Genomic DNA, 257,081 nt, shown 5'->3' on the forward strand with positions numbered 1-257,081 from the left:
TCTAATTGGAGGCTGAAATTCTTGAGTTCAAATCTTTTGCATCTAAAATGGCTTGCAAGTGGCTTGTAACTCAATTGGTTAAGAGTTTTTGCTCATGCACTTGAAGTCTCGTGTTCGAAACCTCATAGTTTAAATTAATTTAGTGTAATTATCCTATCATTTATCCAAAAATATCTTATGTGACTCTCTGTGACTTAACTCATTTGTTAACACTTTGCTATTTATTTAAATCCTATTTAATAGCGTAAACTTTCCCCACCCCCCCAAAAAAAAAAAAACAAAAAAAAGTAAGATAAATTAAGGAAACGTGTCACTCAAGTAGATAGAACATAGAGAGGCCTTAGAGGATTTTGAGTGCATAAAATTTGAACCCGAAATTCTCTTATTCCGCCCCTATAATTGTTAATCCATGTAGGCATTCTCACCCATTAACTTCCGTCCCTACTAATTCCAAAGTCTTCATGCACTTTCTGATACCTCATAGTTTAATATTAATTTCCATGTCAACAGTACAAAACATAGTGCCAAAAGCATAGGTCACAGAGAATTCATGAAATGTTCTATTTTGAAAGAGTCCAATTAGCATTCCTCTTCCAATACAGTCATAATTATATTTTTATTGATTTGCTAACGTAGCCCTCGTTACACAATGTAAATATTTGCGTTCACTCCCTCCTTCTCTTTTGTTCATCTGAAGATTCATCTAAACTCAAGCTTTGCAGAAATTCAAACATGTCTTTTTCCCTTAACTCGATGGAGCACCGAACCTTTTAAAATCTTGCATTTGTTAATACACAAAACAGAAACACAACTTGTAAGAACAAACCACCACAAAGCCTGATGCAATCAATTACAGTCTTCAACGAACCATAAAGCATGGCCATACTCACCATGCAAGGGTAAAGGCAGTCCATGGTTTTCGCCTGGCATGTGGCCGTGGGGGACCCCTCGTGGCTGTGCGCTGTGGCCTGTGCCTGTGGGTGAGAGACAGACTCGATAAGAGTAGCTTAGCTCCTCTTTTCTTGCTTATTTCTTTCTCTCTGCCTTCTCCCACAAGTAAGATCCGTGAGAGATCCACGACAGCAACATATAATTTTATACTGGTTTGATACTGAAGTGCTTTTATAAAAAATGAGTATAAAAAAAAAACTGAGTTCAAAAAGGTATTTGGTAAATACTTAAAAACAGCTTATTTTCATAATTTTGGATGAAAATAAGCTGAAAACATGAAATATAAAAAATAAGCTTATTCTCACGGTACAGCAAAAACAGTTTTTTTTTTTCAAAACACAGTAATATCAAACCAGCCCTTTGACTGAATAGTGCCATTCATATATTTAGCTGCACACCCCTAGCTACTTCCCCTCTGAAAACCTAAAAACCTTCATCTTCCTAACCCTAGGCAATAGTAACCCAACCCCCAGCCTCAAAGGAGAAACAAAATAGAAATGCCATCGAAAATTGAAAAATTAGGGTAAACATATGAGGCGCGAGAACATGAAGTTCATACTTATGACTTGTTTGCGATTGCTTAAAGTGTTTTATAACAATCTTACAAGGTTTTTTATTATGTTTAACAACAAATTCAAAATTATTTTTAGTCATAGAAGCAGTTTATAGAAAAACGATACTGAAATAAACCTTTAACACAATAAACTTTCCTCAAGGCTACGTTTGGTAGGAGGGAAACAGAGCTTGGTAAAAGGAAAGTGTTGCCTTTCCTATGTTTGGCAAGTCAAATGATTTTTTTTTGTTGGGGGGGGGGGGGGGGGGGGGGGGGGGGGGGGGGGGAAGAGCGGGGTGGGGGAAGTGAATCCCTCCACCCTAACGTACGTTAATTACCATTTTAATGACAAACTTGTCCTTATTAACAATTTTTTTTTTTGATATCCCAAAAATGATAGTTCCTGCCTACTTTTCCATTGTTACCAAACATGCACTAGCGGATCCATAAAGGGCTTTGGAGGGTCTCGGGACCCTTAGGAAGCTTGAAGAAACACTTGTGATCGACTTTCAGGACCCTCTAACAATTTGAGCAGGTGCAGTGGAGAGCCTTATTGCCTCAATGGATATGCAAGCAGCAGTGCTTATTACAAAGAAGAAGAAGAGATTTTTAATTTTTGTTTTAAAAGACCTAGCCAAAACAACAACATTTTTTAGTCAGGTCATTATAAAAAATTTTAAAACTAAAATATCTCTGTTTTTTTTTTCTACAGAGCTCAAGAACCCCGATCTTTTCCAGTATCCCCAAATTATATTTAAGAATTCCCAGCCCCAATCATCACAATCTTCCAACTTTAAACCCAAGTTATCATATTCCCCACCACCATTTGCTGTTCCACCACCCTTAGTTGCCTAATTTTATTTCTTCCAAATTCATATAAGCTTTTTAATCCTAGACTGTAGTCCCAACTCCCAATTAATAATATATATGTATAGTAACAAATTTTATCTTTGTAGAGTCACTAATTGCATTATGTTGCTGAGGAGAATTTGTTGGTTTTATTACCTTTGAGATTAATCTTGATTTATTCAATGAACCAAAATCAATAGAAAATAGTGATATGGAACCAAATTCTTTTTTTTTTTTTTTTTTTAATTTTTATGTTGAGACCTCCCGATCTTGAAATCCTGGATCCACCACTGCAAACATGTTAAGGAAATTTTGCATTCCGTCCCCCTAGAAAAATTCTATGAATTCATTTTCACATACCAAATGCAGCTCACCTGTTGAAAGAGCATACTCCATGAGCCCAATAAGAAAACCACCACTCTAATAACTGTAAACAGCACCTAGGTTTAGCACCCCTAAGCATTAAGCGCACCTTTCCCACTTTCAAAATCTATTGACATTGAGGTGTATCCGATTGAGATTTAATTTTTTAAATTCTTGACTAAGAACGAAAATTAGAATATTACTTGTACACCATTGTGTGCATTGAAAAGCCGAGCAAACTGATTGGGGGGACGCAAAGTAAATAACAACAACAAATCCTTATCTCATAAATGACATCGACAGATGCACACATGAGAAAATAAATAGTTACAATTACATTATTAAAAGAATTAACTTCGCAAAAATTAAATTAAAGGCAGTAAAAATAAAAACAAAATTGTAAAGAATATTAATTCTAGTGTCAGCTAGTCTCCCATTTACCACTATACACACCTAAACCACTGCCTTGCCGGATACAAAACAAACTACGATACAAAAATTTAAAACAACCACCCTCGCCGGTTTCGAAAATTTACGATGAGGGAAAACCACCCTCGTCACGGATTGTTCAGTGTTCGGATCTTTGTTTTAATACGAAACTTCGGAGTGGCGGAAGTAGTACCTTCGGATGGCGCAGGCCTGGTGGTTTCAACCCCTGTGATCACTAACTTGTTGGATCCACTGGGCTCGACCAGTTTGAGTTGCACAGTTGCGGACTTGGTAACTCCGCGGAAGGTACTTTCGCGCGCTCATTCAACAGCTTCGCCATTTCTTTCTCCTTCTGCTTCTTCACCTTCTTTATACGCTTCCGCTCCAAATACTCAGGATCATCTCGGTGGCCCTTATGGCCATCCCTCTTTCATTTCTCGTCTTTCTTTTTCTCCTTCTCTTTCCCGCGAGGAAGAGAATCCAACATTCCAGCTGAACCACCAATAATATCGTTCCTAGGAACCGAAAGAGCTTGGAGACTTGCATACTTCTGTACTTCTGCATCTCGGTTATCTTGGATAAGGCTAGGTGATGGATCTTCGGGCCGAGGCAGCGCAGAAACTTTGCTAGAAACGGCAGTGCATTGTAATTCCTTTCCTCTATCATCCACATCACTAGCAAGTTTTGCGCTACCAATGCTGGCAGTCATCCGGGATCCAAGATCAAGCCAAGTGTTAACTTCCTCGAGATTTTGATTGCTAGGGCTCACAACAGAAGGTTCTGAAACCGCTAAGCCATCAAAACTACCAATCGGAGGTTCTGGAGCACCAAAACCACCAATGGAAGGTTCTGGATCACCAAGACCACCACTGGGAAGTTCTGGAGCACCAAAACCATCAGTTGTAGGTTCTGGAGCACCCAAATCGTTCTTGGAAGCTGCTGGAAGTTTCAGGAACAGTTAAATCACCATGTGAAAGGTTTGGAGCTTCGGAAGGTGGTTCCACATATTTACTTTCTGGGATGAAAGCAGCAAAGATGTTTTTCTGCTCTCGGAAGCTTTCCGCTTCACCTAAATGAAATGGTTTATGATCAGTAATCATAATCAAGTAAAAACTTTTCTGTATGTAAAAACAGCAAAAGAATAAATAGGGGAAAACGGTGTTCCGACCTTCCTGCAAGGATTTGTAGGATGCAGAATAAGTGATGACGAAGAAAGATATTATTAAAAGCCATCTGGCCTTCAAGTAGACGAAGCAAAGCCACAAGAGTTTCGCTCCTGATGTTGTCGGCAAGATCAGATCCACCTCTAATCTGGCATAACCTCATAGCATGCACGGCCAGCTTCACCTGCCCTGCAATCAAGAAATATATACAATAATGAAAATGCACCCTGGTAATGAAGCAATGAGATTTCCAACATTCACGGGGAAAGTAGTGACAAGAACCTCTGAAGGACATCTCTTCATCTAAATATTTGATAAACAGTTGCAAAGCTGCATCAATGCCTTTGCAATGGAATTCAAAATCAAGGAGTGCTCTGCTTGCTTCAGCCCGAACTTGCCATTCAGCTTTGATATCCCAAAAGGGTTTTACAAGTTCAAACACGCGATCCTGTAGCAAGTCAAAGAGCTAGATGAAGTCCCCAACACTACATGTAGTTTAAAAAGCAAAGCATAGGTGAGAAATTACTCACCAGAGGAACAAATCCCAACAGTTTTAGGGCAACCTGAGTCAGGGCCCTAATACAGCCGACTGACAAGATACCATTGTAGCTAGGCATCAACCTGCAACATGCCACTTATAGAGACAATCAATTAAATCTATTACTTGATATAAAACATTGACTTCAGTATGAAATGAGTTAACACACCTGTCAAATTGCAAGAGGTGATCAATGCGCTTTAGAAGAGACGATAACAGGAGAATACTCTGAAATGGAATAAAGGGATCACATGATTATGAACTTCATATTTGACAATTATGGGGTTATCCAATGTGATACCCACGTAAAAAATTGGATGACATATTTTTTTTTCAGAGGTTATACAGTTATACCCTTGAGAGTCCGGGGTAAAAACAGTATTCATGTAAAAGCAACTCCGAAATGGATTACACCAGGACAGAAGTGCATATTACATAGGCCTATTTAATATAGTCTTACGTAGGCTAATCCAAAATCTAGTCTTACGTGCTTCTTAAGGTAAACCAACGCATTGTTCATCATAGGCTCGTAGCCAAAGACAGACATGGAAGCCTCAACAGAACCACCGAGAATTATCTTATAAAACAAACCTGTTGCCCGATTTCAAGTTCTCCAACAGACTTGATTAATGCAGCAAGCCAGAAGACATCAGAGTAAGGGTTCCCATTGTTGTCATTGTACTGTCACAAAGTTAAAGACAACATTTAGAATTGATGTTCAGAGTGTGGCCTCAGGGGAAGTTCAAACTTCAAATCAGATTAATATACAAAATCCAGATTGTTTACTGTTAGACAATGGTCAAGCACAGCACAGAATCAAGACAATAATTTTGCACAACTATTTCTTTAGCTCTCAAGTTTAGAAAGTCCTATCTGTAGGACTAAATCTAGGCCAACTGAAAAATATTGTTATTCTTGTCACCATAACTTTTTCAGTTGATGCTATATGAGAAATGTCCACGACAATACTACCTTCAAAAGTTGTAAAACAAACTCCACAGCCTCCCTTGGACTTTTCTTGTCTGCAGCTCTGACCATAGCAATAGCATGAGGAATGGCCTGCAAGATATTATAAAAACAATATAATATACAGATGGTTCTTGACAGATGAAATACATGACCATCATTAAACATGATGGTGATGTTGATGATATAAGTAGCATGATACAACCATAGATTTAACTATCAAACACATGAATGACACTAGTTGAATGTGTTCAGGACAGCTAATCCAGAACTCAGATGCATATGATATCAGTATCACTATGCCTATGTCAGGAAAAACTGAGATCCAAAACACCAAAATAAGACTGTACTACAGGTGAGAGTGAAGGTAGAACGTTACGTATCATAAAGGCACATAAAATGAAATTACTCGACAATTTTGTGTTAAGTAAAGGAAGGCTACCAACAGAAGCATTTTATTGCAACTTCCTTGAAACAACAGGTGATACTTAAGTACTCAGAAATGTCATGGAAGTCATTTGGCCTGGCAATATTAACAAGAAAAATCTTTGTTAAATGGTGTTGTTAACGGAAGCTCTCAACCACTTGGAGTTCAAACACATATGTACAGAACATACTTGGGGAGTCCGATGTTTGCATCAACTTTTATAAAATTTCACTAAATGGAGTAGGCCAGCCCAATCAGTATCCTGCAAGACAATAACATCATTCTGAACATGCCAACATAAAAGTTGAAGTCTCAAGACACAGATATAAACACTAAACAAAGAATTGCAATGCAAATATAAAAGCTACTGTTGAAGCGAAGATTATCAAAAGCACTGAGTCAACAAATCAATTTCAATAGTTGAAGAAAATTCTCACTTCAGTTGGGTAAGATACTAAAGAACCACCCAAAAACCCTTGCAGATGTTAAATTGTTAAGGGAAGCTGATTATTATAACCAAATTGGCAATAAACTAGAAGTTCAATTAGAAAGTGGCTATTACAAAAAGCATAAAAATTAGTTTAGACTACTAAGTTCTGAAAATTGTTAAAGGTCCACTCAACAGAGCGTTGATCAAGTTAGATGCCTGCAGTGAGCGTGGATCAAACATGTGACTTTAGATCTTCAGTCTGATGCTCTCCCAATTGAGCTATCCCCGCAAATAATGCACCAACCAGGAATCGAATCCTGGTTTATATCATGGCAAGGAATTAATCACACAAAGTGGTAATTACTTACTGAATAACTCTTTCTTTTTGTGACAAATTTCCTTACTTTTCTGTGAGAAGTATTTACTTCAAACATTATTTTTCTATTGTTTGCTAACTACTGTTTTAAGGGATAAAAATCACAGAATATGCCTCTTAAGTTCAGATTTTATTCTGCTATACTTTTGTCATACAATTACATTTTACACACTGGTTATTGTACTCATCACAGGCATATGCACTTCTGTCATGAAAAATACACAATATGTTGGCACTTAAACATGAATAGATTCGTGTTCTATCGTTGATCTCACCTGGTTTAGTGCTAACAGCCACAAGATTTTGTGCAACAGTGAACTCCAGATCATAGCTGAACATGTAATAGTCATTATGAATAAGCGAGTGTTGTCAATAATACGCAAAACTACCAAAAGAATAGCACAATTAGACAATTAGTACCAACAACTTTGTGAATTGACATCTATACAAGGGAACCAGCACCGTGCACGTCGTATCTGGTTATCAGTATGTAGAACAGCATCATGAAAACAAATTCCTGTCTCTGCTTTTTCTACCCAATAATCAATACGAACTAATCTCGCATTCTGAACCAACACCAAACTACATGAGAAGCCATAGACAAGATAAACAGTCACAACACACCACGCCAACCAAACCCTCCAGAAAATGACCAGCTCTGATACTGATCGTTTCCTAATAACTATTGGAATAAAATCAACATTCACCGTCTATTAAGCTATGAACACACACCAGAAAGATTCTACATAGGGCAGGGAAACAAAGATCTGAAACATACGCAAGTAATTGTTTTTATTTCTTTTTCAGTCAATACGTACAAGTATAAATGCTTAAACGCATATGGGCCTGCGTAATGATCCCTGCCAGCTAAATTCAATACAAAAAACGAAATGTAATGCCACCAAAACCATTTACATTGATTAATCGTGAACTCTAAAATCCCACCACGAAAATTCTAGAAAATTGCAGGGCAACAAAAATCTGAACCATACACAAGTAAGTCTTTTTTCTTCTTTTTCAGTCAATATGTACAAGTATAAATGCATAAACGTGTAAGTCCATATGCGCATACATAATAATCCCTACCAGCTAAATTCGATACAAAACACAAAAATTAATGCCATCCTAACCATTAACATTGATCAATCCTGAACTACGAAAACCCGCCACATATTTTCAACTCACAACTCCAAAAATAAACCATAACCTGCTTGACTTCTCCAGAAGAACGCTGCACCTCATTATCCCCAACCAGTTGCTCCTGCAGTCACTTCCGGCCTTGAAAGCCTTACAGCAATTGATCAGTAAATTCGGGACCAGCTCTCTCTCAGGAGCCGATATATATGTTGACCCAGCCGCATTGGCAGCGGAGCTTGGCGACGTGACCCAGCTCCAGCTCCTCTCGCTCTCCTCATCTTTATGATTACTCTGTCTGCCCTCCGTCGACTGAAACACTCTCAATCCCCAAATTCTCTGCGTGTAACTCCACAATTCCAATTTCTGGGACCACAATCTTCAACTCAAGTGTACCTACAATCCCATCAAAATTGAACAAAATTAAGCAACTTTAACAGTAAGCATGCAGAATCACAACAATTTCTGGCTCCCAAAGCTGCTTATCTACAATCAAGTTTTACCAAAACAATGCCCACTTCACAATTTCCCCGAATCTCAAAACCCAATCGAATTTCCCCAAAATTGATAGAGATTCGTCACGAATTCAGTGAACATGCAACAGTGTGTTCTTCCTTGTCTCTGTGTTAATGGAGGGTAGGGACGAACCCGTAAATGCGACGCTTATCGACGTCGATGGAGAGGTAGGCTTCTGGTGGCAGCCGACGGGCCCGCAGTTGTCGGGCTTGGCGTCTTCGTTCTTGGGCTTTCGAGGCTTCGCCATAGAAGTAAGGGAAGCCTAGTGAGAGAAAGTTAGAGAGAGAAGGATCGTTAGGAGCTAGACCACTGCACTTTTCTTCTCGTCAGAACCGTACACGTGTTCTCGATACTGATCTAACGGCTGATGAAAGATCTTTGTTGAATTCAAAGTGTGCTCCAGATTGTAAGTGTGGGACCCTTGGGATGACAAAACTATTTATTTAAATTGCATTGCGTCACATCATACAATCGAAAGAAGCCTAATTTGTTATGTGAGGTCTATAAAGTTTGGAAATTATGAATTGCCCATATGTTTCATCTTATATGCTTAATTTACCACTTGTGGTGGCGGATCATACTTTTTAGGCTTATTTTTTGCAATGGCCATTATACTCTTTGCCGATTGTGTCTCACTTACCGCATATACTCTTGTTTCGCGTTTCAGTTTACCCTATTTTGTCAATTTCTTTAACAAAATTATTAAATAGTTGACATAGCGTGGACATTATGATAAATTTCATCTTATATGCTTGACATGATAGTGGATTGTACTTTTTAAGGCTCCTACTTGTAGTGTACATTTTTTAAAGTACTATGAATCAATACTTAAACCAAACGACATTTGAATTAGCAACTTAAAAGGCATATTCATTTTATAGAAAATGAATATAATTCCCATTTATGTAGATAGTGTCTTAGATTGAAATCTCTCGCTATTATAGCAAGTTAAGTGATTCAAAACAAAAAAACTCTTTAAGTTTCATTGTTTCAATTATTATATCTATAATGATCTCAAACTCTTTTACGAATAGGAGAAATGTAGTATCTACATGACGTATATTATCAATTATCAACAACTCTCAAAGCACAAAATTTGTCTCAAAGCCTTAATGCCAATTAGAACACTTATAGAGCTTCATTGTCACTCACTTTCAAATCTTTCTTATGAATCGAGAAAGATGTTAGTCGTGTCAGAGGCAAAAGCTGGCAAAGTTTATCATTCAATCACATAGGGCTCACTAAATGAAAAGACATCACCCAAACAAGTGGTAGAAATTTACGAACAATAAATAAATAATGTGAACGCTGACGCGCTACAACATACATATTTAACATATATATATATATATATATATATATATATATATAATTTACTAGTCAATCAAACAAATATTTTACTACTATCAACATTACTCGAAAGATGTTCCAATTTCAAATTCTCCTACCATGAATTTACGAAAGTAAATGAACAAAATCCATGGTTTGGATCATTGGATGTGGGTTGTATTACAATAGTTCAAAAACCTGCCGACCGTATTCGTGAATCGCATATTCTCAAAGGCCTTTTAAGAAAATTCAACTGCATAAGGCATTACCGTAGGTCCCTCCATAACCTACCAGAGAGCTTCAGACCTCTCTCGCTCTCTCTCTCTTCCAAGCAGTAGCCCAACTGAACCCGCGCGCACAGCAGAGGCAGAGGGAGAGGGAGAAGGAGAGGGAGAATTATTCAAAATCGAATCAAATTCGCCGAAATTGATTAGTGGACGATGAGCATCGAGCCGTTTAACAAGTACTCTTCAACCCCCCTAGGGTTTCTGTGATTAATTCGATCAATTTGCAATCGCATGAAAACTACAGAAATTTAAATGACGGTTTTTATTATCTTTTTGGTGTTTCCAATCGGAATTCAGGTTGGTGAAGCTTACAGCGAGGGCGTTCTACGATGACATACCGGCGAAAGGGGAGAATCAGCCCAAGACCGGCCGGAGCGATAATCGGGGGATTGCGGTGGTGGTGCTCGATGCTCTGTCGAGGTTTGTGAAGTTGATTGTATTTTTTTTGGATAAAGGAAGCGTTTTTAGATTGAAAGATGAAATTTTTAATTTGATGAAAACCCGAAATCGTAGAAATGTGGAGTGTGAGAGTATTGGTAACTACGATTATTGAATGAGTAAATTGAGAGGGGAAATGTGAATTGGGGATGGTGAAGTGAGCTATGAGCAACTACTTTGGTTGAATTTGTGTGTGAATTTGATTACTTGATCATGCCAAATGCCACGGGCTCGTATTGTAGGAATCATTTTTGCTTATTAATGCTTTTGCTAGTAGTACTTTACTATATACATGCCGAAATCTTTATTAAAAATCCAAGTGCTTCCTTGAAAAGCACTCGCAAATGCTTGGTGTTTCTTGCTTTCCAGAAAGCGCTTCCATGACTCATAAACATTTTTTTCCTGTCAAACATAGGCATGTTTGGGATTTCTTCTAGAAGCACTAACAGTGAATCTTGACAACCAACAGCGCTTCTCACTACGTTTGGTGGAAAAAAACTTAAAAGCTCTTTTGGGTTGTAGAAGTGATTTTCCAAGAAGCACTTGAATTTTTAAACTTTTGAGCAAAAGCACTTGTGAACAGAATTGCTTCCTACAAAAGCAGCCCCAAATGAGTTCGTAGTCAGAAGTACCTTTGGTTATCTAAAAACACGTTAGTTATTCTGGTCCAGAAGCAATCCCAAACGGGCCCTACAAACTTAGCATTAGACTTTGCTATGCGGATTTTTATTGTGTATTACCTGGGTGATTCTGTGTATGTGTATGTGTGTGTGAGGGTGAAGGTGCTCAAGATTTTTTAGTTTGTCATTTGTTTGCTTGTGAGTAATGTTTAGATTTTTTCATGCCAGACGACAATGGGTAAGAGAAGAAGATTTGGCAAAGGACTTGAAACTGCACTCGAAGCAACTTCGTCGTACTTTGCGATTCTTTGAGGAGGAAAAACTGGTCACCAGAGATCATAGGAGAGAGGTCATTTGTTTGATCTTAGTTATTGTGTTTTATTTGGTTTGGTCCATCTGATGAGTTTTATGTATCATTCTGATTCATTTTGTGATTATTAATATATGAAAACAAAGAGAAGTTTCTTGCAAGAAACGTGCTTGAAAGGTTAAACCAAGAATGATATTAACAATGTAGGTATCTGTATTTTTTAGATATCTGTCACTTGTAAGTGATCCTAGTGCTCAATCTAGTTTGTAACATTAGTCATTTCAAATAGAAATAGAATAAACCAAGATTTTGTAAAGCAATGGTGGAGCTTCGAGGCCCCTCGGTCCAAATTATCTAATGGCTTTAAGGGTTTGCTGATTATATGTGAATGGTCTTAGGCTCTTAGCTGTTACTTCGGCCCAACCATATGATAAAAGCATAAGGAGGGATCCAAGTCCAATCCATGTGACTAGAACAGTGACCAGATAAACTCTGAAATGACATCTCTTAAAATATGAGGTACAAGAGAAAGAGATAAACACCAGTGTGCGCACGTGTGTGTCGAAGAGAATTTCCTTTCTTGAATTCCAGAAGCTAAGAAGAAAGGCCCTTGTATAAACGAGTCAAAAAAGAACTGGTTGTATTGTTTTTTTTCTGAAAGAACTAGACTGCATTTGATTCACCTGAGGCAGGTCAACCTGGGTGTACCAGGCTATTGTAGTCTTCAGATAAAGGGTTTAATCAGGTTTATAGGGACCAATTATACCATGCCTTACCAGGTTCAGAAAAAGTAATTAGATATGGTTGTGAAGGCAGGGAATCAATTTTTTCACTGACAACATGCTTAAACCTGCAAGAACACCTTGTTATTAGCACTTCTTCATTATACACTATCTTATAAAAATAAAATTTACTCTGTATTTATGTTAGGTTCTTGTTTTACACTATTTTTTGATATATTGGACAATCAGGGTCTTTTGGCACCTTTAATCTTATGTTTGAAGATGTAATGAGGGATTGCTTTTTGAAGTTTCATTTTAGGTTATACTAGATGATTATCTCGTTCCAATTAAGTTTCATAGTTCGTGCTAGTTCGTGCATTGTGGTTGTTCTAGTAGTCCATCGTGCTTTATTTGATGAATTAATCTTTCCCTTAGATATAAAGGATGAAGTCTAGTAATTTGTATGGAACAAATCTTGCTCCTTTTTGCTGTTGATTGATATGGATTAACAAGCCAGCCAATGTGGATAGTAATCCTTTATGTATTATTTTCATTATATCAAAAATTTTGCAGACAGCTAAGGGTGCGAAGATGCATAATGCTGCTGTCGCTGCCACAGGAGATGGGCCACCTGTAAAAGAAGGGGAAGAGAAAGTTAAGATGCACACTCACTCTTACTGCTGTCTGGACTATGCACAGGTTGCTTTTGTATATTTTGTGTGTATATATATCTATTTGTTTTAGTTATGTAATTGTAAAAAAAAAATTAGGTCAATAACTAGGTGGTGAGTGAACTGATGTTGGTAGTTTTGCTGGTTTGACTTGATTGAATAATTTCTCAGTTGTTGATAAAATATTGGCTTCTATTTTTTGGTTAAGGCCTAAACTAGAATGTGTTTCAGATATACGATGTAGTAAGGTACAGACTGCACCGTTTGCGGAAAAAACTAAAAGATGAGTTGGAGGACAAGAACACAGTTCAGGAATATGTATGCCCTAACTGTGGGAAAAGGTCTCAACTGTTTCTTCTTTTTCCTGTGTGTTTCTTTGTGTGTTCCTCATTTTGATACATGAATTATGCCTGCAAGCACAAATATTTAGATACAACGCTTTAGATGCTCTGCAACTGGTTTCTATGGAGGATGAGTACTTCCATTGTGAAAATTGTAATGGAGAACTTGTGGCTGAGAGTGACAAGCTAGCTTCGCAAGAAGTGGTAGGAGATGGAGATGACAATGCAAGGAGGCGGCGGCGTGAAAAATTAAAAGACTTACTTCAAAAGATGGAGGTTTGTTTGGCTTTTGCTTTGTTGTTTCTTATAGTAAAATGTCTTATAATTTTATGGTTTTCATTTCTTTTTCTTGATTTTTATATGTTTTTGTCTTATGACATACATTGGTGGATATGAAAAATGCAAGGGAACATTTATACGGGTTAATAATCTGATGTTCATGGCTAATTTACCTCATGGTTTTGGTGGTCAAAGTTCAAGAAATTTATTTTCTGAGGGTTGTTGCAAGGTCTTGTCCTAAGTGTTTTGTATGTCTCTACTTCATTCTATTATTGTAATCTCTTGGCATGCGTAGGGTTTTATTCATTCTTTGCATTTGTAAACTCTGAATACGCGGGTCTTCAACTGGGCAACTATTGATTGCTAATTCTATACTATTATGCTAGCATTACCACTCCTTATTGTTTGTGTTTATGCTTCTGCATCATTCAAGTTAACGTTTAACATAAATTGTTGCACTTAATCGTATTTGTGTATTCTACAGTTCTACTGTTGTCATTCTTCTATGAGTTAATTAAATGAAATGAATGCAGGTACAGCTGAAGCCTCTAATGGAACAAATTAATAGAGTTAAAGACTTATCTCCTCCTGAATTTGGAAGTCTCCAAGCTTGGGAAGCACGAGCTAGTGCTGCCAGACGTGCAGAGAATGGTGAGTCTAGTGCCATGGATCCCTCCAAATCTTCGCATGGGATGGGATACGGTGGAACGCCAATGCCCTTTCTTGGAGATACAAAGGTAACTCTTGTCCCCCCTCCCTCCAAACTTCCAATCATGTCTATCAGCCTTGAGGTGTGTTTGGGATAACTATTTTTGATTTGGCAGTAATGATTATATGGTAAAAATATAATCAACTGTAAGTATTTGAAATATCTTCGGTTTGCAGGTTGAAGTTGATTTCTCTGGGGTTGAAGGAAAGGGCAAGGATATAAAATCTGAAGCTGATGGTACAAGCCTGAAAGTTTTGCCACCTTGGATGATCAAGCAAGGCATGACCCTTACGAAAGAACAACGTGGAGAGGTCAAACAGGAGCAAAAGATGGATGGCAGTGGAAGTGTAGCACCTCCAGAGTTCTCAGAAGACAAAAAATTCAGTACTGAAAATAATGAGAAAAATATACAGGTCTGCAATAATTTCTTGCTTTGAGATCCCCCTTCAAAATAAATAAACAAATTAATTAAAATTTTGAGTTAATACGTAATTGTATCCTCATTGTTTTACAGGATGAGTATTTAAAAGCATATTATGCTGCTCTAATAAAAAGACAGCAAGAAGAAGAAGCAAAGAAAGAACAGGAAACACGCATCTCTGATGGTCCCTCTGCAGTGTCTCCTAATCGTCAGGTTGGCATGAAGTCAAAGCGCGAGGATGAAGGAGAAGATAACGTAGACTGGGAAGAGGCTCCAGTTACAGGTAAATGTTATTATTTGGCAATCAGTGTTCAATTTCCGATTGTTCTTCAATTTGTATTCCCGTCCCCTAGTTAATGTTGACGAACAATGAGAATGGCACTCGATGGTCACTTATAGGCAGCCAATACATGTGTCGATTTATTTTGTGGTCATATTCAAGCTTTTGATTCGCAGTTTATTTCTATATAGAAGTTCAAATTTTGCAATGCATTGTCTTCATTGACGTGCTTGAATATTCCCATGCTGCACAGCTTTCTCGTTTTTACATCTTTTCTCCGTGCACGCTACAGGTAATGCAGAAAATTATAAGGTCAATGACTTGAACGTTGAAGCTGATGCTACAGCAGACGATGAGGACGATATAGACTGGGAGGAAGGCTAAGGAACATGACTCGAACGCCAAAGCTGATGCTATTGAGGATGATATAGCCAACGGTATGGATTTCGAGGATCTGAAAGGCTCGAAGTAACCAAAAGCAGCGCTTAGGTCTGCAGCGTTGGTGTAGTTTCCCTTGTCATGTGTATTAGGTGCAGTACTGCTGATTTTTACTTCGTCTTTGCTGGCAGATTTAGTGTGACAAATGCGAGAGTTCACATACTTTTGTTTGACTCATTGCCCTATGAAGGAATTTGTAAGCTGTGAAATTTATGTTCGTTTTGCTAGGATTTAGGACTAACTTTTGTAAATTTATTGAAAATATCGTCAGAGTTAAGTGAAATTTAGGGAAAATAGTAGACATTCTTGTGTTTTTTAAAGAGTTAATTACACTAGCACCTCTTGAGATTTGTTGAGTTTTCAAAAAATTCTCTTACGTTTGAGAGATTACACTCTCCCTCAAGCCTTTTATATAACCCCTTGAGTAAAATTCTGCTTATAGATTTGCTAATTTAACCCTATAATTTAGGAAAAGGTTAATTTTTTGTTAAATAAGAATTTTTTTTTATAAATATATAGAAAAAAGGATATCAAATTGAAACATTATGTATTAAGGAGTATTCTATCCACACATCTCATTTTATTTCTCACACCTTTGGATAATTTATGTATGTTGATCTTCTTCAATTCATTCGATCCGACAATCGAAAATTAAAAAGGTGTGTGAGAAGTAAAATGGGATGTGTGGATATCACACCTCTATATTAAAAGATAGAAAGTAAAAATCAAAATGTTAACCAGAGAGACGACATAGTTGTTTATCTCCCATTAATTTGGTTTCCGTTGGCGTTGACATATCCAACCAGGAGATGGATTTGGTGCCTCTACTGTTTTTGTGTAAGTTTAAGTAAATCGAATTCGAGATTCAATTTGGAGTTTTAGTAAATCGAATTCGAAGTTTAATTTGGATTTAATTTTCACGGATGACGAAGATAATTTATCTGTGATGAGAAATTGATAGGTAATTAAGAAATAAAGACACAGAGATGTTGGATGGATTTTTTTTTAGGAAACTTTAACGAAAAACTCCTGATACTGTTCATTTTAAAGAAAAATAATATTTTTACACTAAAAAATCAATTCTTGTACTATTCACTTTACCTTTTATTTTGTCCTTATCGTTAAAACTCAAAATTTTCAAATCATTTTCATTAAATTTTTTTTCATTTCTTTTAATTTTTAATTTGTGTGGTTTGAAGGAAAAGCATAGTTCACTGTCAGTGGGTAGCTTGCTTTTTAAAATTCAGTTTAAGTTGGTAATACCATTTTCCAAGTGCAGCGATCCTTGTAGGATCATTTTCTTGGAGATCATAGGAATCTCATGATCATGATCATTCATCTTATATTGTGTAGTTATAAATTATTTTAAAATTTAAAATTAAATATAAATAGTACCTAATAAAACTGATCGTACGATGTAGGATGAACGATTACGATTATGAAATCCTTAGGATCCTAGAAAAATGATTTGGCAAGTATCCTTTTTCCAATTTCCAATCTTTGAGATGGCCAACAACTTGTTTGAACTTTGTGATTTGAAAGGAAAATAGTGTTAAAAGTTAAAATAAAAAAAGGTTAGGATAAATTATATAAAACTACTGTAATTATAAGTCGAACCACAATTTTATACTTTATGTTTCAAAAAAATTAAATTATCATACATCATCTTACAAATTTGTTGCAATGTCAAACCTCCGTCTGTTTTTTGTTAATTTTTCTATTAAATGCGGTTGTGGCTTGAGACGGACCCACTCTTAATTGGATTAAAAAAATTAATTAAATATTCAAAAATAAAAATATTTAAATATTTAAATATTTTATTAAAGAAGTGAGACCCACCCCACCCCTGCAAACCCATCCCCTCACTCTTCTTCCCCAGCCCACCTATCTCCACCACCTCCGTTTCTTGGGCGAGCTTCCCAGTTGAATTGACGGCGAACTTTGGCGACAAGCATCGTTGCCAGCACCACCGTTCCACTGCTCTCGGTGCCACGAACAGGACCCACCTAGAGTTCACGCTGTTTGGCCGCCGTTCATGGTGGATCGAACGATGGAATTCCCGAGATTTTGACGCCGGCAACCTCGTCTTTGGAGAGGACGGTGAGGGTGCAGCGGTAGAGATTGGGGATAAATTTCTTTGGGTATTTTATTAGGGTTTCTGAGGGAGTGAGATTGACACTTGTGATTGGAAACAATTTTGTAACTTTGTATTGTAAACTAATCCGAGCGGTGGAAGACATTGAAATGGTTGGTAAAGCTTTAAGCTTTTTGGTGGCATGATAGAAAACCAAAAGCAATTTATCCCCATTTCGTACGGAATCCCAAGTGTCCCTAATCCCCATTGTTCCCATTTCCTACGTCTTCCTGCCTTCTATGCAATATGACCCGCTGGAAAAAAAAAAAAACAAAAAAAAAAAAAAAAAAAGAAAAGAAAGGACGAAGAGAAGGAGAAGGAGGAAGAAGAAGAGGAGCAAGAGTTGGAGGAGGAATTCTGGAGAAGATGGGTGGGGAAGATGGATTGGACGGACTGGGAAGATTTGAGCAGCGACGAAGGAATCGACAGACCGGCGGCCGAGATGGTCGACGGGGGAAGAAGGGTGAGGGGATTCTTTTGTAGGGGTGGGTCCACTTCATTAATAAAATATTTAAATAGTTTTAGTTTTAGTTTGTGGATAATAAATTGTTATTAGCAATTCAAAAATCTCATTTTACGCTTCAAAACTTTCTATATTAGGAAAGAAAAATACACTTGTGAGGAGTGTAAAATGAGATTTTTGGAGTGCCAATAACACTTCCTTTTGAATATTTAATTAATTTTTTTAATCTAACCGGACTAGAGAGTGAACCTACCTTAAGTCATGTCAGCATTTAACAAAAAAATTAAAAATAAAAAACTAACAAGGTCTAATATAGAAAATTTAAAATGTAAAATAAGATTTTTAGAGTATTAATAACAATTCCTTAAAAAAAATTGACCTTATTAATTGGTTCCTTGAACGCAAAGGAAGTTTCATTGGTAGAAGAATGCTCGACAATCCTGCCCCCCTCCCCGCATCTACTAGCCTTGCCTTACAAACCCATCTCTCTCTATCTCTCTCTCAAAATACCAGAAAATGATATAGTCAACCAGATTATCAAGCATTCGTACAATATACATTAGCATTTCTTATGCTGGATAGCTTTTTGGTTTACATTTTATAGCACATTTGAGCTGTCAAGCTTCAAAACCCTCACCATTCCTCTCTCTCTCTCTAAAACACAGAAAACCTAGCCACTTTATTCCTCAATTTTCAGATCAAATTCTCTATCTTCTTTTTTCCCCATGCACTACTCTCTAATTTTCATCCCCTCTCTCCCCTTCCATGGCTTCCAAGCTTCTTATTCCTCACCTTTTTAGTCTCATGCTTTGGCTCTCATTGCTCTTCTTGTCCGTCCACGGTTGGTTTCATCTCGTTTCCAAAAATAACAATAACCACATAAACCCTACGCAAGCAGCAGCATATCCTCTCAGCAGCTCCGATCGTCGTTACACTTTGAGCAACCGGAAAGTACTACTGGCTTCTAAATTCGACTTTTCCCCATTTGTCCACCGGCACCGGCATCATCAGAAGCATAATTCTCACAAACAAGTGCCTGTGCGGCCGGAGCCGGACCGAACGGAGATCGGCCGTGATGGTTCCGAAATGCGCATTGTTCCCACCGGTCCAAACCCGTTGCACCATTGATGACAAGGTTTTCTCATTTTTAGTTTTTTTTTTTTTTTTTTTCCACAAGCTTTTGTGTATTATTCATGAAATTGTAGTCAAATATTACTTCAAAAAGGAAAATAAATCTCATAATATCTAGTGAAATATTTCTGAATTTTTTTTTACTTGTATTATTTGTGAAAACTCCTCCAAATTATTCGAAAATTTTTCACCATTCATATGATCATCATGTGCATGTCTGACTGTAATGTGAACGAATACTTGTTTAACATTTTTTTTTTTTGAGCCAACCTTTGCATTATTTTGGTATTATTGAATGTTTTATTACCTAAATTTCAAAATTTACTACGAAGATTTCACCGTGGAACATGCTAACCATCATGAGTGATATAGTGATTGGTGAGAAATTTTAAATACGTATTCCATACGGCACGTTCTAAATTCAATTTCTAATACTGATGAAACACATGATGATGGCTAAAAAAAAGCTAAAATACTCTTTCCAACTACTAAAAAACTATACTGTCTTAACAAACCAACCAACTAGTCCTTTTTTAACAAGACAAAAAAAAACAATGCGCTGATCGACCGATCATTGAATATTCTGACCAGAAATAGAGGAAAGGTCAATCGATCTCACTCAAATACATGATTTCTTGGCTGTCTTTACTCTAATTAATAATTAATTTTAGGTATGCAAAATGAAAGCAACTAGAGTGGTTGTGAAGGCACGGCATGTCAATTTTCACGGCAATCAAAATATGAGCAACAGAAAGGAATTCATATTTTATTGTTGAGCTGTGCCATGAATCAGCACGATGAGACTTGAGACAGCATTTCGAAATTAAATATATAAATCAGATTTTAAATTTGCACTACCTGATGCATGGCTGATGCAAGGCTTACTAGAAAAGGTTGACTTAAGACACAAATTAATTTAAAGACTATAAATTTTGAAGAGTTGAGTTGACGGACGATCATGCATCCAACATCACTAGCTACAATCCTGAGTGTAGAATAATGATTTACGTGAAACGAAAACTCTAAAGTTTTTTTTTACTGAATAAGTGAAACGAGAACAATAAAGGTTTTTTTTTTACTGAATAATGACATCAAACACATGCCCAATATTGATTGGATCGTCAAACTTTCAGTTTCTGGGTAGGACCCTCTTGTTTTTGTGAGCTTTATGATCTTGATTCAAATTTTTCAACATGGGGTTTGGTATTTGAGAAGGAGGTCAAAATATGTTTAACGCACATGTCTTCTCCCATTAGACTTTGGCTTATTTGCGGCTAATCTGGAGTTCACACGTGATTAACGCTCATTTGGCTTTAGGACATCCAATGACCCATCCTTTGATCATGTGTGATATGAAAGTTTAAGTCAATGGTGATTTATACTGTTGTGTGAAATTAGAAAAAAGTAGCAAGTGTTCTTTTAGGTTGTGAATTAGGGGAGTGGGAATCTTGGAGATTCCCACATTTTAGTCATTCGTCGTGTATCGTGCGATAAAAAATTATTTGATTTTTTTTTATTTAAAATTAAACACAAATAGTATCTGACGAAAACTGATCGCACGATATATGATGAACAACTAGGATGTGGGGATCTCTAGGTTTCCTATAAAGTGGATCCGGAGAGGATCCTCTTCTCTTTTGGGTTGTGAATCCTTAATTTGAGTTCGAACTCCCACGAATACATTTCTTGGGATCATAGACTCTTCTCTCATCTTTAGTGACCATACCACCAAAGATGAGGGATATAATCTGAAATTAAGAAATGATTTATGTATACTTTATTTCTATTATAACTTATCCACTCCAATACCAGTAGCGAATCCCACCGACAAAAGTGCAGATAATAGAGTTTTGTTGCTTGTAATATTACATTTGTTGATTATATTATTGATGTTTTATATATGTATGTGAGCTCGATTTGTATTAGAAGAGTACTAGTGATCGGCAATGTGTAGAGTAAGATACATTCTTTTATGTTTCGTACATGATGAAGGCAGATTGTTTGCCCTTCTGTTTGGGTGCTCTTCTCATCCTCTTCTATTTGTACGGTCACGGTTAAGCCACATCAACATTTTATATTCCTATTGTTTTTTGTCTTATTATCTCTATAAAAAAAATCAATATAAAATGTTGACGTGGCTTAAACATGACTGCACAAAATAAGAAGGGATGTGAATGGCACCCAAACAGAAGGGCAGACAATCTGCCTCTGTATATGATATCATCTTATGAAGTGACATCCCAAACAAACCAAAAAACAAATAAACAACTAATCAAAATAAAAAATGGCCGGCTAGCCAATTTAATGAACGGACAAGACTGTATTTTATGAAGCTTCTACAATGAGGATAACATGTCCATATGAACCAACTGTCAACCTCATTGTCATCTGGTTGGATCTAAATTATTGGAGGTATCCCATCACAAATCAAGGGCAGATTAATCCTACTTTCCATGAAGTTCCGGTACCACATGAGATGACAATGTACATTTAACTTCCAGGTCAAAAGGTAAGATAAAACAGAGTCGGTAACCTCAATAAATACATTTGTGGGAGTTCAAACTCAGATTAGGGATTCCAAACCTTTGCTCACTTTCAACTTAGTACTAAGGTCTAACAATATTCATCTTCATTTGTAAAGTAAAAGATCTTAAATTCAAATCTCGTTAAATAATGAATTCGATATCAATTTTCATGTATTTTAAGCATGAGCTAAGTTTGTCATAATACAAGCCTACTAATAAATGGGTGGGAACTGTTAAATTTAGGCCCAAACTAATAGACCTTGGGCTTGAAAAACCTAAGAAAATGGTTCTTATGGCATGTAGCCCAGGGTAAGCCGCTAAGGAAAGATATGTCATTAGGGGATGGGGCATACATTTCGTTATTTGCAACCTATGAAACTTGTTGGTCATGCATGCATCAAATTATTGGAAGAACTCCCCTGAAATTTTATTATAAACTAATCACGCACGCATTGGCATGTAAATAATGTATAATATATTTGAGATGCCGTGGTAATAGAATTTTCAAATCATAAAACCAATTGGTAATATAGGAAATAACCCAACTTCTTATAAGTTTTTGTAAAGTTTTTCCTTTTACCGATGTGAGACTCTTTTACCTTCACATTCTCACACGCTCCTCACGTATGACGAATTTTCAAGCCAAACAAGTGGAAAACACAAATTGGGTGATGTTGAGCACGTGTGGCCGTTGAGCTTCACACGTGGGCTAACCTGCTTTGATACCATGAAGAAAGTTGAGGTTCCACCATAAGACCAATTGACAATATAGAGAGTAGCTCAATCTCTTATAAGCCCTTACAAAGTTTTTCATTATTTTACCGATGTGAGACATTTTTACCTTCCCATCCTCACATCAGTCTATTCTTCCGGGGGCCGAAAGACTCACAAAAGGCATTTCAGTTTCTCCCTAACTAACATCGCGTAGTTCACATGCGTCAGGAATCGAACTTAGAACGTTTCATATGCAATACGTGCTTAAAATTTGTCCCTAACTACTAAATCACCTCATGGTGGTTTATAAATCAAAATTGATATCCTACTGTATGTTGGTCAGAAGCCTAGCTCAGCCGACATCGATCTAGAATATTTGTGAGTCTGTGACATCAGTCTAAACTATATTAAAGAAATAATTTATGCGATCACTAAAAGATTATGAATTAATGAAAATATTCGCCTAAATCTAAGTGTTTAAAATAATCTGATTTAATCCTTCTCTTTCATGTCAACTTTGCTGCCATCGATCGCAAGTGATTATGCCACTTAATTTACTTAGTGGCCATTATAACGACTTGTGTATGAGAGGTACATTTTCCCTTTGGACTAACATGTCACTCAAAAGTGTGGCTTAATTAGTTCTTTGTATATCTCATATCCTAAGTTGACTAATATTGGCATGAAATATGCTTGAACCTGAATAAAATGAGACTTTTAATTACTATTTCATTTTTTAGGCTTTCAGTTTTCATTTTTTTCGTTTGAGACAAGAGAAAAGTGTATCAGGCCGGGAAAAGGTTGTATGTGGGCGGGAGAAAACAACTTTAAATAGCTTAATTTTGGTTATAGGGAAAAGGGTTGTATATGGTCGGGAGAAAATAACTTTAAATAGTCTTTGGTTTTAAATTTTCATTAATTATTATTTGATCATTCTCTGCACATTTCTTCTTCATTCCTCCGCTTTTTTATATCCCTCATTTTTTCTAATGTATTTGTTCTCTATTTCTCACACAAAAATAAAAATCTAAAAACGAAATAATTATCAAATAGACCATAATATATATTATAGCGTATAAGTCTTACTAACCTAATAAACCACTCTATAAATTGCTAATTATTCATCATACAGATATTAGAGATGGAAGGTATTCATGCATGATTTCAGTCTGCCAAATTTGCCTCATGCTGCTCATATTAGGGTTTCCAATTTTAAATCCTACTGCTGATCATAATTCAAAAGGAAAACTAATGAAACCCTAAAATGAAAAATGTACGTATGCGGAAATCAGGGACCAAAAGACTGTATGGGCTACGGCCTGTGAGTTTTTTGTTCTCTCTATTAATTCCAACCTAGCTTGTGCACATATTTTGGAGAGATTTTTCAGTTTGCTTGGAGCACAGACACATACATCATTTATTTTTATATAAGTGGAGAGACACTTGAAAAGAAAAACTTCCTCCACTTGTATATAATAACATAAGACGTATCGCTCCGTGTTATGAACACATTGAAAAATCTCTCCATATTTTAAACTTTTTCATTGTGGGCTAAGACAAATCAAATTTTGTCTTTGTACCATGAGATGGAGGATGACATGTGGATTAAACCATGGGATGGAAATGGAGGTGGAGAAGGAGCACTTGATAAACACTTTACTATACCCCCCATGTTTACTTAATTAAATCTCCCTTAAATTTTAAATCTCCAATATAATCTTATGGCATTTATAATGTGCTAGAACATAATTAATCATGATCTCAATTTTCAAGTTAAATTTTAGCTAAAATGATTAAAAGCCTATAAAAAAATTTACACCCTAAAACCCTTAGCTTTGTCTCGCAAAATTAGACAACTCCAACAAGTAATAGATTTGTTATATACAATTTTTCCTTTCATAGTGTAGGTTTGTGCAGTTTAATCAACAATGTCTTGCTAATAAATTGTGTACTTGATAGATAGTATAAAGAGACGAATGAGACTTGCTTAGAATTTTGTCCAAACCTTATCGATTATCGATTTGTTAAAAAAAAAAAAAAAAAAAAAAAACCAGTTAGCTTGTAAGGTAATGGAGGCCACTAAATTTTAAATTCCTGATGACCAGTTATTTAGTTTCTGACTTTGAGTAGTTAGATATATGTTAGAAAGTCGAGGGAGCTAATATTTGAGGTACCCAAACGAGAGCAAGATTAATGCTTCATGACTAGTACTACTTAATTAGAGGTTGGGAGATGATGTCGGAAGATTATACGAGAAAAAAGTCAATAGAGGTATGAAAGGGGCCGTGCAAGGCCAGGTCGCAATTTGGTGGGTTCCTAAATGAATAAGATACGCAAACACATTTCCAAGTTGCAATAATTAGTCCAACATAAGACTTTAGCACTAATGTATCTGGAACTTCTGCTTTTAACTATGATGAATGAGTTACCTATGGATATGACGTGGAAATAGACCCTTTTTTTTTCCTTTTTTTTTTTTTTTTATACCAATCTTCAATTCGAATTATGGGAGTTAGCCATGCCCAAAGTCACCTTAACTGCAAGGGTGAGATGCCGAAGGCAGGACTAGTGACTGAAGTAAAGTCATAACAAGGTAGTCGTACTGGAAGGTGCGGATGGATAACCTCCTTTTTAAGGAGAGCTAATGCTTGTTGGCGTCGTCGGCATTCTGAAATCAAAGGCACAGGTTGATTTCTACGGTTATTTTGGCACGCTGGAAGGGCTTACCGACACCCCCCAACCCCAATTTCCTCAAATATTAGGGTAGGCACGTGCTGGCCGATACCCGAGGGTGACGAAGCCATTTTAAACACGCATATACCTAAAACATGTAATTAGAAAGAGATACGCAAATGCAAAATCATGTTCAGAGCATACAACGACTAAATAATAATGTGAAGGAATTAAAATAAAAAGTACAAACCGAGGAATAAGTCTTACCCAAAGAAGACTACTCAAAGATGCCTAAGCGGAAGTGCCATAATGCCGGGATCGTGTGCCTCAATTCTAACTCTTGAAGGGGCCCAAAAATAGAAAAGGTGAGTGGACCAAAGTTTATATTAATACTAATAATAAGAAAACAATTTTATTTCTGAACATACTAACCCTCTATTTTGAAAACATATATAGTACTACATATAGTAAGTTTTCTGAAAACTCTAGCATGCAATGAAAACTCTCTTAAAACAAATACGTGAAAAACACTGCTCAATAATGGTGCTATCACCGCCCGAAGGCAAATCTGTAAATCTCATCATATTGTACTCTCTAGAGGTATCATAGTCGCCCGAAGGCAGTACCTGTCCATCACCTGAAGGTGAAGTTGTATGACATTGGGTTACGCCAGTGAAGAAACATGGTAGGCCCCATCACCCGAATGTGAAGCTGTACGACTCCGGGTTACGCCGGAGAAGAAACATATAACATGACACACTAACACTAGCCGTGGCTAGTGAAGCTGTCTGACACTAGTTTTGCCAATGAAGTTGGGGGTATATCATCAACTCCTCATTTTCCTGAAGGTAGTATTTGTCCATTATCCGAATATGAAGTTGCACAACATTGGGTTACGCCAGTGAAGAAACATGGTAAGCCCCATCACTCGAAGGTGAAGCTGTACGACTCTAGGTTACGCCGGAGAATAAATCTATGCATAACATCCTCAACTGTGTCCTATGGCCATAGACATCTACATACCCGTGTTGTGTGGATGTGCTATATGATAACCCACTAGATAAGTACCGAAAACATACCTTAAAAACCTCATTTCATAAATCCATAGTAAGTCATAACCGTAAATCCATGGAATCTCAAATTTGTAAATCCGTAAAATAAGACATATTGAAATCCACAAAAATTCATATAAGCAAATCCAATAATTCATAATCGTTTGTAAAACGTAATATTCGATAAATCATAAATATTCTGTAAAAGCAATTTAAAGAAATTATAAATTCTCCATAAAACATATTATAAAACATGCTCAATTCATGAAATATGAAATGCATGCTAAACTAATATTTTATAGAAACATATAAGTTAAGAAGGGGTCGACTCACAAATATTTTGTTGCCCGGGAAAAGCTCGAGCTAGCGAGGATGGAGTCAGTGCACCTAACCACAATTTGAGACCATTTAGTAAAACTATACCTAAATGATAGAATTTGGAAAATGGACGGTGAATTCGGATTCGGCATGTTGAAGAACCTAAGGATGGATCTCGGGTTTCCCCCACGAGCCACCACGAGGCAGTAGCCTGACAGCCCTGACTCGCCAAAAAATTTAACAACTCCAAAAATTTCCAAATTTGACAGGAATGAAGATCTCAATGAGAGGAACAACTTTCATACCTGGACTGAAGTCCAATTCAATCGGAAAACACCTCAAATCACCCTTGATCCGTCGGAAACCCTGAAATGGGTGTTCTCGATTCGATGCCAAAATGAACTCTGACATCCTAACCAATGCATGGGCTTTGTTCTTGAGGTTATGATGAGTAGATTGGTGGTGGTATTCAATGGTGAGGGTTGCCAAAACAGCGGATCACCGTCGTGCACGCATTAACACCGACGGGTTCCGTTCATCATGAAACTAGGGCCAAACTTCTTCGATTTTGGGGTGAAACATGAAGAAGGAAGGTCATGGAGTTGGTTATGGGTGGTGGTTCGACAAATTTCGTCGGAGAAACGTCGTGAAAGGCATTGGGGTGTGCGTATGAATCAGGTCGGGGAATTGGGTCAAAGGGAAGGGACTGGGTTCCCCTCATTCTCTCCTCCCTCATTTCCCCTCCTTTCTCTCCTATTCTTTCCATCACAACCACACACATAACACCAGATTGATGCTCCAACAAAATTGGGAGCCTTCCAGATTTATGTTCAAATGACCATTTTGCCCTCAACTTCATTCATTAATACCTCTTTCGTTATAACTTCAAATTACGTTCTGCTCGCGCCCACGAATTCGTAGCAACTAGTACTATAGGAATACACCAAGAAAACGGATATTACGTGACACGACAAGGTGGTTAACAAAAGTCAATGTATTTGCCTCGAAGAGCAATTTCGTAATTTCATATTTTAAAATTATAAATACTGTAATATTTGAGGACGGGTCATTACATTTACTTTCCTAGTGGCTCGGCTTGGTCTTGCTCCCTTCCCAAACTATTCCTCACCAAGGATTCCTCAGACATGGCATGCTGCCGCTAAGGATCCTTTGCTGCCTCACTATAATTTTTCAGTTCCAACCACAATTAGGATACGAACTTGCTCACACTCTTAAAATATTATCATAGTATTTTGAATCAAATAACACGTCATCATGTATTTTAAATTTTCAAATATAGTTGCATAATTGATGAAAAGACCGCCACTTTGAAATTTTGTTTCATGTCGGTCGTTCTCCGCCATAAGTTAAAAGATAAAACTTGGCTATGTCTTTAATTGCAAACTTCTGCAATGCGATTTGACTCAACAACCACTTGGTCCACTTCTCTTTCTCAGCTTAAGCTAGGCGAATGCCAAGAAGTAAAAGGTCTTCCATTCTACTTAGACCAAAACAAAATGGCCCTCAGACTCAACAACCACTTGGTCCACTTCTCTTTCTCAGCTTAAGCTAGTTGAATGCCAAGAAGTAAAAGGTCTTCCAATCTACTTAGACCAAAACAAAATGGCCCTCAATCTACACCGACCAATCACGACCCTAGAAGTGGAACCCCATCTCATCTGCAACTTACAAGTAGTAATTATATATCCAATCCCGGCCGTCCACTTCGATATATTACATAAGCAAGATGCACACTTTAGATAATTTGATTTTAATTACTATGACTCAGCACTCAGTAAGATTACGTAGCATATTTACTGTGGCTCTCAGGTGCCTGGAACATATTCCCTTACGTTCATCGGAAAAGTTTCTTTAAACAACTCACACTTGTGTTAACAAAAAAAGTTTATATACCAAACATATCTTTGTAGATAAATATAAACTTTAAATTTAGCGATACAGGGACAAAATTGTGTAATGAGATAAAAGGAAAGAAAACAAGTGGATTTTGAGAATAAATAATAAAGAAGATTATGGTGGAATTGGATTCTGCACTTATTGTACAATTGATTTTAAATGCTATAGTAGATAATCACCATTTGGAAAGTTTGGCAATGAATTGTTGTGCGATCAAAGTTGGTCTTATGAAATTCGACATATCTACAGTGAAAAGAAGTTTGTTGGTGATGATTTGGCTCATTTGAGTTGGTCATGCAATTTGCGTCCATTCTGTTTTTAGTAAGCTCCTCCCTTGTCATTAGTTGCTAATTGCAAATATAGCTGGAGTTTCGTGATATTTTTATGTAATATTTCTTTTTCTTCCAGGCTTATGCTTCGTTGTCAACAAAAAATAAAAGAAGATTATATGATTGTTAATTATTAAGCGATTATAATTGTGGTTTTTCTAGCATTGCCGATATCTGCTACCTATTAGATAAGAATAAACGACTCATATCATTTAGGAAAGTTTGTAATTTTCTTTAATGCTTTAGAAAAGTAAACAATAATTAAGACATAAGAAACATCTACCGAAGGAAAGTTGGTAATTTTTTCATACTATTGGAAACAAAAATTGAGATTTTATTTCCTTAATTTCCAACCCAAATTAAAAACCAAAAGCCAAAAAGGGAAATGCAACAAATATGAAAAGAATCATAAATCCAAGTACAATGCACTTACACAATTTTATGAGAATATGGAAATTTATTTGCTTTTATGAGAAGTACATCAAAATATCAATGTGTCACACTACACCCTATCATTGCTCTCATAGTTGTTCAATACCAACTTCTTACCCTATTGGAAGTCAACCCGAAAACCCACCGGTTCACCCCTGACTCTTCCACCCAAAAATGCAAAAAAATAATATCCACCGGCAATAACCGGTCACCTAAACTCATTCTTCACCCTATTTGAACCCACCACCACATTTAACACCTCTCTCATTGCACCCACCACCACCACCAGCAAAACACCCCCATACGGTCATACCTCCAAACAACTCCCTCCCCGCCGATTTTCCTTCCTTTAGTATTTCAGACACACTGAAAAATCTCTAACATGGTTCGTCATCTGCATGCAAGCGCCGATTCCGACTCGGACTCGTCGATGCGCCTGAAGTCCAAAGCCCGTATGCTGGTCTCCATCTCGGCACTCCTTGCCATCGGCCGCCGCCTCTCGGGGAAGCTGAAAGCCGCCAACTCCAAGCTGATAAAAAACAACCACCACTCGGATATCGCGCCGAATAAGTCGCCGATGATGAGAAAGCCCAAGCAGCTGATGTCGACCATAAGCAACAAGGCCATCACCTTCCTGCACCGGAAAAAGATCGGCGAGGAATCGGATGGTAGGGCCCACGCCGTGGAGGAGGAGTGGGGGGACGGTGGGGTATGGCAGAGGTCGATCCTGATGGGGGATAAGTGCGAGCCGTTGGATTTCTCAGGCGCAATTTACTACGATAGTAACGGGAAGAAACTTAACGGAGCTCCCCTCCGGTCCCCACGTGCAAGTCCGATGCCGGGGTACCTCGAAAGGGTCAACCGCAACTGAGGCGCTGATAAATTTCAAGTGTTTCGTCGGAGAAAACGAAATGTTTTCCGGCGTTAATTTGTCTGTTTTTGTTTTTTGTTTTGTTTTCGTGGTTCGCAACTGTTGTGTCGTGACGTGTCACGCATGTGAATTCTTATTGGTGGGCGCATGTATGGGTTTTTAGGGCCACAGTCAACGTACGACGTCGTTGGCGTCGGAAATAGGTAGTCGAACTTCCTCCCTCCCGTGTGTTTAGGGGCCGGAGTCTAGTGTACATATTGAGCACATTTGGATTTTGCAACCACTTTAATTTGTGGGTGAATTTAAATTTTAATTAAAAAAGGCTCGTGGGTTTTTAGTTCTTAATTATTTGATCAACACACTTACAGTTGGCTGACTCGATTATTCAATATCAACACATTATTGATTGCATATGTCGTTTATAATATTGACATCGACAATACAACAGTTGCATAATTATTGATACTATCGAGATATTTTTCATTAGAAGTCTATGAGATAAATAACTAATGACGTGAAATTATTTCATCAAACTAAGATTAATTAGCTGGTTAGGTAATCTAACTAAAGTTTTTTTTTCCCGAATGTATGACCTTGTCATCTTTAAGATAGTATCCCGTTGTATTTTATTTTCATTCGTTTCTAATGTAATATTTACAACTCTTTTCCGAGTAGAGAAATTCGAATTCGGACGCACAGATTCCACTACTCTAGACCACTAGCTTACTTGTCTGCTTTATTGGCTTTCTTACCAAATGAATATGTGGTCTAAACTCTAAACCAACAAATTACAAACACAATCTTGCCAAAAACTGCACTTGGAATGAATTGTGATCGACTAATGAGGCACTAACACTAGATGGCTAGGCCTCATTTTGATCCACTAATGGTGCACATGTGGCTTCTCAATCTCTCTCAGAATATATTATCTTTTAAAAAGATGATGGCAAGTAGGAAATACTGATGTTACAAATTCCTTTTTTTTTTTTTTTAAATTAGGTGTGCAATATTCTAATTCTACATTATTTAATTCAACAAATAATCATTCATTAGAAGAGGTCAAAAGATCATCTCTAATCTCTAATGTGATGTCAAGGGGGAACATATATATACCCTCAAGAATCCTTTACCAAAACCTATACACAAACAACATATGCAAATCCGACCTTTGAAGCGAACAAAGAATCCATATAAACCAAGTTACCTACAAATTGAGAGCCTATGTATCTTCTCACCACATAATACACTTAACGTTTTTGTGCATACTCCTATTTATTTTTTCTTGTGCAACGTTACAAGACAAAATTCTCTCCTACATAATCACTATACCTATTTTTCTTCCCAATTTGCACATGGCACGTTAAATGCCTACTTCCTCACATGATATCTCTTCTCACATGAAATATCGGTGTACTTCTATATCTTTTTTCACATGCAACATTACGTGACCAATTCTCTCCTACGTAATTTCTATGCCTATATTTGTTCACAATTTGTACATGCAAGCACGTTACCTGCCTATTTATTCCCCACGTGATATCTCTTTCTCACGTGAAATATCGTGTACTCCTATCTCTTTTTTCATGTGCAACGTAACGTGACAAATTCTCTCCTACGTATACTCTATGCTTGTTTCTCTTCACAATATGCCTGTTTCTCTTCACATATGCCTATTTCTCTTCACAATTTGCACGCGGCACATTACATACCTATTTCTTCCCCATGTGATCTCTCTTCTCATGTGAAATGTCACGCGAAAAGATAGAGAGGCATAAAATACCAAAGTTTTAGCCCTACAAAGTACTCGGAACACAGACACAAAAGACTAGCTCCACCAGTTGCCCAAGGGTTGTATATAAATCACATACATGATTCTTACAAACTTATCATTTGAAGTCAACCTTGATAAATTTGATGAATACTTTCAAAACTTAATGAATTATTCTTTAATTATTTATATAAAAAATGACTTTGGTCTGCCGACATCTCCAAAGAAAAATATGGTTTCTTTGAATATTGAATTACATGCATGTTATTTGTAGAAGAGAATAAAGTCATGTTCTCGCTTGTTCAAAGAAAAATATGGTTTCTATGAATATGGTTTCTTTGAATATTGAATTACATGCATGTTATTTGTAGAAGAGAATAAAGTCATGTTCTCGCTTGTTCAAAGAGAGTTTTAACGAAACACTTCCGGTACTGTTTACTTTTAACGAAAATGATAGTTTTATTTTAAAAAAATCACTCATAATACTATTCACTTACAACATATTTTTGTTTTTTTTTATTTTTTATTAAAACTCAAAGTTTTTAATCATTTTCATTAGTTTTCTTTTGTTCGAACGGAATGCTTAGTACCATGCACACCCGCGACATGCTGATAATTGGTTCTCTCTTTGACTTTGATTTTTTGGCACTTGATGAAAAAAAGATAGGAAGCAAGCATACATCAATGACCAGGTCCTTGGGTTTGACTCGTAAGGTCAATTCAGAGTAAGTTCCAACTTTTATTATACCATAGCTCAACGGAAATATGCAAATCCATAGCTTAGATCTAAAAAACCCCTCAATTTACAAGAACTATGAGAATTTTCTTTTGATGACTTTCCAGGGTATGGCTTCAATTAAGGCTAACAATTTTTTACGACCCGAAACCGATACGAAAACATTAACTAATCTGGCAATTATTGGGTAACTCGTTAACCCGTCGGGTCTTTATTATCACCGGTTAAAAACCCGATAAAGATCATCAGTTAAAAACTTGGTAAAAATATGGTTTGCCAAATCTAACCATTAGGTATAATAATTTCTTACATGACCAATTAGCGTAGTTAATGAATGGGGTCATTATTGAATTATTTGGTAACCTGTTAAGATAACAGGTAACTTTTTTTATTTTTTTTGGATGTATCGTGTAACTAGTTGAGGAAGAGACTGTTTAAGGTCACCAACGAACCTAAGCACACGATCCATATCCTTAATCGGAGTGATGAACGGTTCAAAAGTATTCTTAACATAACAAACACGATCAATTTGCTAAACCTAACTTCAATGCCACGTAGTACTAGTACTACGAATCTTTTAACTGTTATATTTAATTCTCCTAGCTATTAAATATTTTATTTTCAATGTCAGAAGAAAAATTGGACTTCCCCATTTTACCAAGTTAATTTATTGCAGGATCTGTTTCGAAATTTAGTATTAAATTTAAAGTGTTTTCCTATAAGGTTGCTAATTTTGTTATTTTATTGGACACACAAATTATGTACAGGGCTTGTCTAGTATCTACCAACCATAAGTGGATTGTGGTCTTATAGCAAAACTATTCTATTGTTCCACATTTCCAATTCAAGTAGAATGTAAAAATCTAAAAGAGCTAAGACCCCTCTGTAATTCCTTAAAAAGAACTGTGTATACTCTAACTATGTAAGTCCTCAAAAAGAAATGTGTATACTCTAACCCTGTAAGTCCTCAAAGAAAACTGTGGTATGCTCTAGCCCTGGGGTAGCTCCCCTCCCCAAAACTTTTTGTTACCAAAAAAATAAAAAAATTAATAATTCATGAATTCCATTAAATCAAAGTGAGGGAAAAGATAAGAAAAGGTCGAATATTTTTGGGTTCATGCAAAAGTAGATTCCTTTCCACCACCAAAAACCATAACCAAAACAAAGAGCCAAAGGCCAAACCATGTACTAGATTTGACAAAAAAAAAAAAAAAAAAAGAAAAAAAAGGCCCATGTACTAGATGAAGCCTTTAAAATCAGAGCACAAAATGAAAAATAAATTTTTTTAAACTAAAAAAGAAAAAAGAAAAAAGGAAACAAACCAAATATCAGAGACATGAAACGTAAAGGAGAAAAAAAAAAAAACCGGCCCAACATATCTGCAGGCTCAACATTCAACAATAAACCGGACCGGTGAGAAAAACCCAAATCCTCTAGCTTGATCTTTGGTTTAAGCACCGGGAGCTGCATCCTTGACCTTACCGTGCAAATACCCGCCGTACTCTCTAGCATAATCCTTGACATGGCTCGCCGTATCGTAAATCCGGCTCCTGGCGTAGTCAACCCGGTCCGAACCGGGCGGGTGCATCCCCTTGAAATACCTATACACCCAAGACAAACCAGCCACGGCCGCGGCGCCAAACCCGCACATGGACACGAAGAAGCCGGCCGTGAGGACGAGGACAGCGCCGAGGGGAACCCATATGGGACTGGAGATGATGATGATAGGGGTGAAGATGATTAGGCCGAGGACGGTAGCGGTGACGGTAAGACCAGTGAGGAGGAGGAGAATGGCGCCGGAGACGAGGAGGGTGAGAAAGCCGACGAGCTGGGTGGAGTTGGGTGCATGGCCTTGGAGTTTACGTAGGAATATTGAGGAATTTGTGGGGGTGTTAGGGCTGGGTCTCGGAGCTCTCTGCGGCTGCTGCTGCTGTTGGGTTTGGGTAGGGTTTTGGTGACGGTCAGCCATGGATGCTCTGAGAGAGAGAGAGAGAGAGAGAGAGAGAAGTGGGGGAGATGTTAAGGTGGGTGGAGGGGGACAGGTGTGGGGCTGGTTTGAGTATGGGGACATGCATGGGAACACGTGGAGGGCGGAACAAGTTTTCGTGAGACCTAGATGAGTGTGGTGTGTGTGAGATTACTTGACCTTTTCTTTAGTTACAAAGCTCATGGAATTCCGTGGAGGACTCCATTTCTATGTGGTGTAGGTAAACTGTAGAAAGCTAGATCAATTTTAAGGAGGCAGATTGTCTGCCTTTTCTAATCCTCTTCTATTTATGCAATTACAGTTAAGTCACGTTAATATTTTATATTTTTATTATTTTATATTTTATTATTTTTATAAAAAAATCAATATAAAATATTAACATAATTTAACCGTAATATAAAATAAAAAGATATGAGAAGAGTACCTAAACGGAAAAGTAGACAATCTGCCTCCTAATTTTAATCACACTAATTACTAGTTCATCATCATCAAACACACACACACACATATATATATATCATGGATTTGTGACAGTTGGATGGCTGATGAAATCTAGTTGATCCAAATCTTTTTGGTGAATATTAGATGGACAGATGGCATCTGGTGAACGGATGAAGCTTATTTTTCAAAATGCCCCTTATTATGGCATGCTTTTCAGATAGCAGTAATTCTCATTTTCCTACCTTTAAATTTCCCAATTTCCTACTTTACGTACCTAAAGTCTTTTTCTCGTCTCGCTTACGTTAATTTTTAATCATACTACTTTAATATACATTTGTTATTCTATTCGTTAATTTTTTTCGTTAATCTTTAATTAATTATGTTTACAAAAGTGAAACAAAACAAATTTCGATAGCAAAGTGAAAATAGGTCAAAAATATTGTGTATCATCGATTAACAAACTTAACATAGATTAAACAAATATACAAAAAAAATAGATAAATCAATATTTGAGTAAAAGTGGGGTGGGGGTGGGGTGAAGTTTAAGTTTTCTTCACTAATGTTTGCAGTTATTGTATAAACTAATTAAACAAAGAATCATGTACCTGATTCATGCTAGACAAAGTTGTGATTCTGGTTTGTGCACAAACCGATTTGACTGCCAATTCCCTATTTTCTAGCTCAAGCTCTTTGTGCCTCCTCTTCATCTTCAATACTTCCAAGTCAACATTTTTCACACCTTTCAGCTTCTTCTCAACTATTTCATGTCTAATACACATTTCACCTGGGAAACCTATAAACTTCTTCTCCCACCACCAACCACCTCCCCTTCACGTCGCTCTCGCCGGAATATTCCATCTTCCTCTACATTTCAGCTATCATTTTCTTGGCCGCCTCTAGCTGCTGTTCACCAAACCACACTGCTTCACATCTCCCACAAGAACCTACCTATCTGGTTCTCAGCCTACAAACAAGCAATGGCAGCATTGATCGAGCATGTAAATCTCCGCTGCCTTTTCGTTTAAACTACCAGAACACTATACAAGTTCAAACAGTGTGAACAAGTATACAAGTTCAAACAATGTGAACAACAAAAAGTTCAGTTTTCTCTTTACATGGTGCTTGGAGGATTGACAGCAGAGCACACTTGCTTCCTGGTGGAGTTGCAGTTTTTACGAGAAACTGCAAATGGTGCAAGTGTAGCTGCAGCCAGAAAGCTCACTATGATTAGCAAAAGATTCGCACATCCTCAGAAACACTGCAATTTTTGTTTTATTTCACCATCAAAATATGTAAAGACCGCATGTAGTGGTTCATCTTGTCCCGGACAATTAATTCATGGGATTTTTTTTTCTTCTTTTTTCTTGTTGGAGATGGGGACAAATGGAAAGAATGTGATAGATGACTTATTGTTCATACATGATACATCTTAACGAGAGAAACCTATCCACACCGAGATGCTTAAACGCAATTCTAACATTCTTATAAGTTAATCACATACTGTTATTTTCATGCATTTTAATTTAATCACATGACAGTATATAATTGACTTAAAATACTGTCATATGACGTGGAGTTGCACGCAAAGTCTTCCATATGTTAACACCAATTAATTTGTTGGTCCCATGGTGTTTAGCAGGTAGCAGAAGATTAGATCAGATCAAATCAAAGGTAGTAGTAGAAGACAAGGATATTATCTTGCTATGGATTGGTAAGTGATGAGTGACTAAAAAAGGATTCATAAATAAATAATTAAAGGTAACCACATTGTAGATATACCTAAAAATGCATTTAGCCTAATTGGTCAAGAATTTGCAAATAATTGCATGTGAGCTGTTAAGTACTTTTGGGTACCACTATAATTGATTATGTTTGTAACTTTATTTAAATATTTCAGTGTCCTTTTTCTTCATTATTATGTTTGTAGTGCCATTTTTTATGCGAATATAATTAGTGTCATTTAATGAAAATTATTCTTATGTTTATAGTGCCATTTTTCATGCGAATATTGTCACATCCCAACCCGGGGCGGACCACTTTCCGGGCCCATTCTACCACCGTAGTATGATATTACCCGCTTTGGGCTTACCATTCCCTCACGGTTTTGTTTTTAGGAACTCACGAGCAACTCCCAGTGGGTCACCCATCATGGGATTGCTCTAGCCCCCTTCTCGCTTAACTTCGGAGTTCCTACGGAACCCGAAGCCAGTGAGCTCCCAAAAGACTTCGTGCTAGGTAAGGATTGAAATATACATTTAAGGATCACTCCCCTAGACGATGTGGGATGTCACAAATATAATTAGTGTCGCTTAATGAAAATTGTGTTCAAAAGAGAACACAATTATGCAATTTTTTTTTTCTTCAAACGAGCTTGTTTTTATGCGGATTCAAAAAGTTAAAAAAAGATGAAAATTAATGAAAAATGTTCGAAAATTTTGAATTTTAACGATAAAGATAAAATAAAATATAATAGTAACATGATTGACTTTTTAATGTAAAAATGTGGTTTTTGTTAAAGTGAACAATATCGGGACATTTAGTTAAAGCTCCCAATAAAAAAAGATATTTTTTGAGACAAAAAATATATTCGCAAAAATATTCACAATTATGTTTAGTGTCATTTTTTTATACAGATTCAAAACTTCAAAATTATCATCCACATCAAAAAAGCTTGCTTTTCTCAACGAGAACGTCTTAAAATTTGAATCAGAATAGAACAAATAATAATATCACTGGTATGAAAAAAAGTTTGAAGACTAAAAATTTCGGAGGTGGATTGTCTGCCCTTCTATTTCCATACTCTCCTCATGTCCTTCTGTTTTTGTGGTCACGGTTAAGTCACGTCAACATTTTATATTCCTATTACTTTTTGTTTTATTATTTTTATAAAAAAATTAATATAAAATGTTAACGTAACTTAATCGTGATCACTATCACTAGAGGTTACGAGAAGATTATAGAAAGAGGAGGACAGACAATCCACCTGAAAAAATTTCACAAGTTATTAATCAGCAACTGGTCAAAAACAAAAAGCTTTAAAACTTGACCAATACGAAACCGGAGTCCACGTTAGAAAAACTCTGCACGGCATCCAATCCTCCTCCGCCTTCACCGGTAACAGTTTAACAGCCACCTCCTTCTCCCTCCACCGCCAAAATCCGTACCCTAGAGACTCTCTCTCACGCTCCATGGACGCGCGTCGCGTCTCCCGTACCGTGATCGACCCCAAGGTCCGCCAAGTCGGGTTCTTCACCCCCGTCGCCGAAGCCCCACCGTGTCGGACCCAGTCCGGCCCGGCAATCACAGTCCCTTCTCCTCTCTCCGAATCTCCGGCCATCAACTCACTCTCTCCCGTCATGATCCCCCCGTCGCGTCACCTTTCCGACACAGTCGTGATCCGTACGGCCGCCGTGCCGGTACCGGATTCGGCGTTGCGGCGCACGGAATCCGGCGACGTGCAGGTGGGCAGCTATAATCCCTCGGAGTCGTTGTTAGGGACCTCGCCGGTGTCAGCCTCGCCTTCGAGTCGCGTTGGGGATGGACTCGAGTTCTCCGATGAGTCCTCGGCCCGTTGGTATCGGCGGAGCGGCTCCGGAAAGATGGCTTCGAGCTTGCCCAGCGTAGGATTCGAATCCGCAGCATTGAAGACGGCTGCTGAAGTTCCTGGTAATTTAATTGCTTTGAGAAATTGAATTGAAGTTATTGCATTGGGGCCAATTTGAAATTTTGAATATTTGTACGAGTGCATTGTGTAATTATTTGCTGATATTTTCGTTAATTAGTTAAGTATTGCAAATGCAAAGTTTAATACAGTGTTTGTGCTAATTAGTTAAAGCTTGCAATTCTGTGCAGAAAAGAGTGGAGAGGCGGTTGCGGAATCGCAGAAAAAACTTCTGGCAAATTCAAAACCTTTGACAGCCAAGACCACAAAAGCGGAAAGGCGTGCCTTGCAAGAGGCTCAACGTGCTGCAAAAGCCGCTGCTAGAGGTTTGAAAGTGATCCTTTTTAATCCCGCAGTATTTTGGTTGTGTAGCTGCTATTGCCTGATTAATGTGTTCTAGAAGAAAAATCAAGTCACTTACAAAGGAGTTTTGTGAATCTAGACATGCCGTAATTTGTACTGTGGCTCGCACTCAGTTTGACGTGTAATGATTGCTCAATTTCAATTGACGACTTCTCAAGGGAGCGACTGAATTACTTGTTAATTGCATACAGACATGTTGTAAACATCATTTATAAGTTTTACATTTTAACAAAGATTAAGTAAAATCGAGTCTAATTGTGTATTTAGTACGAAATACTGATCTGTTTCTTTACCTCTTTCAATTTGGTTTATTTGTATGTTTGGAGCTCCCCTCAATACCATGTATTAACTGTTCTTATGGTTCCCCAACCTTTTAAAAATACAGGTGAGGGGAAAAAACCTGCTGCTGTAACTGGAGGTGGCGCTACTGGTAAGGCAGCTAAGCCTGCGAAGCAGGCTGTGCAAAAGAAGGATACTTCTCAAGTTGCACCTTCGGTGGCTGCTTCTGATAGAAAGGGGGGTGATCGACCACCAGATAAGGAAAGGAAGAAAGATGTTCCTCCTCCACGTATGCAGTTTGATGATAAGAGCCGAGTGGAGAAGGCAAAAAGGCGTGCAGTGGTCCATCAAACAGAAGCTAAAAACAGAGTTGAATTGTTCCGGCATTTGCCTCAATATGAGCGAGGAACTCAGCTTCCTGATCTTGAATCAAAATTTTTCCAACTTGATCCAATGCATCCTGCCATTTATAAGGTATTTCCTTTTAGGAAACTAGTTATTGTTGGCTCATCGTTTGTGCTTATGCAGTCAGGCTTTTGTTGCAAAAAATCAAATTGGTCATTCAAACTGTGACTTTTCAATTTATGATTAAATGGAACTTTTCCTAATAAGGTCAACAGAAGTAAGCTACCACGTACGTTTTGAATAAATTTTGTTGTCAAACTTTTGTTAAGAAATAAAACGCGTCGCAAAGCTTTCATTGTATGTTTTTTTCATTTACATGTTGCCTCTGTGCACACACTTTTTTCAAGGCATTTTGTACAAGTATGAGCACATCTAGACGGTCCTAGATGCGTTTGAAAGAGTTCCAGTATTTATCTCGTTTCAAGGGTAAAGATCTTTCTACTAGTGAACATTTGATAACATTTATCTGAATGTTTCAAAACTAAAAGGAGTGATGAATGTATCATTATACATTATCATCTGCATGGCTAATAACGTAGATGCAATTATGGACATTTGTCAGGTTGGACTGAAGTATTTGGCTGGAGAAGTATCGGGGGGTAATGCTCGTTGTATTGCAATGCTCCAAGCATTTCAAGAAGCCATTAGAGACTACTCAACACCGCCAAATAAAGTTCTTGTCAGAGATTTAACTGCAAAACTCAGTAGTTATGTCTCATTTTTCACTGAATGCAGGCCACTTTCGATCAGCATGGGAAATGCAGTAAGGTTTCTGAAGAGTCGTATTGCCAAGCTCGCCTTAAATCTTTCCGAGTCTGATGCAAAATCTACACTTTGTTCAGAAATTGACCGTTTTATAAATGAAAAGATAATACTTGCTGATAAGGTGATAGTCGGGCATGCTTCTACAAAGGTTAGGGACGGAGATGTTCTTCTCACATACGGATCATCATGTGTCGTTGAGATGATCTTGCTACATGCCCATGAACTTGGAAAAAAGTTTCGTGTTGTGGTGGTAGACTCGCGTCCAAAGCTTGAAGGCCAAGTCTTACTTCGTAGGCTGGTCGCAAAGGGCCTTAGTTGTACATATACTCATATAAATGCTGTGTCTTATATCATGCACGAAGTAACACGAGTGTTTTTGGGAGCCGCCTCAGTATTATCTAATGGAACTGTATATTCGAGAGTGGGAACTGCATGTGTTGCTATGGTTGCTCATGCATTTTGTGTTCCAGTCTTGATCTGCTGTGAAGCTTATAAGTTTCACGAAAGGGTACAGCTTGATTCAATTTGCTCTAACGAACTAGGTACGTTGGTTACGTGGCCCTGAGCTTTTGTATTGATCTTGTTTCTTTTATTTGCTTAACTTCATTTTCTTTTTTCCCTGAAAGTGATTAAGTAGCATTGTCATAATCCTTGCAGGTGATCCAAATGCTATTGCGAAGATTTCTGGAAGAACGGATGTAAACTATCTAGATAATTGGGCGAACAAGGAAAATCTGCAACTTCTGAATTTAATGTAAGTTTTCATATTGTTCACCATACAAAACAACATTAGTTGGAATGATTCTTAATACGCTTCTGGACGTGCAACAGGTATGATGCTACTCCGTCAGATTATATATCTATGATTGTCACAGATTACGGCATGGTAAGTCATTTTTACGCTCCTACTTGAAACCGTGAAACAAGAAACTCAGTTATTATTCCTTTTGTAATCTCTCCTTTCTTTTCTTGTTAAGGATCCGTAAGAGTTTTCTTGACGATCAGTCTTCATCATATTGTTTTTTGGTGTTACTGTAGATTCCACCCACAAGCGTGCCCGTCATTGTCCGCGAATATGGGAGAGAGCACTTGTGGTGATAGGGAACTCCGAAGTAGACTGACGACGGTGTATGAACAAAGTATTCACATGTCCTATGGCAGGATTGTCTTGCCAGCGCGAGAGAATAAAACTCGATTTTTTGAACATTTGATTGGGAGATTTTGCGAATCGAAACGTTAATGGTAAGCAAATGTTAAAGACATGATGATAACAGCAGGGTATGAAGTTTTGTTGGTAAATACAACCCAGTGAAGAGTGCATTTTGTAGCCTCTCCTGACAGTTTTGGGGGTTTTGCTTTCTCTATCATGTAATTCTTCATTTTTGTCTACAAATTTTATATGTAAATGTTTTTGGGAATATGTTATTTTCTTTTTACCCTTTTTGGGATAATTTAATTAATGAAAATTTCCTTGCGTATTGAGAGTAACTTGTATGGCAAGGTATACTACCACACACGTCTTGTCAATGGTTTCACGGTGGAACTTTAACTCTTACTTTCTTCTTTAGATATTACAAAAAATTGGGGATATCCTTTCCTCTCCCCAGCCGTTTCTGGTTAAGAAGATGTGAAAGCGCATCTATCTATATAAGAGTGTGCAACTGCATCCTGAGTTGTGAAGTGGGAGAGAAGGGATTTCATAATTGAATTGAGATTCTGAATAAGACGGCCTTTCATTATAAATTTTATTTTCATATTGAAAAAGTAATAAGAGTAAGAGGTGTTAAGCTTTTCATCATTCTTGCATTGAGCTATTTTTCCTCAGGATCTCCTTATAATATTACTTAGGTTTGGGGATATGTGTGTGTGAATCCTTTAACAAGAGGGATCCTCATTTTTCTAAAAAAATGGGATCATCTTCTTGGCTGTTAGATTTGACTTTAATGAAATTGTGTGGTTGAGATTATGTGGTTTGTGATTTAATCTCAACCACACAATTTTATTAAAACCAATCTAACGGTCAAGAGATAGTCATCATTTTTTTTTTAAATGGGAATCCCTCTTGTTAAAGGGCGCATATATATATAAGTACCATAATTTCTTCCAAAAGAATTAATTGTCAGTAAATTTGGTAACCTCCCATTTGTGCTGTTTATCTTAAGCAAATATCACATATATCTCATACAAAATTACAACAAAGGACTTAGTGCTCTAAACAAATTAATTTCTTGAGCACCCAAACTTAGAGTATGTCCACCCGTTGATAGAAGACAAAGACAACAATATTACTCTCCAACAGTACAACAAAGCAAGGACAAGAGGTGGGCCAACCAATGGCCGCCCTAAAGCTCGTGCTTCTTAAGCCCTGCCTTATGCCAACGGCATGCTGATGTAAGCATGAACATTGCAAACCGATACGAATGCATGACTTTATACCAGTAATGGAGGAAAAATAGAGGGCAAAATTGTTCATATAAGTAGAAATAAAACAAATTTTTACTCTTTCAAATCATCGGATTACATTTAGTATGTACCATAATTTTAAACTGTACACGAAATTGAGGCCTAACATACAACAAAGCATTTCAAATGCCTAAAGATGCCAATTTTCCCCTTTTTTAAGTGGGATTTGCAGTGGCCATGGCCAAGTTAACGGCATTCCAAGCCAATCACGTGTTGCCATGTGTTCCCGTCAATGTTTCTGTTTCCTCTCAGAGCCATGAGTACTATTATCAGCTGCCGCAGCACTTGTTGCCAATTCCATCAACCGCTCAAAATCTATTTCACTTGATTTGTACTTCAATTTCATCCCACTATGTAGCCATGACCTTAGGCAAAGGAGAGTTTGTGCGCTGTCGTGCGGCATACAGAATCTTTGCTTGTGAATTTCATCGCCTTCGCCACAGAACAGTTCTTCCGGTGCCACTGAAACCGCCTGCACGGCTAAGAAATCCCGAGCCATCAGAGAAAGCCGTGGATAGCGCACACTATTGACTTTCCACCACTCCAGAACATCTGTTGCTAGTGGAGCTGGAGGGTCCGACAGATATTGAGTGAGCTCATCCGTTGCGCTGCTCATGCTTGCCCTTCGTTTCTTTCGTGCAATTTCCTCTGCGAACGAGACATTGCATCCCTCTTCCATTTCTTGAGCACTATATCCGCCAGCCATGGATGGGGAATGGCTGGTCGAATAGTTTCTGATGAAATGAGCTCTCACTTCGTCAAGAAAATTATCTGAGTTGAGGCTTTCGGGAAATAGCTCTCCTTTAATTCGAGGATCAAGAATCGCTGTCATGTATATGATTATGTTGCAGACCTGGTTATTGTAACCTCTAACCTTTTCGGCCATTTCTTTCGCGGCATTTCTTAACGATTCTGGGTAAAGGTGAGAATCTCTGCAAGCAGCAATTGTTTCGGAAATGTGATCCATAAAGAAGAGAACCAGCCCGACAGTGGGCAGCTTGTCTGTGCACATGTTGTTTGTGGTTTTGTAGAATGGTTCGAGATATCGATGCACATGACCGACTGCATTCTTCTCTGCAGAGCTCAGCAGCATCCTACTGTCTAGTGTCTCATACTTCCTGATAACAGCATCCATGGAATTCGAAGCCTGCATAAAAAATACATCGCGGTCACTTAATCCGCAATGGAAGTGTAGAGAGAGAGAGAGAGCAATGTAACATCCTCATATCATACCTTGCACACAATATCTAGCATCTGATAATTGCCACTCCACCGCGTTGATGTATCAAGCGGCATTTTCCAACAAAGTTCCTGGTAAGCTGCTGTGAATTCCGCAAAATCCTCTGCCATCTCTGCAGACGCGTTTAACCCCATTGCAAACTCTCGAATCTTTGCGATCACCGGCTTTGTAGTTCTCAGTCCATCATTTATGATCAAGTTCAAAATATGAGCAGAGCAGGGGATGTAACAGAATGGCCCTACTTTCTGACCATCCAGGTAAGCATGCATTGCACTCTGACTGCTATCATAGGTGCATGATAGGACTCTATTCTCAATATTGTAGGACCTAAGAACCTTCACTAGGGAGTGATAGATCTCGGCACCACCACACGGGTAAGGTATGTGACAGATATCGAGCATCATCTTTTGGAAAGACCAATTCTCGTCGATCCAATGACATGTGACGCTCATATAACAAAGTTCCTCATAGGAGGTCCAGAATTCAAGCGCGATAGAGACCTTCGAAGAAACATGTTCCAGCGACGATCTTACTACTTCCTGCATACTCTGGAAAACTTCATAAAATGTTCTTTTGTACTCCTCGCTTGACCATAGTTGTGCGGATGGATTTAAAAATTTGTACAGTCTGCCAGCCACTTCTCTTCCAATGTTGCCGGAGGCAAAGAAGCTAAGATGAGCCACTTAACAAGCAACCAATTTATATGGTTGTAATCCATTTGGGATGCTTTTGATTGAGATTGAAGTTGAGGTTTCCGGTTTACAGTGGCGGGTTGTGGTGCAGGACTGGTGACAACATCGCCGGACTTATCATAACCAGGATGGCGATTACTTAGGTGCCTTCCCAGATTACCTTCAACGACAAGGAAAAATGAATCACCACAACCGAAACCTTAACCGTAGCATAAGCTATTCACAAACATATAGTACAATACCGCAATTGCACATCAAGAACAAGAACGAAAGCAACTACATTGAGGGGACAAAGAAGTTTACCAGTGGCAGTTGCAATGGAATAGCTTTGTCCACAAAACTTGCACCGGCGGCTTTTTCCGTCAGAAGCCGTCTCGAAAAACTTGAGATAAACCGATGTCATAGTCTTCTTTCTGGGTTTGGTTGAAGGGGTACAATTTCCCCGGTCCGAGGAGACCAAACCGTTATCCACCGGATCAACGATTGGAATCATCGCCATGTCCATCATTGGTTTGGGTTCCACCTCTAATCCACCAAGAAACAAATCAAAACCACTTTTGATCTCGAATCGAAAAAGAAAAAGAAAAACGTAAACTTTCATCTGATCCGGCAAGTGCTTTCAGCAATCAGCTCATGAACTCATGGCATTGCAATCCAACGACAAAATTTAACAATAAATTATGAATTCAATTTGAACTTTTTTGAAAGTCAGCTCAGAAACTCAATCCAACATACAGAAAGAGAGACTTTAGCAGCAAAAACGAAATTTGGCGATTTGGGAGAGTACCTTTGAAGGTTTTGAAACCGCTGTTTGCAGCCCAGTTCAATTGATATGCTGCTTTTGCAGCTGCCCAACAAACCTGAAATTCAACAAATTGATAAAGTTTTGGGCTTTTGGATGTAGGGCAGCTGCCCAAACAGTCCCTCACTCGGTGACTCGGTCAGTCACCTGGCTCTGAGTTAAAAGAGCGAATCGGTCAGCAGGTTGAATCGAAGAGAAGATGAGAGAGACAGAACTGAGGAGAGAGAGGGAAAAAAATGGAGGGAGATGGAAGTTGGAAGCGGAACGGCGCCAAGAGTGAGCCGGATCGCAGCCGAGCGAGGAGAGAGAGACAGGGAAGATTGTGGAGTTGCAGAGCCGCGAGCGACGCCCGAGCCGTAGATCTAAAATCTCAACATCTTCGACGGCTTCCAAAAGTAAACGCTCACTCTCACTCGCTCACATACACAGTAGAGAGAGAGAGATGAGGGCTCGGCTGCTTGGTTGCGGTGGGCTTGCGGCGGCTAACTTTTGAGTGAATTGTATGGAATTGTTGAGCCCCAGGCGGCCAGGCCCAAGCTATATATATCTATGGCTTCAGTTTCTGGCTCCACCAGCCCATTTTCAAATTTAACGTTCACTTTTTCATTATTTTTTTTCTTTGGAAAGGAATTAAACGTGAGAAGTGTTGTTGGCATTCTAAAAATTTCATTCTACACTCTTTATAAGTGTATTTTTCTTTCTAAATATAGAAAATTTAGAGTGTAGAATGAGAAATTTGGAGTGCCAATAGCAATTCCCTTAAATGTTCAATTTTTATTTATTTATTTGAACGATATTTTAGTGTAATCTAATATGAAAGAGGAGAGTTCAAACTTAGGGTTATGTGAGGCGTACTATTATAGTCGTTTGATCAGTCTTTTGTAACTTGTTAATTTTATAATACTTATAAATCAACGTTTTAAATTCAACTGACATTCGTTGGATCATCATGGAGGGGAAAAAATTGCTCACCATGATGACTTGATTGTTCAAAAGTTACCCATCATGTTTGAAAAGTATAATATAAAATATGATAGTACATTTTACCCTCACCTATGCCAATGGTTCTCGACAAAAATACTACGATTATCATTTTTTTATACCACATTTGTACTATTATTTTAACAAAAAACGGAATTCACATGTATTGATAGGCTCTACATAGCATGAAAAATGCGATAAGTATAGCATTGCTCAAAAATGTAGAAATGAATAGGTGCACGATGTTCTATACCAATGATTGAAAATAAAATATCTAAATATTTGTGAAAATCAAATCTAACAGCTAAAACACTCGTACCATTAACTGAAACATAGCATTGAAGCCATACTAGGTATGTATTGATACATATCACTGAAATTGGTGAAGTGGATTTACCAAATACTTGAACTTGATTTAATGAGAGGCTAGCTTTAGGTACTACCGCGGGTTGCCCACTTGCCCATGCAATGTAAATGAAAGGGATGTAGACAATAATTACAATCCTTATAATTACAAGAAAAATGACGTTAATAGATTTTCTAAAACCCAGAAAATTTTGCTTCATAGATCATGTCAGCTGCAATTAAAACTAATTCGTTTGTAAATTTGTATATGTCGGTCGGTTGGTGGGGAGAAACTTACATGCACCTCTCGAGACCGCCCAGTAACATCCCGACGAGTGCATGTAAATTTCCATCATGTTTTCGAATTCAAGAAAAAATTGCAAAATCGGACATTTTCGAGGTTGAAAAATCCATGCCATGCCCAATTGTGTTGTGCCCAAAATCGCTTAATCAGCTGAACCTGCTGCTGTGCATTTGAAATGAAATGTGTACATATATTTGTGCTTCTTTTGAAGAACTATGTATTTCTCTTTCTCCTTGACTTCCTTGATTTCCAAAAGATTGCATAAGGGTTTGGGCAGATTCTGTATGGAACTTTTGGTTGAGGAACATCAGGGACACTGCAATATTATTCATGTAACAAAATATCCATTAATCGCTAAAATCAGTCTTTCTACAATGTGGTTAACTACACTTTAAAATCGGCAACTGTAAAGTGAAGTCAATGCATCAACAATGTCATGCTGACCACATATGCACGACATACAGTATCCGGGTTTTGAAAAGATGCAGTTAACCGCATTGTAATTAACCACATCGTAATATTGTATGTGTGTGTGTGTGTGTGAAGCAGGTAAAACATTTAGGTTTGAAATATTCTTACTGTAATCCAGCAATGTCAATCTGTGAAAAGTCCATGTTGTTGGTTGAACTGTCGAGGAGGGCTGGTGTGGCAGCTCCACTGGTATTACTACTACTTGTCCTCTTACTACTTAATGGTGATGAGGGAGGTGGTGGTTGCTTGATGGCCAGAACTCTGCAATTCAAGTTGTTTGCAACACTAGTACTGCTGTGGGACATTGCCAACCTACATATACACACCAATTACACCAAATTATAAATTAATCACTATCATCTCAATTATGATCCAACCTATCATGTTTATAATATATTGTGCATGAAAATTGACAACTTTAATATGAAAGGAATTTGAATTAGACAATGTTGCTATGATAGTAAAGCATAGCAAGAAAGTCAAACCTAGCATGTATTATATATCAAGAAAAATGTGAAGGGACTCTCTTAAAGTGAGGTTCTCTGTCACCTCACAGTTTAATGTCAATTTCCATGTCAAGTCTAACTTTTGAGAGAGTCTCCTTAGCACTTCTCTATTTATCAATATATATATATATATAAGACGTGACTAGAACAATGTGTTCTTCCCTCTGCATATAAACTTGAATTCTCTTTTCAGTAGTTTAAAAGAATTTAGTATAAAAAAATGAAATGGATATAACGAAAGTATTCCAAAAGTTATATTCTTTCTGAATTATATAATTTCATGGATGAAATATTTTGTGTATCATGAGTTCAAATTAATAGGAAAGAATCATTTGTGAAGAACAAATAAAAGAAACATCCAAAAATTCTGATAGGGAAACTCAGGACCACACCTGCAATTGTAAATAATATAATTGAAAACTCTATCTAACATTATAAGATTATTCAAATTCCTCAAGGACTTGTTGGATTCAATTCAAATTCCTAGCTCAAGAAATATTCTCATTAATTAACATTTGAAAACTTGGCATTGAAAACTGTCTAACATTATAAGATTATTCAAATTCCTCAAGGAGTTGTTGGATTCAATTCAAATTCCTCAAGAATTATTCTCATTAATTAACATTTGAAAACTTGGCATTATGTAAACACCATGTTTGGCTAATATATACCATCTGCCTAAAAGATGGACAAGTGGGTATGGTCTTTCTAGATCATTGTCCAATGATTCTTGATGAACCACATATTATGACCAAAAGCCAAAAAGGCAATCTACGAAGAAAAACTAGATTTTTTTGTGTATCTCTCTCTTCTTTTACTAATCTCGTTTAAGGGGGACATGAGGAGAAATATGCGCAAAGTAATATACAACTCGTTGCATCAGAAATCTTTCCCCAAATCTACCCCTATTGTAGGAGAAATTCTTTAATTAGTCGGGTAGAGATAACACATTACCCGTTTGATCACACACAATAAAAACGACAGCCACCAAAGTATAGGGTCCCACACGAGTGTATGCAGGTTAGCTATTTTATTCCATCAGCATGCCACATGCATAGCAGCATACTGGTCATACTTGACTCAAATATTGAGCCAGATATGGTCCCATTCTCAACCCACTCCGGCCATGCTTGCTCTAACACGCTACATATTAAATAAGGCGTAAAAGAAAAGAGTTGATGAGGTAATGAATAATTGGATACCCATATCTGCCAGTTGACTCTTCTCTTCTGCAGGTCCTTCATCTCCAATGGAGAAAAAATTGTGTACGGCACATGGACATAGGATAATTCTCACAGACGCATGAAACGTCTCGTATTTTGAGTACACCGAATACTACATTAGTTTCAGCCATCATGAGAGCTATTTTATCAAAGTTTCTCTTCTTACTATGAAACTCACGTTACCTATCTCTCAATTCCAAAATTAAATGCTTTAAATTATCATCAAGAACTTAATCCCGTCGTGATCATCACAATGATTAAAATCAAACACATAATTACATAGAGATTAAAATCAATGTTCTAATTAAACAAATAATCTCAGCAAACTTACCTGTAGAGAAAGCTGTGATCATGGAGTCCAAGAACAAGAGCTGAAGCCCCAATCTCTCTGACCAAAGCTGCAATCTTCTTCCCATCTTGATCACCTTCTGTGACAATCATTTCAACCTTGGTCTGTAAATCATCATCATATACACTGGTAATTTGAACATACATATATATAATCAGCAACATTAACTCACACATATATACAAAAAAAAAAGGTTAATTAATACTTGAGAAAAACGATTAATGTAAGGTTAATATATAAAGGAAAATTGGTCGAAATGATCGTTTTACAAATTCGAATTCCTGAAATGATCAGTTTTCTATACGTTGATCACCTATATTATAACACACATAAAACACGTACGTTGGGGAAGGTGTTGCAGATTTCTTTGAAGGAGAGGGTCAACTGGAAGCCTTTCAAGCGGAGAAGCCTGGATTTGTTCTTGTTTCTGGATCTTGAGGTTGGAAAAACATGAACCAGAGTTATCCAGTCTCCAAACCTAACCAGGTTGTGGAGTGCCCATCGAAGAGCTGTTCTTGCTGCTTCCACGTCTTCAACTACTACCACTATTCTCCTCACATCCATTACCGGCCGCCACCCACCTTCTCTTCCCTCCCTCCTCTCTCTCTCTCTCTCTCTCTCTCTCTCTCTCTCTCTAGAAATAGATGCCAAAACTCTCTAAACACAGATCATTCATGACTTGTCTCTTTCTCGGCTTCTTTTAAATGAGTTTGATATACATGTCAATCATCTTTCTTCCTTCACCTCAATATTTAATTTGACAAATAATATTACTATATTAGGGTATTGTACAACATTCCTTGGTTATTTTTTCGTGCACAAATTATAAGATGACATAAATAGATCGTTTAGTCATATCTATTATTGATATTTATTCTATATAGATAAATTTTCACATATTCTCAACAATTTATATTTAACATGACATAAATTATGATGGTTGACGAGTTAAAGGTCACAAATGTGGACCAATGTAATGCTTATTAATTTTCAATGTAATCGTCATGCGTTCATATTGTGTTAACAAAACATTTATATTCAAACACGTATGACTATTAATTAGTACATTCCATGCACAAATCGATAAAACATAACTATGTCAACCACTTAATCATAATATATCCATTTGTACATCGCGCAATAGTTGTGACTTTCAATTCCAGTAATGATTTTCAAAATAAGGGAAGTTTATGCTTTCATTTTATTTTATTTTTTTTGTCAAACGATAGATTTTGTTAGATTAGTCACCATCGGAATTTGAACTCACGCCTAGAGTTTATACTTTCATATGAGTAAAAGAATATTGTTAATCTCTCTAGAAACAGATGCCAAATTAAATATTTATTTTCCAAGTTTAAAAATAAGTATATTATTTCAAGCCGCCTTACATATTCCCTTAACTATTTGACTGATTATTTTTCATGATTTGATGAGATTTTGAGTACTAACCTTGATTTGGTTTAGAAGTTTGAAACTGCATGGATCGTGCCAGTTAGTGCTTTTGGAATCTGAAACCTAGAAAATTGGCTCCACTTTTCCAGCAACATTTCAAAAATTAAATTAATGATTGAAAAACAGAAACTCGGATACGGGCAAAAAATCAGTCCAAGGGATAAAACAGAATTGCCAAATTTTTTCGGATATCTGAAAATTTAAAAAAAAAAATATTTGCCACCTAATTCACCTATTATTTTATATAATTACATGACAAATAAGAACCCTAATCCCACATAATATGAATTATTTTATGGAAAAAGAATAATAAAAAGTGTTTTTGTAACGCACTTCATGGATGCTTAGCTACACAAAGTACAAATCAAAATAGTATCTCCCTCTGGCTGATACACCACTTACATTAAAAATTTATATAAATTGGAAATGAAGTCATGGGGGCATCGTCGCATTGCTTTTCTAATCACAAAACGATGGGAAAAAGGGGTCGTATCATGAGTTGATTCTACTGTTCTGTCGCTGTGTTTTTGCATCTATCTCTTTGTTTTGGTTCTTCTGTTTTTGTGGTTCCAAGTGCACTAAGGTAGGGTGGTGAAAATTGCTTTCCTAAAATATGCATGAAATTCATAACCCTAGTTGCATCTCAGCAGGCAGAAATGTGTATAAAAACAAAGAAAATGAAATCCATATCAGCAAACTGCCAAATCAGTTCATGTTTTGCATCTAATCATATTCAACTCGTTAATTTTCTTCGTTTTCTCTTGGCTTTCTGACTATATTGTTAATTAGGAGTTAATATTAGACTTAACAGTGTTAAGTTAAGAACCAGGCGTCAAAAATGTTAGGTAGTATGAAGAAATTGGGGACGGAAAAGCATTTCATTTTATAAGTTTTATTTTTCACGAATTTCGTTCTTTGAATTTTTTCGCCAACTATAATATTAACATCCGCTGTAGCAATCTTCAATTAAAATACCAGGTTCGACTGCCGGCAGAAAAACTTTTGTACATGGTAAATTTCTGTCATCTTCAATATTAACGAAATTGTACCTATAAGACAAATAAACACATTTGATCAAGGGTGACAAAGCAACACGCCCACGAGGTGGGGGGTTTGACCAATTGATCTCCGATGCCTAAGTCAATTTCTTTGAAAATAGAGAGTTTAGGCTTAAGTGCGTACCAAAAACTTAATTACCAAAAATTAGTGTAGATGAGTTATTTACAGGGAGGTGGTCGGCCATAAGAGGTAGGGTTTTGCCCTACACATGGTGGCTTTCCAATTGCCCAGGTGAGTCATCCGAAGTATGGATGTGGAAAGAATAATCCCAAAAATATTAAGGGAGTGTATTCAATTGGGATTTTGAGAGATTTTAATTCTTTTAATGAATCTAGGGGTATTCAATCAGGATTTTAAGTGATTCTCTGAAATTAAAGGTGTCACATCCTGGCCTGGGCCCCCACCACATCCCGGGTTCGACTCCACCATAGCACGATATTGTCTGTTTTGGGCCCCAATCACACCCTCATGGTTTCATTTCTGGGAACTCACACAAGAACTTCCCCGTGGGTCATCTATCTTGGGATTGCTCTCGCGCGAACTCGCTTAACTTCGAAGTTCCAATAGAACTCAAAGCCAGTGAACTCCCAAAAGGCCTCGTGCTAGGTAGAGATGGAAATATACATATAAGGCTTACAGGATCCACTCACATGGACAATGTGAGATGTTACAATCCATGCCCCTTAAGTGTCCGACGTCCTCATCGGCACACTTCCAGTCAGGGATTGGCTTTGATATCAAATTGTCACATCCCGGCTTGGGCCCCCACCACATCCCGGGCTCGATTCCGCGTGAACTCGCTTAACTTCAGAGTTTCGATGGAACACGAAGCCAGTGAGCTCCCAAAAGGCCTCGTGCTAGGTAGAGATGGGAATATACATATAAGGCTTACAGGATCCACTCCCCTGGGCAATGTGGGATGTTACAAAAGGTGTATTCAATTAGAATGTTAAAATAGTTTATTAAAATCCTTATAAATCCGGGTGTATTCAATAAGGATTTTAAAGAAGTTTATAACATTCCAGGTGTATTCAATTAGAAATTGATTATAAATAATTTGAGAAAGTTGAGGAATTAGAGGGAATTTGAGAGATTTCGTAGTGTATTTTAAGCATCCACAAATCTCACATCTCCCCATGAGATTTTGAGAGAATTGAATCAAAATTTTATATAGAATCTCTACAAATCAATAAATAACATATTGGAATTATCTCGGAAGTATCTTTGATTGGATATGATTGTGATTCCTTCTTTGATAGAGTTGTCATTCCATTCGGAGAGTATTAAAGATAGGATTTAGTAATAAGTCCTATTTTTAATGTCTTTTTTTTTTTTTTTTTTTGTCAAACTATTTTTAATGTCTTTCACTTTTCCTTCGTGTCATGGGGAAAAGAGCTTAATGAAGTTGTAGTCAGCTACTGGAGAAATTTTTCCAAGTGCCGGGAACACCATGACACATGGTGTTCCCTCACCCATTAGCATTTGACATCTTGGATATCCTTCAATTTTATATTTCAATAAATAAATAAAACTAAATGCTAATGGGTGAGGGAACACCATGTGTCATGGTGTTCCCGGCACTTGGAAAAATTTCTCTAGCTACTGAGCTGCACATGGAAATCTTTGTGGGCTTTGTCAAATTAATAAGGACCTTCTTGTCTTTTTCGAGTAAACATTCACGTTAACTTCAAAAAAAAATTAAATTATTTTTTAATCCACAATAGCAAATTAACTTTATTTAAATCCCACTAACTTAGCATTTTATAACTTTTATTTTTAATTAATTCCCTTTTGCTAACTAATAACTAATATGAAGATTCATTTTGATTTAGCCCCACACATATCCTTGTTAGGATCACCACTGTCTTTATTCCCTAGAGTAATTTCAGCCAAATACAAAGAAGAAATTATTTTATAACCACAATATACTCATGAGCTGGTTTGTCTCTGAAGCCGAATTAGCTAACAAAATCGATATGATTTTAGATGCCAAAACTGGCTTATACACAATGCTCATTTAGGTTAAGGTTAGGTATATGAGCAATGATGATTAGCTACCGAAATAGATACAATTTTTTTTTGTGTCAAACGATAGATTTTATTACATTAGATGTTAGATTGGCTAACGGCAAGGTTTGAACCCACATTGTCATGAAAGAACTCAACACTTTTCTACCATTGTGATAAAATGCCACTTGCAAAATAGATACGATTTTAGTTTCACGTATTTTGTTGAACAATTTAAAGGTTTCTTTTGGTGTCTAGAATTGACTTAAATTAAATAAAGGCTTTTTATCCAAAATGGTCTCTGATATTTGCATAACTCTTCATTTTGGTTCCTAAGTTTGTCCACAATCAATTATTTTGGTCATTCCATGAAAAATCTCCATTGAATAAGGATAAAATGACAAAAATATCCTTAATTTTTGTCAAATCATTTTGGCCTATATAATGTTTATTAAATTGAGGATAATTTTGTCATTTTAATATTTATTTAACATAACTATTCACGGAATGACCAAAATGATTGATGGTGGATAACCTCAAGGACCACTCGTATTGATTTCAAATTTTAGAGACCAAATTGAAAAGTTATGCAAATCTTAGAAACTATTTTAGCTATAAAACCTTTAATAAATTATTAGATTTAGTGAATGTTGGACGGCAAACAAATTTACTTATTTTGTCAAAGGGAAGGTGAAATATAAATTAGTCATGAAATTGAAACTCAACTTTTTTAATATCTACAAAAATGGTACAATTGCAAGCTAGCGATAATCCATGAGAAATTCATTGAATAAACTTTTAACTAAGGTGACGAAAAGAATAAACTTTTAAGTTTGACGAGGAGAATATAAAAAAATTGTTATATATGATAATACAAATAATTGGTAAATGTAGCACTACTCGAAGTATATAGGATCCATTTTGCTGTACTGTTGTGCTTATTTGGAAACTTACCAGACGCTTAATTACCTAAAAGAAAATCCATACTACCATATACATATAAATATATCGAAAGGAAATCTTGCAAATTTGCAAAGTAATATGATTATGTATGTACAGAAAGCCTTTGGAGAAAACAAGAAAAATAAAACTCAATTTCCGAATCCGAAACAAAAAAATCTGTATGTACTTATCTGGAAATCATATTTATATATATATATATATATATAATCTATGAAATCATCTCCTTCTCCATTTCATTTTTCTTTAAATTTACATGCTTGCTGCTGGTTCAAATTTATCTTCAACAATGGCCAAAACCCTAATCCCAAATATTTTTCTTGTGCTTGTAGTTTTGATCTCCCTGGGCACGCATGCCCTAAGTGACAAAGGCGTCGCAAGGGTTCTTCTATACCATAGAGAAAAGTTCATGGCATCACATTTCAAGGACCATCACTCCCTCGTCAAGGCTCGATTGGCCCGGGATAGGGCACGCTTCAAACTCCTTTATCGGCGTCACCTCCAGCACTCGAATTCTGCTCCATTTCTACGCCCAAACGTCGATTTCAATGAGACCAACGTGTTCGAGGAAGGCGGGGAGTACGTGACCGTTTTGAAAGTGGGAAATCCACCACAAAAAGTGCAACTTCTTGTAGATATGGGCACACCCTTCACATGGTGGCAGTGCCAACCAGGGTGCATACAATGCTACTCAACACCACACCATATTTTTGATGCGAGCATGTCATCCACGTACACTCAGACTGATTGCTTTAATGGACCATGTGATGTACAGCAGCTCTACATACAAGGTTGTGTTCATCGTGGTGAGCACCAGTGTCGTTTCAGCGTTCATTCTGTAGATCGATCTGTCTCCGAAGGTATCATGGCCACAGATACCATATCTACCGATGAGGGTGTGCATCTCAGTAACAATTTCTCTTTTGGATGTGGAAGTCGTATTACAGGTACATAATATATTAACTTTAACGCTCGGATTACAAATGAATTAATCTACTATCACGTCATTTGGTGAATAAAACTTAACATGATCGTTCATTAGGTATAGACATGTTCAATGAGGCCGCGACTGGAATCCTAGGCTTCGTGCCAGGTGGATATTCATTTCCGACTCAACTCCAAGCTAACAATTTTACCTTCTGTCTGCCTTATTACAATACAACCGACGGTGGAACGTTGGACTTGAATTATTACGATGAATTCCGGTTTCAACATTCGAGTACAGCAATTCTGGACATCAGAATGGACCGTTATTATTTGTTGTTCAGTGGGATAGAAATGAACGAGGAAGCAATTCCAATTCCCCCTGAATTCTGGGAATTTGATTCCGATGGTGTTGGGGGTGTGACTATTGACACAGGGACTACAATCACCAAGTTTCCCGAGAAGGCCTATGACATATTCAAGGACTACTTCATCCGCAACGCTCAGGGTTTGCCTCGAGCGCCCGGCGAAGATCAGTTAGACACTTGTTTTTATGTGAAAGGTGTCTACGAGTGGACTGACCTCCTTCCCAAGGTTAAATAGTTAGAGTCATCTTTTTTTTTTTTTTTTTTTTTTTTTTTTTTTTTTTTTTTTTTTTTTTTTTTTTTTTAGAGTTACGTTGATTGGTTTTCAATTAGATTTCGAAACTGACTTTAACTCATTTACCGTTCTACATGTTAAATTTTTGTTTAAAGTGAGGAATCCGCCGTTGGAGTTGGACGTTCGTCAGGTTGTCATGGCTGTGAGCGACGACAAGTACTGCCTTGCATTTGCCGCCGGTGGAAGAACCTCAATCATTGGAAGCTGGCAGCTTCAGGGGTCACATATTGGATTTAAGCTTCCTAGTCATGTTCTAGGAATTCAACCTAGAAGTTGGTACTAATTTTAATTCATTAAAATGTTGCTACCACATAATTGTCTTCGGTTTTACTTGATTTAAGTTGCATAGTCTACTTAGCCAATAGAAAGTGTACGGTCTAGATTCAATCCATCTTTGTATGACTCACAGGTCTCAGATGATAGCCAAGTGTCATGCCATTAGTGATGACCTAGTATGAATGGCTTGGATTGGAAATTGTGTAATATGTAAGAGAATGTTTTGATGTGAGGTCTGCAAGAGCATTTGGATCGCTTTCTTTTTGCAATACACACAGAAATATCTGAAAATAGGGGGTGGGCACTTGGAACTGAAAATTGAAACCGAAACAGTTTGGTTTTGCAGTTTTGAAACGGTTGTGGTCTTGAAACCGAATCACAGTGTAGGAAATAGTTTGGTTTCAATTTTGGCTTTTGAAAACCGCACCAAAACCAAACCGCACAACAAATATTAATAAACATTTAATTTTAGATGTCATGTTTTAATTTGTTATTTGTTAGAGTCTATACATTCAATATGAACTTAACCACATTAGAATATCATCACTCATCAGTCTCTCTCTCAAAACTCTGTCAGAATATCAAATTAACTAGAAGAGTGAGAAGATTAATTCTCCTCATAGTGAGTGTGTATAAATGTGGTTAAAAATAGAATTCCAAATTCCACACGTAAAGGATCTTAATTTCTGGTCTCTACCCGGCTATATTTGGTCAGAGTAGACATATGTTCTGCAACCCAAAATGTACGTACGTAGGAGCTCTAGTACCAGAAGAGGAATTCTTTAGTCAATTGGACAGAGAGGAAATTTTTTAAACACCAAGGCTCATCACATCTCTAACATTATTTGAAACCGTTTGAAACCGTTTGAAACCATCTTATGCATAGATAGGTGCAAATGTTAAATTGTATATTTTTTCTTAAAAACCGAACCAAAATCGTTTAAAACCACACCGAACTGAACTAAACGGTTTGGTTTCATTTCGGTTTTTTTTTGCTTCAAAACTGCACCGAACCAAACTGCAAAAAGTTTTGATTTCAATTTTGGTTTTACTCAAAACCGCACTGAACCAAACTATGTCCACCCTTATCTGAAATGTTTTTCTTCCTCATTCCTTTATTCCTTCTTCAATTTCTTTGCAAATCCAGAAACTAAAAACATAACCAAACACTAAATTCCAACATGGTATCCAGAGCTTAAGGAATTGACATGTATTATGTAACATCGTGCACTTTCTTTTAGTCAACATGGAGAATGATCTAGTATGAGTAGAGGCCATGACGCTCTATTGCAGTGGCAAAAAACAATTGTATTTATGCACCCTAATGCAGGTTTGATCTTTACTGACTCCCTCCCCCTAACATTTAACAATTGAACCCACTAGCACTATTGTTTGTAAAAAAGAAAAACTAATGCAAGTGGAGGACTAAAGAACAAAAAAAGGCATTGGTTTGAAGGATTAGGCAAGTCAAACTATACATGATGGGCTTAGTCGTTGAACAACTATTGTAACCTACCTTTGCCCACTAGAACGATTAAGAGGAACCGAAGCCCTTGATAGAGAATACAATCCTCAAATCTCGTACGATATAATACTGTGATGTCATTATCAGATAAGAGAATAGAGAAACACTTGAGTATCACGTGATGAGGGATATACTCAGTGACGAGCAATAATTGGGTTTAAAAAAAACCCGTGTTTACGGAAATTATCCCCAGACCGGACCATTCTTGTTTTTTTTATTTGGGTACAAAAGTAGGCCCATTATTAAACTTGGTATTTGGGCTTAAATCTAGAACCCAAAATCTTCCTTCCTCCGAAGTCCCAAAGGGTTTAAGCTGCCCAACCAAAAACCCTCAAAAATCAAAAGGGAAGTAACCACCGTAACCATTTTCCTCTCACCAAAAATGGCTTCCTCTTCCATGGCTAGGCTCTCGAGGACGCTCTCTCGTTCTATGCAAGCAAACTCCAGGACTTTACTCTCCATGCGCTTCTACACCACCACTACCACCACCACCGGCACCTCCTCCTCCAGCAGTGACAGCTCCGACTCGGACGAGTCCAACCCTCTCAAGTCGGAGGCAGAGTCAACCTCGGGCGACGCCTCCCAACCGCCGCCTCCGTCCGATGAACCCATTCGAAGAAGCTTCATCTACGATCGCCCGCTCGAGAACGGCCTCGACGCCGGCATTTATAAGGTGCATTTCGATTCAGTGTCACCGTTCCGATGATTCATAGTCTCAAAATTTAAGGATTTAGGGTTTTAATTGTGTGCATCGGCGGGTGTATATGTGCAGGCGATTTTGGTGGGGCAGGTGGGGCAGAGTCCTTTGCAGAAGAGGCTGAAGAGCGGGGCATCCGTGACCATGTTTTCAATTGGGACCGGCGGGATTCGGAACAACCGGCGGCCGTTGGATAACGAGGACCCGGTGGAGTATGCAAACCGCTGCAACGTCCAGTGGCACCGCGTGTGCGTTTATCCGGACCGGCTTAGCATGATTGCCATGAAGAATGCTGTGCCTGGGTGAGAGGTTTTTTTCTACAGCTTGTTATCATGTTCTAATTTGCGTTACTTTTTCTGATTGTGTATGATATATGACCATCTTTATGTAAAACAGATCGTGTTTTCTGAAAAAAGGATGAATTGTTTTTGTACAAATGTGTGTAAAATGGATTTGGACTAGCTTTTGTGTGATTAGGAAGATTTGGTAGTGCTTTTGTATAATGGAGACTAGGAAAATTGTTGATATCGGCAGAAGTTGGAAGGGTTACGAGCAATTTTTGGTATTTGATTCGAAATGGAACATTAGGAAGTAAGGACGGTTTGCTGGAATCAGTCGAAATTGTAACATAGTGACCAGGTAGAGACGTATAGAGGGAGTGGGGAATAGTGTCTTTTGTGATGCATCAAATTGATGGAAGAAGAGTTGTTTGAGTTGCCGTAATTCTGGACGTGATGAAGGAAAGTAAATAACAGATTCTTTGGCTTGAGGTTTGAAGTTGCCGTTCTACTAACATTCTGGTTTGTCATTGCAAAGAATGTGTCTGTTTTGCGTTTGCAATAATTTGTCATAACTTAACTCCGCTGCTTCTTTCTTATGGTGATCATGGCCTCCTTCCTCAAGTTCAGAACTTTGGTTTTGATATTTGGAGATAATCGTTTCTGCAGTTGGCGATGACATATTGAAATTTGATATGTTGCAGTTCGATTATATATGTGGAAGGTAATCTGGAGACCAAAATCTTTGCTGATCCGGTTAGTGGGCTTGTTCGACGAGTTAGAGAGATTTCTATTCGCAGAAACGGTATGTACTTATCTATTTACATTGTCTAAGATACGCTTTGTATACTCAATCTGAATATCTATATGTTATACTTCTCATCATGTTGATACATTCTTTTGCCCGTAATTCGCAGGTCGCCTTGTGTTTTTGGGCAAAGGTGATGGTGCTGAGCAATCACCAAAATGGGGGCTCAAAGGTGTTGGCTACTACTAAAAAGCTTTGTTTTAACCTTTAAGCGGCACAGATCTGCTCGACGAAAGACCAATTCTTTCGTTTGTAATTAACGTTCTGTTGCATCCCAAGTAGCTGAGATTGAGATTTCTTGTTCCAAACATGGCTGTTAAACTTCTCAATCCGATTCAACAATTCGCTCTCTTTTCAATCTGTTTCGGCATGCTCAAATTTAGATTGCATCCTCTTTACAAGGTGAAATTCTAAGCTACTATAATTTACGGATAAAGAGACTGAACATAGTTGCAAAAAAGGTGGGCACATTTCCCCGACGAACTAGCCTAATCCACATTGGTATTTTGGATTGACCGTTGTCGTATGTTGAGGCCACAAAATTTGGACCTTCCAATGCATTTGGATAAGCTTTGGGTCTTTCTTAACCACGAAAAATCTCCACGTCCAAAAGAAAGAGAATAAAGAAAATTGTAGGAAGAAGAAAGAGAATAAAGAAAATTGTAGGAAGATTTCTTCTTCCAAAACAGAGATGTTACCAAGCCCGAAATTCTTGCAATCGTCCAGGACCTCCACTCAATGCCTTCATCTTCCAACGCCATCACCGCCTCCTCCGCCGCCCATTCCACAACTCCAAGGCGTATCCACTTCCTCATCTTTTCCTTCCATCAAACAGTGCAGCAAAGTATCGCGCAGAGAGCTCGTGATTCGAAGCAATTCTCTGTTACTTCTCCTCCTCGGCTCGCAGAGTGTAGAGGGTTTGTTGCCGTCTAAAGCACGAGCCGAGAACTTGGAAGACACCAATAGCAATGAACAAGCAGCAGAAACTTCAAACACTACTGCGAGTGCCACTTGCATTGATAGAAGCCCGACAAAGCGTGCATTTCTCGATATATCCATTGACGGAGAACCTGTTGGTCGGATTATAATTGGGCTACATGAAGACGATGCTCCAGTTGGCGCTGCTAGATTCGGTAGTCTTGTCAGCGGAGCTGCTGGCACTAGCTACAGAAGGAAAGAGTTCGTTAAGATTATGCCCAACTATGTTCAGCATGGCGGAGTGAGATCTTTCGGTGTAGACGCTGATCTCGCAAAGAAGACAGGAAGCAATTTGGAAGTTGATAGTCTCAATGAAGAGTGGGAGAGATTGAACGAAAAGTGTCCGGGCATCAAGAACAAGGCCGGAACTGTGAGCATTATCGTGAGAGATCCGTTGAAACCACCCCCCAAGATAAAACTGGTTGCGCGGAAAGGGAAGCTGGAGATTGATCAGGAGGAGGTTGGGACAGCCCCGAATGGAACGGAGTTCGTGATCACTACGAAGGATTCGCCTGAGCTCGATGCTTCAGCTTTGGTGGTCGGAACAGTCTTAGAAGGTAAGGAGGTCGTGGAGAGGCTGGGGCAGGTAAAAACCGTGCAGGAGAACACTAGTTCACCGTATTTCAGGTGAGTACTACACCTCTGTATTGTTACATATCGCCTTTCCCGATTTGTGATGACATACACTAACCATCCCCTTCCGGTGGCTGGCAGGGTGGCCAAGCTGATCGGAGATAAGAGAGCTGTTGTGGCAGAAAGAGGATTCAACCGGCCTTACGCGAAGGTGATTGTCACAAACTGCGGCTTGATAAAGTAACAGAATCTCCGTCGCGGCATTTCTTTTTTTCTTTCCATTTTTGTAACAAGAGACTTTCACCATTCTATCCATCAAAATTTCAAATGCTATGTTTATCAAAATTGTAAGAACGTTACAGTTTAATGCACGAGCTGCACTTGAGCGATAAAGGAATGTAACGAACTTACACTCTGAATCTTGTAAATACGACATTTTTAAGCTCTCGAGTGGGACTAATGCCACGAGAGGGACTTTCGAATGGAGACATTACAATCTAACCTCTCTAATATCAACCGATTCTGCACCTGCTTGGGTCCCATTTTACAGGCAACCAAAAATCACCCATCTATTGATCCGAACTTCGAGTTGTTAAAACAGTTGGCTTCATTCTTTTGGGAGATGGAGACATGAAGAGATTTCTAATTGAAGTGATAGGGTCATCAACCTGCATGATTGATCAAATATCAAATGATGACTCTCTTCAGAAAGCAAACCTAAATATACGTGTAAGAACACAGACAGGCTACAATCGTGCACAAATGCATGCGAGTGTGTGCTACACTATGATGGGAACTGGAACTAGAAGTGCCAGTCTGGTAGATGAGTTCCAAAACATAGGCTGAGAAGGGCGCTGCCCATCTCCATCAACGTGTAGCCATGTAGGCACACAAGGTACTATTTAGCATATCAGTACGATAATAGAAGTGGGCTGCAGAATACCTTAATTATGGATGCTGATGAAGGAGAGCCGCCTTCCTGACGTTGTAAAGCAGATAGCGTTTGCTTCCATCCAGGTGCCCCATTACCCGTTGATGCAATCCAAGGGCAGAAATATCTGTGCTGCCTGATAGGATCAAACTCCATCCTGCTATCAGGCACTACATGCTTTAGGTCCTTCCCTGGAAGAATAGACAAAGCAAATTATTAAAACATATTTTGGTACCATAAGGGAATTCTAGCACTGACACGAGTGTAGGAGGGCGTGTTTGCATACGAATTACAGGCTACTAACATCATTTTTTATTATAAAATCTAGACCAATTAGCCAATTGGCATCAGCTTGAGGCTATAGTTGGACCAAATATAACAGATGCAAAAGCTATATAGTTTACGTTAATGTTTTCATTCAATAAGAAAGCAATAAATATTGCTTACCACTACTGCAGGCCACAAGTTCATTGTTTGCAGGAATCTGCACTATGCCTTCACTAGCCTCCTTGTTTGAGGTGGGTTGGGGATCATTTCTGGGGCTGCTAAGATCTGCATTGGCTTCAAAGCTAGATGGAAGACTAGGAGACTCACGTTCTTCGCTGTGCTCTACAATGGTTCCTGAATGTAACAAGTCTCCCTTGCTAGAAACCATCACAAGTGAGTCACTTTCGTCCATTTCACCATTTAAATGTGTGACATTCGCATCAGGGGTTCCAGGGCCATTCACTTCTGAATTCTCCAGTCCACCATTCCCTGCATTTTCTTGGTAGTGATCTTCCTCTTTCTCCATCTGGGAATCAGATTGCATACCTTCCTGGCCAACAGACAAACAATCTCTCAATTCAGTATCATATGAAATCCGAGCCCTTAAATTCCGACCAATAACAGGCAACAAAATTTTTGCTTTGAAATTCTGATTTGTAGGTGGAGGACCCCCTGCAATTGTCAAATTTAAATTTGAGAATCTGTCCCTTGGCAATGTTGCACCATCTATGCCAGCATTTAAAATATCTATCCTACTGTCGCAGTGACTTTCAGTGTTTGAATCATGAGTTCCAGAACGACTTTCAGAGTTTACTTCTGCATATCCAACTAATCTGAAACATTCCACAGGCCGTGGAACGGTAGAGAATGCCCATAATCCAACACTGGCTCCACAAAGCTTGCAGTCTAAAACAACAGAATTGTGTTCAGCCTGTATACTGGTATTGTGTGACTTCATAAGTTCATCATTACTAGCAGAGTGCATATTGATGCCCAGATTCTGTCTGTTGGTAGCTGAATAATTCAGTCTATTCTCAGAGTCAACAACATAAGGTAGTAAACGAGGTTCCCAGCCGCATAAACTTATGAGCTTTTGTGCCTGAAAAAAAAAAATGCTTTAAAACGTCATTGGTCTGCATGAAGAAAGCAAGAATGCTAGAAACTGATAAGACAGACTTCTAAAAAACAAATCCAAAAGTGTTAAGAATTAAAGTCAGAAGATATGAAACAGCGATGCACAAATACATCCAAATGAAGATTTACATGAACAGGCGTGCAACTAAACAGGCACATACCTGATAATATAACTTGGCAGAATCTGCACTGTCTTCATTGTCAGAATGTTCTGTTCTAGAAATGTCTCCAGAACCATTGCCATAAAACATTGAAGACTGTCCAAGAAATTGCTCTAGCTGAGGGCTCTTCATGTACTCAATGGCTGAAGAAGAAATCACAGGGAGAACTGAGAGTTCTAAAAGAGCATAGCAGTGTTCTCTAAATTTATCAACTAAAACTGGAGGTGGCGTAGGTGGAAACTCTGCCAGTGTTTCATCACATGCGTTGTCAATCCACGGACAGAGTATCTTATGCCCATTGTCGAGCCTTAAACTAAACACCAAAGCTGCCTTCTCAACTGGGAAACACAGGAAATCGGTTTACTTGACTATGAATATATTATTACAATATATTGTTACTTAATTTTACAGCATGGGTTTAATTGGAGGGAGATTTCACATAAAGAGAGACATAACATGCCTTGCTGCTGATTCCAAGATGACGGAGTAGAAAATAAGAGGCGTGCTCCGCACGATTCACACACTAATATATCTGCATCCACATTGATCCAGCCTCTTCTGGCACAATTTAAAGCACTCACCACCTGTTCAAAGCTGGCAAATTATTGTTTGTACATCCAAAAAAATTAAAGCTTTGTATTAAACAACGGCTCCACTGCAAACGACTCGATAAAGCCACTGTAGTTGTTTCAACATTACCCTAATTTTCACTAACCAGGGGCTAATTTCCAGACCGCATTTGTATTCGCCTATTCGGAGCTATTTTTGCAAACTAACAAGTAAACACTAACATTACAAAACATGTCATATTGGAAGACAGAATTCTAACCTTAGGCTTGGCAAACCAAGTCATGGACTTGAATGTAGCTACCCTCCTCATAAGATCCCCACGGTCCCACGGCCTACACAGAGGAGCATGAGTAGCCACAGCCGGAGCTGAAAAATGCCGGGAGACCTCCATTCTATCGCCTCTCGATTTCGGTTCCACCAGTGCCAATGCGGATGAGGGATTTGCTCGCTTTTTGCCTCTCGAAGTTTGTACACCAGATGAACTGTTAGCAAAAAAAAAAGGGCAAGAATTCCATGATTTGGCCACTAATTACATCAAAATTTCCATAAAATCTGAAGAAAAAGAAACAGAAAACTCGATTTATCGTAATTTTATTCAATATCTTGGATTAATATGAAATAATCAGGGATTTAACTAGCACTTGATAACACAAGTATAAAAAATAAAAATTCCCTATTTGCAGCGCATTTTCTCGGGAAACAAACGGAAAACGAGCGAGAAAATTAAGAGCAAAATTGAAAAGAAGTATATATAGATAATATGTACATATATACACGAACCTGGAATCGGAGCTCGGCGTAGATTTGGGAGCGAAAAATAGCTTGTCCATGATCGAGTGGAACTTTTTCTCTGAATCTTTCGACATTTTTATTTCTTCTCTCTTTCTTTTTTCCAGAAGAAGCTATGAAATTTGTTTCAGAGAGTTCAGGGTTCAGAGTTCAGAACCTAGCAAGCGCTCCGATACGACGTCGTTTGCTGGTGGGGTGAATATGATGGATATCGTTTCACTTGTTTCTTTTCAGAAATTTTTTATTGTCGCGAGAATAAGAGTGATACATCATGTGTTTTTATGTAAGTGGTAAAAAATTTTATTTTTTAAGTTATTAACTTGTTAACATACATACCCCATCATTTGTATAATAACACGTGATATATCATCTCGTGTGCTGGTCAAATTGAAATCCTCAATCTATTTTTTGGTTGCAATTTTTTAGCGGTAATTGACTCGCAGGGCCTCGAGGAGAGTTTGGGTTGGGCGGGTAGAACATGATCCAATTAAATAAGATTTGGGCCATGATGGCTACGGCAAAGTTGATGAACTGAAGAAGTAAAAAGACGTAATTGGAGAAATAATCCCTGAAGTATTGCATGAATTGACGAATAGGGCAAGTGTGCAATATATTTGTTAACCTTCGGACTCCAAAAGCGAATATTTAAATTTAGAGGCAAAAACACAACTCATGGAACCATTATGCAGTTTATTTTGACCATAATGAATCATTCATTAATTTGACTTGCTTTTCGTTTAACCAATGATTCAAATTATTGAAATACCAGAGAGTCACGTGTGACTTTCTAAAATATTCAATTCCATATATCCAGAAATTTGAATTAAGGTAAGAAAGCTAGTTTCACTCAGCAGCCTCATCATCTCAGCTGCCATTTGAAAAACACTTGTACCAAGTCAAAGATAGAGAGATAAGGGTTTTGTTTTCCTCTCGAACTCAAACCGCTACATCCATGCACCTCCACTTTTTACTCCCAAGAATCCTCACTTTTTACCCACCCTCAGTAAAAAACTAATTATCCATTTACCGAGCCTCACCCCTTCTTAACTCCCTCACAGTATAAATTGCAGTGCTCCCTTCCACATTCCATCAAACTATACGGCTCGTTTTGTTCTTGATAGGCAAAAGAGTGAGCTCCCTGCACAGTCCAAATGGCAACCTCCAAAGCATTTCTCTTCTTTTTTCTTCTTTCTACATCCCAAGTCCTTTTTGTATCTTGTACCAAATTCGAAGTTGGAGGCAAGAGTGGATGGGAGATCCCGAAATCGAAGAACGGCCAACAAATGTATAACGAATGGGCTTCGAAAAACCGGTTCAAGGTCGACGACGCTCTCTGTAAGTCACTCTTCACAAATAAATGACGATAGTTACTGTCATTAGTTGCATGGAATAAGGTGGTATATATAAAGACATATCAGTCTTGATGCACTTTTTACCGACTTGTTTTGCACAACTAATGTCAGTAACTATTGTCAGGTTTTCTTCTATTGAAATCAAAAGCTTCTTGCCTAAGATAAGATTCCTATTTAATCTGTCTTAAGTAACGTTTTGCTTGTCAAGAAAAAATGTCAATCGTCACTGTCATTAATTGCACATAATAAGATGGATAAAGAAGCGAATTGTATATATGAAGACAACAATCATTGATGTGCCTTTTACCCACCTCGTTTTGCGCAACTAATGTTATTAGCTATGGTCGGGTTTTCTTCTATCGAAATCAAAAGCTTCTTGCCCAAGATAAGATTCCTATTTAATTTGTTTTAAGTAACGTTTTGCTATGCTTTCTTCATGGACTTAGCCTTCAATTACACCAAAGACTCGGTGATGGTGGTGACCAAGGACGAGTACGAAAAATGCCACTCTGCCCATCCCATCTTCTTCTCCAACAACGGTGCAACTACGTTCACACTGGACCGGCCTGGTTTGTTCTACTTCGTCAGCGGAGTTGCCGGGCACTGCCAGAGAGGGCAGAAGATGATCATCAAGGTCTTGGAGCCGGCAAGCCCGCCTCAATCCGCTGATCAGAACGCAACGGACCCGTCACAGCCGAAGCATGGTTCGGCTGCAACGGAGGCCATCTCCTCTGCAGCAACTCTTGTGTTCTGCATGGTGTCATTTTTTGTGGTCTTTTTCTTCTAGTTGCAGTGATACGTGATGGTTTTTAATTATCTGTGTTTTTCCGTACCCCTAATCTGATTTTGGTCTTTTGAGATTAGAAGAGTGTAGACTTGAACTAATTTGGCTTTATGAATTTTAGTCTTTTTTTGGAAGTATGATAATTTTTCCATAGATTACGATAAATGTTGATGGATGCCTCAATCGTTCTCACATAATTTCAAAAAAAATTAGAGTGATTCTCACCTTATTAACCTCAAGTATATCCTTATTTTTTTCCAAGGTTCTAAAAAACGCTAGACGCTAGTCAAGTGGTGAGCTAGTGCCTAGCGCCTATGCGGCTCTAGGCGGATTTAGGTAAATTTTTTGTATATCTTGTAAATAAGTTCACAATTTAAAACCACATAAAATGCAAAATAGGAGAAAATGAGGAAATATAGTAATTTGGATACATTTTTTTAATTAAAAAAAAAAAAAAAAAAACCTCCTAGCCGCCAGCCCTCCTAGGGCCGCCTAAAGCCCAACCGATTTGCAAAAAAACGCTTTGGGTCACCAGCGCTCAGCGCCTAGGTCGTTTTTTAGAATATTGTTTTTTTCGTCTCAGTTTCATACTTGAACTTTGATTTTTCTGACACTTTAGTACTTCTGTTATGTTTTCCACCAAGTTCTACATTAAGTGATGAAATGACATAACTTTGGCCTATCATATTTGTCACGTGATGAGAGATTCTCTTGAAAATCCAAGCTTGCCACCACGTCGTCACTTAACGGAAAACTTAACAGAAGTATTAAAATGTCAAGAAACATCAAAGTTTAGCTATGAAACTAAGACGAAAATAACTAAAAGTTTAGCTGTTGTCAAGAAACATCAAAGTTTAACTATGAAACTGAGACAAAAATAACTAAAAGAAGCAAAGTGTGGATTTCAAGATAAGTGGTAAAGTGAGATTACCCAAAAATTTATTACAAACGACATTATTCTTCCAAGCTAGATAAAGGAAAGAGAGTTTAAACCCGAAACTCGACAAGTCGGTGAGAAAAGCCACAATCCAACACTTGCAACCTTGCAACAGAAATCTTGTAATTTAAAGCACATAGAAAAGTCAAACGATTTGGGATTGCAATTCGAATTGATATATCAAAACTCGTCAAAAGACAAATCAATTTTAATTTACAAAGTAATAACTCGGGAAGAAGAAGCGCATTGAAGCCATCGATCAAAATTGCGTTTTACAGTCTCGGTTTCGGCTTCAAAACCTTGGTAGAAAATAACAAAATTGTTGCAAGAGAAAAGAAAGAAGCAGAATTGCTGCACACACAAGGCTCCTCTAATGCCTTATGAATTGTCTATCATCTCCGCCTTTTCGATTGCCGTAAGGATTGCTCTCACTGAATCCATTTCGACTTCCTTCTTTACGCGTCTTCTTCCTGAACTTTGATTTACTGCTGTCTAAGTTCAAATGCACCTTGGGTGGATTAGAAAAACAAAAAGAAGCCGCAACCGCCTGCCCAATTCCAACAACCATTGAGATATCAGGATGGGATAGCATTCGTGTTTTCCTACGAAAATCTCTTTTATCTTTACACAGTAAACGTTTAGATGAAAAGATAAATAACTTCATATCAAGAAAAAGACGGGTACCTGCAGATCAAGCCGGTGTACATTAAAGATGTCCTTCATAGAGTGTGAATTGTATGCTAATAAATAAGATGTATACGCCTCTTTTGCTGAATTATTCAGGTAGTGATTCTTTTGAACCATCTGCTCCTGCATCAGTCGAAGCAATGCATAAGTTTCCATGGACCTAGTTATAGCATGATAATGGAAAACAATCGAACACGAAATTACCAGTTTTGACTGCACATTCTTCAGCTTCTTTTCATTAAAATCGTATGGTTTAACAGGCACATTTGCAGCCTGTAAACAAAAATGAATATGAATTGAAATGGAGAAAAAGCATCACACAGCAGATAGAAAACCTAAACAAAAGCTAGATATTGCTTACAACCTTCTGTAAAACATTTTAGCTATAAATCATACCTTCAAATAGCGAATGAATTGCAACTCTTCGGGAATGAGGAAAAGTAATGCCTTTCCTGTTGCACCTTCCCCTCGAGCTGTTCGACCAACCCTATGGATATATTCCTGCAAGTACATATCCCTTGATACGCTGTTATTCAGCACGGACGAAGAATCGCTAGATACTCAAACTACTAGAAATCTGTTAGAAAGAAGGAATAATGAATACCGTCGGTTCATCTGGAGGATCAAACTGCAAAATCCAGTCCTACAAGCAACGAAAAGAAAAGAAAAGAAAGAAGCAGCATAAGATTACCATGAGCATTCGTAAATGTAAATATTGCTAACAGGATAAAGAGGAGTGGGCAAGGGAGATGTCTGGGAAGGGGCTGATATCTCAATGTGAAATGAATAAACATACTGGTTGTGGTACATAAAATAATTGAATGATTAAAAAAAAAAAAAAAAAAAAACTAATGATAACCATAATTTTCGTAAGTTTAATCCTGTCCTGACTCCTGTTACAGAAAGGAAAAGGAAGTTTACCACAGCAGGAATATCCAGTCCACGAGCAGCAACATCAGTACAGAGTAAGATTCCTTTCTCTGCTTTACAGAAGTCAAAAAAAGTAGTTGTCCTCTTCTGCTGCTTTTGCTTTCCATGGATATCAAAGCATTCCACATTAATGTATCTAAGAAGTTCGGAGTGGAATTTCACTGAGTTACAAGACGAGAAGAAGACCATAACTTTCTTAGACGTATTCTTTGTCAGGAAAGAATATAAGAGAAGAAATCTCTTAGCACTTGGGACAACACAATAGCCTTGTTCCAGCCCTTCATTGGTGACCTACAGTTCACACAATCTCATCATTCCACTGATTAGGGCTAAATCACAAGAAATAAAAAATTTGGAGAGAGTACAAAGTAAATTTTAATTCATAACAGATATGAACATTAAATGCATGTAAAATGAGGAAAACATAATCATACTGGATTCCTACCTTTGACCTCCCCTCATCCACATCAACATAGATAGGTTTCTGATCTTTTCGAAATGACAACTTAACAAGATCTTCAACCTATAGGTTTAACAAGAAAAGATTTATCAGCACAAAGCACTCGTGTAACAAATGGGCGCACAAAGATTTGTTGTCTCAAAGATACAAAAGTTAGAGAACTATTTAACTATGTTTAAGCCAAAACATTTAAAAACAAGGCAGAAAGCAAGATATTGGATAATATCCAATAAGGATACAATACACTAACCTTCTTAGTTTGGGTTGCTGAAAATAAAGCTGTTTGCCTATCCTGCACATCCATTAGCAATTCGATTAGCCAACGCATATTACCAAGTAAAACTCATTTTGAAATGGCACCTAAACCATAAAACTAATGTATCCAGGCCAATTTCTGAATAAAATCAAACTCAACTAACCAAACTTCAAGCTCCTCTTAATTAAAAAAATTAAAAAAAAAAAAAACAGAAGCATATGTTGCTTTACATCTAAGGATTGCAGCCCTCGAGTCTTTGTCACAGAAGAGGTAGAAAACTAAATAAATTTACCTTTGGCAGAATCTTGACAATCTGTTTCATTTCCTCCTCAAAGTTTGCTTCCAATAACCTGTCAGCTTCATCAATCACAAGGCACTGCAAGTCCAGGACAACAATGAAATCAAAGATTGACAAATTTCTGTGATGTCATGATGTGGTACATCTCAATCAAAGATATTTAGCTTAACCACATCAAGAAGCTAATTCTTTTCTCTAACATAACAACACAAACTGCAGTAGGATCAGAAAATACGGTTCAATATTTCAGTAAAAAGATTAACAACAACAGCAGAATATTCCGAAGTCAAGGAAACAGTAGTTAGAATTTGCTTCAAATCAGAAAGTCAACTGTACCCATCAGAACCATTTCAGAAAATAACCACTGAAAAACATTTTGGAACAACTAAAACAATATTTCCGACGAATAGATGTGAAGCACCTTCAAGTTCTTATATATGAATCCCTTGGTATTCTGGAGATGGTCAAGAAGTCGACCAGGGGTTGCAACCAATAAATTTACTCCTTTTACAATACGTTCTGCTTCCCCTCTCCTAGCTGAACCTCCAATAACCAAGCCAAGAGTCTGAGAGTGATACTTTAGAAGGTCCTTTGCCACAGCATGAGTCTAAATTAATTGGAAAAGAAAAATAGTCAGAGACGAATAAAGGGGTTCAATGGTAAATCCCACGATGCGACGTTATAAAAAAGTCTCTTGAACTGGACCAAGCTCCATCATGATATTGGAAGAAAATTTAACATGTCGCTACAAAAAAGAACAAAATGCAGGGGTTTTCACCTGTATTGCAAGTTCCCGTGTTGGGCAAATCACAACAACACCCATTCCGTTACGAGGAGCAAAATGTGTGTTATATAGCAGCTCCACAGCTGGTATTAGAAAAGCAAGAGTTTTACCGGACCCTGTCCTTGCAGCTCCGAGGACATCTTTTCCAATCAAGAGCGGTGGGATTGCTCTAGCTTGAATCTGCATTAGTAATATATTGTATATTCAATTCATCCCAAATCATCAACAACTTTTTTAGAACTGAAAACTGAAAGATATCTCAACGAACACACACATTTCTCATCAAGTACAAACCCTAAAATTCTCTGAATTTAGTAAGTTCTCAATTCGTATAAAAAAAACATACTTTTCGATCAAGTAACTCATAATAAGAAATCCCATAAACAAAAGGGAACTTTAACGAAAAACTACTAGTACCGTTCACTTTAACGGAAAACTATATTTTTATACTAAAAAGTCAATCATGGTTATTTTCGTTCTTAAACAAAATTAGGCTAGAAGTTACCGAAATCAAATTCGAGACGGCAAATTACCTGAGTCATATACTGAAACTTCATTTCTTCAATGGCCTTGTAAGTGTTCTCAGACAAGTTCAACGAAGCAAACGACTCTGTGGTCATAATCCCAGTCCCTCCACCGCCACTATTCACCTTCTTCTTCTTCTTCTTCTTCTCCTCCTCCTCCTCCTCTTCCTCCATTGCTTCTTCCCTCTCCTCATCTTCTTCATCTTTGTCCTCGACGGGGCTTTGATCCTCAACTTCCTCTCCCTTCAATTTCTTCACCTTCTTCCTCTTCTTCTCACTCTCGCCCTTAGCCGGTTCGCCGTTAGGGTTTTGAGGCTCCAGATATTCTTGTTGCTCTACACCCGCCAATTCCGACGGTTTCTTTGCTCTGTTTCTCTTGCGCTTCTTCTTCTTCGTCTCGTCCTCCGAAGGCGCGTGAAGGTTTGGGTCTGTCATTCCGACTGGTTCTCCAAGGAATATGGGTTTGAATTGGGGTTCCACAGTTTCAGGGGGCGCAGAGGAAGAAGACGAGCTTTCTCTCGCAGCACAGAGACGTTGAGAAACTGTGGAGATTTCAGCAGGGTTTGGGCGTTACTTGTTAAACCCTAGCTGCGACTGTACTCGCTCAACTCGAACAGCCACAAACCCAAAAGCCCTAGGCCTCAGCCTCTTAATAGAACTAGTAATTTGGGCCTCACTCGGTGTTTAAACTTTCCAAGTTTTGAAGCAAAACGGCCCAACGAAAGCTCTTAACTAACTGAGATTTATTCATCTCAACAATTTACTCGTGAAAAAGAAAATATGCGGGATAGTGACTTCAATAAAAAAAATTTATGGAAAACTAATGAAAATGGTTTGAAAACTTTGAGTTTTAACGATAAGGACAAAATAAAGGTTAAAGTAAATATTACTAGGATTGACTTTTTAGTGTAAAAATGTGGTTTTTCGTTAACGTGAACATTACCAGAAGCTTTTCGTTAAAGTTTCTTTTTTTTATTTTTTTTAATGTTATGCCTATTTTCTATTAATCTTCACTGTTGATTTTATTAACAATTACAAAACTTACCGAATGTGTACGAGGTGAGAAAAAGTGTGTTAAAAATCATTTTCTTGTTCTTAATTAGCACATTCATAACATACCATACCATTTTATGATTTGGTGGGGAAAAGTTGAATGCATGTACGAAAGATGTGGTGGCACCAAAAACGCACCAAATAATGGTACTTTGTTTGAAAGCAAACCATGCTTTAATCACAAGGGAATCATTTTATTATATTCAAATTACACACAAATTACTAAATATAAATATGATTATGACCTACTACTCCCACTTTAATATACTCACGAATTTTCATAATTCAGTTGCATGATGCTCTGAGTTCAAATCTTCTGTACTCGTTGTGTGTATCGCTTCTCTGTGGTCTTTATTGTTGTTTGACATGTGTGAATAAACTTAAACGTCCTCAACCTTGTTAACACGTGTTAATAAATTTATATGTCATCAACTTTGTTGTCATAAACTTAACACGGATCAATTAATAATAAAGATCACAAAAAACAAAATGAATGCACAAGATTTGATCTGAGATGGCTTTCCTTGGAAGGCAGATTTTATGAAATTAATAGTAACAAAATCATACTCCATGAGTGTAATTATGATCCACTCACTCCACCAAATCCTCGTTAAAACATGTGTACCAAAATTTCATTGACTATAAAGCTAAATTAACGGAAAGTATTCACTATGCAGCAAAAGGTGGTCGATCCGCCGTCTGTCCATCAAATATATACAGGAAGTGACCCTTGTCATCGAGTCTCACCCACTACATCTTGATCGGGAGAAATATTGTTGTACTGGTACATTTTCCTCTCACATAGAATGAACCTCTGCGTATGTATGAGTATCAATTTTTGTGAGAGGACACCATACTTCAAGTACATATGTCCCTTCACATAGAATGAATTATTCATGCATGTGAGTTCCGCCTCTTGTGAGAAAACATCAAACTCGCATCCAAACTTTCTTTTATGTACAAGTGAGAATTAAAATTTTAGCCTAGAAAGGGTTTAAAAGTCTCAATTCAAAACGTTATCTTAATTTTACAAAAATTACTCCGTCGTGCGGTAAGCAACCGACCATCATCGTTTGGGTCTGGTATGGTGTTGTCGTCATCATCCTCTTTCTTAAACCTAAATTCAAAGCCTCTCTAACTTTCTTCTTCTCTCCTCCCACTGATTTCCAGATCATAGTCATCCTCAAAGCTCATAGGCAACGAAATTAGAGTTAAAAAGTTGGATTAAGAGCCTAAGTCTACGATAAAACCTTAAAAGGACAGTACTAAATTTTTTTGTCCAAAATAAATCAAAATGGACTTGGAACCATCCTGGTCCCTTCATGACTTCACCTCTACTACACAAGTAACTCATTGAAGTTGTTATGGCATATCATCCTTCAACTTGATAACTTGTCATTGTGCCGGTGACTAGACTATGGACACGGGAGCATTGTCACAATCTCTGCCCTAATTTGATTATTCAATGGTAGAAGTTTAGTGGTTCAATGCTTTATAAAATGGTAGAAGACAATGCCATGTCAAAAGTTTTTTACTTAAAAGTTAGGAAACCTTAAGTAAGAGTAGTTTATGTGGGTATGAACAAAAATTTATTACTAGTTTATAATGTTGTCTCTCTTTTTAGTAAAAGGCAAAGTACATGGACTGTTTTTTTAGGTTTTGACACAAAAATATAGTTCATCTATCATTATCCAACCAACCTCCATGTGGGGCTTCCGGATTTTGTTTTTTTTTTAAAAAAAACCCCTCTAAGTTTAGAAATCCTTTACGGAATAGTTGGGTGTTGCTCTTTGAAAATGTGAGATGTTTTTGAAAGTTTTTCTCTAACAGCTCGACGAATTGCCTCTATGGGCGCTTGGCAGGTTAACTGCTGGCCTCAAGTCTTTGCTTGCGTTGCTATTGGCATATGTTGACATTTAGCAACATGCTTACTCGAAACCTATTGCATCAGTCGACATGCTCATTCGAAAGTTGTTGGCATCTGTCAACCGACATGCAAAATAACTTGGCAAATGATTATTTCACCATTTCACCATATGCAATATGTGAAGTCGAAGCATCCTCTCGAGTCCTAGACCTCTTTTCATTTTATTAGTCGATGATTACACATTAATCTTATGTTGATTGTCTATTAATTGGGGCATTTGAACCGTTCGATCTATCAAATATTCTACGATGATTGGTACCAAATCACAAAAAGATAATGCTTCTGTTACCCCTTACTTTAAAAAAATTAGATCTTTATGATTTTACCATATAAAAAGGAGAAGGCCTTCTACTTGCTATATGAAATTTTCTAAAAGTGGACCCCACGTCTCTCTTCCTACCGGCTACAAAATCTGACAATATTTTGACCGTTACGATATACATTCAAAATTTTCAAAAGCAATAACCTTAAACATTGATTGCTTCCTTCACCCCCATTTACCCTAAAAATTCAAATCAAATTACTTTATCAGTTTATCTGGACCAGCAAGAAGCAGAATCTGGAGTGGGAGTAACAATTACTTTCAAAAGCTGACACTACCCACCGTTCATCTCCCTCAATCCAACGGCTCAAAAGTCAAAACCCTTCAAGGTTTAAATTAATACCCAAGTCACAGTCTTCGATCGCTATTTCCATTTCTTCAACAGGAGGAACATTCAATTGGTTTCCAAAGAAAAGATTTGTACTTTCTGACAATTTAAGCAGTTTCTTCAATTGGGTCGGCAGGAAAATCTTCTGGGTATGTTTGGATAGCGAGAAAATTGCCGAGAAAATTACAGAATGCCTGTGTCGACTCGGTCCCAGACCAACTCAGTGGAGAGAAGCAAACCCGGTCCAGATCAAGAACCGAGCCACGCGAATCTTCCGCTAAGGAACCCACATCATGGATTGAAGGAAAAGATGAGAGCTTTGACGCTGCTCTACGAGCAGCAGAAGCAGGCCGCGGCGGCGCTGAGGAACCCGAACCCGAATCCGAAATCCGATCCGGAGCAGCTCCGATTCGCGAGCCACCCGAGCGTCGAGCTTCTCGGTTCTTGCAAAAAAGAGGAGAGAGAAGAACCGAAGCAGGGGAGCCACCACGTGATGAGAGAGAACAACAGCAACGCAATGCACAACTCCACCGTTACCAGAACTTACGTTCTGCCACAGCCACCGCCGACCCACGCCAAGGAGAATGTGGCGGCTGCGGGATTAAACGACCGGATTCTCAGCTTTACTTCGTGTCCAAGAAAGGCCAAGGCTTCAACCCCGGTGGCGAGGAGGCTGTCAATGGGAGGTCACGTGCAGCACGTGCCGGGGCCGCCGCGGGAGTCCAGTGGGGTGGTGGAGGGGGCTAGGAATGTGCAAGAATCGGAGACCCCTTCGGTTTCGGAGACACCCACGAGTCGGATTCTTGTGTTTGTTAGGCTGAGGCCGATGGCCAAGAAGGAAAGGGAGGCGGGTTCCAGATGCTGCGTTCGAATTGTGAACCGGCGGGATGTTTACTTGACGGAGTTTGCGAACGAGAACGATTATCTGCGGCTGAAGCGGCTCCGGGGACGGCATTTCATGTTCGATGCTTCTTTCCCTGATTCCACTTCTCAGCAAGAAGTTTATTCCATCACGTGAGTTTGGTTTAATTGGATATTATTAATCAGTGATTGATTGGATATAATTGGTGTTTTCGTTTCTGCTTGAAAAAATCTTGGAACTTTGCATATAAAAATGTTCGAATTCGTCGTTACCGTCGTAATCGTGTTTGGTTTGATTCAATATTCGTGTTTGTTTGCTGAGAAAAAGCATGGTTCTTGTTGCGCTGGATTGGATCCCAAGAAACGGAAAATACTCTACAGCCTATGCTAGTGGTAGTGTTAGTTTCGAATTTTCGTGTCCTGTTTCGAATTTTCGTGTCCTGTAAAATTTCTCAGTAACCAAACAGAAAGAGCAACCAACAATGTTGTGAATTGTGAATGATGTGCTGTTAATGTTGTTTGTCTCAGTAATCCTTTCCATTTTAATGTGTAAGTTTTAACAAAACCGGTATGCCGTCTATTTTTTCAGTACAGCTGAGCTTGTGGAGGCAGTTCTGCAGGGGAGGAATGGATCAGTATTCTGCTATGGTGCCACTGGAGCTGGAAAAACATACACAATGCTCGGCACGCTGGAGAATCCGGGAGTGATGGTTTTGGCAATCAAGGACCTCTTCACCAAGATAAGGCAGAGGAGCTGTGATGGAAACCATGTGGTTCATCTGTCCTATCTTGAGGTCTATAACGAAACCGTGAGGGATCTGCTCTCCCCCGGAAGGCCTCTTGTACTTCGAGAAGACAAACAGGTCTGCCTCGTATCTTGCATCTCACATTACTTTGCTTGCAACTCACAAGGAAATGAATTTGTGTAAGAGTAATAGTAATGTCATATATAGTATGTGTTTGCTGTGTGTATGCGAAAACATGTACAAAGGAAAATCTAAGAGCTATGTAGTTTCTTAAATTGAAACTAGCTGCATTATTTCGACCAATCCAATCTTAGAACATAGTGTTTCTATACGGGTATCTCAAACGCACCTACGTCTTATTTTTATTATGTGGTGAAGTTCTTAATGATGTTAGTGAAAATCAATTTGTGTTCAAATGTATTGCAGGGAATAGTGGCAGCCGGTCTTACACAATACAGAGCTTATTCCACCGATGAAGTAATTTCTTAGTCCCTTTTTGGATGCTTTGAAAAGCTAGATGCTTTGCTTAGAAGTTAATCTGTTGTTCGGTCTGTCTTTTGGTTTGTGGCAGGTTATGGCATTACTTCAGCAAGGAAACCAAAACCGAACTACTGAACCAACTCGCGCTAATGAAACTTCCTCACGGTCCCATGCCATTTTGCAGGTAACAATTGAGATATGGCTTGTTGAGTTCTGAAAACTTGCAATTATTATGACTCAATTTGATTGTTTCTTTCTAACTTGATCTCCTTGTATATCCAGGTTGTGATTGAATACCGAGTAAAAGATGCTTCTATGAATGTGGTCAACCGAGTAGGGAAGCTCTCACTAATTGATCTTGCCGGGTCAGAGAGAGCCCTTGCCACGGACCAGAGAACAGCTAGATCTCTTGAGGGTGCCAACATAAATCGGTCACTCTTAGCACTGAGCAGCTGCATCAATGCTCTTGTGGAAGGAAAGAAGCACATACCTTATAGGAACTCAAAGTTAACCCAACTTCTTAAGGATTCTTTAGGAGGAGCTTGTAACACTGTGATGATCGCGAACATCAGCCCATGCAATCTCACCTTTGGTGAAACCCAAAACACGCTTCATTGGGCAGATCGAGCAAAGGAAATCAGGACTAAGGTCAGTCCTCCTAACTTATCCAATCTTTTAAGTGCCATAAGCTATTGGACAGTTTTGTTTTGCTGCATTACTTGCTAGTCAGCAGACATTGGTTTCTATTGTCCTTGAAATTTCATACTTTCATGGCAACTCTAGATAATGTCTCTTTCCTTGTCATTTTACACAATTGCAGGCGTGCGAGGTGAACGAGGAGACACTGCAATTACCGGAAACTGATACTGATCAAGCCAAGCTATTGCTTGAATTACAGAAAGAGAATCGTGAACTGCGAGTACAACTTGCACACCAGAAACAGAAGCTATTAGTTGTCCAAGCACAATCCTTTGCTGCAAATGCCTCTCCAACGCCTTCTTCGGTTACATCCCTCTTGACTCCTCCAACTTCTGCCCAAGCAAATGACAAGCGGAAACCCAGACCCTCTTTCTTGACCCGGACTTGCTTCACACCAGAGTCCAAGAAAAGAGGGGCTGAGGAAGCAGTTAGAGATCTTCGCCGGACTGTAAAGACATTGGAGGCAGAAATAGAGAGGATGAAGAAAGATCACACTTCACAGCTAAAGCAGAAAGATGATATCATTCGTGAGCTTTTGAGGGAAAGTGAGAAAACACCAGGAGCAGGGAGGGAGGGTGGGGAAAAGAGGGCGGTGACAAGGACTAGCTTGAGACCGCAGGAGCCAAGCACAAAGAGGATTGTTACAAGAGCTAGCATGAGAAAACAGGAGCCAAGCATTGGTGAATTGAAGAGCCCAAGTCACCGTTTCAGGTCACCAGTCCCAACAGCTAAAAAACGAAGCTTTTGGGACATAACAACTGCAAACAGCCCATCAGCTGCTACATTAAATGGAAGAAAAACTAGAAGCCATGTCATTTCTGAACCTGCTGCAGCTCCCTCCATGCTTCTTCAGGTAATCTAATTGTTCTCATCGTCTTCCTTTCCTTCATCTTGTTTCTGATAAAAGAAAATTGTAGCAAAGAATCGCATGCGTGTATGAAACTTCACAACAAAGCCTCCTTCCCCCAAAAGTCTCGTGGCCTCTCCTACCTTTTTAATCTTTTATGTATAAGTTTCATAGTTCTGCAACTGATGCAGCTTGCCTATCCATGTTTCTGGTTTGTGATATTTTTTGGACCGCACATCATCAATTGTGCCCCATTCAGCCAGGTTTTGCACGACAAAAGCCCGAGCGTTTGAAGTAACACGGGAGATGGTAGAAGAAAAGAGAGAAAAAACTACTTAGGTCAATCTGGAAGATGGAAAGACGATGGCATTCTGGCAAAAGCACTTCCTACCAGCAATATTTTCTCTGACGGATCGAACCCGTAGTTCAACATGGAAGAAAAATTGTAACTTTGTAGGTGGCGCTGCTGTTACTTGTATGCCATCTTTCGTCATACGATTTCATTTGTGGAGTTAGCAGAACATATTCCATTAGTTGTTTTCAATCTTCAGAGTTGTCCATTATTTATTCCAAATCAATAAACTTCAGTCTGTAAATTCGCAGTAATCATTTCTTGCTTCATATTCTTTGGGCCCTATATGTCAATTCCTGAATGAACTGGGGAACAAGATTCAACCAAATGCAAAACACCAGCTGCTCTTGGCAAAAAGGAAAATCTACCAGCAGCATCTGCATCACTATATTCACTGAACGCGGCTACTTTCTTTGTAAAAACTTGATTACTATACGCTGCAACGTAGCTCCAGGTTTGTAACAGGATGTGTAACTGGAAAGAAACGCAGGTTTTGCACAACATACTTAACCTTCAAACTATTATATATTTTTTATAACAACGCTCAATCGAAGAGAAGTTCAAAATAACATTTGCATTATACGAAATAAATAGTTTAGAACACGAGATTTGACACAAACCTCTACTCTCTGGATAGATTACGCTGCCACTTTCTATAACAACAACAACAACAACAAAGCCTTTTCTCACTAAGTGGGGTCGGCTATATGAATCCTAGAACGTTATTGCGCTCAGTTCTGTGTCACATCTTCCGTTAGATCCAAGTACTCTAATTCTTTTCTTAGAGTCTCTTCCAAAGTCTTCCTCTACCCCTTCGACCCTGAACTTGTGTCCAGTAATCGCATCTTCTAATCGGAGCGTCAGTAGACCTTTGTTTCATATGTCCAAACCACCGTAACCGATTTTCTCTCATTTTTCCTTCAATTTCGGCTACTCCTACTTTATCTCGGATATCCTCATTCCTAATCTTATCATTTCTTGTGTGCCCATACATCCAACGAAGCATTCTCATCTCCGCTACACCCATTTTATGTACGTATTGATGCTTCACTGCCCAACATTCCGTGCCATAAAGCATTGACAACCTTATTTCCGTCGTATTAAATTTTTCCTTGAACTTCAGTGGCATACAACGGTCACACAACACGCCGGATGAAATTCTATATTCAAAAGCACTCTATTTTTGAGCTGGTTCATAGCGTGATCTTTTGCCTCTCCTTCCTCCAAATGCTTGAGTTTTGGTAAATAGGAAAGAAGATAATTGACGAAGACTCAACCAGTGATCTGCATAAACCACCAACTTCAAATGCTTGAGTTTTGGTAAATAGGAAAGACAGGATCAGCATTAATGTATTCCTGAGAAACAACAAAAGAGTGACGAACAGCATAATCCAACAAAATTAAAAAGTAAAAAAACAAACATATCAATGGTAGATACCAACCCCTCTATAAATATTCATCGTGAGATCTCTAGCTGAGAAACACAGCATGAGAGATGGGTGAAGGCAAGACTAAGGCCGCCAACGTCGTCAATGGTCAAACAATCCATGGATACCTCAACCAGCAAAGGTACATTACTGAGAAGCAAGTCTATCTTATCGTCAATGCTAATAAACGAAACAAGGTTCGTATCACAAATCTCAACACGTTCGAGCCTACTGCAATTCTTTAGCTCTAATTACCAAACCAATCGATGAACTGGCAACTCTTAAGTTAACCAAACGTGCAGTGCAAGACACGGATAATCGTTTCAAGCAATGGACTGTGCGAAACGAAGTGCTCAAGAACTTTTCCGGTCACATCAACATTATTGAGAAAAAGAAGTTTGAGGGACTTAAACCCAATGCTATGGTTCAAACCGGACCCTTTTCCATTGCAATTGAATCCAATTATCTATGGATCTTCTGAAGCGATCATCTCATCTATGGTTCAGAGTGGACCCTTTTCCATTGCAACTGCAAAAAACAAGCCCGGAATTGTTCGATGTTAGGGAGAGTATGCTGTTCAACCACATGATTGACTCAATCGACGTACGCATGCCTTTCTTGCTCCCGCATGTTTGGAAGGAGGTCCCTGAAGCCGCTCAAAGTTTTACCGGCATCAAAATCGAGATTCATAGTAAACCAGGCCCAGGCATGGCGCCATCCCTTGGAGAGGACACTGGTGGCTACTGCTTCCTTTAGCGGCAAGAAAGAAAATATAGTAACAAGAGTTTCATCAGGCAAGAAATACTCCATCGGCCAACTTACCTTGTCTTGGACAAATTGATGAGTAGTTTGGTCTACTGGCTCCTCCATTAATTCTGTCAGTGGTTTTCTCACGTCGGGGATTGTGTTGTAGGAGGACTGCGAACTCTGAACCCTAAACCCTATACCCTAAACTTTGAACGACACCGGCATGAATACTTATTTTAATGGTTTTCTCATGTCAAAAACTGATCATTCCAGTTCCTTCCCCAAAAGAAAATCTACCAGCATCGATCTACAACAGTGCATGAAATATCTTGTGCGTCGCTATTTTCTAGACGCCGCTATTTTTCTTCTATAAACTTAACTTAATTACCATAAACTTAACTTATTTTTCTTGGCGTTCCTGGTTCATGATTCGTAAGAGGGTTTGTAATATAGGTAATTACGGGACGCTGGCGATATCCTAAAACAATGAAGCATGCCATGTAGAAAAGTTAAAACACATAACATGACTTGATTGGTCTGAGATACCGTCACAATATAAGGGTGTCCCTAACTCAGACCTAGATGTGCATATCAAGACCAAAACTATGATAATTATCCAACCCCGACACCACCACCCACACCACCCCCCCCCCCCCCCCCCCAACCTCCTCCCTCCCAAATAAGGCCACTTGACTCAAAAAGCCAATCCACTTCTCATAATCCGGCCCCGAATTCTGCTTAATTATATTAATTAACCTCCATTAATTTCAACTTTCAAGCATAATCTAGATAATCCACTTGTCTAATTAAGGTAAAATATATATGGGTGCGCAAAGAAAAGTTGTTTCTGCGTTTCAGCAGCTATTCAAGCACGGGGCTCAGAGCCTTGATTTGGTCCCACCCCATAACTGCGTTTCAGCTTAAATGTGCTTTAGCACCTTCAAGGCCTTCATTTTTGTCAACTTAATGATTAAGCAAATAATCACTTCATCATTTTAATTAATTAAGATAATAGCTGGGCCAAATTAAAAAAAGCCAGAGTACACCTAATTAAGAGAGATACAGTTGTAAACTCATCACAGTGTAGGCCTTGGACTTGCAATATACAGGTGTTAGTAACAAGGAAGGGATGGGAAGGAACAAAAATAAAAGGGGAGAGAACCCTCTTTCCTCGAAAATAAGTCATCGTGCATTGATCAAATATAAAAAGAGATACGGGTTTAGTTACACTAAGAGCAGCATGCATGATGACTTTCATAGAGTGCTAATAAGAATTCCGGAAAAGAAATATATGGTTTAAAATTCATATATATCATTATGCTTTCTAACATTTTGCATGTGATCAATGTTTCTCATTTGTTTTCTACATACTAAACGGCAAACTTATCTACAACGGCGATGCTAATGGTTTGTGGAGGTATCCCAAACCAATTCACTACCATCGGTTTTAAGTTTTCAACGAGGCAGTGTGCAAGGCTTAAGATACCGTCATCCATCGCATTGAAGACCTTCTCCTACTTCATAGTCATCGTACAATGCTCATTCAACACAGCCTACGTACAAATGCATACAGTAATGCAGCTGTGGGCAACACGCAAAAATTGTACAATGACCCTATGGAAATGAATTCAATTAAATGTTGTACTGTGTCTATATAAAGAAAGAAGATACCCCAAGCCAACAAGGCTTATGCTTGTGCTTTGCGAGGGTCGCAAAAATAATATCTATCGACTATCGTACACAACATTACTCTTGTTCTACAAATATGACGTTTCCTCCGTATGTATGAATATCCAAGGTTTTTTTCTTGGTTTTATTTAATATTATTTCAGGTGCTGAGTGCTGAGTGCTAAAGAGCTTGGGTCGTATTTATTGGAATAATAATTGTATAAAGCAATGGCCTAGCCTAGACAACTTTTGGTCCAGCCACCAACTTTTGTATCCTTTGAAAGAATGATGACTGGATGATCAAAACGACCCTCGGTTTCTGTGACAAGATAATCCTTATCCTCTGAAGGAGGGATAGGTTTTGATCCGGAAAATGATTTCATCACTCTTTTTTATGTTTTACGAAAATCATGCGCTTTGATCTCATTCAATTTGTTCAATTTAATGCCTAAATAAATAGGGAAGTACAAAGAATGCGGAAATTATGTGCAAAAATCATTTTCCGCTTTAGTCGAGATGTAAACACATACCATTTTGAAAGGTTAAAGCCAAAGGGCTCTCTCCCCACTCTTTTTCATTGCAGCTGCAGAGAGAGAAGAAAGAAAAAAGAAGGCATACTTGAAAGCCTTCAAACTAGGGCATGTAGGCATACTTGCCCCATTCATTCCACCATAAATTCTTAAATCCGCCTAGACCGTCCAGGCCAACACACTCATATGAGTTCCTATCGAATCTCATCTTTTTTTAAGTATGCTGCCATATACGGACACCGCAAATATCCACAGTTGATGCGTTGTACCATAAAAGGTCACATTACTGGGGACAATGTAACAAGGATGATTTAAATTCAGCAGGGAATCAAATGCCAAACTGGAAAAGCAGTCAACAAGATTAAATTCAAGGAAAAAAAAAGATATTAAACAAGAAAAACAAAAGCAGTCAATCATAAGAAAAGCCAAAATTCTGCTGTCAGGAATTGGATTTGGAATTTTTTCTCTTTTAAATATTTGTTTTTGCTTTTGATGACTTCTATGATTACTTTGGTAAAATTTTATATTGGGATCATTTGTCACACAAAATTATATAATCAAAAGCAATGATTGGAAATTGGAATTAGCCAATACTTTTGGACCAAATGCCTTAAATCATATGGGAAGATTGTGTGAGAAAAAGAACACTACTGCTCAAGGATCCAACCTAAACAGGGAAAGGAAATTAAATAGTATACCAAAAAAATTAGACACTAAACATATCATTGAAGATCATCCCACACAGCAAATAAAGAGAAAAATTGCATCATTAGTTATTGGATAATTCTTGTGTTCCTTCGAGGAGAGATTTTTCAACGTGCTCTGGAGTAGATTTGACAAAACGACATATGTTATTATATAATCGGATGAATACTTGAAATAAAAACTTCTCTGTAATTGTGTAATAACATGTGGTGTATCGTCATGTGTTCTGGGCATATTGAAAAATTTCTCCTCCTTGAGAGGATGAGCTGGTTCCTCCATTTGATAGGAACCAATCATGTCTTAACACGTGTTCATTCTTTTAAAAAGAAAAATCAAATAACAAAGACGCCCTGCCACACAGTACTACGGTTTGGTGGTATTCCTCTTTGCTTATAAGTGAGAGGTTTTAAGTTCGAATCTCATGGATGGAGAATTCGATACTAAATTAGGCTGCTCATTGTGTGGCTTAGTCGAACTCCCTCTCTCCCTAATGTAAAAATATTGATGTACTAAAAAATAAAATAAAATAAAATAAAACAAAAAAGCCATAATTTATAGAAACTTCTAATCATGCTCAAACTCATAATCTGGATTTATTAAAAAAAGAAAAATAAAAAACATGAACACGTGTCAAGATATAGTTAGTCCATGTCAAAGGTAGGAACTTGCTCATCCTTAATTATTTTATTTTGGTTGCTATGCATCATTTGCAGCCTTCTTATGATTTGAGTACTAAAGTTCAAGCAGCCTGTGATCTCATACGTTTTGTATAATTACCTAAAACATTTTTGGTTATGCAGATTGGAGGAAAAGGAGAAAAATAATATGTATAGTTCCTTTTATAGGGGTTTGGCCTCTTTTTTAAATTAGCGAGAGAAAAATTAGCATTAATTTGAGGTTAATTAGGTAATTGTAGGTTAAGGCAGTGTGCTCGTCCCTCATGCAACTTAAGTTCAAATTTCTCCCTCGTAGATTTAAAGACGTAAACATTAATACAAGGAAATATATACCTTTAGAAGCCAATGCATTCGCTACAAAATTAGTTTAATTTGATTGAACAGTCCATACACCTCTTTTTACTTCTCGCGCACACATTTTTAGTTTTCGACCGTTAGATCAGATGAATTGAAGAAGATCATCGGACATAAATTAACAATGGGTGTGTGAGCAGTAAAAAGGGGTGTGTGAATAACACACCCATTCTCAAAAGAATATGATGTTGGTTGAATGTTTTTAATGATAGTCAGCTTCAAGAGAACTTTAGATCAGGTCCAAATTATCTCCTCTAATCTCTTCCTATTTGAATGTTCACGATTGAACCACGTTAACATCTTGTGTTGACTTCTTTACCGTAAGAGAAAGACAGAGGAAAGTGAGCGAGAATGAGAGAAGAGGAGAAGATATTTAGAGAGGAAATAATCCTCTATTTAGATCGTAGAGTAATCAAATCAATGGATTAAAATAGTTTACAACATTAACAAAAAATGCAAATTAAAGAGGAAAATCATGAATCATGATTAAAGCATTAGCATCCTTGTCTCATCATAACTTCATTAAGGATTGGAAAAAGCTATACATATACCCTCCACACCTACCCCATCATGTTATATTGTATTTCCCCCCACCACCTAAACTAAACAAAATATGAAAAATACAATAAACCCCACTAAACATTTTCTCCAAATATACCAAACACAAAATAAATTTAAAACAAAAAATAAAAACTGCTTGCAGAGAACTAGCTACACTTCCACATTCCAATTTCCAGATTGATCAGAGCTAAAACTGAAGTACATATTGGAAATTCGAGCGGCGGAGATGCGAATTCGTGCAGCTTTTCGGGTTTATTAGACTCGGAGCAAGTAGATACTGAGCTCAGGAGCTCCATTGCTATCAGGGTTCATCATGTAGAAGGCCTCAGAGTCTCTAGACCCAACAATTCTCTCAAACTTGGCCCTCATGTACATGAGTTCGCCTTCGGATTCGGACCCGGCTTCAGCTTCATTCCCTTCCACCGCCGCAGACGGCGGCAGCACACCAGCCCCCATTGAAATGGGCTCCACAGCTTTCAACACCTTCCACTCCTTGGCCCCACATTCTCTTTTGCTAGCAAAACCATATTTCTTACCGTTGCAAAAAGTTCTCCACACTGGCTCTTCCAGCAGCCTCAGAGATTTCTGATCTTTCTTCTTTTGAAGATCTGCTTTGTGATCCTTGTCACACTCCAACGCAATTCTGACGAGGCCGGACGCCATTTCTTTAACCAACCCGCTGATCGGCGTTGCAAGCTCGATCAAGAAGGCCGGATGCGAGCTAGGGTCTCTCTGGAGTGCAAAATGTACGTGGCCACGCCTTGAGCCGAAAAGAGTGCCTACCACTCGGGGTCCCAGCCCAAGTGGTAGGCTAGATCGGTTCTTACCAAAAGTGGTAAGAACAGACCGCAACCTGGAAACTGCAGCCGCTTGCAGTTTCCTCCTGGGAAGTTGATGAGCCTCATGACCATGCTGTTGTTTTTGATGATGATCATGCTCTTGTTTCTTCTCCTCCTCCTCGTCGGATTTTGGTTTAGACGCAGAGGAGGAGGATTTGAGGCTCGGAAGAACTACATGATCAACATCATTTTCTTCTTCTTCTTCGTTGCCAACTTTGTTTGTCCAGAGGAAGTGTCTCTTGGAGGAGGAGTCCTGCAAGCTCCTTGCCATGCTCACTGATTTCATATGAGAAAGCAATCAGTGGGAAGAGGGGAGTCCTTAAAGATGGTTTGGTGGGTAGAGAGAGAAAGAGAGGAGAGAGATAGAGAGTGGGGATTCTGGTCTATTCCTTCCTTCACTTTTATTGATATGTGGGGGGATTTCATTTCATTAATTCTTTGTTTCTAGCCCTTTGTTGTAGCCAAAGAGAATCCTGACAAAAGAAACACAGCCTGACCCACCAACTGAGTGAGGAACTGAGGAGAGAGAGGGGGAGAGAGAGAGAGAGGGAGATTTGAAAAATAGAAAAGAAAGGAATCTGAGGAGACAATGTGCCTTGTTATTTCACTTTCTGGTGGGGTAGAGAGGAGAGGGAGAGGGAGAGGGATGTTGCTTGACTGACTCTTTTGACTTGAAATCCCCAAAACAGCAAAGAGATGGCAACCAAAGCCCAAACAAACCCAAAGCCTTCACTATTCCCACCAGACATGCTCACCACAAGTCACAAGTCTCAACACACCCTTCCATAACTCAGGAAAAGAACTTTCATGAAACGAGTACATTATCATGCTGATATTCCAAACCAATTCGTTATCATGTGAGATACTTAACGTTCACGTGGTGTTGCATTCAATTGATTGATTGGTTTGTGTACCCATACCAATACTATGAGAAACGACATCACTATAACAGTATCTCAAACTAATCATGCATATTATCTTACAAGGAATTCAAAACGTATTGTAGTGTATCGTTGATTTGAGATACTGTCACAAACTATTTTAAATGACAGTGCGTGATTGGTCTGAAACACTGTCGTTGTGTTTGATTGGTAAGTTTCTCACCATGGCCCACACCTATGCCCATGTCCACTTCTAGTTGAGAGGTGCACCAGGTGGTGGTGGTGTTGTTTGTTGGGGGTTCTCATTAGAACACTGTTATCTCATGGGCTATGTTAGGTGCAGAGTCTACACATCACCTACCTGCGAACTGACGCTTCACTGTTTGTGGGGACCCAAAAACCAAACCCTTATTCTTCCAACGAAACATTGAAGCATCGCTTTCCTCATCGACTAGAATCTATTTGTAAGCCTCTCAATGTGGCCTTACCACATCTCTTGGTGCTGTACGAGTTTTATGAGGAATGATTTTTTCGACGAAAAACGCTTCCGTTTGTGACCTATCGGAATGGTCCGCAGGATGATCTGAAAGCGTAAGAAAACTCTAAAGGAACTTTCTTTCGTAAGTTGCTGCATCCCGTTGGATGTTTTGTAAAAGGAAAAAGAAAACACAAATGCAACAGAGTAATCTTGCAAATGCAGTCTCTATCGAGAAACGACGCTAAAAGAACACAACTCTTTTCCAAACTAATAACTAAACAAAGCCAAATAATTACATACAGTTGCGGCACCAGGAGTCAGACAATCTCTTACTAGTTACATGAACTTATAGACAAGGATCCATAAAGAAAATACAACTTCGCGTGCATATGGACATAGGCCAGCACACTCACTACTGAATGGGTTTTTTCTTCTTCTTTCTTTTGTACATATAAGAGAAGCACAAATGGATAAGTCGAGGATACTTGCCTACGGTTCACGAAAAATAAAAGGTCCTAAGGTTAGCTCTCTAAACTTTGTTCAGGGTCTGGTTGCTTGGGCGCAGTGGCTCCACCATTCATTCTGGCACGTGCCTCGGCAAACATCCTCTGTTGCTCAGCCAAGGCTTCTTCCTCTGTCATCTCCACTCCGTTCCCCCATTTGACACTTTTTGATAAGTCATGCTGCAAGGAATACCACTTGCATCAGTATATAGTTTTATGTTGCAAGTTCACGACTGCTTGACAATTTATAGACATGTGAACTAGTTGACTAGTTGCATGCTTTAGCACCCAACACAACGGCCCCTGGTGCAACAACAGGCACCAGTTTGACATTTGCTTGTATAGAGGTACTGCCAGTTAAACCCAGCTGCACAAAAGATCAATCCCTAACTCTCAACGTTCCACTGAATAACTGATGTCTTGTTTTAAGTTATGGCAACTTCAGTCTTGCATAAGTTGAATGAACATAGAAGGCATCATGAACACTTACCATAGTCTCAAGCTTGTGTTGTTCATATGCTGAATAAACTTCCTCAATGTACTCGCTAAACCCAAGAACCTGATACACAGAAGAGAACAAATGTCATGATGCAGCCATTGTAAGCATCTCACATGGTATATGAATATAATTGCTCTTCATAAGCACAAATTAGGGGTTACAATTTAAGCTTAATGCACAAATATGCATCTCATTCGAGAATCCACATAGATCAATATGACAATAACTATCATGATAGAAGTATGAACTACACAGAGATAACGCCTGCACGTATAAATATACATACGTATGCATAGACTGATAGACATACTAACATACCACACTATTAAACTACCAGACGCACAATGGACAACAACAATTTAGGAAAATAAATCAGACCATACGAAGAATCAAATTTATAAAACTGAAAACATGTTCAACTGGGTTGTTCACAAACCTGTAAAGCCTTGAGTACATGCTCGGGAGCTATTGTTCTTTTATCCTCTCTGCTACAAACTTCATTCGATTCTGATGAGATGAGATTTATAAACTCTGCAAACGCAATAACGCAAGTCTGAATGCTTTTCTTCAGTAATAAAGAAAAATAAAACATCCGTCAAAGCACTAAGGCAGTAGACAACACTTCAAACCCCAAAGTTATGGGGCAAAGAAATAAGTTAGGAGCAATTCCAACAGCTATAGCCTATAAAAATCCCAGAAAATCTGAAAACTAACTTTATTTTAATGTTGCTTCAAGCTTATTGACTAAAACATGTCACATTTGTAATCGAAAAAAGCATCTAGTGTATTAACTGAAACTACTAGGTTTGACGTGCAGAACATGCTATTGGCCAAAACGAATAAGGGTTTAATCTATACAGAGATCAAGATACTAAGAGTAAGATAGATGCATTAGCAGTAGCAAAACTAAAGCAATTTTGAATTAATGTACAAATTTAAAACATAAACTAAAGATAAACTACTTATATATTCTCACCTACGCAACACTCAATCAAAAGATCTTGAGCATCTCTTGCGACACGTACATCTGGCGGCAACATCTCTTTAATGATTTTGGTCATGGTTGCTGAACATGAATATTAAATCATAAGCTACACGTACATCTGGCGGCAATATCGTGTATAATAAACAGTATAAGATGCCCCTACTGGGAATTCACAAACACAAAGAAACCATGAGGAGCACAAAGAGAGATGATAAAAGTATAGACACATATGATGCAGTGAGAGAGATAAATGATTACAAGGACATACTACTAGACAAGTAATCGCACAAAAGTTTGTCACGCCTGGTAAAGGCTTAGCCTCAACACGAGGAAACATGAATTAGCACCCAACCTAATGCTTGTTCTAATCACATGCAGGAAGCAGTACTTCGCAAGCAAATTCGGGGCCCCTAACCAGCAAGCAAATCATGCATACCTCCTTCCATCCAAATGAAATTTATTTTTAGGAGTTTTAATTCTGATTTCTTTGTTTATACAGTCCCACTCACTATTCGTATCCGAAAAATCAATTTCTTGAAACCCTTAATTCAATATACAAGATTTAGTCAATCAATATTTTCAACCAATCTTTAATTAATCAATTTACGTAAGCAATTAGTTCAAAATAAAGAACAGCAGCAAACCCCCAAATCCTAGGGCACTAATTTTGTCGAAATCGTTCAATTACAAAATCCAGAGATAATTACACGAAATTAACCAAAAAAATCATGAAATCGATAAACCTAACAACAATAATCTCAAAAATTAAACGAAAAAATATACAAAAATTACGAATCCACCTTTCGGAAGCGAAGCATCTTCCTTTGACTTCCCGACGATGTCCATCGGATCCATCCTGGACCTGCGCACACCGTAAGCCCCAAAAATCAGCACCTACATATTCCAAAATTCACCGAAAAAATACAAAACGGAAAAAAAAAAATCACAGATCTAAAAATTCCAGCAGAACCGAGATGACTCACCTGATAACCGAGTTGAATCGGAGAGCGAGCAAGCGCGAATCTGACCGCGTAGACGACGAATGAATCAACCGATCGACGAAGATCCGAGTTGCAGGAAGATCACGATTCGGAAGGGAGACATGGTGTTGAATATATGGATTTATCAGGGGAAGGGGGTTGAGTTCTTCAGGATAAGAGAGCCAGATCTCGCTCGCAGGCGATTAGGGCAAACGAAACAATTCTCCCCCAAAAGCGCGTTGATTTACGAGTCCACCACGCGCGTCGTTGAGGAGTTTTCGACGGCCGTGCGTTTCGCGGGGTGAGCGGTTGGCGGGTGCTGCGCACGCGGAATGGGGACGCGTGGTCGTTTTTTGGATTGTTGGGTTTTGTTAGTGATAGGGTCTTGTCTCTCATCTTCCATGGAAAGGAGCCAATGGCCTTTTGGCGCGTTTGGAAAGAACCAATGAGAGTGTGTGTATTTTTTATTTGCAAAGTAGTCTTTTTTTTTCTTTTTTTTTTAATTTTTTTAAATTTTTAAATTTTAAATTTAACAATCTTAGAGATTTTTTTTTTAGTACATTAATATATTTTTACATTAAAAGAGAAAAAGTTTGGTTAAACCGCACAATGTGTAATCTAATTTTTTATTGAATTTGTTGTTCACGAAGTTCTAACTTAAAACCTCTCATTTTTAAATGAAAATGAATACTACTAAACGACACCTTTTGAATGTTTGTGGTTTAGTACAATTAAAATGAACTCATCTTTGCAATCTAATTTAGGATAATTAAAGTCACTCAGTACTACGCTCTGATAGTATTCATCTTCACTTGAAAGTGAGAGGTCTTAGGTTTGAATCTCGTGGATAGCAAATTCGATATTAGATTATGCTACCTATTGTTTAGCTTAGCCAAACCTTTTATTCCTTTAATGTAAAAATATCGATGTACTAAAAAAAAAAATCTAAAAAGGTAATTAATACTACATTTTTCCAACCCAAAAAAATGTTGGAAACGTATAAATACTTTTCGTAGTGGGCTTCGCTTTAATTTTATTTTGTTATGTCAGCCCAGACCAAATTAATCTGGGCTGGCAGCCCAAAGTGGTCGGATCCACACTCTAGTGGGTCGACTGCCGAGCCCATTCGACCCAGCAACCCAACCCAAATTACATTTTTTTTCCCGGTCCAGTAATACAAGTTACGACTACGTTCTCTGGCTTTTTTATACCTCTCGCTCTCCTCCCTCCTGTCTCTGCTCGAAGGAGGGCTTTGCCGCGCCGGCTCGCCCTGCAGTCATCACTCTTGACGAAACCCTAATCCTCAATTAATTTTGATTACCCAGCTTCTTCTCAATCTTCAAGATATTAAGAAGTTAATCACGCAATGGCTTCAGACGAAGACGATTTCGTGTTCTACGGAACACCGATTGAGCGGGAGGAAGATTTAACCAGTCGCAAGAAGAAGTCCGTTGCTGAGGCCTCTGGTAACTTGCGTACTCTAGTTCCTTGGAAGCAAGAGGTACGTATGTTCTCTTATCTTTTGTTTGGTTCCTGAGAAAGCTCGAGAAAGTAGAAACAATGGAGAAATTTCAGTGTTAATTAGTGGAGTGTGGTAATTGAGTTTTAATGTCAGTTGTGTTGAGCGTAGAAGTTGTATGTAATTGGAGGATTGGGTTTATAGGGAAATGTGATCAGAGAGAGTTTGCAATTGGTAGTTGTAGTAATGTGTTTGGTTGATGAGAAAGTTTGAAAAGGAATTTGAAAATGCGGACTTGGTTTGGGTGAACTGGGTGCAGATTGAAATGGGTTGATTTCCATTTTGAATTTTAACATGGAAGTTGATAGTTGGCCAAACTTGTATAGCAAAATTATGCTGAGTGATTAATGTGGGATGCCGGTTTTGTTTTCTTTATCAAACAAAGTTTATTATGCATGACATTAAAGCTTTGATTAAATTTCAATTGTGCTGCTCACTGATTGATGTTTAAATGAACGGTCTGGGTTTACTTTTCTGTTGACTTTTGTGTCTCCAGGTTAGAGATGAAGAAGGGAGAAGGAGATTTCATGGTGCATTTAGTGGAGGGTTTTCTGCCGGCTATTACAATACAGTCGGCTCAAAAGAAGGTATCTTCTCACTTTCCTTTGAACTAGAAATGTGTGATTCCTTTTCTTAAGAATATTCGAGGGTAGCTAATGGTTTAAGCCATCTGAAACAAACGTGCAGGGTGGACACCGCAGACTTTTGTGTCATCGCGGAAGAACAGAGCTGAAGTCAAACGGCAGGACATTATGAACTTTTTAGATGAAGATGAAAGAGCTGTAAGTTTGATCTTGGCTTTAACCTATTACACCTATTTCATTTACATTCTTCAACTTTGGGAATATATTGCAAACTGTCAATGTTGGAATCATCGCCTTTTAGAATTGGTAAATTATGTATGTTTATGCTTATTTGATGTTTAGTTATTGTAGTTATCTAATATAAACTTTACAACGAAGGGAGTGAAAACCTATTGGTTGGAAAACCATACAACCTTTTGCAATGGTTAGTTTCAATTATATGAAAATTCTCATCTAGCCAAAACTAGATTAAAAGTAGGAAATAGAGTATTTTTTTTTTCTTTTCTAATGTTGACTGTTCTCTAGCTCTTGAAAAATGATAGTATATTTATGTTGTTGAGTTCTTATAGATATCATATCCGATGACCATGGAGTTCTTCTAGATGATGAGGACTACTGCCAATGATTTTACTTTAGAATTAAATCAGTTTTCTGATTCTTCTTCTTAACATTTAGGAACTTGAAGGCCAATCTTTGGGGACGTCTATGCAGTTTGATACATTTGGATCTACAGCTACTGAACTTGCTCGTAAACAAGCTGAGAAGGAACAACAGAAAAGGTTAGGGTGTTGGTCAATTGCAATTCTAGTTGAATCAATAACCAAGTTGATAATACAAGTTAGTCATTTGGATGAAAATGATAAGGTTCTGAATGCTACCCCTTGTTGTACACTGTACCCTAACCTTTAGGTTCTAGAGAGTTGTAATGCTTTCATACCATTGCTGAACAAAATTAAATTCTTCAGGTATAAGGTTGTTTGAAGTGTTAATCCCACTTTCTCTTGGAAATTTATGGTGAGAGTAGAATAATAGCATTTTTAAAATGATTTTTCTGGTTAAATGAATAAGATTAATTGTCATATTTAACATAGATTTTCTTTTTTATATGTTAATAACCGTGACATATTTTTCTTAAAACCTTGTCCTTGAAAATAGTGTCATGCATTGTTTTCTAACTTGTTGATATCTTGTTTATCATGTATTTTAGGCCATCAGCTATTCCTGGACCAGTTCCTGATGAATTAGTTCTTCCAGCCACAGATTCTATAGGTTTGTTCCAGTAAAATTTGGGTCGGTGATTGTTCAAAAAGTTTTTTTTTTTTTTTTTTTTAATTATTAGTTGCACATCTCTTTATACCTGTTTGCTGTTTTTGATTAGGTGTGAAGTTGCTGCTGAAGATGGGATGGCGCCATGGTCGTTCAATCAAGGATTCACATATTGATTCATCATACGGTATATGTGGCTTGCAAATTCAAAATTGTTCTGAAATCAACTATTCTTGTATGGGTTGATGTGCAAGTATTATTTATTTTATGACTTGGAATTTAGAACATTAGTGTGAGGTTCTTTGCTATAAATTTAGATTTGGCATACCTAGAATACATGTAGCATGTGCGGGACTACCAGAATACATACAGTTTCATCTGATTGCTCTTGATTAAGGTCTTTCTTTCATTACTTACAGTCTTAAACTTTTTCATGTCCTTTGTACAGATGCTCGAAGGGAAGCGCGAAAAGCATTTTTAGCATTTTCTTCCAGTGGTGCAAAAACACAGCTTGCTGACTCTGAGCCTGTTCATGGTGACATGGAGGATCATATTGAGCTGCCTGCTAGTGATGATATTCAATCTTCTCAAAGCACACCTGTAAGTAAATTTTCTTTTCTATGTCAGTCATTCATTTGGTTTTGTTTTATTTCTTGATTCAGTATTTGGACCGTAATGGATAATTCTATTGCGTATTTGTTTAATTCATAAGTTAAGTCAGAGTTTTGGAGCTTGTTAAAATTATTCTTTAGGTATTTCAAATTTCTTTTTTAGGCAGTACACTTTTTCTCGAAGAGTTCTTGAGAACATTTTCTTTGATCATTATGATTTGTAATATTCTCTCTGTGCCTTACATATTTCCTTCAGGTTTATGTAATCTACCCAAAGCAGGACCTTCACGGATTAGGTTTTGATCCTTTTAAGCATGCGCCTGAGTTCAGGGGTAAGTGATTTTCTCTTCTTTTTACAGAAAACTGGGTCATATTTCTGTGATTACGAGCAATCTAATGCTTCCTAACCACTATTTTTTTATTGTTTATATTCAGAGAAGAAGAGATCACGCCTCTCTGAGAATAGGGGTATTGGATATATAAGTGCCCGTTCAAATGACAATAATCTTTTTGGCTTCAAGTGTAAGATTTATGATCCAGATGAAAAGCATTCCTTTTGGTGTTATAATATAGGGTTCTGTCCTAAGAAGCATAATTATGGCAACTTGGTCGTCGCGTATCCCCATCCCATACTTAATCGGATACGATACGCGACCAATACGCCTCCAATACGTATCGGGGTGAACTGATATGTCTTTTGACTAATGGATATGGGTGTCCAACATTTGGGATACGGTTACGTATCAGGCTGAGAAGGACTGAATTATAGCCTTCTTGCGCAATTGCAGATCAGCAGATCTGTTGAATATCGCGAGGAAGAAGACGGTAGCATCTCATAATCCTCTTTATTTTCACACATCTAAACGCTACAGTTTCAGTTTCATGTGTTGTAGTCAGTTAGTGGCCACTGCCACTCAGCCCAACCACAACCACACGTGTAAAGGTTAAAAAAAATTAAATGCAATTCCTTTCCAATTTGTTTGGTCTCCTATATATCTGTAAATATACCATAAATTATCTATAATATGCTTTTCTTGTATCTTATAAATTAGTAATATATACTTTCAATAGTAATGATAACAATTACTAAATGTTAATATATAATTTAAATTGTCGTGTCCATGCCGTATATATCCTAGTTTTTAATAATTTGTCATGTTGCCGTGTAGTATTGTATCGTTGCCATAACGGTATCCGTGCTTTATAGGTATTGTCCTCTTATTGCTTTTATTTGATTGCACGGATTGGTTTCTCAACTTATGATTGATTTATCTTGTTATTCATTAGCAGGAACGTTTGCTCCTGGTTTTGGAATTGGAGCACTTGAAGAACTTGATGCTGAAGATGAGGATGTTTATAATTCTGGTTAGTGTTATTGTAACGAATAATCAATCTTTGCAGTAATTATAGCTATTATAGAGTCATTGCATAGAATCGCTTTGTGTTTTTGGTGCTGGTCTTTTCCTGTTATGTTTTCTGGGAGAAACTACTGAAGATGTGATTAATTTAATCTATGCTTTCCCTTCTCCTTCATTCGGACCACAGATTGCTCCATTGCATTATTTTTCTTCGTTTTGCATGATATATCTTACAGCTTGTGATTTACTGGGTAAAGGGGTATAGTTCAATAGTGATTAGACCTGTTAGTCAGATTCATTTTGTGCTAACCAGATTAACTTTTTGTTTAAATATTATTCGTTATAATGCTCAAGTTTTTGCAATTTTACTTCTCGTTCAGGTTATGGATTTGAGGAAACTTATGTTGAAGATATTGATGATGAGCCTTCAAGATCAATCATGGATAGCAAGCAAAAGTACGTTCGAAAGGAACCAGGTGGTCTCTCTGGATTTAGACTTGCATCTAATTCGGACTACCAACATGAGAGGTAATCCGAGGTTTTAGTTTTATATGCATGTGAGTATGCGGAAAAGAGTGATCCTTCCGCTTGTTCATTTCTGACTACATATATGCTAACTATTACTCTGGGATTTGTTCCAGATTTGATCCTCCTGTAGTACCAAAAGATTTTGTACCCAACCATAAATTTTCTGGGCCTCTTGATAGTGGCTGCAAGCTTGGAGATCCTGGTCCCACAGAAGTCTCTCCTCCAGAGGATAGTAATCTGAAACTCTTAATTGACGGGGTCGCAACTTTAGTAGCTCGATGTGGTAAATTATTTGAGGATCTCTCTAGAGAGAAAAATCAGTCAAATCCCTTGTTTAGTTTTCTAGTTGGAGGGAATGGCCATGATTATTATGCAAGGAAACTGTGGGAGGAGCGGCAAAAGCGAGGCAATCACACCAAGGAGATATTGGATGGTAAATTGTCTCCACGAAAGCAGAAGATGACAGCAGAGAGCCGTGGAAAAATTTTAGGGGAAAGGGCTTTGGAACGAAGCTCCAAAGAGTCAAGTTCATCTGTTGCTTCTGAAGAGGCCATTCAGCTTCAGTACAACCTTTCAGATACATTTACTAAACCTGCATTAGATGTGAGTACAATACATCTTGCTTGCCTGCTTTCTCAAATGTTTTAAGCATCCAAGTTTTTTGCGAATCTAGATTGTAATGTCCTTGGTTTACTTAAGCATTGCCTTAGCTACCAATAGTTTTTCATATTTTTATGAATGAATGAAAGAAATGGGTTGTTTGTGTTGCTCTAGGAAAGTTTTAGATTTTCTCACTTTGTTTTATGTGTTGAATGTAGGGTGAGATGCTGGAAGTTGCAAAACCCTTCAACGATGATCCTGCAAAGCAAGAAAGGTTTGAGCAGTTTCTCAAGGAGAAATACCAAGGAGGACTTCGATCTACCGAGTCTGGTGGAGCTAGTCATATGTCAGAAGCAGTTCGTGCTCGTGAGAGATTAGACTTTGAGGCTGCAGCTGATGCAATACAGAAAGGGAAGTGGAGTAAAGAAAGCAAACTCTCCACATCACAGTTCATGGATTTTTTATCTGCTGGAGCCATGCAGTTTACTCCTGGGGGATCAGCGGTATGTTCTGCTGGTGCTTTTTCAGATTTTGGTTTTGTAAATGTATACTCATATTCTTTATATAATTAATTATTTGGTTTCTTAATTTTTGAAAACAGCAAGCCAAAGATACTCAAACTGAAAATTTGATAAAAGAGGAAGTTCGCATAAAACGCACAGAATATCAGTGGCGTCCTTCACCTATTTTATGCAAACGTTTTGATCTCATCGATCCTTTCATGGGGAAGGTACAGTTGAATACTCTTCTCTATAACTCCTCTCTCTCTCAACATTTTTCTTATCACCATACCTTAAACATATGATACTGTCGCATGCAGCCACCACCAGCTCCACGGATGAAGAGCAAAATGGAAACTCTGATTTTTACATCAGATTCTGGAAAAGACACAAAAGCAGAAGAAACTGTAATTGTAAAGAGGGACTACATCCCTGTTGTTCAATCTAATGCCCAAGGAAAAAGCAAAGATGTAGTTGACGAGGAAAGCGCAGTTGAGGTTGAAGTTGAAAACGTCGAGAGGCCAGTTGACCTTTACAAGGTGCTTTAAACACAAAATTCAGTGATTTGTTTTTACATGCATACGCAAGACGTAACATATGACTTCATTTGTGTGCAGGCTATATTTTCTGATGACGAGGATGATGCTGAGGATACCTCTGTTTCCAACGGGGTTGGTAATCCAGAGAAGAAGGTTGAAGCAGCCACTACAACATTAAACCGTTTGATCGCAGGCGACTTTTTGGAATCCTTAGGAAAAGAACTAGGCCTAGAGGTTCCCCCTGAGCTGCCCTCATCAACGAACAAAGCCAGAACTTCTTCGCCTCCCAAAGGAGCCGGTTCAGGATATTCCAGTATCCTGCCAGTTGATAATAAGCCGCCTTCCACTCATGAGATTCCGCGCAGACCAGAAATTTCTCAAGAGGCTCCGCGTGACATTGCTGAACCTTTCAATGGTAACTTGACGGGTAATTTAGCGAGAAGTAATAGCAAAAGCGCAGAGACGGGTGCTTTGGGGAATCAGTTTGACAAGATTATATTCCGAAAAGCGCATCAAGATGATAGGAAGGACAAAACACCCTCAAGGCAGCACCACATTGTGGGCAGCAGTTCACCATCAGAAGATGAAAGGAGCAGAAAGTGCTCTAGGGGACATCGGCATAGACACAGCGATTCAGATAGCGATTCATGCAGCGATCATCAGGACCGTCACCGTTCTAGGTCTAAGGGGAAGAAGAAAGGATCCTCTCGAGAAAAGAGCAGTGGTAGCAGAAAACACTCGAAGCATCATAAACGTCGAAGCAGAGACTCCTCTGAGAAGGAACGTTCAGAATCCAGGAGGGACAAGCACAGAAGGCGAGATTGAACGCGACGTACTACTTCCTTAAACAGTGGAACTATTTGGTCAAGGAATGGAATGGCGGCCGTATGACAGCCCATGTTCCGTTGGCGCTCGCCTTTGGAAACTTCTAATTGAAATTAGATTGTTCTTGGAGAGTAGGATTCATCTTGTATGCATAATGCATGTAAGAGTTTGAAACATTACTACAGTTTGGATGTAATGTTATCTTTGGGCCGGATCCCCTTCTCATAATCCACCCAATCAGGAATTCGTACAATTGAAATTTGATTCATCTGCTACAAATAGGGGTCAACTTTAAATGTTATAATAACTTTAGCCGTTTGATCAATTTTCAATGGCACAGATTTCCTGATTGGGTGAATTAGGGGGAAGGGATTCGGAGAGCCCATGGGAGGAGGATTCTCTCCCCACCTAATCTCTCACCCCTTCCCTCCCTTCTTATTTAAATGGTCACGGTTAAGCCATGTCAACGTCTTGTATTATTTTTTTTATAGAGATAATAAGACAAAAAAAATAATGTGTAAGATGAGGGGAGGAAAGGGGATGAGAACAAGAGGGAAGAGAATCCTACTCCCTCCCACGAACCAGAGAATGAAAAAGTTGGTATATCTTTAGCAAATCTTTAGCAAAAGAAAACAAGGTGCATAGAAACAAGATTCGTGGACGGTTATATCTCTATCTCTATCTCACTTTAACTCGTTACGTAGTTCTTATTTAAGAAAATTAATGAAAATGGTTTAAAAACTTTGAATTTTAACTATAGAGGCAAAATAAAGGGTAAAGTGAATAATAATATGATTAATTTTTTTTAGTGTAAAAATATAATTTTTCGTTAAAGTAAACAATACCGGAAGTTTTTTTTTGTTAAAATTCTCTTTTTATTTCTTTGTCATACTCATCAAATGCTGACATCACGGGTGAGACAGAGAACTGAAGATATTTTTAGTCGATTACGTTCGAGAATCTTCTTCTCTTACTTTTGGTAAAGTAGAAATCTCTCAATGAAAGAGAAAGGGAAAAAGACTTTGTCATTTACCATACGGTCCATTTAAACAGAGTAATTATAATTGTTAGTCAAACTTAACAGGCAAACCTGTACTGATTAATTAATACAAGGTAATTTGCTATTTCAACTCCTCAAATATTATCTCAGTTCGAATTGACGGCCTGAATTATGTTTTTTGTAAATTAATCATTTAAATTATTTAAAATCAATCAATTAACTTCTTATATAGTTAGATTCGATAAAATTTTATTGGCATAAATGTACTCTCAATAGTGATTCATGTGCTTTTCACGCGTCAGTATTTGACGACAAAGTGAATTAAATTTTATCTAATCAGTTAAGATTTAATTAACTAATTATTAATAGTTTAAAAAGTTAATTTACTAAAAAAATAATTCAAAACGTTAATTTCATTAAAATAATAATTCACGGAGTTAAACGACAGTTTACTCTTGATAAATATAAGAGCATGTTAACGACAGACGTTTTTAATTATTTTTGGTCGCTCTCATTTTTCCTTTTTTTATTTTGCTTGTTTCCACCGATAGCTCCGTTTCAGTCAGCTACCACTAGCTTTTCCTTCCATATCACATTTTTTATTTGCAGGAATATTTTAGCTTCATTTTTATTCAAAAGATTCCAAGTTACAATAATATTTTTTCTTTCAGAAACAAACATTATTATCCATACTAATGAGGAATGGGTGAGTTTAGCTTTACAATAGGCTAATAATAATGTGGTTAAAAATTGCATTTGGTAAGAATCAAATCTAAGACCTATCACTTATAAATGAAAAATCACTAGACTGTAGAGTTAGGTGGCAAATTACAATAATATTAATTAGATATGATTTTCACAAATTTTTTTCATTCATACTATTCATTTTTCAATTGTTGAATTGAATATAGTAAAGAAGAATCAAATGACATAAATGATCATAGATGTGCAAAGGAGAAAATGTTTTGGGCTTTTTAGTTAAAATGATTCATGAGATTGACATAATTCTTCACTTTTGTCTCTGATAATGAAAATTGATATAAGTGGTTTATGAGTTTGACAAAAATATCCTTAAAAATGTGATCACGGGATCGTTCACGTGACAATTTAACAAAAATATTTATAATTTTTTCATGGAATGACTAAAACAAACTCATAGATCATTTATTGTCAGAGACTCAAATGAAAAGTAAGCCAATGCTAAAAAGCCAAAAAGTCCCCTATTATTAATTTCTTTTTAGAGTTGTTCATTTGTCGTACACATCCTTCTTAAAAGAAAAAATTACATGCGTTGTCATGTGAGAGAATTTTACTTTTCTTTTTTGTCATTTTTTGTGAGTTTTATTTTTCTGTTTTGTCAATATTTTAATGAAAAATTAATGAAAATGATCTGAAAACATTGAGTTTTAATAATAAGGACAAAATAAAAGGTAAGATGAATAGCACCATGATTGATTTTTTAATGTAAAAATGTAGTTTTTCATTAAAGTGAATCGTAAGTTTTTCGTTAAAGCTTCCTATTTTTTATTCAATGAGAAAATTAAGCTTAATTAATTATGGACAAATATCTTTACAGACCTTCTAGAAGGCTTGATCCGCACGCCAGGTCTCTCTCTCCAACGAATAGTTTTTGGCAATTGACAAAAAGTCGTTTGTTAAATGCCCAAGATATAGAGCTGTTGAATTTTTATACAGCAGTTTGCTTCACATAGCATTTTAAAGGTTGAAACCATTCTTTGAATCTCTTTCCCTTTCATACAATTATTAATTAACAACTCGCAGCAGTTGAGTTTCCCCTCTCTCTCTCTCTCTCTCTCTCTCCCTCTCTCCTATCTTACGTTCAAAGTTTGGTGCTTCTCTAGCTACAAGTCAAAACTGGCAAGCTAGCCATCGCACAGCTGCTTCACAAAAAACACAGAAGGAATCGAAAAATAAATAAATAAAAAATAATCCGAAAAATAAGGTGAAAAGCACAGTTGAAGCAATGCCTTCTTGTCCTCTTTCATAAAGTTGAAGACTTTGTGAAACTTGATTGCAAAGTTTCAGTCTTTTTCTTCTGGGACTTCAGAATTTTGGCACAGCAAGTTTTTTTCCTGCTGGGTTTGCAGATCATTCTGTTTTCTGAATTGGGTAAGTTTCTGTTTCCGAGATTTGTTCTCAAAAACCGGTTCTTGGGTGGATTGAGAAAATTGTTTGACTGGGTGGGGGATTGTGGTGGCTGTGTGCACCCGTGTATGCGTTGAAGTGGTGGATTGAGCAAAATGGGAGGTGGGGGTAGAAGAAGAAGAAGGCATCATTTTGGCAGAATCCATGCTTTTTCATGTGGGAAAGCTTCCTTCAATGGCGAACATTCACGGATTGGCGGCCCTGGTTTCTCGAGGGTCGTTTACTGTAATGACCCTGAGTGCTTGGAGGCCACGGTTCGGAACTACGAGGGCAATTATGTCAGAACAACAAAGTATACACTCGCTACATTCTTGCCCAAGGCAATGTTCGAGCAGTTCAGAAGGGTTGCCAATGTATACTTCCTCATTTGTGCAATTCTGTCTTTTACGCCGCTTTCGCCTTACTCCGCCGTCAGCAACGTCGTCCCTCTCGTCGTCGTGATCGGAGTTACGATGGGGAAGGAGGCTGTTGAAGATTGGAGGAGGAAAAAACAGGTATACTTTTTATGTTAATAACATGTTTGGTGTATTTTTCATGTCGTATAACATGTTGAGAAAACTTCATTTCGACTTAAATTTTGTAACTTTTATCTCATTTAGTAATAGGGTTGATTGTTCGGGGTATAGAATGTTCGTTTAGATCTTCGATTTTAGTTTCTGAGTATCAAAATTTAGAACTAATCCATGTTTAGAAACCAAAAGACTAAGCTCAGAGTAATGACAGGCTAAAACAATCAACCATGTCAATAACTGCGACCAAAATTGAAGAAAATCGAGTAGAAGAGAAGTTTTCTACGTGTCATGTCTTTAAGAAGGACAGGGCGTCCTGGATTTGACTATATTTAGTGCTATTAGTAATGGTAAAACAGTTTTGTAATCTAGTTTGTAAAACTGTGATCAGGACATTGAAATGAACAACCGAAAAGTTAAGGTGCATCGTGGTGAGGACACTTTTGAGCATACCAAATGGAGGGATTTGAAGGTTGGGGATATAGTGAAGGTCGAAAAGGACGAGTTTTTTCCTGCTGATCTTATCTTACTTTCATCAAGCTATGATGAAGCGCTTTGCTATGTTGAGACCACCAACCTTGATGGGGAGACTAATTTGAAACTAAAACAAGCACTGGAAGGAACTTCTAATCTGCACGAAGACTCGAGCTTTGAGAATTTCAAGGCGGTAATCAGATGTGAAGACCCAAATGCAAATTTGTACTCATTTGTTGGCACTATGGAGATTGAAGATCAACCGTACCCTCTTACGCCACAGCAGCTTCTTCTTCGGGACTCCAAGCTGCGAAACACGGATTTTGTATATGGGGTGGTAATCTTTACAGGTCACGATACAAAAGTTATGCAGAATTCAACAGATCCTCCTTCTAAGAGAAGCAAAGTTGAGAAGCGGATGGATAAGATTATCTACTTCTTGTTTTTCCTCTTAGTTCTGATGTCTTTTGTTGGGGCAATTGTCTTCGGGGTTAATACTAGTAAAGACCTGGATGATGGGAAATTGATCAGATGGTACCTCAGACCAGATGATACCACAGTTTACTATGATCCGACAAGGGCACCGCTTGCAGCAGTTTTGCAATTTTTAACTGCCATTATGCTGTATAGTTATTTGATCCCCATTTCCTTGTATGTGTCAATAGAAATTGTCAAAGTTCTTCAGTGTACTTTCATAAACCAGGATGTGCACATGTACTACGAGGAAACTGACAAGCCAGCCCGAGCGCGCACTTCAAACTTGAATGAAGAACTTGGCCAAGTTGATACTATACTTTCAGACAAAACCGGAACATTAACTTGCAACTCAATGGAATTTATCAAGTGTTCTATTGCTGGCACTGCTTTCGGGCGTGGAGTTACAGAAGTTGAGAGAGCTTTAGCTAGGAGAAAAGGCGAGGAGTTGACAGAAGAAGAGATCCATGCTGAAGAATTGAGTGAAGCCACATTGATAAAAGGCTTTAATTTTATGGATGAAAGGATCATGAATGGCAAATGGGTTAATGAGCCTCGCGCAGATGTAATCCAGAAGTTTCTGCAGTTACTTGCAATCTGTCATACTGCAATACCTGAAGTTGATGAAGAAACGGGAAGAGTATCATATGAAGCTGAATCACCAGATGAGGCCGCTTTTGTGATTGCAGCAAGAGAGTTTGGGTTTGAATTTTATGAAAGGAGTCAAGGAAGCATCTCATTGCATGAGTTAGATCCGATTTACGGAAGAAAAATTGAAAGGTATGCTTCTTGCTTTTCAGTTTAGCTGCTATATGACATATGTTATTCTCAAGCTATTGTCGAATTTTCATAAATAAATATTTAACTCTCTACATTTTCCATTTTTCAGAACTTATAAACTTTTGAACATATTGGAGTTTAGTAGTTCAAGAAAGCGGATGTCTGTAATCGTGAGAAATGAAGAGGGAAAGATACTACTGCTATGCAAAGGCGCTGACAGGTCTGTTAACTTACTCCTTGCTAGTCTAATTGAGTTTCTTGATAATCAAATGAAATTGTGTTTGTTGTTTCACGCATTATATATAATATGCTTATTCCACGAACAGTGTCATGTTTGAAAGACTTGCAAATAACGGAAGGGAGTTTGAAGAGAAGACTAGGGAACACATTAACGAGTATGCTGATGCTGGTTTGAGGACTTTGGTACTTGCTTATCGCGAACTTGACGAAGAAGAATATGATGAGTTCAACAAAGAATTCACTGTGGCCAAAACGTTGGTGAGTTCAGATCAGGAGGAAATTGTCGAGGAAGTTTCGGAGAAGATCGAGAGGGATTTGATTCTTCTCGGTGCTACTGCAGTTGAAGACAAACTTCAAAATGGGGTGCGTTTTAATTTTTACTGGTAGTCTGGTACTGCTCGTAATGACTTTGTTGGAGATTTGTATAGCATTCAAGACTAAATATATTTTTTTTCCTTTTGTTCTTTTCTGTGTTGAACAGGTTCCCGAATGCATTGACAAGCTTGCTCAGGCTGGAATTAAAATATGGGTTTTGACTGGAGATAAAATGGAGACAGCGATTAATATTGGGTACATGATTAGTGAACAGTTTTGTAAGAGAAGATGGATTTCAGTATACAAATATTTATCACTGCATACCTTTTCGCTTGCTTTTTCTCTTTCCAGATATGCGTGCAGTTTGCTTAGACAAGGAATGAAACAAATAGTAATAAGCTCCGAGACTGCAGAAGCTAAAGCATTAGAGAAGGTGGAGGATAAGACGGCAGTAACCAAGGTAAACCAAATTTCTTATGCAATATTCTTCTTTCTTCCACTTCAGCTATCTTATGGCGTAATATGTGATTCAGGCTGTAGTGCTGTAAATGGATTATAGATTCATGTTTTAGTTATTGCATTGACGCTTAAATCGGACTTTTAACATGCTAGGGTTCGAAACTGTTCTCTCTTGGCTGATAAAATGTCATGCTGTGAGAGTTTAATGAAACTGTGCTGATCTACAGGCATTGAAGGAAAGCGTAGTCCATCAAATAAGTCAGGGGAAGGCCTTGCTTGCTGCACCAGAAGAGAACTCTGAGGCATTAGCTTTGATCATTGATGGGAATTCCCTCACTTATGCCTTAGAGATCGATGTCAAGGACCTCTTTCTAGAGCTTGCCATCGGCTGCGCATCTGTTATATGCTGTCGTTCATCTCCCAAACAGAAAGCACTTGTAAGTTTTTCCCCTTTGCCGCCACTAAATAAGTTCCAAAAGTATAAAATCATTTTCTTAGATATAAGGTTTTGAAAAGAATTGAGTCCTAAATAGTTCTATTTGAAATAATGCAGGTTACAAGGCTGGTAAAAGATAAAACTGGCAACACAACTCTGGCCGTTGGTGATGGGGCAAATGATGTTGGAATGCTTCAAGAAGCAGATATCGGAGTTGGTATCAGTGGTGTTGAGGGAATGCAGGTAAATTCTTAACAAATTGCACTCATCATCTGTTACTTGTATTTCAAATTTCTTCCGCATGATGAATTCTGACTTATCCTTTCTGCCAATCAAAAATTTCAGGCAGTCATGTCAAGCGACATTGCAATTGCACAGTTCCGATTTTTGGAGCGCCTGCTACTTGTACATGGCCATTGGTGTTACAGAAGAATCTCATCAATGGTAAATTCTTTTCTTTCTAGAATTCAAATAATAGCTTATCTTTTTATCTCATTTTCTTTGTATTAATCTGTAATACATTCAGAAGCTATTCTGGATTCCATCATTCTTGTTAGGCAACTATTAGACGTCAAAAACTTTAGTTATATGAAAGCTGACATACACCACCTCACGCGCAGTCCCATCCTGCACTTGGAGAGAAGAAAATACGGACTTGTTATATTTAGAATTTATATGTACAATTATAGTATATGTTGTTGACATGCTTCTTTTCTTGTCTGACAGATATGCTATTTCTTCTACAAGAACATTGCTTTTGGCTTCACCATTTTCTTCTATCAGATCTATGCTTCATTCTCCGGCCAAACTGCATACAATGATTGGTATCTGTCACTATACAATGTCTTCTTCACATCACTTCCAGTGATTGCCTTGGGAGTTTTTGACCAAGATGTCTCGGCCAAGTTATGTCTCAAGGTAGGTTCTCCTTACTTGAAAAGATAACTGGAGAGAAATTCATGAGTCTTATTTGCAATCAGAAATATAGCATATGATCCTTTGCTGATCTTTAGTCTCTCTCTCTCTCTCTCTCTCTCTTACAGTTCCCGCTATTGTACCAAGAAGGTACACAAAATGTCTTATTTAGTTGGCTCCGAATACTTGGATGGGCAATGAATGGGGTGGTGACTGCTACCCTAGTCTTCTTCTTCTGTATGGTGGCAATGGGCAGTCAAGCCTTTCGTAAAGGCGGGCAAGTGGTTGGCTTGGAAATCTTTGGTGCCACAATGTACTCATGCGTGGTATGGGTCGTCAACTGTCAGATGGCGCTGTCCATCAACTACTTCACTTACATACAACATCTCTTCATCTGGGGTGGCATTGTGTTCTGGTATATATTCCAGTTGGCATATGGAGCCCTTGACCCCAACATATCGACCACTGCGTATAAGGTGTTCATTGAAGCCTGCGCACCGGCTCCATTTTATTGGTTTCTCACGCTGTTTGTTCTGGTCTCTTCCCTCCTGCCATACTTCATTTACGCAGCCATCCAAATGCGGTTTTTCCCAATGTATCATCAGATGATACAGTGGATAAGAACAGATGGGCAATCAGATGACCCCGAGTTCTGTCAAATGGTGCGGCAGAGATCCCTAAGAAGCACAACAGTAGGTTACACAGCCCGCATCGAAGCAACATCTAGACGCTTTGGAGAGAAGCTCGAGGGTCATTAATCAGCGCCCATGTTTTCACATTCCTATCCAAAGAATGTACATTATACCAGTAAGAAGTTTCTTCTCTTTTACATAATGGTTCAAGAGCGTCTTCCCAGAGATGAAGGGTTGAGTCGAACCTGAAGCACTCGTGTCCTTCCAAGGTTTTCGCTTAGGATAGTTCGGTTTCCAGAAGCTCCAAGGATCTAGCTTTAATGTTCATGTAGAGAATAGTATAGTCAAAATATTGTATCATGTATGATGTATCCGATGTATCATAACACACAATGTTCAATAAAGAAAGGATTAGCGAATGTTTGAGACTGCTTCGGAAAAGCGCTTGCATACGCATACATAAAACGAAGAGCAACAAAACTCACCGATTAATGAAAAAAAAAGTACTTAGATTGTCAGTTTGTTGGTCAGAAATTAAACAAAATCGTAACAAAGATGCAAAATCTACGTCAGTCGATAACCAGGTGAGAAGAACATGTACCATCAGATTTCTATAGATCATACCTCAGGTCATGAGGCAGCAAGGCCTAGAAAACTCGACGCCGATTTCGCCATTATTGTAGTAAATTCATTGAAACTAATGACACCATCTCCATCCGTATCCGCCTCTTTGATCATCTCCTTCAGCTCCTTATACGTCAACGGTTGCCCCATTTTCGCCATGGACCCTGCCAGCTCTGCCGCAGTTATGTAACCGTTGCCGTCATGTTCAAAAGAGCGAAAAACCTCCAAGAGTTGCTTTTGGTTTACCAAAATCTCCTCGTCCATTCCGGGCAATATGGCACTAACCAGCTCGTCGAATTCCACGGAGCCATTGCCGTTTGCATCCATATTGGCTAGGAGGACGTGGACTTGGTCACCGGAGGGCCTGAGGTCGAGCAGAGGAGCGTGGCAAGCTCCAAGACGGTGAGGCTGCCGTCGGAGACAAAGTCGAATCTTGCAAAGATGTTTCTTAGCTGGTTGATTTGATCAACTCGTAGTGCAGGCATTAGGGTTATAAATATCGTTACAACAAAAAATGTGATACAATGCGCCAACAGTTAATTGGAACGTATGGTTTGTAGCACAACGTGGCAATATTTGGTGTTAGGAGGTGGTTGTGGAGGCGGAGGAGATGAAGGTGGTGGTTTGGTTTGGTGTGTTGAGAGAGAGAGAGAGAGAGAGAGAGAGAGAGAGAGAGAGAGAGAGAGAGGTGGTTTTTTGGGTGGTGAACAGAATTTGAAGGCTAAATATGGTGTGGGGGGAAGACAACTAAGGACAGGAACATGAGTCGGTGGTTTCCTTTTTTGCCTTTTTTGTCACACGCATATGGAATCATATGACTAGAAGGCTTCTAGGAAGGAAGCTAAATTTTGGGCCCTTTTTCTTGGGTTTTTTTTTTTTTTTTTTTTTTTGGTTTTTGGTCAAAGGGATCTGAGATAATCACCCTTCCTTTAGAATATCTGTCGTGATGTATAATTCTAAAGTATATTATGATACGAGTGACGATATAGTTTTGATGTCTCGTTTTTAAATTGTGTATTTAAAAAATAAAATAAAATAAAATAAAAAAACTACACATGTTATAGTTTGCATAACACAATGTGACCGTGTTTCAATTGAAATTTTTATGGTATTGTTGAATCAAAGCAGCCGAATTAAGGGAAAATATTAATTAAGGATGTGCAAGGCTGGATCCATGCATGCAAGTCAAACCTAATCTTCATCCTTAGTAACACTTTCAACCATGATTCCCATGTACAGCTCAGTTGAGGTGTCTTGCTCTCTAAGCCTTCAACAGTGCTTCCAATCCAATTAATATACATACCAAATAATAATACAAAGAAATCATACCACATAAATTTAAATTTGTTTTAAATAGAATCGAAATAATTTGATGGATCAATAAAACCACAGAATTAAGATGAGGTTTTAAATTGGAGCTCCATTTAAATTTGTAACAGACTTTATTTTTTGTTATTTCTTGAATAATTTTCTGCAACCGTGTCTATCAAAATTAAAGTAAAGTCAATCAACATTTTATGCTAAATATTATACATGATACATCCTAGGAAAAAAGATTAATATTGTACATAATATCAATCAATTTCTTATTAATTATGTGACCAAATACAAGAACCTTAAGAATGCTATAGATTAGCAGATGACGTTTTACCTCAATGGCAGAAAGCAATAATACTTATGCATTATAATGTTCAATTCTCACTGATATCCTTCCCCCTAACATTTAACAATTTAACCCATCTCCCAATTAGAACATTACATCTTCAAAATATACAATCAAGCCTTCTGGGGAGGAACTTCATGGTCACCTTCTTTAACCCTAGCATCACCTTTCTTTTCTTGACTCAGATCCATGACCATCACCTTTGATCCAACTTCGAGGTCATGATGAGCAACCATGCACTGCAGCTGCCGGCACTTGCGCTTCAACCACCCGAAACAATCGATTCTATCCCTGATGCTCTCCACCGGAGTCGGTACCATCTGATCACGAGTCAGCCTCCGGCCCAAAAAGCACGAGAGAACTGCGAGGATCGTTAGGACGGAGATCACTGCAAAGAATGGCCCAATGGAACCCGAAGACGAAGAAGAAGAAGAAACTAAGGGTACTGCTTGGGGGATATTATTACTGCTACCACCACCACCCAAGATTTGATCGCCTGCTGAACCAGGCAGTGTTTGTGATGTTGCTTCCATGGCTATAGAAATTTTAGAAGCAGACAATTCAAGTTGCATTTAGATGCAAATATATATAGAGAGAGATATGTATATATATGTACATAGTACAAAGATAATGTATGATTTTTGGTGGCCATAGCTTCACTGTATGCTTGTATGAGTGGAAGACATGATGGAAAGTGGCAAAAGCAGTGACTTTTCTTTTCATATCTTTTTGTTTAATCTTCTTTTTTACTTTGAAGATGTGGAGTTTTACTTTAGCTTTGCTTTGCTTAGAGATGGCCACATCCATAAAAGCCGACTTTACATCACCCTTTTATGAATTAGTATTGAGATTGCTTAAATTTCTTGTCCATCAAGTTTAACTTAATGATTAATCTAAATGACAAGTCTCTTTCGTTGTTTGGGAAGAATTTAACGAATTTAGGTCTTGTTTCACTTTGTCCTCTGAATTTTTAATTTGGCTTTGAACCTCTCTAAACTTTCTATTTGTTCAAATGTCTTATGATCGTTAATTTGTCAGTTATTTCATCAAATTAAGGGATTATTTTGTCCACTTTGTACAATAGAAGTCTCTGAGTTTAATGCAAAAGAGTAAATTGTTGCGTCGATTCTTTAACATAGAATGTAGTTGTGGAAGTTGGAAAAATATTTGAGTAGGTCAAATTTGTGAAGTGTAGTTCAATTTTTATAATTAAGATGACAACAAATAGTGAAGAAAAAAACAGTAACTCCAAATAATATGTAGCCCCAATAGAAAGAGTAAAATTCCTTGTCAAAGACTAAAAGTCTCACTAATCACGTGACGAGTAAAAGAGCACAAGACTCTATTCACTACATATAAGTAAGTTATTTTCCAGTATGAACTTTGGTCCTCAATCGGTCTGTATGAGCTTTGGTCCTCAATCCTCATAGACGAAGTTGAGCCGTGGACTGCGTTGGGTCCCTCGATGTAGAACCAGATTCCTTCCAGATCCAAATAAATTGAGTATTCTGAATAAAAGATCTGAACAATTAAAATTTAATTCAACAACTACAAACAAGAGATCATTTAAAAGTTATAATAATTGTAACCGTTGGATCAAATTTCAATAGCTTGAATCCTTTGATCGTTAGGCTTCTTTCACCTATTAATGGACGGCATAGATCTTTCACCTCATTTAATTATTATCTATTTATTTGATGTATTGGTTGTATGATTTTTTTTTTTTTTAAATGATAAATTTTTTTAAATTAGATGTTAGATTAGCCACCGATGAAGTTTGAACTCACGTCGTTATGTAAGGACTCAACATTACTGTCATGCAAAGATTCAACATCTTCCACCACTGTGGTAAATTGTCACTTGCGTATTGCTTTTACGATTGGGGGACGGAGTAGTCCGAACGAGGGCTTCTGTAGCGTACATCTGTAAATACACATGTTATTTATACATTTTATTTAATAACCATTGGATTAATCTGAACGGTTGTAATTAAAAATTGAAGCTGTACGACGAAAAATCGTGACCCATCAGAATGATCTTTCGATCTGCCTTTCTCTCTTCTCCATCGGTCAAACCCAGCGCCCCTCACCGGCGCCGGCGTCACTCTCGTTCTCTCCGTTAAAACCCAGCCCCCGCCACTTCATCTCTCTTTCTCTTTGCCTCCATTTTTTTAATGCTTGTCCGTCTGAAGTTCGTTTTCCTTTGGGTTAAACAGGTCTCAAGCTTTGGTTAACGCCTTAGTTTGCACAGCAGGTGCGTCGTGGTGGTTTGCTGGGGAATTTGGTTTAGGAGGGAAGGTGGTCCGGTTGAGGAGAGGGCATATGAGTTTGCCATTGCCAAGAGAGAGACGATGAGATGCAAACTGTGGGGAGAGAGAGAGAGAGAGGGAACAGGAGTTCTACAGGGTTTGCAGTTCGGTGTTTCTCAGACCAAATTGTAACTTAAATATAATTTTGATCTCTTTATTAATTCGTTCAAAATCTACATTGCCTTAAATACCCCTTGAAAAGACACTGTACTACATCCGGTCCGTGACTAAGTCAGAGAAATGTTAACCAGACTCTTTCAAAGTAAAACGATTCTATGCACTTTTTAATTTAACGTTAATTTTCGATGTCATTCTTTTAAAATAAAACGGCTCTATGCACTTTTTAGTTTAACGTTAATTTTCGTTGTCAGACTCTTTCAAAGTAGATAACTTTATGCACTTTCTAATTGAACGTTAATTTTCGTTGTCAACGTTATAAAATATTGTGTAAAAAATAAAAGGCGATAAAGAGTCAAGAGTCCGATTTTGAGACACTTTTGAGAGAGCGTATTTAGCATTTCTTGTTAAGTTATTAACAAACTCATGAGAGAGAAGAGAGAGAGAGAGAGAGAGAGTATGCGTGATGCGATTCTCCAGATTCCTGGGTTGAATCCGTTTCTCTCACACCCTATAAATACATGCATCAGCGTATGTATGTAAGTATATATTATTATTATTGTATATAATGTTGCTGTGAGATCTCTGATTTTGTTGTGAGATCTCTCATTTCTTAGATCTACGGTTGGTGATTGACATATTTTTGTCTTTGTTTTTTCTTTTTAATTTTTTTAATTTATGAAATAATTATTGGTTGTTGGGGTGGGGTGGGAGTGCACTGGAGGCAGCGGTTCATCGATCTGTTTATGAGATTTGTTGTGAAAAAAACACAGAACATGAATCGGTCGATAAACCTCTGCATCCAGCGCTCACTCTCTCATTCTTCTCTTTATTTATTTTTAATTTCTTGCTGGTATTTTTGAACTGCTCTGTTTGGTTGCCGAGAAAGTGTGGGAAAATATGGGAAAGATTGAATTTTTGGGGGGTTTTTTCCAGCTTCTGAACTGAACAAAGATTGAATTTTTGGGGTTTTTTCCAGCTTCTGAACTGAACCCGGAAGGCAAAAAGCTTGTTTATATTTTTTTAGAAGGTAAATAAAACCAGATTTGTGGGTAATTTGCGTTTGCTATTTTGTTTGTATGTGCTATTGGCGGTTGACTGCAGGGAATTAAATGGGGAATTAATTATTTATCTAGATTATGGTTTTACTTTCCTAAATTCTGAACTTGAACATACATGATCTATGATCTATGACCTGCTTTTGTTTTTACTAAAGTTTGAAGCTTTATATTTTATTTAACTTATTAATTACTGGTTGAAAATTTAATATTTTCCATGTTGGTTAACAGAACGTTTAGTGTTTGATAATATATGTGATGAAAATTGGGATGATTGAATTTTTAGAGTATAGATCTACCTGTCGGGATGAGCTTATGTGTATTCGAAGCGGAGTACACAGTGTGTATGTGGTTCTGTGTTCAGATTTAGTCGTTTCGGGTGCAGAATTTTGAGTTTATTGTGTTCATCATTGTGATTATGATGGCGAAGCCGATAGTATGATTGAATTTCTATATCTAGTAGTTCAATTGAGTATTTGGAGCTAACGAAAGACTTGGCGCAAAGCGTTCTTAGATTTATACAGCTGACCCCACGTAGTGAGATAAGACTTTGTTGTTGTAGTTCAATGGATACCGAACGGATGTTCTTCTCGTTCTTCTGTAAGATGTTTGGGGTGAATTAATTGGTTAGAAGTCTTTGTTCGTGGGTTGAATTTTGTTTTCAAGTAACCAACCTTACGCAGTTGTTCTGATCGAACTTGTTCTTTTCCTAGAACAATAATTTTGGGTGTCTTGTGATGTTCTTGTTCTTTCTCTTTTGCTGGAGTTGATGTCCTTGTTTATCAACTTTATGTTCTTCAAAACATGTTGCTTCCTCTTAAGTTCATTACTTCTGTATTACGGAATTAATTTTCCCTATTCGCGCTTGTAATGTATTACACGATGTTTTTAATCGTTGGATTATTTCCTAATCATCTTTCTAATACGCTAACTTTTACTTTTGCCTGTGCAATTGATACTTGTTTGAGTTCCCTTGACAGTTCTTTTCCCTTTTTCTGTGAACGAGCCGAAGGATTGGCTGTAATAAAGAAGGGGAATATTTCTTTTCCCTCTTTTGTGTTTGCTGGAACTATATATGTACGGAGATTTTGTAGTATGCTCCGAAATATCTTTTGCACTGAGTTTTTAGCCGTTAGTTTCTTGGTCGAGAATCCAATAACCAAGATTTAGCGGCCAAAAATCTTTATGTATGATAGGGCAATTAATTGGCTTCCAAAATATGTCATTTTGTTGAGCAGGTAGTTTAAAAGTTTGAACATGTTACTTTCCCTTTTAATGGTAAAAAAGTGTGTTCTGAAAGAAAGTTTGCAATTGGGAAACACAACGTCATGACTGCATATAAGTGAGGAAACTGCAGTTACATGGAGTACCAAGTTGCCAGAGAATCTTCTGTGTTTGATGTTTACTTGCAGAACCTGGTATCAAATTCCTTGTACCGAAGTGATGTCAGATTGGGAAATTTAATGAAAATTGCTAGGGTTTTGTGTTCCCTTGCCATTTTTGGTCGACTTTTGAGAAACCACTTATTTGACATGAGCAAATGTTAGTAGTTAGTTGCATGTTTCTGGTTTTCTTCGATAGAGAGGTCATTAGAGCTATGGTCCTTCCATTTTAGTTCAATTGGAGCTTTGATCTTTGGACGAAAATTCGTGAGTATTGGTTTCCGAACTTGTAATGATGTGGAGCAATGATTCTTTTGGCCAACTCTGCTAGAACTTTTATTCATTTTTTGCTCCTTTAAACTATTTATTTTGGATCAATGAATAATGAAGTTGGCGAAAAAGTTATTGCTCCACATTATAACAAGTTAAGAAACCAATGCTCAAATTTTTAATTCAGGGACTAAAGTTCTAATTGAGCCAAGTTCATGGATCATTGCTCCAACTTTCTATTCTCCAATACATTAGGGTGTGAGCCAAGTTCATAGAATACCGTTGAATTCTTATGTGTAAGGAGTTATTAAAAACAAAGGAGATTTAACTTTGTGGGCATGCATCGGAGTGATATGGTTGTTGTTAGTTACAAAGATTTCCTTTTCTTTTCAAAAAGGGGACAACTGATGATAAGTCACGATTATCCATCCTTTCTGGGGGTCAGGAAGATTCGTAGAGGCATTTTGGTATTCCCCTGACCACAAGTCTAGCTTCCATTCCAGAATCGGATTTCGAACCCAAGATCTCCAGTTTTTAATTTGACCTAACAAAAAATAAATACCATGAGACGTCTTTCAAACCATAACTTCAAAATTCTGAAAACCCTAGTTTTCTTGAATGTATGTTTGTCAAGCTGATTCATATACAATTTGGTTTGTTATCTATCACTCTCCTCGTGTGACGGTGACATTACACCAGATCAGTAAGTTTATTCTACGAAGGCAAAGCGCATGTATCATGCATAACCCAATATAAAGCAAGTTCGATTTTATTTATTGAATTAGTGAACACAATTAGGTCACCAAGTCCCCACAAACAATGCCTTACTTTGACGAAATGGTCTTGTGGCGAGGATAATGAAAAGGACATTGACGGTGGCTATGAATCTAAATTACGTAGAGGAAGCAAAAGAAGATGATGTTGGCGTACGTTGACAATGTGGGTAACGTGTTGTGTGCCATTGAAAGTGATCACCATGGCATGTTATTAGGCATGTTGATTCTGATAAGGATTTGCCAATTTGCCATGTAAATCGTAGAGGAAAACAAATGAGGACTTTTGCATAGGATAGATACTCTATTGTCGTGTATTGAACGAGTAGTTGACTTTTTCAAAACACAACAAACTTTTATTAAACAAATTACGGCCACGAGTATTATATCTTAGTTGTAAGAGATAATTTCTCGTTGCATACACTAGATCAAAATCAATTTGTCAAATATGCAACTAGTTTCATATATCTTAGGCTATTCCCATGAACACAATTTTTATTTATTGAAAAGAAGATAATGAATTAGGCGAATTAAACTGCACATAAGGCTTATTCGTCAAACTACAATAGTTGTTTTACTCTCTAAATTCACACAAGGCCTTTAGAAAAAACCAAAACCCTAGGGTTAGCCATCAACTACAAAGTCGGATACTTCCATCTCGCCCAAAGTGATGAGAAATGACTAACTCCCCGATAAAACGATCCCTTTATTCTCTATCTCCGTAATTGATTAAATAATGAAAGCGAAAATAAAAGAATACAAGCCGGAAGGTTGTGTGTGGGGGACGAGGCCTAAACCCACATTCGGGCATGAAAATTGAAATGGACATTTCAATTGTGGGAGTGGGACGTCACACCATTACAATTACACACCAATAACTTTAGTCTTTCGCATATGTTTTCTTTTCGATTTCATTTCATGATGACTCAATCTAAGACCCGACCCGAAGGTTCAAAGTATACCTTTATTTGGTTAGATGGTAAATACATTTTGATTCCTAAGCGTTGAAGGGAATCAAACTTTAAATTTATCATAATTCAGATGCATATCCTACCATTGACCGATGGACTTCAAAAGTTTATGTGCTATGGTTATCGATGAATCAATACTATATTATATATTTTACCCTATTTTTAGTATAATTTGGTAATTATTTTGGTAGAATTTTGATACTTTACTTTATATTTTCAATATAGGACATTCGAATTCCTCTGAAGCAAAACATGATCAAACGGACGAATTTTGGAGTGATTCAAATTGAAGGATGTTTGTGTGTCTCTTGGCTTATTCGTGTCAAAAATTGAGATTTTTCTACCAAGCAGTTATTTTCTGGTGATTAAATAAAGGAGGAGTGCGCGTTGTTGGAAAGTGATGTTTCGGGGCTTAAATTGAGTTTTTGGAGCCCAAGATGACCTCAGATGAGTTCGTGGCCTCCTGGAGAAGTGTTCAGAATAATCCAATCTTTAAATCTCATTGCTTTGGGCTAAGTCAATTTAAAATTATATTTCCTATTTTATTTCAATTTATTTAGTTTCCTAGTCTGATTCTAAGACCTTTTACTAGGAGGATTTTAATTAGAATAGTATAAATAAGCCTTTTGGCAGACCTAGGGTTTTGGGGTAGAACGTATGCAGTTTTTGGGAGAAGACTTTGGGAAAAGCTTAAGAGATTTCAAGACTTATACTTTCAGGTGTTTTCATTCTTTTTCTAGTTTAATACAATTATGTTGATTTTAATTATGAATATGTGTAACTAATCCTTTTTGCTAGGGTGAGGTCATGATCCTTAGTAAGAATATGTAGTCTCTTTTTAATTTTCTTATGAATTTATGCATGCAAGTTTTGGATTGTTAATTACTGTGCTTTAAACTATCTATTTGTCTTAGTGATTCGTGACCATTAGGATATTTAGAAAAATAATTTGATGCAATTTTGGCTAATGGCTGTCCCTAAAATTGATTAAGGCTTCTTGTGGTTAATATGTGTAACTACTTAGGATGGATGACACATCTTAGGAGTTATATGGTTTTTCAAAAGATTTTCACAAAACTTAATGATTCTTGCATGTTCACATTCAATCTGGACGCCACGGACGGGTTGCATGTTAGATATACGTTCTGTATTGGGGGTTCCAAGTAGGGCATACTTTAGGAAAACCTAACCTTCAAAATACACATGTGTAATTCATAAGGAATTAGAAGAACTAAATAAGATTGTTAGGGTGATGGCGGAATCCTAGTGTTTTTCCAAATTTGTTTCTCAAAATCTTTTCTCTTTGATTGGCTTCCTTTTTAATTGGGTATTAGTTGCTTTCCCTAAATTACTTTTATTAAAATTCGTTTTTATTACTTTTAAATTCAAAATCAAACTTTTCCAATCTTTATTTTCAAATAATTAACTAGGATTGGGGTTTTTCAAAAATTGTTTTAAAAAATCTTTGCGGAAAACAGTCTTACTTGAGCCGTTTATACTACAACAACCTTGTTCTATTATAAGTATTTTAAGCGTTTTTATCCTACTTTGCAGGTGGTAAAATCTCTATCAGTTATGATAAGTTGGAGTTCTATTGTCATCATTTGAGCTAACTTTAAAGATATTATAGGTAAAAGCTTATGCACATTGGGACCAAGTTGGTCCTAGGACCATCCGAGGCTGAGAAACAAGCATGTGAAGGGTTTTCAGGGATCCTCCAAAAATATGGTACAAGTTCTTTTTATGTCATCAAGTATTTGATATAATATTTGCTAGACATATCTCGGCAGCACTCGACAAGTTGCATCGACAACACTCGGCAAATGCTCTCAATAACACTCATTAGATTGCTTTGCCAAAACATCAGTATCTATTGACATATGTGTAACATGGTTTGGCTAATGACAACAAGCTCACCAAGTGTACGATAAATGCCTTCGTGAACAAACTAAAATTTGTTTCCGCGCTTTTAATATAAAAAACTTGAACCTTGAACACCGTTCTAAAACTGCTTAGGCAAGCTAGGCGACTGGTCACCACCCCGATTAATCTCTAGACGTTTGAAAATTAAGAAAGTCCACCTGGCAGGCCAGGTGCCCGCCTAACCCACCTAAACCCGCATAGGCACCCGCCTATGTCCTTTCACTTGGACAAAAAATCAATAATTTTCTTTTTGCATTATTTTGTCAATAAAATGTAAAGACTTGTTGAATACTTAGATGAACACTTATTATATGTTTGTTCCCCATGTTTTCAACATGTTTTAATACTTTATAATCTATATGTCATTTTATTTTGCAATTTATGTATGCTAATACAATTATGCGTTTTAAAGTATAAATAAACATTTATTTATACAATATAATAAATTTACTTAAATCCGCCTAAGCCCCCGTCTAGGTCCCCCTAGCCGCCTAAACGCTAGACCCTAACCCGCCGCCCAACTAACGTCTAGCATCTTTTAGAACATTAATGACACACCCCGACCGAGATCGGAGCGTGCTGGCCGTCACACTAAGGTGACGTAGCCATGTGCACGTGCGGAAGCTAATAAAGTAGTAATATAAGTACGAATAATTAAAAACTAAACTAGCATACAAAGTACTAAATAAGTGCTAGCGTGTGAATCACAAATTCAGAGCCAGACAACAGCAGTCCAAAAGAAAAAAAAATACGACAATAGTTCACCCGAAGGTGACCCTACAATGATAGGTGTCTGTCAGAAGTGTCGAACAAGCCCTCTGGAAAACCACCGGAACTGCTACTCAACTAGAACCTGGAGGGGCGCAAAACAAAAGTGTGAGTGGGCAAAAACAAAGCTTTCGAAAACCATTTATAAAATACTTTCTAACCCCTCGCCGTAAAACCTGTATACATCCCAGAAAATAAACATATGTACGTAAGTGTAGATATGCCAATCATGCTCAAGAATATGTCATGCCAAAATCTCATAACGATATGCAAGTGCCCAGGTATAAACATATCAATATCATGTAATCTGGCAGCCGGAGTCACCTAACGTGACCTGTACGGCTGCATCTAGAGCTCAAATCTCAATCTCAATATCTAAACCTGCCCACGAGTCGGAACCACCTAAAGTGGTCTGTACGACAGGCCTGGGTGTAAACAAGTGCTACGATCACGTGAAGACTGGGCGAATAATCGCGGGTCACCTACGAGTCGGAACCACCTAAAGTGGTCTGTACGACAGGATTGTGCACCTACCTTGAATCCAAGGTAAGTATAAGGTGCGGGAGGTGAACATCACGTGAAGGACTGTGCCCTGGCCACGGGCGGGAGCACTAACACCGGGGGTGCAGGTTATGAGCTCTCTAACTATCACAAAGCATTACTGAAACATAAACATGCACAACGCTTACCTGGCACTTACCTGTGCGTCCACAGCACCCAATATGCATATGTATAAATATATGCAACTAATAACGTACCCAACGATGCACGAAAAACGATAATATAATGCATGGCATAATGAATAAACATTTATTCAAGTTCTGGGAAAATATAGTATATAGGTATATACGGAAAACCAAAAGCCCACTCACTGGTATGTAGAAGGGTCGTAGCCCCCCTGCCTCGCGTGTGCACGCTCGTCCTCGGGGTACGTGTCACCTATATGCGAAAAAGCTATAAAAACGTTGACTTTAAAGCACATAACCAACTCCTCGTAATAACTCCTCATACATTGCTCAAATTGGACAAATGAATATATCAACGTGCTCTACACAACCTCAGGATCACAACTATATTTTTAAAATAATTTTTGGACCCCTCACGCGCCCCCACGCGCCGAAATAGGCACGGACCTACGCGCCCCCCACGCGCGGCCACGTGCCATGCACACTGACGGCGTCAATTGACGCCGTCAGGAATATTCCGTTAAAATTTGGAATATTCCGTTAGAATTAACCGGATACCGTTAACGGCGTCAGGAATATTCCGTCAGAATTGACGGAATATTCCGTCACCTTCTTCGTTCAATCTCCGGCGACGTCGCCGGCGCCAGAAACTGGGAAAACCTGTAACTTGGGTTTTCTCGCTCATTTTTCCACCATTCTTCACGTTTCTTGCACCAAATTAAAGCTCTAAACTAGTAGAACACAACCAAACATGTTTTAAGGTCTAAAACTCACTAGATCATACCTGTGCAAACTCTCCAAAACCGGCCAACTTAGAACAGGACGATCCCGACGTCCAAATTTGTCCAACGAAGCACTCCGAGGCTCCTTGGGACCTCACGAACACAACTACAAGCTTCAAAAGTCCAAAAACACGCTAGAATAAGTTTGCATGAATAGTAACTAAAACGGACCTCGTCGAATCGACGTGAAAACAGCTACAACCTTACCTGAAAATGGTACCACTGGACTCCTCTCAACCTCACGATCACTACAGTACCCTTGGTTTCCTCGATCTGCTAGGATTTGGTGGGTTTGGTGTGTGTGTCCGTACGTTTTCAAAATGAAGAAGAAGGAATGGGGTTCTCGGGGGAAAGAAAGAGAGAGAAAGAGAGAGACAGTGAGAGACAGTGAGAGTGAGACAGTGTGTGTGTGTGTGGCCCTAAGCTTGCCAACACCACACAAAACAACCAAAAACATAACGAAAACAAACTAGGGGTAAAAATTGAAATTTCACACGTGCGTTCCAAAAATCCCGGGACGGGATGTCACAATTAACATTTAACATCAGAATTTTCAAAAATTTAAATCCTGAATCCGTCGCCAATTATAGGCTTTCAGCACCAATGGTGACTACATGCATGCTTTGTCCTGACATGTTCCTATAGTTTAAAGTCTACTGAAAGCTAGTTAATTATTCAAATTTTCTTCTAATTTTTGAATCATTTTAGACAAAATTCTCTTCACACCTACAACTTCTTCGTTGGAGGCTAACAAAAAATTGACCAAATAGAATATAATTCTTGTTGTTGTCCTGTTCTTTCTTTAATGATTCGAACATGTCCTTGTTGCGTAAGATGTTAAAACTAACTAGGCTTAGCCACGTGAACACAATTGTGAAATCAAGAAATTTATATTTTGCTAAGCATATTTATTTTTTATTTTTATTATTATTAGAGGAAGAGGGAAAGTTCGAAATTATTACAATAATTTAAAAGAGATATGATTTTTGAATCCGGGACCCATGGATAAAAACTCAATACCTTATCCACTAAAATATTAGATCGCTTTACTACTTGCACAAGCATATTGCATCATCTTCTCTCTATAAAATAAAGCTAAGGTTTTTTCGCATAGCAATGAATGCAACACTGTGATACATTATCATAATGAAGACATGCATCTGCATATGTTCAAAGTTCGTAACCCTTTTGATCGGTTTTGAGCGCAGAAAACTAAAATGATGAGTTTTGAAAACCTCCGGTCATTTATGATTCTAATTTCGGAAAACAATTAGGGTTCGTTTTTAGTCTTAAAAGTGAAGGATGGTGTAAGAACACAAAATGAAAATAAAATTTGAAGAGTGAAGACAACTTAAAATAGTTTTGGTTATAGGTTTTTAGTCTTCATTTTGTGCAACATTTCGCTTTCTACATCTCTCTCTCATGCACTATTCGTCATTCATTCATCTATATCTTTCATTTCTTCCATAAATTTTTGTTCTATCTCTGACACAAAAATGAAAACAAAAAACTAAAACTCAAATAGTTATCAAACAGACTCTTAACTACTTGTATATGCAAGTGCCTATCTTACTAATAAACCTCTATTTTAATTTCTTATCAAAATATATTTTCCAGCCTCCATATTTCAATATTGATGGTGAAAGGCTAAAAGCTGGAAGAACACATTAAACAGAAACCACATACAGACACACACACAAATCTAATCATTTTCCAAAGTCGAAAATAAAAACACAGTTTAATTACAAGGATCTCTAGCTAATTATCTTTGATTATTTTCTTGTTTCTCATATTTGTTGCAAAAATAACCACCCAAATTTGCATATAACAAATTAAGAGACTATATTAGGCCTCTTGATAACCTTTTTCTTCTTCATCATGCGCCTGTTGGCACTGAGAAGAAGCACTGAAAGAAGGAGCTACAACCACAGAAGAATAAACTTTACAACTACCAAATGAAAGTGCACAAAGCTTATTATTCCTATCCTCATCGTGATCACCTTGATATTGACCTGAAGTAGAAGCAGCACCACTCGAAGAACAAACTATAGTTTCTTCGACAAGTATATCAAAATCGATTCCTCTAATTTGGTTTCGATCCCACGGATTAATTTTCGCGCTATTTAGAGACGAGGATCTTGCATGGTTCTTCATGATTGCATGCTGAAGGAGCTGATAAAGCCTTGGATTTTTTCTCAATATGCTGCAGTTTTCTTCATGTGTGTTCAACATGTGACATGAGGGAAAGTTGGTTTTTGCATTCCTGCCTCTTAGGAGCCTAGCAGCCTTATCGTACGCCAACGCCGCCTCCTCCGCCTGATCGAAAGTCCCGAGCCACAGCCTCAGCTTCTGCGAGGAGTCCTTGATTTCAGCCACCCATCTTCCTGATGGTCTTTGTCTCACTCCCAGAAACCTTTTTCCATTTTTGTTACCTTTTCTCATGGTTTTCTTTTTGTTTTCTTGGAAAGTTTGTGTTTGGATAGGTTGGGACACTGAGGATGAGTCCATGAGAGTTCGAGATCACAAGGGTTGGGGTTATAACTCTAGGATTTGGCTGAAAGAGAAGACATATGTAATTATGCGTTATTATAGTAATATGTTGAGTACTGTAAGAATGATGACAGGGATCATGGCATGCTGGTTGTCTCATCTAGGGTTGGTTTGTTTATAAAGTATATGTCAACATATGTTAAGGTATTAATTAATCAGGGAATGCAGAGTCCCAAGAATAATTGCAAGTTCCTGTTTATTAAGGGGAGAGAAGGAAAAAATGAATAAGGTTCTTCACAAAGAAGCTCATCAAAACTCTCAATCACATTTGAAAACAATTGAAGTTCAGGATCTCGATTGTTATTGCATGATAGCTAAAGGGCTTTTTCTCAGTGGTTTAATTCTTTTTCACTAACATTAACAGTTGTCAAGAGTTACACTAATTAAGTAATTAATATGAATAATGTTAATCATTTACTTTAGAAAACGTCAAGAGAAGAGTTGATAAACATTAATGTTGTTTTCTTCTAATCATCCTATATTGTACTTGACCAGATTATATAAGTTAGTATAAATAAAGTCTTTTTTTTTTTTCTCTCTTTTCTAATGACTATAGGTGCAAGCAAGCTTAATTCCAAATAATTAGTCAGTTCTTGAGTTTTTGAGGTGAAGAATTAGCATCAGTATTGTCATATTTGGAGTGAAAAAGAAATCTAAAATTTTGGTTATAAATATTTATTTTGTAATTGAAAGTTGATCTTGTATAAGTTAGTCAACTTCAACGTCAATAGGAGAAATTCTTAAGTGTAACTTTTAAGCAACATAAATTAGTAACACCACGTGATGTGTGCTGGAATAGTACCGGCCACCATATGCAGCTAGCATGATTCCCAGGCTTTGGTTGCAGATCAGAAAAGGTTGAAGATGATTTGGACGTCTCCCACATGAATGGTGTAGGTGCACACATTCATTGACATGGATCCAAATCCATACAGCATGCAAATCTTAGGGTTAGATTAGTAGTTTAACATCCTGCCAGGATGACGATCTGGGAGGGAATATTTGTCTCGAGTAGTTGCAGAAATGTCCAAACCAATGAGGTGTCGACAGATGCTATGATAATCGTGATTAGTATATAATTAACCTCACTGTCAACCCCAATTAGGGAATACCTCAAGTTGGTATGCATCCAATTACCAGGAAACAAAAAACACACCTCAAAAGCCAAAAATCAAACAGAGCCACAGTGTTTAATTCTAACTTAATATTCACAGTGCCAATATACTTGAAATTAAAAATACTGGAACTCTGGCACTTTTCGCAGAACAAGTTCTACTTTCTATTCAAAATTTGAATCCCTGTGGGGAATTCTTGTCTTCTGAAAAGTAATCCAAATCTTCAACTTTATTGATGGATTCTTAATGTACTTTCTTACTCTTAGACAGAATTTTTAGGTTTCATCCGGTTTTACGTATATAATATCTGTTTATTCTCTCTCAGATGGAATTTTAGTTGTCACGAGTTGAAGTGGCGGAGTCACTTGAGGATGAAAAGAGGTCTAGGCCTATCCTGAAGTTTTTCACTTTGTAGCTTCTGTTTGTGTGCTTTTGGTGGATACTCTGCATTCATCGGCTTATATGTTTTTTCTCTCAGCTAGCTTTAATATGTTTATTCTGAATGACCAAAACATGTGTTTTACAATAGTATTGTTATGAAACCAAAACCTTATCTATATCAACTATCCTTCCTTATTTAGTTCACCACTTTGCATGACACAATGTTGTCTACAGTGAAAACATGCATATATGGAATAGATGAAGAATTTATCTTTAAGGAAAATTTCACAGCTACAATTTTGAGCCATGATTATTAATTTTTTTGTTCAACTTCAATGTAGGAACTTATAAAGAAGTTTGATGCTTGATGTAACTATCTCAATGTTAATTCTTTTTCGTGACTCCATACACTCTTTTGATTATAATTTTTTCATTCCAATATAAAAAATGAACCTTCAATTTTTCTCCCATTAGTTATATTTTTTTTGTCCAATTTCTTTAATACTGCTTAGAGCCCCTCCTACCCTCGATTCCTGACTCTGTCATTGATGAGTTGTACATAATCATGCGCCTTTCTTTTTCATCACGTGAGACATGACTGGCCTTGTAATGATAAAAATAGATACATAATTGTATACAACTTAGTAGTAAAGTAGATTTTCTCCCCACTCTCCCTCTATCTCAAGCATTGTTTCATTTGAAGACGTGGTTTAGGACAAATAGATTTTGGTGCTAAATTTACGAGGTTCGCCCCTTTTTTCGAAAATGAACCCGCTCTACTCTAACAAAATTAGCCCTCGCAATCCCAACAACTCAAGAAAACATCCCTCAATCCTAGTTCTGCCCCTGATCATAATCCCTTTTTTATCGTCACTTTGTATGATTTCAGATTTCTCATTCATTTCCAATATAGCAAGGAACTCTTGTTTTATGAAATTTGCTCACCTCAAAGCATCTCTAAAGGAAATGTTAAAACTGCCTCATAGACATACAACAGTAAAAATGGCAACAAACTTTCTCCAACCAAGCCTTCAATTTCTTACGTGGCGCTGAGTCAATTGAAAGCAAAGCCTTTTGCTATCAAATTTGACAGCAGATGTTAAATTTATTAAATTGATTAATATAATATATGATCAATGTTGTTATGTTTTTCAAGTATTTGATTGATTGTCTCAATCATTGGACCCAACCCATAGAAAGATTTTTATTTAGGGACATTATTATTTCATATATTGGATGGAGCAAAATATTGTATAAAATGCCAAATTACCACATAAGCTGTCAAATATCATTTTGATACTTAAAATTTGACATATCTTTTAGAAATGCTCTAAAAGGCTAAAACAAATACTTCTTTTGGGACATTCTGAATTAGATTCCTACAGTCTTCTGTATTTCTTCCCACAGTTGGAATATAACTCTCCACCATAAATATATGAATTGCTAGCCCAAGTTCTGCAACGTCAAGTACTCAAACTAAAGCCGATCTTCGGAATTATTATGGTAGATTAGCCCTCATTTTGTATGGTTGGAAGTTTGGAACCTATTGACCCTAAAAATTACAAAGCCTATGTGGCGGGCAGGCTGAGTAACTAATAAGTTAACTGCGTCATTCGGTTGAATGCAGGGCGTGCCAACTCGTTGGCCGAGCTCAACCGAGGAGTAAAATTTGTTGATGTTGCGTTGAGCACGTTGCTAACTTCTTTATCTTGCGACTGCGGCCGAGGAAGGAACAAATGTCAGCCTTTGGATTCTCGAGCCTGAAGACAAGGCTGCTAGTTATGCTAAGTTCATGAGTCGTCGGCGTCGGATTCGGTCACGGTGATTTTATTCGTGAAAGTATAAGCACGTCGAATCGACACCAAACTATATGGACACAAGTATTCAAAGGTAATGTGTGTCTTGATGGTAAATGTCGTTCAGCCCTTAGAATGCCGAACTTTAAAACTCACATGGGAGTATCCAATCATAAAACCACTCAGCGTTTAATGCGCTGAATGTCGTAACTCGTAACACCTTACTTCGTTGAAAAGGCTAATAAGATAACCTCTGCCAATAAGGATTCGGAAACCCTTCTCGACCAAGACTTAGATAAGTAACCAGTCGGCCTCGATGTAGTGCTGTTTATCCAAACTGAAGGTACTCCTCGGTCGGCTGATTTTACGGCAACAGTGCTATTTATCCAAATTGAAGGTGTTTGCCAGTTGCCTCCACAGTGTTGTTTATCCAAACTGAAGATGTGTCGGCGGAAAAAGAAAATAAAAAAAATCTCAAGTTGTTTGAGAGGTTTGCGCAGAGCAATTGTGTGTTGAATTGGATGTCCTTGAATTGCACCCTCATTTCTTTATTTATAGCAACAAAACCCAATCCTAACCATACTCGAACTAGGACTCCTTACCCCAATCCATCTTATCTCGACCAATCCCACTTCTATTAGGATTTTGAATTCAACATCTTACTAGGCCACATTCACTTCCACTTTCCAGTATCCTTATCTGGCCGAGAATCCTTACTACATCAGGACTTAACCACTTCATTCATCTACTTTGCAATAGGGCCCACTTACTTCCTATTCATCTGGAATATTCTTTTCCAAACAGGGCTTGGCCGACTTTTAGTTAAGCGGTCCATGAACCGGCTGGTTTGTAGAAATCCTCGAACAGAGTTTCTGGGCCGAGAACAATTCCATACTCGGCCCAACCCAATAATTTTAGGTCCAAACAGAACCATAAAAAAGTAATGGTTGATGCAATATATACATATCCCCTATGTATATACAGTCGATCCCCACTTTTTGAAATTGTGGGACCTACTTCACATTGAACTTTAACGATCTGAAACGTTTATTTTGTAAGTCTCGATTCATATATCATCATTTCAAAAATTTAATTTAATCTAAAACCATTTGCCCATTTACTTGTTAGAATGAAATTTCAAGATTTATTAGAACATAATGTTCGTGAATTTCTTTTAACGCAATTAGATGACTTAAATATTTTTCGATATGGCCAATTTTTACAAAAATGATTTTATGAGTATGAAGTATAATTTAAAAAATAGACGATTTAGATTGTTGAAATTTGACGTAGTGTGCATTGGCAAACTTATGAGAATGCACGCTGCAGACATCTTTACTTATCCAACCCTAATGACCGAACAAGGCCTAGGGGTTTTGTGGTTCATATATCCGTACTGTGAGCTGTACTACTTAGTTGAGAGTTGAGAGATCAAATCTCCTCGTTCAAAGAAAAAAAAAAGAAAAAGAAAGAGGGATGATCCTCATTCGTGAGTTTGGATCTTTGTCAGATTCACTTTGTGAGAATTCTGCGAATCCATGAATCATATTTATTTATCGTATATCATGCAGTTAAAAATTATTTTGAATATTTTTATTTAAAAATAAATATAAACAGTACTTTACAAAAACTAATCGTATGATGTACGATAAACGAACACGATTCATAAATTTCCAGAATCCTCACCAAAGATCCGAAGAGGATCCTATTGGCTCATTCACCCCCAACTACCACTAATAGGCCACGTAGGATTTGCTTGGTGTGGAGTCCTTTACAATAAATGCCACGTGGGTATCATTAGCCGATGGAAGAAAGCCATTTGATCACTGGCCAAACAGTAAAGTTCCTTATCCTGTCCATTTATTTCTCACCACATAAGAAATACTTGTGATCCATCTAAAATAAACTCAAACTTCTGCCACTCAGACTGAGTGAGAGGTGGCAGAGATGGCGGTGGAGATGGCCATCAGAGCTTCCGCCACCCCAAGACCCTCCCTGTCTCAACCATCTCCGGCCACACCCAAACTTTCTCTCAAGCCTAGACCCACCTCTGTTTCCCTACCAACATCAACCACAATCTCCCTTTTAGCCCTCTTCACCTCCCCCATTGAAGCCAAAGCTTTCAGCCTCTCCAAGGACCAGATTGTCTCTTCACTCACTGAAGTAAGAATTGTATAAAGCTGTTTTATTTGAATTGGGTTTGCCACCATTTGTTCAAAGTTCTGATCTTTCTCGTTTTTTGCCGCCAATTGTTCAAAGTTCTGACCTTTCTTGTTTTGTTTGCTTGAATTGGCAGGTGGAGCAGACGATTGATCAGATACAGCAAGTGGGTTCGACCGTTTTCGACAGCACAGCACATGTTCTGGAAGCTGTTCTGAATGCAGTGAAGCCCGGCATTGATGTGGCTTTGCCTATTGCGAAACAGGCCGGAGAGCAGGCGCTGAAGATTGCTTCTCCGGCAATTTCCGAGGTTACGAAGATTGCTCAAGAAGCAATCCAGGGCGCTGGGGTTGACACACAGCCTGTTCTCAGTGCTGCAAAGGTTTATTCTTTAACAACTTAATTTCCACTTGCAATGATCTGCCGAAAAATTAGTGAAAAGCCCAATGAATTGCTTGATTTTAGAGCATCACTACATATGAAATCACAAGGGGTTTGCTGATTAACTTAATTTGTCAGATAAGTGGTTAGTGTGGTTCGAACTTCGGATTGAGATTTAATTTCTGAGTACCTGACTTTTGGATATCTATGAGCAATGCAGTTTTCGTTTTGAACTCGGACCTCGGGTGCTAGGGAGAATGCTCTCAAGTTCTCCCAACTGAGATACAAACACCGCTAAATGTAGTTGTTTTAGGTTCACTATGTCAGGAAACATTCTCATCGATATAATGTAGTCGGAAGCAGTTCACTATGCAACAATCTTCATCTCTAGTAGAGCATTAAAACACTTCCATATACTTTTATGTGAACAAATTGACACTGCAAAATCCCTTGCTTATTGGGAAATGGATGATTGTAAGGTTTGACTTGTGTACAAAGCACTCCGTTTACTTAAATTAAATACACTGACTGAAAGATCGATTTGGTCTCAGACGGTAGCTGATGTAGCAGGGGAGACCACCAAAGCAATCGAAGAGGCCAAGCCCATTGCTTCGTCAACTATCGAGACCATCTCATCTGCAGATCCTATTGTGATTGCCGGAACTGCTGGAGCTTTATTCCTCGCTTACCTCCTTCTTCCTCCCGTCTGGTCTGCTCTCTCTTTTAGCCTCCGTGGTTACCAAGGTATACAAGCTTATTACGAAATGGAATTGCTTCATGTCTGTATAACAGTAAACATGTTCGAAACAAGAATAAACAATGGCGTCTTCTGCTTGAAATAGCACGTATAACTGCATTTACGCACCATATCGATCAATTTCAAATTCGAGTACTTAAAATTTAGGTTTGCTTACTTAACACCTATTCGAAACAAGTTTTGATTTGGATGGTACTATTACTAAATTCATGTATTGTGAAGCTGGGATGGACTAATTGTTATATGGTTTTCCGTTGTACTAACTCCAGGTTCGCTTACTCCTGCTCAAACCCTTGATCTCGTATCAACAAAGAATTACCTTTTGATCGATATTCGACCAGAGAAGGACAAGGACAAGGCAGGCATTCCCCGCCTACCATCAAGTGCCAAAAACAAAATGATTCCCATTCCGTGAGTAACTTCTCCTCGGCATCCTCAATCCTCTAATTTGTACCCCTTCTGCATCCGATTTATGAACTTTTCGGTGCCTCTAATATTTTTTTTTCTTTCCAGTTTGGAAGAACTACCGAACAAATTGCGAGGCCTTGTCAGAAACGTGAAGAAGGTAGAGGCAGAGATAGCCGCTCTGAAGATTTCTTACCTCAAGAGAGTTAACAAAGGCTCCAACATCGTGATCCTGGACTCGTAAGTTCTTTTGTATTAAGCTCCAACACTTAAAATTACTACCTGACATAGATATTGCTCTCTTGATCATACTAGTAGCTAAATTATGAGTTGTGACATTGCTTTCGTTCTTGTTTCGCGTAAACAGGTACTCGGATTCAGGAAAAATAGTTGCAAGAGCACTAACTAGTCTAGGGTTCAAGAACTGTTGGACAGTAGCAGATGGGTTCTCAGGAAGCAAGGGATGGTTACAGAGCCGTTTAGGCGCAGATTCGTATAATTTATCTTTTGCGGAGGTCCTTTCGCCATCAAGAGTCATCCCGGCAGCGGCTGGACGTTTTGGCACAAGCAGCACGTCAGCGCGGTCCGGTCGAAAGCTTCTTCCTGGATCCGACTGAGTAGCTTTTAAATTGTTTCGTGTTCTTCCTGGTCGAAATCTTGTACATAACGTGTAAAACAGCATTTGTACAACGGCAATAACCGAGTACTTGTACTACCTTGAGGTTATGGTGTGGGCATTTGGCCCCTTTATATACTTTTTGAACATCTCCTCAGACCAGAACTTCAACTGCGCCAAGAAAGAGATTTTTCAGTGTGATCGGAACAGGATGATATATTACGTGTCATTATGCAAATGGTAGAATATGTGTGTTAAAAAGTTAATAACTTAAAAAGTAAAATTTTCCACCACTTATATGAAAACACATGGTGTGCCATCCGTGTTTCGGTCACAATAAAAAATTTCTCCAAGAAAACAATTTATCAACGTGCATGCATGCAACAAGAACCATAAACTGCGCGTGCCTAAGTCTTAACCAATAAAATTATAAGAGAAAATTAGAGTAATGGTATCTGACGTTGGATTAATTGGAGCAATGGTACTGAATTAAAGTCTTGGTTCCTGGACTTGGCACAATGTAGAGCAATGACATTTTGAGTAACACCGATAGAAGTTCCACAAAAAATAAAGAGTTTAAATGGGCAAAAAATGAATGCAAAGTCTTAGGGAACACCGAACACTACAGAAGAGAACAACTTCATGCATAAAACGCACAAGATTCCCCATGAAACGACAGAGCACAAACAAAAGAACAAATAAAATGGAGAATCTTGATATAAGTCTAATTTTTTTAGCCGATAGTTGAAATAGTCCAATTTATTTAAATAAATCCAATTCTTTAAATTTAATTATTTAATTATTAATAATTATCTATTCAATGATAAATAATATATTATAAAAATTAAATTTCTTCCTAATTATCTCATTAATTATTTCTTTTTATTTATTTATTTATTTTTGTTATTTCTTGTTCTTCCTTCTGCTTTAAACCTCATTTATAAATTATATTTTTAATTTTTATAATCAACTTATATCATAGGAATTATTTTTATGTATCTATATAACAGATTCTTTTTTATAATCAACCTATCACAAATTAATGTGTCTTGCTTGTAGGTATATTATGTTTTTTTTTCTTCTACCTTTTAGTTAGGTTTCACATCTTGTTTACAGGTATAAAATACATTCATATATTTGTTACTTGAGTTAAGGTAGAATGTTTTGCAAATAGATTTATGTTAGTATTTTAGTTTTTTTTTTTTTCTTGTAAGATATTAATTAGATTTTTTGGAGTTGGAAAATGCATAATATTAGAAGATTTTAATTGATTTGTAATATTTTTAGAAAATATAAAATGAATATAAAAGAAATAAAAATATGTAATTAAATAATTGAACTCACTCGTAAAAATCATTTATGTTTTTTGACTTGAATCTAAAAGCTCCAAAAGAAAAAAAAATTAATAAAAAATATTTGAAAACTTTAAGTTTTAATTAAAATAACAAAAAATATTGTAAGTAAATAGTAGTTAATGTTTCGTTAAAACTTCTAAAAAATTTTGAAAAAATGAACCAACCAACAACCTAGTAGAAGCTGTTATCTTACACACACACGCATACCCAAAATCAGCCAACTGACAACCAAGTAGAGCACCCACACCCTCGACCACCACGCACCGGGCCCCACCTCCCCATCCCTCCAACTTACCCAGCTCACCAGCTTAGCGCTCATTTCTCTCTCTCTCTCTCTCTCTCTCTCTGTTTCTAATTATTGGCGACGGCGGCGGGAAGATGATGGCGTATAAGAGCCTGGACGGCGTTACAATTTCCGACATCGAAGATCTGGGGATCGAATCGGGTGCTGCGAAGAGACTCCATGGAAGTTTGACTGATATCATCGCTAATTACGGAGCTGCCACTCCGGAGACGTGGCGCAATATCACTGCGCACGTGCTCAGCCCCGAACTTCCCTTCTCGTTCCACCGGATGTTGTACTACGGCTGCTACAAGGACTTCGGACCCGACCCGCCCGCCTGGATGCCTGACCCGTTAGTTTTCCAACCCAGAAAAAAAGTTTGATATTTGGTTTTTAGTTTTGGAGTTATAAATTATTTACTTACAAAGTTTAGAGGGAGTGTTTGCTTCCTGGAAAAATTTGTGTGTTTCCTTGGTGATGAAACGCGCCTGTGAGCATAACGAACAAACGAACCAGTGGGAAATTCTGATAGTTTAGAAGCGGTTTTAGAATGGCCAAAGCACTTTCTGTTTCAGAGCAACAAACGCTTGTGGGATAATTTCACAGAAAAAGCTGAAATGCTTATGGGGTTATACGTGCACTTACTTTCAAGTGCTTTTCTAGGAAGCAGGCTTCAATTTTTAGTAAAAGTTGCGCCATCTTCTAACCAAAGCACTTTCTGCAAAAGCTTTTAGGAACATAACTGCTTCCCAGAAGAGCTTAAAGTTTAAAGGGTGTGTTTGGTTCCTGGAAAAGATTTCTGTAATTCCTACGTGACGAAACGCCTGTGAACTGTATAACAATTAGGAAAGTCAGGGCCATTTTGGAAGTGCTTGGCCAAAAACACTTTCAGAGCAGCAAAAGCACTAAGCCGCTACATTTGTCCAAACAAATGCTTTTGGGTTATAAATGCTCTGACTTTCATGTGCTTTTCCAGGAAGCACTTCAATTTTTAATGAAAGCGGCTCCATTTCTCTTATGGGGAGTGTTTGGTTCCTTGGAAAAGTTGTTCTGGGGAAAAGTTGTGCACAGTTTTTTTCTTGGCGATGAATCACGTGTGACAAATGAAGCCATTAGAGTTTAGAGGGTTGTTAAAGTAGGAAACTTTGAAGTTTTTACACTGAGATTTTGATAATAAATTCTGAAAGTGCATTTCTTTTTGTGTGATAAGGGAGACTGCAGGATTAACAAATGTTGGCCAGCTACTTGAGAGGAGGGGAAATGAGCTCTTGGGTTCTAGTTACAAGGATCCCATATCCAGCTTTTCGGATTTTCAGGAATTTTCGGTGTCAAACCCTGAGGTAGTATTTATTGAATGCTGAGATGTTTATCACTTTGGTACTCATTTCACATATCTGATTCCTGTCTTTGTTCGACAGGTTTATTGGAAAACTGTACTACTAGATGAGATGAATGCATCCTTTTATACACCTCCCCAATGCATTTTACGCGAGAATTTGTCTGGAGATGGGCATTTGTTAGTTCCTGGAGGTCAATGGCTTCCTGGAGCGTTTGGGAATCCGGCCAAAAATTGCTTGATTGTAAATCGTAAGAGGAGCTTGAATGATACCATGGTGATATGGCGCGATGAGGGAAATGATGATCTGCCTTTGAATAAGATGACGCTTAAAGAATTGCGCACAGAGGTTTGGTATGCTACTTTTGATCATCTAAGTTTTGTCATGTTGAAATCTTTTTGAGATTTAATATATGTTTACTTATTTATTTGCACCTATCACACAACAAAGGGGAAATACACACAAAGGGGAGTATGTGTATTTATGCATTTATAAAGAGAAGAGTTTTGTTTAACACATTTTTGGTGCTACAATATGCAGGTTAGTTGCACATGCGCTAAAAGCACTGGGTTTGGAGAAAGGCTCTGCAATCGCAATTGATATGCCGATGCATGTCAATTCCATAGTTATTTACCTGGCTATTGTTCTGGCAGGATGTGTCGTTGTATCAATCGCTGATAGTTTTGCTCCTCCTGAAATATCAACAAGGCTTAAAATATCGGATGCAAAAGCCATATTTACCCAGGTCCATCTTTTCACTGGATAACCTGAAACACTGCATGTTAATTTTTCATTTTTCCATAATCTATTCGATCCTCTTGATGTGTAAACTGGAGGGTGTGGGTCTATACCTTAGTTTCATGTTAGGATACAAAAGTATTCTATTCAATTTCAAGGTACTAGTGGGAGATTGTTCTACTAACATGGATGCTATGAGAAATAGGTAACAAGGCTTTCCTCTGTTATGGAATTATATCATTTGTTTCTGTCATTGATTGTTGAAGTCTCTTTTTGCTAGCCTCAATTGACCATGTATGTCATACACTAGCTCCATTGTTGTTTCTTCCACTTGAAATTACTGAATAATTTTCGGGTTTTACATCTAACTTGATGATTTTTGTTCTGGTTGTTACATAACGAATTTGATATTGCCTCAGCTTCTTTAGGATTATATATGTATAGTTACCATATTTTCGTCCTTATTCCTTTCCTTTTTTTTTCCATGTCTTATGTTTTTGCTTCAACATAAAAAGGACTTGGTAGTTTTGAATGAAACACTGCCACCTTGTTTTCCAATTTTGTTTGTAGTTTGATTTTCTTTGTTTTTGGTATTAGTATAAGTCACTTGGAAACAGTTCTCTTGTTTTACTGGTAGCTCTTTGAGTCTCTCAATTCATGATCTAGTTTCCAACTTGAACAAGGAAAACTTGACTTTTACAAATCTAGTCCTTTGAGTCTCAAATTCTTAATCTTTGTCTTTTCTTTTCTTTTGGTTAGGATCTAATAAAACGCGGCGAGAAAAGTCTGCCCTTGTATAGGTGAAGTACTCTAGCTATGAGTTGAAATAGTATGTTTCATGCTTTCGTTTCCCAGACAGCGTGTCTCACATTTAGCTTCAATTGTGCAGTAAAATTGTGGCAGCAGAGTCTCCTATGGCAATCGTTATTCTTACCAAAGGTTCCAGTTCTAGCACGAAATTGCGTGATGGTGACATTTCCTGGCATGATTTTCTAGAAACAGTAAAAGATTTCAAGTATGCACTATTTTTTCTTCCTTTATGAAATCTGCATGATTCAGCATGATTACAAAATCTTGGCATACCATTGTGTGTGGACTAGCCAATATGACATTTGGACGGGCAACGTTAGGTTGTTTCATTCCATCTCCATTCTTGTTTATGGACCAGTTTTCCTTCGATTTTGTTGTCTCGGATGGGATCCTCTTTGGGTTTGTCAATGCTGTCTGTGTACATTAAAATAACTTGACTTATTACATAATTATCTTCAAAGAATCTAATTATCAACAGGCTCTGATACCGATGTTGGATTGTTCCTTTTCATATCTTCAGAGACAATGAATTTGCTGCTGTAGAACAACCCATAGAAGCATTTACAAATATTCTCTTCTCATCTGGAACTACTGGTAATTTTAACATTGAACTTAACTTAGCCCTGCAATAATTCTATGTTGCTTTTCCACGAATGAAAAATTTGTTAAGTCGTGGATAAATTTAAGTTTTCAAATTAGCCAACAGTTATGCGACTTCCAGCAACAGTCCTAATTTTGGGTTTTAACTGTTCTGTAGGGGATCCAAAGGCAATCCCATGGACCCTTGCAACTCCTTTCAAAGCTGCTGCAGATGCCTGGTGTCACATGGACATCCGTATAGGTGACGTTGTTGCTTGGCCCACAAATCTTGGGTGGATGATGGGCCCTTGGCTGGTATATGCTTCATTGTTAAATGGAGCTTCCATTGCCTTATATAATGGATCTCCACTTGGATCCAGCTTTGCCAAGTTTGTTCAGGTAGTTAGCTCTGTTATATGCTAGGAACAGTAAATTAAAAGTATTTTGGCTTGATAGAAAATGCACATATATGATAAGATATTCTCATTAATTGTCTATATGATATTTTAGTTGTAAATACTTTCTTAGAACTAAAACTCTTGCAATTTGCCAGGATGCCAAAGTAACAATGCTTGGTGTAATCCCGAGTATTGTTCGGTCATGGAAAAGTACAAATTCTGTTTCCGGCTATGATTGGTCTGCCATTCGGTAAGTTTTAGTTGTCTTCCTTGGTATGTACCATATTAGTCTGAACATCTGGATTCTTGCATTGCATTTTGAATGAAATATGTTTTACGACAGTAATGATCTTTGCTATTGGTGTTGATCAAGCCATAATCTCTTTTCTTTCCTTCCTATGAAATGGGATAGTTGCTTTGGATCCACCGGCGAAGCATCAAATGTAGAGGAATACCTATGGCTGATGGGGAGGGCTCACTACAAGCCTATCATTGAGTACTGTGGTGGTACAGAGATTGGTGGTGGTTTTGTTACTGGGTCGTTTTTGCAGGCTCAGTCGTTGGCTGCTTTTAGCACACCAGCTATGGGCTGCAGTTTGTATATTCTTGGCAGTGATGGTGTTCCTATTGTACGCACCATAATACCTCACATTCGAACAAATTTTGTCTCTACTTTTCAAATTGCAGCAACTTTTCAGTAGACGTGTATAGCATGGTCACGTTACTTATTGTAGAAAGTTACATCTTCTTTTGCAGCCCCAAAATGAGCCAGGGGTTGGTGAATTGGCGCTTGATCCTATCATGTTTGGAGCTTCTAGTACATTACTGAATGCTAATCATTATGACATTTATTTCAAGGGAATGCCAATTTGGAATGGAAAGGTGAGCGACTTTCTTCTTCCCGTCGTACCAATATACCATCTAGCTCAATAAAAATTTCTCTGATTTTCCAAAATGAAGGTGTTAAGGAGGCATGGAGATGTGTTTGAACGGACATCTAGAGGTTACTATCATGCGCACGGTCGTGCAGATGATACAATGAATATTGGGGGCATCAAGGTAGGCATTACTTTTGGAGAGAAAACACAATGAAATTCAATATTTGGGATACGCATGCACATGAAATATTCTGACCTAAACCTTCTGACGTAAAGTTCCAAGTATACACAGCTTAGCCTGAAATGCACTCAGCTAGTTATAATCACGATACGTTTGCTCTGATGCACTCCATTTTCTTTTTCCAGGTTAGTTCGGTTGAGATTGAACGAATCTGTAATGCAGTTGATAACAAAGTTCTCGAGACAGCTGCGATTGGAGTGCCGCTTGCTGGAGGCGGGCCTGAGCAGCTAGTAATTGCTGTTGTATTCAAGAACTCGGATAACCCAACTGCAGACTTGAATCAGTTGAGAATGTCCTTCAATTCAGCCGTGCAGAAGAAACTAAATCCGTTGTTCAAGGTACCGATCCCCTGCTCCAAGTTAACAAACAACATGCCCTACATTTGTATATGTATGGATAATTTGCTGACTTTTTCCTTTGGCCGTGCAGGTTTCCAAAGTTGTTCCTCTCCCGTCTCTTCCAAGAACAGCAACAAATAAGGTCATGCGAAGGATTTTGCGGCAGCAGTTTGCTCAACCCGACCAAGGTGCTAAGCTGTGACAATGGGGTGCTCCTCCGTGTAAAGGCGGTGCCAAACGTCACGGTCCAGAATTTGTAGCGCAGCGGAATATGAACCGCGCAGCGCCATAGACTGTTGAATTACATGCGGCCCTCGATATCAAGCATGTACAAAGTTGTACCAACAGAAAGAAGAAATAAATTTGATGTACAAACATCGTCTCAGCTCTACATTGTTGTACAATCGTTTTACTGCACTGTTGCAATTTAAAATCCGAGGATTTTCGTCAATGGAAATAGGGTAATTCTTGCTTAATTTTCATTTTACTACTCTCAAGCATCATGAAATTCGCACTTTGTTACTCCTAGTTTTCTCATCTCACTTTTGTACTTAAAATTACGTTTTGCTTCCAAAATCATACGTCCTTTGGCCCCACCGCTCCCATCTTCACCCGTACAGTCTCCTGCATGTCATCCCCGCCGCCACCGGATACACCACCAACGCCCGGCTCCCCCTCAACTACTCCTAATCTACACCAATGATGCACCCTCTATCTTTATCTCGGCGGATACTCCTCCCACCAAAAGGCTTATTAATATCAATGCCACAATGATTTGACAAAATTTAATGAAGATAACGAGATAGGACAAAGTACTACGAGGCTGGTGTTATTCATCTTCACTTGTAAGTAAGAGGTTTTAGGTTCAAATCTCATGAATGACGAACTCGATACCAAATTAGGTTGTCCATTGTGTAGTTTAGCCGAATTTTCTCTCCTCTTATTATAAAAATATCGATGTATTAAAAAAAATAAAAAAACGACATAGGACAAAGTGACACAATGCTAGCATTTTGGGTGTAACTGACACATTTTTTGTTAAACAAGGTCAAAGTGACTAAAATTGATTCTCGGGGGCACTGACGTAAATAAGCAAAAAGAAAAGGTGCGCAGTGCGTATCGTTGCACAAGGTAGTTGGGGCCGGCTCTGTTGAAATATACAAGGCAGCAGCGGATATCGTTACTCCTCTTCTATCCCCCCACAAAACCCCCTCTTGGCTTGCAGCTTCGGAGCCTATTTCCATGGCGTCCAACCACCATTCGAATTAGGATTTTCTCAGTTCGCAGACTTCCCCAAGAAAAAAAAGCCATGACCTCCCTCTCCATCTCCTCCCCCAATTTCACCACCACTTTCCTCGGCCGCAAACTGTACTCTCTCTCTCCCTTCTTTCCTCTCTGTTTATATGTATATATCTGTGATTATGTCTATTGATTTGGATGTTTTCTTGCAGTAAATTTCTTGAAAATTCGAAGAAGCTGCGAACTTGTTGCTCCGTTGTACGAGCTCCTAGATGTGCTGCTGCTGGTACATCTTATGGAGGTAAAATTCATTTCTGCCCTAGCTCTTTTTATTGTAATTTGGGGAATTTTTATTTATTTGGTTGCCTGATTTCACTGTTCTGACCCAGAATTTAGATTTTAGGACACAAGATTTTGTAGTCAGGATAAAAGACACAAACTTTTGCTCCTGCTAGTTGAAATCCAGTTGATGGTAATGGCAAAGCAAAGTTCTTGTGAGCATCGAGAATCAAGTAGTTGTTGTCTCACTCTGCTCTTTTTCGCCCCTCGGGTGAATGGCAGCTATCCATTGTTGAAAGTTCTAGGATGGGTACTAGTTTAACCTAGAGGGGGGTGAATCGGTTGCATTTTGTTTAGGAATTGCCAATTTTACTCTAACAATTGCGTTATGTGGTGAATGATTAAAACACGAGCATGACAGATAAATCTTTTTTATTATACCCGACACCAAGAACTTACGTTGGATATGTAGTACTGGTACCAGTACTTAGTGGTTTAATATATCTGACTTGAGAGTTCTGCCTGGATAAGTAGACAGCTGACCTTTGCTCATTTCGCATTTTTTTTGCCTCTGTAGGTAATGCTCCAAAATTCCCTAGAATCAGTGTTTGGGATCCGTATAAACGTCTTGGTGTGACCTATGATGCGTCTGAGGAAGAAATTTGGGGATCGCGCAATTTTCTCTTACAACAGTATGCTGGACATGAAAGAAGCGAAGAATCAATTGAAGCTGCTTTTGAGAAAATCTTGATGACCAGCTTCCAGCAGAGGAAGAAAACAAAAATTAATTTGAAGAGCAAGTTGAAAAAGAAAGTTGAAGAGTCTCCACCTTGGGTTAAGAATCTGCTCAATTTTGTGGAAGTTCCACCTGTTGAAGTTATTTTTAGAAGATTGTTCCTCTTTGCGTTCATGGGTGGCTGGAGTATCATGAACTCAGCTGAAGGTGGACCTGCATTTCAGGTTTGTTCTGATTACCAAGGCTCGAATGGCCTTATATCTTTTAATCATACCTGTTGCCATTTTTATCATTTTCTGTTATCCAAATCAAACCTTCAGCCATGGTAATTGAATTTGTAGGCTAATATCGGCTTGTCCTTAGTGCATCCTTTATTGGAAGCATTGATTTGAAACATGTTTTATTTGTGACGGATTTGTGCAAGTTTGAGGAGGAGGTTTACTCTCTCAGTTACTTAGTTAGACATTATTTTTTTGGTGTGCTGTTCATAGATATCCTATAAGCTGTTCATGAGACATCTTCGTTTGTTCGCAATGTGGATGATATCTTTGATTGAGTTGCTCTCGTCATATGATGAGCACAAACGGTTTGGAATAGAATATGGTAGTGGCATTGCCTCAGTCTCTTTGTGAAACATGCCTTGCTGACACAATTAGACTTTTAGACATTTCTCGACGTACAGAGCAAATGCCTACCTTCTTTTGCTGAATCCAACGTTGGGATCTTTTAAGTCGTTTTTCTTCCATAACATAAATGCACCCTTCCTCGTTGTTGATCTTGATTAAAACACTATAATTTGCATTTAAGCACGCAGAAAAGAGATTGCAATGCTGGTGCCCCTTTTTTCTGGAATTTGGAAATAATCAAAATATTTTTTACTACAGGTCGCGGTCTCCTTGGCAGCTTGCATCTATTTTCTCAACGAGAAGACAAAGAGCCTGGCCAGAGCTTCCATTTTCGGGTAAGTTTGGATGGTAGCCATAGTTTCTGCCTTCTTCCCTCTCTCTTCTCGTTACTTACACATTGCCCCTGTTGCAGCCTTGGAGCTCTTGTCACTGGTTGGGTATGCGGTTCGGTTTTGGTCCCGAATATTCCATCAATGCTGTTACACCCGACTTGGACCCTCGAACTTGTAACTTCACTCGTAGTGTACCTGTTCTTGTTTCTTGCCTGTACCTTTCTCAAGTAGTAGAACTCAAATTATTTTGTCGGGCTCCATCGTTTAGTAATCACATTTTTCTGATATTTGTGAACTGAGCCAAAGCTTGTATGTTTCGTTTTGATGAATTACGAGTCCGCCACTTTACGGCTTATGCATTTGAGAGTTTGGGATTTTTTTTTTTCTTTCTCCTTCTGGAATTTAGTACTTTCTATTGGTGTCACTTGAGAGACGTGATTCACTTTTGAGGGTAAAGTGGCAAACCCGTCTATCCAGTGTCCACCTCCATCTCTTTTTCATATGAGAAAGGGAGAGGCTGGTTCAACGAGTTTAAATCTTTTGCGCTCATTTTGTGTGTAATGTTTGTGGGCTATATGTTTACTAACACGTGTTTATAAACTTAATCATTCTTAACGAGAAATTTTTTAGTGTGTTGAGAACATTGTTCGGTTTACCAATATCATAATATGTGTTTGAATATTGGGAAAAAAAAAAATTCAACGACTAATATGAATCTATGAAAATATTTGGTGTAGCGGGCTGTGTTCTTGGCAACTTGAAAAATCTTTCTTTCTTAACTCTGTTATCATAAACATAATACGTATCAATCAATGATATGTCATAAACTTAACATGAAGTTTTTATTATTAGTACTCTTAGGTTAATAAAGTATCAATCATGATTCATGTCATTCACTTAAACTGTTTAATGCGTGAGTTAGTTGCACTACATGGTTCTGTTACAATCACATTATAAATTTTTTTAAGATAGATGGCCTTTTACGTCATCTCATGTAAGTCTCTCTCCAAATAGCGACTGAAGTTTTCTTCTTCTTCATATAATTACCACTTTACCCTCGTTGTTGTGGGCCTTGTGGCCCATATATGAACAGTTTTTTTCTTGTAGGTTTGGGCCCCAAAGTCCAAACTAGTGAAAAAAAAACCCGGCTGGTAGGTTGCATTGCATGCATGCACCGTTGTCGGTTGTCCAAAGCAAATAAGAATTTTTTTCGAATTCTCTTAGTAAGAATTTTAAGAATTCTTTAATTACATTTGTTTATCATATTTTGTGCAGCTAATTTTGTATTATTTATATTTAATTTTAAATAAAAAAATTACAAATTTCTGATTATGTCCACAGTGGGACCAAAAATATTTAAAGTAGTTAGACGGACCCCACATGCCACCTCAGCATATACACGCACGCACGTGACGCTCAGCCATCTTCTCTCCCAAAAAGGCTGCTTCAGTCTCAACGTCTCCGCGAGTCCAAACGACACCACCACCAACCAACAACCCACACATTAGATTCGTCGCCACCTCGACGGATTTTCCCACGCTTTCTCTCCCCCTTCATATCTCTCCTCCCCAAACTTTCTCTCCATCCAAACACTTTTCTCTCTGTAAAACTCCCTCTCTCCCTCTCTACACATGGCTCTAGCTAGCCAGCCCATCACCAACCTCCTCCAAAACCCCTTCCTCTCCTCCAAACCCCAGCCCAGACCCCAGCTCCCCACCGCCATCCCCTGCCCGGCCCGGCGTCGTTCCGGCTTCGTCCAATGCTCAGTCGCCGTGGCGCCCACCGCGGCCGCCAAGGCCTCCAAAGAGTACAAGGTCAAGTCGGTGAAGGCGAGGCAGATCATCGACAGCAGGGGCAATCCGACCGTCGAGGTTGATCTGGTCACTGACGATCTGTACCGATCGGCCGTGCCCAGTGGCGCCTCCACCGGGATTTACGAGGCGTTGGAGCTCAGAGACGGTGACAAGGCTGTCTACGGCGGGAAAGGTGTGCTCACTGCTGTGAAGAACATCAATGAGATTTTGGGACCCAAGCTCGTTGGCGTCGATGTCAGGTTAATTAAGCTTAAGCATTTTTGTTTAATCGCTTTTATAGTTAATCCGTTTCTTAATTCTAATTAGTAATAGTTTAGCAATAGATGTTAGAAAAAGTTCACTAATTTTAGGAATGTTAAGGAAAAATTTGCTAAGGGACCGCTTGGAAGCCCGTCGGGGACTTCTACTCTTGCTCAAAGTGCTTTTGTTAGAAGCATGTCAAAATCTTTACTAAAAATTCAAGTGCTTTTCAAGAAAGCACAGGGATTTGCTTCTTGAAGAAGCACTAAAGCACGTTTGGCCATTCCAGAAGCACTAACTTGTTAGCCTTGATGTTGATTATGTTTATATGAGTTGTTTAGGCATATTTGTTGAGTGCTGGTTATGAAGTTCCGAAGTTTTTGCTTTTTTCATTTTTTCAGAAATCAAAATGAGGTTGATGCACTTATGTTGGAAATCGATGGAACCCCAAACAAATCGAAACTGGGGGCCAATGCCATATTGGGAGTATCTCTGAGCGTGTGTAGAGCGGGAGCTGGAGCAAAGGGAGTGCCATTGTACAAGCACATCCAGGAAGTTTCAGGAACGAAGGAGCTTGTTATGCCCGTCCCGGCTTTCAATGTGATAAATGGAGGCAGCCACGCAGGAAATAATCTGGCAATGCAGGAGTTTATGATCTTGCCTGTGGGTGCATCCTCGTTCGCTGAGGCACTCCGCATGGGTAGTGAAGGTTAGTCAGATTTGTTATTCATTTTCCGCATATATGGTTTCTGGAGCAGAAAGTGCTTGAATCGCTAATGATTAGTATGCTCTTGGCGATTTTTGAACGGTTGATAATTGATAAAGTGTTCTGGATTGCATGGAGCAGTTTATCATACACTAAAGGGAATTATCAAGGCAAAATATGGACAGGATGCTTGCAATGTTGGAGATGAAGGGGGGTTTGCTCCCAATGTGCAGGATAATAGGGAGGGTCTAGTTTTGCTCATTGATGCTATTGAAAAGGCTGGATACACCGGAAAGGTAGGACCGTAGTAGGCGTTGGCATTATTTCTCTCTTGCAAATTCTTATAGAAATGTGTTATGCGGACTCACAACAATGTCATTGATGCAGATCAAAATAGGAATGGATGTTGCAGCTTCAGAATTTCTCACCAAAGAAGGGAAATACGATCTCAACTTTAAGAAACAACCAAATGACGGGGCCCATGTGCTCTCGCCTCCGAACCTTGGCGAGCTGTACAAGGAGTTCATTAAGGAATTCCCGATAGTGTCTATCGAAGATCCATTTGACCAAGATGATTGGAGCTCGTGGTCTTCACTTCAGTCTTCTGTTGATATCCAACTTGTAGGAGATGACTTGTTGGTCACAAATCCAACCAAAATTGCTGAAGCCATTCAGAAGAAGGCATGCAATGGTTTACTTCTAAAGGCAAGCATATTTAACTGCATTGATCGTTTTCCTTTAAATGGTAATAACCTTGGGATTTGAGTAACTTGATCGAGCTCATTTTCATCCTTTGAATTGCAGGTTAACCAGATCGGCACAATAACTGAATCTATTCAGGCAGCACTCGACGCAAAAGCTGCAGGTTGGGGTGTGATGGTTAGCCACCGGAGTGGGGAAACTGAAGATAACTTTATCGCTGATCTTTCTGTTGGTTTGGCTAGTGGACAGGTTTGTTGGCCAATTCCTATAACCATGCTCTCTATTATTTGACTTCATATATACATGAAATCGACGATTTCATTTTGTTCTGTATAGATCAAGACAGGAGCTCCCTGCCGAAGTGAGCGGTTGGCCAAGTATAATCAGGTTAAAACCGGAATAATTCCATTCCCCCAACACCATCCACTTATGACTTGTTTTCAACAAAGCAGTAGAATTGAAGAGTGACTGAAACCATCTCTTTGTCTGTTTTGATTTGGATGCAGCTTCTGCGTATTGAAGAGGAACTCGGCAATGTGCGTTATGCCGGCAAAGCTTTCAGATCTCCCTAAGCGACGAAATTTATCAGATCATTCATCCAAGTCATCTAAGCTTCCAGCCAGTTCAGATTTCCCGGAAAATCTACAGAAATTTTTTATAAGAGTTTATCAAGTCAGGTGTAGTTCCATGTGCCGGCATCATCCAGTTCAACTTAGTAGTTCTTGTGCGACAAATTTTCAATTTGTCGACCGAATCTTGCAATGTTTTAGAGGCAAAACATCAATTACTAGTGAAAGTGTTTTTGAGTTTCCGAATCTCTGTCGTTTTAAGTAGAGCTCTAACCGTCGGAGGCGCGGATTGTGTTTTCCTGTGCGGACATGTCCGTGTTTGAATGGCACAACATAACATCACAAACACAAACTCAAAGAGAGAGCTTCACTAATCACTACTATCATAACAAATCCTTGGATGCATTCATCACAATCACAACTTTGCTGAGTTTGCTAATGAAGGCCAATACAAACAAGGAGGGCGACCGACATGGGATGTCTTGACTCGATAAACTTGATATCATCGTCTAGCAAGAAGCCCTTTTCTCAGTTCGCTTCTTGGCGCCTTAGGTACCTCGTTGGCTTTCTGTCGTCAACCGCAATGGTATGCTTTCTCTACGGTGCTGAAGCCAAACCACACACAATAAGGCTCATTTAGCGATCGTCCCTAACGATAGTGATGAAGGTTAAACCTGAATAGATGGCCCTGTGTAATTTCCCGAGCGCATGTAAAGATTATCTGGTTCTGTCTCGGCAAGCCATGCATACTCCTCTTCTTCGCCGTCCTCTATTTTAATTTTGTTTTCTGTAGCTGCAGTTTTCATCAGACAGCTAAACTCATCAGCTTTTCTTTTCATGCGAATTAAGTTCAAGAACGAAGGAAAACCCTAACTAGAAATCAAAGTTACTAACCAAACACGGTATATGGATAATCACGGTAGTAGGTACATTTTCTGCCTGCATCTTCTCTGTAAGGAGGTGTGAGAATGTCAAGAACAGCACAAGAAGTGACTGCCGTGAAATTATGCAGATTCCCCCCGCTCCTTGGATACAAAACTGATGTTGCACATGGTGCCGTTAAAACCTTGTCCACTGCCAGCTTCGCCAATCTTACTGCATTGGAGAGCAATTTCATCAGTCCTCCCGTATTTAAACCCTCTAAACACGAAAATCATGAGCATGGCATACAGTTGTATATCTCTCGTGAAACTTAGCTTCTGAAAATCATTCAACGGGCATTTGTAACTAGACGTAAGGATATGATGATGCAAACATTTTCATTCCCTACTATATTTTATTAACAAATATTTTCGATCGCCATGCTCATTGTCTACCGATAATCATTGTAGTGTGTATTAAAAGTTACATAAAAAAACAGACCTGGAAAGTAATTTGGTCCCTTGATCACCTGGGCAGGCTCGACCCAATCATAAGATCTCACATGCAAAGAGCCATAGAGAATTTTGCTAAAAACAGTCATCCCAGGATGGTCATGAAGCGGAATGACTGAGGAAGTAGGAAAACGGAATATACACATCTGCATAAAATCATTGCTTAGTCCTTGAGTATAAATTTCAGAGAGCTTTGAATATAACGAAGAACCTAAATTCCTTTTTGAGTGATAACTTATAATGCTTACCGTAAAACTATCACCTTCATACATATCCAAGTATGTTATGGGTTGAGCCCATCGAGAAACTCTATTTAGTTGGTCAAGTCCAAAAAAACCAAGCCCTCGATCGTCATCCAGATTTTCCTCTTTAAGCCCAACATCAGCAGGAGATATAGTGTCTGCGAATTCAAACCAAAATCAGAATATTAAGACAAGATTCTCTCATACGGTGTAACATATAGGAAGCAACTCAAATTGTCATCACCGTTTTGAGTTAGGGCTCAAGATCTGATATTCCGGTTCAGGCTCGTTTTAAGCAGGAATCTTTTAATACGTGCACAAAAGACACGTACGTATTAAGTATTAACATAACGCATATGACACCAAAAGAACAAAAGCAAAGATATCATTGTCAATGGACCAATGAGGCATTCCATATACGGTCCATGGAAACCTATATCAGAGGTAGCGGCCTCTAGGCATTACCATCAATAAGCAACAAAGCCCTATCAACCAAGTCTATATCATCAATTCAAGGAAAAAACATCAAGACTTCGTCGCAAATGGAAAATATAAAACAAGTGCGATTCTTGATCAAGCTGGAGTCGACCCTGAATCTTCGATAAGCAATGATATTCCGGTCGATTCAGGGTCGATTCTTGATCAAGCAAAGTATGTTTTCAACAGGATTAACACAGTTAGTATTTGGGATGCAAAATCTCTCTTTAAGAGCTGAAAACATACTTCCAAGAACGATAATGTATGTATTACATAATCCAAACATGCTTTTCAAACAAATTTGCTTCCAATTCACAAATTTCATATTAAATTATATATCAATGCAGGATTAATTCTGAAAGAAAAAAAAAGGGTTACTTTGGACTGTAATTAGTGAAAAATTATACTTTCTTACAATTTAACAAAACCCCATAAAATATATCACTCAATTCTTCAAAACACCCCCAAAAAAAAAGCAAACCCAACATCAAAGTTCCAAAATTTTAATAGAATCACATATCAGACGAGCAATTTAATTAAAATTTGAAGAAAAAAATATTATGGGGAATTACCAAGGACAGAACAGAGCTTATCGATAGCCGGAGGAGAAGGCGGAGGAGACCCTGACGGCGTGAAGATCGTTTGGCAGAGCTCGTAGAGAGCCTGGACTTTGGAGTTCTTCCTCGCCATGCTTGTGTGGCTTCGAAACGTCCGCAACTTATCTGTTGCTTTCAGAAATTTTGGAAGCATTCTGGTGGCCACCCACAAATTACAGAAACAATTTGGGGCCAAATTACTAAAGGAGAGAAAGAGAATGTGGCCTTATAGTATTTTCTTTATTATTAAGGAATCTTGAATTAAATCTATCAAGAATTTACACAATCACACATATTAAATAAGCATGTGTGGATAGTAAATCGCGAAAGAAATTTGTTTTCTGGGTAATACAAAATCTAATGAAAAAGAATTAACGAGGAATCTTAAACTAAATATATCAAGAATTTACGCAATTACACAATATTATATTAAATTGGTCACTTTTATTTCTCATATTTTTTTTCTTAATTTCTGTCATTTGATCTTTTTCAATTTACATAATTCGATTGTCAAGAAATGTAAGGAATATGAAAGTAAAAAGTGGGGTGTGAATATCACATTAATTACAACATGAGTGACACTAGGAGGATCCTCTTTGGATTATCTTTGTGAGGATTATAGGGATCCTTAAATCGTGTCAGCTCATTGTATATTATACGATCAGTTTTCATCAGATACTATTCATATTTAATTTAAAATAAAAGTATTTAAAATGATTTATGATCGCACAATGTATAATAAACGAACACGATTTAAAATTTCACAAAATCTCCACTCCGGAAATGATCTCATTCATGAGCGACAACCAAATTTTATTGTAGAATGTTTGGATCTATATTTTCCAGTGAGTTGAGTTCCTCACGTTAAATTTGGTACTCCGTTCAAAGCCGTTCGATCTTCACGACAACCGTTATCAGTCATTTGACTGTGGTCCCCACTCTCATTGTGTTTGAGACAAATGTCGGAATTTTCTAGTATGTCCAAGTATATTATTAATATATGTAACCGTCAGTTTATTAATTGTTGAATCTTAAATGCACATCAAACACTTGTTTATTTGTGCGCGTCATCGCGTGGCTTCTATATTATCCTTTTAATTTTCGAAGAGGAAAATTTTTATCATGGGGAAGTACATGAAGTGCTTAGAGTGTGTTTGTTTCCCTTACCAGTCCTTATTAGATTGGACTAGATTAAATTTGATACTTAATGGGACTAGCTTTAGTGGGAGTAAGCTGGACTCGCCTCGACTAAGGACTGTGCTAGACGGTCTTAGTGAGAGATGTCGCGATCCATGGGACTGGCTAATCCCTTTGATCGCTCTCTGCTCGCGTTCTCTATTCTCCTCTCTGCTCGCGTTCTCTCCCTCACTCCTCGTCCCCAACCCTGAATCATGAACAAAGACCTCGATTCGAACTTCAATCAGAGAACTCACGAGCTCCGTCGTCCGATTCACCTCCCCTCAAACCAAGCTCATCGGTCACGCCTCCGATTGGGCTCCTTCCTCCTAGCCTCAATTTTCGACGGCAAGGACTTCAGGCTCCGTCCTCCTTGACCTATTCCACTGCTACCTCTGCTCCGCTTTGCTCCTCACATCTCCTTCCCTGCTTCCCACAACCAAAAAACCTATAAAATTGAACCTAGAAAACCCATAAAAAGGAAAGGGGAAAGAGACAGTGGCACATATAAATGGTATAGAAAGAGGAGAGGAGAGGGATGTAGTGGGCGGACAAAAAAATGAGAGAGGAAGATGAAATGGCAGAGAAAGAGGAAAGGGGAGGGATGTAGTGGGCGGACAAAAAATGAGAGAGGAAGATGAAATGGTAGAGAAAGAGGAAAGGGGGAGGGATGCAGTGGGCGGACAAAAAAAATGAGAGAGGAAAATGAAATGGCAGAGAAAAAGGGAAGGGGGCGGGGGGGATGCAATGGGCGGACAAAAAAATGAGAGAGGAAGATGATTCTAGAAAGGAAAATTATAATTTAATAATAAAATATTAGTATATATAGATAAAATTAATGATAAAATATTGTAAATATAAATTTAATAATATAATATATGAGTCCTGTTTTTTAGTTCAACATAGCATCAAACGTTTTACTAAATCAGTTTAGCTTAATTCCTAAAGTTAGTCTAGTTTGAGATAGTCCGGTGCAACAAACGCACCAATGGACTTATTTTCATATGCGTTCATATCGACAAATGTCAAAATAATTAGCCGAGTGACATTGAGATCCAATGTCGAATGTTGTTAACGTTATGTCAAATGTTGTTGAGGAACTTTTACAAGAGATCTTGTCAAACACTTAATGGACGCAAAAACGTTATGCATCGAACATACGAATAATCGTTACCTGCTACTTCTTTTTTTCCTGGCTTTCAAAAAAAAAAAAAATGTTGACGTGGAAGAACGAGTACACGCGTGTAGACGGCTCGCTATCTCAAAAGAAAAAGGATCCCCGTCGGATCTTTTTCCTAGGGATCCCGTGATCGTGACCATGTATTTTACATCATACGATCAGAAATCATTTCAAAATTTAAAATTAAATACAAATAATACCTAATAAAAACTGACTGTACGATATACGATGAATGGTCACGATCATAAATTTCTAAATTCCTAGGAAATCTCCTTTTCCTTCTCGAAAACTGCTTTTATTTTTCACTTTTCAAAATTCAAGTCCTGCCCTTTCCGCTCTCCTCCGCCATTTTACAGGCACTTTGCGCGGGAAAATCCCTAATGCGAATCTGAAAACCAGCAATCTGTGGAGTAATTGCGAGTGCTTCTGTGCAATAGAGCTTTGCGTGTATCGAGAATGGAAGGCAGCGAAAGCGAGGCAGCATTCAATTCGCTGAATCTGAATCCACAGCTGTTCATCAACGACGTCTTAAACATCACCGATGACTTGGTCGACGACGCCTTCGATCATTTCCTTCAGTAAATCTCTCTCTAATGATCTTAATTAATTTTTTTTCATTAATTTTACTATTTTTATTGTTATTAGAGGTGAAGTATTGTAATTAATAACAATATTTTTTTACCATTTTTTTTTTCCAGACAAGCATCAACCTCTCTGAAAATTGAGGGCACTGACAGAGCCCAAGATCTATCCAGGGTATAATTCCAATTTCTACACACCATTTTTTTGTTTTGTTTTGCCCCAATATGCTTAATTTCAATTTATTTCATAATTCTAGGGTTTTCCCCTTCACAAATTTTACTAATTTCTATGTTTTGCGTGAGTGAGAGTATTTGTGAACACATTTTTTTTTTTTTTTTTTTTTGAGGGGTTAGTTCATATTATTAATTTTTAGGGGGGTTATTTCATATTATTAATTTTTGCTAAAAATGTTTTGTAGCTTTTTTAAATTTGAATTCTTTTGGTGCTTGATAAGTTGCATTGGATGATTTTTTTTTTTTTTTTTAGTACAATATTTTTATACTAAGGGGAGGGGGAGTTCGGTTAAGTCACACAATGGGCGGCCTAATTTGGTATCGAATTCCGCCATCCACGAGATTCGAACCTAAGACCTCTCACTTTCAAGTGAAGAGGAATACTACCAAACCGTAGTACTGAGTGGCTGTTGCATTGGATGATTACTTTAAAACAAAAGAAAATTGATTGAGGATTATAATTTTCGTATTCGAACTTAGTAGGAAGATGCAATCTTTTTCGATAATCCACTGTTGAGTTTACTCATTTGTTTATTTGTTTGTTTATTCCTCTGTAGGGTGTTGATATCATCCGCAAAAAGGTTCAATCAGATCTTGATAAAAAGCTGGGTGTCTGGGAGCAGTACTGCCTTGACTACGTTTTTCAAGTTCCAGAGGGGTTCGACCTGTCTAAGAATGTATGTTCTTTTCAGTTTATTGATGCTTTCAGTTACATTTTCATCCACACTCCGACTGTAAGAGAAATCAAGTTCCATATGCTGCTTGTTGATTTGGTGACTGATGATTTTTCCGTTCTGTAAACTTGTATAATTTGTTGACTAAAGAAAGTTACTTTCTAGGATGAACTACCTGTCGACGCTTGTTTATGTCAAAATGCAATAGTTGACACAGACCTGGATGCCCAGCTGGATTTGTTGAGGAACGAACTCACTGAGGTAATTATAATAACAGAGGTTGCAAGAATGTCTTGTTTGCATGAAATTGAATTCCTGATCGACATTCCTTTAATGGAATACGCATACAGGTTAGTAAGGAGAATGCTGTGCTGAATCAAGAGATCCAAGCATTAGAAGGACAGTCTGTGTCTAGAGATCGTTGTTCTGCGCTTGTCAATGGGACATTGCAACAATATGACCTAAACTCTTACCATGAAATTTTCCAAGGTAACTAACTAAATACTTCCTTCGAATATGTATAAATTTAGGAAGCATGGATTTAGTTTTAAGAAGAAAATTGATCACTTCGTAAAGATTTCCCCAGCCATTGCCGATTTCTGTAATATGCACACCTTTTGATCACTTAGACACTCGGGAGTTGGTCGAAATATTTGTTTTCTCATCAAGTTTTGCTATGATTTTGTTTTTGTTTTACAAGCTTCAATTGGTGACTATACGTTCTGGTTGTTCTGAAATTTTCTGGTGTTAAAACCTCAAGCAAATGCAGAGATGTGAATAGTTTTCTTGCCCGTAGGTTCCCGATAGGTATATATATGTTGTGCAGACAAACCTGCATTTGGTAATGCGCTGCTACTCCAACCATATCTTGTTTCAAGACTACTGAATAGGAAAATTCATGCATTTAGGCATTCGAAAGTTTGCATCTCGAGCTACAATTCGAAGTATTGAAAAGCAAAAGTTTTAGTGGATTACGGTTTTATGCAGAGATGGTGAAAACGGCATCAGAACTTCGGATGAAAGTAGGAAAGCTGCAGACCGAAAAGATGGAAGAATCCAAACGCCGCAAGATTGCTTGGATCAACAACGCGCACAGAGACCCGTCTGTTATGGAAATTCGCAGAGGTAACATCTACCTACTACGGACTATATTCATGTTCAACTAGTGGCCTTTCAAGTCGAACTTTGTTTTACAGCGTTTGAATTGCATATTTGGTTATACAATGCTCTGTTTTGCAGGCTTCTATAGTGCTAAGTTGGAAGATCTTGAAGCATTTATAGCCCACATGAAAAACATGTGAGCTTCATGCATGCTCTATTTTGCAGGCTTCTCTTGTGAAGTTGGAAGATGTTGAAGAATTTTTAGTCCATATGAGAAACTTGTGAACTTTTATGTATGAATATTCAACTGAAAAATTCGATCAGAAGAGCCACTTATTACTACGGTCTAATAGTATATCTCTTCACTTATAAATAAAGTTTTATATTCGATTCTCGTCAAAATTGAATTTGAACCATATTATTGTTAGTCCATGATGAGGCTAAATCACCCTCACCTCCTCCCTAATGTAGAGAATACCGTTTGTTCAAAAAAGAAAAAAATAATAAAATCAATTGGTAGTTTTTTTACGACTTAATAATGTTGTAAAAACTCGATAGTTAAATTTTTCACAAAAATTGTAAGCTACAGAACCAATCACAAAGCCTTTTTTCATGACACTTTTTTGTTGCAACGGGGCATAATCCCAAAAGAAAAAAGAAATTACTACAAATTACAGCGTAAACGCGAGGTTAATTTCTTGACTAAATAAAAGGGCTGCAAAAATACGCATAAAATAAATGAGTAAACTTGCAACTCTCTTTCAAAAACACCATAACTGTTAACATTCTAATCCACAACTGAAGCTAAACGGAAATAAAACACGAGGATGCAAAACCGGAAGCTATCCGTACCCAAAAGTTCGAAGAATAAGAGATCTCTATTCAACATTACGGTTTGGCAACAAATGGTAGCTTCTATGTATGAATGCATCTTACAATCGATGTTTTTAGAAAAACTCAATTCACTAATCAATAGTTTAATCAAAGTCGAAACCAAGAGAACAAAACTGACATTTGTATCCTCGTTGTGGTTTCCTGATTTCGTACTAAATTCTTCGTGCAGAAGAATGACTATCTATTAGGGCTGGGTTCGGTTTTTTTCGGTTCGGTTTTTTCTCAAAACCGAAACCGAACCGAAATTTCGGTTCGGTTCGGTTCGGTTCAAATTTTTTTCGGTTTTTTTCGGTTCGGTTTTTTTTCGGTTCGGTTTTTTTCGGTTCGGTTTTCGGTTTTTTTCGGTTTTTTTTTTTTTTTTTTTTTTTTTTTTTTTTTCCTCCCTCCAAAATTATTTAAAAAAAAAAAGGAAATATGAAAGTTCACATTCATATTAATAGGCCAGGCGGAATGAAAAATAAGGAGGAGGAGGGTTAGGGTTACACTTAAGGGTTTTGTTAAAAAGATTAAAAAATTAAAAAAAATCTCACAAATCCTGGAGGCATGAGGGTTCGAACCCATGCCTCCATGCTTGTAAAGTTTCACTGAAACCAACATGGCAACAGGTTCTGTTTTGTTATGATTGTATGACTAAACTATTTATAAATATTCAAAAAAATTATATATATATATATTTCGGTTCGGTTCGGTTCGGTTCGGTTTCCGAGCCTCAAAAACCGAAACCGAACCGGTCAGATTCGGTTCGGTTCGGTTTGACAATTTCGGTTCGGTTTTTTTTTCGGTTCGGTTTTTTTCGGTCTCGGTCCGGTTCGGTTTTCGGTTTTTTTCGGTTTTCGGTTTTTTGAACCCACCCCTACTATCTATCTCTTGTACGGTTGTCAGCTGCAAATCAAGAAAATAAGCTCGACAAAGCTCTGTGCATGCCGAATGAAAGACGAAGAGAGGAAAGATCTTAAAAAAAAGAGTATAAACCTATGGGAAGAATGAAAGACGAAGCTTACATTTGTTGTTATACAGACCTACAACAAGCTCTCAACGTTAAGTTCTACATAGGAGCACGGATCAGGAATGTCAAAGTTGTTTAACACCTGAAAAGACACAAAAATACACCATTAAGGTAATAGAAATTGACTATCGGTCGTGATTGACTCAAAGCAAGAATGGGAAAGTTTATAGTACAGAATCTAATCGGTAGCTATAGCCTTATCAAAAACTAAGTTACGATTTGTACCTCGGGATGTAAAATGCCAAAAATTCCAATGTGCTTCCCTTTATAGATGATGCTTGCTTGTCTCCCGGGAAGAAACTCGGGATCCTTCAGGACATGTCAAAATTGCATGAAAATTATCCATACCAACCAAAAGAGCTAGCAAATGACAAAAGTAAAAGATATACTCACATCTGAAGTCTCGATGAAGTATCCTGTATTGTCACCAACAGGAACCCAAGACGCCCCAACCGCTCCCATAATTCTGTCCACCAGGCCATGTATCAACTGCAGATCATAAACCAAAGGTCAGCAACATGTAATCATTATTCATAAATGCTACTAGGTTCTAAAGTAGGAGAAACAAACAGTATGCAGCAAGGATGTTTGGTATTGTACCTCTAACCCCGACGTAGCACCACAGTATAGAGCTGCTAGTTGGCAATGATTTCTTGCACCAACATCTGTCTTCTCATCCAACAGTACTACGTCACCCACTTCGAAAATCTGTAACAAAATGAAAGTTATATCCATCCTTGCTAAAATTCATACAATAACTTACCAGAAAAGGGGAAAAAGTGCAACCCCAGATGAGAAACTATATTGTAGAAGAGAACTTGGTAACATATACCTTTATGGGCTTCGGATGATCTTTGTTGTTATTAACAGTTTTCAAAATGCCAGGCATCAGACTGGTTCTGACAAGCTCACAATCAGATGAGCGGGGATTCGCAATAACCACAGCCTTCGATTTGTCATCTTTACATCTTAACATTGAGAAGTTTTCTTTCCACGAGCCCAATATGAATGTCAAGACCTCTGTAAACCCAATCATTGCAATCTAACACAATTTTGAAGCAACACAAAAGAAATTAGAATAAGCCACACAATTAAAACTGTTTATGTGTCAACTGACAAATCTTTGTTACAAACCTCTAGTCTGATGAGTTCAGTGAACTCATTCAAGGCTAGTGGCTTCAAAGAAACAGGCTCGCTCGTTGGAATATGCTTTCTCATTGGAATATTATTGTATCCATAAGCAATTGCAACATCCTAAACACAAAAGAGAATACTTTGTCAAAAAAAAAAAAAAAAAAAAAAAACGGGAAAGAGTTTGGTTTATTAATACAGTGAGTGCGCTATGAATAATTATACCTCCACAACATCACAAGGGTGAAGAATGTCACTTCTGGTTGGAGGTACAGACACAGTAATATTGTCAGATTTAGATTGCTCAGCATGCAATTGCATCCTCTTCAACAGATCAGTAACCTACACGGTAATAATAAAGAATGATGAGAAAAGCAAAAGGATGCAGTATATCAACTAAATCTGCTATAATTCATGAAAATGGTTGTTATGCAATCGGTAACAGCAGTATTCCTACAACATATAATTACACAAATAAAAAATCATTGGAAACAATAAGCAATATTAAAGAATGAAAAAGGAATAAGTAACATGCAGTTATTGATATACCTCTTTCGCTTTCAAAGACACTCCAGTGTAACTATTGACATACGATAGAGAAACATCCATGTTGTAGATCGATAAATCAGGATAAACATGTGAGTTTCCATCAGAATATAACACTTCAACTGGTTCAATCTCAAATTTCCTTTCACAATATGCTGAAAATGCTGTTACCTGAACGAATAAAAGTTTATGCCATCATCCCCTGACAGGTGAACCAAAAACTAGGAAATAAATGCATTATAAAATTTCAGGTTCTTACTATTGTGTTCAGAACAATCTTGGCTTTTGTTAAATCAGTGGCTGTACATTCTATGAAAACATTCTTTGTCTTTAATGTGATTGCTGAATGTGCACCATTAATAATGGGTGGTAAAGACAAAACAGTTCTGCCAAAGTAAACGGAACATCGCTTATCAAGATTTAAAGAAATACAAAGCCATATAGAGTAATCAACACTACGTTACACAAGCAGTCATTGAAAACAATCCCAACAAAGTCAAGCTCTTTACAACACTAGGAAAAGGGGAGGAGGTAGTTAAAAGATGATGAGAAATGTCAAATTAATCAATGTATGAGAAAGAAATTATCATACCTGTTGTGATCATATAAAACAGGAAACACCGGTGAGTTCTCTATTATGTGCAAGAACTTCTTCAGCTTCAAATCAGACTGCGAGAATACAATGGTAAAAATATGGATCAAGATATTATTAGGTCATAGAAAACAGTAGATTATGGAAAAGGATTTGTGCGAATTAGCTATTACGGCAATGGTTTCTAAAATTCTATTTGTTGTTTGGTTTGGACAAACTATAGCCCATCCCTAAAAAGGGGGAAAAGAAGATAAAAATAAAAAAACCACCCAGTTAAGAACTCACTTTATAAAATTTCATGAGCTCATCTGCTCTGAAGTTCTTCACCTAATGTAGTAATCAAAACAACATGATATTAGTGCTAACAAACTATTAAAAAGAATTAAAGTTATTACTAAGCCATATTCATATTCACATAACTACTAATTGAAAAAAGTATTAAACTTAAAGAAGTACCTGTTTCAGAGGCACAAAATTTATACTCGAAGGTGGCAAAGCCTGAACATGGAAAGAGAATTGTAAGCCACAACAAAGAAGAACACGAAAATTCTTTTATTGAAATGCGTGTTGCATCAAGAAATCTTCGCCTTTCTACTTTTCCTTCCAAGAACCATAAGTTTCAATAAAGGATCTAAACCATTACCATAATTTTACCATAAAATCCAATACCAAATGAATCTTCATAAAAAAAATGTAGAATACAAGAATGTAGCAAAGAGAACAAGTATCAAAAGCCCACCTCATATGTGAAAGGGGCTTGTAATGTATCCAAGTCATGAGTCCCAATGGCAACTAGGGTTCTTCGCCTGTAAAATAAATAGCAGGTGTAATCACTAGAGCTGAATAACCACTAACGATCTTTGGACAAATGACAAGCAATTGAGAACATGACAAGCTATGAATCAAATCTACGAGTCGGAAAAGATTACCGGCAGATATTTTGATGGAGCTTGTCTTGGAGATCAATAAAGCTGTTATAACTAGCATCATTGAATGTTACACCTCTTAAAACGGCACAGACAACATGAGGGCGAATCAAAGACGTCTGCAAGTGGAAAAGAAGCCTTTGTAAACTAACAAGTCTCACCATCAAATAAAAAGCACCTACAATAGTCCTTTCGCATAATATAACTACCTCTGGTTTTACATGCATTTTAATCATCGACTCCTGACTAATGTTCGCCAACTTATACGTAGGAATGTCCTCTTGCCCATTGAAAACACGCAGCGATTGAGCAATCCCTTCGAGGCAAAGCAAATCGTATCTGCATACAAATCAAATAACAACATTGTATTAAAATCTCGAACCAACTGATTCAACGGAGTATGATAAGACATCAATTTGCGAAACCAATCCGATTAGTAAATACATGATTCTACACGCAAATAGAAATCGAAAATTGAAAAACAACAATGTACCTATTCGCCGGAACTTCGATTTTGTAAATAACTTCTTCGTCTTCGCCGCCTTCATCGTCATCCAAATGCTTCTCTTTCCAAATAATTGCCTTCTCGGTTGTCTACAAACACACATTAATCACGATAAATCAGAGAAATATAAACAAAAAAATAAATTAAATTGAACAAAACTAGAGACTGTAAAAACTGCTTACGACATCATCGAGCTCGATGCCGAAGTCGAAGCATAATTCTTCGAACTGCTCCTGAGCTGTCAGATTCAAATTCAACAACGCAGAGAGATAGTGTGAGTTTCTGAATTCATAGATAAATGCATCGATCAAATGAAGAGAGAGAGAGAGAGACTAAGAGCTCACTGTAAGTTTTTCCTAGAGCTGCATACAGACGATCGCGGCCGACGCTGACGGTAGGCATGGCGGACTTTCGAGGACTGTGAGTCTCCCTCCGGCGTAGCTCTCACGCAGACTGCCACCACAAGAGAGAAACGTAAAACCCTAAGCTCTGGCCTTTTCCGATTTTTTTATTTTTCTTTGGGCCTATCGGGTATTTTATTTGGGCCGAAAGTTGGGCCAATAATTGGGTTACGGACCAAACATGTGTACATTGTTCAAGCCCATCCTAAGGCCCATAATTCCTTAAACCCTTGAAACAAAACGAAAATAAAAACCCTAATCTCCAGAGGCGGTATTGCGAGACTCGGAGCACAGTGAAAAATCCCAGTCTCCAGAAAGCTAGAGAGAGAAAGAGAGAGGAGGAAGAGAGAGAAGGAGAGAGATGGGAAGCGATAGCGAAGTAGAGAAGTCGGCGCAGAAGGAGAGGGAGAAGAAGAAGATGCAGGCTCTTGCTCCGATCGCCAAACCCCTAGCCGGAAAGAAGCTCTGCAAACGAACCCTCAAGCTCGTCCGTAAAGGTATACACGCATACGTACATAAAAATATACGTATAAAAATTCATGTATAAATGTGTGCGTGTATATATATGGATGTTTGTATATGGGTGAAAGAAAGTTTGATGATGATGTTTATGTTGTAGCTGCTGAGCACAAATGCTTGAAGAGGGGAGTGAAGGAAGTGGTGAAAAGCATCCGGCGTGGTCAAAAGGGGTCAGTTTTTTATATCGATTTCGTCTTTGTACTTTGTTAATTTGTATTGGGAAATCGATTTTATTGTTGAAAAAACTGAATTTGAATTGGAAAGGATGCAACTTTGTTAGTAGATTCGAGGATTTCGTTTGCATTTCTTCACTTGTGTTATATTGGTATTAATTCAATCGCTATGAATTATGGGTTGAGTTGGAAGGGAGTGTAGAAACATGATTTAGTGAGAGATTGCGGTCGAACTGTCCAATTTTAACGTGATTTAGACGGCCACATCATGAGTGTCAAGAGAAGTGTTTTGGAGTAGATTCATATAGAGAGAGTAGGAACTTAATTTGACAATCTACGTAATGTCAATGCCGTGTAATCAGTGTATTTATCTGATGTAGAAAGTTGGCTTGATCTGCTAGCGCTAGTTTTTTATGCATTTGTTGGTTCAGAGGTGGTTGCTCAAATGCAAGCATTAGTTTATTAGTTCCTAGAGATATCAGCAGCTTAGCATGTAGATTGTGTTCACCGCTCGAGTTACTTCTATGAATGTTATATTGATTTTTCTTATACCTTGTGTTGGAGTGCAGGTTCTGTGTTATAGCTGGTAACATTTCTCCTATCGATGTGGTTACTCATGTTCCAATCTTATGTGAAGAGGCTGAAATTCCATATGTTTACGTGCCTTCAAAAGAAGTAAGTTTACTCAACATCATTGTTCTTCACCCTACCTACATTGAAGTTGAGCGACATTTCTTTGCTTGCGCATCTATAAATAAAACAAACCAACACAACAAGTAGTTAGTCATACAGAAAATTTTATTTCACACGTCTTTTCTGCTCCTTACAAATTTGGAAATCTACTTTATCATACATTGTAGGCTTTTTAGCCAAAGTGGTCCCCGAGATTTGCATAACTCAAGGACCAAAATGATGAGTTATACAAATCTCAAGGACCAATTTGGCTAAAAAGCCTACATTGTATGATCCAATAGCTGAGCATTTGTTAAAGATATTGCCTATTGTCATCGGCTTTCTTGATCGAAAACACACTAATGCTAGTATTGTGAATGTCGTCTTCAGGATCTTGCAAATGCCGGTGCCACCAAGAGGCCAACCTGCTGTGTCCTGGTGACAACTAAGCCTAACAAAGGGGAACTATCCAAAGAGGATCAAGATAAAATAAAGGCAATTCACGACGAAGTTGTAGGAGAGGTCAAAGAACTTCACGCGAACCTTTTCTGAATGCTGGACGGATTACGTGCCCTTGTACCAAATATCTTGTTTGAGGTTTTTTCTTTTGCGGCCTCTGAAAGCTGTCGTTGTACTTCATGTTAGAATGTGTTTGGTTTGTGTAACTATTGAAGTCGAACGCTATGCGGAATTGATTTAGATATGAGATCACAAGTTAGCCAGCGATATGGTGTTCTGAATCAACTTCGACCGTGTGTTCGGACGCCTGGATCAAAATCGAAATCTAAGTACTAAATGAAAATATGAATTGCTAGATCTTCCGTACCATTGCAAATTAAAAGATTTCAAATAAAACAGATATGGATACGACCGTCTCATCTGAAACACTGTCGCTTGCATTTGTAAGGCCATCAAAAGTTATCGTACATTTATGGTATGCAAACATCAGCCAAAGCACTGTCCGTCCGTTGCACTTAAGTTTGAATCTCTCTTTCCGTATACCGTATACCAACTATTTAGTACTTACAACATTAGCCGACCACGCATAAACCTACAAATCCATATTCGCCCCCTATCACAAAGGCAGACTACCATTGTTCGGTATACAGCACGTCAGGACGGGTTCATACAAACGTGTTTATAGCAAGGTTCTATGCTGAAAGTAAGCTGCTTGCCATGAAATTATTTTGGGGAAGTCAGACTCCTGAAGAAGAAGACACCTAAACCGCCAATTGCCAAAGCAAGAACAAGTGGGACAACTGATTCGATATCAGGCATTCTTCCAGCAGTATCTGTTCTTCCTTGGCGAAACCTCTCTGCCATATACTCTCGCAGAAGATTGCTCAAATTGTCTATTTGGTGCATGATCTGCCGTTGGCCTCGTGTGATGGCTAGTATCTGTTGAGTGTGCACCAAGCAACCAAATAAGCATATCAGAAGGAAACAGGATAGAAGATAGACAGTATGTCATCACAAGTGTATTTATTTATCACAAAATACCTCTTCCATCAGTGGGGAATCCTTGACCAACTGGGAGGACGACGAAGAATTGGGCAGTAGCGTTCCTGCCAACGAGCCATTACTCAAGCCATTGACAAAAAGAGAAGTTGGTTCGGATCCATTGCAGGCTTTGGCTTGCAGAGCCAAACTTTGCTGGCTAGCTGAAGCTCTTCTGAGTGATATCTTGGAGTTCACCTCTTCAACACGGGATGTAAACTCGTCCATCCTCTCATTCAGCGTAGAAATTTGTTCTGAAAGTTGAGTAAAAATTCCCTGAAATAATACAAGGCAGAATTATTGGTGAAAAACAATTTCATAGTTATGTGCCATCAACAGGACTACATGAAAAATCGGTAACTCACCTGGTTCGAAATTGCTGCAGGTGATATTGGGTTTCGCCCATCAAACCTTCTGCTGTTAACAGCAAGTCTCGTTAGTTTGGAAATAGTCTTGTCCCTTTGATTCGAGTAAGACTGCGATATACCCCTGCCCAGTATGGAATATGATGTTAAAGGAACCAATCAATACATACAAGCATGATCAGCTGGATGATAGTTTATTATCCTTTCAATTCTGAGAAAATAGCTGAAAAATAAAAAATACCGGTTGAGATACTTGTTTCTCCGATCAGCTGAGGCTCGGGAAAGAGCTTCCTTAGGGCTCGAAGAATCATCATCTATGCTGAGCTTTGATTTCAAATCATCTGGCAACGCCTGTAGATTGATCACATCACGACAATGCACAAACATGAAAATGCATGATCAGTTGAGAGAGAGAGAGAGTCATACCATAACATCATTTACAAGTTTCTCCAGCTGAATTTGTTCGATGTAAGTACGAGGAACATATGAACCATCCAGGCCAAGCTGCTGTGCAATATCTTTAACATGTAACCGATCCTTTCCTTGCACCTTCAAACAATTCCAGCAAGTTAGTGCCCAGCTTTACAAAATTTATCTAAAAAGAAAACACCAAGTCTTGTTTTCGTTTCCAGAAATAAACACCTGACATGAAGAACAGAAAAGCAAAAATGTATCACAAGTTTCAAAATAATCTGAAAAAGTGAATGCCTGGCATCATACCTGAACATATTGACGATTAAGTTGCTCCAACCAATCAGTTTTCACGCAAACCTTCTCATCGCAGAAGATATGGCTGCTTCTTTTCAAGATGGATGCAATTGTATACCCCAAGGCCATAAGACCTCCAAGAAGGCGCACACTAACTTCAAAAGTTATTCTGGGAGATATTATGAAGGGACTATCTGTGACCCACTCCTGAGAGAGAGAGAGAGGAGGTAAAGCTAGTCAGAGATCCTACTCCAGAACAAACTATGAAATTTAGATACAACGATCCACACCAAGCACATATTAGCAGAATCCTACACACAAGTTTATACAAAAGTTTTCACCTGCGCCCCCATGTAATTAAAATACAACCATGTAAGAATTCTCCGTCAAAATCCCTATGTCACAATCTTGAAATCTTTCCCTTAAAATGTCCATTGTCCAGATGATGATCAAGCTTATTTGTATATGGAATCAGAAATTCATTTCAGTAAGAAAAACAGCAGGGTTCCTGACTGAAATGGAAAGACATGTAAATTGTTATCCGGACTCCTAGATAAGCCTTTGTAGATTCATTTCTTTACTGTTGATCGATGATGAAAACAACTCCGATATATATGTAGGCAATGACACTGGTCGGATAAAGTCAAAAGCATGTAATATCCTTTAGGAACTTTAGTTTACAGATGTCGAACCTCAAACATGAGATTGTATTTGCCATCTCTGTTCCTCATCCTTAGATACGACTGACATGCTTCAGGATCTTCACCTGGTGGTAAAAGATATATGTCATAAGTTTCTTCTGTGCTTTCTTTGTGATCTGCAGATATAACAGCCTTGATTTGATCCACTGTCACTGCCTTCGTTGACTGCAATAAGATATAACATAGACAGTCAGAAAAGAAAATGATTACGTATTTCTTGAAACAAACAACTGGAGAAAAAGATTTACCAAAACAAGAAAATTTAATAGTCAACCTTTAAAATATAAATAGGGTTCTGAAAACCAGCGAAGGGATTAAACTTGTTGGTGATTTTTATATGTGCTGTCTGAAGGTCTGGCTCGATAAAGGCCTTGTACATAGGATACACCTGTACCAAAATTCTGGATGAGAACCACCATAAATCTTTTGTACTGATAACAAAAACTTTGTAACACTGGATAAAGGGGTAACCGTTTCAGAAATTTGATGGATAATTTCTTCAGGCTCTTGGCCAGCACGCTGAATGTCCCTTAAAACCCGCTTTACAAGGTCAAAGTGAACTCCACCAGTTATAGATACACGAAGATCTAGCAAAGGTCGCAATTTCTCACTTAAAGCATATATGCCCTCAATGATCACAATACGGGAGCTAGGGACCTCCACTGTCCTGTTAGAAGCACCAGAAGGACCATCAATATACAATAGAATCAGAAGAAAATGAAAGCTATCATGTTATATATGTGGCAAAGCATTTTCACATCATGCAGAGATGCACTACCTGTACCCTATGCGGGAGCTAGTCTTGAAATCATATACTGGAACCTTAACAGGATTGCCTGCCTTTAAACCATGTATATTTTCAAGCAATGTTTCATAATCTGTCAGGCGTGGATCTGCTCCAAAACATTATGACAATTAGTCCAAAACATTGTGACAATTAGAGTTCAGCCATGACTCTCAAATGTAAAATCACTTATTCCATGATCAAAAATTGGACAAAAAGATTCAGAGATGACGATGAAGGAAGACATCAGAAGGACAAAACTTTAAAGAACACTATAAACAAGGAAGTGAACAATTCGGAAACGAAGTAAAGAACTCAATTACTATAAAAGGAAAATCACTCGAAACAGGAAAATCATTGAACTATTAGCATACCCTACAAAACATGTTTATAATGATCAAATCAAAACAGATGTTTGATGGACTCAAAGATGAGATTCTTTACCATCAAAGTTGCCATCGATGATTCGACTAGCGTCATTGTAGTTGTCCATTGCAATAACTGCAATGCTGGGCATGAAGTTGAGCATTTTGTCAGTGAAAACAGTCTTACCAGCTCCAGAGGGGCCTGCCACTCCAACTAGTATTATCCCCTCATTCTTTTGAGCCAACAGCTGACACGCTCGAATAGCTATAAAGAAACCTTTCTCAAATGACAGGACATCTGGAATTTGGACAATCTCATAACGATCACAGTCCTTTCTCTTCACAAGCTGCACCTGATCCCGCAACAGACCAGTGCGCAGCCGCGGTGATTCAGCCCCAGAACTTGTATCTTGAACCATTTAGAGCTCAAAATCTGTGTTATGTCCTACACGCTGCACGATTCAACAAATAGCAAAAGCAACATTCTAATTGGGAAATTGCAGAACATTAAACTGGGAAAATTATAAATGTACATGGTTGAACATTAAGTTAATAATTAACAATCCATTGATATTGATAAATTAGCATTCAATAACTCCTCCCCAGCCGACAAAATTACAGAAATACAAAAACGAACTCAAAAGACTAATGAAAATTGCAGATTGCCCACATGAATAAATCATCAAGAAACATCACCCCAGAAATTTAAAATCTCATAAAGTTGGAAACTTCCTAGTGATCAAACATTTTCAAGAGAAAAATAGAACAAGAACCAAACAGTAAAAAAATTGCAAAACTGTGAACTGGGAAACTCATAAATGTCCATGCTTAAACATCAAGTTAACAATTAACAATTCAATAACACTGATTAATTAGCATTCAAGAACTCCTCCCGGATGAAAACACACATGAAATTGGAGATTGCCCAGATGAAGAAATCATCAAAAAACAGAAACCCAGAAATTAAAACCGCAAAAAGTTGAAGACTTTGTAAGATTTGATCGAGACAGAGTGATCAGAGCTCATACCTTTTTCAGGAAAAAAAATTGAAGTCTCAAAGTTGCTGCAACTGCTTTCTCTGGATTCTTGCAGTCTCTGGGAGAATTTAATATGTTCCTATAATTCTTGTCAGATTGCGCGAAGGATTTATGTAGAAATTGATGACACATGGCGGCGAGCGGTTGGTTGAGTCTGAGAGGTACGCGCGAAAACAGATCAGTTGCAAAAACTCCAGAGGCAAAAATGGATAAGATCGGGTGTAGCTTTGATTAGGTAGTGGCCTGAAAGGACCACCGTTGATTTGGACTGAACCACTACAAGTTGGGAAAGATTCTTCTTCCTTTTTTTTACTATTTTTTTGTGCCACTAATTTTCAGTTACCAAAAAAGAAAAAAAGATTCTTGCCAGATCATTTTTCTAGGATTTCTAGAAATTCTGTAATCGTATATCTTGCGGTTAGTTTTCATTAGGTACTATTTATATTTAATTTTAAAGTTTGAAATAATTTCTAATTACACGATATACGATAAACGATCACAGAATTCTTAGAATTTCAAAGAAAATGATCCGGTGAGAATCATTTTCCCCAAAAAAATGTAAGCCTCTCAATCTTGGCCAAAATGTAGTAGGTGACTTATCCATCATCTACGCTAGAAATATTCCAATTAATAACACATTGATTTGTCTTGCATAAGTTTTTTCGGGTCAAATCAAGATTTGCCTTCGAGTGCAAAGGCAAACGAGAGCTTTAATTGCCAGACTCATCCGACTAACAAGGACGAAAACTCCCACATCACAGCTTATGATGCACAATTTTATTTTATTTTCCAAGACAAGCTCTTGATACTTAATCGCATTCACCGGAGCTTAAATTTTGTTTAAGCCGCATTCTCTTATCATTCAATACAAAAGTTAACAGCACAGCACACTACATTTAAAGTATAAACTTGTTGATAAAACAAGGAAAACATTAGTCTATTGGCTAAACACTTGTTCACAGTAAAATGCAGTTAAAGATGCACCAAATTTGCACATTATCTCATGTCTTGAGAAGCTGAAAGTTGCTTGTAAAACCTGGACTCAGTGCAGATTGCAGCAACTTATTACGTTCGACCAAGTGATCACGTTACTCATTTGACCATATTGTTAGAGAACAGATACCCTATATTGGACTCACATTGCCTCGTATTGGTCTCATCCAATGCAAGAGGTACTCCTCTTTATTTGTGAAGTGTAGCTGGCCAAATGATGTTGTTCGCTTGTGACATTTCAAACAATTATTTTGCACCTATTACTAATGTGTATTTTACTCAAATTTCATGTTTGATAAACATCTGACTGTTATATAAATGTATTGGCACTCCGAATTTGATAGTAAGACAAATATATTTACGAAGAGTGCGCATTAAAAATTTTAGAGTGTCAATAATAACATATTTTTTAATCTATGAACACATAAACCATTTGAATTTTTTTTCAATGACACATAATATTAAGTGGTTCGAGAATAAATGATTGATATCGAAAAATCTCATCTGATGGCTAAAATAACAGTTGTGAAAATCTAATGTAACGGTTAAAGTAATCGTACATCTAAATATTTGTTTGTTTTTAATTTTGTGGGTTTTCTTCGACGAAATAAAAAAAATGTGGGTTTCCTAATTGTTGTGTGGTTAAATTTTAAGAAAATTATTTTAAAGTGTGACTCTGCATAATCTTTCTGCCCTCGTATATTTTTAGACATAATATTTTATAATGTTAATATAATAATTGTGTCAAACACATGAAGTTCGAAGAATTTAGTCCTACTTTTGAAACTTACCTAACCTAAGCATCTCTCGTACAAATTAACAGAGCCATAAAGTTGGAACCCTTACTGACAAAAGCAGCAACACTTATTTATCGTATCTCTGAAGACCTACTTTTTGTCTCCACTCACCAGAAGCCACTTCAGAGCTTCTCTCACCCTCTCTCTTTCTCCTCCAAACTCAATCATCGCTTCTAGAGAGAGAAACGAGAGAGAAAGAGAGAGATGAAGATGGAAGGCACGCCGGCTGTCCATGGATATTACATGCCTGCAGAGTGGGAACCCCATTCCCAGTGCTGGATTGGATGGCCTGTAAGTAACCAACCCTTCTCTTCCATTTAATTACCATCTGATATTCTGATTACCCCCCACATGCCTTAATTGGGTTCCTTCAATTTTGCATCTTTATATGGTATAATTCTTCTGTTTGTTCCTCTGGCTGATGGGTTTTTCAGAATCTGTGTTTTAATTCATGTTCTTCAAGAAATATATGAAATTTTTATGTTTCTGTTTCTGTTTTGCTCTATGAATTGTGGATACAGATATGGCGATACGATAGGATACGACACAGCGATACGATACGATATGACACAACGATATGGAAAATCTCTATAAATTAAGATACGATACGCTATGGATACGGCAAATAAAAATGTATATAGTAACAAAAATATACATTTTAAAATATAATTCATCATTCAAATTCAAGCACATTTGAGTTGTTAGAGAAGAAAAGTTCGAAATCTAATCCTCTTTATACAGTAGAAGAAGTACGAGAGTCGTATTCATGGTTTTAATTAGAGGGAAGTTCTTTGTATTCAGAAATTTTCAATTATAGATGTCTCCTATTAATTTTCTCCTCCTCATTACCTTTTTTTGAAAGTGTAAATGTATCCTAAAAGCCAGATACGTGTATCTTAAATGTAGGATACGCGTATCCATCGTGTCAAATTCGTGTCCATCAACCAGGATACATGTTGGATGAGTATCCGAGAGTATCGGGCAAGTATCATATCCGATCAAGTATCGGATACGAGATACGGGACCAAACAGATGTATCCGTGCATCATAGGTTTTGCTTAGTTACATGATGAGTTCTGCCAAATTCTATTGATTTGTGAAATCATGAATTGCAAGTTACTAGGAAAAGTCGATTTTCGAGTGCAGAGCTAGCTTGCTCTATGGTAATTATAAGAATGCAGGATAATTCCGTGTTATTCGGAAAATACTGAGGTATGTTTCTGCATTTTATAAGTAATTCTCAGTTCTTACCCTATCAGAAACACATAATTTCCTGTTTCTGCAAGTGAAGGTTCGATATACTACTCCGCCATCGTAGGTGTATCCAGTGATCTATGTTGTCTGTTTCTGTACCGTTAGGGCTCGGTTCTCTTATTAGGTTAGGTGTCGCTCGCATTATTTGTCTAAAGATTGATATCAGTCTAACATTTTCTGGTAAAATCTATATCGTCAATCTTAAAATGTTCGTTTCATGGATGTATTGATCTTTACTTATATCTTAAGTCCAACACTCATGATAATCAAGCTTTGTTGTGAATTATAGGAACGCCCGGATAACTGGAGAGACAATGCAGTGCCAGCACAGCAGGTGTTTACCAAGGTAGCATCTGCAATCTCAAAGTTTGAGCCCGTGACTGTATGCGCAAGTGCCAATCAGGTTGGTGTAATTTGTAAGAGATGAAAGTCCTTAGCATCTCTACTAGTCTTTTGTATGATATGAGATTTATTTTGAATTCATTACGCTCAGTGGGCAAATGCACGAAGTCAGCTACCAGAAACTGTCAGGGTTGTCGAGATGAGTTTGAATGATTCGTGGTTTCGTGATACAGGACCAACAGTGAGCTTCTTCCTTTGACTCATGGTCAAGTTCTGATGAGATATTCCTTAACAGAATATTATGATCTTTATATTTACCCTTAAAAGCGTTATTTTTCTTACAGTCCTAATCTTTTTCTCTCTTCTTTAGTTTGTCGTAGGAAAAAGCGCCTCTTGTTCTGGTACCCCAGAGCCAAAGGTTGCTGGTATTGATTGGAATTTCAACAGCTGGGGAGGTAGGGTTTATCGTTCATAATTTTTTAAGTGACGTAACACTAGAATATGTTTTTGAACAATATATAATATCGTTAGAAACTTCAATGTTTTCATCATTTTGATGTTTACTCATCGGTGCATTTTGCATGGACTTATTTTTGGAATTTATAGGCATTGATGATGGTTGTTATCGAGATTGGAGTCATGATCTTCTTGTGGCAGAAAAGGTTAGAGTAACTAAATAGATCATTGTCTGATTGAACATGACATACAGCTTTGTTCTTTGAGACACTGAACACTCATACTCTGCAGATCCTGGCAATTGAGAAGCTTCCAAGGTTTCAACACTCCATGATTCTCGAAGGCGGTAGCATCCATGTCGATGGAGAAGGTAACAAAAATTTTAAGCTTATCTTTGCATTTGGAAATTTCTTGCCTCTTTATCTTAGAATTGGCTTTCACCGCCAGCAGATTACTTCCCTGATCCATGCCTTGAAACTGTTTGGATCATAAATGTACGGGAGACTCTGGTCGTTGTTGTAATCTGTTGTTTCTTAATTATGTGTCAAAACCCTGCTTTTGATTGATAGGCAATTACACCCTATATCTCTTTCTGTTTCATTATTCTTTATTCTTATACTACAAAAATTGGCAGTAGCTGCTTATGATTTGTACTACCAAATGCCTCGTCTCGTAAAAGTTCAGAACCCTGCATATTTTTCTTTTCAGCATAAAAAGTGCCATTACAAAAACTCATTCTCTCTGCCAGTATGTAGTTGTAATCTTCATGATCGAATCAGAATCTGCTTTCTTCCTTCAGGGACTTGCCTCACCACCGAGGAGTGCCTGTTAAATAAAAATAGGAACCCACATTTGACCAAGGAGCAAATAGAGGATCAACTTAAGGCGTATCTTGGAGTGACGAAAATCATTTGGTTGCCTCGTGGATTATACGGTAAGAGCTCTACTTGGTTTCTAATTTACTATCTTGCATGAAATGCTCGTTGTTATTGATGCTCAATTTTCCTTCCCCTTGCAATGATTTACATTACATTATATGGACTCCGCATATGCATATAGTAGATATAATTCAGGCCTCCTATTTCATTGAAACCTAAACTACGTATAAAAATCCTTGACAGGAGACGATGATACTAATGGTCACATCGACAATATGTGCTGTTTTGTAAAGCCTGGTGTGGTTTTGTTGTCGTGGACCGATGATGAAACGGATCCTCAGTATGAAAGAGCTGTAGAAGCGGTTTCTGTTCTCTCCAATGCTACTGATGCCAAGGGTAGGAAATTAGAAATAATAAAACTTCATGTACCAGGGCCGCTATACATGACAGAGAAGGAGGCTGCTGGGCTTTTTCAGGTAAACATTGTACACTACAGACCACGGTTCAACTTTCATGTTGCTTCAACTAAGTATGAATGCATCCAACTGAAGGCTAATTTAACATCTGAAAATGTTGATTTAGTCTGATGGTTATGTTGTCGTTAACTTTTTTGAAATGCTTTGGCGCCTCATTTTATTCCTGGTGTTCAATGTTCCTACAGGAGGAGTGCGAAGCTAAACCGAGACTTGCAGGCACGAGACTTGCTGCTTCATATGTAAATTTCTACATTGCAAATGGAGCCATCATTGCACCCCAATTTGGGGACCAGAAATGGGATGATGAGGCTGTTCGCGTCCTATCCAAAGCCTTTCCAAACCATGAAGTAAGCTTCATTTATAGTTGATTTTCTCCAGCATCTTCATATACATTTTAGATATAATCGTATACATCATCCAAAGGTTTGAACTTCTTGGACCTGCAAATTATAAAGCCTCACCCACCCTGTGATTTTATTAGCTGCAATCATGAGACTGTAAAACGTATCGTTAGTGTATGCTGCGCTAGGCTTAATATCATTGTGAAAGTGAGTAATAATATGATACAAAGCGGTCTCTTTTCAACACTAGGGGAAACAAACAAGACCGGTTTTACGTAGTTTGTAGATGAAAATGGATTCATCTTCTTTTATATTTACTGATGTTTGTTTCTGCCGCTTTTTCTATCGCTGAACAAGCCTAATTTATACTGTCGGATTGGTCAGGTGGTAAGAATTGAAGGCGCAAGGGAGATTGTTCTGGCGGGTGGAAATATACACTGCATTACTCAGCAACAACCACGCGTTTCACTCAGTATAGTCCACAATGATTGCTTTCATACATAGAATGGCACTCAATCAAGCAGAGACCGCTAATCTCCGAGTTGTTCTAACATTACAGCGTATGGCTTGCAAGCCTCCGAAGTACAAGGTAATAAAGTGCCTAGGTCTAGACTCTAGAGACAAAGACGTTTTCATAATTCTTGTTGATTGAGCTTTTGGTGTACTAATATTGCTACGACGAAATCTTGTTCAATCGAGTTGCATAACATTTATACTTTGCATCATCGGAAACAGCTGAGTGTCTTTGATATGACGATTGCGTGCAAATTAAACGTTTCAATTTCTAGAACTACTGTGAAACATCTAAGTTCATCGGTTTAGGATCGGTAGCTCCAGCAGGTTTTCGGCTAACTGCAGCACGAAATTTTTTCGCTTTCTCGTGAAATCTTTCCGTTGACAGAGCTTTCAACTATTTCACGTTCATGGTTATGAAATTTTCATAGCAGTAAATTTCTGGTTTTCCCTGCCTGCAAGTCTAAATTTGGCCAACTGAGGGTAACTGAATCCCAAGTGATGTTGCTTAATTTTTTACTGTGGTAATATTGCTTAATTTTAACTTCAGTTGTCGGTTGGGAGAGTGGATCCTCACTGGATCTTTCAATCACATTCATTCATCGTGCGGTCAGTTTTCGTTAGGTATTGTTTATATTCAATTTTAAATAAAAAAAATTACAATAATTTCTAACCGTACGATATACAATGAACGAATATAATTTGAAAATTTTCAGATCTTCGCAAAAAGAATCCGACGAGCATCCTTACTCACTTGGAAGTTGGTAGTTGGAAGAAAGGAGATTTATCTCCAGTCAGACAGTTGACTGATCAATCGTGCATCGCAGTACCGTACTATCGTGTACAGGGACAACTCACCCGTAAGTTTTAAATGCTGCAAGTTGTAACCCCAACGTTCGACATACATATAACTCTTTTAGTCAGTACATGTAATGGGTTTACTTATTAGCCTTAAGACATCGATAATAAGATGTTTAACCATTATATAAGATGGGTTTAATTATTATTTTTAAGATATAGATATATATAATAGAATGGTAATACCGTTTGATCTGTGTCTTACATTGTTTTATGACCGTAAAAGCTCGAATAGTTAATGATTTAAAATTTTCATATAAAGAAGTACAACACAACTTTCAGCAACAACGAAATTTGAAATAAGTGAATTAAGAACAATATTTCGAATTTTAAGAGGGCGTAATTCTTGACCGCATTAACAAATTCTTTAAAAAGAACCATTTTGAATGAAATTAGACTAAAAATTAAATATTAATGACATATGGTTCTTGATGGCATTAAAAAACTCTTAAAAAAAAAAAACGTCTTGAATAAAATTAGACTAGAAATAAATATTGATGGCATATGGCAAAAAATCTGACGACATAAAACATCAAATATCTATAAAAAAAATGATCGTTTTAGTAAATTGAAATTTGAGAAAGGATCAATTTATATCAATTTCTTAAAAACAATTCAAAACTAATTATATTGCTTTGAGCCTTTGAGCAAAAAAGGTTGGTTTTCGGTAAGACATAACCGAAAAAAATGGAGGGGAAGTGAGAGTGACTCAAGAACCGAAAAAAAGCATCCATGTGTTTGGCTCAGATTTGTCATTTGGGAGATCCAACACCAAATCACACTCAAACTCCTTCACATTACCCTCCTTCTCCATTGACTGATTGACATGAACTCCTCAGCTCTTCCGAATCCGTTTTCGAAAACCAGATTCCGTTTTTGAAAACATCCCTTTTTTTGTTTTTGGATTTATTTATTTATTCGAGAGGGAGAGAGGATCAGCAGCTGAAGAACGAGTACACCAGATGGGGTGCACATTCTCTGGTTTGGGCGCTCTGTACGACGCCGTGAACGGCGGAGGCGATGTGTGGATTAACGAGAATCGGTTCAAGATCGTGAGGCAGCTCGGGGAAGGTGGGTTCGCTTATGTGTTTTTGGTCAAGGAGGTGGTCGCCGACTCCTCCGCCTCGGGTGGTGGTGGTCTCGCCAAGAAATTCAAGGATCCCTCTCATGTCTCAGGTGATTCAATTTCTGGAAATTTGTTGATTTTTTATGTGTTTGTCAGATTTTGGGATCTGGGTAGTGATCTGTTTTAAGTTTTGTGAATCGAAAATGGTTGAAGTCTGTATCTTTGAGGAATTAGTGATCTGGGTCATTTCGATATGTGAATCTGAAATTATTGGTTTTGATTCTCTGAGCTGGGAAGCAATGGAGATTTGGCCAGTGAATTTGCTGAATCGAATTTAAAGTGTGACTCTTTTGTTCTTCGAATGTGTTGAGTGGTGGCATGCGTCGATTATTTGGTGATATGAATGTTTGATCTGTGACTCTATATCATTGTTTCAAAGAATGCTGTGACCTTTGCCGAGGATTGCGTTGATGAATGCATTTGTGATTTGGCCTTCATGTTCCTACTGTTTATGCTTGACTGATGCTCAGGTGATTGATCGGTTTGCAATTCAATTTCGGAAATGATTACAGCTTGCTTGTACTCTATTCTTTTGCAGATGATGGAACTTATGCTATGAAAAAAGTTCTCATTCAGAATAGTGAGCAGTTGGAGTTGGTGAAGGAAGAGATCCGTGTTTCTTCGTTGTTCAGTCATCCCAATCTGCTTCCGCTTCTTGATCATGCCATTATTGCCGTTAAGGTTAAAATCTGGATTACTTAATTTCATATGGCTTATACAATACTTTGGTTTTTTTCTTCTCAGAATGGTAGCCTTCCATGAAATCGAACATCGTTTTCAGTTTTCTTAATACTTTTCATGCAATTGATTCATATATAAATACTCTCTGGCTGACAGACAACACAAGAACAATCTTGGAACCATGAAGCATACTTGTTATTTCCAGTTCATCTGGATGGAACTTTACTGGACAATGCCAAGACTATGAAAGCTAAAAAGGAGTTCTTTTCCACCTCAGATGTTCTTCAAATATTCCGGCAGGTCAATGAATATATCATCCCTCTCTTTTTCCGTTGTAAATTAGCCTTCAACAATGCTACCAAGTTCTGGGGCAATTGATGTGCCATGTTCTGATTTCTTTTCCATGTCCCGTGATGATTTATCTTGTTGGTAAAACATATTTAGAAGCATCAGAACCGTTCTAACCTAGAAAAAACAATGTCGCAGCTTTGTGCAGGACTTAAGCATATGCACACTTTGGATCCGCCATATGCACATAATGATATCAAACCTGGTAACGTTCTGATAACCCATAGAAAAGGACAATCACCTCTTGCAATGTTGATGGATTTTGGCAGTGCTCGACCTGCGAGGAGGCAAATTCGCTCTCGTACAGAGGCACTACAGTTGCAGGTATATGTTTTAAAATCATTTTAGATTTTTCTAAACACATTTATTTTTGATGTAGTAACTGCAATTGTTCTTTTTTAGTATGCTTAATTAATGCCTACAAACTGATGTTGCTTATACTTACCTCCTTGATTTCAATTGGTTTAATACCGTCAAAGGACACCTTTGTATTGTTGGGTTCTCTCGTCTGGTAACTTTTAGTTGAAAAAACTATTGAAGTGATTTTTCTTGCTTGTTATGTAGGAATGGGCGTCTGAGCATTGCTCAGCACCATTTCGAGCTCCAGAGTTGTGGGATTGCCCGAGCCAAGCCGACATTGACGAGAGGACTGATGTATGGTCCTTAGGGTGCACTTTGTATGCAATACTGTGAGTACTGAGCTTTCTTTCTTGAACTTACTATTATAGCTCTGAAGTTTGAACATCGTATTGATCGTTTGCCTTCTGCCTCACTACTTCACTAGTAAATGTTTTCTGTTGGATTGTTTAAGAAACTGTTTTGATGTGTATATATATGCGTACCTATTACATATACATAACTGTTTCTGCCATGGACATGACACCTTTGTCTCGTATATTAACGGCTTACTGCCAAATACTCGATTGGTACTGTGATCTGCATCATTCTTGTCCGCCATAGAAGCAAAACTACGCCTCTATTTAGCTGCTGTAGCTATTTTTTCTCAATTCTGATGCCCAAGTTTTATTTAAAAGGTACGGAATGTCTCCATTTGAATATGCACTCGGCGAATCTGGAGGAAGCCTACAGTTGGCGATAGTCAACGTGCAGATAAAGTGGCCAGCTGGACCTAATCCTCCATATCCGGACGCTCTTCACCAGTTCATCACATGGATGCTTCAGCCGCAGGCTGCAGTCCGTCCTCGCATTGACGATATCCTGATACATGTGGACAAGTTGATCTCCAAGTTCTCCAGTTGAGATAATATAGAAGGAAAGAAAGTATGAAAACGAACTTTCTCTGCACGCGTCGACTTTGCACATTTCTGCAAACGTTCTTGAAGCCGGACGGACGTCACGTCGTGCGTTTTCTTTTGTACTCAAGGGTCCATAGGGCAACTGAGTTATAGCAGCTCCTCCATTATTACACAGTTTCTTACTTTTTTGCTGTAGGATTTGCAGTTTGTGAATTGGTTTATCGTTATCGTGCTCCTATCTCAACTGTTTGATTTTCGACCTTATAAGTTATCAAACTGCTCGTCTCCCCTGGCTCGAATTCTTTCGATTAGTTAAAAATACAGTAATTTCGGTTCATTAAGCGAGCTGCAAGTTTAATTACAAAGCAGTTTATTTTGTTCATTTTATCGGATTGATGAAAGGAAGAACAACGAAAATGATGACGCAAATCATTCGAAGTTGGAACGTCTTCAACTATTGAGAAGATAAATATCGCTAAACCAAGAACTTGTTTATTATACAACTACAACTCGAACGATAGTAATTTTAGTATAATAAACTATGGTGGTTTTTCATCCTACCTCTTCGCTTCACTCAACTGTGTTACAGATATCAACAATACATAGACATTTGCTCGTGTGAATGCGAAAAAATGGACGAACAGATTCGCTTGCCTGTTTATACGACATCATATGGATCTCATAAAAAATGTTTCAATGTAATCTAAAGAATACATAGGCACCTCACACGACGAGCTACCCTATGGTGAAAGCACAAACCTATCTCCGGCTGACTCTCCCGGTGAGTTTGAACAGTCTTTTTACTGTCAGTCCTCGTGTTCATCATCCTCGCCTTCAGAATCTGCAGTCCACGTGAAAGGTTGCGTGAGCGAGGGGAAACATATGACGCTAGTTTGAAAACAAACAACCTTAAACCTCGAATCATTTTTTTTTCGGACAGTTGCTGTCATGGTTTCTAGCTGGCAATCCTATTTTTGCAAGTAAGATATCTGTCCAACTTATAAAACTATGAATTGAATAACTTGTTACCTGATCGAACATCGTCATCAACTTTCCCTCTAGCCTGAATTTGCTTCACGAGCATCCGAACCATCAACTTCCACCAATAAACATGACAAATGAGCAAGCAAATTAGAAGAGTATTAAACAAGTAATAGTATATAGATCCATCCACTATGTGCTTCTCCTTGTCCAACTTCAGAAGAGCTTCATAGCTGCCAAAAACAAATGGAACCAAAAATCAATCTTTGTATATGACATTAACGAGAAAAAAGCGTCATTTAAGGGAGAAATTCAACAATTATATGATATTCTCCATGCCAATGTTAACACCGAAAGGAAAACAGAAAATTCTCTCTGCATATTTAGCTAACCTGGTACTCCATATTATCCAGAATGGAAAGTAAATAAGACGCAGTACTGTCCAAGAGAGAAAAAAAGTAACAAAAGCAACGCCGGCAAGAATTTCAAAGCCACAATATTTTGACAACTTTGCAATTTCTAAAAACACATCAGATCCTTCATGGAGAGCTAAAATGATCGAGCCAACTCGAGAAAACCTGCAGGGGGACAAAACAGATCATTAAGACACCAGAAAAGATAGAGGCAAGCCTGAAAAAACAAAAAGCGAAGAAGCAAGCTGAGATGCTTTAAAACTTACTTGAATATGTAAGATGCCACAATTAAAATCGTAGTTGCTACATGATGAGCCATTGACACCACAAAGTCAGAACGCCTTGTTTCCCAAAACACCAAAGCAAAGGTGGAGTAGATGTAGAATCCAGCGGAATACATGTACAGTCCCTTCAATTTTAATCTGCCAAAAGGGGATATGCAAGGCCAGGTGAGATGCAAAAGGTAATTGTTGGTTGAGCAAAATTACACATATGATCAGAAATCAAAGTAAACAAAAGCTACTATTCACTTTGACACTGAACAATGATTTCTAAACTGAGTTAAGAGACGAACTTGGTTTTCTGGTCGGGCCAAATCTGATCGCCAGGCCCTACCCAAAAGTATCTGGTTTTGGTGAACCAAGGCTCGTTGTATGTAACAGAAAGGGCCAAAATCTCTGCAGTGAAAAAATACACACATTTGAATGCTGACTCTTTGAATTTACTAACTTTCTTCCGATTATCGCGTTTCTCAACATTCACCAATGCATGCTTCTTTCCAAACAAAAGGCGCTTTGCTAATCTCTGCCAAAAAACAAAAAGCAAAAAGTACAATTCAAACCGTAAGGACCATAGTTTTCAAGTCTACCAAAGATAGCCCCCACAAAGCAATGAAACATGTAACGTAGATCAACATTATATCGACGCAAAGCTTCGGATGGTTAGATTTGCATTTCTCATACATTGATACAAAAAGAAGTTTTCCGAGCTTAGGATTTCCATATGACTAATAAGTTGGGCATGGTAATTATCTTTGCACAAAATTGGAATCTGTGGGATTGCATACATTTGGGGATTTCAACAGTAACCGCGAAAGGATCACAACTTTCATGAATGACAATACTAAGAATAAAAAAACCCAACAAAATAAGAGCAAAAAGATCACAACTTTAAACCGTAAATGTTAACAATGCAGCCTGAGACCCAATTTCATTACCATTTTCTACAATTTGATGGTACTAAAGTAACGTCAAGCGAATGCACGTGATCATCTGGTCTAGCGGCACTCAGTCTCCGCTTTATTGGAGCACGTAACGAGTTCAAATCTCACAAACGACAGTAGTTGATAAAAAGGAAAGCAGCATCAAGTGAATGAAATTGAAATTAAATCATGTTCTCCCACAAATTACAGAGTGCAAAACTAGTTCCGTTCCAAAATACAATAAAATTCAATTGTCTGATAAATTTGAGAGTACCAGGAGTTGTACCTCAAAGAAGAAGATGTCCAGGACGAGCCTGAGTGAAGGGAAAAGAAGAACGAACAAGGGGAGGACAAAGAAGTCATTGGGCACTGGGTACGACTCCTCCTCCCAGTTGAGTTTGACCAAATCACTGATTCCGAACAGACCCATTATTTCCTCCATCAAACCCAAGAATCTGCAGAGGCGGTGGAGGAGCCGGCGGAACGCGTCGTAGATCGGTGTTCGAGGAAGATGAAAAGGCGATTGACTTTTGAAAAGCGTACGCACAACAACTCAACGGTTTTTGACCGGTATATTTTATCGGGTCATGCAGTCTAAGATGACCCGGTTTGTATATATCCGATTTTAAGCGGGCTATGTTTTGTGTGAAATTTAGAAACGTGGGCCTATTTTGACGATTCCATTGGCCCAAATCAATGATACTCTGTTTTTACAAAATAATAGAATATTTGCAAGGACTTTACAAAGCCACAAGGAGAGACACTCTCGTATCACTAATTCTTGACGTGGTTAGCGTCTATTAGATATGTGGTACATTTTCCGAACATGTGACAAGTATATAATGGACAAGTAACACCATTGAAACTATATCTTAACTGTAATAGATAATCTCTCAATCAGAAGGCTGCTCGATAACCAAGTTCTAAGGTATAATTCCTATCCCTATGCATTCAGATTCGATTTTTCCTCACCGTAAGAGTCTAAGATTAGATTAGTGTCAAATAAAAGAAAACGTTAGGTCATTAAATTATGTAACAAATTCGTCACAAATATATATTTGTTATCGTCACATTTATCCATTCGAGTTAAACTTTAGACTGGAGACAAATATGGTAGACCAAAATGTTTATTTCGTGTGTACTAATTTAATCCATTCAATTGTCTTTCGAAGCAAGAAAATTATTTAAAAAAGAAGAGCACGTTTGAGAATGAATATGTTATCTTTTTTTCTTGGAAGAATATTGACTATAGTTAGGCATGTATTATTTCTAGTATCACATGTGGATGCTAGGTTAAGTGGCAACATATGACGCAGAATAATACTAGGATACACACACACACACACACGATATATTCGATCTTGTAGGCATCGTCTTTGTCACAGAGTGGTGCTATACACATACATTATTTTTAATTTTCGACCGCTAGTCGGCAAAACAACTATTTTGTCCTAAAACAAAGAAATGTGAGATTTTATTATAAAATTAATTAGCAATATGAGGAGTAGTCTAATTTTTTGATCGGAAACTGAATTTTCATTTTTGTAAAAATAACAGAGGACAAGAGATTTGGAGGAGTAGCCTAATGAGCGCTTAATTCGAAAAACTCCATTAGAGATGCTCTAAGAGGCTCCCTCGAACATTGCTCGAGCTCTGTCTACACCCATTAACCAATGCTCAAACCCCCTCCATTATTTCCGTCAAAACTTCCCTAAGCTTATTTCTTATTTGTTCATAGAATTAAACGAATAAGAGTACATAGTTTGCATGCAATGTCACGTAAACTAATAGTCACATTTCATGCAAAATATGTAACAATTTCCATGAAATTTTCGGAGTAAAATTTCCTACAGATACAACTAGTACTGTGCCTTGGCATGCTTGCATTTACTATCTAGGGTTTTCATCAATCGGCTGTACAATGTAGTCCAGATCGATGGCAAACGCTCTTCAAGCCGAGAAAGATTTATATGACATGAGTAAAATGTCACTGTAGCGTTATGCACATTGCTTATTTCAATGACACGGTGTGCCCCAAACTACCTGAACTTAAAACTATTAAATTTTATTACCGGTTTAAACGTAGTGACGGACGACCGTTAAATATAAGGATCAAATATGTGTTGGCATAGAGTCCATACATGCACTCATGAAATTTTTATTGAGAAAACTCTTAGCCTTTACATAGAAATGTTCTCTTGGTTGAGAGTAACTTGTACGACATGACTACATTTCTCTATAATGATGTTTCGTGTCAATAATAAAGAGAAAACCAGCGTTGACAAACATTGTCCGATTTCGAAAACAGTACTCACGTGGGAAGGAAGACAAGGGAGAAGCAAATCGGGATGTGATCAACGCAAAAGGACACGCAGCAAGAATAATACATTATGCATGGGCCTCACCCCTGTCTCCTCCTCCTAATATTATATATATATATGTGTGTATATATATGTGTGTGTTGTATTGTAGCTAAGTGGTTCGATTCTAGCCACTGAAGAGAAATTGGAAGTGGGAAACAGCCAAAAATCTTGCTCAAAAGTATCGGGGGCATGGTGTTCCCCAAACCCTCTGGATTATTAAACTCTTTAACTTCGTTTTGTTCTTGCCCTTTCCTAATCAAAGAGGGCCCCATCGCATGACTTGTCAATTATATATCCATGCATTTTACAGGCAAATCACATCTACCAGAAGCACATTTTACATTACAGTTCGTGATAGGTTTGAAATGTCGTTATAGAATCATCTCGTTGTAAGGGAGTTCTTCTCGGATTATAGGGTACTGGTATTTTACCATTGGCTTCAAGAGTTTGCACATTCATAATGTCAGCCGCTCATCTCATCTGCTCATGCATTGGAATACTGAATACGGCTTAAAAAAGTGAAGGATTCAGATTCTTTCCTCTTCTATTTTTTTTTCTCTCCGGTTCTTTTGAATTTGAATGTCCGTGATTAAATTAGGTTAAAAATTTGTGTTAACTTTACACACACGCACACGCACACGCACACGCACATATATATATATATATATATATATATAGAGAGAGAGAGAGAGAGAGAGAGAGAGAGAGAGAGAGAGAGAGGAGAAGATGAGATTTGGATATCCAACAATGTATGTCGTTTCAAGAGTTATTGCAGAAGTAAATATTTACTTTTACTTTTGCTTGTGGAAGATATCTGTCCGATGGATCACTATAAATTCACACATCCAAACTTACGCCCTCGCGAAAGCAGTACAAGAAGCACAGAAGGAGAGCAATAAATAACAAGACAAGCACATGGTTTCTTCAAGATTTATCTGATAAGTTGATATGAAATTTCAATATTTGCGGCAGCATGTATGAATATATAATATTAGTGATATAATAATTCATAAATAATAATATTATTAGTTGGATCCATAAAGTCACTTTTTTTACTCAATTGAACATATATATATTTGTGTGAAACTCATTTGTAATGTTTATTTTTAACTATTTAAACTGTTTATCTTTCAGAATATTATTCATATATCATTTTTTGCAAAAATTAGACAAATTTAAAACTATTAAGACATTCATTTGTAATGAAAAAAATAAACGAATATGGTTCCACAAAGAAATCTTAAACTTTAAATCCAACGATCATATGAATTCAAATTTGGATGATTTTTTATAAACATGATATTTAAAAGATAAATAATTCGAATCGTTTAAATACATTATAAAATGAATCTACAAAAATACGTATAAAAAAATAATTCGGATTATTAAAATACATTACAAATTATTTTATATAATTTTTGGGTGTTGATAGTATTTTTGAGAAAAATGATCCTAGCCGGATCATTTTCTTAAGAATTCCGTGATTGTGATCGTTTATCGTATATCGCATGGTCAATTTTTATTAAGTACTATTTATATTTAATTTTAAATTTAAAATAATTTTTGATCGCACGATATATGATAAACGATCACGATTACAAAATTCCTAAATCTCCATGAACCCTTTCCATTTTTTGAAACGATATCGACGGTACTATAATATATTGAATTAACATAGCAAGCTGGATTGCACATTGGGATTATTGAGCTGTTAAAAGGATTAGGACCTGTGTTCTGTTTTCTTCTCTTCCCCCAATAGCAAAACAAAAGACATAATCGTTGCCTTTAGGAGACACACATCATCAAAACAATCAATTTGGTGGAGAACATAGCTACCCCTAGCAGACATAGGTTTTTGACTAGTTCCTATCTATTGATCAAATAAAACCTACAACTCCAAGGTAGAACTCACACAAAAGAGAATTGCTAATGTGACGTTTCTCTCAAAACTGTTATACAGGAGAAAGTTAAAATACGTAACAACTTGTGGTATGTTTGTGACGCAACGATCTTAGTTATACAAATTCTTGTCTTTATAAGAAGGAAGTAGGACTTACACATGACTGGTTCATTGTCATGTGATGTTTTGGTCTAATAATTTATTGTAATGGAAAGTTTTTTTACACATGACTGTCAAGGTTTCAGAATCGGGCCAGTTGTCTACAACTAATCACATCGATATTATCTCAACTTAACCACATGCACAACTCAACATGTGTGAAATTTTATCACAAAAGACTTTAATATGATTAATAATGTAACCATTCATTCATAAGTTGTAAGATATTGCGTCTATCTAAGTTTCTGATGTAAGATTGTATTCTTTAACAATGATAATATGTAATTAGACCGCGACACCACAATGACAATATATAATTAGACTGCGACACTACAGTAACAACGAACATGTTCCATTGAGAAAGGATGTTCCATTTTAAATGACAAGTAGGGATTTTTTTATAAGGGTGTGAAAGCTAAATGAGATAGAGAGGAGGTCCTATTGTATTCCCTATTAAAAACACCGTGTATGGAACTCATACAATGTTATTCTCTCTCTCTCTCTGGTTTTTTCTTTCTGCATCTGCATTTAAGGCTTCACCATTGGGGAGAGAAACCCAATGAGCCCTAGTGAGTGAGCAACCACCAATGTCCTTTCAAATTCATGAGAGATAGCAAAAGCTTTAAGCTTTGGTTTGTGCAGGATAGATTATTCACTTTCACTGACGGCAGCTTCTAGCTAGCTAGCTGTCTTTCTGCTCAGTAAAAAAGCCGGAGAATTAATTGGTATTTAGATTTCCAGGCAGTGTGGTAGTAGCACTCTCAGTTATTGCAGGCAGCTTATTGGCTTTTTGTATAAGTAGAGGGAGAGCAGTGCTTCTGGCTTTTGTGGTGTTGCTTTCAAATGTGAGATTGGTAACCTTTGCTCTCTCTCTCTCTCTCTCTCTCTCTCTAAGAACTTTTCCTATCTTTTTTTTACTTTGATTACAAGCGATATTATTACTTTGAGCTAAACTAAGAGGAGAGGGAGGGTTTGAATGCGAGACGCAGTTGGTTAAAGAGAAAGATCCTATCGACAGGGCAATCCACGTGTTACAATAAGAAATCTTAGTTGTTTTTACCTCTGTTTTACTGTGTTTTTACCCTGTTTTCCCCTGTTTTTGGTTTCTGTTAATTCAGTTTTCTGTTGGGTTTGATCTGTAAATTCAGTTATGGAGTCTGGAAAAATGCTTGGAGGTGCGGAGGAATGCCACAGCAGTGAATCCGGGTGGACGATGTACATTGGCTCCCGCCTGGAAGGCGAAAACGACGGTGGCATGCATCACGAAGAAGACGATGAAGGTGGAGAAAATTATGGTGGTCATCGTAAGGGTGAAGAGAGTGACGATTCAATGGTCTCTGATGCCTCGTCCGGCCCAAGCCATCATCACGGCCGTCCATCTAGGTCAGGACAGGGCGTGGCAGCTGCTGAGAAAAAGGGAAAGAAGAAGCCGGCCAAGGAGAAGCAAACCAGAGGTGGAAGGAGAAAGCAGGAGGAGAAAAAAGACAAGGCGTTGTTGATTCACGGCAAGAAACGCTGAGGCGGAAACCAACCGGAAAAGGGTATTTTGGGAAAGAAGAAATTGATTAAGTAGATGTTTTTTGATGTTCTTAATCATCAGCTAATTGCTATTATTTTGTAGTTAATCGGGTAATTAGTAATGGGGTTAGCTGATCAATTGTATCTCAGGTAGAAAAATAGGGGTACAATTTAATTTTATGACTATGGTTTCGTTATGGGATTGGCTTTTAGAGTTATTGTTTGAGGATTTGCTGAAGGGCGACGTAGAGAAATTTATTGATGCACGAAATGGGAGACTTAATATCCATATCCAAAGCCCATCAAGCGAATCCTCAAAAACGACGCCCTGCATAGAGTAGAAAATAGAAAGAGTAAAATAAATATTGCTGCAAAACCAGTTGCATAAAATATAAGAAAAACTAATGAAAATGATTTAAAATTTTTTAATTTTAACGATAAGGATAAAATAAAGGGTAAAGTGAATGATATTATGATTGATTTTTTAGTTTTAAAATGAGGTTTTTCGTTAAAACGAACAGTATCGGAAGTTTTTCGTTAATGTTCTTAATAATATAGCCTTGAACAGAAGTTGCAGAAACATTCAAGTGAAACCATATGGGAAGATGACCAAAATGTTAGCCGAAACTGGCAGGCTGTGTAGCCTGTGACTTCACCTTCTCACACCGTCACACGGTTTGCTTCCGTTCTGCGTCGCATCGTTTAAGGTAGCGGTCATGGACTTGGCGGTCTTCTTCCTTTTGGTTGGAGATTCTCGCGTTGTCTCCTCAATAACTATGGGGAGATTTTGCGTTTGATCTCTTTGGCCGGTAACTTCCCTTTGTCCAAGGGTCTTGACCTCATAAGCACCATGGAAACGCCGGTCTAAAATACGTTCATAATCTGAGGGGTTGGCATTTTCAGCCAAAGAACCGTTTCGCCAGTCATCAACATCTCAAGGACCAAGGTTTGGAGAAGAAGCAACCCCGATAAGATAGGCAACCAAAATATTATTCGCGGATTAGTTTCCTTGACAACGAAACCAAGCACAACACTTCTACTGATGCCAATCGAACGGCCAGGAGGGGCGTTCTATAGTGCCCTGAATGTGAGTAGCGCGAATAGCTGCGTTCAAATCAACGAGAAATGGATCGTACCTGTCTGAAGAGTAATGTTCTTTGTGCCTGCAAGGTTGTGAAAAATGTGGTGCAGCATTGTGGCTGGACAGCCTTACGATTTGAAATGTATAGAGCGCGGATGCATGCAGAGATGTGGGCTCTGGTGGCAAGAGTTCATGGATAAACAATCCAGCATATGCTGAAAGAGCAGAAAAATGCAGAAAACAGCCAACTCTAATTCAAATCAGTTGCAAAATATCAATGTCTCAAGCACTTTTGCCACAGAATTCGACATTCCAAAACATCAAAACATACTCAAGATTCTAAATGTTGACATTGCTACCTAAATTTATCACTAGCAATCCAAATTTTGCACTATTTTCCACAGTGAATGGGACCTTGTATCGGAATCCATGCATAGAATAACACGGTGATAGTAGGTCCAATCCACTATCTGGAACTGGTCGACTGTGGTACTGGCTGTGGCTTTGAAGGACTCGGTTCCAGTCTGTCTGGCTGTGGCTTTGGAGGACTCGGTTCCAGTCTGTATGGTTATGGCTTTGGAGTATTCGCTTCCAGTCTGTATAGCAGCATTTGAAACGGAAACCTTGTCCTTGGTCTTCTTCCTTTTGTTCGGAGGAGGGCCTTGGGTTGTTCCCCTAACAAATATTGGGATAATTTGCCTTTGTTTACCATCTCCGACCTCATAACCGCTATAAAAACGATAATCTTCAAGGACGCGGTCCAATGTTTCCTCATCAAGTTTTACAACAATTTGCCTTCTTTCAATGGTCCTCACCTCATAACCACCATAAAAATGTCGATCGTTAACACGGTCATAGGACAACGGATTGACATTTTCAGGCACAATTCCGTTTTGCCAATCATCAACATCTCTGAATCCAAGATTGGGAGTACAGGCAGCTCCGAGTATAAAGGCAACCATGACATCCTCCATCGTGTAGTTTCCTTCGAGAGGAAACCAAGCACAACACTTGCAGTCCTCGTGCCAGTCGAATAGCCAAAATGGCCTCCCTAGGTTGTCTGATCCAACGGTTGATGTTCTCCAATATCCCTTCATATTCGCAATAATTCCTCGAACCAAATTACGATCCAAAACAAAGTTCTCGATGTTGAATGGATTATCAGTACCCCAAGCTGGACTGTCACTGAGAACAGGAACATATACAGTATCTTCCGGAGTGCCCTTAATGTGAGTAGGCCGAATATCTGCATTCAGATGAATCAGAAAGGCATCATATTCCGATGAACAATAAACTTCTTCGTGCGAGTAATGCTTTAAAAATGTAATGGAGCATAGCGTCTGGACAGCCTCGCGATTTGAAACATACAGATCGTGTATCCATGCCGAGATGTAACATCTTGTGGCATGAGTCCGCGGAGTTATGCCTGATGGAAGGGCAGACTCTTCGAATAGATACTTTAACCGTTGCCATTGACACTGAAAGAGAGGAATGTAGAGCGAGACCAGTTGATCGAAGATGGTCTGAAGATGTAAGCTAACACAGCGGGTGACGCGTTCCTTGCGCCGTACCCTAATGCAACCTGCTTCTAGTAGATACTTTGTTGCTCTTGACAGACCGTCCTTGAACGAATCGTCTTCCATCGTAGTCAAAACTCAAAATTTAAACTCATCAAGTCGTCTTCCACCTTGCCCTACGAACATACAAAAATTTGGACTGCATTCAAATTCCGAAATTTACAAAGAACAAACTTTAATATCTTCTGCATTATCTTGATTTCGAGTAACACAGTTGGGATGTTTAAATTCAACAAAAAAAAAAATACATAATCCTCGGATCTGAACAAAGAAACCCTAAACAAAAAGAAAAGACTTTGACTTAGGTGTAAATTAACTAATTAATTGAAAAAACCATAACAAAAGCAAAGGTCTGTATGTATGTATGTATGTATGTATGTATGTACCTTTGAGATTAACTTACTCAGTTCTTCTCAAAGAAAACCAAGTTCCTCCAACGACCCAAAATTCTGTGAACCTAAAAGCTGTATCTCAGAAATTTTCTAGGGTTTGTTTCTCGTGCTATCGATCTGGCAACTTGACCATCCAACTCTTGTATCTGTGCCAATTTTTTGGAAATTTCAAACGTTTTCTTGTCTGGTAAAATGTAAAAGTTATTTATGTTGATATTTAAAGAGTAAGAAAAAGAGTGCTAACTCATTGTAGACTAGTCCGCTTCTCCATTCCTTAGTGTATATAATATTGTTTGTGTAAAAAAAAAAAAAAATGTAAGAAAATGAGTAGTACTACTAGGGATGGCAACGGTTCGGTTTGTGAACAGAAATGTTATATCCATTAAAATTAACCATATCCATAATTGCAAATTAACCATCGGGGAAACGGATTCCTCATTGGTTAACGATTATATCTATGTTTGTCAATACAAAAAATATATTTGTTCAGTTGACGCATTATAATTTAGTATATATTAATTTCGTCATTAAACATTTGATGTATAAAGTCATTCAATGAATTGGTCTTGTGAAATATAAAAACGAAAGCATTGAATTTAAAACATTGATGATGTTGATTGATATTTGGTATCTCTCATACGCACCATTGAATTCTCATTGATTTCGATTCAAAACTTTTGTACTTTCACACAAATGCGACTTTTGATCCAAAATATACCAGAACTTTCATATGCAAATTTATTTTATTCGGACGGTTATTCACAGTTATCGAATTTAATAGTTAGAATTGTCATCCTTTACCATCTCCAAAGGAAATGTCAAATCTTAAGTGGAATTCCATGTAATCAAATTTTAAGGTGGGAGCAAGCTCCAACCGATATATGGATTGACATATAAGACCATCTCCAAAGGAAATGTCAAATTATAAGAGTTAAATTACAATTGATAGTTGATGTGGCAATCTGAAACCTTATGTTAAATTTTGTAATTCTCCAATTGAATTGTTAAATGTTATTTTATTATTCAAATGTTATTGAAATATTAGTGGAATAAGGAACCCACTATTAAAATGAACTAAAAATAAATTTGACATTGATGTCAAATTTGACATCAAATCACTATGCCTTCAAATCCACGTAGCAAATAACACTTCGGTTGAAGAAACTTTTAATGTCAAATATGCACAGTGGCATTCCACTTAGGATTTTGACATCTCATTTGGAGATACTCTAAGTTTTCATATATCAAATTTGACATATGAGAAAATATGATGTCAAATAATTTTTAATTATTTTATTATGTGAATCTCATTAATGCATCAATTATAGATCTTGAAACTTTATTTTAATTGATTTCATTTTAAAATAGATCCTACAAATATCATTTAAAACAAAAAAAATATCAATTGGAAAAAGAAAAAAAATCTGATATTGCTACATCAACCATCAAATTAATATTTAACATTTATGTGAAACGTCAGCTACCCATACTATCATTTTTACTTTTCATGCATTCTTTTAATATTTTACTATTAAACTAAATGAATTGATGAAGGTTAACAACGGAATAATCAACAAATGTACGTGAAAGTAAAAATATGTGAAAGGGCAAATTCGTTGTAATTTCATAAAATGGAAATAAGGAAACAAAAAAGCGCGCCAGGATACGACACATCGACAAAACCACAAGTGGTGACGTGGACAAAATCTAACCTTTGCCAATTGCCATCCCCTTCATTTCTTTCTTCCTTCTTCTCACTCAGTCCTCCTCACAGTTACAGTGAGCTGAGAGAGGAATGTCGAAGCTCATTCTTCTCCACACTTCTCCGATCCACCGCCGCGCCTTCAACGCCGTCGTTTCGACCTCTCTCTCCAAACCTCTCTTCACTCCCACCTCCCTCCGCTTCCTATGCCTCCGCCCCCAATTCATCTCTCCCTCTCCCCCTCTTTCTCTGCGCAGCATCTCAGCTCGCGCCTTCGACTCGTCTCCGTCGTCGACGGATACCAAAGAAGACGAATCGAAGGAGAGCGATGGCGAGATCGTAAATAAATCCAAAACAGCAGACAAGGAGTATCCGAGCGGCGAGTTTCAGTTCGAGAAGGCGAGCGCGTGGAAGAGCTTCGTCGTCAAGCTCCGCATGCTCATTGCGTTCCCTTGGCGTCAAGAAAGGCAGCGTCTTGACCATCAATTTGCGCGGCCAGGTTTTGCCTTTTTTCTAAGTTACATTTTTTGTGCTGTGTGTTCGGGGATTGCAATTGAAAAAAGCATTTTTCTGTTTGACTTTTTTCTAAATTACTATTTTTTTATTGGCGTTTTTCAGGTATCTGATCAGCTGAAGAGTCGATTTTCGAGTGGACTTTCGCTGCCTCAACTTTGTGAGAATTTGATTAAAGCAGCTTACGATCCTCGAATTTCCGGTGTCTATCTCCAAATTGAAAGCTTGAATTGTGGTTGGGGCAAAGTCGAAGAAATCCGAAGACATATCTTGGATTTCAAGAAATCAGGTACTTTTTGTGACTTGTTAATTTTCATTATGTTTTTCTTAGACTTGGCGCCAAACCGAGCGTAGTGACGTTATAGGATTCATACTGCCGACCCCATTTAGTGGTATAAGGCTTTGTTGATGTTGTTTTTGTAAGTGTACCCGCCCCCCTGCGCTCGAGTTATTAGAGTAGTTTAGAATGTCGCTTTGTCGAGGAGAAAAAACTTATCATATGGACTGTTCACTGTGGCAGGTAAATTTGTTGTGGCCTATGTACCGGCTTGCGGAGAGAAAGAGTATTACCTTGCTAGTGCGTGCCAAGAGATATATGCACCTCCAAGTGCTTATTTTTCTTTGTTTGGTCTAACCGTTCAGGCCTCATTCATAAGAGGTCAGTTTCCCCGAAATCCGTTGTTTCTGTTGTGAGAAAATGCTTATTCATTAGCTCATGTTGCAGGGAATTGTCATACTCTCTTTCAGGTGTTCTTGAGAAAGTTGGAATCGAGCCACAAGTGGAAAGGATTGGTAAATACAAAAGTGCCGGTGATCAACTTGCACGCAAAACCATGTCCAAAGAGAATTGTGAGATGCTGACAGCATTGCTTGATAATATATATGGGAATTGGCTGGATGTGATTTCTTCCACGAGAGGTGCTTTGTAATTTGATGTTTGGCCAATCTTCAAGTCTTTAAGGAACTGATGGACTTCTGAAAATTTTCAACAGGAAAGAAAAGAGAAGATATCGAGAATTTTATTAATGAAGGAGTCTACCAAGTAGAAAAATTGAAACAAGAAGGCTGGATCACAAACATACATTATGATGACGAGGTATGGAGTTCTAGTTCCTTTTGATTTGGAGTTGACGTTTGATGTATGTTTAGAAATAATCAAAATTTAATACCATGGGAATATTTGATACTGAGAAGACTTAGAAGGTTGTTTCAAAGTATTTCGGATCCAGACATTTTAAAAAGTAACATAGTTCGAGAAATTTGAGAGAGTTTTCTAAAGTTCAGTTTCGCTCTTCAAGTTTGTCAGAGTATATTGAAGTTCTATGGCCTGGTAATTACAAATTACCTTAGTTTATTAATGACATACAAACATACATTCAATTGTCTTCCAGTGTTATATTCTGTCTTCTGATATGTTAATTATAATTATCCTGTTGTCCGTATTTTAATATGAACGTCCCATATTTTTGTGTGCAAAACAGTATTCATTCATCGTTGTGATAGTATTGGTGGCCTTGCAGGTTATTTCAATGTTGAAGGAAAGACTTGGAGTACAAAAAGAAAAAACTCTTCCTATGGTTGATTACAAGTAGTCAACTTTCTTATTGGTGGCCTTCAATTACTAGTATTTTGATGTTCACTAGATGCTCTATATGTGTGTGTTTAACCATCCTCCGTCCCTCTCCTTACTTATTCATTCTTTTTCGTTATTAAAACAGAAAGTACTCAAGGGTTCGGCAATGGACTGTTGGATTATCAGGCGGTAAAGACAAGATAGCCATAATTAGAGCATCAGGCAGCATTACTCGTGTACGAGGCGGTTTAAGTCTTCCCGGTTCTAGTATTATTGGGGAACAGTTCATTGAGAAGATTCGCAGTGTGAGAGGTATGGTGACTGTGGTCTATCATATGGAAGTTCATTTGCCTAGCATGGTGTCCTTCTTTCGTTTGATGCATTTGCAGAGGCTTTATAAGATACAAGATGTGGATGTACATTATGGTTTGCTATACTGTGGAGATTAGTTTGTTATATAGTTCTTGCATGTGTCACTAACACTACTTACATGGAGTAACTCGATGAACGTAGATAAATTTGTTCCATTTACTTGCAGTATCGTATCATTTATAGAAAGCAGTGACATGTAACAAGACCAATGATGGGCAATTGTGTACTTTGTAGTTGCTGAATATGAAACCCTTCAGCATTGGTTACTGCTATCTCATTTTTTTTTACCCATCATGTTGATATTTTTCCCATTCCAGAATCAAAAAGATATAAGGCCGCAATCATCCGAATTGACAGCCCTGGAGGTGATGCTCTTGCTTCTGATTTGTAAGTGCTAGTATATTTTAAGCTTAATTTCATGCGTATATTTATTAGTGTACATTTATAGTAATTGGGAAACATCCCGAGCATCTGAATGAGTATGGATATTCTCATCCGCAATGTCCACATAGTGTAGAGTTTGGGTGCTAGCATGGCTTAAAACAGGGTCTTGCAGCAGTAAGGGTCTGATTTGGGGAAACGGATGATGCTTCTATTTAGCTCATTGTCTAGTCTGCTTATGATGAATGAGCCTGATAAAGAAGATAATTCTCTTTGATTGAAACTACAATATCAGTAAAATGAAGGCGAAATGTTTGGACAAGTGGGGTATTACAGTTATTGTTATTTTAGCTGCATAAAACTCTACATGTTAAATTTTGCCCCATAAATTGTTGATATTTTGGAAAGTACTGTTGTGTAGAAGAAACTGTGTATTTGTGTGCCTATGGGTGCACACGATTAACTGCTTGCCCTGATGTGTTTATGTCGGGCAGGATGTGGAGGGAAATCAGACTTTTGGCTGCATCAAAACCTGTCATTGCATCGATGTCTGATGTGGCAGCAAGTGGAGGATACTATATGGCAATGGCAGCAGACACCATTGTTGCAGAAAATCTAACCTTAACTGGTTCCATTGGAGTTGTGACAGGTGAGTTTGACTTTATATAATCATAAATTGAATTAGCCAAGTGGCGAAGGCATTAGTCTGCATTGCTTCTACACTGCAGCCCCATTTGATCTATATTGTATAACGACGCTGGTCAAAACAGTGACAGACACGCATCTAAATGCATAAAAACTACTACGTAATTGTGTGACATTTTTTAATGTATTTGCATATGAATTTTGTTTATAGGAAAGTTTAACCTGGGAAAACTGTATGAGAGGATTGGCTTCAACAAAGAAATCATATCAAGGGGAAAATATGCTGAAGTTCTTGCAGCTGAACAACGACCCTTCAGGTAAAAAGATTCGTTGCCAAGAGTATCTAATGTCTCCTATATTTCTACAAATGGCAAAAATTTCAAACTCAACATTTTCTTTTCCAATACAGACCAGAAGAAGCTGAACTGTTTGCTAAGTCTGCACAGAATGCATATAAGCAATTTCGAGACAAGGCAGCTTTTTCCAGATCGATGACTGTATGCTGGTCAATTCATTCTTTGTTTTGGTTTCACATACTTTTCCTTCTGTTAATTTGAAATATTAAAGTGTCCCTCTTTTGTTGTGTTGCCAGGTAGATAAAATGGAGGAGGTTGCACAAGGAAGAGTTTGGACTGGTAACGATGCAGCATCACGAGGTTTAGTTGATGCTATTGGCGGATTTTCTCGTGCTGTCGCAATAGCAAAGCTCAAGGCAAATATACCCCAAGACAGACAGGTGTGGTCATCAACAAAATTTGTTGGTTATTAATATTAATTTCGACTTTGAGTGTTTGAGTGTATTATCCTTTCTTTGGGATGTTCTTTAATGGTGGTGCATGCTGTGGTGCCAGGTTGCGCTCGTGGAGCTCGCAAGACCTTCCCCGACGCTGCCAGAACTTTTAAGTGGCATAGGGGCTACATTGGTTGGAGTGGATAGAACAATGAAGGAAGTGCTGCAGGAGTTGACGTTTTCCGACGGAGTCCAAGCCCGAATGGACGGAATCATGTTTCAGAGACTGGAGGGAGCTTCTCAGGCCAACCCCATCTTCTCTTTGTTGAAAGATTACTTTGGTTCCCTCTAAAACCGTATTATTAGCTTTCCCGTTTATTTTTCTTCTGGGAGGGCTAAAATTCCATTTTTGCTATATCTTGTGATCATATTTATCGGAAGTGGAAGCTTTTTTTTTTTTTTTTTTTTTTTTGTTGTGGAGTATTCTGTAAGCAAATTGTACATCTACCACAGGATCAAGCAATACCAAAATATTCGACGACTGCATGTTTGAGTTAAATCAGTTGCTCTTTGTTTGGCCGGGCCTACTGCTTTGCACTCGAGTTCAAATTCCGCTCCCTTACTCAAACATGTTTGTTATGTAATATTTATGGCCAATGTCTTATCCTCTCCACACCAACAGGCATCTCAACTATGGCTTCTGTGGCTAAGCTGATATCAAAAGTTGTTGAAAGGGAGAAAATTGTGAGAGAATAAACGCTTCCATCATTTAAAAGATGGCCTTTGTTCTTGTGGAGATTATTGGTAAAGCAAGGAGGAAACCGGTTTTCGAATTCAATGGAGAAAAAGGTGTGCGGAAATTATTTTCGATTAAAGAAGTATATATATTGATATCCTAGTTACATAACAGAATAGCGATTTTTTTTCCTCTCATTTAGGGCTTGTTTGGAACTATTTTCAAAATGATTGAAAGCGTTTTTTGTGAAATGTTTTTGGAAATCAAAAACATTTTTATCCAAAAATGCCTTTAGTCATTTTAACCCACTTTTAAACAAGCCCTTAATTAGCATCACACCTGCTTGTAGAATAATTTTTCCGTCAACCGTCATGTTGTGTTACCAATTTGTTTACTTTATAACATGTATATTGGTATCATATCTTAGATCCATAACATTTGCACAAGGAGAGGTTTTCGAATTTGAATAAAGGGCGACAAGCACACTGTCGTGATCAACTCATCTAATCCATATATGCTTACAAAGATTAAAAGTTTTCAATAATTTGTAGTTAAGGTTTTGTACTTAATCAGTTTATTTGATTAATTTTGACTGTTTCAAAGTGCATTTCCAAGAGGACAAAATCTAATGAACGATTTCGCCTTTGATTTTTTTATTGGAAATAATCATCTCCAGGCTTAAGTAATTAAGGACGTTTACTCTTCGCACCTTACATGGCTTGTATTTCTTATCCTAAACCCTAATTTTGTTAGCAAAAACGAAAAATATATTCTGACTTTTCAAAAGTAAAGGATTTATTGATCCTACATGGCCTCTATCTTGGGATGCCAATGGAATCATTAGTAGAAATTTCGATTTCATTGAAAAATTGGTTTGTCGGCAAAGAGAGTTGTCTGACTGAAAATTTGTTGGCCATTTCGTCCCATAAAGCATATCGCCTAAGAGTTTTTTTTTTCTTTTTTTTATGAACAACGAAAAAAAAAAAAAAACCTGTATTAAACAAAAACTTATATAAAACCATATAATTTTAATTTTTAAAGTATTAAACGGGTATACAGGACGATTTCAAAGCAAGAGATGCCATTATTGAAAATTTTAACGAAAAGATCATGATACTGTTCACTTTAAAGAAAATTCACATTTTTACATTAAAATATCAATCCCAGTACTATTCATTTTAACCTTTATTTTATCCCTTTAATTAGTTTTCTTATTATTGGGAACTTTGACAACCCTACCTCTTGGGCTTGCAATAACTATCCGGAAAGGGATCATCTCTGAATCTATTTCCATCAAATCCACCAAATTCGGGATCAGACTGTTCAAATTTGATACAAAGGTTACAAACAGGGGCCCTTAGGGATCAGCCTATTCAAATTCGATACAAATACTACAAACAGGGCCCTTTAAAAGTTATAATAACGGTAATCATTTGATCAAATTTAAACGGTTCCGATTCTGAACTTGATGGATTCGGTAGAAAAAGGATCCGGGGATCCCCTTCTTAACTATTCCTCGCTGAAATAAAACTAAAATTAAAAAATAATAATAAATAATAAAGAAAAACACTGCAAAGCCACGATTTTTTTTCACTTGGCTGTGGACTTTGTTATAGTTTCTTAGCTGTTAGCAACAGCAAAATTGTGAGCATGGCGAGCTTGCCGTCTCCGTCGTCTCCGGCGTCGCCATCCTCCTCTGCTTCTAGCTCCGACAACTCCGCCACTCGACCCATCTCTCACTCTCCTCCAAATCCACAGGTTTTTTCTCTCTCTCTGTCTCCCCATCTCTTCCTATACGTATATCTGTATAATATATATACACACACACATATGGTTTTGTGTAATGATTTCTTATGGGTTTTCACCGTTTCGTATTTTAAATACGTTGAAGGTTGAAGCTGGAGCCAACAATGGAGTTCTGGATGCCGAGGAGAAGAAGCCTGGTATTGTTTCTGCATATTATGAGTGAGTATCTCTTTCTTTTCTTCCGATTTTCGCTTCTATTTTTTGTTTGAATATTTCAAATTTTCAACTTACATGCTTATATTCCTTGTTGAGGAACGTATTTTGCAATTACCATGCCATTATTTTCTCTTTTTAGTAATTATTTTTCAATTTTTTTGGTATTTATTTTTCCCAGTAGATTCAATTTTAGTGAAAATGATGTAATTTTTCGTACCGCTGTGTGTAATTTGCTCTACTGGTTATTTGGCTTAACTTGTAAGTTTGGTTTTCGGTAGCAATTCTTCAGAGACTTATGCTTGTTTATGTGTTTGTCATTTGTAATTTGCTAAGTGTGTGTGAATTGGTTTCCAGGTAAAAGAAAATTAATGAAGCTGTTGACTTTATTAATTATACTCGTTTTTCCAATTTTTGCGTAGTCCTGAATTATGGGAATGAGCTACGAGTAAACTTCCCGAAAATTGAATAGATTGTATAGGAAGAGCTTAATTATCTGCAGGGAGAACATGTTACAGATAATTGCGACCTAAAGATTGATCGAAGAATGGATCTTGTGTGGATCATTTTGACATGATTTTCTGTAATGCATGATCGATTTTAGTTATTTGTACAGTGGACTCAGTAGTTTGAGTGGTTTCTATTACTTTGAAAATTCAGTTGTGAAACTCTTCTCAGACTCTCTCATCTTCCGCACTTTAGTATGCTTAAGTGTTTTAATGGTTTCGTGATTGAGAACATAGTAGTGCTACTTTCTATTTGTTTGATTTTCACGATTACTTCTTCCCATTTTCAGAATTTGAATTTCCGGGCCTTACACCAGCTTACACTTCTAAGTTCTAAGCCTTGCACTCTCCTTTGCATTTGCACACACAAAAACAGAAATGGTAGTCTTTATCAGCCACAAGTTTCCCTAATTACAACTGTTGTAATCTAGCAGTCCATAGTGGTCAAAATTTAGTGGAAGCCTCTATTGACATTATTAACCACTTCATTGTAAGAAGGTACTACGTTACGTTCTTAAATTAAACTGAGGAGGTTCTTTGGTTTACATAATGATATCCCAACATCCCCTGACCTCCAACGCAGACACATGTAGGGTGTCATTGACCTATCTTCCCTTTCATTAAAAATGTAGAGTATATGGGAATTCCATCTAGAAGCTCACATGCCTATTACATTGTGCTTTGTCTTTATTTCTTCTCCCTGTAATTGTAAAATTCTTGGAATTGGTTATGGTTGGTGATAGGGGGTTTTCATGTGCGCAAATTAGATCTTTGTGTGATGCAGGAGCGTTAGAAAGGCTTACTGATGCCTGGTTGATCTACCATTTATGAGCTCAGTTATTCAAAATGCACGTGACATATGAGTTTTAAGTATTTCTAAGGGGCTAGGACTATCACGTATCAGGTTACTTTCATAACCAATGGCTCCGATGCTAGGGGTGCTGTAACCCTGATACGTTATTGAGTCTTTGTAATTAGTTTTTAACAGAACACCCCATTGATTTTTTTATCGCTCTTTCCCTGTCGTAGACTTATAATTGTCATTGTTATAGTTTGCTCCTACCGATGTCTTCTTCATATTCAGCTCTCCTCTCGGTGCAGCTTAGCGGAAAAGTTTTTCCCACTGCTGCCGGATATTAGCTTCTCAGTTATATTTCATGCTTAAAATGAGCCTTAACTTCTCTTGCGTGTCATATCATGAATTTGAACCTGTGCCTAGCGCCTGGATGATAAACTATGTCCTTTGTTTGTGTTAGTGACCTCCATAGCGCAAACCACATTGAGAAGTTCAAGAAATATGAAGTGGACTACAGTCGTTGGTTGACTGCAAAATACTTCTCAAAGACGAACCTATATGGAGGTGTGCAACATTTTCTTAAATCTATGATGCGGGTTCATTTTAATACATGTATACAAAGTACAATGAGTGCAAGTCGCTGAATTATTCAAAATTAATTTTCTTCGTTCTTGCAGGCAACATCTTTGATGAGAGTGTGACAATACATGATCAGGTTATAAAGTCGAGCAGGTAGAGTATATTGAAGCGTGTTTTTTAATTGAATTTCACTTGCTGTTTCCGAAGCTAATCATGTTTAGTTCCTCTATGTCTAGATGGCCTTGCACCCTCTCATATGCAGACCCGGTCCAGGGTTTTGAAGAACAGAGCAACATCTTTTCAACTTTTACCACTACAGCAGAAACCTCGCCTAACGTCTCAAATGGGAAGCATCAAGTAAAGAAAAGCGATTGATGATAGGTTTTTTTTTCGATTTTCAGGGCCTGTTTATATCTATTGTTTCATAAACGAATGTTCTGATGCACACTAACAAATGACTTGGAGTATATGGACCCAAAATTTTGAAAATCTCTAATCGAGTTATCAGAAGTTTCTTATATCTACTGTCGATGTATGCATTTGTACCGAAAAGGGTCAGATACCTGCCATCTTATTGATAAGATCATATGGATGTAACGTAGAGTTGAGGATGCAAATCGACGACAATTTACAGAATGATAACATCGTATGTATGCAAATCGCTGACAAATTACATCGACCATTTAAACTCGTGTATCTTTAACTGTTTTTACCTGTAGAAAGACAGCAGGGGAAGAAAGGAAAAGGGAAAACTTTACGCATCGATACTACTGAACCCCTATACTGGATGAAGCAAAGTGGAATTCTCCATAGTAGGGAGGCAGGCAATCATGGCGTACTTGAGTCTTCGGCTCTAAGTCGATTGCCACTTGTGTTACCTGTGACATCTCCGGCATTCCTCAGAGGTGTTATGAGATCAGCAAGGACGATTTGAAGGGAAGAAACTCTCTCTTTTAGCTGAGCATTCTCCTGGAGGATCAGTTGGTTGCCCTCTAACAGTTGGATGAGCTTATCCGAGAGCCCGCGATTGGTAGAGTGGAGCTGATCCACCTGATACTGCAGTTCTTCAATCTGCTTCTTCTTACGCATTCGCGACCTCCTCGCGGACTCCCTGTTGGATATCATTCTCTTGAGCTTTCTTTCGTAGTTCATGTCCGGCTCCCCAGCTTCATCGAAGGCAGCTTCGTTGCTGAGAGACGAGGCGTTTGGTGAGAAATCATGGGCCGGAACATGGATATGAGAGACGGGGAAGAATCGAGGCGGGTAGATCGGCATGGAATCTGGATGGGGATGCGTTGGGAGGCAGTGATTAGGTAAGTACCGAGTCCCCTTTGGTTCATTTGGCTCCATGAAGAAGAAGAAGAAGAAGAAGAAGAATTCAAAGGGGTTTTAGTAATTTTTTAGTGAGCTTCTAGCATCTATATATATACATACATTTCTTGACCTTCACGTAATCAGAAATTAATTGAGATTAAGCTTCTTCTTGCCATGTAATTTGTGTTGTTTAATATCTTTTGTCTTTACACATTCATATCAACATCTGAAGGCAAATACCTGCACCTGGAGATTATGACGGTTTTCGGAAAGGCGTGTGAGATTAAGGAAAGAATTAGAGCGGATGATCACCTTGATTTGCTAACATGGATGTCTTAATCTCACATTACTTACTTCCGACGTCTGGCCAGGAATGTGATTAACAGAGTAATTAGGATTTGCTAAAAATGTAAAGGGAAGGGCTAGTTCTTGAAGACAAGTGATCTCATGAAATGGTTAGGTTTACCTTGCAAAGTGAAAAATATGGCTATATAAGTAGGGGTCCTTGTTTTGGATAGACTTAGTTCTTAAGCTCTTTTGGTTGCTTCTAGGTTTTTCTCTTTTCTATACACAATAGGATATTTACAAAGATATATTTGGAACATATATAGTCGTATAGGTTGCGGTCACAATTTGGTATCAAACTCGCTGCAAATATAAATAGTGGTGGTCTCTATTACAAACCTTGTAAAATCCATGCAATACAAACCTTGTGAGTCGAATCTCAAACCCTGTGAGCCGACATGTTTATTTTTATTATAAGTGGGTTAACCAAGTTGCGGCAAAAAATACGAGTTACAACATACCATAACTCATTATCGAATTCTTATACTTTACTTCGCCATTGGATTTGTGTGAGCCGAATATCAGGCCTTTTACAATCAATTGAAAACTGAATGTCGCTAGACTAGATAGTCACGTGCAGGTTACTTCTAAGATTAATTTATGTGATAAATACCAATAGTTTGGATTGAGAAAGCTCATGCATAAAGTTTGACTTAGTGGCTCTATCTACCAAAAAAGATAACCCTAATTTTGGAAACAAAAGGAATTTTGTGAAGAAAACAAACAAGGTGCAAATCATGGGCATCACCATCCTCCTCATGCTGAATTTGTTGGACTTATAAACATAATTTTCATTTGATTTTGCGGTTGAACACTTAAATATTACTGAAAACTTAATCCAATCTATTGACTATCATTAACATCTGCTTAATCTACGTAATCACCAACTTGTGTGTTTAAACACTTTTACTAAAATTGGCCGGCGAGAAAAAATAGAAGGGACGTAGTGGGATAAGATTTCGGAAAAATACTTGGCTTCTTCCTTTGAAAGTATCCATTCTTGCTTACTGCAAATTATAATTTAACACGCATGCTCACATTTTTTGTTTTATGTTTTTAATAAGCTATTTATGCACGATGGATGGAAAAATAAATATAAAAAAATTTGGGTTTATGTGTCATTTAGATTTTACCCAATAATTTGATTTCAATGTCTGTAATGAAACATTGGATGGATGTCTTCACCACCAATTCCTTTTTTTTTTTTTTTTGAGTTCTTAATTTCTTTTACTTGAAAGTGGTGAAGTCACGACAATCTATCTTTTCGGGGGTTGAAAAGAATCCTAGAGACATTTTAACCTTCCCTTGACTACCATTATATGATTCACCAGCGCTAGAAATTGAACTCAGAATGAACCGTGTAAAATACAAACCTGAAATTCACTCCAATCACTCGGCGACCCCGTTCTTTAGTTACAAATTGATTTTGTCGTCTGATTGTTTTGCATTTGGTGAACTACTTGTTCACTTTTACCCTAAATATGCCTAACTTTCTATTTATAAAATATATTTTTTCTTTTTCCAATCAAAGAAAAGTTAAAAAAAGAAAAGAAAACAAGAGGTATCTAAAAACCAATGAACATTGTCCAAATGTGTAGTTTTGTGCCTTCAAATCTGAAGGGGTTAAAAAAAACTGCTAGAGCCGTGTATTTTTGCACACGTACCCAAGTTCAAATCTTCAATCTCGTAGTTTAGATGAATTTTATCGCGTGTATCGTAAAAAGAAAAAAGCACACAAAAAATAAGAATACAAGACAAAAATTGAGTACCCACCAAAATATTATTACATTATATGCTTGACAATCATCCTCCAACAAGAAACAAGCACAAAAAAATGTATATGCTGACAAAGCATCAGGAACTATGACATGCTCACAGAGAAATGAAAACTCTTTACCACAGCAGTATCTACATTTTCGAATACCTAATGCCGAAGGAAGATCTCAAAACATTGCCCGACCATCGTTCGACCCACGAGCATGCCTTTGGTTCCTTCTACGCTCGTAAGCAGCGTCAGCGGTGGGCAATTCATGTCGACAAACAGGACATGTGTTCCTTATGCGCAGCCACGGCACAATGCAGTCACCATGGTACCGATGTGTGCAAGGTAGCTGCTTTGCTTGTTCCCCCGATTTCATCTCATCCTTGCAAACGGCACAGAGTGCATTGCCCTTTTCCACATCCTCCTGAGTTAAAACTACGGATGGGAGACTTTCAACCACAGCGTTGGCAGCCGGAGGCCTGCCCGCTGTTGCATTCTCACTCTCAGAGAATTGACCAAACAGCAAATCATATTCTGCAGTGTGAATATAATCATCGTCCGGATAAGGCGCCACATCTGGATTTATCTCCCAAGTATTGGAATTCAACAAAATTTCCCATTCCAAACTATCCACATGCTCGGATCTCTCCACAGTCATTTCCTCTTCCGGTGCCACCATTGCCAAAACTGAAACTGCCACCGGTCCTGATTCCTCGATGTCATGATCAATAAACGTACTGAAGACCTCTCTCTCATCAACCCCGTCTTCAACTTCCTCCCACTCGAAATCTTCGTTAGTTTCCCTATGGTCCTCCAAAATAAACGAATCCCAACGCAGCGGGATGCTCGTATCATCATCATTCTCACCATGGACACGACCCTGCACGCCATACTCATCCCCGGAATTCAAATCGATCCCGATAACCCCGTTCTCATCATCCTCCGAATCGGTCCCGAACCCAACCAGCCTCACGCAATTCTCGTAAGCATCATCATCTGCCCTACTTAAATTGGAAGATTCCTCACCAAATTCAGACCCAGACACCCTCCTCCCCACAAAGAAATCATCCTCCTCGGGATCATCAATCCCGTCCCCATCCAAACAATTCCCAAAATCCAATCCCGACCCTAACCCTAAACTCAAATCGAGGTCCAAACCCTCCATACCCACATCACAATTCGACTCAATAACCCCAAAACTACGATCCTCGTCGTCAATATCTTCAGAAACCAAAAGGGGACTGCGAGCGTTTACCTGAGACGACTGCTCGACCCGCTGCTGGAACAGATCCATCACGAAATTCACCTGGTCCTCGCGGCGGTCCAGCAAATCCGATCGGTTGGTCAGGTTGGATCCGGAATCGGGCTCCCCCAAAACGGCGTCGTTGCGGATGACGTGGACGGGGGACTGGTACTGGGATAAGAGGTCGCCGTCGTCGTCGACGGTGACGATGCGGGAGGGGCGGAGGGCGCGATCGGATTGAAGGAAATCGGGATCGGAGGAGTAGAGGTCAAGGTCCTGGTGTGCCCAGTAGGGGAGGTGGGGAGGGTCGTCGTCGACGTCGTGGAGTTGGAGGAAGGTGACCTCCGCCATCGACATGTCGTTTCGTTTTCTTAAGGAGTTAAAGTTTCCTTCTTTCTCTCTGGTTTTTGTGTGCTTCGATTTTCCGAGGGAGGAAAATTGCGGGCTTTTAAAGTTTGTGATTTGCCGACTCTGAAATTACGAGATCACCCTTCGTTTTTCCACATTTTTTGTTTGAGGGAGAGACATGTTTGATTGTTTGTCACTCACTTTATTTTTATTTTATTTTATTTTTTGTTGAGTGTCACTCACTGATTTCCGACATAAAACATTTTCCAAGTTAATAATTGTTAATTCAGTAAACTTCGAAGGTGTGAGTGAAGGTTGAACTCCATCTCTTTCGGATTTCTGTGGTCAGAGTTCAAGAATTTAGTGATTCAGGCCGTTGAAAAAAGAAAGAGATCCACACCCTTAATTTTATGTAGGGTGAGTTAATGAAATGGACTAGTGAGGATCAAATATTAAAATGAATGGTCTAGTTCACTTATTCCGTTGACTCAGAAAACAGAGTTCCAAAAAAGATCTCAAATCGTAAAGGTTATTCAAAGTGGAAACGAATTCAAATCTCCCTTACTGTAGATCATTTAGTTTAGAATATGTACGTGTGAGCTCAAAGTCGACAAATTGAATCACGTATCTATAATTGAGCCTACTTTTGGCTAATTAGATCCTAACCTTACTAATTTGTAATATATTTTCTTGCAAAAAAAAAAAAACAAAATTAATGTCTTACATGCAATGAACCGACCAACACTCATTGACAAGAAAATTAGAGCAATAATTCTTGAATTTTGTCCAAATTAGAGTTTTGGTCTTTGAATTACAATTCGTGAGTATTGATCCTTAAACTTGTTATGAATTGGAGCGAGTATTTTTTGCTAATTCCGTTAGAACTTTCATTCAAACATAAAAGATTTAAAGGAGCAATAAAATACATGAACTTTCTACAGTAATTAACCAAAAAAACCATTGCTTTACATTATTACAAGTTTAAAAACCAATATTCAAGAATTTTTAATTGAGGAACCGACCGAAACTCTAATTGAGCTAAAGTTAAGAAGCAATTACTCCAATTATATATTCTTTTACTTGGAACCTATTTTTCCTATGGAGAAAAGACATGTCGGAAACAAGCAAATTTGCTTGGGCCGTGGACCGGATACTTTAATTTGCTTTTTAGCCCATAACAAGGTTCAGGCCCAATATTGAGACAAATAGATACCTGGGTCGTATTTACTTTACTACTAATGCTGCTCAAACACTAAGCTCCTTGTAATTAGGGAACCAAGAGGAACTTAATCTACTTAATTAATTTCTTCATGAATGGATTAGATGCTCGTCGAGGAGCTTCTGCCTTCTTCACTTTTTCTTGATCATTTGGTACCTCAGACACTTCCCCTACCTTCTTGGTCTCTGCGGCATTGTTGTTCACCTGTGTAGCATTTTTCACCTCTGTCGTTTTTACCTTCCCAACATCATCCTCCGCCAGTTTTTCGTCTGTTTTCTCTGTTCCAACTTTAGGTTCTTGTGTTTTGGCTTTCTTCGTAAACAAAGGAGCCAACAATTTTGGCGTTGATAGTGGAATGTCGTTTCCTGACAACTTACTTGGCTCAGTAGAGGTTGTTTTCTTTGCGGCTGCAATGTCATCCGTGATGAAAGATGCGTTGTGGTTTGAGGTAGGGAAGGTGGTTTCCGCAGCTATTTTACTCTCGTTGAGCAGCCTTTCCTGTTAGAAGGCATGAAAGATCATAAGAAACCGCAGGATGGAAATTGAAACGAATCAGTTTCATCAGTTATTGAAATATTTACCTCCAATATGCTGTTGAACCTTTCGGCCAAGTTAGGGAGCTTCAGAACAGTGACAAGCTTGATTGCACCCCTTACTGATTTTTCGAGGGACAGAAGCTTCACGAGTTCAGTTGCTCTCACAAGCTTATCTCCTGAAATTGCCAACACAAACAAGCATTTCAGCACTTTATAATATTTTCCATTTTGTTGGAATCAAGAACCAAGATTAGAGGCCAGATGTTGCAATAAACTGTAAAATACTCACCGTTGCAGCAGGATGCAATAAGCTTTAAGATGCATCTGTCTTGAGCTGCTTCTGTATTGAAAGCTTCATCGTCAAGTGAAGTGGTGTCCAAACCGACAGCATCCAGTTCTTCTATTTTCTTTTGAATCTGTCAGTTAACATACGTGTGAGCATCTCAGCCATAGACCAGCAGCAGGTAGAACAGGCATAGAGCAGGCAGTTCTTTTCTCAAACATAGAACATAAACGCTATGAGGTGAGGAGGGTAAAAGGACAGACCTGTGCGAGGTGCGTGTTGTTGAGTATAAACTCATTTTCAAGGGCTTCTGCCCCTAGATCAGAGGATGCTAGAGGGACCGAAAAATTTAGCGGAGTAAGGACTGGTTTTGGCATCACCTGAAGAAGTAGGATGGTCAAGATATGATTTGCAGAGGAAACATCTGAGAGGAAGGAGGTGGCGAGCATTCCTTACCTGCGGGTACAAGTCAGGTCTTTTGCAAACTATGCAAAACAATTTGCTTGCATTCAGCCCAACCACCCAATAGTTTTCGCCTGACTTCTTCTCTTTGCTAGCACTGCATGATAGAGTATTTGTTAGAGATTTTTGTTTAGAGAAGCATTCCATGTATATTGTTTCGCAGAAGAATCTTGAACCTGAAGAGTGGGAGCCAACTGCCACCATATTGCCTTGTAAAAACTCTTAGCACGCCCTATAAAAAAAGAATATAGAAAACGGCTCATATCCAATCTCAAAAGCGGTTTCTAAGTCATAGTAATAGAATAACTTGAAAATAGAGTTAAAATACCTTGGAATCGTAGGAGCTTAATTGCCCTTCTTCACTAAACCCGAACCACGTTAGATGTGAACCAGGAGTCAAAGGCAACCGTCCTCTAAGAGGCTGGCTTCCATTAGTTACGTTGAGTACTCTAAATTCAAGCATCTGCATGTTTCAGAAGAAAAGAACAATTTCATTTCAGCAGATAAAATAGAATGAGATAATGAGTGCAAAATCATCAGCCCGAACAAATGGAGGATAATTGATTTTATTTAAAAATGATGCCAATGGTATCAAACATGCACTGCTGGACTTGTAAATCTACATATCTCAAGTAGAAAAAGGAGAATTCTGTTATAAGAAAATTAAAAAATAAAAACCTTACATATCAACGCAGTAATATAGTATCGATAATCACTTGAAAATCAGACCTGTTCATTTGAAGGAAGACAATTGGAAGCATGAGTGACAATCGCAAGTTCATCCTTGAAGCCTGATGCGGTCACGACAGGTCCATCAAGGGAGACAACATGTTTCTGTAATGAAATGAATTCAGAAAAACATATAACTCCAGAAACTAAGCTTACTATCGTCAACAAATTAGAGTAACTCAAAATCAAAAGTTTGATGCACTAACTAATTGTTACATTGTTAACCTCAATCAGTCAAACAAGTTCCTGGCCCTTTTACATTAAATATATGAAAGATTATAGCTAAAGCTGTTATTAAATTTGTCGAGAGATAAATGCTAAAGAAGTCAACATTAGACAAACATAAGAAAGAGACAGCCATAAAGAACTTAACAATCCCATTCCACCAAAATAACTTAATTCAGCGACAAAAGAAATATGATTTGAAGTATATCAGCATACCTGCAAACCACTTTCAGTGAAGATGCGAAGGAAGTTAAGACTCGTAATTGCTGCCACCCAAGATGTGCCAAGTGCCACAACCTTCACTTCTTCCCCCTCCAATCGCATAGACCACTGGGTTTGCATCACACATCAAAGTCAACATTATACAAAAGCTCTCATATTCATCATGCATAGGCAGTTAAAATATTCAAAGTGCACATGTATTATACACACCAGAATATAGCATTAATGCATAATATTTAGGGAGTTTTAACGAAAAACCCACGGTACTGTTCATTTTAACGAAAAACCATATTTTTACACTAAAAAGTCAATCCTGATACTATTCACTTTACCCTTTATTTTGTCCTTATCATTAAAACTCAAAGTTTTCAAACCCTTTTCATTAGTTTTCCTTAATATTTAAAGGCAATGATCTAACCTCACTATTATTTGCCCAACTACTGAATGGGCGATACATGAGAGTACTCATGTGCTTTTCTCCCTTGCAGGGATTTGCAAAAACGCTTCCATTCTCATTAAGTGAAGCCATTGTGAAACCAAAATGATCATTCATTGATGGAACTCTTGGACCGCGACTTGTATCATGAAAATCTATCTGCATCACACACACTTAAATGTAAGTACGATATAAAGGCACTCCGGGCTAACAAAAGCAATCACGTAATAGTGAGAGTTTGGTGACTTATGCCATAGGTTACCTCAATATGGGAGAATCCGTCATGTTCAATTGTAGTTATGGCTCCAAGCATGTTATAGCACAGAAAGCGCCTTTTTCCAGGCTGCAAAGGAGTAGCACCAGGCTGGAATGCCACCTGCATTTTTGATCTAATCGATGTCACTTTGCTGCTTGCTCCCTCATTCTCATTATCAACACTTTCACTGTGTTTACGACGCGCTTTTTTTCGGGACTCCAACTCAACATTTGGTATCAACCTAAAGCCATCAAAACCATCCTCTTCCAAATCATCCTCATATGCAGAGTGCTTGTGTGGCCTCTTCCTGCTAGGCGGTTTGGATTCCCCAAGACTATCTTCACCAACATCACTTAAACTACCAGAAGTGCTAAGCTCCTGACCCTCCTCTTCGTCAAACAAAAGCAGCCCATTGCTGTTCTTAGATTGTAGATTGGGAACATCTTCAGTGGGCGACTTCATTGATGAAGGAGTCACTGAATCCCACACACCATACTTTCCCATACAATCAATAACAGCCAGTGCATTGCCAATGGGCTTCCACGCCAAGCAACATATCCTCTCATCAAAGTTCTGCCTGTCAATGTCCTGCTTCCGATCAACATCCCAGATGAGAACCTGCTTATCCAAACCAGAAGTAGCCATGTATTTTCCGTTAGGTGACCAAGCCAAGGAACAAATAGGCTGTGTGTGATCACCTCTCAACGAAAACAGCTTTTCAGCTGTGTCTCTATCATAAACCACCACATCATTTCTCAACCCTGGCACGGCTAACTTGTCTCCATCAGGACTCCAGCTAAGTACATTCATTATGGAATGATCGAAACCCGAGTTAGGAGCTACCCCTTTAAGGGTATGCAAGGTGGTTCCAGATGAAAGTTCCCAGTATATAACAGCCCCAGTTGAATCAATAGAGGCCAAATATTCGCTGTGGGGATCGAAACCTAAACCTGTCACTGGTCCTTTGTGTCCTTTAAGAACTCTTGAAATTGAACCATCAACTGTGTTAATAAGCTTAATGCCTTCATCATCACCAGCAGCTGCCAACAGTGTCCCGGATTTGTTAAACGCCAGGGTACGTATTGGCAGCGTGAATCGGGTTATATTTGTCTGAAATTCTCCACCTAGCAAGTTTAATTATAAAATTAATCACAAATTAACATCCGAGAGCAATTACACAGAGAGATTTGTAACAATAAACGCTTCAAAATTATAACATCTGAAGAAAAAAATCCAAGCTTTCACTTTTTTCAGGGATCCAAGAACTAGTGAGCCTTTGAATTCAATGACCCCCTTTAATTCCAGCATTTCACATTGAATCTACCAAATCTTGTTTTTGCTTATTGATATTAATTTCAGACAAAAACTCAAACAAATCGAAAAACCCAGTTTCTAAAAACCCCTAAAACCAAAAAAACACGAGAAATGGTTAGGAGATATTGACCTGGAAACTTGTAGAGCTTGACGGAGTGGTCGACGGAGCCGGAGGCGAGGCAGGTGGAGTTGGGGCTGAGAGCGAGAGCCGTGACGCCGTCGCGGTGGTGGCGGAGGAGCTTGGGAGGGCTGGACAGAATAAGAGAGTCGTGGATGGCGATTGTGGGGTCGGAGGAGGAGGCCGTCACGACGTGGTAGGCCTGCTGGTCCCACAGCACCGAGCAGTACGACGGCCCCCCGCCGCTGCTCGTGGGCTTGTGGGCCTCTCGGAGCTTCAAAGATCGGATCTTCATGGCTCTGCGTGCGGATCGACGGAAACTTGGATTTGGGTTTTGTTGGATTTTCCAGATTTCTTTGTTGTTTGATTTAATTGAGAGAGAAAGAGAGGCAATGTGGGTTTTGGCGGGAAAATGGGGGTTTAGGTTTGGCGGGTAAGATTCAATAACCAAGTAGTTGGATCTTACTAAGGGCCTGTTTGGGATTGAGGTGATTAAAAAAAAGCTACTATGAAAAAAAGCTATGAAAATTTTTGGTGTTTGGTAAACTTTGAAAAACAGCTTTTTTTCAAAGTTGAGGGTGAAAAAAAGCCCAAAATGAGGAGATGACAAGAAGCTGCAATTTGCAGCTTCAAAAGCAGCTTATTTTCACCCACACACGGGTGAACAGTGTAATCCTTGATTGGATTCGGACCCCTAAATCTGAAGGCGCCGAAGTTCCCCTAAATCCGACGTCTGTTCCGTCACCTGCGCCGTCCGATCTCGAGCGTGAAATCCTTGATTGGATTCGGACACTCGACCCCGCCATGCTTAATAGGATTAGGAATCGCGACCCTGCCCTCCTCCATGAGATTCAGCAATTCGACCCCTCCGTTGAGATTCGCAACTTTGATCCTTCCATCGTTGATGAGATTCGGAACTTGGACCCTGCTTTCCCTGCGGAATTTTCTGAAAGCGTAGACGTTCCTCAAAATCCCCCGTCTGTTCCATCTCCTGAGCCGTCCGTTGTTGAAATCCTTGATTGGATTGGGACACTCGGCCCCGCCGTGCTCGATGAGATTCAGCAATTCGACCCCGCCTTCCTCGATGAGGATCGGAGCTTCGATCCTTCCATTGTTGATGGGATTCGGAAATTGAGTTTGAAGGAAAAGGAGGAAAAAGAAGAAGAGAAGGAGAGAGAGACTGAAAAAGAAAAGGAAAATGAGAAGGAGAGAGAGAGCGAAAAGAGCGAAAGCAGCAGCGGCAGCGGCAGCAGAGGAGGGAATGAGAATGGTGGTGAGGTGGAGGAGGAGGTTGTTGAGGAGAGTAGCAGAAGGGATCAGTACCCATTAAGGCATGGAGACTGTTGGTACTATCTGAGGACTGGCAATTGTAAGTTTGGATCGAATTGCAAGTATAATCACCCTCGGATAACGAAAAACAAGCAGGTATATCTCCCTTGTTCCGCATTTATTTGTTAAAGATGATGTTATTCTTTCCCGTGCATCTTTGTGGTGAAATGTATCCGAAACAAATCGGGACTTTGGGCCTGCATTTAGTATTTGAGACATTAATGCATCTGGCCTCGTATGATTGCAGGAAATAATTGTGTCGTTGGTGCTCACTTTGTGTTTCTTCGTGTTTTGAACTTTATCATATTGATTTGAAGGTGTCTAAGGACAAGGCAAAGCTGAGGGAAGAGTTGGAAGAGAAGCAAGACCAGACCGAAAGCAAGGTTATTATCTATCCGAAGTTCTGGTTTTTACTGCAACTGGTTGGTTTTCATGTTTTACATCATTAAGTTTTGTTTTGCTTCGCATATTTGATTTCAAGTACTATGTTGTGTTTTGACGATGGGGTTTCTCGATATGGTTATCTGAAAGCTAGTAGGTTAGAATGCACTACTGATATACCCTTTTTGGTCATTTCACACAGTCACAGCTGTTTTACAAAAAAGTTTACCAAACACTATGATACTGCTTTTTTTTTCCAAAAGCACTTTTACAAAAAAGTTTACCAAACACTTTGCTGGCTTTATTTCACAGCCGCTTATTCTCACAGCACAGCCGCTTATTCTCACAGCAGCTTTTTTTCAAAGCACAGCAATACCAAACCAAGCCTAAGCGTGACACGCCCACCAGTAAATATTGGTATATGTTTTTGTTGCGACCACTATTTAAAATATCCATGAAATTGTCGATATTTCAGTTGAAATATTTGAAAAATCAATGATCGATATGGAAATGGGAGGTGAAATCAAACTTCAATCTATAGTAGCAAGATATAAGAAAATCAATGAATATCAACGATATTTACCAATTCACTACATAAATTTTACTAAAACTCATTGCAGATATCGAACTTTTAATTTTTTTTTTTTTTTTTGAGAAATTGTTCTTAATTTTGATTAAATCTGAATGAGCTAAACTAATTTCTTCACATTCACATGCGTTCACTTATTTTTTATAATAATATTATTCTTATTTCTTACCATCAAAACATATCACAATTTCATACCTTACGTCGAATATGAAGTGGATAGCCACATCAATTAAAAAAATGTATAGTACCAGTTTAAGTGGATAATCACGGAATTGGATCCCCTCTGGACCCAAAAAATCGGAGTTTAAGGATTAAATGATATGGGGCTATTGAAATTTAATTTAACGACTACAAATAGGAGACCTTCTAAAAGTTATAATAATTATAATCGTTTGATCAAATTTCAATGGTTCGAATCATTTGATCCTTGGACTCAGTTCATTTGAGTCCGAAAGAGATCCGATTCCGATAATCACCTCAAATAAATTTATAAAATAAATATGTATCTCTTCGTTAGTAAAATTTTAAGAAATTAATCAAACCCGACTTTTTAAGTTTTCCAGTCTCCCACATCGACATCTCCTCCTCCCTCCCATCTCTCCATCTCCATCTTGCTTCACCGGTGACTGATGGTGCTCTAATCCCACCTTCGCCGGTAACTGGATAATCATCTAATGGTGCTCCACTCCCTCTTCCGCTAATCTTTGGATTTCATAGCTTCTTAATCCAGCCAACATCAATGATCGATAAATGTGAAATAGATTGGGCAATCTTTGGCTCTTCTCTTCGACTTCTGGGCATTTTTTAATAAAGAAAACTAATGAAAAGGACTTGAAAACTTTGAGTTTTAACGATAAGGACAAAATAAATAGTAAAGTAAATAGTACCAGGTTTGATTTTTTAGTGTAAAAATATGGTTTTTCGTTAAAGTGAACAGTAACGTGGGTTTTTCGTTAAAACTCCCTTTCTAAAATGATGTATTTTTGCTCACCGTCCTCAAGTGATGGTAATGTTCATCAACCTAGTTATTACAATTAGATGAGCTTAAGGGCTCATTTGGAAATGCATTTAAAATGACTGAAAACACTTTTGATGAAAATGTTTTTGAAATTAATCCTTGGTAAAAGTCCAAGTAGATCATAGAAAAACACTTAAAGTGCTTTCTGCAGAAAACACATATCTGGAACTTTTGGAAACCAAAATCAATTTCACCAAAAACGCTTTTAGTTCATTTTAAAAATTCTTCCAGACAATGACTAAATTTTGAAATTTGTGATTATCCATTATATAGACACATGAGGTGGTATATTTAAATGATAAGTGTAGCACTAATTTTTTTTTTTTTTTTTTTTTTTTAATAACAAATGGGCAATTGCTTTGCATTAGTGTACTTAGGGGTTGTAATTTCAGATGCTAACACATTCACACTACTCAAAATTTGTACTAATATATGATTCGATGAGTACATGATACACGAATGAAACATGAACATTGTTCATCGCATAATATTATCTTAATAAAACTATAACTTTTCTCCTTTCTCATTTTTGCAATGAATAGTATTAACTGTTGTTTTATATTGATATACGTATTAATCAACAAGTGAGTCTACACAAACACGACACACGATATAAATAAGTATCACAAACATAACCGGATGGCGCCCACCCTTTAAACTGAAGCTCTCTCGGTAGGTAGGAACAATCTGCATAAAATGGTTGGTTATGTTTCCTATTGGGGCATTTCCTATGAGTTACTGAGCGACATATTAGTATCTCAATGATGCATAATATACAATTGTTTCTTTGAAATATGATACACACACATATATATGCATGGCAAGGTAGGTTGCATGTGACCATGTCTTATAAAGGCAACCCAACTTTCCTTTATATTTGAATCCCCATGTTTGAACGCCAAACTCGCAAACCAAAAGCTGTCTGCATTTGAAATTTGTAGTTAAACTTTGTCATCATGTCCACATACATTTAGAATCCCTATATTAAGCTAGTTGTTTTACCGTACATCCGGGTACAAATTCTTCAACCAAAACCAAGAAGAATGCTCACTAGAAATTATATTCCAATGAGTTATTAAAGACAAGATTGACATGATTTCTTTATCCGAAGAACTCATGCATCACATGATTTGTATTTCATCGTTACTTTTTGTTCACGTAGTCGTTTAAGAAGGAAGATAATATAAATACATCCCCTTAGTGAGTAAGTTTGATGAATGTTAATTCCATCAACTAATTCACCGACTGTTACATACCTCAAAATTCTAAATCCATGGGAATGTACAAAGTTTTCACTCCCATGCATTCCATGGTGTTTGAAGTTTGAACCCCTTTTTTCACCGTTGACGATTCCACTTCTGGGGTGGGGAACCTTATAAAATCAGTAAAATCTCACATATGGACATTCTCAAGCAGCCTTCTGAAAAAATCCAATAACCCAATTTACTATACATATAATTACATAAATATTCCTCTCTTCACACTTCGAAAATTACCAAAACACCAACTTGGTCAAATGAGGAGCATGTGCTTCCTTCTCAAACTCCACCTTAATTTTTACCATGCATGTTAGTTTAATTTACCCCAGGAGAGACTGACATGTTTATATGGGGAGGAGAGTCGACAACTAAATAAAATTACTATAAAGCCCGAAACCCTAGGGTTAAGTTGTATGCGGCCAACCTTGGCCACGAAAAGAAGCCTCCTCGTTGCATGCACGGCGGCAGACAGGCGCTGAACACCGTATCTTCCCCATTCCACGCGATCGCAACGCTTTTTCCTAACAATTACAGTTAACTCTTCTCATATAAAATTGCAGAAATATATATTGCCAACCCTCGCAAAAACCGTTGTCAACTTTTACATCAACCAAAACTTTGAACAGTGCTTTGTTTTCTGTTACTTTTTTTTTTCTCTTCATCGATCCTTTTTCCCAGGTAACTGTACCTCTGCCAAAAACACCGTAATCATATTTTAATACTACGATAGATGGAGAAAAGAAAGGCAAAGTGTTGACTAGTACTAGCCGTAGCTTTGCTACTATGACCGCTTGATCTTTATATATATATATATGAAGATCTTCTTCCTTTTCACTACTAGGGTTCCTCTCTTTTGATAGCTTTCGAAGTTAGAAAAACATACACATTACATATATACATATATCAAAGAAGAAGGAACTCAAAAATGGCGTCTTTCAAGCTAATTACCTTCGTTCCTGTCTTCATTTTGCTACATCTAATACAATCTACAGCTCATACACATGGAGGTAATACTTCTTGACTTGATAATTAAGTATGTTTTCTCAAAGTAGTTAGAGATAATCTCTGTGTATGCGTAATCGATTTTATTTTCTTATATGCTTATCTCCTTATTAATCGATTTTTCTGTATACTTCATGTAGCTATGAACAAAGTAGTGCTGACTGCTGATGAAACTGGCCATTTAGTAGTGCTGAGAAGAAGCCTCGTCGATGTTGAAAAGGTACACTAGCTATTATACAGATGGGAAATACGATTTTCACCAATCCGTTTCTTCTTATCATACTCCTGTTTATTTTCTGTCTTGATTTTCCTTTGATTATCAATTCAAAAACCATAAATAAGCATGATATGCAGGTGAAAAATGTACAAAAATCACTTCCTTAAGCATCACTTTAAACACAGATCTTTACAATTCTATGAAAAACTACTGCGTTTTCAGGAAATTCATGACGGCGTTCCCGCTGCTGTGGAAGAAGCTGAAGATACAAGAATTGGTGGGTGGAAAATGATGCCAGAAAGGAATCTAGGAATGGCAAAAGAGGAAGTGTTGAAAAGCAATGGAGAACGTAGATTGAGAAGTGCAAGTAGTAGTGGTCGTGTGAAGGTTAAAATACCTGGGTTTATACCCTTCAATGCTGACTACCATGTCCCAAAACCTCATCCACCTAAGAATAACTAAGTAAGGATCGAAGATCTGCAGAGCACTGGTGGAGAGGCCGGCGGCGGCTTGAATTTAGAGTTAGCTTTAGGGCACAAAGTTTTGTCTTACTCTTCATTGTTTCTTGTTTTAGCTAGGTTTTCCACGCAGAGAGTGTTTTATCTTTGTGGATTTTGTTGGTTGTTTATTTATTTTACTTTTAAGGCTACAATTTCCGGTTATGTAAGCATTTTTGACAGAGAAACAAGTTTGGAAATATAGAATTAATGTTCAAAGCTATATATTTTGTTTTGTTTCTAAGTGCAACCAGAGTTCCGAAAGGATCCCTGCAACAGGTTTATATATTTGTTCAAATTTCTCAAGCCACCCAAATCATGTTCTTTATTCTCATTTACAAGGGCTTGTAAATTTGAAATTCAGTTAGTTAAGAACATTCTTGCTTTGAAGGTTCCGAATTCGAATTCTCCCTCCTTCTATATATATGTTTTAAGGGTTCTTTCTTTTCATTTGTTATTTATTAACTAGTTAACTATTATTTACTACAGTCTAGTAGTAATATTCATTTTCATTTGTAAGTGAAAGGTGTTAGGTTCGATTTTCGTCAAGGGTTAATTTGAACTACATTATTGCTAGCCAATTGTGATGCTTAGCTCAGCCCCTCCCCCCTTAATATAGATAATATCATTATCTATACCAAAAGGACGGTGTGGGCTTAGCCTCGCAAGCTATTATTTACTATATTTGGCTTCTGTTTGAATGAATCGAGTGATAAATAAAATGCTGCAAGCTAAAACAAGAACTTAAATACAAACAGGAAGGACAAAAGTACTGCATTTGGGGGTGGGGGGCAAATAGTTACATGCAATAAAGTAATCTTACTATATAACCAAAAAAATTGCAAATGATGGATTTTTGACAAATAGCCAAATGGGAAGTTATCGAAATCAACTTGTGATTAATCAATCATATTTGATTGTCATGGTTAATTAATCATGTCTTTCGTATATGTCAAAAGACGTCACACATCAAGTGCATACGTGTGACATTTTTGCCACATACTTGCCTGTCATGGTTAACTAATTAGGACATCTGCTTTTATATCTACTGTCGGAGCGTCCAAGAACGGCTTTTGATGAAACAAATTTGTTACTTGAAACAGAAGTCAACCAATTTACTCGAAATCTTTTGTTTTTCAGGAGTCGAGGCATTCAAGGAGATCACAAGGCTTTCCACGCATACCATTTATGGGGCGAGGAGTCGAGGCATTCAAAGAAATCTAGCATATCGAGATTCATCCCGTATTTAACTCAGGTGCAAGGAGTCAGACACACTGCTCTGAACAATTTAAAGAAACTACTAGCAATATATATATACACACACACACACACACCATATTGTATTTGATTTTTCCCATTTCTATCTGTACTTTCTCTAGTTTTCTACAACTGAATTCTTGCCAGAACTCAGAAAGGAAACTACAAGCATAAAACAGAAAACGAAGAAGACCGATTTGTGATCTTTATTCCTGCACTCGAGCTGATCCCGGATCCCTCTTGATTCTAAAACTATCTACATAACTGTACTGTAGACTGCTTATACCGCTGATGACGATGTTCTTCGTTGCTGCAGAAATTAGAGAATCCCCAAATCCCCCAACAAAAACTGATGGCAGCTTGTACTCTGCGGTTCCGCGCTTCTATGTCAAACTAGCAGTCGAATTAGGTTAAAATCTGCAAGATGTTCCAAGTCTCTTTCTCTGCCTGAGTGTTGCAGACCTTCGGTTGCCAAAGGCGGGGTAAAGAAGCTCCCCGAACTTTTCAAGGAACAGAATCCATTCCTCCTCACTCATGTCAGCAACCTTCACGAAGCATGGTGAGGTTGGTAACTGATCATTTGCACTTCTTCTGATTCCGGATATGGTTGCAGCTCTCTGGAGCCGGCTTCTCCCACCCACATCTATTCTTTTCGGAGGAAGGGGCAATTTTGAAGCGGTTTGATACAAATTTGGCTGGATAGTGATTCCGTCTGCCCTAACTTCATCCTCTTCCAAACACTCATCTAGCTTGGACAGCAAGTTTCGACCATCAGCGCCTCTAGACCCAAAAGGAAATGAAACCGGATCAAAGAAGTGATGTGACATAACGTCTGAAGGATCAAGAATCCCAGCATTCTCACAATCTATATCAAACAGAAACTCTTCATTTCCTTCTTCCGCCTCAAAGGTTGACAAGTTCATATCTGCTATGATCTTCCTGGCCTCGAGGCATACAGCTTCAAGTTCGCTTGGCTTCTCCTCTTGCCCTCCAAACTCCCTACTCATCATCTCACCAATCTCAGCAAGGCAGAGTCCAAAAGCAGCAGCTTCCTTAAGAAATATTGTGCACAGGACCAGAACTCTAAGGCATGCCTCTCGGATCATGGGAAGCTCCATTTTCAGCATCTCAGAGTCACAAATTGGATTAAGATTACTTATATACTCAAGCTCATCATCAGAGAAAGGAATTGATGCCTGAGGCCAATGAATCCACTCAAAATATGGATCTTCCAAGTGCTCCGGCAAGCAAAGTCCGTGGTCAATTGGAATGAGTTCCACCTTACCAAACTCCCCATCAAGCTTTTTAACCAGAAGGTTCCCAGCATGTCTGTCAGTGTTAAAGATCCTAATGTCTAAAATGCCTATTCTATGAACGGCTGATACAGGAAAGCTTGAAGTTCCATAGTCACTGGCATCAAAGTCATGAGGGATGAACAGCTGCAGAGACGCAATCTTGCTAACCCTCTTCTTCTTCTGAATCTTATCTCCATTGACGCCATAATTAACATTGAAGATTTGATGTGCAGCCTTCACAAGAACAGTTGGAGGCACATTAGCAAAGTGATCATAATCCAGAAGGTAGGCAGCAACTTCTCGAAACCCAGTTTCCCCAACTCGCACTGAACGCTTCAGGCCAGGCTGCCCGAGTGCCTTGCCTACAAAGCCTTTAGGGTTGTTCGGTGCAAATGGCTCCTCATCTGTTGGCTTCACGATGGCAACACTCTCGCCCATGATGTTCCTGAAGAAGTAAGCACCACCAAGCCCACTATGCACGGGGATCGGATCAAAACCCTTCTTGATAGCAACCACAATCTCCTTAACCAGTTCATCAATTCTCGCAAAATTATTTGGACACCCCAAAACCTCAATAGAATCACCCTGATCCCTCTGCAGATTTTGCCCAGTAGGTGACAGACAAGGAGTTGACGAGCTTCTGTTCATGACATTCCTAGCAAGTAGTAGCGTTGAACGATTGCGGATGGCACTAAGATCATTGTTCAATATACGATCCCCAAACGTCAAAGAGCTCTGGTCCGTAGGTACATTGAGGGCAAGCTGCAACCTCCTTTTAACCGTGTGGGCATTGTCACCCCTTTCCAACTCCATTCCCAAAACACACCCAGTCTCAGTCTGCACAAAGACACGCCTCCTCCGAGCAAGACTGCCTCTCGCGCTCTCAAGGCGGTCGCCATTCAGCAGCCCACCGAGCAGTGTCACAGCCATCTGGGTCTTAACAGGACTCTCCAACTTTGTAGCCATCAAACAAGGATGAAAAATCCTTGTTGAATCGCGCGGTATATGCAAATCAATCATACACTATGCTAACATTACTCTATAAAATCGTTGATAACGTTCACACAGGCAAGATGTGGACTCAAGATACTACATCAGGAACCTTTCTGATCACGCCGCTCGATTCAGCAAACCGAAAACCTGCCAAGAAACGGTGTAAATACGTCTCATTTCATCCATCATATTAACAAGAAGTAAGGCAAAATCGTCAAACTACTTGTAATCAAGCTTTCTAACTATTTAATTTCTCCATAAAATGCCTAAATCTTGATTACTCTCAGAATTGACTATTTTTAGTGTACACAAAGATCACTGAATTTTCTTTTACTGGTCTTACTGTCTGTTTGGTTGCTGAGAAAGTTGCTGGAAAAATGCGCAGGAAAAAAAATAAAAATTACGCCAAATCGTACGGATATTCGGAAAAAAATCGAGTATTTAATCTCAATCTACTAAAAATTTGAAAATAAAAATAAAAAGTCAATTGTTGTTTGGCTCGCTTTCCCGCAGTTTCTCGCCAACCAAACGGAGGATTACGCAGAGAAAATATAAATCACAAACAGCAAGAAAATCAAATTGAAAAGTGAGAAACCAAAAGAAAGATCACAAGAGAAGATATCAAACATTTGAAACCTCACCGGCGGTCTCCGAAATCAAAAATCTTCGACGGCGAGATCAGCGAGATACACGGAGAGAGAAGAAGGAGAAGAAGAGCTGACGATCATCAGAGGACACGGAGAAGATCCGACGGCTAAAAGATTCAGCCATCAGGGTCATGGCTTCTTCTTCCAGCACAGCGTTTGTCTTCCACCAAAAGCCACCATATCCTCTCTCCCTATCTTCTACGTCGGTTCCATTTTTCGTGAATTTACGACAAACACCTGATCATATCGACCGTAGGATCGAGAGAGGAACGTGATCATGGCTGTTGATTCAGATCGTGATGAATCTGTACGGAGAATAGCGCGTCGAATGCGTGGAAATATTTTTGGCGGGACGGTGAGAGGGGGGTCTTATCGTGTACGTATGTAATTACATTTGCCGCTTGTTTACCGGCTTGCAGCATGAGCCCAGGCTGGACCGCAGGGAATATTTTATTTTACAATGCTATCTAAATCAGATTTTTATTTCAAGAGGTATGTCCTAAAACCAACATGTATTATTCAATCGTTGTCGCGTGACGGTGAATGAGTTTTATGTAGATCATTTTTTTACGTGTCATGATTAAAGTTTATTTGTCACATCTCGGTCCAGGGTGGATCACTTCCCGGACCCGCTCCACCACTGTAGCACGATATTGTCCGCTTTGGGCTTACTATTCCCTCACGGTTTTGTTTTTGGGAACTCGCGAGCAACTTCCCAGTGGGTCACCCATCATGGGATTGCTCTAGCCCCCTTCTCGCTTAACTTCGGAGTTCCTACGAAACCCGAAGCCAGTGAGCTCCCAAAAGGCCTCGTGCTAGGTAGGGATGAGAATATACATTTAAGGATCACTCCCCTGGGCGATGTGGGATGTCACAATCTACCCCCTTAGGGGTCCGACGTCCTCATCGGCACATCACAGCCAGGGTTAGGCTCTGATACCACATACCACATCCTTAAATGTATATTCCCATCCCTACCTAGCACGATGCCTTTTGGGAGCTCATTGGCTTCGGGTTTCGTAGGAACTCCGAAGTTAAGCGAGAAGGGGGCTAGAGCAATCCCATGATGGATGACCCACTGGGAAGTTGCTTGTGAGTTCCCAAAAACAAAACCATGAGGGAATGGTAAGCCCAAAGCGGACAATATCGTGTTATAGTGGTGGAGCGGGCCCGGGAAGTGATCCGCCCCGGACCGGGATGTGACATTATTCGATGATTTATTTTTATTAATATTCTCGATAACTGAATTATGATCTTACTTTACTCTTTGAAATTAAAAAATTATCTAACATCTTGAAACTCGATATTTGTTTCAATTTAGCAAGATTCTGTCTATTTTGTAAATGGAGTCAAATATGTTGACTTGTTGGGGGTAATATTGTCATTTTGACAAAATAGACGAAATTCCGACAAAGTGAAGCAAATATTGAGTATTAGGGTGTAAAGTGACAGCTTTTGAGTTTCAAGCCGAAAAATATTATGACAATATCGTGTTACAGTGGTGGAGCGGGCCTGGGAAGTGATCCGCCCCGGGCCGGGATGTGACATTATTCGATGATTTATTTTATTTTTATTAATATTATCGATAACTGAATTATGATCTTACTTTACTCTTTGAAATTAAAAAATTATCTAACATCTTGAAACTCGATATTTGTTTCAATTTAGCAAGATTCTGTCTATTTTGTAAATGGAGTCAAATATGTTGACTTGTTGGGGGTAATATTGTCATTTTGACAAAATAGATGAAATTCCGACAAAGTGAAGCAAATATTGAGTATTAGGGTGTAAAGTGACAGCTTTTGAGTTCCAAGCCGAAAAATATTATCAGAATTAAGTTTCATGCGCATCGGTAATAATAAACTTTGTTCAATCCAATGGTAAGAAATAAACATAATATGCATGAGGAGAAAATGAAAATGAGTGTGTGAAAGTTATTTTCCTTGACCAATACTCCCCATCTACACATTCATACAAATCATGATTCATTTAGTTGTAAACAGTGTGTGTTATGTCAATGGAATAAAGTAGCATGTTCGCTTTCTTACACCCAAATTCCAACACCTGGCACTATATTTAAAGCTCTTAGAATTTCATATTGTAAAATTGTATTTGTACTTAGAGAACTAAATAAATAAATAAAACGAAATCAAGTAATATCATATAGATTCAGATTGGTGAAAACATTCGTCACACATGAATGCATCTTGATACAATCAAACTCAAACTTCAAATATATAAGCACATGACAATTCAATCCAACGACACTCATTTTGTTATACCAGGTATTCAATCCAATCTCATAGGTATTCATAAAAGGTAAATTTTATTTGAACTCATATAATCTTTTTCTACATCCAACTCACACTCTACACCTATATTATTTTTAATTAAAAGTTTAATATATTTTTAAACCCAAATTTACTACCTAAACTATCCACGTAAACCCAATTCAAAATATATATTTATCTTTACACCCATTCCTTACCAATTTTCTTGGTGAACTTGGACTTCGTGAGCTTCTTGATCACCTTACTTTGAGGGTTTGCTATTACAAGCTGATAGATCAGAAGAAAGAATAAAACATAAGCTCATGATCAAACAAAACTATGAACTATGTCAAACAGAACTAGTCTTCCTCCTCATGTACCACTTTGAGATCCTGTGAACCAGATTTTGAGCAGATTAAATCTCCATCTTGCTAACTACGTTATTTTCATATATCGATATCTAACTTGTATTTAATTACCTTTCCCTTAAATAGTTTGCATTAGCAAAAGTAGAGATTGGTGCATCAATTTGAAGAATAAGAACTCGTGGAATATTATTCACAACGTATGATCAATGCTTCTACAAATCGACGATGGGGTCTCATCATCAGACAAAGAGGATACTTGACATCTCCTTTCCTCACCACGGCATTCAAGGTCATGGCTCCTTTGTTTGTTGTTTATCCATGGCGTTTGGCTTCTATTGGAATTATACTTCTGTCAAGTTTGAAGATTAAGCTGTACTTCCTCAAGATGAAATAGATATTGTGCTTTATATGCTTGGAAAGTTCTGGATGTCTAGTTTATGAAGAATTTTACGGTTCGTGATTTTCGATTTTTCTAAAAGATGTTATTGCTATTGTTAGTGCAGACAACACATAATGATGATTTCTTGTGAATAAATGGCTCAAATAAATGTTGATTAATTGCGTGATGAAAGTAGGATAAACATTGCGTGATAGTAGAATTTGATTATTTGGGATGTGGGTTTATTGATAAATTTTGGTTTTATTGTTAATTTCATCTTGTATTTGGTGGTAATTATGCAATAGGGTAAAAAAAATAATTCACAATTAAAATTTAAGTTAGGTGTAGAAAGAAGTTATATAGGTTCAAATAAATTTTCCCTTCATAAAATTAAAGCTATGAATTAGAAGGTGTTACAACAATTTTAGGGAAACAAGATAAGTAAAGAAAATGATTTCTATGTACTGGGCTTTATAGTGGGCTCCCAATCCGTTACACCACGTACATGAAGGTCCATATTTTCTGAAGTGCAGCTTACGTGGGCCAAATTCTCATCCTCGTGTGGGCTTCATCATCGAACTTCAATTTTTTTTTTTTTTTTTTTTCTGTCAAACTATAGATTTTGTTAGATTAGTCATGGACAGGATTCGATCTTACGCTGTTATGTAAAAGCTCAACTTCTTTCCACCAAGGGCATCCAACATAATTTTGGATAGTATCTTTTTGTTGTGGTGACTCAAAACCTAAACTTGCTCAACCCAAGTTGAACTAGTTGAGCTCTATATCGAGAGAGAGAGAGAGAGAGAGAGAGAGAGAGAGAGAGAGAGAGAGAGAGAGAGAGAGAGAGAGAGAGAGAGAGAGAGAGAGAGAGAGAGAGAGAGTATCCAGTAGGGTTGTCGCAATTCTGTTTTGAACATAAAGCATACATGTCGAGAGAAATTATTGACTCTGAGTTGGATCCAGTCAGCCATACGACCACATACCTATAAAACCCCTCTTCCCCACCCCACTCGCATTTCAGTTAACTTTGTCGTAGTTTGATGTAAGTACAAAGATTAGGTCCGAATGCTAGCTTGGCCAATATCGACATGTAGTGTGCCCATATCATGAGTTTGTAGCAACACCATCCAAATTCCAACATCTTAACTAGGCAATCATAATTCACATTGCACCATGTGACATCCAAACGGAGCTTTGTGGTCCTAACACAACACAAGAACCCGCAATGCGCTCAAAACACTGGCAAGTGCCGCCCACTAACGAAACCCTCATCATCCGATATTCCATGCCAAATTCCAAACAAATTTATTTGCCACGGTTGACGGCGACACTTGTCCCACCCCTCAAGGGGCCACGTTGCACTTGTAAGAACCAGGCAAAGGCGCACGCAATACCACCACGTGACCTCGCCGCGTCACCCACCACACCCCTTTCGCAACCCCTAAACGACAGGTCACTTGGGAGAGGCAGGCACATGCCCCCACTCGAGTTTTTTTTGCCTTCCCTCCTTTTTCCGGGATAGGTAATACGCTGGCCCCACCTTCCAACCCCACGTGACACCGTGAAGAGAAAAAGAGTGACCCCGCCACCGCCTAGTACGTGCTCATTTAGAGAGAGAGAGAGAGAGAGAGAGAGAGAGAGAGAGAGAGAGAGGGAGAGAGGGAGGGAGCCCTTGGTATATAGGCCTATGGCCTAAAGCTAGGAAAGCCACCCAAACAATGAAATCCGAAACCACTCGTGATGCGGCCATGCCCATGCTCCTTTCATCATTTCATTTCCCAAATTATCCTCGTTTCACCAACGGCATCACTCAAGACTCAAAGGAGTTGATCAGGTATTTCGTGAAAATAAACGACGTTAACATACTGTACCGGCGTATGACGGCGTTATGAAGGCGAGGGAAGATGTAGGCGATAGGCGTGGTGAGAGATAGGGTCCCCACCGCACGCGATGAGGCGGCAGGACTGATGAGGCGGCAGCTCCACTGGTATTTAGTCATGGGGATTGACAACAAATCCAATCTAATTGCCCTCCAAACTAACTCCAGTCCATTCATACTATTGGGCTAAGGGAGAGCTTGTGGGAGAGAGTAGACGGGAGTTCACGGTCCGAGTGCTTGAAGGGAAGTGACATCAAGTTGACGTCACAACCACGTTCTAAAAAATTGTGTCATGCGTGTGAGGGCGCGTCTTTGGCTTATTTTCAGACGATGGGGCCCATGTGTCTGCCCCACTCAATTACTTTGAATCTGGACCGTTTGATTTGAGATCAACGGTCCAGTTTTTTCGGCTTTAAAACATTTTTAGAAAAAGAAAGAAAATAAGAAATGTTTGGGTGGGCCACGTGTCTCATTCTGGACTGTTGGATTTCAAATTTTTTGTAATCCTACTGTCCAGATTAATTAAGTTAATAATTTTTTTAAAACTAATTTGAAAAAAATTATGAAAAAAATAAAAAAATTATATATATATTTTGATAAATACCTTTTTATTTTCTCCCACCTTACAACACATTTCAATATTTTCAACGATTCTAAATAGGTAAGGACATGCAGCGCGACGAAATTAGTTAAAAATCTTATCAAATTCTAGTCACAAAAATCATACTTTCGAATAATGACACGTTGCATGACAAGATCGGTTAAAAATATTATATTTTATTACCTATTGTCATGACTATTCATTTTAAAGATGGAGATATAAAATATAATTAACGTTCATTAAAAGTAATTACTATTCACAGAAGGAGATTCAATTATCAATTGTCGAGGAGTACCCTACACATTGAAATTGCTCTGAACGGCAGGGGATGGGCGCACGTGAGACATGAGGGGTTGCCTGCTCACGTGCATAGTGCTTAGCCGTCCCCGTTTCGTTCTCTTGCTCTCTTTGTCTGAGGGGGAGGGGGTCCCATCACGTCATTGTGAAAACATACGTATGCGTATCACATGGGTAAAGCCAATTTGCACCGAAAACTGCCCTTCCCAGTTTTCTCGTGCCCAAAAAATCCCTGACGTCAAAAATGACTGACTAACATTCTTGATGCGTCAATGATACGTAATCGTGACATCTCAAATGAATAAAGCAGTTTGATGTATTTTCACGTTTTTTCGACGCGTGACTCTAATTGCCTGTGAAGGGTAAATAAATTGTTCTCTCAATAACTCTTCCCCACAACGAGGAGTGCAACAGTGCCAATATCCATGTTCAGCATTCATTTTTGACAAAAAAAATTTCGTTGCAAAACAATGTGCAACGCGTTAAACGCTACAATAATGACTGATGATATAATCTTTAAAAATCTAATAAAATTATTAATCAATGTAGCGACTCAACGTGTGAATCCGAGAAACTTACATATAACGACATATTTATGTACAGTGTAAGACTCCTCAAACCCTACCATATCCTGTTGTGTGGCATTTTCAAATAAATTGGTTTGGGAACTTCACGAACTGAACTAACGCCGTTAACTAATTTTATTTTATTTCTTTTGACGGAAATAAAATAGAAGGAGAAACGGGATCGCGTAATAGTTGTAGTGGCGTGGGGGCCCACCGCGACGCAAGTGTGAGTTGGCCACGTGATTTGGGAGGCTGAAGATGTGGTAGGCGGACATTTTCAATCACGTGATGGAGCGCGGATTCCGAGGGGAAAGGGACACGCGTCCACGGCCGTAAAAGTCGTGGAGAAATCTCATTACTAATAGTTGGTTCCTAATATTTTGATTAAGATAGAGATTCTATTTGAATTTCTTCCATCAAAGCGCATAATTCAAATTTTTAAAATTTGATCAAACGGTTATAATTATTATAATTTTTAAAATAGCATCCTATTTATAACTGTTTGATCAAATTTTAAAGCTCGAATTGTATATCATGATAGATTTAATGGAAGAGATCGGAAAAGAGGATTCCTTTCCTTTTGATTAAACTAAGCAAGAAAAACGTAATTAATTAATCAAAGATGTCAGTGAAGGAGCCTGCGAGGGAATAGGGTATGGAAAATCCAGTTATCCTAAAACGCACACACGCGAAAACAATATGTTAACTAATCCCTAAACGGATTCCTTAGGAAGGGAATGTCCATGTTACGCCGAAACACTCTGTTACTAAAAGCCAAAGCCCCCCAAAGTTCCATCATTTTTTAAAACTCCCCCTACTAAATTAATAAAAGAGAAATATTAAAGAGATCTCAAAACTCTATCGATTATCTGCCACTTCATGTTTTTTTAATAATAATATTTTATAATGTTGGTAAGGATAATTGACGTTAAATTAAGATGAGGATATAGAGTTTATGGAGAGTTCCACTTCTAAATAATCTCATTTTTCTTAGTAAAATGCCAGCGTTACATGTTTTGCTTTGGTGGCTAAACACTCTGCTAATAGTTGTAATTCCATGCTTTGCTTTGTATTTGAAATTAAATTATTGGAGTTAAACAAAAAGTTTTACATTCAAAGAACAAACTTAAAAATTCACACTCAAACACACTTACAAAACATAAAAAAATTGTAAATAATAATCGCCCTTCCTCTTGTTCAACGAGTGGAATTACACAAGTACACTTACTTTTCAGTCGGGCAATTACATGCCATTGCCCTTGCCTCCTCCAATGGGTGAAATTCCTCAAAGGTATATTAATATAAATAAATTCATGTATTTTAATCTGAAATGTATAATTGTTCGGATTCTTCTTAATTATATTTCTCTAATTTTTCTCTTCTGAAATTAGATGAAGTATATATTAGCAAGCCAATTATTGTTAAACCTATCAATTTAATAATTATGCAAATGATATTTTAATTTTCATTTCTGCATGATATTCGAGATCATGCATGCATGAACTACTCTTTTGGAATTGGCTAATCCTTTCTCTTTGTTCTCGTTATAAAATTATTAAAATAAAATAAAGATTTTAAATAAATTATTGGTGCTGTGGATGGTACATGAACCCAATGTGCTGTCATTATGTATTGGAATCTTTAATCACTTTACTAATCACCTTGTTTTTAAGTTGTTAAGTGTATGGATTGCATTGGGTCTAATCCATCTCTTCTTTTTTCTTTTTTTTCTTTTTTTAAAAAAAAAAAGAAAAGAAAAGGGAGGGAATAGCTGGTGGCTCGCCGACATTCTACCTTTTTGGAGATAGGGAAGACTCACAGATACATTTTGACCTCCTTCTGACCTTCATTGTGTGATCATTTACCAACATCAGAAATCGAACTCAATACAAAGCTATGGTCCAATGTTTTAAAACGTATGCCATGTAGATTATGAAATGGGATTTAAAAATTGTTTACTACACAAATGACATTGTTCCAAATTAATAGCAGCATGTTGGGTTCCTTTTAAACCATGTAGATTATGAAACCATCATCGCATGTGTGACAATTACCAAACATTGCAATGGATTTATAGTTTAATTGGTGAACTGAAAATATGCAGGTTTAACAAATCTGGTATATGCTGGTCTAATAAACCTGATAAAATGTGTTTTATATCTGTTTATTTCTTATTTATATCACAACACTTTCATATTCATTGTTTACGTTAAAGATTATACATATTGAGGTTGGATTCCTCACACGCGTATTTATTTGTTAGTAACTTAGTATTACATCCAGATTCACGAAACAATAATTTTGTCAATCATATATATTATAACATTTAAACAAGTAATGTATGGTTGCTTGTTAATAGCTCTCAAAATATGTAAATTTTTAATATGATTGTCACACCTTCAAGTAGCTAGTTTTATGAATACGTTCAATTATAAAATGTATTTCTATTATAGATGTTGCACTGTAAATTCATAACATATCATCCTCGGCATCCACGATAATATAACACGTAAATTATCTTACCAAAACCATGAAGTATGAGTTCAAAAAAAAAAAAAAAAAAAAAAAACCATGAAGTGTGAAGATTTCTAATGAGAAATTTTGGGATTAGTTTAAGAATAAATGGGGATCACGGGACCCAAATTAAAGAGGATCGATGGTGACAGAGTTAGTTTGGTGGGCTCATCTCCCGTCTCTCAACTCTGATCATCTCTTCCAATTTTCCAAAGGTGAGAGGGCCAAAGCAATATATTATTATTGTAACATCTCACATTGTTCAAGGAAGTGGATCCTGTAATCCTTATATGTATATTCTCATTTCTACCTAGCACTAGGCCTTTGGGAGCTCACTGGTTTCGGGTTCCGTAGGAACTCCGAAGTTAAGCGAGTTCTCGTGAAAGCAATCCCAGGATGGGTGACCCACTAGGAAGTTCTTGTCTGAGTTCCCAGAAACAAAACCGTGAGGACGTAGTCGGGGCCCAAAGTAGACAATATCGTGCTACGGTGGAGTCGAGCTTGGGATGTGCTGGGGGCTCGGGCCGGGATGTGACAATTTGGTATCAGAGCCAATCCCTGGCGGGAAGTGTGTCGACGAGGACGTCGGGCCCCTAAGGGGGGTGGATTGTAACATCCCACATCGCCTAGGGGAGTGGATCCCGTAAGCCTTATATGTATATTCTCATCTCTACCTAGCACGAGGCCTTTTGGGAGCTCATTGGCTTCGGGTTCTGTAGGAACTCCGAAGTTAAGTGAGTTCACGCGAGAGCAATCCCAGGATGGGTGACCCTCTAGAAAGTTCTCGTGTAAGTTCCCATAAACAAAACCATGAGGGCGTGGTCGGGGCTCAAAGCGGACAGTATCGTGCTACGGTGGAGTCGAGCCTGGGATGTGGTGGTGGCCTGGGGCGGGATGTGATAATTATTATTATTTTTTTTAACAAACGATATTATTTGTACTAAGGTAAGGAGTGTGATAAGCCTCATAATAAACTAGTAATAATGTGGTTCAAATTCGTCTTTGGCAAGAAACAAATCTAAAACCTTTCATTTACAAATAAAAAGAAATATCACTAAATTATAGTACTAAATGACGAGCGGGCCAAAGCAATTAAGTAAAGCAAGAAAACAAAGTGTTTGTGGTGGTGGTGTTTTTTCTTTTGCGGGTATTTTGATGCACGTGAGGTGGGGGGTCAACTCAGTTGTCCCCAAGCCATTGGCTTTGCCTTTGTGACGACCACCATGAAAACGACCGCCACGTCACTTTTCAGGTCACATCTTCCTCCCAGCGGTTGAGCCTCTCATTATTACCTTCTTATCCGCCCATCATCGTCCCAATCCCTAATCTTATTTTTATAATTACAACTTTGGTTTCTTGTATTAATTAGTTGTTGCTTTCTCACGTGGTACTCGAATTGTTTTGTTACCATCTCTTAATCGAACAAAATTTTTATTATGTTCTGGTGTTTGATATGCAACGAAAGGATGATGAGCTAAATGTGTTTTAGTGGTACATGATCAAATAGTCGTAGTTGTTAGCGTATAAATATTCATAGTTCTTAACAAGATAAATTTTGATAAAACTGTTTGATTACAACAGCCCCGCATGGGGTGAAACTACCATAGAGTTGAAAAAAATCGAGACTCATGCTTCGGATAACATGGTTAGACACTCATACCCACACTTTCTCCACTATTAGTCATGACACAAAAACGCAAGTCATATCAATTGTTTTGTTACCATCTCTTAATCGAGCAAAATTTTTACTGGAAATATGACTTTAACCCCTCAAACTCATTTTCTTTCATATAAAACCCGACATAAATTTTTTACTCGAATAAAACCCAATGACTAGACTCCACATAAGCAAATTCATTAATTATGTTTGACTTTACACATTTAAAATTTTTTGAATGCCTAAAATACCCCTTTTTGCATGTTTAATGTGTACAATTAAACATATGTGGATTTTAAGGAGGATTAATGATTTTACAAAAAAAAAAAAAAAAAAGGTACTAATATTCTAAATGCATTGCATGTTATATGAGAATTCAAGATTTCCACATTTTGTAATTAATTTGGTTGATTCATGTTTCTCTCACTCCATAAAATTTGCTTCTAATTTGATATAGGAATTAATTTGGCAAGTTTTCTTAATCTTAACAACATTTTTCAATTTAAATATATATATTTTTTAGTGAAATAGTCTATATTTTAAAATATTTATCAATAAAATAATGTACCTATTGTTCAAATTTTAGGATAAAAATTTACTTGTTCTTATTTAACAATAATGTATCCACAATGTTATTTTTGTATGAATATAATTTACATACTTTTTGATTTTATATGAAACTAATTTACCTATTGTGACAATAATGTATCTACAATACTTCATAAAAGATTTACCTTTTTTAACAACAATAGTGTATCTACAATTTTGTTTTTGTATGAATATAATTTACCTACAATTTAACTTTTCAAAAAATGTATCTTCTATTTTATGTTTTACTATCATATGTATGTTTATGTGTTCGCAAAATAATATAGTTAAGAGATATTGTAATGCATTTATATTAATTCATTATTAGACTAGTAAAAGAAATTGTTAAAAACGTTAGCTATAATGGTTGGCTAATAATGGGTTGTATGAGAACAGTTATAGAAAGTTGTGGCATAAATTGTAAATAACTTATATTAATAGGTTACTTGTTTTCTTATGTTGCCATTTATTTAAATTTTGGGTTTTTATTGGATGTTGATTCATAGTTGGGTTTTTATCCGAGATATATGAGTTGTATGGGCCTATATCTAAACAATTATGTTATGGTGTTTGATATGCAACGAAAGGATGATGAGGTAAATGTGTTTTAGTGGTAAATGATCAAATAGTCGCGTATAAATATTCATAGTTGTTAACAAGATAAATTTCGATAAAATTGTTTGATTACAACAGCCCACGCATGGGGAGAAACTACCATAGAATTGAAAAAAATGGAGACTCATGCCTCGGATAACATGGTTAGACACTCATACCCACACTTTCTCCACTTTTAGTCATGACACAAAAACGCAAGTCATATGATATGACCTCTACAATACATATGTATATTGATAAAAATTATTGTGCGAAACTGAAATGCCAACCATGCATATAAACTTAACACCTTATTCATCATGATATTGAACTATATGCGTTCTCTTATATTACTATCACGCTATACTTAATGTGCTAACTAATTGGGTTGCTTAATATAAATTTATAAACGCAACTATCAACTAAGCATTGTTGTGACATCCCACATCGCCCAGGGGAGTGATCCTTAAATGTATATTCCCATCCCTACCTAGCACGAGGCCTTTTGGGAGCTCACTGGCTTCGGGTTCCGTAGGAACTTCGAAGTTAAGCGAGAAGGGTGCTAGAACACTCCCATGATGGGTGACCCACTGGGAAGTTGCTCGTGAGTTCCCAAAAACAAAACCGTGAGGGAATGGTTCCCAGAAACAAAACCGTGAGGGCGTGGTCGGGGCCCAAAGCGGACAATATCGTGCTACGATGGTGGAGTCGGGCCCGGGAAGTGATCCGCCCCGGGCCGGGATGTGACAATTTGGTATCAGAGCCTAACCCTGACCGCGAGTGTGCCGACGAGGACGTCGGGCCCTTAAGTGGGGTGGATTGTGACATCCCACATCGCCCAGGGGAGTGATCCTTAAATGTATATTCCCATCCCTACCTAGCACGAGGCCTTTTGGGAGCTCACTGGCTTCGGGTTCCGTAGGAACTCCGAAGTTAAGCGAGAAGGGGGCTAGAGCACTCCCAGGATGGGTGACCCACTGGGAAGTTGCTCGTGAGTTCCCAGAAACAAAACCGTGAGGGCGTGGTCGGGGCCCAAGCGGACAATATCGTGCTACGGTGGTAGAGTCGGGCCCGGGAAGTGATCCGCCCCGGGCCGGGATGTGACAATTGTCCTGCATGTGATGTAAAATAAGACGGCAATTTATAGAATATTTATTTTCCAGTATACAAATCTATAGTTTTCTCTCGATAACGTGTCTTTTTAGGTCTATTTTTGCGTCCGGTTTCTCTCCTAGTTCATCCTCTTCTAACATAATTATCATATTATGATAAAATTATCCTAATAATTAGGACACGGTGACACGGTGTTAGCTACATCTTCTTACGAAGTGCTACCATACTAATTAATTAGTTAAGATATAATGTGACTTATTTAAGGAATTAATTAGAAGAAAAACAAGTGTTTGCAAGCATCTTATCATTTGGGTCCTCTTTTGGATGGGCATCACATGACAATTCATATAATATAATTAGTATTACAACACATAAACATATAAATATACCTTGACACGGCATTTGGCTTATTACTCATGTTCCCTAAAATATCAAATCCAATATATATTTTGGCAAACCACAAGTTAAAAGAAATATTAAAGTAGTTAAGACAGGCTTGAGGTATCCAAAAGAATTCTTAAGGAATAAAAGTATTAGGTGGTCGGTGTATTTTTGCTCGCCACTCTCAAATGGTGGTAAGAATTATCGCATTACTTATCATCGTTAGGTGAATTTAAATTTTGAGATTTGTGTTTATCCCCTACACATATCTTAAATTTTAAACTCATCTAACGGTGGTAAATAAGATGGTCATCATTATTACTTGAGGGTAGTGAGGAAAAATATAATAACACCTATCATCGACTTATTAAAACACATAAAACAATACACCACGTGACTTGTATTTCACTGCTTTCACCACTTAAACATGAATCGTACGACTTATTAATTTTTATTTTTTTTCTTTTGTACGACTTGTGAATTGAGAGCCATGTTCTGCAAATTTTAATATATACTATTTCTAAGATTTATATAATGGAAAATAGATAAAAAAAAGATGTTGTCACGCCAAGCTGTTGGATCGCAATGTGAATGCTAAAAATTGGCGTGCATGATTGTCGGAGATTAATGTAGAGATAAAGAACCATAATTCTTGATTAATTAACATTAAGATTCTCCATGAACATGTGGAAGTACGAGAACATATTATCCATTTTTCTTTACGTTTAAAGAACACAATCTTATTTGTGATTACTGTATTAGCATTTGCAGATGGATAATTTCAAATGAAATTCCAACCATTGAACAAATATAAGAAATAAACGTACAGTAAGAATTTCCCGAAAGAAAAATGAATTTGCAGAAAACTTGGAAATTAGTTTGAGATATATGGAGAAGAGAGAGACTTACATGCACGAATCGCAATAACAGTATATGATATTAATAATACAATAAGAATTGATATGTGTAAGTTAAAACACATTGCACGATATCATTAGCTATGAGCTTTATGACAGTGTCCTAAAAAATGTAAATAGTCCATAACTTAGAAATGCTAATGAGACTCTTTTAAAGTATGACTCTTCATAGACGCACTACACCTCACAGTTAATGTCAGTTCCCGTGCCAACATGATAAAACATTGTGCAAAAAATATGAGATGATAAAAAGTCCGTAAAAAGTCTCACTTTTGAGAGAAACTTCTTAGCATTTCTCTAACTTATATGACAAGTATAAACAACTATCATGATATTACATTTCAATTATTCGATATTATGTATAAATTTTCCTACTCATTGAATTGTATAATTAACATGAAGTTGTTGGAGAATAGGTCGGTTGTATTACAAAATAATATACAACTAATACATAGAGTTTTCATCCTTAATATCACTGAGAGTTTTGTATAAAACCCAACATCCAATAATATGTAGTTAAGTTGAAAGAACATTACTAATGTTGTGTTGGTAGTAAACCTAGACCTACAAAGTATATTCGAAATGTTATAAGGGAGGTATACAACGTAGGTTATGATATCCACACACTCCTTTATACATTTCACACATTCTTTTTAAATTTTTATTTTTTAATTTTCTTCAATTCATTCGACCTAACAATTAAAAATTATAAAAAATATAAAAATAAAAAGAAGTGTGCGAATAACATTCCTTCACGGAATGCATCCGCACACCCCTACAATATACTCATATAAGTTAACACAGACATGATGGGGTTACATCGGGAAGTGGAATGCGACGGCCCACACCACATACAAGTCCCGCGTTTCCCGGCACAGATGAAATTAAAGCCAAATCAGTGACTGAACTCGTGAGGAGGGAATGGAGCGGCACGTGACATTTCCTCCGTTACCACCAACATCCTCTCTCTCTCTCTCTCTCTCTCTCTCTCTCTCTCTCAACGGAACCGGGTTCCCTTTAGTGTTTTCTAGTGGAAATTCTTCTTTAAAAGTTAGAGCGATCCAGACCGTTGAAATTTGATTCGACGATTATAATTATTATAAATTTTAGAAAGTTCCTTTATTTGTGGCTGTTGAATCAAGTTTCAACAGTTCGAATCGTTTGCTCAGCATACTCAATTTTATTGAATCCAAAAGGGATCCGACTCCTCTCGAAACCTCGTGAGCTCTGACTGAGTAGCAGTAATAATAATATATGATTCGATAAATAATGGGGATTAGTGCCAGTAACCATCACTCAAGTGTGCATTAAATCCCGAGATAACGGAGGTCAACATTCTACTGTTCCCATGTCAACGCTTAATTAGTTTACCCCACCACGTGACTCTCCTTTATTTTCTTTGGCCATTTTTTGGCTTCTGTCCGTCCTGTGTAACTTGCATTGCCTTCCTTTCTGCGCGTCCTGGCAGGACTCCTGCTGCTTTGCTTCCACAAGTTATGTCTGCTTCGGCGATCCAAACTCCCAAAAACCGCAGGGAGACAGAGTGTCCTTTCTCTGTGGCCTTTGCCCCCTCAATGCACGTGCATTCATTTAACCCTAACCCTACTTCCAGTAACCCACTGTTTCATACAGTCAAAATCTTATTTCAAAAATGAACTTTCGTGAAATCTCTGTTACTTCATGTTTTTAGCATTATATTTTATAACATCAGTATGAAAATTGACGATAAATTATGAGATGGTGGAAAGTCTTATTTTGAGAGAGTCTCTGTAGCATGTTTCTTTAGAAAATAGGTAGGTTAAGTTTCAATTGTTAATAATAACTAAGTAGCTAAAATAGTTTTTTGACGCTGTTTACTTGCTAATTTAACAAAAATTTAGAGTTTCTCTTAGAGATGCTTTAAAAATATTTGTGGATCTACTTATCTAATGAATTTAGATAAATATTTAAGGATAAATATATTTTCTAAAAAAAGTACGATATTTACTGATTAAGAAGGAATTCGCATTAGATTCAATCGAAAAAATAAGAGTGCCGCAACATAGAGTACATTAATCAATGATGGGCTTGCATATGGGCATATCATCTCCACGACCACGATGTTGCATGACCACTAGCGTAAGAGGAGAATCACATTTCCAACAACGCCAACTATAGTTCTTGGCATATTTGGACCGCCACTCTTGCATCGGGCACGTTGTCGTATTTTTTTTCGCTTTTATGATTTCTATAGATCACCTAGTGCTTAGTTTAGTTGTATTACTATTCACTTAAAAGTGGAAAATCTTCACCTTCCCTTAATGTATATAATATCGCTGTATTGAAACAAACAATAATACTTTAGTGTAACCTGCAAGTACCATTACTTTAGTGTAACCTGCAAGTACAATTACAAGTACGGTTACAATTACAAATCAAACTTGTATTGAAACAAACAATGATACTTCTGTTTTCCATGCACTCACCATTTAATCCTAATTCATAATTTCACGCCAGTCGAAGAGAACATCCCAAATCACAAAAATAGATCAAGTAGTTAGAGTAATGCAAACTTCAATTAAGGTAATGTATTTACTAGTTAACATATATTAAGATGGAATCGGTAACTTTAAGTATTTATTGATCTCACTATAACCTTATAATTAGTATGAATTTTAAAATTTACTTCAAATTTAAATTATTACTTTCTAGCATCAAATTTTCACTCATAACGTCTGAAATCTTAAAGACGGTTCTTTTCTAATATAAAAAAAAAAATCCATAACTAAAAAGAGAAGAAAGAAAAAGCCTTTGTTCTTTTTTTTCTGAAAACAAAATTAGAGTCATTATCTGTATGTGAATAGATTTTTCAATGTGACCGGAACGCGGAGTGGTACATCACGTGTTATTATGAAAATAGTGAAATATGTGTGTTAAAAAATTAATAACTTGAAAAGTAAAATTTCTCACTACTTATATAAAAACACATGATGTACTATTCGTGTTCCGATCACAATAAAAAATTTCACTTGTATGTGGACAAACGGACAGAACACATGAAAAGACTATTACTCGGGATTGCCATATCATAAAAAGAATAAACAAAAATCGGGATTGCCGAAAATATAAAAAACCTCCAACCCAAAAAGTAAATAATTGAGTTCCGTGAACCCAAATTAAAAAAAAAAAAAAAAAACTTTAACAAAAAACCTTCATGTGATTTATTTTAACAAAAAAATTATATTTTTATACTAAAAAATTAATCTTGATGCTATTTATTTTATCCTTATTGTTAAAACTCAAAGTTTTCAAAATATTTTCATTAGTTTTTCCAAAAAATTCCCTTACCCCCGTTATACTAAACCGGAGTGCACTCCAAACAGTACCCTTTAAGACTTTAACCCTCCGTTTCACTCACTTAACGCCGTCAACCCTGCCGCAACCCTGCCGCAACGTCGTTATCCCCACCGCGGCTTTCACCTAACGGAAAAAACCCAAAACAAACATTAAAAAAATGCAGAACGCAAGGGAACGCAGACTTATAAAAGATCTCCAGCCAAAGAGCTCACAAGCTCGCCAAGAGAGAGAAACAGAGTTTTAGAGAGAGAGAGAGAGAGAGAGAGTCCGACTATCGGCGCACAGTTCGTCATCGGAAATTCGGAAAAAGGAGACGAAGGTGATGTGAATTTCCGAAAAGGTGAGATTTTTAAGCTCGAAAAATATCGGAGCCGATTTTTCTCCCTCTTTTTGTTGTCATGCATTTCTGTTCCATCTGAATTGAAAGCACTTTTCTGCAGTGAAATTCCGACTGTGGAGCTGAATCTTCACGTGAACTGCTGCAATAATTCACAGTTTTCAAATCGCCGAGACTGCAGGTCCGAATTTTCTCCGGTTTATAGATTTGAATTCTATTCGGATCTTATCGGTTTGTGATTTTCAAGCTCTTGATTTTTTTAATAAATTCTTTTGCTTTACTGAAAGACGATAATCTAAAATAATCTGATCAACGAACGCAAAATTCGAGATTGGAATTTTCTTGATATGTATGGGGAAAATTAAAAAATTGACGATTTCGTGCCGAAAATTTAAGAGTTGCAGGCGAAGCGAAGCAATTGGTATCGAAAAGCATTGGGAGAATTCGAATCAAAGCTTGGGTTTTGTGTTTCCTCTCGTCTTCTGAAAGCGAAAGCGAATGTGCCTTCGAACTTCCAAGGCTCCCCGCGAATCTGTGAAGCTGAAGCAGTCGAAAGAATTTGAAAACGGAAGCAGAAAGCACTGAAGTTCCTTTAAAATTACGAAATTTTCCGGGAAAATAATATCTAAGCCGGCGGCCTGTGCGGATATGGAGCTTCCTCAGCCCCGGCCGTTCGGAACGGAAGGTATTTCATTGTTCGAAAAGAATTATAAGGATTTTTTGACATTTTAGCCAAAATATTCGCAAAATTTGTTCTAATTCTTCACTTTGCTCCGATATTTAAAGTAATTCTTCAGATTATCCATCGTCAATCATTTTAGTCTTTATGTAATTTTTTTTCGTAAATTGCGAGTATTTTAATGAAATCAACTCATCTGCTTGAAATGGTAGTTTCTCCAATCTAACGAAGATTTTCAGAGAAAAAGCAAAATGATCGATGATGATGGATAATTACATGGCCAATCCTATTGATTTTAAATCTGACGACCAAAGTGGAGCTATGACATTCTCAAATAACATTTTGACAAATGTGTTTTAGGAAATGGGAAGGGAATTAAATGTGTTTTATTTCTTAACCTTGATTTCAAAGTTTTTCTACAGGAAGAAAATCGACGCATGATTTTCTGTCACTCTACAGTCATTCAGCTGCCCAGCAAGATCCAAGATCACCCGCACAAGGTATCCTTCCTTTTTTCTTTTTTCTTCTAATTATTTTTAAAAATATTTAAACAATTATAATTCTTCGTTTATACCGCGAAAGAAATTTTGGTACAACGAGATTCTATTGTAACGCATCTTAAGCTAGTTATTTACGTTAGAGTTCGTGGTAGATTCGAAATGCGTCACATTCACATGTTTGTAACATAACGATCTTTATTCTCTTCACGATGATTTTTATATTTAGAATTTTTGTTATGATGTGCAAATTAAGTGGTGGATAACTAATTATTTATTATCTCGTGCCTTAATCTTCTCACGTATTTACAAATGATTTGAGATACCGTCACATTAACGTTTTTAAAAAATAAAGTTCTTTCTTCTCCTCTTAAAGATTGTTTTCTATTTTTTTAAAAAGTTTTTTTTTTTCCTTCTTCTTCTGATTATTTGCATGTGTGAATTGATATGCAAGAGAAAATATGTATTTTGCTTGTTTTGTTAGACAAATATAAACTCTGTCTCTGTAAATTTATTTTACATCAATCTCTAATCCGAATGATCGAGAAAAGAAAGAGAGTCAAGAATCTACAGCCGATACTTTGTTTTTCACGTCGAATCCGTAAGACATAATTTAGACAAATATAAGGGTCAGGATTATGCATGCACGTGAGCGCAATTGAATCGTGGATCTGGTTGTTATCAATGTGGGCCATCTATGTTGTAGGCCAGCCTTGAAACAGTTAAAATTGGCTGCCAATGCGAAAAAGCAAACGGCAACCCTTTACCACACCTGATGGGGCCCACCCATGGAAGTTAGACTTGATTGGACACTTAACGTGTCGCATATCACGCCTGATGCAGGTGCACGGTATGAACCGTGGGCTGTGAAGTTGATGATCCATGTTTTTTAGGGTTATTTTTGTTTAATTTTATAAAACTTTGTCATATTAATTAAATTTTGTGAACATGTTTTCTTCAAAATCTTGGATCTGAAATATGAATCCGAAAAACTGGATCGTGAGGACTGAATCCGGAATGTTTCGGTTTTTTAATTATGTTTCGAGCTATATTCTATTATAATATATACTAATTTACGAAAACCAGAATTCGAATTTAGGTGGAGAGCGTTACAAACTACCTAGGCAACATGCGTCCCGAGTTTCCCGAGAAACTTTACCTTACCAATTTTCCTGCCTCCGCTCAACACCTTGACTTTTTTTTATGTGATTTCAGGAGGCTACCTTGAAACACACGATTTCCTACAACCACTTGAACGAATGGGAAAGCCATGCATTGCTAAGGAAGAGACCTCAGCTGAGATATCAACCACTGAAAAACCACCGTCTCATGCGGCGGCGCAGCCGACTACTTCTGTGGAGCACATTCTTCCCGGTGGGATTGGGACTTACAGTATAAGCCACATTTCGTATATTAATCAAAGGGTTCCGAAACCAGAGGGATCGCCGGTGTTTACAGTTGCACAAGCAAGTAGTAGCGAGAAAAACGTTGACGAAAACTCGAACTGTAGTTCTTACGCCGGAAGTGGATTCACTTTGTGGGAAGAATCTGCAAAGAATAAGGGAAAGACAGGGAAGGAGAATGTTGTGGGAGAAAGACCCGCGGGTACCGTGAGAGGTAATTAAACTTAATTTGTGTTTTTGCATCCATGTGGTGCATAATTTGTGTGCCTTAAATTTCAATGCAATGAGAAGAAACAAAAGATGGAAATGAAACTCATGGCAGCTACTGGGATTTTGACAGGGCAATGGACCTCTTTGGAGCGGCCTGCGCAGTCATCTTCCAACAATCATCGCGGCTGCTTCAGTTCTCAGTCAGTCCCTAGCCATCTCAAACTCTACTATTGTCGGTGTTATTGGGTTCGATATCATATATGCAGTTTTTGATACATATATGGAATGTCAATAGGTCATCTGGGCAGAAGAACATGAGCTTCAGGGAGATGATGAAGTCTGCCGCCAAGGATAGTACCCAGGAAGACGAACTAGACGATCAAGAAGAGTTTGTTCTAAAAAAAGAGACCTCTACCGCTACCACGAACGCCGCCACCCCCTATAAGGGTATGTCTCGTAGTTAGATGGATAAAATTCGTTTGAAATTCTTTACCCTATTATTCTCCTACTTTTTTTTTTTTTATCTTCACCAAGGAGTTTGTGTGTTTCTGAAGGCGATTTGAGGGTAAAAGCTGATGTTAAGAGCTCTGATCAGAAGGCTAACACGCCACGATCCAAACATTCTGCCACAGAGCAGCGAAGGAGGAGCAAAATAAATGACAGGCAAGTTCATCTTCGATTTCACATGATAAAAATCTAATGATAGCTCCTTGGCGGTTTTGACAACATAATCGTAGATTGACCCTTGAAAGTTGTATGTGCAGATTCCAAATGTTGAGAGAGCTCATTCCTCACAGTGATCAAAAGAGAGATAAGGCGTCGTTTTTACTAGAGGTACGCACAATTATTAACTGTTGTAAGTTATTCCTTTCTTTTCGAATTTTTGAATGACCGGGTTTTAATCTTTTCGCTTCCCAGGTTGTCGAATACATTCAGTTTTTACAGGAACGAGTAAGCAAGTACGAGGGTTCATGTCAAGGATGGAATCCTGATCCAGCAAAATTGATGCCTTGGGTAAGAAGTCAGGCCTTTATCCTTTGTGGCATGTATGCTGTTCATACCGCGACGTATTTATTAGTAGACTCATTAATCTTTTTCTCGAAACAGAGAAACAATCACAAGCTTAGGGAAAGTTACTGTGATCAATCTCGAGGCATCAATGGTGGGTCTGCTCCTGCATTAGCGTTTGCTGCAACGTTTGATGAGAAACCTACTTCTGTCTCACCGGCAATCCCCGGAAGCTTTGCTCAGAACCCTGCAGAATCCGACACAAGTACTGAAACTACCTTCAAAGCAGTGGATCACCACCCTGGAATAACAAGCAAGCCGATGCCCTTTCCCTTGGCAATGCAGCCAAACTTCTTCACTCCTGTCAGGACTAGTGGTGCTGCCGCCGCAGTACCTCAAATTCCACCTAGATTGCCGTCTGATGCAGAGAACACATCTCGACATCAACCTGTGCTATGTCAGACGATATCACGTACCACTGATGGTGCTGCTACTCGGGAGAAGCTTAAAGAACAGGAGCTGACAATTGAAGGCGGTCGAATTAACATCTCAAGTGCCTACTCCCAAGGGTGAGTTTTCTTGTGCTCTAAGTTACATCTTCAATCGGTCTTTCCGTGTTTGTTTCGAGTTTATTGAGCTTACTTCGAAAATGTGCAAACCATAAACCTTGAAATCTCTACTTTGAAGATGCGTATAGATATATGAGTGAATGACATAAGCGGATTTCGGCATTGGACAGGTTATTGAATACGCTGACACAAGCCCTGCAGAGTTCCGGCGTGGATTTGTCACTGGCCAGCATCTCCGTGCAAATCGAGCTAGGGAAGCGAGCAAATAGACGATCACCTATACCAAAATCTGCTATTAAGGTATGTCATGTTCGTGTAGCTACGCATCGATTTTGAGTTCGTATTACAAACACAACTAAACTTGTCTGTCGTTCTGCTGCAGGAAAATGAGATTCCCATAAGCACTTTAGGGAAAAAGCACTCTGTAATTGCAAGCAGTGAAGAATCTGAACGCGCCCAAAAGAAACTCAAGACATGCAGAAACTAATTAATTATTATTTTTTAAATATAATTATTTCATTTTTTAAGAACCCCTTTGATGAAGTATGGGGTTTATAATTATTCATGTCTTCTGTTGGTGGCAGAAGACTTGACACTAAACCGAGCGCAACAATATTCTAGGATTTATACGGTCAATCCTACTTAGTGAGATAAGGTTTTATCGTTATTGTTTATGTCTTCTGCTGGTGCATTTTAACCTACTCAATCGAGATAGAGATTAATTGTGTACAATGTACATGTAGTTTCTCATTTCTGACAATTTATTTAGTTAGTTGGGATCCAAATTCCATAGACTTCCTAACCGAAATACTATTTATTGTTTTTGGTGTCTAGAGACGAGATTTGAGTGTAAACATAATCTCCTTTATTGTCAAGGCTTCCATTATAATGCTGAGAAGCTGCTTTTGCTATTTTCAGTTGAGGATGCTTTTTCTTCTTGTAATTTTTATTTCTTGTGGATGAAGTGCTAATGATATTTTTTTATTTTATTTTTATTTTTAATCTTACTCATTTCTTATCATAATTATTCCACGCAACCCTTAACGGGTGTGCATCATGTGCAGTTCTAAGTGGTGATCACTGATCTTGGGCTGGTCAAACAACAACTCATTATTGCACATGATGCAGTGGTTGTTCGCGAGAATGTATACTTTTCTCATCATGAAGGTGCTCACTTAATGTACCTTTCTCAAGAATCCGGATCCTCGTCAGATCCTTTTTGTGAGGATTTCAGAGATCTGTAAATCATATATGTTCATCGTACGGTCAGTAATCATTTTAAATATTTTTATTTAAAATTAAATACAAATAGTACATGACAAAAACTGACTGCACGATGTACGATGAACGGACACGATTTATGGATTCCTAGGATCATCACCAAAAGGATCCGAAAAGGATCCTGTTGGCTTTCTCAAGATTAATAATTTAATAGTCGTATTCTGCCTAATATTTAGTTCGACACTCAATTATGCACCTAATGTGTGCTTTTAGGGTTCATATAAGAGATTGTTACGATCGGTCGTCACTTAGACCTGCACTTGATGTCCGGCATTAGGGATTTGCACAAGAGACTACATCACATGCATAAGGGTAGTGACTCCACGCCTCTTTCTTTCTTTCTTTCATTTGGGCCAACCCAATAAGAGGTATGCCAGCCTAGCCTACTACCTTAACATGGACCCAATCTTATAAATTGTTCATTGATAAGAAACTATATAATTTATTAATTAACCTGTTCATGATTAAATATATTTTGATAATAGTATAATTTGAATATTACACCAAACTCAGCAACCAATAAGAGTGATTAAGTTATTAATTAGTAAATAAATGGTTGGATCAAGTTTTCAAAACATTGGATCGGGTGAATATTATCATAGGGATCGTCTTCTGAGGACTTTTTCTCACTTCAATTACCTAAGAGCATCGTAAACCCAGAAAACTTCCAACTTAGAATTTTATGTACATTATATAATATACTCAACAATTTCATTTAAAACCATGACTAAAAAATATGCATATAATATCAACCTAACAGATGGTATTTGAGTTTTATGACCATCACACTCGTGCAGTAAAAGATAATGATTCTTTTATTTATTGACTTCAAATACAAGTTAAGGTGTTTCTGCATTTCCTTTCATGCTCAAGGTGACGTACACCGACAGAAACTTAAACTCTGCGTAATTAATCCTTAAGTACTACAAGTAGTGATTAGGGTTTATTTATTTATTTTATTTTATTTTATTTATTTATTTAAGGGGACTAGTTGGTGGTTTTGCCACGGCAGTCTACTCTTTCAGGGGCTGAGAAGATTCATAGAGGCATTTTAACCCCTTCTCTGGCTACTATCGTGCGATTTATCAGCGGCAAGAATCGAACTCATAATGTAATGTGTGTAAGACGGGCCTAGAATTCCTCCCCAATTATTGAACCACCTGCGGTGGTTATTAGGGTTATTGAGCATCGACCAATAAGTTACCAGGCAGATTGCTCTTTGTTCACTGTGGATTTCTTGGATCATACAAATCTAAAAACGATTCTCAAAAAATATTATATAAATTTTTTATAAGAGAAAAAAAATAACACATAAAACTCTAGGCATGTCTTCTCGTTCATGATTGATTTATATATTGTATTGTAACCATATATACATACATACATATATATATATATATGTGTTATCGAAACAAGACAAAGTAATAGTATTTAAAACAATGATGAAAATATTAAAAGACACTTATATATTTAACAAGGTATCTTTTGTATTCTTTTTCCAATTAATTGAGATGATGAGATCATTTTTGGTTCTTGTGGTGGTGGTTATTATTTGTCCTAGGGACCAAAAAATAAAAAATAAAAAAATTTAGCTCAATACTTTAGGGCTTGGAACGATTTTTATAGTGATATATGTGAGTTTGATTTTTGCATATAAAGAATCAAGTTTTCTGGTTTTGATTTTTATATGATTTAGATTTAAAAGTTGACTTCTCTTATTGAATCCAAAATTTTCCGTCCAATATGCGAGTTGTGATACCAAATAACTTATATTCATAGATCACAAAAAAGAAAAAGAATTGATACACACAAGAAGTTGTAATTTATTTGCAAAGAAAATGATCATGACATGGTAGAGCATCATTAAAGAAGGTGTCAAATGTAAAACATCAAAACGATATTTGATGGCTTATGTGGTAATTTCACTTTTTGTACAATTTTTTGCTCCACCCAATATGTTAAATAAAAATATCATTTTATAATTCAAATAGTTAGAAAACACAACAATATTTATTGAGACAATAATTCAAATACTTGGAAAACACAACAACATTTATTTAAAAAAAAAAATTCATTAAATCAATTGGCAACAATTGTCAAATTTGAATCCAAAAGGCTTTACCTTCAATTAACTAAGCTTCACATAACAAACCGAAGGCTTAGTTGGCGAGAATTTTCTATCATTTTTTACTATTGTATATCAATGTGACAGTTTCGACACATCCTTTTGAGATGCTCTCAACAACCAACTCCTTAAACGAAAAAAAACACTCAACTCACCTGCATTCCATTCCCCAAAATATTGGTGCACAAAGCAATCCCGATCCCATGCTTGCCATATACACAAGGTTTCAATGCCAATGCCAGCTAAGGAAAATCAAAGGACCAAATGATTCCTTTCACTTCCCCTTCACATGAAAATCCAAATCTCCACCGACAAAAATATTCCCACAACTATATTTCCTTCCTTTTTTTTTTTCTCAAATTTCCAAATCCATTTAAAAAAATAGCCCTTCCACCAACCTATTGTAAAATTGTGAGAATGAATGCTCACGGTAAGGAAAACTTGAAAATCGTGATGTATTTGTTGTTGTGTAATGTTTTCAAAAGTGGCAATCATTTCATTTGTTTGGTTTGTCACGGATGTTGCTCTATATAAAAAACACTTCATGTGTGATCACAATACACTGCAAAAGAAAGGAACCGAAAACAATAATATCAGTATCCCTCACTTCCTCTTTTTACCTGCAATCCTTTTGTGCTATAGTTATGAAACTAAACAGTGTGATATTTTGCATCCGTTTCGCTCATGTCCCTAGCAAAGGTTCTCTCCAACTTTTGCTTATTTATAACACAACCAATTTTTTGGGAACAAAATTGTTAACAAAAATGGAAGCCGACGTATGGTTAGGGTAACATGTTTGACCTGTCATTGTCCTATGAGATTTACATGGAATTGGAACCTTGATCTCCAAGTAAACCAAACACTTATGGAACAATATAAATTAATGGAGTATTTGTGTAAAAATACACAATCATCGGATCCTGGCCGGCCTGGCCGTTCTCTCTGAGTTGGACCGAGACCGGTGACCGGTGTTACAAAACGGGGGAAAGAGAGAATGATCTGTGCAAGCAGAAAACTTTGAGGATGTAGTATATAATATACTAAGGGAATCACAATACCATAGGGTTTGATCTAGAAGAAACAAAAAAATTACAAAAAAAAGAAAAAAATGTAAGGAATAGGGTCACCTCTTGATGATGATTTTTCGCAGTTCCAGTAAAACCAAACCTATATATGATCTTCCCTCCCCACACAGAATGCAGTTTAATTTCGTTCCCACCCTGAATGGCAGGGTAGCTTCTATACATGATTTGGATGGATTATTTCGGCTTATACAGAAGATAAAAGATGTACTACAGCTCGTACCATACGTGCATCCTCTCGGGCTCTTCTTGAAGATTACTTCACTTGGACAATCTCCATCGCCTCCTTAGGACGAAACGCTCGTTATGGCTGTACCTCTGTAGACAATTTTTCTAATAGACCTGTGTGGGAAAGTAGCCAACACTGTAGAACACGGATGAGTGTCAGAAGTCGTCTAACATTATTTATCACGTACTACTTAGTTCATCGTCTGATGGTTGCAAGCACTCTTCCGGGTTGGCATAGAAATAGTCCTCTTCTTTAGGTCGGTCTTGAATCATCAACCTATTAGTTGGGTTCCCCATGCGATTTGCATGAGCTTCCTTTACTGCAGATGAAAATTCATCCCAATGCAATGACCCACTAGTGTACTGGTCTATCAGATCAACAAGAAGCTTTCTGTCCAGTAGAATCGTCTTCTTGAACCCAAGAAACCTGAAGAAATAAGGGCAGCCTATCATGTAACAGTTAAACCGAGGAAAATAGCATGAAGTTAATCATGTAGAAAATACATCCTTCATCACAAATATCAAGGATTCCAATATATGAACCTGTTGATGAACTAAAGCTCCAAAACTGGCAGTTGTTTCAATTTTTTTGGGGTTTGAATTATAAAATCAACCAACCGAAGCCAAACAAATCCACAAGATGCATTGAAAATTTTCCATGTAACTTTTTCTATGAACAAAGGAAAACTACCCTGTAAGCAGAAAGTACCTGCGATGGCCTTCAACAACTTTAGCCATGTTTCCATCATATGTGGGAACGAAAATATCACTCTCCAATGAGACAAGATAATCCAATGCCGCCATTTGGGATGAGTGGTTTTGAAAGAACCTAAGGTCTGATGGTTCCAACAGTGTCTCCTTTCTGACCTGTTTGAACAAAATCAAAGACAACTTGTAAGAACTGAAAACTAAAAAGTAACCAAATATAAAATACAGAAGGGGGCTTCAGCTTTCTTGTACTTACCAATTTTGGAAAAGCCTTTCCAAGACTTGCCATTCTCCTCTCTGCACCATAGATCTCACCAGCTGCAATATAAATCTGAATATCGCGGTCAATGTCAAGGGCGCTCAATGTAAGAGCAGTTTCTTCAGGTGTCAAAGGACACAAACCATCTTTCCTTTTCAGGTCGGAATTTATTATTTTCTCTTTCCACCAGGGATAAGCATATCTGCCAAAACGAAACCATCAGGCAGACAAATTAATATATTACTGCACTTTATCCATTGAGTGTCAAGTATAAGTTACCTCATTCTTGTCAACTCTTCCACCTCCTCAATGTTACAACCTTGAGTACAACCAGAAAATGCCAACATGTCCATCTCATATCTAAGATGAAGTACAAGGAATGGACCATTTTTCCTTAGAAGCCTGATAACCCTTCTACCCAACTCCTCTATCTGAGAAGTGAATCTCAGAGCACTAAAATTTACTCGGCAGCGAAGTTTCTGAATCTCCAAAGGTTGTCCATTATTGGCAAGTCGAGCATCAGTTCTATTTAGATGTACAACTTTGTATCTTTGTATCAGAGGAAGAATCTGTACGAAACAGAAAAAAGAATAAGGACTTTATTTCAATCTATTATGATGTGGTTTATAAATGTTTAAGAGTGGCACCATATAGAATTTCCAGCTAAGTTATAGAGAACAATGCAAACACTTAACCTGATTACGATAATAAGACATGTCAGACCAACTAACTGGTGGCATCGTATAAAACATTCCTAGCTCCACCCTCCTCTTTACCCGGGGAGGCAGCTCTTTCAATATGCGAACCTCATCTCTCAAGGATGTGATGAAATGATCCACATCAAATATGTCTTTGAATTCACTGCCATATGAAGAGAAGGTAAGAACTCTCAATACCGGGTGGAAGAAACCTAGTCATCCTTTTACAGTTTAAACAACAATCAATAACTTGAAAATGTTAGGAAAAATATATTGGCATACCTGGGATCAGCCCAAAAGGAGGTTTTGTCAAGTTCAGGGACTATGAGAGTGACGTTCAAATATCTTGCGATAGCAACCATGTCACATATCTGTAGACATCACCACCAAGAAAGAAAAAATGAAAGTTGTAATCATACACTTAAACGTCAAGTAAGTTATCACCAGCGACGAATTCCTGTTAAATACAAAGTAAACAGCTGCCAACCACTTACCGCTGCTCTCATTTGATTGAGTCCCCCATTGCATGAGACCATAAGGTAACCATTGTTTTTATAAACTCCTGATGGCAAACAAAACAAATTTAGATTAAAGGCCGATTCAACAATCATCCAAAACCAAAGAAAAATATAAAGACCAAGACAAACAAAGTCAGGACAGAGATGAAAAGGGTACAGACTACTGTAATTTACATTAGTAGTTCAAACACTATCACCATATCACCATACTCCACCGGTTCGTAACTGCCTGTATGAATTAGTTAACTTTGAACTAGCTAGCTGCTTTCTGGATTACAAGTTTCTACCTTCTAGTATTTCATTGCTTGGAGCCAAAGCAGCTGCTGAGCTATTAATTTTGGTGGGACACTAGACTTCTCCAAGTACTAGTTTGCATTACACACAAAAAGTGAGGATTTGGGTTGGTTTCAAAAAATCAGAAAACGCAATTGCCATTTGGAGTGATTATCATCCAAAAACAACCCAATTGCCATTTGGAGTGATTAGCAATTACTTACAAGAACCCACATCCAAAAAACTTCAAAACACCCCCAATTTCCTGAAAATTTAGAAAATAATAACAAACTCACTCTTGGGCGGGAGAGCTCTGGCCGGAACAGAAGGCAATGGGTCTTGCAAGACGGAGGAGGCGGCGGCGGACTCCTGCGAGAAACAAGCAGGCCAGCCTTTCAAAACCCTAGGCCCCCACATATCCCCCAACGCCATTAATTGCACGATGCACGTCCACAACAAAATCGACGTCGTCGCACGTATCATCCACAGCTTCATTTTCGACCTCGACGGCGACGACGACGCCGTGACCAGCATCGAGTTCTTTAACTTTTCCCCTCCTCCGCCGCCTCCCAGTACCTTAATTCCCATCACTCCCTTCCTCTCCTTCTTCTCTACCTTGCACATCAATCTCTGTGTATTCTCTCTCTTCCTCCTACAAACATCAACGCAGTGGCCCAAAACGGTGCGTCTTGGCCGATACCGGATCCAAAAAAATGGCTTTCCTTTTTTGAGCTCCCACTATTTATAGAAAACAGCAAAGATCCGAGAACCCGATTTCCCAAAACGGAGCCAAAATACTCACCACATTCCTCAAAGATTTGCTCCAAAACTCTCGCGCTTGAAGATTCCCTCCAAAAATTGCATCAAGAACCCTAATTTCTCACAGCAAAAACAAAAATCCCAAATTAAAAAAATTGAAAGCTCCGATCTTTGCCGCCACACTCGAATTCCAGACCCCGCAATCCAACCCCAAATGCGAGCTGCAATCCCCTCCCAGATCCGCCGTGTTCTCCGGCGATTTCAGTCGCCGGAGCTTTCGCCGCGGGGGGGGCAGCGATTTAAGAAGCGAGAGAGGTTGGGATGGAGGAGAAGGAGAGAGGGAAGAAGACGCGCAGTGTTGGTGGTGGTGTCATGACATCATGTGTTGCGAGCAATTCTAGAGAGAGAGAGAGAGAGAGAGAGAGAGGAGAGAGAGGAACAAAAAACGCGTGAAAGGCGTGCGTGACGTGCACCGACGGGTCGAGTACTCGAGTGGGCGTTTGTGTGCTAACATATATGCTTAAAAATGCCCGTAGCCTCCAATAAATGCCAGCCAGCTATACGGCGGTCCGGCCGGGCCCACCCCAATTATTGTCTTTAACACGTGTCGCAAATCCCCGCCCTCTATTCACGACACGTCGAGGGCGAAATCGTGGCTCGGTATCAGATTGGCGGTTCGTTGTCGCCGGTTCCTTCTACACGCCGACAATTTATCGCGATAAGTTTCTTTTTATCGTTCCGCAGGTCCCGCACCTGGAGTTAATAATTAAGGATTAAGCTCTTAATTCAGTGATTAGGGGCTCTAATCCCGATTTTGGTTGGTAGTTAATCGCCAACAATGGTTTAACATTGTTTTAACGTGGGATGGTATTTTGGCGATAAGTACAGTGCAGCAACTTTGAACCCTCCGACTGTTGGTTGTGCCATGTACGGCGCAAGGCGCGACGTCGTTTTCGGGAGGAGCCGTCCGGATCTACGTAGATCTGGGGTCTTGGGACACGTGTTGAAATCGGACGCATCGAAGTGGGGACTGTGGATCCCGATTCTAATCGTATTGGACGGGGTTGTAAGTACATTGTCTAAGTGTACAGCGGAGGGGATGTAGATGTCCCACGCGCGCTTCGGCTTTGTGGGTGCGGCTGTGGGAAACGTGGCCGGGTTTTGTTGGTGTGTGCGGGTCACGCGCTCAAGTGGTTGAGTTGCACTTTTGGATAAGAGGATATCCACAGCCCGCAGCGGATCTTTCTTCATACTATGAGCCGTACACTCATACTTTCCTAAAAAAATAGTTAATTAACATTTCTTTAATTAATTCCTAATTAAAATTTTGACTTTTTAACCGAAATGTTCGTTGAAAGTTGTCTAACTCATCAATTTGGTTCATGAAATTTAAAATTAATAGAAATGGTTTTTAAGTTTGTTTACCATCAATCATTTTGGTTTTTTCCTGAAATTTTTTTATTAAATAACAATAAAACAACAATAATACCTTCAAATTTTTTTTCAAATCATTTTGGCTCATTATTTATTAAATTGAGAGTGTTTTGTCATTTTTTGTACTTATTTAACAAAATGACCAAAATAATTGATGGTGGGGAAACTCAAAGACCAATTTTATTGATTTTAAATCTCAGACACCAAAATGAGAAATGTCAATCTCAATAACCATTTTGGCTAAAAAAAATCTTTAATTTTAGTTAGCTCTAGCTCGAGAAGAGATCATCTTCGGATCTCTAGATCTCTTCAACCAAGGCCACCATATTAAATGATCCGACGTCTTTGAAATTTCATCCAACGGCCAAAAATTATTATAGCTTTTAAGGGGTCAAAACAGATAGGCCGTTCGATGAAATTTCAAAGACCCATATCACTTTATCTAGTGGCCTTGGTGGAAGAGATCCAGAGATGATCTCTTCTCTTCTAGCTCAAACACTATTATATAAAGTGTTAAGATCTCTGTTTTTTTTATTTATTCCACATATAAAATGGAGAAAGTTTTAATGTGCCGAAACACGGCTCAGCACACCAAGTTATAATACAAGTGGATGAAATTTTATGTTTTTTAAGTAGCCAACCACTTTTTGGCTTGTATTATGACACTTATTGTACCGGCTCGTGTTCACGGCACAATAAAAAACCTCTCCATAAAATGGTTCCTAAGAAATTATATATCGTAGTCTTGGGATAAATGATGGTGAAGGTTTTATGGAAGAAGTCGGATGGGAAATGAATGGAGTGCTCAGTGTGGTGGTTAAATTTCCTTGTCGATATGGTACTAGAAAGCTACCTTATTTGGGGTTCTATAATTTTTCATATATTTAGGCTTCGAAGGTCGTTGACATGCTCTAGTTCTTCCACTAATTTGGAAAGAAATAAATGACTTGAAAATTTGAGTGGTCGACTCACCATTTTTAAATGATGTATGAATTTGGGTAGTGGCAATGGCATGGTGCGCACATTGCTCTATTTTTCAATTGTGGCAAAGCTTTGTGTATCCCATCACGCCAAGCTTGCAAATTGCAATGGGGCAAGTCAACTTCCAAAATTATCAAACCAATCTTAAGTTTTGTGTGTACATTGCTAGTCTTCATTAAGCTAAAACCTCAATCTATATGAATTTGACATTTTCTTTCACTAATAAGATCATACATTTCAATGATGTAGTTTTCCATATTCACACATGACATGTATTCTATAATTCAGTCATAAATTTATGTTGGAAATATTAGGATATCGTATTATAAGTTATAACATGGGTAAATTTGTTATATCATGCGACAATGTTCCATTACTACACAATTTTTAATTCTGTTAGACCCACCAAATGTCTTATTCCACCTCCGCCTCCATTAATAATCTCACCCACCACAAAATGTTAAAAATTTGACATCTATTTTTCGACCCACAGTTATTCTTAAAATAACCTCTAATATATATCTAAATTTTTGTTTATAGTTTTCAAAAGAATAAATATTAGAGTGCTGATAAGCTTAGCCGAGCCTCCACTCACCGCCAAGGCCTCTCTTCCCGATTTTTATTCCGATTAGAATTACAAAACCTGCTCACTTCCTAGATCTCCAGGTGATTGCAACTCTCTTTCCTTCCCTCTCTCTAGATGCCCAAAGCAACCCCTTCCCCTTTCCAAATCTCACAACCAACTGACCAAGCCTCCAAAAATCTCATCCTTACGTCCCATTTCTAAATTTGCGACAGCCTAATCTCACCCCTTCAAAGCCCAATTCTTCTTTTGGTCTCTCATTTCATTTTTCAAAATTTCAAATATTTATTTAATTAATAAAATGTTTTGAACAACTATTATATATAATTCAACTAGAGGAATAGAAAGTAAAAAAAAATAAAAAAATTATTTGAAATAATTGAGATAGTTGCAGAGAGATGGTGAATAGAGAAGATAATCTTCTTTTTCTTTTTTGCGTTGGTTCTTAGATATCATTTAGAAGAGGTAAATTGGTAAAGTTTTATTTTATTAAAAACCGAGTGAGAAAATAAGACAGTAAGATGAATTTATCAACACTCACATTTTTTTTTTAGAAACAATATGACTGTATTATTGTAATCCATGAATTTATTTAGCTGAAAAAAATTGTTATAACTCGTTTCCAGTACCATACTTCTTAAAATATAAGCCCTCTAGTCGAAATAAAACCTTAAATCCTAGTAATTATAATTATATTCACTTTGGTTACCAATTTTTATTACTTTTATTCTCAAATGCACTCTATTTGGATTCATTTGCCATTCATGAATATCGAATTTCCCAACTAATGAAACATGCATTCAATCAAATTATCTGTTAAGTACAAAGTATATTTACCAATTAATCAACCTAATAAGAGATTTTTCAATGTGTCCGAACACGAGGCGGAACAATACATGTCATTATACAATTGAAAAAAACACTTAAAAGAAAAAACTTTCCCCTCGATTATATAATAACATGCATGTACTACTCTGTAGTCCCGGTACATTGAAAAATATATCCACATAAGAACCTTTTTACTTGTTTAGTCATGCTATTAAACCATGTATTGGTACGTAGGGTTGATAATACTTAAGAGCATGCACATGCATGTGGGGGACGTATTGGAAACGAAATTTACTTTTTATCCCAAACGTCCTTAATTTCCGCTTTGAAATATGACACATTGACAGAAATCCATCGAACCCAATAATATTTTTCTACAAATACAGAATAATGCGACCTTTAATTATTGGACTGAATTCATATGTATGGTTATTGGTTGAAACTTTAAATTAATGAATTTCCGAATCACATCATTGTTAGAAAATAGGGGAAAAAGTTCATGAATTAGCTGCCATTACATTAAACCTTTAATAATTGTCTCAGCTAGAAAAGTATTAGAGCCATTAATCCCTTAATAATTGTATTTATTAAAGATTATGCGGTTAATTGGTGAATGAATTTGGATTCTTAAGTTGTGACTTGTGACGCATCTATTGACTATGAAAGGTTTTTCATTGTGTCTAGAACACAAACACATACGCCATATTATTATACAAGTGAAGTGACACTTGAAAATAAAACTTCTCTCTACCTGTGTAATAACATATGATGTACTGTCCGTGTTCCGAGCACTTTAAAAAAAAATTTCTGTTGAGTAGGTCTTCGGTAGAGGAGTAGGTGAGGGGTATTTAACTATTGATGTCATTCTTCAAGCTTCATGCTTGTTCACTCGATCAATAGATTAAAAACCATGCAACTTTAAGATGTAGGGAACATGTATTTGCATGATGTCTTGAGAAAGAATTGTGTAGCGTCATTCTAATTACATTATTTGTATGATATATTTTGCAAAAGTATGAGATTTCATTGACATTTTATTTTAGTTTTGCTTGACCTCACGCGATTCGACTGAGTGAGACCTGTCCTAGTAGGGAAGTCTACCTAAAGTATTTGCTTATTGTATATTGAGAAACACTTGTCTAGGGGCATTCCAATCGCATCATCATAAGATAACTTTTGTTAATGTATGACAATTCACTGATACTATATTTTGGTCTTGTTTGACTTCACTCGATTCAACCGCATTTGAGAGCTACCCTTGCAAGAAAACTCTATCGAAAATTTTCTCTCTTGCATGTATTTGTTAATCTTTTACACAAAAGTTATTGAGTGTAAGATAAATTCTCTCTTCCTCACCCATGACATCACATATTATCATGTGATGATTGAGAATGTAATAGAATACAGGAAGTTTTATTCTGCCCTTATTTTTATGGTGGGGTTTATATCTGAATTATTGTCTTTTCTTAAGGAAAGACCCGAGTATAATTGTTCATGATAAACAAAATTCCATTTGTAATTTGACTAAGAGCATAGAAATTCCTGTGGTTGACTGGTCCTTATCATTTGATAGCAAATATATCATACATCCTAGTGGAATGAATTCTCTTCGAACATTAAAACAACAGAGTAAAACTGCTTCCAAATTAAATCAATAATTGTTAAATGACTCAAGGTAGTTGATGTTCCAATTCCATTCATTTTAATATACACCACTCAATTCTCCTTCCAATTTGGTAAGGGCTTCGGACTTTGTTTGGCAAAAAGAGTTAAAAATGTTTTTGAATCGTAAAAACATTTTCTAAACATACTTCTTAAGAAGAGCTTTTAAGTACTTTTTTTTTTTTTTAATAAAGATTTGTTAATATTTATAATAACAAGACCTGTAAGATATATAAACGATAACGAATAAAAGTGTTTCCAACAGAAATCATCTCAAAAGATTTGTTCGAATCGCTCCGCACCCAAAGTTACTTCTATTTGGGAAACAGAAGATACAAGTGAGTAATGAGCATGGGCCTTGTACATCAATTGGGTTGCCTCTGTAACCATCCGCCTTGTTCCATATATTTTTGGGCTTCACCAAACCCAAATTTATTATTTTTTGAATGCTTAAACCCTAAACCCTGCATCCATCAAAGATGCAGTAGCGGAAGTGAGAAAATATTAACAATTTCCAGCAACCCCAAATCTCGTACTTAACATTT

At 37.9% G+C, this 257,081-nt stretch overlaps 40 protein-coding genes, 1 long non-coding RNA gene and 4 pseudogenes across 60 annotated transcripts; 25 read left to right on the forward strand and 20 right to left on the reverse strand.

Annotated features, from left to right (window-relative positions):
* Nucleotides 1-2,979: 2,979 nt before the first annotated feature.
* On the reverse strand, nucleotides 2,980-8,942 carry LOC137712406 (transcription initiation factor TFIID subunit 2-like; annotated as a pseudogene). The gene is made up of 13 exons (XR_015955859.1): nucleotides 8,828-8,942; nucleotides 8,253-8,575; nucleotides 7,466-7,611; nucleotides 7,185-7,376; nucleotides 6,517-6,571; nucleotides 5,819-6,028; nucleotides 5,438-5,527; nucleotides 5,016-5,074; nucleotides 4,839-4,929; nucleotides 4,591-4,756; nucleotides 4,303-4,497; nucleotides 4,158-4,214; nucleotides 2,980-4,081 (listed from the first exon to the last, which is right to left on the reverse strand). The product of XR_015955859.1 is annotated as a transcription initiation factor TFIID subunit 2-like (transcript).
* Nucleotides 8,943-10,196: 1,254 nt separating this feature from the next.
* Nucleotides 10,197-15,970, forward strand: LOC137712843 (uncharacterized). The gene is made up of 10 exons (XM_068452015.2): nucleotides 10,197-10,487; nucleotides 10,609-10,731; nucleotides 11,598-11,718; nucleotides 12,975-13,100; nucleotides 13,304-13,413; nucleotides 13,503-13,689; nucleotides 14,226-14,429; nucleotides 14,578-14,814; nucleotides 14,916-15,105; nucleotides 15,395-15,970. Exons 1-10 carry the CDS (start codon nucleotides 10,465-10,467, stop codon nucleotides 15,484-15,486), a joined length of 1,413 nt encoding a protein of 470 aa, XP_068308116.2. The 5' UTR covers nucleotides 10,197-10,464; the 3' UTR covers nucleotides 15,487-15,970.
* Nucleotides 15,971-29,388: 13,418 nt separating this feature from the next.
* Nucleotides 29,389-30,444, forward strand: LOC137713945 (uncharacterized). The gene has a single exon (XM_068453306.2). The coding sequence runs from the start codon at nucleotides 29,611-29,613 to the stop codon at nucleotides 30,097-30,099; it is 489 nt and encodes a 162-aa protein (XP_068309407.2). The 5' UTR covers nucleotides 29,389-29,610; the 3' UTR covers nucleotides 30,100-30,444.
* A 3,197-nt stretch (nucleotides 30,445-33,641) lies between these two features.
* LOC137713947 (oleosin G-like) lies at nucleotides 33,642-34,625 on the reverse strand. Its single transcript, XM_068453308.2, has one exon. The coding sequence runs from the start codon at nucleotides 34,570-34,572 to the stop codon at nucleotides 34,054-34,056; it is 519 nt and encodes a 172-aa protein (XP_068309409.2). The 5' UTR covers nucleotides 34,573-34,625; the 3' UTR covers nucleotides 33,642-34,053.
* Nucleotides 34,626-38,016: 3,391 nt separating this feature from the next.
* Nucleotides 38,017-41,992, forward strand: LOC137713184 (uncharacterized). The gene is made up of 7 exons (XM_068452451.2): nucleotides 38,017-38,697; nucleotides 38,884-39,018; nucleotides 39,441-39,808; nucleotides 40,302-41,046; nucleotides 41,162-41,258; nucleotides 41,336-41,390; nucleotides 41,543-41,992. The coding sequence occupies exons 1-7, from the start codon at nucleotides 38,220-38,222 to the stop codon at nucleotides 41,600-41,602; spliced, it is 1,938 nt and encodes a 645-aa protein (XP_068308552.2). The 5' UTR covers nucleotides 38,017-38,219; the 3' UTR covers nucleotides 41,603-41,992.
* Nucleotides 41,993-42,982: 990 nt separating this feature from the next.
* LOC148691071 (zinc finger BED domain-containing protein DAYSLEEPER-like) lies at nucleotides 42,983-45,820 on the reverse strand (annotated as a pseudogene). The gene is made up of 4 exons (XR_015955539.1): nucleotides 45,687-45,820; nucleotides 45,203-45,424; nucleotides 44,201-45,059; nucleotides 42,983-44,114 (listed from the first exon to the last, which is right to left on the reverse strand). The product of XR_015955539.1 is annotated as a zinc finger BED domain-containing protein DAYSLEEPER-like (transcript).
* A 1,143-nt stretch (nucleotides 45,821-46,963) lies between these two features.
* On the reverse strand, nucleotides 46,964-50,546 carry LOC137711923 (uncharacterized). Its single transcript, XM_068451076.2, has 4 exons — nucleotides 50,223-50,546; nucleotides 49,863-49,984; nucleotides 47,911-48,114; nucleotides 46,964-47,647 (listed from the first exon to the last, which is right to left on the reverse strand). Exons 1-4 carry the CDS (start codon nucleotides 50,442-50,444, stop codon nucleotides 47,545-47,547), a joined length of 651 nt encoding a protein of 216 aa, XP_068307177.2. The 5' UTR covers nucleotides 50,445-50,546; the 3' UTR covers nucleotides 46,964-47,544.
* Nucleotides 50,547-55,647: 5,101 nt separating this feature from the next.
* On the forward strand, nucleotides 55,648-57,225 carry LOC137712405 (protein ASPARTIC PROTEASE IN GUARD CELL 2-like). Its single transcript, XM_068451490.1, has 3 exons — nucleotides 55,648-56,305; nucleotides 56,401-56,844; nucleotides 57,038-57,225. The coding sequence occupies exons 1-3, from the start codon at nucleotides 55,648-55,650 to the stop codon at nucleotides 57,223-57,225; spliced, it is 1,290 nt and encodes a 429-aa protein (XP_068307591.1).
* A 1,839-nt stretch (nucleotides 57,226-59,064) lies between these two features.
* On the forward strand, nucleotides 59,065-60,884 carry LOC137713109 (single-stranded DNA-binding protein, mitochondrial). Its single transcript, XM_068452365.2, has 4 exons — nucleotides 59,065-59,416; nucleotides 59,516-59,742; nucleotides 60,423-60,523; nucleotides 60,636-60,884. The coding sequence occupies exons 1-4, from the start codon at nucleotides 59,126-59,128 to the stop codon at nucleotides 60,713-60,715; spliced, it is 699 nt and encodes a 232-aa protein (XP_068308466.1). The 5' UTR covers nucleotides 59,065-59,125; the 3' UTR covers nucleotides 60,716-60,884.
* Nucleotides 60,885-61,116: 232 nt separating this feature from the next.
* LOC137713108 (Cyclophilin-like peptidyl-prolyl cis-trans isomerase family protein) lies at nucleotides 61,117-62,587 on the forward strand. The gene is made up of 2 exons (XM_068452364.2): nucleotides 61,117-62,131; nucleotides 62,219-62,587. Exons 1-2 carry the CDS (start codon nucleotides 61,218-61,220, stop codon nucleotides 62,319-62,321), a joined length of 1,017 nt encoding a protein of 338 aa, XP_068308465.2. The 5' UTR covers nucleotides 61,117-61,217; the 3' UTR covers nucleotides 62,322-62,587.
* On the reverse strand, nucleotides 62,376-66,121 carry LOC137713107 (uncharacterized). Its single transcript, XM_068452363.2, has 7 exons — nucleotides 65,921-66,121; nucleotides 65,400-65,622; nucleotides 65,031-65,154; nucleotides 64,571-64,908; nucleotides 63,456-64,374; nucleotides 63,021-63,199; nucleotides 62,376-62,745 (listed from the first exon to the last, which is right to left on the reverse strand). The coding sequence occupies exons 1-7, from the start codon at nucleotides 66,004-66,006 to the stop codon at nucleotides 62,647-62,649; spliced, it is 1,968 nt and encodes a 655-aa protein (XP_068308464.2). The 5' UTR covers nucleotides 66,007-66,121; the 3' UTR covers nucleotides 62,376-62,646.
* A 959-nt stretch (nucleotides 66,122-67,080) lies between these two features.
* LOC137712032 (early nodulin-like protein 6) lies at nucleotides 67,081-68,094 on the forward strand. The gene is made up of 2 exons (XM_068451180.2): nucleotides 67,081-67,264; nucleotides 67,728-68,094. Exons 1-2 carry the CDS (start codon nucleotides 67,081-67,083, stop codon nucleotides 68,066-68,068), a joined length of 525 nt encoding a protein of 174 aa, XP_068307281.1. The 3' UTR covers nucleotides 68,069-68,094.
* A 1,061-nt stretch (nucleotides 68,095-69,155) lies between these two features.
* On the reverse strand, nucleotides 69,156-73,568 carry LOC137713276 (DEAD-box ATP-dependent RNA helicase 51). Of its 2 annotated transcripts, XM_088684572.1 has the most exons (13): nucleotides 72,951-73,562; nucleotides 72,412-72,597; nucleotides 72,055-72,240; nucleotides 71,628-71,711; nucleotides 71,330-71,371; nucleotides 71,065-71,142; nucleotides 70,611-70,910; nucleotides 70,294-70,332; nucleotides 70,086-70,190; nucleotides 69,894-69,962; nucleotides 69,774-69,812; nucleotides 69,687-69,731; nucleotides 69,156-69,549 (listed from the first exon to the last, which is right to left on the reverse strand). In XM_088684572.1, the coding sequence occupies exons 1-13, from the start codon at nucleotides 73,374-73,376 to the stop codon at nucleotides 69,373-69,375; spliced, it is 1,776 nt and encodes a 591-aa protein (XP_088540698.1). In that variant the 5' UTR covers nucleotides 73,377-73,562; the 3' UTR covers nucleotides 69,156-69,372. The 2 variants fall into 2 exon arrangements, with proteins under 2 accessions (XP_088540698.1, XP_068308667.2); XM_068452566.2 differs by having other exon boundaries at nucleotides 69,687-69,812; nucleotides 72,951-73,568.
* Nucleotides 73,569-76,420: 2,852 nt separating this feature from the next.
* Nucleotides 76,421-80,810, forward strand: LOC137713723 (ATP binding microtubule motor family protein). 2 transcript variants are annotated; one of them, XM_068453066.2, is made up of 7 exons: nucleotides 76,421-77,585; nucleotides 78,022-78,295; nucleotides 78,605-78,655; nucleotides 78,750-78,842; nucleotides 78,941-79,306; nucleotides 79,479-80,210; nucleotides 80,464-80,810. In XM_068453066.2, the coding sequence occupies exons 1-7, from the start codon at nucleotides 76,762-76,764 to the stop codon at nucleotides 80,500-80,502; spliced, it is 2,379 nt and encodes a 792-aa protein (XP_068309167.2). In that variant the 5' UTR covers nucleotides 76,421-76,761; the 3' UTR covers nucleotides 80,503-80,810. The 2 variants fall into 2 exon arrangements, with proteins under 2 accessions (XP_068309167.2, XP_088539750.1); XM_088683624.1 differs by having other exon boundaries at nucleotides 76,486-77,585; nucleotides 80,468-80,637.
* Nucleotides 80,811-87,124: 6,314 nt separating this feature from the next.
* On the reverse strand, nucleotides 87,125-88,490 carry LOC137713653 (protein MIZU-KUSSEI 1). Its single transcript, XM_068452978.2, has one exon. It carries the CDS (start codon nucleotides 88,348-88,350, stop codon nucleotides 87,481-87,483), a length of 870 nt encoding a protein of 289 aa, XP_068309079.1. The 5' UTR covers nucleotides 88,351-88,490; the 3' UTR covers nucleotides 87,125-87,480.
* Nucleotides 88,491-89,681: 1,191 nt separating this feature from the next.
* Nucleotides 89,682-92,728, reverse strand: NF-YB13 (nuclear factor Y, subunit B13). Of its 3 annotated transcripts, none has more exons than XM_068452694.2 (6): nucleotides 92,394-92,651; nucleotides 92,211-92,272; nucleotides 91,402-91,491; nucleotides 90,862-90,956; nucleotides 90,417-90,485; nucleotides 89,682-90,106 (listed from the first exon to the last, which is right to left on the reverse strand). In XM_068452694.2, exons 2-6 carry the CDS (start codon nucleotides 92,263-92,265, stop codon nucleotides 89,945-89,947), a joined length of 471 nt encoding a protein of 156 aa, XP_068308795.1. In that variant the 5' UTR covers nucleotides 92,266-92,272; nucleotides 92,394-92,651; the 3' UTR covers nucleotides 89,682-89,944. The 3 variants fall into 3 exon arrangements, with proteins under 3 accessions (XP_068308795.1, XP_068308796.1, XP_088540823.1); XM_068452695.2 differs by having other exon boundaries at nucleotides 92,211-92,304; nucleotides 92,394-92,635; XM_088684697.1 differs by having other exon boundaries at nucleotides 90,091-90,293; nucleotides 92,394-92,728.
* An 851-nt stretch (nucleotides 92,729-93,579) lies between these two features.
* LOC137712857 (G patch domain-containing protein TGH-like) lies at nucleotides 93,580-100,948 on the forward strand. Of its 2 annotated transcripts, XM_088684238.1 has the most exons (17): nucleotides 93,628-93,891; nucleotides 94,406-94,496; nucleotides 94,597-94,691; nucleotides 95,169-95,272; nucleotides 95,459-95,507; nucleotides 95,701-95,762; nucleotides 95,872-95,946; nucleotides 96,208-96,359; nucleotides 96,627-96,702; nucleotides 96,806-96,892; nucleotides 97,658-97,735; nucleotides 98,109-98,256; nucleotides 98,370-98,859; nucleotides 99,075-99,359; nucleotides 99,458-99,586; nucleotides 99,677-99,895; nucleotides 99,974-100,948. In XM_088684238.1, exons 3-17 carry the CDS (start codon nucleotides 94,675-94,677, stop codon nucleotides 100,718-100,720), a joined length of 2,718 nt encoding a protein of 905 aa, XP_088540364.1. In that variant the 5' UTR covers nucleotides 93,628-93,891; nucleotides 94,406-94,496; nucleotides 94,597-94,674; the 3' UTR covers nucleotides 100,721-100,948. The 2 variants fall into 2 exon arrangements, with proteins under 2 accessions (XP_068308132.2, XP_088540364.1); XM_068452031.2 differs by lacking the exon at nucleotides 95,459-95,507 and having other exon boundaries at nucleotides 93,580-93,891.
* Nucleotides 100,949-103,373: 2,425 nt separating this feature from the next.
* Nucleotides 103,374-109,539, forward strand: LOC137712536 (putative phospholipid-transporting ATPase 9). Its single transcript, XM_068451616.2, has 11 exons — nucleotides 103,374-104,380; nucleotides 104,787-106,123; nucleotides 106,233-106,343; nucleotides 106,450-106,726; nucleotides 106,845-106,933; nucleotides 107,030-107,138; nucleotides 107,365-107,574; nucleotides 107,691-107,816; nucleotides 107,919-108,017; nucleotides 108,300-108,491; nucleotides 108,617-109,539. The coding sequence occupies exons 1-11, from the start codon at nucleotides 103,982-103,984 to the stop codon at nucleotides 109,244-109,246; spliced, it is 3,579 nt and encodes a 1,192-aa protein (XP_068307717.2). The 5' UTR covers nucleotides 103,374-103,981; the 3' UTR covers nucleotides 109,247-109,539.
* A 90-nt stretch (nucleotides 109,540-109,629) lies between these two features.
* LOC137712537 (putative calcium-binding protein CML16 pseudogene) lies at nucleotides 109,630-110,365 on the reverse strand (annotated as a pseudogene).
* Nucleotides 110,366-111,315: 950 nt separating this feature from the next.
* LOC148691072 (uncharacterized) lies at nucleotides 111,316-112,035 on the reverse strand. Its single transcript, XM_088684663.1, has one exon. The coding sequence runs from the start codon at nucleotides 111,977-111,979 to the stop codon at nucleotides 111,521-111,523; it is 459 nt and encodes a 152-aa protein (XP_088540789.1). The 5' UTR covers nucleotides 111,980-112,035; the 3' UTR covers nucleotides 111,316-111,520.
* Nucleotides 112,036-124,245: 12,210 nt separating this feature from the next.
* LOC137712591 (ethylene-responsive transcription factor RAP2-11-like) lies at nucleotides 124,246-125,102 on the reverse strand. The gene has a single exon (XM_068451689.2). The coding sequence runs from the start codon at nucleotides 124,951-124,953 to the stop codon at nucleotides 124,291-124,293; it is 663 nt and encodes a 220-aa protein (XP_068307790.2). The 5' UTR covers nucleotides 124,954-125,102; the 3' UTR covers nucleotides 124,246-124,290.
* Nucleotides 125,103-130,093: 4,991 nt separating this feature from the next.
* Nucleotides 130,094-132,755, forward strand: CAS (calcium sensing receptor). The gene is made up of 6 exons (XM_068452060.2): nucleotides 130,094-130,450; nucleotides 130,584-130,829; nucleotides 131,380-131,572; nucleotides 131,855-131,996; nucleotides 132,099-132,230; nucleotides 132,358-132,755. The coding sequence occupies exons 1-6, from the start codon at nucleotides 130,235-130,237 to the stop codon at nucleotides 132,605-132,607; spliced, it is 1,179 nt and encodes a 392-aa protein (XP_068308161.1). The 5' UTR covers nucleotides 130,094-130,234; the 3' UTR covers nucleotides 132,608-132,755.
* Nucleotides 132,756-134,106: 1,351 nt separating this feature from the next.
* Nucleotides 134,107-140,039, forward strand: AAE17 (acyl-activating enzyme 17). The gene is made up of 14 exons (XM_068452878.2): nucleotides 134,107-134,596; nucleotides 135,455-135,584; nucleotides 135,663-135,934; nucleotides 136,122-136,326; nucleotides 137,079-137,119; nucleotides 137,209-137,334; nucleotides 137,650-137,723; nucleotides 137,887-138,107; nucleotides 138,262-138,356; nucleotides 138,519-138,735; nucleotides 138,863-138,988; nucleotides 139,067-139,165; nucleotides 139,351-139,563; nucleotides 139,655-140,039. The coding sequence occupies exons 1-14, from the start codon at nucleotides 134,340-134,342 to the stop codon at nucleotides 139,763-139,765; spliced, it is 2,187 nt and encodes a 728-aa protein (XP_068308979.2). The 5' UTR covers nucleotides 134,107-134,339; the 3' UTR covers nucleotides 139,766-140,039.
* A 638-nt stretch (nucleotides 140,040-140,677) lies between these two features.
* LOC137712884 (protein CHAPERONE-LIKE PROTEIN OF POR1, chloroplastic) lies at nucleotides 140,678-143,130 on the forward strand. Its single transcript, XM_068452067.2, has 5 exons — nucleotides 140,678-140,931; nucleotides 141,015-141,103; nucleotides 141,659-142,041; nucleotides 142,702-142,778; nucleotides 142,856-143,130. The coding sequence occupies exons 1-5, from the start codon at nucleotides 140,873-140,875 to the stop codon at nucleotides 143,004-143,006; spliced, it is 759 nt and encodes a 252-aa protein (XP_068308168.1). The 5' UTR covers nucleotides 140,678-140,872; the 3' UTR covers nucleotides 143,007-143,130.
* A 1,030-nt stretch (nucleotides 143,131-144,160) lies between these two features.
* Nucleotides 144,161-147,052, forward strand: LOC137713587 (enolase 1, chloroplastic). Its single transcript, XM_068452902.2, has 7 exons — nucleotides 144,161-144,828; nucleotides 145,231-145,538; nucleotides 145,677-145,831; nucleotides 145,923-146,240; nucleotides 146,340-146,486; nucleotides 146,574-146,624; nucleotides 146,744-147,052. The coding sequence occupies exons 1-7, from the start codon at nucleotides 144,407-144,409 to the stop codon at nucleotides 146,807-146,809; spliced, it is 1,467 nt and encodes a 488-aa protein (XP_068309003.1). The 5' UTR covers nucleotides 144,161-144,406; the 3' UTR covers nucleotides 146,810-147,052.
* A 120-nt stretch (nucleotides 147,053-147,172) lies between these two features.
* Nucleotides 147,173-149,702, reverse strand: LOC137713588 (plant cysteine oxidase 3). Its single transcript, XM_068452904.2, has 5 exons — nucleotides 149,471-149,702; nucleotides 148,428-148,579; nucleotides 148,169-148,325; nucleotides 147,701-147,901; nucleotides 147,173-147,599 (listed from the first exon to the last, which is right to left on the reverse strand). The coding sequence occupies exons 1-5, from the start codon at nucleotides 149,646-149,648 to the stop codon at nucleotides 147,475-147,477; spliced, it is 813 nt and encodes a 270-aa protein (XP_068309005.2). The 5' UTR covers nucleotides 149,649-149,702; the 3' UTR covers nucleotides 147,173-147,474.
* A 2,454-nt stretch (nucleotides 149,703-152,156) lies between these two features.
* Nucleotides 152,157-154,842, forward strand: LOC137713987 (protein MIS12 homolog). Its single transcript, XM_068453349.2, has 7 exons — nucleotides 152,157-152,428; nucleotides 152,549-152,606; nucleotides 153,223-153,342; nucleotides 153,505-153,600; nucleotides 153,690-153,828; nucleotides 154,327-154,464; nucleotides 154,579-154,842. The coding sequence occupies exons 1-7, from the start codon at nucleotides 152,307-152,309 to the stop codon at nucleotides 154,638-154,640; spliced, it is 735 nt and encodes a 244-aa protein (XP_068309450.2). The 5' UTR covers nucleotides 152,157-152,306; the 3' UTR covers nucleotides 154,641-154,842.
* Nucleotides 154,843-155,175: 333 nt separating this feature from the next.
* On the reverse strand, nucleotides 155,176-160,544 carry LOC137712966 (phenylalanine--tRNA ligase beta subunit, cytoplasmic). Of its 4 annotated transcripts, none has more exons than XR_015955780.1 (20): nucleotides 160,385-160,544; nucleotides 160,223-160,278; nucleotides 160,029-160,129; nucleotides 159,745-159,874; nucleotides 159,539-159,654; nucleotides 159,349-159,415; nucleotides 159,066-159,107; nucleotides 158,895-158,936; nucleotides 158,610-158,686; nucleotides 158,277-158,403; nucleotides 158,021-158,188; nucleotides 157,697-157,813; nucleotides 157,475-157,594; nucleotides 157,173-157,382; nucleotides 156,941-157,048; nucleotides 156,734-156,829; nucleotides 156,566-156,649; nucleotides 156,336-156,422; nucleotides 156,192-156,248; nucleotides 155,176-155,511 (listed from the first exon to the last, which is right to left on the reverse strand). XR_015955780.1 is itself a non-coding variant. In XM_068452181.2 (20 exons), exons 1-18 carry the CDS (start codon nucleotides 160,440-160,442, stop codon nucleotides 156,354-156,356), a joined length of 1,788 nt encoding a protein of 595 aa, XP_068308282.2. In that variant the 5' UTR covers nucleotides 160,443-160,544; the 3' UTR covers nucleotides 155,300-155,510; nucleotides 156,190-156,216; nucleotides 156,336-156,353. The 4 variants fall into 4 exon arrangements, 3 of the variants coding, with proteins under 3 accessions (XP_088540540.1, XP_068308282.2, XP_068308280.2); XM_068452181.2 differs by having other exon boundaries at nucleotides 155,300-155,510; nucleotides 156,190-156,216; XM_088684414.1 differs by lacking the exon at nucleotides 156,192-156,248 and having other exon boundaries at nucleotides 155,176-155,524.
* A 159-nt stretch (nucleotides 160,545-160,703) lies between these two features.
* Nucleotides 160,704-162,528, forward strand: LOC137712690 (H/ACA ribonucleoprotein complex subunit 2-like protein). Its single transcript, XM_068451822.2, has 4 exons — nucleotides 160,704-160,938; nucleotides 161,061-161,130; nucleotides 161,703-161,808; nucleotides 162,196-162,528. Exons 1-4 carry the CDS (start codon nucleotides 160,803-160,805, stop codon nucleotides 162,355-162,357), a joined length of 474 nt encoding a protein of 157 aa, XP_068307923.1. The 5' UTR covers nucleotides 160,704-160,802; the 3' UTR covers nucleotides 162,358-162,528.
* Nucleotides 162,529-162,680: 152 nt separating this feature from the next.
* LOC137712689 (inorganic pyrophosphatase TTM1) lies at nucleotides 162,681-167,556 on the reverse strand. Of its 2 annotated transcripts, none has more exons than XM_068451821.2 (12): nucleotides 167,254-167,556; nucleotides 166,305-166,677; nucleotides 165,855-165,969; nucleotides 165,548-165,743; nucleotides 165,351-165,464; nucleotides 165,068-165,241; nucleotides 164,388-164,582; nucleotides 164,094-164,216; nucleotides 163,909-164,018; nucleotides 163,668-163,791; nucleotides 163,306-163,578; nucleotides 162,681-163,203 (listed from the first exon to the last, which is right to left on the reverse strand). In XM_068451821.2, exons 2-12 carry the CDS (start codon nucleotides 166,642-166,644, stop codon nucleotides 162,988-162,990), a joined length of 1,980 nt encoding a protein of 659 aa, XP_068307922.2. In that variant the 5' UTR covers nucleotides 166,645-166,677; nucleotides 167,254-167,556; the 3' UTR covers nucleotides 162,681-162,987. The 2 variants fall into 2 exon arrangements, with proteins under 2 accessions (XP_068307922.2, XP_088540539.1); XM_088684413.1 differs by having other exon boundaries at nucleotides 166,305-166,670; nucleotides 167,254-167,539.
* A 1,541-nt stretch (nucleotides 167,557-169,097) lies between these two features.
* LOC137712644 (agmatine deiminase) lies at nucleotides 169,098-173,589 on the forward strand. Its single transcript, XM_068451756.2, has 10 exons — nucleotides 169,098-169,343; nucleotides 170,596-170,709; nucleotides 170,800-170,889; nucleotides 171,019-171,103; nucleotides 171,255-171,310; nucleotides 171,396-171,474; nucleotides 171,904-172,038; nucleotides 172,226-172,458; nucleotides 172,644-172,805; nucleotides 173,184-173,589. Exons 1-10 carry the CDS (start codon nucleotides 169,257-169,259, stop codon nucleotides 173,301-173,303), a joined length of 1,161 nt encoding a protein of 386 aa, XP_068307857.1. The 5' UTR covers nucleotides 169,098-169,256; the 3' UTR covers nucleotides 173,304-173,589.
* A 1,169-nt stretch (nucleotides 173,590-174,758) lies between these two features.
* On the forward strand, nucleotides 174,759-177,918 carry LOC137712937 (uncharacterized). The gene is made up of 6 exons (XM_068452144.2): nucleotides 174,759-175,346; nucleotides 175,835-175,977; nucleotides 176,134-176,277; nucleotides 176,464-176,649; nucleotides 176,890-177,014; nucleotides 177,360-177,918. Exons 1-6 carry the CDS (start codon nucleotides 175,133-175,135, stop codon nucleotides 177,583-177,585), a joined length of 1,038 nt encoding a protein of 345 aa, XP_068308245.1. The 5' UTR covers nucleotides 174,759-175,132; the 3' UTR covers nucleotides 177,586-177,918.
* Nucleotides 177,919-178,051: 133 nt separating this feature from the next.
* LOC137712938 (ceramide synthase 1 LOH3) lies at nucleotides 178,052-180,782 on the reverse strand. 2 transcript variants are annotated; one of them, XM_068452145.2, is made up of 6 exons: nucleotides 180,463-180,782; nucleotides 179,550-179,779; nucleotides 179,242-179,397; nucleotides 178,955-179,140; nucleotides 178,611-178,795; nucleotides 178,052-178,422 (listed from the first exon to the last, which is right to left on the reverse strand). In XM_068452145.2, the coding sequence occupies exons 1-6, from the start codon at nucleotides 180,616-180,618 to the stop codon at nucleotides 178,388-178,390; spliced, it is 948 nt and encodes a 315-aa protein (XP_068308246.2). In that variant the 5' UTR covers nucleotides 180,619-180,782; the 3' UTR covers nucleotides 178,052-178,387. The 2 variants fall into 2 exon arrangements, with proteins under 2 accessions (XP_068308246.2, XP_088539871.1); XM_088683745.1 differs by having other exon boundaries at nucleotides 180,192-180,701.
* Nucleotides 180,783-184,982: 4,200 nt separating this feature from the next.
* LOC148691073 (uncharacterized) lies at nucleotides 184,983-186,313 on the forward strand. Its single transcript, XR_015955579.1, has 2 exons — nucleotides 184,983-185,452; nucleotides 185,747-186,313. It is a non-coding gene; the product is annotated as an uncharacterized LOC148691073 (long non-coding RNA).
* A 4,603-nt stretch (nucleotides 186,314-190,916) lies between these two features.
* LOC137713476 (serine protease SPPA, chloroplastic) lies at nucleotides 190,917-195,641 on the forward strand. 2 transcript variants are annotated; one of them, XM_068452777.2, is made up of 13 exons: nucleotides 190,917-191,367; nucleotides 191,487-191,670; nucleotides 191,902-192,039; nucleotides 192,129-192,299; nucleotides 192,374-192,477; nucleotides 192,902-192,969; nucleotides 193,100-193,266; nucleotides 193,644-193,713; nucleotides 194,202-194,356; nucleotides 194,564-194,669; nucleotides 194,762-194,849; nucleotides 194,945-195,088; nucleotides 195,204-195,641. In XM_068452777.2, the coding sequence occupies exons 4-13, from the start codon at nucleotides 192,215-192,217 to the stop codon at nucleotides 195,432-195,434; spliced, it is 1,218 nt and encodes a 405-aa protein (XP_068308878.2). In that variant the 5' UTR covers nucleotides 190,917-191,367; nucleotides 191,487-191,670; nucleotides 191,902-192,039; nucleotides 192,129-192,214; the 3' UTR covers nucleotides 195,435-195,641. The 2 variants fall into 2 exon arrangements, with proteins under 2 accessions (XP_068308878.2, XP_088540810.1); XM_088684684.1 differs by having other exon boundaries at nucleotides 190,934-191,367; nucleotides 192,106-192,299.
* On the forward strand, nucleotides 190,962-192,074 carry LOC148691074 (serine protease SPPA, chloroplastic pseudogene; annotated as a pseudogene).
* Nucleotides 195,642-197,393: 1,752 nt separating the features above from the next.
* Nucleotides 197,394-200,176, forward strand: LOC137711854 (uncharacterized). The gene is made up of 5 exons (XM_068451013.2): nucleotides 197,394-197,576; nucleotides 197,710-197,783; nucleotides 199,540-199,643; nucleotides 199,757-199,811; nucleotides 199,895-200,176. The coding sequence occupies exons 1-5, from the start codon at nucleotides 197,469-197,471 to the stop codon at nucleotides 200,031-200,033; spliced, it is 480 nt and encodes a 159-aa protein (XP_068307114.1). The 5' UTR covers nucleotides 197,394-197,468; the 3' UTR covers nucleotides 200,034-200,176.
* Nucleotides 200,177-200,275: 99 nt separating this feature from the next.
* On the reverse strand, nucleotides 200,276-201,054 carry LOC137711853 (basic leucine zipper 8-like). Its single transcript, XM_068451012.2, has one exon. It carries the CDS (start codon nucleotides 201,006-201,008, stop codon nucleotides 200,487-200,489), a length of 522 nt encoding a protein of 173 aa, XP_068307113.2. The 5' UTR covers nucleotides 201,009-201,054; the 3' UTR covers nucleotides 200,276-200,486.
* A 2,024-nt stretch (nucleotides 201,055-203,078) lies between these two features.
* Nucleotides 203,079-204,790, reverse strand: LOC137713180 (uncharacterized). The gene has a single exon (XM_068452446.2). It carries the CDS (start codon nucleotides 204,677-204,679, stop codon nucleotides 203,261-203,263), a length of 1,419 nt encoding a protein of 472 aa, XP_068308547.2. The 5' UTR covers nucleotides 204,680-204,790; the 3' UTR covers nucleotides 203,079-203,260.
* Nucleotides 204,791-205,593: 803 nt separating this feature from the next.
* Nucleotides 205,594-210,889, reverse strand: LOC137713876 (protein ENHANCER OF LHP1 1-like). Its single transcript, XM_088684725.1, has 12 exons — nucleotides 210,483-210,889; nucleotides 209,045-210,162; nucleotides 208,765-208,941; nucleotides 208,341-208,454; nucleotides 207,900-208,004; nucleotides 207,499-207,633; nucleotides 207,347-207,402; nucleotides 207,165-207,267; nucleotides 206,972-207,088; nucleotides 206,715-206,841; nucleotides 206,471-206,601; nucleotides 205,594-206,387 (listed from the first exon to the last, which is right to left on the reverse strand). The coding sequence occupies exons 1-12, from the start codon at nucleotides 210,763-210,765 to the stop codon at nucleotides 205,962-205,964; spliced, it is 2,892 nt and encodes a 963-aa protein (XP_088540851.1). The 5' UTR covers nucleotides 210,766-210,889; the 3' UTR covers nucleotides 205,594-205,961.
* A 151-nt stretch (nucleotides 210,890-211,040) lies between these two features.
* LOC148691075 (uncharacterized) lies at nucleotides 211,041-212,531 on the forward strand. Of its 2 annotated transcripts, none has more exons than XM_088684726.1 (2): nucleotides 211,041-211,895; nucleotides 212,117-212,531. In XM_088684726.1, the coding sequence occupies exons 1-2, from the start codon at nucleotides 211,074-211,076 to the stop codon at nucleotides 212,246-212,248; spliced, it is 954 nt and encodes a 317-aa protein (XP_088540852.1). In that variant the 5' UTR covers nucleotides 211,041-211,073; the 3' UTR covers nucleotides 212,249-212,531. The 2 variants fall into 2 exon arrangements, with proteins under 2 accessions (XP_088540852.1, XP_088540853.1); XM_088684727.1 differs by having other exon boundaries at nucleotides 212,047-212,218.
* Nucleotides 212,532-215,971: 3,440 nt separating this feature from the next.
* Nucleotides 215,972-216,727, forward strand: LOC148691076 (uncharacterized). Its single transcript, XM_088684122.1, has 3 exons — nucleotides 215,972-216,053; nucleotides 216,189-216,268; nucleotides 216,488-216,727. Exons 1-3 carry the CDS (start codon nucleotides 215,972-215,974, stop codon nucleotides 216,725-216,727), a joined length of 402 nt encoding a protein of 133 aa, XP_088540248.1.
* Nucleotides 216,728-218,049: 1,322 nt separating this feature from the next.
* LOC137712723 (phosphatidylinositol 4-kinase gamma 5) lies at nucleotides 218,050-221,394 on the reverse strand. Its single transcript, XM_068451868.2, has 2 exons — nucleotides 220,949-221,394; nucleotides 218,050-220,454 (listed from the first exon to the last, which is right to left on the reverse strand). Exon 2 carries the CDS (start codon nucleotides 220,332-220,334, stop codon nucleotides 218,430-218,432), a length of 1,905 nt encoding a protein of 634 aa, XP_068307969.2. The 5' UTR covers nucleotides 220,335-220,454; nucleotides 220,949-221,394; the 3' UTR covers nucleotides 218,050-218,429.
* Nucleotides 221,395-238,584: 17,190 nt separating this feature from the next.
* On the forward strand, nucleotides 238,585-244,028 carry LOC137712921 (transcription factor BIM1). 6 transcript variants are annotated; one of them, XM_088684707.1, is made up of 13 exons: nucleotides 238,590-238,754; nucleotides 238,855-238,982; nucleotides 239,148-239,436; nucleotides 239,853-239,930; nucleotides 241,143-241,544; nucleotides 241,671-241,740; nucleotides 241,836-241,987; nucleotides 242,095-242,203; nucleotides 242,305-242,374; nucleotides 242,459-242,554; nucleotides 242,648-243,117; nucleotides 243,288-243,417; nucleotides 243,500-244,028. In XM_088684707.1, the coding sequence occupies exons 3-13, from the start codon at nucleotides 239,400-239,402 to the stop codon at nucleotides 243,602-243,604; spliced, it is 1,719 nt and encodes a 572-aa protein (XP_088540833.1). In that variant the 5' UTR covers nucleotides 238,590-238,754; nucleotides 238,855-238,982; nucleotides 239,148-239,399; the 3' UTR covers nucleotides 243,605-244,028. The 6 variants fall into 6 exon arrangements, with proteins under 6 accessions (XP_088540835.1, XP_088540833.1, XP_088540834.1 ...); XM_088684708.1 differs by having other exon boundaries at nucleotides 239,156-239,436; XM_068452123.2 differs by having other exon boundaries at nucleotides 238,855-238,932.
* Nucleotides 244,029-247,523: 3,495 nt separating this feature from the next.
* Nucleotides 247,524-251,566, reverse strand: LOC137713213 (rhamnogalacturonan I rhamnosyltransferase 1). Its single transcript, XM_068452491.2, has 8 exons — nucleotides 250,586-251,566; nucleotides 249,993-250,060; nucleotides 249,781-249,869; nucleotides 249,496-249,661; nucleotides 249,080-249,369; nucleotides 248,798-249,002; nucleotides 248,543-248,700; nucleotides 247,524-248,260 (listed from the first exon to the last, which is right to left on the reverse strand). The coding sequence occupies exons 1-8, from the start codon at nucleotides 250,911-250,913 to the stop codon at nucleotides 248,014-248,016; spliced, it is 1,551 nt and encodes a 516-aa protein (XP_068308592.1). The 5' UTR covers nucleotides 250,914-251,566; the 3' UTR covers nucleotides 247,524-248,013.
* Nucleotides 251,567-257,081: the final 5,515 nt, after the last annotated feature.

This window comes from Pyrus communis, chromosome 14 (assembly GCF_041283825.1).
Source record: "Pyrus communis isolate YQ-2024b chromosome 14, ASM4128382v1, whole genome shotgun sequence".
In the NCBI taxonomy this organism is placed as follows: Eukaryota; Viridiplantae; Streptophyta; class Magnoliopsida; order Rosales; family Rosaceae; genus Pyrus; species Pyrus communis.

Bases quoted from the DNA above. Each gene is read 5' to 3' on its own strand.
- LOC137712843 (XM_068452015.2), top strand. From the start codon at position 10,465: ATGAGCATCGAGCCGTTTAACAA. The intron at 10,732-11,597 runs GTTTGTGAAGTT...TTTTCATGCCAG, and splicing joins GTGCTCGATGCTCTGTCGAG to ACGACAATGGGTAAGAGAAG. The intron at 13,690-14,225 runs GTTTGTTTGGCT...AAATGAATGCAG, and splicing joins ACTTACTTCAAAAGATGGAG to GTACAGCTGAAGCCTCTAAT.
- LOC137713945 (XM_068453306.2), top strand. From the start codon at position 29,611: ATGGTTCGTCATCTGCATGCAAGCGCCGATTCCGACTCGGACTCGTCG.
- LOC137713947 (XM_068453308.2), bottom strand. From the start codon at position 34,572: ATGGCTGACCGTCACCAAAACCCTACCCAAACCCAACAGCAGCAGCAG.
- LOC137713184 (XM_068452451.2), top strand. From the start codon at position 38,220: ATGGACGCGCGTCGCGTCTCCCGTACCGTGATCGACCCCAAGGTCCGC. The intron at 38,698-38,883 runs GTAATTTAATTG...AATTCTGTGCAG, and splicing joins GACGGCTGCTGAAGTTCCTG to AAAAGAGTGGAGAGGCGGTT. The intron at 41,047-41,161 runs GTACGTTGGTTA...TAATCCTTGCAG, and splicing joins AATTTGCTCTAACGAACTAG to GTGATCCAAATGCTATTGCG.
- LOC137711923 (XM_068451076.2), bottom strand. From the start codon at position 50,444: ATGGATGTGAGGAGAATAGTGGTAGTAGTTGAAGACGTGGAAGCAGCA. The intron at 48,115-49,862 runs GTAAGTTTGCTG...GTGTATATGTAG, and splicing joins GATCACAGCTTTCTCTACAG to GTTGGCAATGTCCCACAGCA. The intron at 47,648-47,910 runs GTAAGAATATTT...ATAATATTGCAG, and splicing joins ATTGACATTGCTGGATTACA to TGTCCCTGATGTTCCTCAAC.
- LOC137712405 (XM_068451490.1), top strand. From the start codon at position 55,648: ATGGCCAAAACCCTAATCCCAAATATTTTTCTTGTGCTTGTAGTTTTG. The intron at 56,306-56,400 runs GTACATAATATA...ATCGTTCATTAG, and splicing joins ATGTGGAAGTCGTATTACAG to GTATAGACATGTTCAATGAG. The intron at 56,845-57,037 runs GTGTCTACGAGT...TTTTGTTTAAAG, and splicing joins CACTTGTTTTTATGTGAAAG to TGAGGAATCCGCCGTTGGAG.
- LOC137713109 (XM_068452365.2), top strand. From the start codon at position 59,126: ATGGCTTCCTCTTCCATGGCTAGGCTCTCGAGGACGCTCTCTCGTTCT. The intron at 59,743-60,422 runs GTGAGAGGTTTT...GATATGTTGCAG, and splicing joins ATGAAGAATGCTGTGCCTGG to TTCGATTATATATGTGGAAG. The intron at 60,524-60,635 runs GTATGTACTTAT...CGTAATTCGCAG, and splicing joins GATTTCTATTCGCAGAAACG to GTCGCCTTGTGTTTTTGGGC.
- LOC137713108 (XM_068452364.2), top strand. From the start codon at position 61,218: ATGTTACCAAGCCCGAAATTCTTGCAATCGTCCAGGACCTCCACTCAA. The intron at 62,132-62,218 runs GTGAGTACTACA...GGTGGCTGGCAG, and splicing joins ACTAGTTCACCGTATTTCAG to GGTGGCCAAGCTGATCGGAG.
- LOC137713107 (XM_068452363.2), bottom strand. From the start codon at position 66,006: ATGTCGAAAGATTCAGAGAAAAAGTTCCACTCGATCATGGACAAGCTA. The intron at 65,155-65,399 runs GTTAGAATTCTG...AGCTTTGAACAG, and splicing joins CTTGGTTTGCCAAGCCTAAG to GTGGTGAGTGCTTTAAATTG. The intron at 64,375-64,570 runs GTATGTGCCTGT...TTTTTTTTTCAG, and splicing joins CTGCCAAGTTATATTATCAG to GCACAAAAGCTCATAAGTTT.
- LOC137712032 (XM_068451180.2), top strand. From the start codon at position 67,081: ATGGCAACCTCCAAAGCATTTCTCTTCTTTTTTCTTCTTTCTACATCC. The intron at 67,265-67,727 runs GTAAGTCACTCT...TCATGGACTTAG, and splicing joins CAAGGTCGACGACGCTCTCT to CCTTCAATTACACCAAAGAC.
- LOC137713276 (XM_068452566.2), bottom strand. From the start codon at position 73,376: ATGACAGACCCAAACCTTCACGCGCCTTCGGAGGACGAGACGAAGAAG. The intron at 70,911-71,064 runs GTAGGAATCCAG...TGTGAACTGTAG, and splicing joins TGGATGAGGGGAGGTCAAAG to GTCACCAATGAAGGGCTGGA. The intron at 69,550-69,686 runs GTACCCGTCTTT...GGAATTGGGCAG, and splicing joins TACACCGGCTTGATCTGCAG to GCGGTTGCGGCTTCTTTTTG.
- LOC137713723 (XM_068453066.2), top strand. From the start codon at position 76,762: ATGCCTGTGTCGACTCGGTCCCAGACCAACTCAGTGGAGAGAAGCAAA. The intron at 77,586-78,021 runs GTGAGTTTGGTT...CTATTTTTTCAG, and splicing joins CAAGAAGTTTATTCCATCAC to TACAGCTGAGCTTGTGGAGG. The intron at 78,656-78,749 runs GTAATTTCTTAG...GGTTTGTGGCAG, and splicing joins GAGCTTATTCCACCGATGAA to GTTATGGCATTACTTCAGCA.
- LOC137713653 (XM_068452978.2), bottom strand. From the start codon at position 88,350: ATGAAATCAGTGAGCATGGCAAGGAGCTTGCAGGACTCCTCCTCCAAG.
- NF-YB13 (XM_068452694.2), bottom strand. From the start codon at position 92,265: ATGGATCCGATGGACATCGTCGGGAAGTCAAAGGAAGATGCTTCGCTT. The intron at 90,957-91,401 runs GTGAGAATATAT...TTGCGTTTGCAG, and splicing joins TTTGATTGAGTGTTGCGTAG to AGTTTATAAATCTCATCTCA. The intron at 90,486-90,861 runs GTTTGTGAACAA...TCTGTGTATCAG, and splicing joins ATGTACTCAAGGCTTTACAG to GTTCTTGGGTTTAGCGAGTA.
- LOC137712857 (XM_068452031.2), top strand. From the start codon at position 93,757: ATGGCTTCAGACGAAGACGATTTCGTGTTCTACGGAACACCGATTGAG. The intron at 94,497-94,596 runs GTATCTTCTCAC...ACAAACGTGCAG, and splicing joins TACAGTCGGCTCAAAAGAAG to GGTGGACACCGCAGACTTTT. The intron at 96,893-97,657 runs GTAAGATTTATG...GTTATTCATTAG, and splicing joins TAATCTTTTTGGCTTCAAGT to CAGGAACGTTTGCTCCTGGT.
- LOC137712536 (XM_068451616.2), top strand. From the start codon at position 103,982: ATGGGAGGTGGGGGTAGAAGAAGAAGAAGGCATCATTTTGGCAGAATC. The intron at 106,727-106,844 runs GTGCGTTTTAAT...TGTGTTGAACAG, and splicing joins AAGACAAACTTCAAAATGGG to GTTCCCGAATGCATTGACAA. The intron at 108,492-108,616 runs GTAGGTTCTCCT...TCTCTCTTACAG, and splicing joins CGGCCAAGTTATGTCTCAAG to TTCCCGCTATTGTACCAAGA.
- LOC148691072 (XM_088684663.1), bottom strand. From the start codon at position 111,979: ATGCAACTTGAATTGTCTGCTTCTAAAATTTCTATAGCCATGGAAGCA.
- LOC137712591 (XM_068451689.2), bottom strand. From the start codon at position 124,953: ATGGACTCATCCTCAGTGTCCCAACCTATCCAAACACAAACTTTCCAA.
- CAS (XM_068452060.2), top strand. From the start codon at position 130,235: ATGGCGGTGGAGATGGCCATCAGAGCTTCCGCCACCCCAAGACCCTCC. The intron at 131,573-131,854 runs GTATACAAGCTT...TACTAACTCCAG, and splicing joins TAGCCTCCGTGGTTACCAAG to GTTCGCTTACTCCTGCTCAA. The intron at 132,231-132,357 runs GTAAGTTCTTTT...TCGCGTAAACAG, and splicing joins AACATCGTGATCCTGGACTC to GTACTCGGATTCAGGAAAAA.
- AAE17 (XM_068452878.2), top strand. From the start codon at position 134,340: ATGATGGCGTATAAGAGCCTGGACGGCGTTACAATTTCCGACATCGAA. The intron at 134,597-135,454 runs GTTAGTTTTCCA...TTGTGTGATAAG, and splicing joins CCCGCCTGGATGCCTGACCC to GGAGACTGCAGGATTAACAA. The intron at 139,564-139,654 runs GTACCGATCCCC...TTGGCCGTGCAG, and splicing joins AACTAAATCCGTTGTTCAAG to GTTTCCAAAGTTGTTCCTCT.
- LOC137712884 (XM_068452067.2), top strand. From the start codon at position 140,873: ATGACCTCCCTCTCCATCTCCTCCCCCAATTTCACCACCACTTTCCTC. The intron at 142,042-142,701 runs GTTTGTTCTGAT...TTTTTACTACAG, and splicing joins AAGGTGGACCTGCATTTCAG to GTCGCGGTCTCCTTGGCAGC. The intron at 142,779-142,855 runs GTAAGTTTGGAT...CCCCTGTTGCAG, and splicing joins GCCAGAGCTTCCATTTTCGG to CCTTGGAGCTCTTGTCACTG.
- LOC137713587 (XM_068452902.2), top strand. From the start codon at position 144,407: ATGGCTCTAGCTAGCCAGCCCATCACCAACCTCCTCCAAAACCCCTTC. The intron at 145,539-145,676 runs GTTAGTCAGATT...TGCATGGAGCAG, and splicing joins ACTCCGCATGGGTAGTGAAG to TTTATCATACACTAAAGGGA. The intron at 146,625-146,743 runs GTTAAAACCGGA...ATTTGGATGCAG, and splicing joins GGTTGGCCAAGTATAATCAG to CTTCTGCGTATTGAAGAGGA.
- LOC137713588 (XM_068452904.2), bottom strand. From the start codon at position 149,648: ATGCTTCCAAAATTTCTGAAAGCAACAGATAAGTTGCGGACGTTTCGA. The intron at 148,580-149,470 runs GTAATTCCCCAT...TTGAATTCGCAG, and splicing joins TAAGCTCTGTTCTGTCCTTG to ACACTATATCTCCTGCTGAT. The intron at 148,326-148,427 runs GTAAGCATTATA...GATTTTATGCAG, and splicing joins ATGAAGGTGATAGTTTTACG to ATGTGTATATTCCGTTTTCC.
- LOC137713987 (XM_068453349.2), top strand. From the start codon at position 152,307: ATGGAAGGCAGCGAAAGCGAGGCAGCATTCAATTCGCTGAATCTGAAT. The intron at 152,607-153,222 runs GTATAATTCCAA...ATTCCTCTGTAG, and splicing joins GAGCCCAAGATCTATCCAGG to GGTGTTGATATCATCCGCAA. The intron at 153,601-153,689 runs GTAATTATAATA...ATACGCATACAG, and splicing joins TGAGGAACGAACTCACTGAG to GTTAGTAAGGAGAATGCTGT.
- LOC137712966 (XM_088684414.1), bottom strand. From the start codon at position 160,442: ATGCCTACCGTCAGCGTCGGCCGCGATCGTCTGTATGCAGCTCTAGGA. The intron at 158,687-158,894 runs GTGAGTTCTTAA...GTATTCTCGCAG, and splicing joins AGCTCATGAAATTTTATAAA to TCTGATTTGAAGCTGAAGAA. The intron at 156,650-156,733 runs GTGAGTATATCT...CATGTCCTGAAG, and splicing joins ACTTCATCGAGACTTCAGAT to GATCCCGAGTTTCTTCCCGG.
- LOC137712690 (XM_068451822.2), top strand. From the start codon at position 160,803: ATGGGAAGCGATAGCGAAGTAGAGAAGTCGGCGCAGAAGGAGAGGGAG. The intron at 160,939-161,060 runs GTATACACGCAT...TTTATGTTGTAG, and splicing joins CCTCAAGCTCGTCCGTAAAG to CTGCTGAGCACAAATGCTTG. The intron at 161,809-162,195 runs GTAAGTTTACTC...TGTCGTCTTCAG, and splicing joins TTTACGTGCCTTCAAAAGAA to GATCTTGCAAATGCCGGTGC.
- LOC137712689 (XM_068451821.2), bottom strand. From the start codon at position 166,644: ATGGTTCAAGATACAAGTTCTGGGGCTGAATCACCGCGGCTGCGCACT. The intron at 164,217-164,387 runs GTATGATGCCAG...AATTGTTTGAAG, and splicing joins TTAATCGTCAATATGTTCAG to GTGCAAGGAAAGGATCGGTT. The intron at 163,792-163,908 runs GTATTTTTTATT...CATACTGGGCAG, and splicing joins AGAAACAAGTATCTCAACCG to GGGTATATCGCAGTCTTACT.
- LOC137712644 (XM_068451756.2), top strand. From the start codon at position 169,257: ATGAAGATGGAAGGCACGCCGGCTGTCCATGGATATTACATGCCTGCA. The intron at 170,710-170,799 runs GTTGGTGTAATT...CATTACGCTCAG, and splicing joins TATGCGCAAGTGCCAATCAG to TGGGCAAATGCACGAAGTCA. The intron at 171,475-171,903 runs GTAACAAAAATT...TTCTTCCTTCAG, and splicing joins CATCCATGTCGATGGAGAAG to GGACTTGCCTCACCACCGAG.
- LOC137712937 (XM_068452144.2), top strand. From the start codon at position 175,133: ATGGGGTGCACATTCTCTGGTTTGGGCGCTCTGTACGACGCCGTGAAC. The intron at 176,278-176,463 runs GTCAATGAATAT...ACAATGTCGCAG, and splicing joins TTCTTCAAATATTCCGGCAG to CTTTGTGCAGGACTTAAGCA. The intron at 176,650-176,889 runs GTATATGTTTTA...CTTGTTATGTAG, and splicing joins CAGAGGCACTACAGTTGCAG to GAATGGGCGTCTGAGCATTG.
- LOC137712938 (XM_068452145.2), bottom strand. From the start codon at position 180,618: ATGGAGGAAATAATGGGTCTGTTCGGAATCAGTGATTTGGTCAAACTC. The intron at 179,398-179,549 runs GTTCGTCTCTTA...CCCTTTTGGCAG, and splicing joins TGGCCCGACCAGAAAACCAA to ATTAAAATTGAAGGGACTGT. The intron at 178,796-178,954 runs GTTAGCTAAATA...TGTTTTTGGCAG, and splicing joins TGGATAATATGGAGTACCAG to CTATGAAGCTCTTCTGAAGT.
- LOC137713476 (XM_068452777.2), top strand. From the start codon at position 192,215: ATGTCCAAAGAGAATTGTGAGATGCTGACAGCATTGCTTGATAATATA. The intron at 192,300-192,373 runs GTGCTTTGTAAT...AATTTTCAACAG, and splicing joins TGTGATTTCTTCCACGAGAG to GAAAGAAAAGAGAAGATATC. The intron at 195,089-195,203 runs GTGTGGTCATCA...CTGTGGTGCCAG, and splicing joins ATATACCCCAAGACAGACAG to GTTGCGCTCGTGGAGCTCGC.
- LOC137711854 (XM_068451013.2), top strand. From the start codon at position 197,469: ATGGCGAGCTTGCCGTCTCCGTCGTCTCCGGCGTCGCCATCCTCCTCT. The intron at 197,577-197,709 runs GTTTTTTCTCTC...AATACGTTGAAG, and splicing joins ACTCTCCTCCAAATCCACAG to GTTGAAGCTGGAGCCAACAA. The intron at 199,644-199,756 runs GTGTGCAACATT...TCGTTCTTGCAG, and splicing joins AAAGACGAACCTATATGGAG to GCAACATCTTTGATGAGAGT.
- LOC137711853 (XM_068451012.2), bottom strand. From the start codon at position 201,008: ATGGAGCCAAATGAACCAAAGGGGACTCGGTACTTACCTAATCACTGC.
- LOC137713180 (XM_068452446.2), bottom strand. From the start codon at position 204,679: ATGTCGATGGCGGAGGTCACCTTCCTCCAACTCCACGACGTCGACGAC.
- LOC137713876 (XM_088684725.1), bottom strand. From the start codon at position 210,765: ATGAAGATCCGATCTTTGAAGCTCCGAGAGGCCCACAAGCCCACGAGC. The intron at 208,005-208,340 runs GTATGCTGATAT...ATTTCATTACAG, and splicing joins TCACTGAAAGTGGTTTGCAG to AAACATGTTGTCTCCCTTGA. The intron at 207,089-207,164 runs GTAAGGAATGCT...CTACTTCTTCAG, and splicing joins GACCTGACTTGTACCCGCAG to GTGATGCCAAAACCAGTCCT.
- LOC148691075 (XM_088684726.1), top strand. From the start codon at position 211,074: ATGACAAGAAGCTGCAATTTGCAGCTTCAAAAGCAGCTTATTTTCACC. The intron at 211,896-212,116 runs GTATATCTCCCT...ATTGATTTGAAG, and splicing joins GGATAACGAAAAACAAGCAG to GTGTCTAAGGACAAGGCAAA.
- LOC148691076 (XM_088684122.1), top strand. From the start codon at position 215,972: ATGGCGTCTTTCAAGCTAATTACCTTCGTTCCTGTCTTCATTTTGCTA. The intron at 216,054-216,188 runs GTAATACTTCTT...TACTTCATGTAG, and splicing joins TACAGCTCATACACATGGAG to CTATGAACAAAGTAGTGCTG. The intron at 216,269-216,487 runs GTACACTAGCTA...CTGCGTTTTCAG, and splicing joins GCCTCGTCGATGTTGAAAAG to GAAATTCATGACGGCGTTCC.
- LOC137712723 (XM_068451868.2), bottom strand. From the start codon at position 220,334: ATGATTGATTTGCATATACCGCGCGATTCAACAAGGATTTTTCATCCT.
- LOC137712921 (XM_088684707.1), top strand. From the start codon at position 239,400: ATGGAGCTTCCTCAGCCCCGGCCGTTCGGAACGGAAG. The intron at 241,545-241,670 runs GTAATTAAACTT...GGATTTTGACAG, and splicing joins ACCCGCGGGTACCGTGAGAG to GGCAATGGACCTCTTTGGAG. The intron at 243,418-243,499 runs GTATGTCATGTT...GTTCTGCTGCAG, and splicing joins TACCAAAATCTGCTATTAAG to GAAAATGAGATTCCCATAAG.
- LOC137713213 (XM_068452491.2), bottom strand. From the start codon at position 250,913: ATGTGCAAGGTAGAGAAGAAGGAGAGGAAGGGAGTGATGGGAATTAAG. The intron at 250,061-250,585 runs GTGAGTTTGTTA...GTTTGCCATCAG, and splicing joins CAGAGCTCTCCCGCCCAAGA to GAGTTTATAAAAACAATGGT. The intron at 249,003-249,079 runs GTAACTTATACT...TCGTTTTGGCAG, and splicing joins GAAGAGTTGACAAGAATGAG to ATATGCTTATCCCTGGTGGA.